The sequence below is a fragment of the Melospiza melodia genome, chromosome 6, assembly GCF_035770615.1.
Source record: "Melospiza melodia melodia isolate bMelMel2 chromosome 6, bMelMel2.pri, whole genome shotgun sequence".
NCBI classification, from domain to species: Eukaryota; Metazoa; Chordata; class Aves; order Passeriformes; family Passerellidae; genus Melospiza; species Melospiza melodia.
In genome coordinates, this window is record NC_086199.1 from 64,756,668 (window position 1) to 65,043,906 (window position 287,239).

Below are 287,239 nucleotides of genomic sequence, written 5' to 3' on the forward strand. Positions count from 1 at the left end.
ATTGTGGTACAAAACATTTACCCTTCAAATACATGAAAAGAGGAAAAGCTGACCAGCCCTTCCTCTACAATATGGGGTTTATTATTTGATGTTTAATTATTTAAAATATTTTAGCCATGCTCCGCATTGCATTAGGGGAAGCATACATATACTGAGATGCTGCATGGCTTAAAGAGCTCATGACCTGTACAGCCTAGACAGCTTTGGGGTACAACAGAGAGGGAATGTGGAGAAGTGGCAGCTGACTTAGGGAGGCACAGGGGGAGAGTGGTGAAGTCCAGAGAAGTGGCTGGGCCTCTCATGTCCAGTTTCCTGCTTCCCACCCCATCCCTGACAATACAGCTTCTCCTGTTTTAACGCAAGAAGGATCTGTGGTAAGGGAAAAAGGAAACAAGTTGTCCTGCTCTAGAGGTAGTGTTACTCTGGCATTGCAGCTTTCCACAGGGCACTGGCTCCCTGTCAGAGATGTCAACCCCAAACAAAGCTGTTCAGGATGTTTGCTCAGTGTGCTGTGCCACAGCACAGCAGTCCATGTTGGCTGTAAAGCTGAACAGACCACTCAGGGTGGCTTGGAAGAGAAGCAAATTGCCTGCCAGGAAACACACCTTTATTTATTTAAACCTTTATTTATTGCCAGGCCAGGAGAAAATGTGTACAGGTTTTGCTTTGTTAGAAACAATGGATACCTCACATTTCAGGAGAGAAAACGTGGTACCAAGGCTCAGTATGCCTTGAAAGGACAAGAGATGGTCTCTGAGTACCAGGACCTAAATCCATGGATTTTCATAAAAATCTGTTTCTAACCTTTTCAGGAGTGGGGGCAGCCATTGCAAACCCAGGGGACTCTGTTGTCTGATATGCCCTCTCCTTCTGCTAGCAGGGTAAGAGCCTTGTGTTGAACCTGTGGCTTCATGCTGCTGTTCTGTCAGCTGCAGGCCCTTTTTTGAGCTGTCACCTCATCAGGTGTTTGTTCCCAGGTGTTGCTGCCCCATCTGCAGTGCCCTGATTCAGCTGGTTTTGCTGCTCTAGTCTCTACTGAATTAAGAGCAGGATTTTTTGGAGGTAGGTGCTGATTGCTTTTCTTCTTTTTCAAACCAAAATCAGGAACAGGTTTTCTTCCAGCATCATCTTCCCCTCTTCAGGAGTTGGATGCAATATTTCCTTCAAATCACCTTTCTTTGACCTCAAGAACAAGCTTGGAAAAATAGAGAGTCTTTTCTAGCATTCAAGGGCCATGACCTCTATCACCATTGCTGCTATTGAGTGGTTATTGCCTAAGACACTCATCTCTGGATTTGTTCCTGGATTTTAAGTAGCAGATTCTGGGTAAGTTAGCTCAGTAGGCATTGACGCGATTCAGCTAATTTGAGATGTGTTTTTACTGGAAAACTAACGAGTGCATGTGTGAGCCAACTTTAAGGTTCCCTTTTCTTGGTGAAGTGAGTGATTGCTCAAGACAAGGTGACAGAATATTTATTTTAACTTTTAAATCATAGCAACAGTTGCATTTTCCCCCGCCTACTCACTGTCTTAAAACTAAAAAAACAGCTGAACCAAACTTTCCAAAAAGTTTTCTGGCAGAAACAGGAAGGGCAAAATTCCACCTGAAAAGGTTGAAGTTGCTTATAACTGAAAAGAGCCACTTGGGAATAGAAGTGAGAGCTGTCCATATGTGCTTCTCTTCTAATATTAACAGTAATGAGAGACCTAGGTGGTCAAGGAGCATTTTAGAGGTGCTTCAGCTACCTAAGAAGATGCCAAAAATCTGTCATGTTGACAGGCCTTGTCAGTATTGAGAGAGCATTGCACAACAGCTCTTCAGAAATGGCGAAAAATGTTTTCTGATGAAAATTGAATTAAGTAAAAGGAACTGTAATTATTGCAGATGGAATACGGCCTGGCCAGTAAGATTTTTAAAACTTTGCTTGCTGTGAGCTCTGTCAAAAGTGGTCTATTCTCTACTTTGCATCTCACACAGGAAAGAAACCTCTGAGAGCAAAGATTAGCTGGCACTCTGCAAAGGTACAGAGTTCAACCTGTGAAGGGAATCATCAAGTAAAATTCAAATGCCACCTTTGGCAGTGCAAGGTATTTTATTGGCAGCTGTTTATTCAAGTGTTGACTCAGCCTACCTTTTGAGATCTAACAAGACTGAGAGCCCTGAGGGCTTATGGCCATGGGCATTAATAAGGCAATCTAATTAAGAGATAATTAAGTCGTATTTATTAAATTCCTAATTAAGCAGTCAACTGTAAATTTGTTAAGTAAGGAATGCTCAGTTGGGAATATTCCCTTTCCACACCCTAGCAAAAGGTTAAAATGGGAGGAAAATTACTCCAAAAAAATCCTCCCCCTTCTGAAACATGATTTATAGTTTAGGTGTGGTGCTTGTGGAGGAAGCAAAGACTAAACATCTCTGCCCTGCTGAAGTAGAAGGAGAGCATTTCCAGAAAGATTCCCTCCTCCTAGCAGTGATAGCACAGTGGGAATGGATGTATCTGCATAGGTGCTGCTCCTTGGGAAGAAGAGAAATGCAAATCTGAAGATGGGATCTCTGTTTGCCTCCCTGGGTGTTGGGTTAAGTTCAGCTCTACTGTGAACTCATGGCCTCAAGTCTTAACTAAGACCACAACCAGTCCAGAACTTCTCTAGGATATGGTATCTGATGAGGAAAAAAAAAAAGATGTAGAGAAATAAGAGATTTTTCTATTCCTGTTTCACAGATGAGGAAAAATAGGATGTAAGAAGAACTGAAGACATACCTAAGATGACTTAAGGAGACCATAATTGAACATTTAACTGAAGGCCTCTGAGCAACCTCCCTTAAACAGCAGGTGCTGCCTCTGTATTGCAAGGCCTGGCTTATCCTCTATATGTGACAGTTCTCTGCTCCAACTTTCCGCTTGCTTCAGCTCTTCTCTCCAGGAACCCCAAGCAGGCCAGTTTTTCTCTGCTTAAACTCAACAACAACAAAAAAAGCCGGCTAAATGGGTATTTACAGACTTGGGAATCCAGAAGGAAAATGTGCCAGTATTATCTCAGGTCTTTTGTTTGCTGGTGCAGAGAAGAGGATGACGGGAGAGGAGCCAGCAGTGCCCATGAACCTTGCACAGAGCTGGCAGGGGCGCGGTGACTGCGCCGGCTTTGGCCACACCTTGGGGAGCGCATGGGAGGCTGCAGCGTTTGGCCCCGGGCTCTGGGGCAGACTTCTAGGTGGAGCCTCGTAATCTTCCTTTCCTGCTCCTCCTAGCTACTGACAGCAGTCCTGGGAGCTCTTCTGGGTTACTGATTTGCCTCCCAAACTGTGCTGCTTTCCTGAAGGCTCTTTTGGACCACAGCACTAAGATCAATGTCTTGCCACAAGGTTTAGCTTCCCCCTATCTGGGAATATATTTGAAGGGGTGGACACACTCATAGCTGTAGACAGCTGGTGTGCTTGGACTGAATGTAGGCATCCTTGAGATTTAGTTTCTCTTGTTTGTCTGTCTGGTTCAGTCTCCTCAGTTTTCCAGAAGAAGATGACAAAAATGCTGATGGACTTATGGATAATAGTGGAGGGCACTGGCACATGCCCAGGTTTACCAACTGCTAAACTGTGGCTCAGTTTAACTGCCAAACTGGCAGTAAATTCCAGTTTCAAGCTATTTAAACACCTGGCCTGTCTGGGAGTTGTTTCTTTCAGCAGTCAGAGTGAGGAATATGAGATTTCCAGATCAAATGAGGATTATTTTCCATTCTTGCACACACCATAGCTGGAGATCATATCCCAGGCTAGCATAGACTGAAGGATAAAAGTGTTAGGCATGTAAGCCCCAGCAATAACCAGCTTATGAATGATTTTGTCCCTACTGCTTTTCCTGGTGCCTCTGTCTTTGCCTCCTACTGTGCTATGATTCCTCAGTCTATAGCAGGACCTATGGCTGTAATGGTATTTTCAGGCAGAGCTGAGTCTGCTTCTTGCTGTCCTGAGTCCAATAAACTACAGTCATCAAGTTTCAGGCTTTCTTTGGCTTGCCTAATTTTGAGAGGCCCCTTGCTTCTCACAGCTGGGGTTTAGGAGCAGCAGTAACCTCCAGGTGCTCCAGGGCTCTCAAACTCCCAACAGCCCATAGCAGAGAGCCAGCGCTGGGGATGGGCTTGTGTAAAGCAGGCTGAGCTCACTAATGTAGGGGTTTAGATAAAATTTCCAGTTAGTTTTTTCACTTTTCAGTGTCTTTTGCCCTTCGCCATTACAGAGAATACAGGCCAAATAGAACTGGCCATGCTGCTTTTCTTCACCTTCCCCAGCTTGGGCAGTCTCAAAGATCTAGGTTACAAGGTGAGTGGTGAAGATGATGGTTGGACTCAATGATTTTAAAGGTCTTTTCCAAATGGAACAATTCTATCATTTAATGATTAAATCCTGAGGGTGGAGCAGAAGTACCATGGTGTGGACACAGTTTATGCTGCTTCATCAGCTGCATCTAGTTCAGCTCTGGATTCACCTTCAGACCTTCTCTAAGGAAAGCAGGTCTGGTCAGATAGCCTGGGTGAGGGACAGAACATGGAATTAGGGACTGAGAAACAAGGTGGATGAAGGCAGACAAGGAGGATGTTTTCTTCTGTCCTGTCCTTTTCCCCTTTCAAGTAGCAGGACCATCACTCAGAGCATATTTTCTTGGCAAAACTGACAGGTCATTTTGCTGTCCTCTGTTGAGCCAGGTCCATGGTTTTCTAGGAAGGGATGGTCTTGGGCAGCAGGCAGGGCTGTCTTTGAAACACCAGGAATGCTATCCAACACTGAACCCTTCTTTCATATGAACTTGAATTTGCTGATGTGAACTTGCAGAAGCTGAGGGATTCTTGTCACTTTTGTAGATTTATACTCACAAACACATACTAAGAACACATTCTGCCCCACCCTTCCTTTTTGTTTTCTTTCTGTTAGCTTTGCTTTCTCCATATGAATTCTGGTTTCTGATGATACTCTTTCTGGTTATTAAGACTCCTTTTCTGTACACCCTTTTTCCTGCCTCTTTCATAGCCTAAGCCAAAAATATTTGTCTACCACAAGTGATCAATGCCAGATTTGTTGTGTGGGCAGGATTAACAGTGAGGGATAATAAAATAGAGGCAAATTGATGCTTCACTAAAAATAGACCTGCTGCAGAAGGTAGAAACTGTTTCCTCATGTTGAAGCTGAAGGATAATTAATAGAGCAATTGGGACAAATTTGGGGAATGATTCTTGGTGAACCACATCCTTCCTGCACTCAGCAGAGGAGGCAGAGGATGACACAGATTTGAAGCAAGCCCAGCAGTGGTGAGAGGGTCGGTGTTGGCAGCCATTAATAACTAAAGCTGCCTGTTGTTTGGCTTTGCTGTAAGTGGCTAGAGCTCTACTGACCACGGCAATTTTTGGCACCTTCCTTTCTGGACGAGCCAGCATCTGTGTGGGTCTCAGCCTCAAGTGGAGATGGCAGAGTGTGCAGAGAGGGACTGTGACAAGGTTTCCTCCTTGCATGCTTGTCTGTTTTACATTCTGAATCAAGCCCTGAGACTTGATCCAGCTATTTAATTGCACATAATTTAATCTGTTGTCCTGTAAATCATGTTCTCTCCTGTAAACCAGCTGACCAAAATGATGTTTTCATCCTTTTAATACAACAGGTTATGGCAGCCAATTCCCAAGGCAGCACTTGTTATTTAATTATAGCTAATAGATTATTACCTGCAAGCACTACTGTTGCCATCATCTGGAAGAAACCTGTGCCAGAAATGAGGCATTTCTGATGTTGGGAAACTGAAGGTGACTGGAGGACAGGGAGAATGTCCACATAAGTCTGGTGCTTATTTCTTTGAAGGCAATTTGCAGTGAGAGCAAGAGAGAAATGATGATATAAAAAGTCCTGGGATGAAGTTAAAAATGTGCACTCCTTTGCTAATCAGGTTACTGCATCAGGATATGGCATGTGGGGCCCCCAAAATAGGACCAACCTGCTGGAGTGGGTCCAGAGGAGGGCCACAAAAATGACCAGGAAGCCCCCTTCCTGTGAGGGAAGGCTGAGAGACTTGGGGTTGTTCAGCCTGGAGAAGAGAAGGCTCCAGGGGGACCTTATTGTGGACTTTCAATATTAAAAGGGGGCTTATAACAGAGATGGGGACAGACTGTTTAGTAGGGCCTGTTGCAATAGGACAAGGGAGTAGTGGTTTTAAGCTAAATGAGAGGGTAGGTTTAAATTAGATATTAGGAAAAAATTCTTTAAAGGTGGTGAGACCCTGGAGGAGGTTGCTCAAAGAAGGCCTGTTCCAGGCAGTGCTCAAGCCAGGCTGGATGTGGCTTTGAGCAAGCTGGTGTAGTGGAAGGTGTCCCTGCACCTGACAGAGGTGCTCAATCTAGATGATTAAGGCTCACCTAAACCACTCTTAGTATGTGACAACTTGTGTTTATTATATCCTTGTCAGTGGTAATGGCAAGCCCTCTATTTTGAAAAGTAGGTTCATCTAAACTATTGTCATATCACCCCTAATATTCCATTTAACAGCTTAGAGGAAAGCTGGATCCCACTGAATCTGGTAGGTGAACCAATCACTACTTGAATAATTAATTTCCTATAATTCCAGTCGTGGCCACTGATGATGAATTAGGCAGAGGACTTGTAACAAGGGTAGTAGTTGAGTGTCTGTGAATGCAGTGACTCTCCTGGGTGGGCAGAAGCAAGGAGCACAGGCTGTGCCCTGAGCAGGGACTCAGCTGTGACACTGCCCCAGGATCTGTTTTGCCAAACAAACATGATGTGGGCTGGCCAGCCTAGCACATGTGCTAGACAGATGATCAGCCTACACACAACCCTCAACCAGAAGCAAAGCAATATTTCTTGCCTGGTGGGCATGAAACAGGGGAGGTGGAGGACTTTTAACTCAGAAAGTATCACAGTGAACACTGGACATATATTACTGGAAAAAGAGTTGTATCAGTTCTGCTCTTATCAGAGCAGCTTATCGTCATCAGTGCAGATTTCCCTCCTCTCCTACTGCTGACCGTTTATCAAATGGGGTGTAGCAGCTCTTTTGAACATTCCCACAAGGCTTTAGAAATGCCTTGTGATAAAATGTAACATTTTCTAAGGGCAGCTCTGACTCCCCTTGTGTATTGCCTCATCTATACTTCTCATTTTTAGTCTTTGCTAATTTCAGTCTTGGCATCTTGAATCTATGGGAGCCCTAGACACGTAGGCTGGAAAAGACATGATAAATCATGCAATTCTGCCTATGAGCAGAGGTGGGATCAGCATACCTGGACCACCCTGCAGACCTTATCAAGACATCTTGACAATGATTTGTTTACACCTGTTCCTGAAGATCCTACATGAAGAGAATTCTGCATCTGTTTCTACTATAATGCTTAACTAACTTTACAATTAATTAAATTCTTAATTAAAATTAAGAAATTTTATTGAAATTATTAAGTCCTGCTTTTTATAAATGTAGCCTTTTATATTCTTCTTCAGGCAAAGAGCAACAATGTAATTTAGTTTTAAAAGTTTGTAGTTAAAGTGTTTTACCATATAGTCCCAATTTTCTTCCTGTGAGACAAACCTAGTGTGTTCTTTTGAACTTTTTTCTTGGTCATAATTCCTCAGCTATCAATATTGTTCATTTTCCTTTAACTAGATCATATTTTGAGTGAGAGAGATTTGACAGAGGTTAAAACTCCGCTAAGGTAGAGATCCATAATTGTAGAAAGACCCTTTAATACCAACTCACACCAAACAGTGGTGGGTGCCTCATATGTCCAATAATAAATAGGGAAAATTTAAAAATTGGGATATGCTTCTGCCATAAGGCACACTCGGCTTTCAGCAATCAGTGGTTTAGAAACTTCCTGAACTGGAGGTTGCATTTCTATCACCACATTTAATAGACCCTGATGGGCTAATTCAATTGACTGGAAAAGAGATTAGACAAATTTTATGGTTAATCTTCAAAGCATCTGGTGACACTGAGTTCCTCAATTTACGTGCTATCCACACGAAAAACATATTTCCCACAGCTTGTCTCAGATGTGTTTGCCTGGCAGCTTAACCACTACTCCCACCCCTTTTATTACCCATCAGCTCTTGCATTCTGAGAAATAGCAAGTGTCCTCCATATCATGCATGTTTGCATAGACTTGTGGCAGCAGTGGCCTTTTTCTAGAAACAGCAATATATCACTGCTGAAATTCTAGAATGAGATGGACCTTCTCTAGAAAAACTATGACAATTGATCAGCACTCCTGGCTCTCATATCACAAGGTATGCAACCAAAAGTTTGCTTTGGTGTTGTCCACTTCTGCTTGGAGCTGTCCTGTATCTTTGTTTGTTGTAACAGAAGCAGCAGCCTGTCTTCACTAAGGGCCTAAACAGACTCATTTCATCTGTGGCAGGGAATGAGAGTGCACTCATGGACAGTGACTGCACATTCCTGTCACATGGGCCATGAACTTGGAGAAGTTATTACCGCCTCTACCTCTTTCATCCATTTTGTTCCATAGTTCTACAAGAGAAAGTAAATATTAAATGCTGGTCCCTGGCCAAATTAGTCTGCCAGTTCTTCACCTTAATATTCCATCCAGCTAAACAAAGAAGATGATCACTTAAGGATCAAAGCTTTCATCTGAAAATTTAAGGATGAGTAGATGTGCTGGAAAACATGACCCATAACATATCAAAACAATAATTGGAAATGTTTGATTTCTTCAGAGATTAAAGAGGAGGTAATGCAAAAATTCAATTTTTAGTCATGCATTGTAAATCACTTAAATCCTTCTTTGCAGGGTCTCACAGCAGCCAGTGACTCCTTGGCATATGGGCTGTTGGGCTCCAGCAGCTGGCTGGGAGTTGGATGATAATCTGTCTCAGCCACGGTGTCCCTCTGCTATGGTGCGTCAACAGAGGAAGATGGAGGAAAATTTTCTTGGTGGATCTCGTTTGGGCTCTCCTGCTTGTCTGCAAACTTTCCAAGCCACTGCTGGAAAAGGGACTGGTGCTCCAAGCATGGAGGGGTTCTGCTGCAGGTATTGTATGTGTGTGTGTGTGTGTTTATTTGGATATGTCAAGTTCTAAAACTAGATGACCTAAAACTCTTACTGCTCCACAAGGTCCTCAGCAAAGGTTATCATAATCTCTTGCCTCTCTTTCAAGCATGACCTGAAGTAATGGCTTTGGGTGTGACCATATAACCTCTAGCACTTTTTAAAAGAGAGTTTTGCATGTCAACAAAGTAGCATGGCTGCTGGTGAGAGAAATGTAACCTCTTCTCTTTTCCCCTTTCCCTCCTGATAGTAGTGGGCCTTTCCTGTTCTTTATGTGTGTTTTATCATTCCCTCTTGCATGTATTTAATACACAAACTTTTCCAAAACAGCAGAATGGCAAGACCTGGGCCAAGTGTTAGCACAGTTGGCTCTGCAGGATTGTGGCTGGACTGAAGTGACCTGCAGGTTTAACACTGCTCTGGAAGACCGAAGCATTACAGTGTTCTGTGCCAGGACAAGTCCTGCCTCATGGACTGTTTTTGGAAAAGCACAGTAAATATATGTTATGGAGTTTTATGAGGTTTTAAAAAAGAGGTTGCCCATTTTTTAATGCTTGAGGGTAATGAAAGATCAAGGAGCATATTATGATTACAGTTTGAAATCACCAAAGATGTTGTTTTTTCCCCCTCATCTTTACTTTCCTTGACCTAAAACTTCTTGACCTCGATCTAAAACTTCTTTCCTGCACAGAAGCGTCCCACACACTTTCCTCCCAAAGAGGTCCACCCTGAATGTTCTGCTTCAGTAATATTATAGGCCTGATTCAGTAAAAAAGGAATTGCTGTACAGATGTGTCTATAGATAACATGAAAATGTTTTCCTTCTCTTCCTTTTCCTACTTATTCTCCTTAGCTTACTCAGGAAAATTGTGAGAAATCTTCCAGAGAGTGCAGCTGGGTGCTGGAGCTGGTAAGTGTAGAAATCATACAGTGGCCCTTCATCTATACTAAAGGGTAATAAAGCTGTGTGTAAGACAGGAAATCATAGACCAAATATTGGCAACCACATCCTATGTAGATTTTGCCGAGATTGGCTTTGATTGCCAACTGGTGGCCAGAAGCTGTCTGTGATTCAGTTCTTCCCTAAGGCCACCCACCTGGTGGCTCAGAGGCACTGGAGCAGCCACACTGGTTGTGGCCACAGCAATGCTCTAGCCAGAGGTCAAGTGAGCATCTCCTGCCAACACAGAATGGGCTGATTCCTTCTTTTCAGTAATTTGTATTAGGTAAGAGATTAGGAACGCTGTGTGTGCTGTGGCACTAAAGAGTCAGGTATATTGATTTACCTCTTTCAGCTGGAAGAGCCCAGATATCAGGGTTTGCCAGTAGTTTGTGAAAATCTGTTGTGAGGGTGCGTAGGAGTAAGGGTTTCCAAACCACCCCTCTGGGGACTTCTGCTAACAGACTCATCAACTCACTGCAGGGACTTGGCCAAGGACCCCACTGGGAGGTGGCATTTGAGGTGGTGGTGGATGTGGCTGGGATATCCCTGCTAAACAAAAGTAAAGCTGCAGGTACAAGCTCTAGAGAGTACCATGAAGGCTGGTGTTTGCTACTAATGGTCTCCAGATACTCTGGTGAGATGGAGATTCCTGGGATATCTGAGTGATTTTTGGATCACCTGGAGCAAGGAGGAGGTGGCAGGGCAGTGATCTCTCTGTAGTACATGATCTATCATACTGCCTCTATAGCAAAGCAGCTGGACTGAGAAGGAGAACCAGGTAGGAGTTAAAAGGAAAGAACCTTGCTTTTTGGGAGTCAGGCTGACAGAAGACTTGCCTTTCTAAGCCTCCAGAATTCCAGTGTTATGGAAATTGTTGCCTGAAGATAGCTTGAAGGAGGACAAGCCTTGTGGTGGTAGTCTTAAATCATCCTGGCTATTCAAGAAATAATGTTCTTCAAGGTCTGATGGGAGAAGAGGCTGCTTTTTGACCTTCCTCTGCTTGGCTTTGATTTCAGACTTTCCCTTGCTTGTTTGTATAACATTGGAGCAAACTTTGATAACTTAAATTGCTGGCCTGGATCCCAAACAACTGGCAAAAAAGGTCAGGAAAGAAATGCTTTCCCTTGGCTGGTGACCACTCCTTCTCCTTATCACTGAGGCCAGTGGTAGCTCAGATTGCCCTTGTTCTTGTAACAAAGGTGCTGGGTTGGAGGAGAACTGAGCAGCAAAAGGCAGACAAGACCTCGGGAGCAATTTGCAGGAGCATGTATTAAAGCTCAGTCCAGACTAAGGGGTGAGCACAGCTTGCATAAGAACCCTTCTCTGCAAAAGGCTGCATAGAGTGTGCCAATATACATCCCTGTGCTCCCCTCACAATTTCCAGACTGCAGTCTGTGACTGGTGGAGTGGGACCCTGCTCATGGGAGGCTTCCACTAACCTCCATCACCAGCCTGTTCTTGGCAGTGACTGAGAAGAGCTGGAAGGGAGGAAGAGGATCAGAATGGTGGTGTGGGTACCAGCCATCATCTGTGGAAAGATACCCCATTGAGTATCCCAGGACCTGTCTGGAACCCCTGTGTGACAGCTGAGGGCTCTGTGGGTCTCCATCTAGTTCACTCAGAGACCAGTGTGGTACTTAAAGCCACTTCCTTACAACAGCACACACTGACAGGCACTGCTCGTGCCTGAACTCATCCTGTATGTCTTGGCTATGTCAGGGGCTGGCATAAGGTGGTTTTTTCCTCTTGTGAGTAGCAAGATTTACAGATGATCACTCAGTGGGGTTTGTAGAGTTGTTCAGGTCCTTGCAAGTTTGTCCTTAGACTTTTCAGAGTGCAATCTACAAAAATCAATTTAATTGCTTTTGTGTGTGCAAAGGCCAAATTCAAGACCCGGCTCTTCGCAATCAAACCAAAGGATAAAATGTTTATTAGTTCACAGTATGGCTCATATCCCTTTTCTTTGTATTGAAACCTAGGCTGAATTACCCAGACTGCTTCTCTTTGCAGAACTGGGCCTGAAATATCCTAAGTCCAGGCTTTCCCTCTGAATTTTGCCATACTTGTTTCTGGGAAAAGCTGTCAGAAAACAGAATGTAAGGTAAAAGGCAGGAGAGGAGAGGTGTTTACCGCCTGCCTGTTTTTAAACAGGGGTCCACCTGCTAAGAAGGTCCAGTACAGTTCAGAAGGATTCTTGTTGTGTCACAGTGATTTTCCTATCTCTACTTCAAACCACCCTCTGCAGTCCTTTTCAAAGAAGGGAAAATGTCCTTCTCTGCTCCACAGAAGCTACTTATAGCAATGTTCATGGTGCTGGAGAGCTGTCAGCTTTGCTAAGTGGTGAGGCAGGGGGGAAGCAGATACTTGAGATAAGAATAGTAAGTGAAATCTTAAATTTGACAGGCTTGTCAAGGAGGAAATTACAGCTTGGAGGAGGAAAAGTGGTTGTGTTTTGAATTTTCTGTAGTAAATATAAAGTCTGGGGGTTTTGGCGGTGAGGAGGCAGTTCCACCAGGAATGTGTAAAGCTTTGTTTTGGACATGCCTGCCACAGCTGTTTTTCATTATAAGGGAGCAAGAGGAGGACTTGGTGACAAGGAAACCTTGTTTACTATGGAAGAGATGGTGTAGAAGATGCAGGAAAGTAGGTGGAGATGAGTGTAGAGGGAGCCTGGAGGACACTGGAAATCTCTTAAGTCCAGGTGGCACCTGAATGAATTTGGCATAAGGTTACCCTTTCTTCCCCATCTCCACTGAAATAACATCTTGCTGACCTCACCTGGCAGTAACTGCAGTGCAGTTCCCAGCTGTGCCAGGGGCTGGGCACTTGTTTTTCATAGGCTGTGTTTAAGAATGTGATGGTTGTTTTTTAAATTTTATTCTAAATTCTGCTCTCAGGCCAGCTTGAACTTGTGCTGTGGAAGAAGTGCTAGTATTTATGGCTGCTTTGCTGGGTTTCCATCAAGATTTCTGTCCGAAGGAGTGGAGGGTAAAAGGGCAGGTGGGACGTGCAGGAGAGCTTGTGAGTCTGATCCAGAAATGTGCCAGCACACAGGCACACGCTATCACCTGCTGCTCACAGGAGGCAGAGGTGTGAAACAATGTCTGCAGGGCCAGGCAAGAGGCTGCAGTCAGAGGATGAGCAGGGCAGCCACGTCTCAGCCCTTCCTGCTGGGCTCTGCACTGCTCTGGGTAAGCTGTGCTACTCATTCCCTGCTCTTCCATGTGGAATATCAGCTTCTCTTTCTGCAGGATGTGTTCATGTGAACTGAATGTAATTTGCAATGAAAACAGAACAGAGATACACCTTCATCCTCTTCTTTCCCCCCTTGAGAGTACTGAGAGGGTTTGGTCCTGTACCAATAGTACCAGTGATGAGTTTGGCAAAGGGAGGGTCTGGGGGGGCCAGAAATAACAGTATTGCAGTCACAGGATGTTCTGGTCTCACTTTTGAGGAAAACTCTCAGTGCATTGTCCTATGTTGGAGCAGCTGCCCAGCAGGACTGACACTGACACATTCTCTGACTGTGCTGTGCATTTCCTCCTGGATGGGAGCTCTTGGATGAGATCCTGTGCAGCTGCTTCACTGGATTTCAGTAGTGACCCAGATGTGAGCCATCCTCACCTCAGCGGGCCTGGGCTGCTTTGGCTGTTGGAAGGACCTTCCCCAGGGGAAAAGGGGACACTTCCCTGTGCCCAAGTGGAGTGGGGTCAGCTTTCCTGTTGTTACAAATGCAAAGCAGCTGGCTCACATTTTTGAAGTGTGACCCTCAGGGCCAATCTGTCCATACTTAGTGTACTCAGATGTTTAAGATACATTTATCTTTATTTTGATGCTTCTCTGACTGCCAGTCTAATTTAAATACCTGTTCTCAAGAAGTGGATGCTGAAGCACTTTTGAATGTTGCTTGTTCAACTTGTAGCTGGTTTGTAAGAGTAGTGGTTTGTAAGAGATTTAGCTTGTAGCTGCCTGGGCAGGTCTCAGAATGAATCTGCTCTCCTGTGGATCAGCTGGAGCCTTCAGTGCCTAGTAAAAGAGAAGACCTCATTTGAAAAGCTACCTAGACATGGGAGTCTGGGAAAGGGTCTTGACCACTAGGGATTCTCTGGTGTCTAAGAAGAGTTTAGGTCCTGCTTGTCTCTTCCTCTTTATGGGAATACAAGGCACCTCTTTCTATGAACTCATGCAAATTTGCTATCTTTGAGCCCTCACTTCTTCTGTCAAGAATGACCAAGAGTTTTAAAGTATTTCGGGAGGGAAAAGAAAATTATGGGTAGCAGACAGGCCCAGGTTGAGCCCTGTCATGTAAATTGAACAGACAGTTCTGTTTCTGAGCACTTATGGCCATTTGAGAGGGCCATGATGTTCCTAGGATTGTTTGTGGTATCAGGATATTTCACTTTTCTTAATTGTCCTCCTATTTAGACAGAAGGGGAGAATGACTTTTGCCACTTCTTGAAGTGACACTCTTAGCAATGATAATATCCCAACATACAGGGATATCATGTTATTGAAAGTTCTTTGCTCCCACCTCTTCCAGAGCGGATTGTGCCCACCATTTCTAAACTCTACCAAAATCCTTTTGGATACTAATTGTTATAGGGCAAATAACAGAGAGTTCCTAGTGCAGACAGCACTAGGGAAATAAGGTCAGAGGCAAAAGCTGTTCTGCTCTCTGTGGGCACACTAGTGTGATAATGGGGAGCAGGGTAGCCAGGTCAGTGCCAGAAAACCAGCCTGATGACCACCTCTCCTACCAGGGTCTGGGGCTGGATCCTTGTGGTGCTATCATGGTGCCAAGGGCCTGGGTCAGAGAGCCATGGAGCCAAAGTAAATATTTTAGCAAAGGCTGATGAGCACAGACTGCCTCTGTAACATCACAGGATCCTCAGAAATTTGAGTGCTAAGACCTTCAGCTTTTTTCATTTCTGCCATAACAAAAAAGTTTGCTCAGGTGACCTCTTTCTTTCCTCTCTCTTTTCCCTGATCCCCTTTCTTTCAATCTTTCTTTTTTCCCCCCTTAGCTCCCAAATCACCATTATTAATTACTTACAAGGGTTAAAAATGAAGATGAGAAATGGAAACAAGTTTTCTTGTTTCTTTTGCTTTTCACATTCTGTTTCACTTTGGACTGGGGCACAAGGTAAACAATGGGCTTTGTGTCCTTGCTCTTGCAGTCAGTGCAGAGGATGTGCCAGCCATGGTGGCAGAGGAGGAGGTGGTGATAAAGCACAGTTTAATTGAGCCTGGATGTTGATTCTCTAGATCTCTCTTCCTTTTGGCTCCCCAGTCTTCTTGCACAGAAGAGTAGGTCTGGCTTCTGCTTCCCAGCCAGCTGAAATGCCACAGGATGTGGCTTCTCATTTTTGCCTCTCTAGACCTTTGGGAACAAAACCTTCATGTTCCAAGTACAGGCATTTCGGAGAGGAGGCACAGGCAGATTTCCCCATGCTTGCCTCTCTGTTTCTTCCCTTTGACCAAGCAGCACTGCACTGGGTTCTTTTCACAGCTTCTTGCTTAAGTTAACTGCCACAGGTTTACCCATCACTTGCCTTCTTTTCATTTCAAATTATTCACAGACTAAGACCTACCTTTTAGTTCAAACCCCAGGAGTCCTCCTATTTTATAGTAAGTAGACACATGGTCCTATTTCAGCCTGCACTTTTTAGAGGTCTGGAAACAAACATTTGGCTTTTCTCAATGCCGAGCTGCTTAATTACCTGTTATAGCCTACACCTACTAATGTCTCAGACATTATGCCCCTTCATAGATGCTTTTTTTCCCTGGCATGCCTTCTTGAGTTGATTTTTAATTTTTTTTTATTTTAGGCTTAGCAGATAAAAAGTGCAAGGTCTTTTTTTGCAAGTAGCCACTTGAAACTTTCCACTTCAGCTTGTTATTGCCCAATAGCTAGGAATCTTATTTCCTGTTGTGTTTTTCTCTTTATTGCCATTTGGTTTTGGGTACTTCCTGAGTTATGGTGTCTTCTCACAATAGCAGCAGACGTCAGCATGGCTTTTCTTGTGGCACAGACTGTATAGAGCAAAGCAGTATTGCCCACTGTGCCCATTCCTATGAGCTGGCAGTGCAACATGCAATTCCTTTAGTGCACAAAAGGTAAAGACACGCTGATTTTCATGAGAGGAACTGATGGGACCTGTGTGTAGCTGTTGTGCAGTGGGCTTTACTGGTAGAATCAAGTGCATTTCAGAGATTGCAGCAAGATTAATTCCCACCCTTTTATGGGTGGGCAAACCAAAGCATACATAAAAGTTATTCAGCAGATCAGGTGCTGAACTGAGAATAAAACCAGAATATAACTCTCCAGCCTCTCAGACCTGTGGCTTCTCCTTCCCATGAGAGGAGAGGGTTCATGCACAAGCATAATTAAAAATGCCAAAAAACTATGCCTTGACTAGGCTATTTAATGGCAACTAATGTTGGCATCTGTTGATTTCTTTCCAAGGCCCACACAGCAAATAGAGAGAAAATAGAAAGGATTGGAATGTAATATTATTCCTCATCTAAACCCCAGGCCCCCATCTTACTGTGTTTTGATGCCTGTGCTTGAGCTGTTCACCAAGGTTATTCTTTTCCTTTCTACAGCAGCTAATACTGTTCTCACCTCTCCTCTCAGCCCTCCTTCCTTTAGCCTGCCAGTACTGCTGAACACTGCAGCTACTGATGCAGTTTTCACAATGAATACCCCAGTTACTCTGTAATATTTTCATCCAGACCGTATTTTTCCTAGTTTATTTTTGCCAAGGTCACATGAAACACTGTTAAAGCCCTCAGCAGAGTCAGGGTTTTTGTGCTTGCCTGGTCTTTCTACAAGGTCTTTGTCATAGAAAGAAACACACTTCACTGGATCTGTTCATGTCAGATGAGGGTGGGATTTTAACTACCTCCCAAACACTGGGTAGAAGCTCCCACATGGTTTTTCAGTTTTGTTTTCTATGAGTTGAAGTTTAACAAAGCAACCCATAATTCTGACTCCTCCCTTTCCCCTTTTCTAAGATGGTCATTGTCTTTACAACTCTTCTGGAAGCATCCTGGTCCTGCACAAGCTGTCAGGTGCCACATCTGATGGCTCTGAGGGTTTTTCTAAATTCTTCTGGATTTAATCCAACTAAAAGTTATATAGCTTATCTATTTTTGATAAATATGATCTTTATTAACTCTAACCTGAGGTTAAATATTACTGATATTGCTGGTTTTAATTTTGTTGACTGCCTGATCTGGTTTTTTAACAGACACTGAAGCAAAAGAAGCAACATTAAACACTTCCTTGCTTAGTAGTGTTTAATAAGAGCTTGCAATGCTTCTGAATAGATCTGTTCATCACTTGTTTTCCTTTTACTAATATTTTATAAATGCAAGATTTAACACGTTTTTTTTCTCTGTTAGTTGTATGTTACTTTCTGCCATGGCCTCTCAGATTTTCATCTCTGTACATCTGTACCATCATTGCTTGTAATTTTTATCTCTTTTTCCAGAATTTACATGCGTCCTCTCTGTGGAGGAGGTTGCTGAAGAACCATAAGATTTAGTCTCTTTGTCCATGCCATTTATGCATTATGGAAGTTTGTGAGTTAGATGTGCTTTGTTTAAGGACTGGAGGCTCCTATGAAGTTTTTACCTCACAGGAGATGAATAATTTTCATTTGATTTTGTATTCAACAACTTATTTTGCTCTTCCCACTTTTTCTTGTTCTAAGACTCTGAGACTTTATAGTTTGCTCCTTCTCTACCAATTTTCTTTCTTGCTTTCTGTTTCACTGCATTTCACTACTGTCAGCATCAAATACTCCTCTCAGTGATTTCAGAGATTTTGCATCTACAGTATTTCTTCTTGCATATGGCTGAACAACCTGTGGAGCAGCCTGTGCTCTTGTGTCAGCTCATTCCTTGCTTCCCCTGATTACAACAGGTAACCACTGTCATGTTTCAGTTTGGCTAAAGTTTCATAATTTGGTTTCTAAATTGTTTTCTTATGGCCTGAATTCACCCCAACCTTCTCTGCCCTCTCTGTCAGATCTTATTCCAATTTGCCAGCCACACTGAGGAGTTAAAATGCTCGTTTTACAAAATCCCTCAGGGAAGAGAGCAGCAAAGAAAACTCACAAATGGTGGATGTGTGTGTGGTGGAGGGTTGTGAAAATCAGTATAGCAAAGTTAACTTCAAGGCCAGCCTGTTTCTGAAGTGAAGTCAGTAAAGTGAAGACAGAGCTGATAGAAGTTTCTTGTTAAGACCCCATTTTGCCCTTGAGTGAAAAGGATGAAGACATTGACTCAGTCACATCTTCCTTGCCAGCAAAGTGTTCTGCAGCATTGGCTGAAACAATTGTTTTCATCTCATAGAAGTCCAACAAGTAATGAAACTTTAATCCTTCTGTTTCCTAAGCAGAACATCATGTGTTCTTTATTTTAATTGGATTGAGGCCATGCTGATACTTCATTAGTACAACTATGAGCCTTACATAAATTCTTGTGCGTAAGTTCTGATCTCCTGAATGGTATTTCAGCTCTGTGTTCCTGTGCCTGTGTGTGCCTGCTGTATTATTCTGTCAAAAATCCTACCTAATGTGTTAGGCAAATATGTGTTTTTGACATGTACTTTTAATATCAGATGAAGATGGGTGGAGGAAAACCATAAGGTCCAGAATGTTCCCAGTATCTGATCATAGAATTATTTGGGTTGAAAGGGACTTTTTAAAGATCATAAAGTCCAATGCTCCTGCATTGAGAAGGGGCATCTTCATCAACATCAGGTTGTTTTGAGCCCTAAAAGGATCTGTTTGTTCCATGATCTTCCCAAGCACAGAGGTGAGGCTGACAGCTCACAGGATCTCCCTTTCTACTCTTTTTTAAGATGGGTGCAATGTTTCCCTTTTTCACCTGGGACTTCCCCTGACAGCCATGACTTTTCAAATATCGTGGGGAGTGGCTTGACAACCACATCCACCAAATCCCCTTGGGACTTTGAGACGCATCTTGTCAGGTCCCATAAACTTAGGCATGTTTCAGCTGGTTCTTCAGGTGGTCTCAAACCTGATCCTCTCTCACAGTACGAGGGACTTTGCTCCCTCAGTCCCTGCCTTGCTCCACTCAAGAGGTATGGGAAGAGTGATGAGGCAAAAAATGGAGCACCTTGTCTGTTGTTCTCAGTTTGCCAGTCATGTTCATCAGACATAGTACAATGTTTTTACTCTTTTCTGGTAGATATACCTGTGGAAGCCCTTCTTAGTATGTTTTGGGTCCCTTGCCAAGTTCAGCTCCAAGCACACCTTGGCTTTGCTGACCCCATCTCTACACAAGCAATATCCCTCTATTCTTCCCAGGATACCTCTCCCTGTTTGCACTGACTGTGCATTTCCTCCTTCCCCTTTTACTTTGACTACCAGGTCTTGAATCATCCATGAATCAAGACCTTTCTGATTTCTCGTTTGTGGGGATTGAGAATTCTTGTGCTCTGTGGAAAGGGTTCTTAAAGGCCTGCCAGTTCTGCTCTGCTCCTTTGTCCCCAAGGGCACTTTCCAGGGGGTCTAATTGAACTTAGAAAGCAAAACTTGGGAATTTTGCTTTCCTAAAATTCAGTGGCCTGACTTTACTCTGCCTGACCCATATTTCTGAGGACTGTGAACTCCACCAATGCAGGATCACTGCAGCCCAGGCTGACTCCAGTCTTGATGTCACCGATTAGATCACTGGTTCTGGTGAATAACAGGTGTGGTAGCACAGCTCCTTTGGCAGGGATGTCTATTACCTGGCTTGTCTGGCTTAAGAATTTACTCTGAGTGCATTCCAAGACCTTCCTGGATCACCCTCAGCTTGCTCTGCTACTTTTCCAGCAGATGCCATTTGTTGAAGTCCCCCAGCAGGATGATAGCTCTGATCATGTCTTTAAGTTTCTCTTCTGAATGCTAGAGGTTTGTAAGGTGCAAACTATGTGATTAACTTAATAGATGGAGAAAATCCAGCCCCCAAACCAGTTTGTAATAATTGATGCTTAGAGGGTAGAGAAACTCACAGAAATAGTGTTGTTGTGTTTGCTTAGCACTGTGCATACAGTTGAGCCTGTTCAGTTTACAACAGAAATTCAACAGCCACCTGCTGGCATACGAGAATTTGAAACTCAAATTAACTCTGAAGTGAGAACAGGTTTTGTAGTTCTGTACGAACAAAAGTTTGTTAATTTTATAATTAATCCCCCACTGTCTTTAAAAGAAAATGAACATTCTTTAACTATTATTGACAGACCAACAGGAGCTCAGGTTTTCATCACTAGAATTATGACTCTTCCAGGAGCAGCAGCAATCCTTATTACAGCTGGATGCTGCCCATTGCAGTGAGTTCCTTGTCACTGACTGCAGGTCCCTCGAGCTGGGATGAGAGAGGGGAAACTAGTTATTAAAAAAAAAAAAAAAAAAAAAAAAAAAAAAAACCCAAAAAAACAAACAAACAAAAACAACCACTAAAAAACCAAAAAACTGAGAAAAGCAAATTAATTATGATAAAGCCCTCTGTGTTCCCCCAGGCCAAGCAGCACAGGCCGGGCTGTGCAGGCTCCGCGCGGTGCCGAGGCCGCCATCTGCAGGCGCTGGGCTGGGGCCGGCCCGCCGGCCCCTCACACCGCGGCACGGCCGGGCCCGGCTCCCTCGGGCACCGCTGCGGAGCGCCACACGGCCATCGCAGGACAGGCACCGGGCACTCGCAGCCCGGACAGCCGAACGTGCCCTGGGCTGCATCCAAAGCAGCGAGGGACGGAGGGGATTGTGCCCCTTTGCTCTGCTCTGCTGTGGTGAGAGCCCAGCTGCAGCCGTGTCCAGCTCTGGGCTCCCCAGGACGGACGGGACAGCAGTCGGTGGGACCGGCTCCAGGGATGGAGCCCCTGTCCTGTGAGGAAAGGCTGAGAGAATTGGGGTTTTTCAACCTGGACAAGAGAAGGGTCTGAAGTGACCTAATTCTGGCGTTCCAGTACCTGAGGGGAGCCTACAGGAAAGATGGAGAAGGATTTTTATGATAGCACATAGTAACAGGAGAAAGGGGAATGGCTCCAAACTAAAAGAGAGTAAAAGAGAGAGTAAAATTTTTTTTTCCTAGTATCTAAACTATACCTACTCTCTAAAAGAGAGTAGGTTTAGTTTAGATACTAGGAAAAAAAATTACTGTGAGAGTGATGAGGCACAGGAACAGGTTGTCCAGAGGAGCTGTGGATGCCCTGTCCCTGTCAGTGTTCAAGGCCAGGCTGGACAGGGCTCTGAGCAATCTGATCTGCTGGAAGGTGTTCTTGCCCATAGCAGTGGGGGTGATAGTACCTCTTCTTTAAGGTCCCTTCCAACCCCCATCATCCCATGATTCTATATACTTTCATTTGTTACAAAGTGCAGACTAGGTACTGTTCAAGAGAATGTTAAATGCAATGAATTTTCATGTGTATTGACATCTAGGAACACATAAATCTTGTAGGAAACTTTATCAGGGATTTTTTCCCCTCTAGGTTACACTAGCCTGCAACTTTCCCCCACAGGCCACTTTTCTCTTTTTTTTTTTTTTTTTTTTTTTTTTTTTTTTTTCCTCCCTTAACTTCTACTTTTGCCTGGTTTGGCAGCCAGCAGGAGCATGCAGTGTAATCCCAGGAAGAAGTGCTCTCAGTGCTGTCAGGGAGCAGATGGCAGGTAGAACTGATGTAACTGCATTCAAGGCTGGTTTCAACACCCACCATTTTAATATCTAAATAGCCATGGCACTGAGCCATATCATAAGGGCCTTTCCCACTGCATACAGGGGAAAGATTTCTATCTTGCAGGGACAGAGCAAGTCTTGCCTGGCATCTTAACCACCCACAAAAATTAGTCAGATGATAACTAGCATGGCTTTACCCCTACTTTACAAGACTTTTTTGTGTTTCAAAAAGTAAAAAGCAGCTTTCAAAAGTAAAAGAAATTTTCCAATGCTGAAAATGTCAAAAACCCTACCTCAGTCTGTGACCTTGTCAATAATCTATTTCAGGGAGCACATCACCACCAGGTTCTTCTGATGCTCTTTCTACATCTTCCAGTCCTCCTTCGTTGATGATTTTAATGGTGGAGGTGAGCTTTGTCACTGAAGGTATGAATGGGCATGACAGTCATGTGTTCCTGTTATGCACTGCTATTTTACATGTGTGGATTAACTGCAGCTGGTTGGGGTGTAAAGTGAGGCAGAATCTGGCAGATATATGAATACAAATTGTGTTTATTCTTCCTTCAAAAAAAAACTCTTGTTGCCCTCCTCAGCACCCAGACACTTGTGAAGTGCAGACATGTTTGGAGCAGTGCAAGGGCATGCAAATATGCTACCCTAAATCACATCAATTTTCCATGACCCATTCAGCATCTGTTCTTCTCAAGGTGGTTTTGTCTGATGCCCACTGCATTTGGAGAAAGCTCCTCATGCTACCCTTTTTCCTGTGCTGTGGTAAGACTCCACCTGGGGTACTGCATCCAGCTCTAGGCTCCCAGGCACAGGAGAGGCTGTTGGACCTGCTGGAATCACTCCAGGGGAGGGCTGCAAAAATTATTAAAGGGCTGAAGCACCTCTGCTATGAGGAAAGGCTGAGAGAATTGGAGTTGTTCAACCTGGAGAAGAAAAGACTGGGAGACCTTGTTATAGTCTTTGTTTTTAAAGGGGTCTTCTAAGAGAGATGGGGCCAGACTGTTTAGCAGGGCCTGTTGCAATAGGACAAGGGATAAAGGTTTTAAACTAACAGAGGGTAGATTCTGGCTAGTTATAAGCATCCCAATTTCAGCTGGCATAGAGTTCATTTTCTTCCTAGTAGCTGGTACAGGGCTCTGTTTTGGATTTATTATGAGAACAGTGTGATACCACTGATATTTTAGTTAATGCTAAATAGTGTGACTCTAACTCAAGGACTTGCTGGTTTCCCATGCTCTGCCAGTGAGGAAGTGCACAAGAGAGGAGGGAGCATGGCCAGGAGAGCTGATCCAAACTGGCCAAAGGGATGATTCATATCTTAAAATGTCAGGTTCAGTATAGAAACTGGGAGAAGTTGGCCTGGAGCCACCAATCACTGCTGGAGGACAGGCTGGGCATTGGTCAGCAGGTGATGGACAGTAGAATTGTGCTTCACCTGTGTTTCTTGGGGCTTACTCCTCTCCTTTTCATTGCTATTATTAGTGTGTTATTGTTGTTATAATTGTTATTATTGTTATGTTTTGTTTTAATTCACTTATTAAACTGTTCTTATCTCATTCTATGAGTTTTGTTTGTGTTCTGATTCTCCTCCCCACAGGGTGGGGAGCAGCTGCATAATACTAGTTTCATGCTGGGGTTGAACCACCACAATATAAGAAAGAAATGTTTTATATTGAGAGTAATAAAATACTGGGACAGGTTCCCCAGAGAGGTGGTCAGATACCCAATGCCTGGAACATTCAGGGTTGGTTGGACAGGGCTCTGAGCAGCCTGGTTTAGTTGGAGGTATCCCTGATTATTGCAGGGGTATTGGACTAGATAATTTTTAAAAGATTCCTTCCAGTCCAAACAATTCTATGATTAATTTAGGGTTTTTCTTCTCTCTCCCCTGCAAGCAATTTCCATGTCCCTTCACAATATTTCCTATTTCTGATACAGAACTTTGATGACTAATAGTTAATTTTGCAAGCAGCCTTGCAAATGTTGCTGTCATAGAGGTTTTAAAGAAAAACTTTAGCTCATACAGTGCAGGGAAATGCAGTGACTGCTGTTCTGGTAGCTGTAGCAGGGAGTGTAGTTGTAACCAGAAAAGCATTCAGAGTCCAAGAATCACCACCAAAAAAACCCACTGAACTATTTTTATGTTTTCAGAACTTTTTATGGTGACATGTTTCCCAGGCAGTGTCAGCCCCTCTGTTCCTGACATTGCCAGCCAGCAGGAGGTTTTGGGAACAGGCTCTTTACACTCACTGTCTCACTTAAATGTTCTTTAAGTTAGATACCAGTGGAACCCCTGACAGACTTTTTTTAAATATTAGTTTTCCTCTTGCAAACCTATGTGAGCCATCTCTCTCCTTAAACTCACATCTGCCAGGAAGCCTCTGTCCTGAAGCACTCTGCTCCCTTGGCTTGCAGTGTCTCCTGATTTCCCTGTGTTTGAGTTACTGCCATGTGTGTCCCATTTATCCCTCTTGGAGCAGAAACTGCTGGCAGATGGGCCCTGGGTACTGCAGAAAATCTCAAGCAGTGGCAAACGCTAAGAGATTGCCATTCTCTGTCTTGTTCTTTCTGTGGTCCCACCTAAGTTTACCTGCAGCACTGTCTTCCCTTAAAAAAAATGCCATAACTATTTGAAAAAATCCCTTTTTTTTGTTGATCTCCCAGTCTTGTTTGTGACTCCATAACCAAACTCTCTGGGATCACCCCACTGGAAACGCTGGGGTTGCAATTCAGGTGTGGCACTGGAGCCCTCTCTGTGCAGGAAAGTTTTCCAGCTTACTATAAGGTAAGATAATCGTGTGCCTAATGCTCTCCAGTTATAGCTATAATGCACCTGTGCTGTGCACAGGTTTTCTTCAATATTTAACTTTAATCTTTCACTGTGAATCCTAAGAGTTTCAAGCTTTTTCAACCCTAAAGATTTCCCAACAAGCATAAAAAAGTTCTGTATAGACATTTTGAATGCTATAAAGTTTGACTTCCTTTTCGTAGTTTCTTTTAGGACTGCCTTAAAAGGGCCCTACAACCCACAGGCTGAAAGAGCATTGATTTTAATCTGTCTGCATGGCACACTGTGGTGGTTTAACTGTTAGTTCAGGTCAGAGTTGATCTGGGGAAGGGAAAGAAAACTCACACAAAGTTGGTTGCTGAAATATTTCAGGGAATAATTAATTTGAAAAAAATAGGTTATTGTCCTTACACAGTGTCAGGGAAACTGCATGATACAAAAAATGATACCATCATTTTCTTTATGGATAAGAAAGTGGTGATGGTGACACTTTCCATCCCTTTCAGTCAACCTAATGAGTGGCAGTGTAGTCATTTAGGTTTAAATGTAAAGTATTATTTGGCACCTAAAACCCCACCCTTTCCAACACCTAAATGCCCCATGCAGGTTCAGAACCAAACCCAGCCCTTACCAAGACTACTTCAGATTTCTGCTCAGGAGGGTTAATCTTAACTACAGCTGAATGCATAGATATGTTTTTCTCAGTGTGTCTATTTTTTGGAGAAGATGAGGGAACCTGTATCCAGATAATACTTTCTGCTATAATTTCTGACTTGTTCTAGATTACCTGTAAACCTTTTCTCTTCTGATACAGGGTGACATAGAATAGAGGTCCCTACACACAATTTCTAACTGGAAGCTGGGAGTGAAAGGGTGAAGGAGTGTATTTGAGACGTGGGTAGAGGAAAATTATTTTGTCATATGGCCTTGGAAGTAAAGAAGAAAAATATTTTGATGATGCCTTTGTTTTTTACTGATCACTTTACCTTTCACTTGCAAAGCATGAAAGAGCAGCCTCAGTCTGAGTTAAACTTGACTAAACTGCACTGCCCCAGAGGAATAAAGATGTGTGTCTTGGTACTGATATTCACCATGAAATAAACCTGGGTGTCAGCTGTAAAACAGTAGATTCACTTTAGTGCCTTCTGCAGTTGTCATTAAATGTTAGCTCCACAGGAGCCCAGACAGCTCTGGCAGCTGGGAGAGGAGGATACTGTAAACTGGGGTAGGAAGAAGAAATCCAGGAGGAGTAAACACGCAGAAACATCTGGAGCATTTCAGTCAAACCAAATTTCCCAGCTGTGGTGGGATGGCTACATTATCCTGGTGCTTAGACACAGCTCTTTGTTTTCCCTCCTTTATCTCTGTGTGTCCTTCCTTTCCCCACCAGGAATGGCAATGGAATAATGCAGGAACTGACCTGCTTTTACACCTTGGCAGGGGAGGGCTGGGCTCCCAGTCTGGATTTCCTCCCTTTCCTGCTTCCCACAATTGGGCTCCAAACTTGCTGCAGTTGCTGTCAAACTGTAAACAGAAATTATGAAAGTTAGGAAAACTATTCCCTCTGCTCCTTTTATTGTAGAAAGAGAAACCAAGGAAATGGTGGACTGTGACTTGCCCTGAATCACACAAGAAATATTAGATTAAATGGGGCATTGGCTTTTTTGTTTTTGCATTCTTCAACACTGTGAGATGCAGCAGTATGAAAAGAGATCCCTCTTTCTTCAATTAAAATAAAGGATAGAATTGTGCTTGTGCTATCCTGATATGTGTTTTTTGTTTGTTTATCTTCACGCTGGTTTTTAATTTCTTGCAAAAATATGTACATTAGACATTTTGGGAATGTCACAGCTTTGGCTCCCCTAGTTTTGCTAAAAGGATTTTTGCAGGGCTGGAAAATAGGTGGAAGGCAGCTTGCTCAGCTCATGACTTCAGATTTGCACAACTTTAGCTTCCTCCAAATTCCTCTTAGAATATATTATCTAAATTTAAGATGGCATCTTCTGGGTTGGAGAAAGACTGTGTTCCTGGCTGCTACTGCATTTGCCATCACTTTAGATGAATGTTTTAAATGTTTTTTTAGCAGAGGTGTTGTGGTCAAAGCCCTAAAGATGTGTTCTGGTAAGATTCTCTTCCCTAGTTGCCTGCCTCCATAGCCTGATCTCTCTTCTCATTTTGTTTTAGACAGTGAGTCAGTCTATTGTCCAATCTGTTCACATGCTGCTATCTTTCCCTTTTGGTATAAACTGCTGCCATTCCTAACTTGACCATGCAGTTTGACAGGGTGAGATAGAGGGGTAATCAACTCTTGGATGGAGCAGAGATAGCAGCAGGATATTGCATCCTAGTATGGGACCTCAGGACCCAAGTTACCAAGTGCTGGGAGCAACTGCAGGCTGAAAGAGAACTTGCTGCTGGCCATCAGGAGCCTGTGGACAGACTCACCCCCTCCACATGGCTTGGCAGTGGCATTGGAACAATGGATAGGTCATCTCAGCAGCTGATCCCTGATCTTGTTAGGGCCAGGGGCAGGAAGAGCAGGGAACCCCATTGCTCTGGTGCTGTTGAGGCCATCACAGGACAGCCTGGCTCTCTCTCCAGGCACACAAACCAGTTTTGTATATGGCCCCCAAGCTGATTAGGGTTTGGGATGGGAACCCCACTGTTCCCCACTGCCTGCTGCATGTGCCCTTTCTCTGCCTCTAACTTCAATTAACCCCACTTACTGTGATGCCAAGACTGCTGGGTAATTTCCACAATGCAGGAGGTTAGACCCATCAAAAGTAAAGTCCAATCACTGTCTTCAACAAAGAAATCTTTCTTCCCGTTACTTGTCTGGTCTTGGGCAATTTCTTTAAGCAGATGCAAAACAAAACCCTCATTCAGTTGGTGTTCACACAAAGTTTTTCCATTAATGATTTACAGCAGCCTAGATTTGGGTTCCAGTTTATTAGAGATCTACCACCAAAGACCAACTTCTGCTTTTCCTGCCTTCAAGGAAGTTGAGATTTTTCTAGGTTTTAAATGCCACCTAAAATGAGCCCTCTTTAAAATACATGTTCTCTATATGTTAAACCAGAAGCAAGAGAGAGAAGAAAACCTTTTCTTCCCCCTTTATAGGTGATCTTTAATGTCAGCACGATAAGTCTTTTGTAACTCCTTGAATTTTAAAAGTGCTTTCTGAGCTGAGTATTGTTGACTTTAGAAAAAAAAAAACAAATCAAAACACTCGGGCTTTTCCCTTGCAAGGGAGTAACCAAGAGGACTTAAATAATTATTGAATATTTGATCCTGGTATTTGATTTGGGCAGGGGTCCATGGGGCACCAAGAAGAAATCTCAGCTGCTGCTCTAGCACTTACAGCAAGGCAGAAAAATTAGTATGTGGCAATGGGTCGACCTGGAAGTCCCTAATCTCTGAAATGTAATGAAACTATTAAAATGTGACATCCATTTGCTAAGTGTTTGTTTGTGATTTATGGCTTCTGCTCTGAGACTTGCAGAAACCGTTTAAAGGGGATGCTGGGCAGACCCTTGTGATTTCCACCTCTATACAAGGCCATCCAGCAATCCTTTTTCTTATTGTCAAATCAGTGTCAGCACAAGGACACTGATGCCCAAAAATGGACACTTAACTGAAAATTCTGGACTTACGCCGTTTGGTTTTCTCCCTGTGAGAGAGACGGGGGCAGTATTTGGCCTGTGAAAGGTGCGGGATGTCTCAGTGTGAGCCGGGTCCTTCTCAGCCCTCTGCAGCTGGCGCCGGCACAAACCAAGCCCCATGTCACAGCGCAGTTTTTGCCTCTTTCCTGGTGGTAATGTGTTATAGGAGCAGGTGGTATGCTTAACAGGGAGAGGGGGGGAAAGGCGACAGAAGACTGTTGAATGCATTTTTCTTTGAAAACTAGTGTTTTGTGGAAGAGTGACTTAATAAAATGTTTGTTTTGGTGGGAGGAGAAAAGGAAAGAACGAACCTCCATTCGGAAAAAAAAACAACCACTCTTTTTCCGGGAGACAGAAAAGGGGGCGGACGTCCCCGCTGTTAACTTCCAAATCCACCAGCGAAAGGTTGCTTTTTGCACACGCAGCGAGCCATCTTCTGCAGCCTTCCTGGCTGGCTCTGGAGTGATAGCTGCAGCAGGAAGGAGTTAACAAGATAAAGCAGCGAGTCCCGGAGCCGCACCTCCTCCCCGCGCGGCCAGGTGTTCCCACGCGTGGGACGCGCCGCGGCGGGACGGTGCGCCCCCGCCCGCTCCCGGGATGCGGTGCGAGCCGGGATCCTCCGTCCCAGCCCCCTCCCTGGCGGCGGCCTGAGGAGGAGGAGGAGGGTCGGCTCCAGCGCCTCCCCCGTTCCCCGCCTCCCTCCTCGCCGAGCGCAGCGCCCCGAGCATGGAGCCTGCCTGAGACGCTCCGTGCGCTCCGGCAGCTGCTGCGGCGGCACAACATGGAGGCGGCGGCGGCCGCGCCGCTCCCGCTGCTGCTGCTGCTGCGGCTCCTCGCCGCCTCGGTGCTGCGCTGCGAGCCGGGCTCGGCCGGGGGTAAGCTCCTCGGGGCGTCGCGGGGCCCGGGCGGGCGGGGAGGCGAGCGCCGCTGTCCCTTTTGTTGTCGGACTTGGGCAAACTTTCCCCCGCGCTGCGCCGGGAGTGCGGCGGGGAGGGGCGGGAGCGGGGCCAGGCTCCCGCGGAGGCGCAGGACGCGCACATGGACGAGACGGGCCGGGAGGAGCACGGGAGGCTGCCTGCGCCAGTTCCCCCCCAGAACTATTGCTCCTCGCCCCGCTTTCCTGCAGAAAGGGTGCGCAGGAAAAGGAGGCCTCTCCTCTCTGTTCCCTCGGGACATATCCCGCTTGGGGGCGAGGCGGTTTTCCCTCAGGGGTGGCTCAGGTAAACGCACACAGTTGCAAAAAGAGAGACAGAAATCGCCCACCCCCTTCGCCCCCCCCAACTCCCGTCCTTCCGCGGTCCCGGGCAGGGATTTCTGTGGAGTTTGGAGGGGTCGGTGTCGGGTGTCGCTCAAACTCTTGGCCGGGCCGGGAAGGGGGTGGGGGGAAGGCGAGTTTGCAGTGCGTGCCCTGTGTTCCCCCCTCGCCCCGGCTCCGGTGTGGGGCTGCGGGCGGGGGTCCGGCCCGGCTCGGCGCGGCCCCGCGGGCGATGCCGGAGCTGCAGTCCGGGTGCCCCGTCCCGGGCACGGAGCCTGCCCCCCACTTTCCCTCGGCCGTCCCGTTTCTAAGCGAGTGTGCTAATCCTTCTAAATCACAAATAGACGGGGGCGGTGCAGTGTCTGCAGCATCCGTGGGGAGCGGGACAGTGTCCGTTCCTCCTGCGTGCGCCTTCGCTCCCGACTTTGTCTCGCCCGAGACGAGGAGTTCGGGCTGCATGTGCGAGACTTCTGGGTTTTTGCTGCTGCATGTGGTCTGCCTGGATACATCACCCCGGTGCTTGAGCAAGCCGAAGCCTGGCTGTTGCGATTTCCTGGTAGTTTAGAAAACTCGGCTGTGTGGCCAAGGCTGTCAGAACATCACCTCAGGGCCTCTTTTTATTAGGCCACCCACCTTTTCAAACCTCTTGTAATTATTAGAACTGTCATTTAGAGCAAGAGAACAGACCATATTCTGCTGGCATCATCATTCTATATTTTTAGTTGGAGCTCTGCGTGGGTGTGTATTATGTATTGCTTATTCTGTCTGTATTATATCAAAAAGATACCCTTCATATCGCAGGGTCCACCTTCTCCGTACACGCTGCCACAGTCTTTTGAAAATGTTTCTGAAAACCTGAAGTGTGATTTGTTCCTTTCTGTACACTTATGTTTGTGTACAGATGTTCACATTCCTGTTTGACTGAATGAAGCTAATGTAGTTTTTGGGGGATGGAGGGTGGAAATTGACTTCTAGGGTTCTTATATGAAGGCTTCTTAAAGGATTTCCTTACATTTACTTAACAGGTTCCAATAGAAAAATCCCTTTTTAAAAAAGAGATAACTTTGCATTTGGAATTCTTAGGAAAATAAGAGTTTGTGACAAAACTAAGGAATAAGTTCTTACTTGGAGTTTGGTTTTCTTTCACCTCGTTTGAGAGACTGATTTATTTAATATAGTGTATGTTTGATATGAGCAGTCACCTTCCTTAACATGCATGGAAGAACTGGGCTACAAATGTACAGTTTTTAATAATTAGTTAAGGAGTCTTAGTTACAGATCTTTAACGACATTGCCTTTGTTCTGCCTACTCATGAGGAAGGTTTTGTTGTGTTGATCCGGACAGTGCTTTTAAGGACAGTTCATCTGTGCTTTTAGAAGGAGCATGGTTGTACTATGAAAGGCTCTCCATGGATTTAATTCCCTTTCTGAGAATCCCTACTCTGTAAGGAGATGCCTGACTTTTAGCTATTAAAAGTAATTTGATGTGCTTATCTTAGAAATATGTAAATGCATCTCTGCATGATTGGGGATCTGCTGGGAGCTTCTGCAGCGCTACAGCTTCACTGAAGTTTGGCATGTTGTAATAGATCTTGAATACTTTGGCTGTGAAATAATTTTGCTGTACAGCTCTTAAGTTCTTGCTTTGTATGTGGTGGTGTCACGAGTGGTTTTATTTATGTGGCTTGAAATAATGGTAAACCTGTTTCAGATATGGCTTGTACTTGACTCATTTCACTGTGAAAAGACATAATGATTGTTGCATTTGGTCCTTCCTTGAAGGGAGGAATTTCTTGCTCATGCAAAGTATTTAATGCTTTTTCATTTTTGTGAAAATACCATAAGTTATGGATTCTTACTATTGCACAGTGGGTATTTCATGTGGGGGGTCTTAAAATGTTCAAGTAAGTTGAGGTAATTCTTGCTTAAGAGCTATCTCAAGCCAAAATTATTTTTACTTAAACTCAAAAGTGCTTGCTTAACTGTGTCTTGTCATGCACGTGAATTTCCCAAAATAGTGAGATTGTATCTTAGCTTTCTTTAATGTAACAACTCTTTGCCTGATATCAACAAACACAGGATACAGAAAGGTGAGGAGAGAAGTGTGACTGAAGGAAGTGTGATGGTTACAGGTACTTGAAACTAGGGGTGCAGCACAAAATAAAAAATGCATTTGAGCACAACCAACCGTGAAATGACTTTTAATCCATACTGTTTACATGAGATAACCTACAGCTTGGGAAACCTGTTGCTGTGGTTAAATGTAGAAGGTAGCAGGAAAAATCGCTTTCTAATTTTATGACAGGGAAATGTGCTGTGTAGGAGTCCTCAAATGCATTTCAGTGCCATTTCAGTCAGTCTGTCATTGATTTAGGGGGCTAGTTACTATTTTCCTAATAACTATTACTAGCGTGATGTGAGGGTCTGTCACAAATTATGGTCATAAATCCTCTTGAAGTAGTGAGGAAACAATGAAAGTTCAGGCTGACTGTGAAGTTTAGGTTCATGCTTAGACTCAAGCTCTGAGTCTTCTTTCTCCAGGGAAAGTTAAATAGGTTTAACTGTCTTTAGGTATGTGAACTAATTTGTTACCATTTCATTTTAAATTAAATTATTTAGATTTATTTTAAAGCACACAGAGATGCTTTAAAATCACTCATACTATAGATGCCTGAAATTTGTAGATCAGCACGACACACAAAGTCAGTACTTAGAAGAACATGAATGTATTTCATCAGTACTCCAGTGTAAGTTCCACCCTTGCCTCTTGCTGCTTTACCTTAAGAATTTTTATTTTAGTTGTTTATAATGTAGTTGTTGGTAAAACAGGCTATGGGTTTTGTCCCAGCTGTAAATTTTCTCAGTCCTGCACGTTTCTGGAATAAGGCAAGCCAAGGTAACTTTTTAGCAAACAGAGATTGTTTCTGGGAACTTGTTATCCTTTAGTGTTCGGGTAAGATTTGGCAGCGTAACAAGAAATAAAGGTTACAAAACCTCTCCTGGAATATAGACACACCTGACTTACTATATAAGACTGTCTACTGTAACTCTGCTTCTAGTTAAAAATTAACCAGCCCTGTACATTTCAAAGCATTTCTCTCTCTTTTTGTCAAAACAGAAATAAATTGCACTTGGTGAATTTCAGTTGGTGGTGCTTAGAAACAGCTATAATAACAAGGTTTAGTTTCATGTTAGATCAGTATTTCATGTGAGCTTACTGCATTGTATGAAAGCAGCCTGCCAACTTGAGACTAAGGACAATAATTTGGTTTAAATTCCTTCTTAGAATGAAGAGAAATAAAGCTACCTACAATACAATCTTTCTAAGAAATCCTCTTATTTTTTTCCTTATGTGTGTAACCCAAGGGTTATTAGACAGTCAAAATGGTTGGCTTTTGTAAGTTCAGAATTTCTCTTGAGAGTTGATGTCGCTGGAAAAAACCCCACAGCGCTGAGAACCCTTGAAAGAAATGGATGTTATTTTCTGCTCAAGACTTCTGTGGAGAACTCAAATGTACCAACCTGAACTTCAGGGTGGAGTGACAGTAGAACAGTTATTCCCCCAAGTTTGTGGCATAGGCCAGCAACAATGCAGCTCTTCTGTGCACAGTGGAAAACAGCATTTTCCTTAGATTTTGAGGCATGTGGATTCTTTTTTATTTTTGGTATTCTTCCTGACAGGACATGTCTTAACAACACTGCAAGCTCACCTAGGACAGGAGCAAAGAATTAAGATGATGGCTAGGGATGCTGGCTAGGCAAACCCATGTGCTGTTTGGACACTGAAGTCTTTCTGAAGGAGGCAAAGATGTGCCATCTCCTGATAGCTCACATCTGGGACTTCTAAACTGGAAAAAGTAGTTCTGGAGAGTCCTGCTGTTAAGTTAGGCTATGGAAAAGCTCATGATAGAGTCAAAGGATATTTTTAGCAATTCTCGAGATTTTGTGTGGTGAAACAGTTGTGGCGAGAACAGGAAAGAAAATGGGAACTATGTCCCACAAAGTATTGTTCAGTACAGTTGTTTGTTTGGAGCTTATGGGCCAACAATTCTTCTGGTTTCTTCTCTCTCAGAAAAATTGGGATGTGGAACTTAGCAGTGTCTCATCTTTGTGGTTTCTGTTTACTAAAGATTGAAACTATCTGTTAAGCCACCCAATTTGACTGAGACGCTCCAAAGAGTGTAAGGAATGGGTGATGGGCTATGTAATAAACAAGATTTTTAATTTAGCTCTTCTTTCCTTTATTCTTGCTTGACTCACACTTTGCCTGCCAGCACAGACAGATGTAAGGTGTCATTTTGTATTGATGTTAAATCCAGGGGTGACTTTTGCAAGGATGCCAATAAATTGACACATGCTTGATTTAAATTGATGTGTTTGCTCTGGATGATAAAAGTGTTAAAGCAATTGAAACTGCTTTCAAACCAATAAATAATTTGTGGTGTGTTAGATTAACTTAATGGAAATAGCGTACTGGGAAAAGAGCTTTCTTGATTGTAAATCAGCTGCAGAATTGTCTTCATTTCACAGTATGAAGGCTTTTTGCTATTGCAATAAACAGCACTGACAGCAGATGCAGTAGTAAGTTCTTGGTGAGATTGTCAGTGGTCTGAGGAGCTCAAATGTTGGCATGTGTGTTTAAAATGTGCCTGGTTAATAATATAATAATTGTTGAATTTTGTTTGGCACTTTTACTTTTTGAAATGCTGTATGTATTTTTAGCTAATTCTGAATGATCTGCAAGCATGGCATCTGTTATTTATCATTTTGCATAAGGAAATGGAGCTTCTCCACTTAAAGTTCACTTACGTTAAACAGTAAAAAAAGTTGTCTTTGTGGCAGGCAGAATTTTTGAACTCTGGTCTTCCTGTTGAGACTATAGATGTAAACCAGGTAATTGTTCAATAAATCAAGTGTGGTGTTCCTGAGCTGTCATGAAAGGTGATGCAACTGGAGAAATGAAGTTGCAGGTGTGTTAGGGTGTAACTCTCCCCTCTATTATGGAAAGTAGAAAGATGGGAAGTGTATTTCTGGTTTTTATTTGGTTACACAAAGGTCTTGATTTTCATGTTTTCCTCATGAATTCTTGTTGAGGGGCATATGATGTTCTGTGAAAGTGCAGTGTTTTTAATTTGGTAGTTCTGCCCTTACAAGACACCTGTTGGCTTGAGTTTTGTCTGAGAGGGAGAGAAATTACTGAGTTACTTGTCTTGACATCCCTTCATGTGGCTTAGAATTTGATAACATTTTGTAATGGTGATTCCAGAGGTCCTCTCTTGCCCCTTTTTTAAATGCCATGACTGTACATTTTGTTTATTTCACTATGTTGTTGCATTAAATGTGATGCATTATACATTTTTCAGTACAGGTTTTTGGAAGTGACTCGTTTCACATGATTGCTAAGATGATAAATTAACCCTGAGGGATTCTTGATCCTCAGCCTTCAAGAATTAGACTGGAGGTAGGAGAGGGCAGTCAGTAGAGACAGAAGCTTGACCCCCCTTTCTGTGGTGTTTCCAAGAGTAAAGCAAGGCCAGAGAGTGTGAGTGTTGTCTGCCTTATGCTTCTGCACCTCTGGGCAGGTGAGGAGTAGCAGTGGGTTGAATGAACCTGCCTACTGAACTCTGGGCTTTGGGAATCAAATACTGTTACTGTTATGTGATTTTGCAGATGTTCTTTTTCTTTTCTGCTGTTTAGTGCTGGTTTTAACTAAAAAAAAAAAAAAAAAGTAGAGAATCTGAGAAGGCTCAGATGATGAAAGTGTACAGTGCTGCTATAATCTTTCAGTTGTTGATACATCATTTGAGAACTTCTCTGGAATTCTGTATGTATTTATGGCTTAAGCCCTATAGTCCAGGGCTTGAATTAGGCACAGATTATACTTACCAGCATAATACACTTAAATTCTGGTCAATAACTTCAGCATGCCTTCTGTGGAAATTGTGATTTCAGTTTCATGGATGCTTTTTCCAGTCCTTGCACTATTTTTCATTAATTTTGCACAAAGACATTATTTTCTGTTCTTCCAGATTAAACTTGTACTAGCTGGGCTTAAGAAGGGGAAAAATATTTAGAACACAAGAAATCTAATTAAATGGTGTGATTTGGTTGATTTTTTTTCTTTGTTATTACACAACATCATGCTGTAGAGTATGGCAATCAAGAAAGTCAAGTTGCTTCCTTTTGGCCTTGTGGTAGGAGATGAAATTCTTTTTTAGTGGACTTTCCATGATCAGAAACTGATGAGAATTACCTTGTTTGTCCTTAGTATGTGCTCCTGAAGCAAACAGCTGGGTTGTGCATGAGGTGGGGGAAGATTTCATAGGGATCCCACCATGACACATCTCTGGGGGCTTTCTGGCTTATGCCACCTGTATCTTGATTTCTTCTAGTTGGGATTATTTTTTTCCTTGTTTCTCAGACTTCCTAAGTAGCACATCCTTTAAATTTGTTCCTTCAGGTAAGACTGAAGGGTATTTTTTGTGACATTGAGTGAGTGGTCTGCCAGCTGCATTATTGTTATGAGGTTTTGCTGTTCCTTGCACCCGGTGGGGTGCTTGGGGACTGTGTCATGTTGTTTTCCTTCAGCCCATCATTTCTAGGGTGTTGTGAAAGCTGTGGCATGTTCCTGTGTAACCAGACTTTGTCTGCACAGGCTATTGAGTGTTGAAATCTGTGTGTCAAGTTTAAGAAAGTCTTCCAAGCTGATTTCTGTAGTTTTAGTTCCATAAGTGGAGCAGAAATGATACTCAAGGCAATGTGAAAGGCCTTATGTCTTTACTGTAATTATTATTGTTCAAGGTTTATTTTCAAATAATTAGTAAGGGACAGTTTCTACAAGTTTTTGTGCAGATACAAAAATAAGATTTTTGGGGCAAAAAGTGACTGCTTTAGAAGGACAATTGCAAAGCCGTGGTATTTGGAAATGTTTCTGCTGCATATTTGTTTTCACAGTACTGTTTTTAGTTCTGTGGTGGTTTGACCTTGTCTGGATGCCAGGTGCTCACCAAAGCTGCTCTGTCTCTCCCCTTTTCGACTGGACAGGGGAGAGAAAGTTTAACAAAGGCTCACGGGTGGAGGTAAAGACAGGCAGAGATCACTCACCAATTACTGTTATGGGCAAAACAAACTCAGCTTGGGGAAATTAGTTCAACTTATTGCCCATCAAATCAGAGTAGGATAATGAGAAGTAAAACAAAATCTTAAAAATACCTATCCCCCACCCCTCCTTTCCTCCGTGGCTTATTTAATTTTATTCCTGATTTTCTCCCTCCTCCCTGCTAGCAGTGCAGGGGGACAGGGGAAGGGGCTGCAATCAGTTCACCACATGTTGTTATCTACACAATAACTTGTTTTTCCTTGTTAATTTCCCTGGGGACACTCCCACCATCACCCATGGGCCTTGGCCAGCAGTGGGTCCATGCTGGAGCTGCCTGGCATTGGCTCCATGGCACATGGGGGAAACTTCCAGCAGCTTCTCACAGAAAACACCCCTGTAGCCCCTTCTGTCACCAAAACATTGCCACACCAACCCAATACAGGCTCAGTCACTTAGACCAGTGTCTTGCTGATGCCAGGAAAATATATTCTGAAAGAGAGCTATCTTTTTATCTGTGTTACATTTCATTATAGAGGAAGAGAAAAAGAGAGAGTTTGCCTCTTGGATAACAAGCTATCTCTGGTGATGACAGCGAATGACTCAAGGAAGAAAAGGAACGGGAGGGTGTGAGATTTATTCTCTGTAGTATAACTAGGCAATGTCTATATAACATACTTGGTATTCTTTCTTAGCACTTGAAGCTAATATAAAAGTCACTATGCTGTTTCTTGAACTTCTCAAAGCAGCAGAACTTAAAAACCAAACCCCTAATCCTTTGTTTTATAGAAGGTGTCACCTTTGGACGCTGAATCATAAATTACCCAGTGTTAGATGTGTATTGGTCCCTACTTACATTGTGCATATTGTTCCAAGAGCTTTGTAGGCTTTGTGTAACTAGTTATTTCAAATAAAGGGTCACTTACATGTTGTGTCCCTTTTAAGGAATTTTACTCGTGGCCACCAAGTTTCCTATTTTCTCTGTCACCTTTTGCTTTTGTTTTCAGTTGTTGAAAACTTTCTGGTTTTAGAAAAAGCTCAGAGTAGAGTTGTCTGCCTTATAGGAATGAATTTTGACATTAAACATGATACAAATGATACGAATAGTTTTATTTTTGCTTTCGATTTTTTCCCTGATAGCTTCTCCTGCTTGAAATTCAGCAGCCTGAAGTATGAGGTGTTAAAGCAGCTATGTTTTTTTTTTTTTTTTCCCAAAGGGAAAATGTTTTAACCTCAGAAATCTGTATTGCTGACTTACCTGGATGTGTCTATCTCAAAAGATGTAAAAGCAAATTAAACTGCTGAGTTATTTGTGTTCCCAAGTGAGAGCTAAGAGGATGAAAATGCACATGGGTGGCATTTTCCATTTAGAAAGTCTACCCAGCTGTGGATGATTAAAAAAAAATCTATACATTATCTGCATCTTCAAAAGCTGAGTAAAAGAAATAGGCAGTTAGGGGGAATTTTGTTCTGTCTGGATTTTAACAGTGTGTTTTTTACTGTCTGAATGTGGTAGACTATTACTTATGTTCTAAATCTCCAGTTTGCAGGTGTTCAGTGATAGGAAGGGCATACTCAGAAGCAGTTACACATCTGGACTTACTTAGGCAAGCTACATAGTGAGAGTAGGGAGGGTGTGGCTAATGCAGACACAATTATTGTGGAGCCTCAATATATTGGAATTGAATCACTTGCAGTTCTTCCCTGCCCCTAAAAATGAATTTGGATTTTCATCTCATCTGACCTATCTTCAACAGCCCTCCCATCCTGAGCCACAAAACCCTCGACTGTGGCTTTGGAACCTGCACAGGAGGAGGAGGTTTTCTGTGATGCTGTTGAAAAGGTGCACTTTTCAATGGCAAAAGCACCTTTTTGCTCCTTCTGTCGGTCTCCTTATGGTTACTAACAGAAGGAACCATCCTCCAAAGAGTGAGGAAATATTCCTTGAGGCTTTTTGAATGGAGTAACTGAATTCTTAAGGGTTCTCCTAACTTCGTTTCTGTGAACATTGTAGCTAATGGTGAAATTTGGAGAAATGCACAGAGACCAGCAGAAATGCGAGTGTTGGATATACTTGCAGTGAATAAACCATGATCTGCAGGTGTTCAGTGAGAGCCACAGGCAGCTCAAGTGAGCTCTGTAGCTTGTGTAGCTACCAGACCATTCAGTTCTCCTGGAGCAGACAGAGTTACTCCTAGTTCAGAAAAATGCTGACCTAAGCAGAAGTAATCTTCTGCAAGGTCCTGGCTAGTTTATGGTGAAGTATTTACACAGGGAAGGGTGTGAGACTCTGGGGGGACAGGGTGGTGGTGGTGGGGAGGTTTTCCACATGTGTCTATGTGGGAGCATGTATGCCATAAGTATCTATGTTCTCACATGCTTACCCATCTGGTTAACTAGTTTCTCCTGCTCTGTTTTTTCCCCTTTCATTCTAATGGCTGTGTTATTGAATAACCTCCTGTTTCTGAAAAAAAAATCTCCATAAGCCAGAAAATCACAACCATACTTTTTGTGTAAACTTGAATACCTGATATTAGCTGTTGATACAGAATTTTAAGGAGGAGAGTTTCACAGTTGGCAAGTATGGGATGGGAATTCAGTATACCTGGATTTGGTTTTGGTGGTGTTACCAAAGCATGCCTTGAAGTCTGTGAACTCTCAGCATTTTGAGAACAGGTGACAGTGATACAGAAATATTCTGAGTGCATCTTGGAGTAGTTTACACAAGAAGCACCTCAGAGCCATCTTCTCCTGTGCATTTGGTTTTTAAATAACCATCTAGGAGTGAACCTGCTTTGTTTGACTCCATTGCATTGTTCTCTTGATGGCTGTTGTTCCATTAGAGCGGAATGAAGCCTCAAACTAGCAGGATGATAGGTAATGTATTCCTTAAAAGGCAGACAATGAATACTTATTAATCAAAAATTTCTGCCTGATCAGTGTTCTGCACCTAAATATTTGACCTTGCATAACCACTTTCCTTCCCTTTTTCAGTCTTTACAATTTCTGCATGCAGTATCACTTTCCTTTATTGGTAGTATTTCTTCTTAACTTGAAAGCCTTCTAGGCAGAGATCTTGTATATTGTTTTTAAAACTTTCACCTGCTTTCTTTGTGTTGTTCCCCCCTCTCCCTCAACTGTATGAAGAACCAAGGCTGCTTAAAGCTGAAATGTCTGTAGGTGGGTAATCTTTATTATCCAGTGGTCAAGAGAGCTCTTGGGAACTTGTTAGGTTACTTCCCTAAGTAGGATGATGAAGCAGCATCGTTAAATGAAAGGCAGAAAACCAAACCCTAAGCAAAACAAAAAAGCAGCCCCAAACCACCCTTCTATTTCTGGCAGTTTGGAAAAGCTGCCTGCTGTCCCTTTAGCATGTGGCTCCACTAACACTGTCTGCCCATGACAGAATTGGTAAAACTGGAGAAGCTGAGGCTGAGTGTGTGTTTGAGGATTGCTGCTTTTCATTCAGTCTAGGGCACAATGGAGAGAAGATGAGCATGTGGAAATACTTTGTGACCTCCGTTGATGTTATCTCTCAACTTGCATGGTCCAAATTAAGGTTTTCATTGTTACCTGCAAAAGATGTAAGTGATCTAGGATTCATTTACCTTGGGTGTTAATCACCGTGACACATCTGGTCCTTCACCATCCTGTGACAGTAATTAGTTCATGGAAAAGAACTCTGGTTGCTGATTCCCAGGTTGTGGAGCTCCTGGCATGTGGAGATAGAGCACATCTGGTGCTGGTCCTCAGAGGCAGAACACAGCCAGCCCAGAGCTTATTGCATGTGGGGAATGATGCAAGTGACTTGTTTTCTCTGAACAATGGCTATGGGATCTTTGTGAGTGTTGGCCTCTTGCCTGTTGGGTGTTTTGGTTTTGTTGCTTTTTTTTTTCCTCAGGAAGTCTGTGTGCAATGAGGGAGGATGTGGAGTGCTGTAAGGTCTTGGTACAGCTGACTTGGTCCTCCAAGCAGTCTTTGCTTCTTGACAATGGTGCTCTGATACATGCAAAATGCCTGCTTCTACCACTGTAGAAAACACTTGGTAGATACAGGTACAGGGGTCCTGTCTTTTGTGCTTTTCTGACTCCTGGGATTCTGTGCAGTCAGTGTTGCAGGGCCATAGCAGAAGGTTTTCTTTCTAAAGGAGATGTTCTCCAGTGTTCAACTTTGAGTAACTTACTTGGGGCCTGTTAGAATCTCCTTCCTTGTACAGATTATAAGGCTTTTGTAGGGTAACAAAACTCACTTTGAGGTAGAATATGAATTCAAAATCTAACAGCTCTTCCACAATTACTTCCCCTGGGGTGCATGTATTTTGGAATGGTTTCCTCTCAAAGATTAGTTCTGGAATATTTTATTATGGTCTTATATTCATCTTGGTCTTGGAACTCATTTCACACTGTGTGGATTGAGAGTGAGTTACAGGCTCGTGTTACTGAATCTGAGCATCTGCTGCTCACATCTTGATGGAAACTGTTTCATTGTCACGGTTGTTTATAACATGTCGCATTTCAATCCACTTGTTGATAGCCTCTTAGGACCCTTTTGTCCACAAATGGTGGTTTGTGATGGGGGAAGCCTTCCAAGAATCTGTGGGAACACTGGGTCACATGGCAAGAGTGTCCTTCAGACACATTTGGCCCTTGATTGGCAATGAGGCAGAGGATGTGTGGGAGGACTTGTTTGAATGGACAAGGGGAAAAATTGATTTGCTTGGGAAGCCACGGTGTACGACAGGTACACTCAACTTGCGTGTACTAGTGTGGGTAGGAATTTGTTTGGTTCTTTGTAAATTCTGCTGTTCTATTTTTTAATTACTGTTAAATTCTCCAGGTGTTTAGATCCCTGACCATTAGTTGTGAGGAAGCTGCTTTACATATTCTTTCCTGCTTATTTTGAATCTGTAGCAGCAGGTTTGTTTAGTTTTTTGTTGTGTGGGTTGGTGGTTTTTGGGGTTTATTTTTGGGCTGGGTAGGTTTTTTTGGTTGGTTTTTTTTTTTTTTTTTTACTCATTTAAATTTTATGAATAAAACCTTGGTCTCTGTTGGAAACTAAAATGACTTCAGGTGTCTCTCTGCTGATGCACAAGTGCCATCACTGTTGCAAACCACTGTGTTGGCAGGAAGTGATGAGTGGGTCAGTAAAGATTCACAGCATCCAGGGACGATGTTCCATTACTAATAAAAAGCTTTTGCTTGTTTTCTCAAGTCTTGGGCATCAACTGGAGATTGTGAGGAGGTTGCAGGGATAAAAATATAACTTGTCAGCTGCTGTGCTCTGAATTACAGCTGCATGCAGTGCTTTCTCCTGTGCAACTTGTCTTCTGCTATATTGTGAGGCAGAAGCAGTACACCAAATTCTACAAAAACCTCTGATTTTCTCCAGGAACTAATACTGATTTTTTTTTTCTTTTTAATTTGAAGTGTTTTATATGCAAGAATAGAGCAGTCAAGCACAGTGGGGAATGTTTAAATGTTATGGGTGCACACTTAAAATGCAAAAAGAAATTTTAACACCAGTTTGTTATTCTAAAGTCTGAATTAATGTTGGCTGTTTATAAAAGGGAATGGACTTCACAGGGTTATTTTCGTACTTAATCTTCAGCAGGACACTGGGAACAGATGATTGTGAGTATTTGAGTAACTTGTGTTTGTTCAGTGTGCTTGGCAACATTTCTTTTAATGAAAATTTAGCTTTTAAGCTATTCAAATTCAATTCCAAAACTTTGGCCTTCACCAGGAAGGTAAGATGACTGGGAAGAAAAATGGGTGTGGGGTTTTTTTGCTTGGTTGTTTTTTTTTTTTGTTTGGGTTTTTGGGGGGGGGATTTTTTTTTGCAGTTATTGATGTGTATGATGTCAGTTGTAAGATCTCTCTTGTGTATGTGGCCAGAAGTGACTGTGTTTTATTATCTTTATTCAGAAAGACTTTGAAACATGGAATGTTAATTTATTCAAAGCCTTGTCATAAATATTGCTTAATCCTGAGAGGAGAATTTTTGCTGGGATGATCCCAAAACACTGACAAACAGATGAGTGTACAGCAGATAGGCAGGCAGAGAATGCCTTCTCCCACGTTTGGCTGAGCATGTGCCGAGTGGATGGTCAGACTCTGCTGGATCTTACAAATCTCCCAACTTCATCTCCACCTGTTGCACTGGCCAAGCAGTAATGGTTTCAGAATTCTTCCCAGTGTCTGAAATGGCACAAAACTTCTTAGTTCTGACAGCTGCAAGTTCATGTAAAAAAACAAACAAACAAACAAAAAAAACCCCAAAAAACCAAAAAAACTTTTCTGAAACTTGTCTATTGGCTACCTCAAAGCACATCTCTCTATATCTTTGTAAGATTGGCACTACCAGAAAAGGCCTGAATTTGATTTATTTGCAGTTTATTCTTTAGGTTTTACTTAATTTTACTCAACAACTGATTCCCTTACTGCTTTTAAATCCTGGGGAATGGTTGTGTGGGGCTTTTTCCCCCTCTAATACAATATATAGGCGCAGATCATGCAAGTGAAGTTGCAACAATGGAATACTGTTCAGTGAAGTTACCAGTTTAATATATTTTAGAGCCTACTGGGAGCTTTTGGTAACTGATGGTGTTACACAAAGCCAGAATGAGCTTTTTGGCAACACCTGGTGTAGATTAAGACAAGGCTGTGTTGGAGTGTTTTGGCCAGTGGTTTCAGTTGAAGCAGCATTCTGCTTCAGTTCTGTGCTCCTTCTAGTGACAGTACAAAAATGTGTGGCCATGTAGTAAACTAGGCCTGAAAGTAACCTGCTTGGTTGTCTTCTGTTTTGTGGGATGCCTTATTCTTACTCATTGTTTTAATTATCATTTTATTGTTTTAACTTCCTTTTGTTCTTCTGACACCAGTCTCCCCCCCTCTGTCAAACACATTATTAATAAATCCCTGCATCAGAGAGGAGAAAGAGGGAGACTGATCAATGACATAGACTAAAATGGGACTTAAATCAAATTTTCTCTAGTCTAATAAAACTGTGATACTGAAAGATCAAGGATTTGATGAGTCTAACATATCCAGCTTTGAAGGAAGGATGATGCCACATGTTTCAATGCAATTCACATGTTGCACAGCCTGTGACGTTGGGGGTGTTGGGGGTTCTTTTCTAAATTAAAAAAAAAAATCTAAGCTCTGTGTGTTATTTTTTGCAAGTCTTTAATTGTTTGTGCTGCACCTCATTAGTGACAAGAATAGCATCTTGGAGAATCTTCTGAGCAATAAAGAAACGGAGCATGTGTTCGCATTTATAGTGTGATGTGATGTGAAGGAGGGTTAATTGTATGGATTAACTGTTCTCTGGAGTAGATAGATGTTTTCTCCTTTGATGTTGTGGTGTCCTTGGACAATTAATGCATGAGCTGAAGTTTTTTGGTTTGAAAATTTCGGCTTAAGTAGCCTTTAGAAATGTTTGGTGTCAAGTCTTACTATCGCATTAGCATATATATATGTGTGTGTGTGTGTGTATGTGTATAGCTATATAAAAATGTCCTCTGCATTATGAGGTTTTATAAAGGAAACAACTTAATGCTGTAATCAGTAGAAAACATTCTTGAGAGGTTTTAGATGCCCTAACTTCCTCCAAGTAAAACTTAAGAAAGCTGATGTTTCTCACATGTTGATAATAACATTGGGGAAATAAAGCATCTTCTCATTACAGAGCTTGTTAAAGCACAACAGTGAATTGGTGATAATGACTTGTAGTTACTGGCCCCTGGGTGGCTTTTATAAAGTAAGTTGGTGGTTTTGAATCTCCTTGCTGCAGAGGTGATAACATGTATTGCACAGTACTGCTCTACATTGCAAGTACTGGTCACAGCAAAGGAGACACAAACTTCTAAATTGTCCTCAAAAGTGAGTTACTTCCTTCACCCACGTGAAGTCTGTTGATATCAAGTGTGACCCATGGTAATTAATAGAAGACTGCCAGAAGTACGGAGTTCTGGATTTTAGGTCCCCTTTTTAAAGGAGAAAAAGTTTTAATTTTCATTTGCATCTTAGTTCATCTCTGTACCAGATAAGCTTGATAAAAGACTTTCCTATTTCCACTTGGTGCTACTATTGTTGCAATATTACAGTATTTTCTGCAAGGACAAGTGATGGCTGCCTTAACTCAGAGCAATTATTTAGTTACAGGAGCTGCCTAAGTTTAGTATAGAAGCTTTTGTCAACTGTGCTTCGAGTTAGTGTTTGTTTGGTGTGGCTTGGGGTAGTGTTCTTGTTGGTAGGTGTTTTTTTTTGAGGAGAAAGCAGTTTTTCATAAAAAGTGAATGCTTTTGTGGTCTAGTTTACATCTAGTTTTTAGAGAAGGTAAGTTTTTCCTCTAGTTTAACAATACTCTGGCTGTTCAGCCTTCTCTTTCAGACAGTTCATCAAAAGTTAGGTGAATGCAGACAACATGTTCAATTTTCTTGCATTTTACAGATGAAATTTAAGGTGTCTTCTATTTGCTTTTGAAACTATTCACATAATAGTTGGGGCATAATATATTTTTAAACAAATGTTCCATCTTCATCAGTATGTAGGAAAAAAAGCCCTTCCCTTTGCATGTAAATCTGTGGGTTAAATTTGGTTTATAAGCCCCTATTGTATTATAAGAGGACAGATGTTTGTTTTGTATTTAGTCATTGTCATTCATACCTGGAGGGAGTTACTTAACTGCAAATGCTCATTTCTTGCATGCATTTCATGTTTATTAACAAACAGTCTGCTGCACAGTCTTGGTTATAAAAATTTAAAATGCAGTTGGTACTTGACAGTGTGCTGGTGTTTGACATTTCTGGATTGGAAACATGATTTTAGGCTGTGGGTCACACATAGCTTTTTGTATTAACAGTTGTATTTTGTGGAGTTTTTAATAAGTAAAAGGATATGCACTTGTCTAATAGGGAGGATGGGATCCAAGACATTTTAACTCCAAACCAGTCTGCAACAGCTGGACATAGAAGAGATGCAGAGCTGGTTGTAATAAGCTTACTGTGCTAAAAGGCTTTCACCAGACAGAGGACAAATGGCACTGCTCCTTAGTCCAGCTGTGAGTGTGTTCGGTGCTGGGCAGAGCATTGCAGTGGTGAGTGCTGGAGTCTGAAGGACTGCAGTATTTGTTAGTTTTTCTCAACTGTTGTGTGTGGTTGAAATGGTTGTTTGGAATACCATTCTCTGAAATGCCCTGGATGTTTTCAAGAGAGAAGCATTCCTGCTGTGAAAGTCCTGGGCCATGTCTTCATTGCTGAAACAGGTGTTGTTACTACAGTGATACTGCAATCTTGATGGGAAATTCCTGATAGAGTCAGTGCAATTCTGTGCAGCTTATGAAATCTTGGGTGAGGAGTGAGATAATGCTGCTGACTTTCTACTTGATGTAAAATTTCCTGTTCTCCTCAGGCACCTTTACATTAAAATAGCTATCTCAATGGAAAATTTACATCTTCCTCTTTAGCAATGAAGGCACAGCCAAGCAGTGCAAATGAAGGGTGGAGAAAGGCAATATGGTGCATGAAACAGAGTGGTCAGATCACTCATGGCCATACATTGCTGGAGTTAGTTTTGTTATAGAATAAACAAATGCATTTTGGTCTGCCCTCCATGATACTGCTTTCTTGTGTAGTGCTAATAGGCTTGTGCCCTTCCTTCTGCAGAAATCCTGTTGCTGTTTATCAGAAATCCTGTTTCTTATTTGCAGTACACCTTGTCTAACTGCAAAGGAATTGAAGATTTGGGGTGGCTGAGATCATTCCTAAACCATTCATCATAGTAAAATCTATGCCTTTTTTACAAAAAGGATTGCAAGGTAGCTTGAGGTATGAGAAAATATAAGTTACTCTCCCTGGAAGAAAACCACAGGCTGTAGTTCTACTGTGGTCCTGATTAGCACACTGGGCTCTTGCCTTGGATGTGCTGTGGACTGCATGACCCTTAATCCTGGTCCTCTGTGGGTTTCTTTTCATTCTTTGCCTTGTGTTTGTAGACAGCAGGTTTGTCAGCTGTGTCAGTCCTTCCCAGTGTGTCCACATGGAGTCCTTCAGGGTGCAAATAACAATTCTGGTTGTAGGTGTCTCCCTAGTATGAATGACCACAGTTCATGTTGTGTAAAATTTGTTATTGCCTGTTTTTCTCAACCTTGTTTCTCTGCAGGGACAAATTTTACTTTCTTCTGATCCCCCCTTCCCCCCCCTTATAATGAATTTCAGGTTTTATTAGACATTCATTTCCTTTCTTGTTTGGGGAAGGCAGATATGTGTTGGGTTAAAACAATAATTGGGCTTGACTGTTTATACAGGTGGGGAAATCATGTAGAAGGAAAAGGAAGAATTAAGTCTTGAAATGACCTGGGAAGAAAACAGTGATTTTTTTTTTATTTTTTTTTTTTTTTTATTTCTTAGCTCTTTTGCAGTTAACCTGCTGTCAAAGCTGAGGTGCACCACCATGCTTTTTTAGTAGCTCTCCTACTTTGTGTTTCTGTAATATGAGACAATCAACAACATTGTGGCAGCTTCCCTTGCTATGCAGTGCAGACAGTTAATTTCTTATGCCACTAAGATGTTATTGAGACTCGCATGAAAATTTCAAGAGGCAAATAAGGCTAACTTGAAAAATAGGTTATAATTTGTTGTAGCTCTACATGGAAATATTTAAAAATCTTTAGCTTGGGAGGTTGTTCATGGCTAGGTTTATGCCTAAAGCATAGCAGACCTGTGCATACCAATGTATTCTTTTTTATAAACACAAAACCTCTTCTAAAGCTCCTTCCCCTGAGCACTGTGTGGACAAGACACAGCAGCACAAGAGAAGGTGCTCTGCAGGTCTGTCTGCTATATTCTGTCTGCAGCTGAGCTGGGCAAAGAAGTTGCCTTATTGCTTTTTATAAAAATCTATATGACTTTTGAAACCAAGATCCTTTTGACAGGATCAGCTCAAGGAAGGCAACTGTGTGTGCAGTCGGATGGGCAGATTTCAGGGCACCAGAACATCTGTGGTGTGGTGTGGTGGGAGCCTGGGGGATGGGGAGTAACATGCCACTGGAGAGGGGCAGGAATGGGTGGCCAGTTCAATCAGACAGCAGAACAAAACCCTTCTGACCCAGCGCAATGCAAAGGGCATACTTAAATCAAGATCCCTCCTAACACAGTGTAGCTGCAGTTTGATTTGAACAGTTTCTGCTTTTTTGCAGTTTTACAGCTTTCTCTTTGTGCACCATGCCAGCACTTCTTTAATATTGTTTTTAGTCTCTTTTTTGGGTTCTTCATCCTTGGTTATACACCACAGTATCAATAGGTGCATGTCGCACAATTCTCCAGACACCAAGGAGAGTGACCAGTTAATAACCTTAAGATGATACAGAGCAGTAATTAGCTGTAAAAACAACAAAACAAAAATGTTAAACAGCTCCTGTGTAACTTACCTTTTGAAGCCCCAAATTTCCATTGCCTCTCAGGTTTTCTTAATTTTTACATAATTATCTAGGCTCAAAACCTTTTCCAAAATCCAAATGAAGCATCCTGGAGCTGAATTCTAAAACGTGTTTCCTGTCTTGCACATACAAACGACGAGTCTATAAATTTAGGTACAGAACTAATGCAATCTGCTTTCTTTTGAATATTATCAACACTTCTCCAAATGTGGAGACTCTTATTCTGGAGGATTTGAACTGACAACTGTATTTTATGGAAATGTCCTTAAATTCTTCACTGTGGAGAGACAAATAACATGGATGATTATTTTATGTTTCTTCAGCTAAGCTACCGGAAGATAATTTTTTTTTTGTAGTTCCATCATACAAGTACTTCACAAAACTTGCATGGCAAATGCTGACCTTAAAAAGATAAAAGGAGCCATAAGGAATTGATTTGGTTGCATCAATGTTCTTGGCTAAAGCAGAGTCATCTTCTGCAAGGAGTGATCTGCAAAGCTTGGAACAGGTTGTTCTGTTTACTCGCTGCCTTCGAGGTGGTCAATTAGGTATTACCAGTGATATAAGTGCAAGCACAAGGTTACAGATTTCGTTATCTGAAATAACCTTTTCCACTTCATACTCTTTTTTTCCTCCTTCCTAACAAGCTCTCACAAAGCCTAAATCTTGAATATTTGACTGGAACGTAGTCTGCACAAAAAACAGAAGTTGTGTCTACAACTTGGCACGAAAAACTTCTCTTAACTTTACACCCTCTAAAGCTCAGTGTCATGTAGCAGGTTCCATTTAACCAAGGTGGTTTTATTTGGGAATATTCTTAACTGTTAGAAGAAAACCATGACAAATTGTGGAACCTACATTTGAGACTTGACTGCATTTTTGTTCCAATGAGTAACATTTGTCAGCAGCTGAATCCAGCACATGCTATTTCTGAGTCTCTTTTTCTGCAATTTGCAAATACCGTACATATTGTACCTTTGGTGGAAATAGAAATAAAATATCTTTTTTTTCAGCTTTCTAAAGATTTGTGTTTTTTGGAGTTAACACAACATCTGGAACTGGAACTAAAAATTGGAAACAATTCAGATCAGAAACAAGCATACCTTTGTCAAGCCTGTATTTGTTTAAGTCCTGGATAAAATTTGCAAGCCAAATTTTCCAAATTATGTAGAACCACTATTTTACCCATTAAAAGTTTGGAACCCTCATCACTGTGTAATCTACTATTATTGGCCAGACAGCTGTCTGCCAAACCAAGGAGGAATACTGAAAAAGAAAAAACAACAGAAAAGAACCTTGCTCCCATTGACATCCAGAATCTAAAAAGGGGACACTGCAGAGTTTTTTTCTACTCATGGATTGACCTGAACTGTTGTTCCCAGAAAAAGTCATGTTTAGATGTTCAAGGAAGTCACCCTCTTGTCTGCATTCTTCTAAACCAGTTTATGCAGAAGTAGGACAAATCTTCAGTTTCCTCTGCAGTTTTAAAATTGTGGAGCATATCACGGGGGTGGGGGGAAATCCACGCCTATTGCATTTAGAATAACAACAGAAAAATTGCTGCCATGTACTCTGCATCACAGAATGTGAAACATCCGAGTATATTTTTTTCCTGTCACATCCCCCAACCCTATTTTTAAGCACTGCCTTCGGCACTTACCCATTTTGGCAAAGCCCAACAGTAGTATCGTGTAAGAGACTACTTCAGTGCCACTTCTGCTTATTCTAAAATCAGAAAATACCAGAAATCTCAATGGACAGGCTGTATCCCACTTTTGTGGGTACAAACAGAGTGCCATATTAATATCTCACACAGAAAACTGTCGTGAGTCCTGTGTGGAATACGGTGAACATTGTTATGGAATTGGGAGCTATTGTTGGTGAAGGTAATGGTATTAGGCAAAATGCAGGTTTGTACTTTAAAGAGTCCTTAGTCAAAATGGGAAACCTCACTGACAGAACAATGACCCTGCTGTTGAAGTGAATGTGCCTGTGATAAGAATCTCTCTTTCTATGATGATATCTTGTCAGTGATCTGCTGAGTGATTTGGCTCGGAAAGTGGTTGTCAGAGACTTCTGAACTGAGCTTCTGGCAGAGGTAGGGGCACTGTGGGCTTTTTCATAAGAAACACTATAAAGCAATACTTCTCTTCCTTAAGTGCAAGTAATTTGTCGTTAAAGGTTACCCATACCATTAGTTTTCTTGGCCCAGGGTTATAAACTGTAAATGCTTACAGCATCTTCTACTCTTAGGGGCAGCAGCACACAGAGCATAGCTTTGTACAGCTGGAGGAGTGTACATCCAGGGCAGTAGTCTGTGATGGCTCTGCAGACGTTGCTTGGTACATCTTGAAATAGCAGGTGGTGTGTGGGAACTGTGACAGCCTTCCTTGTGTCACACTGTTCTTAATTTAACGCTGAGGAGGGCTGGAGGCTGGCTGTGGTGCCAGTGGATCACCGTGTGTGTGCGATGGGTTTCTGATTTCTCCTTCCTCTGTTTCGACACCGTGTTGGACTCAAACATCCCAATGCAGACCTGTGAAGTGCTGCTGCCTACCTGTTCTTAGAGAAGGGAAGTTTTCACCTTTCCTGTAGAGTTTACTGTCTTCATTTAGAGTGGGATTTTTGGTGTATCTTGGGCCCTTTGACCATCATCATTGAAGTTGGATGGAAATTGTCGGTTTAAGCTCCTTTGGAGTTCAGTGCAGGTTGCAATCTCCAACCAGCACCAAACTCAGAAGCTGACTTGTAAGACTGGAGAAGGCTCAGTTTAGCAGCCATTTTCAAAGTACCTGTTTCCAGGGCTCATTGGCGGTGTCTGTCTGGAGCCAATTCCCTAATCCCCCGTAGATGGTATATTTGTATTTAAGCTATCACGTGTGTTGTGGTTCTTGAATAGCAAATTGCAGCAGAAGCCTCAGAAGAACAAACAAGTGGTAGAGAAGAGCATGCTGCTTTGGGAAAATCTCATGTATATTTTAACCTCTGTGAAAAGCTCAGGTGAGAACTTTCCTGAGGTCAGGAAGATGTGGGGGTTCTGACTGCAGAGATTTTATCTGCTTAACATTAGCTAGTCGGGATTGCATGAGGCTGCAATCCTCCAAACTGTTTGGCTGAACACCAGTTGTGCATAGCACAGAGAGAGATTGCCAAGAACCAGTTTTGTAACAATGTTTAGAAATTTCCTCTAACAATACAGACCGAATAAAAATTGCTTAATGATCTAGTGAATCATGTTCTTCTCTAAATGTTTAAAGTGTTTGCAAGTCTTATCTGATGAGTATCTCATTGTAAGTTGATGTGTCCCCAAATCACTGCTGATATTTTAGGTTTTGTTTAGTTTTTCAGTGGATCTTTAAATATGTTCTGTATGCGGCTTGGTGGTCCTTGTAGTGTTGTCAGCTCACATGGGCTTGGCTATCCTTTCCAGCTGCTAAAGCTGTGCTAGAAGATGAAATATGCTGTCCTATGTAACCAATGTCAGTATTTGCTACAGCAGTACTAAGGGCAGTCTGAGAGAGCCATTGCCTGGTGCACCACGAGAGGCATTTGTGTGGTGTGCTTAATGGGTGGTCTTGGGAAAAGAGAGAGAGTTTGAGAAACACTCCTTTAAAATGATGTGTCCACATAAACGTGGCATTGAACACATGGAGGTTGCTTCCAGGAGCTGCAGAGATGGAAGTGCACTGAATTACACACACTAAATTCACTAACTTGGCTTTTTTGACATGTGAATTTTTTTTACTTGAAGTAGGTGATATATCAGGACAGAAGAATAATGAATAAATTCAAAGCATGTTGTTGGGTATTTTAAAAATATTTAATTGCCACCCAGCTAAGTAGAACAAATCCTAAATTTCATAATTTAGAACACCTTTGATGGACTTGTTCAGAGCATGCCCTTCAGGGACATACTTTGGCATCTCTTGACCAAGGGAAATGAACTAATTTTGGCCAGTGGAAATGAAATGGTATATAATCAGGGCTATATTTTGTTGTTACTGCTAACATTATTATTTAAAAATTAGGCTGCCAAACAAAACCAGTGGTCTGAAGTAACTCTCATCCTCCTAAAACCCTGTCATTATTGTGTGTATGGGAACCCTATGCAATGTGAAAAATATAACGAGATCCCTTAAGACTTGCTGCTTGTTTATTTAAAAAATAAAACAAAAGTAGCTCAAAGTTTATTTAACAATATTTTAACATTACTATTTGATAAAGCTACTAAATTCATCTCTTTTGGGAGGGCAACAGAAAGAGTGATGTGAGTTACTAGGAAGTTCAAAACTATTTTGTGTGAAACCTGGCATAAACACAATCAATCCCAGACCCCCTTAATAAAGATTTTCAGGGAAGCAGTATAGGGAGTGCAGCCCACTGAACTATTTTTAATTTTATTTTTTTAAATTTTTTTAAAATTAGTTTTTGATTTCAAGACACATAAAAGAAACTGCTTTCTTGAGGCAGGAATTGACTGTACAAAAACCATACCTAAGGAATGGTTATCCAACTGCTATTAAAATTCACCTTTTGCAAGCAATTTTGTGGCTTCTGTAGTGTGCTCCAGTATCTTCAGAGCATGTTCCTCTCTGCATTGTGTCTGCATTCTCTTCCCCATCAATGAAAGCCACAAAAGCCTAACCTGATCCAGTTCCTTCAGTGTGTCCTTTCTACACTGGCTGAGAAAAACTGAACTTCAGCCTATTGTAAAAGTGTTTGCTGTTGGTCTGTTTTACTATATTTTTATCTCACAGCTTTCCCAGCTCCTCTTCTTGATGAGAACAAGCTTCATATGTTTTCTAAACCCACTTAAACCTTTTTTATATACTTTCTGTGGACCCTTTCCAGCTTGCTGCTGCTGGTAAACCAGATGTCCTTTAAACTTGCGTAATTTATTTACATAACCCACTTCCAAGTATGTTTATGGCTAAAGCCATGTAACTTCTTGTAGGTACATTAGTGAATGAACAGCTCTGCTTCTGCCTTAGCCTGGTAGCAGACAGATCTGAGCACTGAGATCCTGTCTGTCTTGTGGTATTCAAGGTAATACTTAGCATATATAAACAAAACTTTTACCAAATATGTTTTATAATATGGGATATTAGCATGGACTGGATTACTGCACACTGTTGTATGCCTGGTGTGACCATGTGAATAATTTAAAATATAGGCTGGTAAAGAGGAAAGTTTACAAAAATTACTGACTGTACACAATGTGTGTAGATGTATGATATTCTTAGTGGTCTCATCCTGAATTTCAGACCTTGTTCCTGAGTAAAATCAGATAAAATGGAAATGAATCCTCATTATTTGGTAACCAGAACACCTCATGGCTTGGAAAGCAAAATTCCTGTCAAATGGATTAAACAGGAAGGGTTGGAGGAATGGGATGTAATTTGGAGAGGGAGTGTATTTTCATCTTCAAGTAGTGCTATAAACCAGCCATCACTGAGAGGATCAGCTCACAGAGAGAAGTCTTAGCCATTCAGGAATGAAAAGCTGAGTGCATCACTGAGCCTTTTGTTGGAATATCTTCAAGTGCCTTACTTGAGCATGAGTGGCTTCACTGCAGCCCTTTGAGATAATTAATAGCAGAAGGAAGGGTATGTTTGTAGCAGGAGGAATGAGTTTTACAAATTGTTGGGCTGAGATTCCTGTTCAAGTTCTTTGCTAAAGGGGAAGAAATGTGTGGCAGTGAAACCAAGGAGTTTATTTTTAGTCTTGTGCCCTAAAACTGCTATCACCTACCTCTGTGTTGGAACAAGAATATTCTGTAATTTAGTTATTACACTGGGAATTCACTTTATTTTCAATAATATGTTTTGAGGATGACAGCCATAGCCCTGTGTTCTTCAGAGGACTCCAGCTGGCAGGCTGAAACTTGTGTTGAGTACGTGGAAGTTAGGACAGGAAGATCAACATTCAGTCTTATCTTCTGGTGTTGATGATTTCCCAGCACAGGAAGGACATTGACCTGCTGCAGAGTCCAGAGGAGGGCACCAAGATGATTAGAGGGATGGAGGACCACTCCTACAAGGACAGGCAGTGGGAATTGGGGTTGTTCAACATGGAGAAAAGAAGGCATTGAGTTGACCTAGCTGTACCTGAAGGGGCCTACAAGCAGGATGGATAGAGACTTTTTAATGAGAACATGTAGCGATGGAATAAAGAGGAATGGCTTCAAACTGAAAGAGAGTGGGCTTAGATTGGATATTAAGCAGGAATTTCTTTACTGTGAGGGTGGTGAGACCTGCAGCAGGGTGCCCAGAGAAGCTGTGGGTGCCCCATCCCTGTCAGTGTTCAAGGCCAGGCTGGATGAGGCTTTGAAAGACCTATTCAAAGGTCACCCTGCCCATGGCAGGGAGAGTTGAAAATAGCTGATCTTTAGGTCCCTTCCAACCCAGACCGTTCTATGATTCTATGGCATCCAAGGTCTAAGCCTCCATATGCTCCAGAGAGTTAGAGCTGGACAAGAGGGATCACTTTCTGTTGTAGAAGTGGTTTCTCCAATTAATTTATGGCTTAGGACCATACTTACACAGTCTTGTTTCTGCACAGCAGCTATTTTTAAGTGTAGAGAGCTGATGCATGCTAATTCCATATCCTGCCTAAGAGTTTCCATAACATGGTGCAGCCTTGGGTGCAAAAGTTTTGACATGTTTGTTTTTTACCATCTTGCATGCCTGTGGTAGGGGTGTGTGGGGTTTTTTTGCTCTTTGGTAATAAATGTTTTTGTGGTTTGGGACATTGACTGCTGCAAGAATTATGTTATTCTCTCTGTCCAGCCATACAGATGGCTTAACCACAGAGATCTCCATTACAATTGTCTTGTTAAGGTTTGAAATAATATTTAAAATATAAGTTGGTGCACATGCTGTAATTTTGGATGGCTATTTTCGCTTGTATGCTTATTAAAATGAGACCCTTGTTGTATGTTGTCTGCCAGGTTCCCAAGATCCTCAGTTGCTTTTCTTAAAATCACAGTTAAACCTTTCCATGAACTTCAGCCTAGTTAACCAGTTTAAGAGCTGGTAAGTTAGGCTTTTCTCCTGTGCTATACGTAGTATTTGTGTTTGTTCTGTGCTTCTGGTGCTTTCAAGGGTAGAAATCATGCATGTGCCTCAGTATTCTCATGTCTTTCTATTTTGGCTATAAGGGGAAGGAGACAAAATGTAGGCATGTCAACAAGTATGAAGCAGTAGTATAAATATAACTTTTCAAAACTGTTGCTCACCTTCTCTTAGAAGTGTTGCAGCTTTGCAAAAAAACAACAACTGATGACAAATACACTGTTGATTATCATTCATGATCATCTTAGTCTTAATATGTATGTTGAGCCCTGTCAAACTGGTTTTTAGAAAGCTATTACTGAAACTAATAGTAAAGACCATATAGTGCATTTTTTAGTTGTTTGTGCCATATCAGTTTACTGATGCTAACAGGTACCCCTGAAGCACTTAGTAGAATTCAAGTGCTCCAAAAGGGCACAATTAAAACATTGGAAGTTGATGACTGAATTCAGAAACTGATACTGTTTGTAGTGGTGAATGAAATAAATTATACAAAAGTGTACAAATCCTCCAGTCTTAAGTTATGTCTGCACAAAACAACTTTCCTGACGCAGGTGAAACAGTTAAAACTTAGTAAATGGCCACAGACAAGGAATGAGCATTTGAAGGATCAAAGGCAAAGCTGGAAATTGAACCCTTGCTTGATTCCTACTTTGCCTGATGAGGAGTGTTTCCTTTTCTGCAGTTAATGGACTGATGAGAAGCTCTATTTTCACACAGTTGTACAATAGGCTTCTGTGTAGATACTGCATTGTCAAGTCAAGGGTGTTTTCTGCTTAGCAGGAAAACCACAGGAAAATTGGTGGGTTTTTTGCACAGAAATAATATGTCTTTCTAGAATGAAGTGGTTTTGATCAAGAACTGCATGATCCAAGTAAGATTGTAGAATTGGTGCAAGAAGAAATTCTGTAACTTTGTGTAGTTCAGGCTCTTATCTCTTTAGAGTTTATTTGAAAAATTGTTATATTTCAGAGTTTTTTTTGTTTTGTCCAAAGACTGTGAACTGCAGCTATGTACAGATGTTTTAAATATTTCCTATTATGGAAAAAATATGAACTGTTCTAATTTTACTGAAAAAGAATACTTTTTTTGTAACTACATTAAAATGTCGTTTCAATTGGGTGGTAATAGACTGGATATAAACAGTTTATCCTCCACATTCAGCATTCATCCTTTCACTGTTTATTCTTCTATTTTTGCAGAATAGAAATGGTGTTTCCCTTTGCAAGCAATTTGCAGTTGTCAAGAGTATTGCTGATCAAAATAGAGCATAACATTCCGTGTTCTTTTGAGTCTCTTAACCTTCTAAACATGGAGTGCCTTCTCAAGGAAGGGATATTTCCACCTGTGACACAAATAAGCTCATTAGAAGGTTAATGGTAGTCAGTTGCTGCTGCTTTTTTTGGGTCTCTCCCATCCCTCTCCTCAGAAACTCCTGTTAACTTGCTTTCCAGTTTGCTTTGCCTTGTCAAGAGCTGTGCAGTAAATAATTAAGTGCATTAAGTGTAAGAGTGTTCTGTGGACCATCAAGCCTAGTTCAGGACTGAGAAGACAGCATGATTTAGGAGGAGATTGATCTTCATATTCTTGAAATGAAGTTTTGATTATCCCTTCATGTGGGATTCAAAATAAGCTTGTACCATGTATGGGTGGGATGACCTTGAATCTCTGGCATGGTTTATTGATGGAACAGGAAATCAAGTGTTTTGTCAATGCCATTTTTTGGATGCTTTTTGAGCTTTGTTTCTCAATCTCATGCCTTCAAAACTCCTTTGGTTGTAATTTTGTAGAGTATGAATATATCTTTTGAATTGCTAAATTGTTGAGTTTAGTAGTTTTATGAAATGAAATGCTATCTGTCTTTCTAGAAATACATTTGATGTCTTAGCTGCCTCTTTCAGATTTACTGCTTATGAACTGGGAAAGTTGAGAATTTGAAAAGTTCTGTGAACTTGGGACGTCTTGGAAATTGTATTTCCAAGCTGCAGAGTTACAAGAACTAACTTTGCCTGCTCATGAGCCATCACATTCTGACCTGAAGTGATAAATACAAGACAGTGAAAGCAGAGCATTTAATTACTTTTCTGGCTTTTGCTTTTTTTTTTTTTTTTTATTTATAGAGAGACAATGGCGTTCTTCAGCAACGTCAGGCAAGAATTACTGTAGAGAAACAGATCACTGGGTTTTTTTGGAGTTTGGGTATTTTTTTTTGTTTGTTTGCTTGTTTGTTTGTTTTCCCAACCAGTATTGCTCTAAAAGGGCTCTGTAATCATTTAAAAAACAAAATTAAATAATATAAAATATAGTAAAAATTTAAATTATAATATATATTAAATAAAATTTATTAAAATAGGCTAGTGGGGAGGAGCAGAGAAGTTTTCAGAATCAGAGTTCTGCCTTTTCTTTTTGTCTTTCCCAAAGGAAGTGGGCTACTTGTTCTTTAAGGGGATCAAGCCTGGTCATTTTCAATGATCAATCAGTTTACGGGAGTGTACAGTGCAGTGAGGTTCTGACAGAGTTGCAAGCAGGGCAGTGTGATTTCCCTGCTGGGTGCTCATGGCCAGCACAATGTGGCTGCACTTCAATCAGGACGTCTCTGAAGGACAGAAGTGACAGAGAACACGGCAGTTAATGCCTTATCTGCCTGCTGCTGCCCCACTGAGTACAGCAGTGGGGAAGAAATCTGTTGAAAGGGATGGGGAGCTGGGATAATGTTGATACTGATTGGATTAGACATTTTTCATGTCTGATCTTTAGTTAAGAAGCTGTTGAGTTCCTCTGCTGTTGATTGGACTTGATATTTCAGGTTCGTTTTTCCTTTGTAGTAGCATTAATAATGCCTTCAGCATGGAAATTTCTAGATGAAAATCCATCTATTCAGATTCCTCTAAACATGTTTTTGAGACAATATTAAAAAAAAAAAATCTACATAGGATTTCTGCAGCTTTGATATTTGTCTGGATGTGGGGCTGGTTTTGTGAGGTGGTGGGCATAACTTGAGAAGGTCTCTAATCCAAAGAATTTGTGACTTAGAGCCCTCTAACATGAAACTTCCCAAGTGCTCAAATGGTTTGATGCAGTGCCGCTTAAAACAGACGTGGCAATGGGGAACCAGTGAGCTGCAGAGAAGAAAACAAGCACTTGGTATTTCAGACTTTTTTTGTCTGTTTGCAATAACTAACCTGTTGGATTTTCCTCATACTATTCCTAGTGTTTTTAAACATGACTGAGAGAAGGACTTGGCAAGTCAGCAACATTAAATAGGAGGAATACTGAGACATCATTTCTTAACAAGAATCTTAATTCTCCTCAAGCTGTATAAACTTTCTTGAGTTAAATATTGTAGAGAAAAAAGATATTACATCTTCAGTGAAACATTAATGATAACAATTGGTTCTCTTTGCTGTCCAGGATGCTCACTAGAACCACCAGGTGATGTAAATTGCATCAGCATACTCTTCCTTCAAAAAGCAAAATAAACCACTCTCTTTCCTGGCTTGTTGGGGGGGGGGGGGGGGGAAAGACCATGGAGAATAATAATAAAAACTCTGAATCTTTATGCATGTTTTTGAGTTAATCTGAAGTTGAGTTGTATATTCTGACTGCAGTCCTTGGCCTGCACATAAGCATGTTAGCTGTTGTCAGGATGTGCAGAGGCACACACTCATGTAGCCAGAGCCAGAATTCATGAGACTGGCAATAGCATCTGCAGGGCTGCCAGCATTGCAGACCTGCAATTCAGACACTGTATAAACTGTCTTCTTTTTTAAAAAGTGCAGGAGAAATTGAATCTGAAAGACAATATCAAGAGGTAACTCTTACATGTTACGTACAGTAACTTGAAATTAAAACTGAAGGTATTTATATGACAGGCCTGAACCATAGGAGATATAATATATGCTGGTATTCTATGTGTTGTTCCATGACTAGTAAGTGATTGGTTGTGTGCTGACTGTGCATTGGAGGCAGCATGTTGGATGCAGGGGCTGCCTGTGAAGCTGGGAGGCAGCAGGTGACTGGTGTAGAGCTCCAGCAGCCACTGATTGAGTTAGAAAAATTGGGGTGAGATTGGGGAAGCTGGGAAACCTTCGTGCTTTTGCTCTTGCTGCTTCTTTCTAACAGCATTCTTCACAAACACCCCCAGCCCATGCCATTGTCTGCTTTCAAACTCTGTCTTCAATTTCTCTTGCTATGGTGCAGGAGAGAAGACAGGAGTTCTGAAACTCTGTCACAGTTTTTGCAGTTTGGGAGGGCCCTTGGTAGGAGCATTTCAGGGTGTTGTGTTTAGTGCTGTTGGCTTTCAGCCTGCTGCTAAAAGGCCTCAGAGCTTGCTTTCTGCGTGTTGTTACTAATTCAGCTGGTTGAACCAAGCTTTTAAACTATGAACACTTAACTTATTCTAATTTGTCTGTTGTTAGAACAACAGACAGAAGGGGTTGTTGAAGGTATTGTTGAAAGGTCTTGATGTGAACTCCTAACTATGTGGAAGATGCTTCTCACATCTCCTAGATAAAGAATTGGGCCTGCCCTTCCATCTCTCTTTTACACCCCTGTCTGACGTATAAAAGGAAGAGGTTTTTAGATGCGATGACACTTGTGTGCTCCCTGCCCTGCCAGCCTGGGAGAAGAAATCCTCCAGCGCCACAGCCATAGTCAGCTCTTGAACACCTGTAGGTGCCTGCAATGCTAACGTGTTTCCCTGTTTTCCCTCTGCAGCATCTCCCTTTCTGCTGTTTGCCAACCGGCGGGACGTCCGGCTGGTGGACGCCGGGGGCACCAAGCTGGAGTCCACCGTGGTGGTCAGCGGCCTAGAGGATGCTGCTGCCGTCGACTTCCAGTATTCACAAGGCATCGTTTTCTGGACAGATGTGAGTGAAGAAGCCATCAAGCAAACTTACATTAACCAAACTGGGAATGTGGTGCAGAATGTCATCATTTCTGGTCTGGTTTCCCCGGACGGCCTGGCGTGTGATTGGATTGGGAAAAAACTTTATTGGACGGATTCAGAGACCAATAGGATAGAAGTAGCTAATCTCAATGGAACATCTAGAAAAGTCCTCTTCTGGCAAGACCTTGATCAGCCCAGGGCAATAGCTTTGGATCCGGCTCATGGGTAAATATTAATTTGGCTTAAATGGATACTATGGTGATTTATGCTGAGTTTTTACTTATGAAAAGGAACACATAGCCTTTTGTTTCACTTAACTTTTTCCTGAGGTATTTTTCTCAAGATGTGTAACTGAACATATGTTTGAGCTTAAATATTTTGTTGCAAGAGATGGCAGCCCAGACCTTGAGCCAAAAAGAAAAATACAGCTGGTTCTTAGGTGCCAAGCCAAATATTCGACCAGTGTAATTACCTGGCTTATCCTATTGCACTTTGGAAAAGTAATTAATTTTCCAAGCTTTTTATTTTTATTATTTTCTCAGTGATCTTGTTTAGTGAGTTAACTTTGATTTTATATGTGATGTCTATTTAGTGTAGACAGCAACATGTGCAATTCTGCATGTGTTGAAACAGGAATTCTCACTTGCTGTGCTCTGGTAAACAAAATCAGGGTATTTTTAAGTGATGGTGTTAAATAATAATGTTTGTGCCAGCAAGGGAAAGAATCCAGGTGAAACTGTGGATTCTCAATGCTGTGAAGCGACCATGTTAAGAAGCAGTGAGAGTGCAGGCTGCATGTCTCAGTTCTTAAAAATATTTGTGTATGTGCACGGTTCCTCCCTCTTCAGTCTTCCCCAGAGTTTCACATGTGCTGTTTGCTCTCCCTCTGCACAAGCAGTGCTGGTGTTGTGTCCTTTGGGCCTGGCATTTATTGCAGTGATGACTGAAGATTTGCTGTGCTAGATGGACCCTCATAAAATGAGGAAAGAGAACCCAAGTGCATTTCTCTAGAGTGCAGGGATCCATACAGGTGGGCTGGTTTGCCACTGATCTGCTGCCATTTTCACAATACTTTTTCAGAGACCACTTTATCTTCCTCTAGGGTCTACATAGGTAGGTTTCTCATCTGTAGGAAAATCTGGTATTAACTGATATTTTCACCGAGTCTGTCCTCAGACAATGATGCTGAGTTAATGCAAGGGCTTAGTATAAACCATAAAAATAAAGTATTTGGTGGTTTATCCTGCTCTGGAAGATGGACAGTTTCTTGAGAAACTACCTCCTTCACGTGTGTGAGCAGTGAAGGTGGAAACTAGGCAAGAGAGGGCAGCTAAAGATCACAGGTCATCACTTCCATGCCACAGACTGGAACTGTGGTTGTTTTTGCAGTGTTTCCTGCGTAAGATTTTCCAGATGAATGCGAGGTGTTACAGGTACATTTATGATTAATACATAAAGGGCATACAAAGGCTAAATGAAACTGTGTGTACCCAAAGAAACAAAATCCTCAGTTTTGTTGACACGTCAAATGCTGGAGCTGCCTGTATCCTTCAGATAATGGCTGGAAAGGTACAGCCATTACCAGTGGAAGGGGAAGTGGAGTGACTTTGTTGGGCCAAAGGACTTTTCCAGAGGGGCCCTTATCCTTCTAATCCTGCCTTCCTTGCAGATGCCTTTAAGTGAAAGGAATTCTCCCCACAGCAAATTGTTGTATAAAAGAGTTTTAAATAAATTAACATATCAGGGCACAATCCTGTTGTACCCTGACAGCAAGTAATCTATGCAGAATTAATTAATGTTGATAAATTAGATATTGAGTTCAGTAGCCTACTTAAAGAGAGGATATGATGTTAAATTGAGTATTTCATGGTGAGGTGGATTACAGAGAGTGGTATGGCACTTTGCATGAAATGCCAGTGCCAGGTTTGCTTCTCCTAAGTGGATGCAGTTCCTTGCCTTTTGACTGATTCTTTAAGTGTTGAATCAGACAGGTTTGCCTGAAAAACTAATATGTTAAACTTCAAATATAATTTTAAAAATCAGACATCACATATATTTGTGGAATAAAACATGCAGGTTTGCTTTTACAACCACTTCATTTCACCTGGTATCTCTGAAATATTTCCTAGGTGCATCTGTGAAATGGTGATCATGACATTTGATTTTGGCACAGCAGGCTCTGGGGTTGAGCTCACATGTGTTCCATTTTCCAGGTATTCTCTGGGGAAGACAAGTGGGTGACAGTAGGAGAAAAGAACCATTTAGTATTTTATCTATTAGAGATTTTATTTGTCTTTTCGTTAAAAGAGATTTTATTTGTCTTTTCAAAATCAAGTGGCTGATACTGTTCCTACAATTCTCAGAACAGTATTAGATCAGAGCACCTGAGTAAGTTTGTGGGGTTTTTTCCTGGATCATGAAATGTGATGCAGTTCAGACTAGGGTTGTTAAAACTGGTTGAGGCAATCTGTCAGTGGTTAGTCATTTGCTTTCATTTTGGAAGAATTTCCATTCTGTAGATGTGACTTTGTCCTTTTAGCAGTTTCTGCCAGAGAAGTGGGGTGGGAAGCTTAGAAAATGAGGAAGAAAACTTCATTAATCAACTTTGGTTTCCAGAGGCAAAATGGGACAAATAAGCAGTTTGCAAATGCTTAGCTGATACTATTAGTACCCAAACATGGGTTTGTCTAGAATGCTCCAAATCAAACAAATCTAATCTCTCTTGAGATAATGACATTTTGTTGGGCAGAATGGTGGCATCTTCTCTTGTCTTTTAGCCTTAGTAAGGCTGTTCTGCAGAGGTGGATGGAGGACTGTTTGCTGGGGTGTTTGCAGTGGGGTGTTATGCCCAGAGTGGTGTTTGCCTAATAAGTAGATTTTATTCCATTTTGAGTGTGATTCTTCAAGCCGTAGACTAGTTTGAGAAAATGGAGAAGAACATGTTGAAAATACAGTCATCATCTCTCAGGAACACCAGAAGTGTAATGACCAAGCCTTAGGAGAGGGATGGGAGAGGGGCAAAGTTAACTTCTGGAGTTTCCTTTTGAAACCTGTTTTTCTGTGATTTCCAATTGACATTCAGGAGTATGATTTTTCAGATGTTCTGATGGGATTCCTAAGTAGTAAGTCAGATGTTGTGGTGATTTTTAAAGAGAGTTGCATCTTTTGCACATTCAGCCTATCTTCCTTTTTTAAAGGCAGTGATTATCTCATGGTTATGACTGAGAGAGATTCCTCTCCCCTTTCTGACAATCATTCAGTGCATTCCTAAAATTTCATTTTTTAAGGCAAGCTATGGGACACTTAAAGCTTATCTGTGAGTCTCTCTTCTTCTCAGAGGCAGTGAAAATAATTCATTGTACAGGGTCTTCTGATACTCTGAGAGAGTATCATAATTCACAAGAGTTGGCTTAATATGTAATGTCATTCTTTCCCATACACATTAAAATTTTCTTGCTGAATTCACTGTATATTCTAGGAATTAAAGGAAGCAGACTATGTGGCAATCCAGTTACTCTTCCCTGACATGAAGGATAAACTAAGAAGACAGAGGACAGTACAAAACATTTTTCTGTAAATTTGCTGATGCTTTGTTTTAAACATTTAGATCCCGGTCCTGCTGTAGGGTGTGTTAACCTGAATTTATATAATGGAGGACATTAGTCTAAATTCTTGGTATTGTTTGTAGAACATTGGCATTTATGTAAATTCTTGATAGGTAGACCACTGGTGGGGGATTCAGTAGTGTTGGTGTTATTAACTTTGAGTTTGATGCTACTGCATAAGTATGTACATGTTTTCAGGATAACAGCTTCTAACAAATCTGAATTTATTGTATGTAAAGATTTTACTCAAGCTCAGCTAAAAGAGGTAGCTCAAATTCCCTGCAATGCCATGCAAAAAACTTAAGTGTCATGAACATTGTCTGAAGAAGGAGGAATGTATTTGAAAAACAAATTTTTATCACGTGTTGTGGCAAGCAAACTTCACTTTCCTGAAAAGAAGTCTTCAAAAGAATGCATGAATGAGTAGCCAAAACAAATTATTTAATTCTCAGTCCTGTAGTGAAGGTCTTAGATCAGAACACCCTAGAATGTGTGTTGACAAGGGTCATTAAATCTATGACACAAAAATCTCAGTGCTTGCTACCTTCTCCATTTTACACAGGGCTCTGATTCTGAGGGTCTGTAGCATATCTGTAATCCTCATATCTGATTTTTACTAAGTGCTTAATGAAGTAGTTAGTTCACATAATGAAAGTCTAAAATGTGTTAGAGATATTTACTTTGGTTAATATAAATCTTGAATTTGTTATTACTTGTGTGATGGATGCTGTATTGCCTTTGGAGTGAGCTTACTGTCCAGGTCCAGGCTGTATTTTCTGTAGCTTGCCTTGCTCAGCAGACAGTAATGCCTGAGAAATTTCTGCCCCCTCTGTTTGCTGAAAGCAAAAAGAATTAAATGAGACATCTGTGAAATGTTTGTGAAATCATTATTTTAGGGAAAGATAAAAATTGCTTGCCTCAAGAAAAGGTGTGCTGTCTTGTGGTTTTTTTTTGGTGCGGGTATAACCACAGTCATCACTTGGTGTGGTCACTGGGGGTGTTGAGTTTGCCATACGTGAGCTGGCCTGCTGACCCTGGTGGGGTCTGTAGGAATGGTGTATGTGAGAGAGGAGAATGAGGACCTTTGAACTGGTTTGACTGAAGAAAAGCTGCAAACTGCTGCCTACATTTCCTCCCTCATTTTAATTCTTAAAAAGTCTTCCATGGCGTGGTGTGAGGCTGTTGGGCAGAGTCAGTGCTGGTGCCAGTGGGCCACCCCAGAAGCTGACTTCATTTATGGAGCAATATTCTCCTTTTGGAAGAGCAAAGCTTCGGGGGAAGGAAATAAGATACAAATTAGAATGCAGCAAAAAAAGTACTAAAAATAAATCATCTGTTTTGGCATTCTGCAGAATGGCTATTAGTTCAGAGATTAAAACAAGCCTAATCATGTCTGAACAGCATTAAGGGATTGTATGCCATAGCCTGGCTTAGCCATTGCCTCAGGTTGCTTATGGCAAATTAGCCAAAATCTGCAAGTAGTGGCTGTCATTGACCTAAAGTATATTTGGCACCAAATAAAGGATTAGATGGTAAATGCATCAAATGGGCTACTAAAAAATGGATATAGAAGGGACAGCTATCACAATTAGAAAGCTTTCAGTTCAGAGTCTAAAACTGAAAGCCTCAGACATGCCTAGTTGCTAATCCAGTATTTGCTCAGTGTCTCAGCAAGTCCATGAACAAGACCTGGAGCTGTTGTAACTCACAACTGTGTTTATGTCAGCCCTTCAAGCTGCACTGGTGTTTGCTGATGGTTCAGCAGGACCTTGGTCCCACACAGCAGTATGGCAGGTACTAAAGGTTAAGCATGTTGGCCTGCTGGGTTGGAATTATTGGGGTCTGTATGAGCTGCAGCCGACTGAGGCTTCTGATACAAATAAGGGTGAACGATGACATCTTTTAAGCAGTGTATCTTCTGGTCTTAGTCTCCTTTGGAATAGTTGAGAGGAAAGGGGATACTGAAGAAAAACTTGTGACTGTTGCAAGTGGTGGCGAAGAAAAGCAAGAAACATCCTGTGAGTAAAGAAGGCTGTGCTTTTTAGAAACCCTAACTTGTGGCTGCTTGGGCAAAATGCAGAAGATGCCCAGGTTTTGAGTGAAACGTGCTTATTGCTGCCTGAAAGCTAGAGATTACTTTATATCCTGTGTGTTTCTAGTTAGTAATTAATTGCAAGTATAAAATTATTTTGAAGCTTTTGGTTAGTTATTTGAAACTCTGTAATATATGAGTAGCATGATTATTATCTTAAAATGAAAGAAAAGTACTCAACTGTAAAATTGGTTCACAGTCGTATCCAGTATCTTGGTATGGCAGTAATTTCTGGGACTTGGAAAGCTTTTGATATGTGTCTCCAAATAGCTGCAAATAGTCTCATGCATAAGAAACTTGAGGTTTTTGTGGGAATTTTTATTTACTCTAATTTTCAGATTACTGTCCTTGATGGTGACAGTCTTGCTTTAAATAGTTCATTAGTCTCTTCTGCTTATTTCTCCGTTTTCCTGCTCATGGATATGACTGTTGTTCAAAGACCTTTTGCTTCATTTGAGAGCAGACCTGCCTGTTCAGAGATGATGGGAAAAAAGTAATTTACTTCTCCCCTACTCCCCAAAACTGCATGGGAAAGAGGTGGAAATGTGTAGACTTCCTTAAAAACCCTGTTGACCTCCCTCCCCTATTTGCACTCTTCTTTTGCTGCAGTTTCTGTGACTCCTCCTATCCTGAGTCCCGGATGCTGATACTTCTTTGCCCTTTACACATTTAGTCTTATTACATTTGGGAATTGTATTCTTCTCTTCTAAATTTCTACACTGTTTCTTGGGGGAAGAAAAGGAGCAGCAGGATGTTGTCACAGTGCCCGTGTGTGTTGCAGTGGTTTCTTGGGTGAAGTCAGGAATGCACTGGCACCAGAGAGGTGGTGGAAGCTCTTTGATTAGATGATGTCATTGGCTGCATTTTATAGCTGCATCATGTGGAGATCATGGCATATACAACATGTTGGTCTGGATGGACTGGCACTATTCTGTCATGAATGAGTTGCTTTGGTTTAACTCAAAACATGTTTTTAATTTTTTTTTCATGTAAAATTAAGCATTAGTATGAGCTAAAGTAAGATTTTTTCCACTTAATCTACTGAGGGTGTTCTCAGGGTTTGTTTATTACTGTTTGAAATTACAAGGGTGCAAATGAACATGCTTAAGTTCTGTGCCTTGACAAATTCCTGTCTTTAGTTGGTGTGTATCTTTCCCTAAACATTGAGTTAAAGTGTATCAGCACAGAGAAACATAAAATGCCTTGGTTTGAGCTAAACATTTGAGCAGTTGTGAGATGGGTGGGTTAGAGAGCCACCAGCACCTGACTGACACAGTTGGGTTACTGTGGTTCAGTACATTTGCTGCAACCCGTCTTCCATTAAGTCAGTCTAATGTGTAGATACAATTTTTTTTGACTGTCCCAATAGGTTTTCATTCAGTGTTTCCTTATGAAAAGAGAAAGAAATCTAGGTTTAACTTCAGGTAGATGTAGTTGAGTAATGACTGGGTCTAGCTCACAAGCTGATGGAGAGTTCAGCAGTTCATTCTGCTCACTTTTTCATGTGAGGATACTGAATTTTGAGTGTCTGCAGTGTGTCTTAAAATGGGTTGAATGTATTGGGATTTGGTCTATTTTTCCATTCCTAAAGTAAACCACATTTTGTGAAAGAAGGGGACCTGGGGTCAGTGGACTGCCTGTGAGACAGCCCTTGCTGTCAAGAAAGCCAAGAGCACTCCTGGGCTTCATCAGGAGTGCTGCCATCAGATCAGGAACCTCCCTCTCCACTCAGAGCTGGTGAAAGGACCCTTGAAGTGCTGTGCCCAGTTCTGGCTCCTCAGCAGGAGAGAAACATGGACACGCTGCTGTGAGCTGATCACAGCGCCCCAGAGGTCATTAAGGACACCTTGCCAGTGTATGTTTCCCAAGAATAAATCAGAATAAAAGACATTGTAGGAAAACTGTAGTGGAGAAGGCTGGTTCTCAAGGGTTTTGTTTGCTTTGTACACATTTTTTGAATACAATGTGATTAGTTGTAATGATTACTTGCTATGACATATTTTTGGGTTTGTTGTAATGATTTTGTCAAGGACATCCAGGTCTCAAAATTCAGTGCTTGAAACAAAGAAAAGAAAATAAAAAGGTAATTTGAAAAAAAAGAAAGTAATTTGCAGCTTAATGCTATGTGAGATAGACATTCTTTCCTTCTGTAAACAGTTGGGGATATTTAATTTCACAGTGGAGTTTTTGTAGCTTTAAAGGTGGGATGGGGGAAGTAAGTTTTAAATGTGCAGGAATCTAAACTTCATAGCAATTTCCTGTAAACTCCTGTTTTATGCCATGGGCTTGTATAAGTTCAAGAGCATTGTTGAAATTGGAGAAGTTTGTACTGATTTATATCATCTGTACAACTGGCCCCTTTTGTGTAAGCAGGTTATGTAAGGTTTGGCAGCTGTACTGCATTTTGGGAGATGGAAAAAGTGTTTGGGCAACATTGACTGCTTTTTATTATGTCTGTGATACCTTCCAGCTCAGATGGCTGATTGGCTGCTCTTGGAGGGCACAGTCCTGATTTCTAATCTTTGTAAAAATAATGACAAGAGACATGAAGCACTGGGAAATAAGAAATAACCTGCAGCTTTAAGACTGAGGGGAAATATGGTCTTCATTCTGGTTTTGCTCCTGCACCTGGAATTTTAAAATGAGTTAAGCAGGGGAAAGAAAACAAACCAACCAACCAAACAAAAAAACTCACCCAAAAACAAAGCCAACAAAAACCCCCACTGGGGTGCAGTTTGCCAACTTCAAAATCTGTTTGTTTTTGCAAGGTGGTTTTCAGTCCCATTCTTCTGATAGGAAGGAAGCACCATTTAAGCCCTGATTCAATGTGGGAGTTTATATCCCAAAACCCAGGGCCTTGTTGGCTGCAGTTGAATTGCATTTAATTAAGTTCTGATAGAAAGCTTGGTTGTGAAGCTTGAAGCTTACATATAGAGCTTACCTATTTGTAATATATGTAACACATGACATGTATGTGCTTACATATAGAGCAGTAACTGAATTTTATGTACTCTTTTGGGTCTGGTGCTTCTGGCTGCTGGACTGGATGGACTCTTGGTGGCTGTGTGTTCATGAGAATCTGTACATTTACACCATGGCTTTGGTGGAGCTTTGGCTTCTGCTCTGCTTTGTTCCAGCTCCTTTCTTTGGTGTAGCAAAGTGGTGCAGCAGATCAGTTTAGGGACAGAATTGGTGCAAGTGCTGTGAAATTATCATTTGATGTTAGTCTCTTTTTCTGCCTGCCTCTCCTTCCTTTCTGCCTTGGAAGTCTGGAGTTAAGGTTTAAAATCAGTGAGGGAGGGAGACACTTAAGCATCTCTGAAGAAGTAAATAAAGTAACTCACAAGTTTGTCCAAGGTCTGCTTTTTGTTTAGAGCATATGTAGTGCTGCTTGGTTACTTTTTTTTAAGGGTATTGATTTGCAATAGCTGCTTGGCAGTGAATTTTGCTCACAAGGGCTTTTTTTTCCTATCATTAGCTCTTTAGGAATTAATGTTTTCATTTTCTTTGACAGCCTCAGTGCTGTTAGTTTTTTTTGACCTGTTGCCATGCAAGAAGGATATAAAACTCCTCAGATGCCACTCCTAAAATGTGATCGATCTAATGTGTACAGAGATACTGAGTTTGATATTTTTAGTTTCTTACAATTGTTATGGCATGCCCTGACCCAGGGGTATTTAAAACTCTGGAATTTACATTTGAAAACACTACCACCACCAAGAAAATCAACCAAACAAAAAAACCTACCCAAATGCTTGCCTTAGGCTCTTCATTGTTATTCAGTGTGCATCTTTTCAGCTGGCTTCAAAAACTGGGAGGCATAATAGCACAGGTAGTGCCAGACTGAGACTCTTTGCTTAGTCTACTTATTTTTCTGAAATGTTATCTGGCCCAAATGCGGGGTTTCTTTTTTAAATGGTGAAATGGAAATGATAGGGATTGTTAATATACTGGACACCTGGAAAATAGGTTCTATTTGAAAAACAAAAAATCCCAGTCCAGAACCATCATTTGTCCCAGATGTCTTGACTGTTTTCAAGTGCTTGTTTTATACTGAGGTCAATAATAGATGTGGACTCTTGAGCATTCTTTAAAAAATAAATTCCAGAAAGCCTTCCCCCCCCCGCAGAAATAATACGTCACTCCAGGCTCCTGAATGAAGGTTAATTTAAATCAGGATGAACCAAAATCTGTTCCTGTCCTGCATATAAACTATTAAAGTATGCAGATTGATTCCTTTCTCTGAGAAGCTACTTGGAGCTTTTTGCCATATTCCTCCCCTGCCCTTAAAGCTCCAACCAAAAGTGTCTGCTTTTGTGTAGGAATTGATCCTGTAGACTGCAGGCATTTGGAAGATGGAGGCTGTAAGGCCTAATTATTATTCAGGACATTACTAAAATCTTTAATTTCTCCACTGTTTTTCCTGTATTCCTCTTTCTCTGATAAACAAGCTAGTACAAGCAGATTTCAGTACTTTTGACAGGAGACTAATAATTTTAATCAGATCCATGGGTTATTTCAAGGATAGTTAGCCTTTTTTTTTTTTCTTCATGATAAGTCATAGCAAGAAGGCTTTCCCCCTGCCCCAAAAAATTCTCTTATTACTGTTCCAGTTAAGTTTACAGTGCTGGTTTAGTTAAGCTTGTGTAATTCTTTCCATAATAACCATGGATGTTTCTTTTCTTTAGGATTTATAACTTGTGCAAAAAAATGTCTGTCTTCAGGTTGCTCTGTGTTCCAGCCATAACACTGTATTTTTACCTTAATTTGAACTAGCTTTGTCACTCAAAATAGAGGAGGGCAAAAAAGGGAAAACTTGACATTTTGTGCATTCTTGAAAATCCCTTACAAGCATGCAGTTAAAACATGAAATTTTATGGCTTGTTAGAGTCTCATGTCCAGTGTTCATTTGTGCCTTGTGCTGCAAAAAAAAATGTCATTAGAGCCTAGATGCTAGGCTAAAGAAAGGTGGAAGAGGAGGGATGGAAAGGGCTGCCCTAGCTAATTGCAGACTCAAAGGTGAGTGACTGGCCTAGGGGGAGGTGATGAGAAATGCCCCTTTCTCTGGGCAAGCTTCACAGGTGGCTTCAGCTGGCTGGTTGCTGCTGTTCTTTGCTCCCTCTGTTTAAGCACCCCTTGCTGCAGAAACATTGGTAACACTGATTATTTGCTAAGGTAACTGAAAGGTTTTGAGTTTTCTCATTTTTTTTCCTTGTTAGAATGCTAATGTCAACACCAGGGTGGGCACTGGAGAAGAAGTGCTTCATTTGGTAGTGGTATGGTTTTAAATGGGCTCACTTAGACCACAGAACATCAGTCCTGCTGTAGGAGCAGCCTCTTACATTGATTTCCAAACTCCCAATTCAGGATCTTGATGTGTTGAGAGATCCCCAAGCCAGAGCACATTTCCTAAAATTCTTGGCAATTCGGCACCTGCTGCCTGATAAAGGACAGAAACCTCTTTGAAAAGGATGCAAAAATTGTATTTGCTTTTCTGTGGCTTGGTGTCTGCTCCTGTGATGGACCATGGGATTCTGTGGGGCACACAGAGGGAAGAAAACCTTTACCTCCTTAGGTGTTCATTATAGTCTGAAAAGGTCACTGAGAAGATCAGCTGTGTGATACTTGAGGGATTGCAGGGACAGCCTTTTGTCAGGACAAGGTGGTGACAGGCTGTGTTGCTTTAGAAAAATCCAACCAAGAGAGAAGTGCTTTGAAGGAAGGCTGCCTGCATTTAGATTGTTCTCCATGTTGTCTAAGTGCATCTTCATCCTGCTGACCCTTCCTTTGTGGTGCAGCTACTTTGCTAATACCACACAGTATTAAACCTTTGAGTAACATTGAGCTTGGTGCCTGCTAATGAGCTGAAATGTAGAGATGCAATTTTCCTGTGACAAGTTTGTGAATTTGAAAGTACTAGTTTTGTACAGCAGTCTCTGTGAGGCCAAGGGTAAACACACATCACCTATGAAATTAAATGACATTATTTTTTGGGAAGAGTTGGAGCTCTTGAGTTGGAGCTCCTTTAATATCATAGAAAAGCCATGAGGGCTCTTTGGTTTACAGATATTTTTTTTTCCTTCATCTGAATGCATTGAGAGTGCAGGCTGAAATTTTAATGGAAGGCCTGAGAATTTTGTTCCATGATAATTTAAGAGATGTTTTCTCATCCTTTTAACCTGCTTTGAGGGTTGAATAGGACTTAGCTAGTTTTGTCTCCTTTGTTTTTTTTTTTTTTAAGTAACTTTCATGGTCTAATTGTCTAATGGTCTAATCTCCTTTTTAGTCTGCACTCACATATTTCAATAGCCACATGATATGGCCCAAAGTCACTTCTAATAGCCACATTTTTCTACATTCAACAGTCTATCTTTTGTCTGTCCTTATTCCTGTAGAGCTGGATGCAGGTGGTGCAAGCTGAGCAGGATCAGATGAGCTGGATCAGACAACTGATTTGACCTGACCAAAATGAGTATTTGGCCATATCAGTTTCACAGTGTGATTCAGCATCTGGTTGTGCAGACAGGTTTTTTAAGGCTACTTTTCTCTGTCTTCAGTTGTTTGTCAATAGCTGCTTCCCCACACAGTCTGAGTTGCCACAAATTACAGCCTGACTTGTTAAGGAAAACCAAAATGAGTGGCAATTTACATTCATAGGTTGTCCTCTGAACTGGGGCAGCTCTCAGCTACTGCTGCTGCTTTTCCAGGAGCTGTCAGTCTGTCCTGGTAGCTGGAGCTGAGGAAGCTTTGGGAAGGCATCTGGGGACATGACTGTGCCTCAGCCACTCTCATGTGAGCTGTGCCAGAAGCCTGCGGAGTCACCTGCATATGGAGTCTTTTATTGCACCTAGAAAACTTTTTAGATCTCACACTCAGGTGTATGTGGATTGTGATACAAGTGAGCAATGTCTGTCTGTCTATATCTGCATGGTTATTATATTATTATATTCCCCTTTTTAGTGGGATAAACTGCTCATGATTGTATATGCTGCTGTGTGGGTGCTGTGACTGCCCTGGAACTGGAGATCTGCCTAAATTGGGGTGGAGGATGCACATGGAGATCTGAACATTTTAAGGTTAAGTGTGTTGTGAGGGACATTTGCTGGTGATAGCTGTAGAGCTGCCTGTTCCTCCTTGGCTGAAATGATGGCCCAGCTGCGGGTAAAGCAGCTCCAGAGCCTCTGCAGTTTGCAGGGGGGAGAGCAAGATCCCCCTGCAGAGGAACATGGCAGCAATTACAAATGTAGTCCCTACATCATCCCTGAAGTGTGGACAGGAGTCTCTCTCATAAAATAAAGCATAAAGTTTAAGTGTGTTTTCACAATCCACATTCATTTACTTCCTTAGTGGCTCCTACTGTGGTTGCACAGTGAGTGCTGTCTTCTCAGGGGAGCTAAGCGTCTGAGATAAGCCAGGTTATGAAACATCTGGCTCAACATTGTGCAGAACTGAATAGATGTCTCTTTACCATGCTTTTCTGGAGCTGCAGTGTTAAGAGGACTTAGCTCAGATGCAGCTCTGTGCTCTTGCCCAGCTGGTTCCCACCTGGAGCTCCTGTTGATCTAATACTGTGCAGGGAGCCTGGGGAGGTGATGGGTCCAGGGCACAGATCCCTGGTTATGTTTGAGAGCTCCCTCAGGGCAAAGGCTTCCTCACACAAACCCATGGCCCAAAAGGCTGTCATGGCATTGGGAAGACAGTGTATTTCTCTGAGAACCCTGAGGCAGCTGTGTTGTGTTTGCATGTGCAACTTGCAGGCCGCATATGTGGTGCTGGGTAATGTTTACCAGCTGTGAACTGGCTGTCCTCTTCTCACCAGACCATTTCTCTTGTAACTGTACAATCTCAGCTTTTCGTGCAGATGTTGTGTGATTTGCCACACTTTGATGTGGTCCTTTCCAATTGGTATGTGCTGTTAACCTATTGTGAGTCTGTTCAGGCTACTTACATTGCCCATAGGTGGAGTGATAGGGAAACTGGGACATGGTGATAGGGAAACTGGCACATGGATGGGAATGGGGAAAAAAAATTCCAAAAATGTAATGTCTTTCTAAGACTTCATGGATTTGTGATTTATTTTTTTGACAGATTTCAGAACACTTGAGTTCATTCTTTTTTTCTCTATGGATTTGCAAAAGGAGGTGAAGCTGTGGTCATTGCAATACAGGATATTAACTTGTAGCAACTGACCACAAAGGGATGATACTCAGTTATAAATGCTTATAACAATCAGGTACTGCTCAGCTTTGGGAGACAATGGTAAATACACAAAACTTGTGAGATGGTTTCATGAAGGACTTACTTTGTGCCTTGTGGGCCTGGAGTTTGATTTGCTTTAATAAGTGTGTAAAAGTTTTGGGAGTAAACACTGGTGTCTGTACCCTGCTGGATGTAATGTACCATTGTACCATTACAGGCTTTGCAAAGAGCTGCTGTCCCTGCGTGTCCTGTGGCCTCATTTGTGTGTGTGTCTCTTTCAGATACATGTACTGGACTGACTGGGGTGAGACGCCCCGGATAGAGCGGGCAGGGATGGACAGCAGCATGCGCAAGATCATTGTCGATTCCGACATTTACTGGCCAAACGGGCTCACGATAGACCTCGACGAGCAGAAACTTTACTGGGCTGATGCAAAACTGAGTTTCATTCATAGGGCAAATCTGGATGGCTCCTTTAGGTAAGCTCTCTGGTCTATAATAAGGTGTAAGTAATTTCTCACTTTCTGTGTTCATGTTGAAATAAGACTTTTTTCCCCTACTAATCTAGAATAATGCAAATACTTTCCCATTTTTTAAAAATGCAATTCTTAATTGCCTTGCAAAAAATAACCTCACATACTATAAAACTGGTTTTAAGAGTAAGACTGTTTGTATCAGTATTTCACTATAGACTGTTCACAGCCTTCTTGTACAGCAGGGTTCTTCTTTTTTAGGCTCTTACTTGTCTTGAAAATAGTTGGGGATGCTTATTCTTGACCCTAGACAATATAACTTTTAACTTGTGACTGGGATTTTACAGTATTGTTAATGTTTTTTTTTAACCAACGAGAAATACACATTGAGACACCCTTGTCCATGGCCCCATCCAGAGAAGTCCTTTATGTCATGCCTATTAATTAACCAATTCTGGGTTGTTTCAGACCACAAGCACTTAGGAAGCAGATTTCCTAAAGCTTGCTGGAAAGCACAGGGTGGAAATTTTTTGGTGGCTGCTGTCCAAGTGTGCTGTTAAGTTTTGGCTTCTGTAGACATGGAGAAATGACACTTCAGGCAGGGCAGACTTGGCATTTGAGATTGCATCTTCAGTTCTGTGCAGTGCTCAGTGGGCAGGATGTGTTGGACCTGAAGGGTGAGTGTCACGTGCAGTAAAATGTCCTGCCAAAGTAATCTCTGCACTGTTGTCTGGCTTTGGTCTTCAGGTAGTTTTAAATGACATTTTCATGATTTCATAACATTTAAAATGCCTGTGTCAATAAAATTGTTTTGCCTTGGTGAAAAGTTGGAGGAGCTCTATTTTTCATATTTCTGTGTAATAGAATAATATGCCTTCCCCCCCAAAAAATTTTCCATGGTGTTTCTCAATTTTTTTTTTACTGAGTTGCATTCTATGCCTGATTTTCACAGTCATAAAAGAGCAATAGCAATATTGACATCCTTTATAAAACACTCTCAAGTTCCTTTGAGAGCATTGTGTAAGAGCTGGATAATGGTGGCATTGTAGTTAGTGACAAGTATTGACTGACAGTCCAGGGTGGAGACAGGGAAAAGGCCTTTGTGGAAGGCAGAGGTAGCTCCCACTCTGGCTGCAGGTTCCTAGACAGAAGGAAAGATTTTCATATGATTCAGCATAGAGTATGTTTCTCTGATTTGGGGGAGAGTGGCAGAGTTTGAGGTTTCCAGGCTCTTTCTGGGGTTTTCATGCACATACAAATTGTACAGACTTTACTTGCATGTGTGTGTAAATGTTGAAGTTGTAATTGGCAAGTAAAATCTATTCTGCTCATTTTAAGGTAGAGAAAAGCCACCCGAAAGGGAGAAAGACTTTGAATGCACTAATTCCAGCAATCTATCCAAATTACTTTGTGATAGATCCATGCCCCACCTCCCAAAGAGATTTCTGTTGGACCATAAATCAAATAGTGTTTTAGTAAATAACAATGTATTTTGCATTAAGAAAAATTTGTCTCTCTTGCATATTTTATTGAGGTGCTAGAGCATGTAAATGCACACTTGAGATCAGAATATCCCTGTACAGGGTGCATTCTGGACATTCTTGATGTCTGACTGCATGCAAACTTGTAGGTATTGTCCAGCATAATAACTCTGAAAGTCTTATGGATGTTGATAAAAGGCCATGAAGATTGATCTGAATCATAACTCCTTTTAAATGAAATTTTTATTTATTCCCTTTTCACTCTTCAACGTTGAAACAGATGTCTGTGAAGTTGGGACTCCTGCATTCTGGTGTTAAAGGTGCATTTCAGTAAGGGCTCAGACTAGATGGTAACTTCTGAAGTTGTTTCTGTTCCTTAAACATGGAGCAAGTTTCACTCATCCATGACAATAAAGAAATCTGTGATGTTTCAAATGCTTCCACCCCTCCCATAGCAGAATCCATTCAGGATTACCTCAAAATCTAAATAAAAAGGAAATTTGCATTCCATGTGGTGGATTAATGTTACTGGAGCAACCTGCCTCTTAGCAAGCTTCAATTTGCACCCACATTTTCTGGAACTATTTCAAGGGATGTAATTACAGGAGAAAGGGAGACTTGATATCTAAGAATGATGGAAATAGGGGCAATACATAGTGGAAAGCAGCTGTTATGATATTAGGATACAGCCACTGCTGTTATTAGTGATGAGGAAAGAGCAATGGTAAGAGTGGAAAGTGAAATTAGTATTTGTATTTATTCTGTTGTGTTTTATGGTAAGAAGTAGTGGTAATTAGAGAGAATTTTGGAACAGTTTCAATTTTATCTCTAGAAGAGAAATATTATGAATAATTTTGTTTTCTCATGTATATTCTGGTACTTTTGTGCATGTCACAGTCTGTTTTAGACTCGTCCATGTCTGAATATATATCAAGAATTTTGGGGGTGTTTTTTATTCCCTTCTACCCTGGAAAATGCAGATAATCACCTGTGCTGCTCAAAATGAAGCAGAGTCCTTTACCTGCCAAATGTTAGCTGGTTTTTGTTTTTCCTTAAACATTTTCAGTGGAAAAAAATTGAATGCAGATTTAATAGAGTTGTAAGAAAATTAAGTTCCTTATTTTCCTTCAGGATGACACTGAGACTTCAGCTTTCTCAAAGTCATATTATGAAAAATTTTGAATAGTGCTTTCCTGTGTCACAACACTGGTTTGAAAGTTGTGTGCATACCTTTGTGTATACATAAAATGCATGGGTTTGTGAAAACTGAGTACCTGAGAGTTTTGACTGAGGAATTGTCCAGTGTCTTTTCTCTGGCTTAGTAAATGTCTTCAAAACTACTAAATCTAAATTTATTGCAACTGGTATAAATTTTGGGATCCTGTGAAAACATGTTAGAAATGTCATGTGTTTTGTGGCTTCCAGTTCATCTAATTCTCAGATATGTGCCAGTATGTAATTGGAAAACCACCTCAAATGTTTCAGATTTTTATTAATTATAAATATTTAGTTTTAGGAAAAATATAACTGACCTTTGCTCTACATTAAAAATTAATCTGAAAAATAGTTCCTTCTGCTGCAAAATTAAGAGAGGGGTCATTTAATGAGACTCATAGGTCATTTCTGCCTTTTTCTCCTGGAAGAAGAGACTGAGTGCAAACTGAAGTTCTGGGCAAAGATGTCATATGCTGCTATAATCAGAGGAGCACTCTTTGGACCTTATTTCCTTGGAAAGTCACTTGTGTTTGGGTATTTGCACGGCTCCTGAAGTTAAGGAACTTAAGGGGACAGTGTAGAGCCTGAATCGGATACTATGATGTTCTGAAACCCAATATATTTGTGTCCTTATTGCTATGAAGGGGTAAAACCTTATTTTACATTTTTCAGACTGCTTGTCCCTTTTATCACCAGGTGAATCTCTTGGTCCCATGAATTTGTTGAAAGATGACAGTTCCTACGTGAATTTCTACAGAGGCAAATTTTTTCATGTGTGTGTGGTAACAAGTGGAAGCAATCAGTTTTTTAATCCTTACTCTTTCTCCCCAAAAGGCAAAAAGTTGTTGAAGGTAGCCTCACCCACCCGTTTGCCCTGACGCTGTCTGGGGACACTCTGTACTGGACGGACTGGCAGACGCGCTCCATCCACGCCTGCAACAAACGCACGGGAGAGAAGAGGAGGGAGATCCTGTCTGCCCTCTACTCACCCATGGACATCCAGGTCCTGAGCCCCGACCGACAGCCCTACTGTACGTCCTGCTTGCCCCCAAACCCCTGCTTGGCTGCTGCTTCTCTGGCAGGGAAAATGTCAATCAGCAAAGTGGTCAGTGTGGAGTTTCAAAGTTCTGCACACTTGTCAAGGCGTTGGTTGCTAAAGGTAGAAGTGCTTGAATCCAGTGCCTTGCTTTGAGTATCCCGGCCCCAATTGGTGTGAACTCACTCACTGCCCCCGTTGGTAGCAAAATCCAGTGCAGTATTCAGTGACTTGTTTTGGTTTGGAATATTTGAACGAGGATGATACCAACTTACCTGGCATCTTTTTAATGCCATTGCTTTAAAGGCATCTGTAAGAAATGCTTATTATTACTTTTTTTTAATAATTAAAATTGCCACAAAATATATAATGTTCATGTCGTACTTATAAGTGCCATTTTTGCAGTCCAAACTTGATCGTGGTTATCTTCAGTACACATCAAATAGTTTGTGCACATCTTAGTATGGAAGGGTTTTAGTTTTGAGCTTTCATGTAGACACACACGTGCCTCTATTTTTCTATACATTCTCTGGTGCTACTTCAAAGGAAGTAGAGTATTGAAAATTGAGTAGAGCTGCATGTATTTTGTATGTTCACATGATTCCATGTGACAGCTGGTTTTGGAGGTTTTGGAGTTTTTTAGGATTGTGAGAATGGGACTTAAAATCAGTGTTGTGAAATATGTATAATTGAGTAGCTCTGGGAAGAATCAAGTCTTGTCCAGAGGAAATACTTTTGCCATTTGGACTGGCTTCTTTCTTTATGCCAGCTGTAAAATCTGCTTCCCTAAAGATAGTATTTGTTATTCCAATTAAGTTAATAGGATGTGAGTAAACAGGCCTGAAAGTAAGCAAAAGGAGTTAGAGCTCATCCTGGGGACGGAACATGTGCAAGTTTTCCTTGAGGTTACTGGGTATGCACAGCACCCTGGTCTATCTCACAGCTCCAGATAAGAGTTTGTCTGTGCTGAATTCTTGTCATTGCTTTTAGCTCCAGGAATGTCCCAGCCTTGGGTCATAGTATTTGAGTCAGTCACAAAGAAAATAGAGCACACAGAGAAACAGCATATGCTGAAAATAGCTCAGATGCCGTTGACTTCATTAAGATCAGGCTTGGATTCCTTCCTTACCAGTTTGTTATTTTTTCCTGTGAGTGTCAGTGGAAGTAACAAAAGTCAAATTAGCCAGACATTTTGTGCTTTTATATTAAAGTAGTTCAGATGATGATTGAAACTACAGTTTTGCAGAAATCTTGGAAAAGTTGCAAGTGTTTTTTTTAAGGGGAAATATTTATCCATAATTACCTATTCATATGGTTTCATGTCTTGCTGTCATTTTTTTCCCCATTAAAGGAAGAAGGAGTGGTCAGTTGTCATGTGTCCATCCTTGTCCTGTACATGCAACAGTAGGAATTTGTAATGTAGGAATTGTACAAATTCTTGTTTTCTTTCATAGAACTGGTTGTCCCATCAGTTGCATACATCTCAATTTAGGTGCCCTTAGAGTTAAGATGCTGGGGAGGGGGGGGAAATCAAGCATTTCCTCTGTTTTTTAGCACTAAAGCTTATGGCAGTCATTTGGGATCTGTAATTTCTCCCTCAGGGAGAAAACAGAGCTTATGGGCTTCTAGAAAACTTAGACTAAATCTGCTTTGTTTCTTGAAGTTCACACTCCATGTGAGGAAAACAACGGTGGTTGCTCCCATCTATGCCTGCTGTCTCCAAGGGACCCCTTCTACAGCTGTGCCTGTCCCACTGGTGTGCAGCTGGAAGATGATGGCAGGACGTGCAAAGCAGGTAGGAACTTGGCTTTTTTCTACAGTCACAGTGTTGGTGTGGTTTGGGTTCACTGCTTCAGAGCTGATCCTTGAAGAATTGAGTTGAGAGGAGCTGCCTGATAAACTGAAATATTATTTTGCATACAAACCTCCCACTAAGCTACCAAAGACAGAGGTTTTTATGAACTAAAGTAATCCCTTGTAGTAGAAATCAGAGATTTTTGCCTGTGTTTAGGGTTGACAGTTCTCTGGATTTTATCAAAAGTAAGTTAATGTAGGACATCTTTCCATTTGGACAGTGGAGAAACTTCTGCTCCCTCCCATTCATCCTCCAGAACAGGTCTGTGATAAAGCAGTGGTGGCTGAGTTGTTAACTGAGAAAATACTGCTCTAGATGGTGTCCCTGAGAAGTAGGAGAGGGTTGTGTGTCACCAATAAAAAGCTGTTTAGAGAAGAATAGCTAGGACATGCCTTTTAATTAAACAGTGTGACTAGATGCATATTTTGAATTTACAGGTTGAATGGTATACAAAGTGGTATACTTTGAAGTCTTATTTTTTTCACTGATTGATAGGTCTTTTTTAAAGATGCATCTTAGAAAAGCAGGCAACTAACACTGATATGGTGATAGAACATAGGGGGGAAGGTTTTGGAGACTGTTCTCCTGACTCTGCCGCCTGTCTCCAGTGTGCTTTTGAGTCTAGTCAAGTAATATAATCATTTTCTGATGTGGCTTGATTCCTCTGTGTACTAGAGCACGCATAAGAGATGCCTTTCAATTGTGAACCAGAAGCAGAATTTAAACACTGAATCTCCAGGGTTTAAGGGCCGGTTTTATTAGCTCATCCTACTCTAATTGAAAGGCTTATAAGGTAGTTTTGCAGCTGCTAAGAGACTTTTCCCTTTACTCCTTCCAGCTTTGGAAAGTTTCCCTTTCACAGCTTTTAAAAACCCCTCACTGAATGCTCAGGACAACCTTTTGGAGGTTCATATTGACCTCATGTTTCTGGCAGTGGGAATAAAGGTCAGCCTGCTTTTGGCATTTTGGCAGATAGCACAAGCAGGACCAACTGCTTATACTGTGCTTTCACCTTTCCATTGTCAGGCCAGACAGTTTGCCAAGGGTTTTCTGTCAAAGGAGGGCAAAAAAGTGGGATGAGAACAGGAAATCTGGTTTTGCATAAGAATGTAGCTTTTTCGTTCAGTTTTATGGATTATTTCTTTCCCAAGCTCCACATCTTTTGTTGCCCTGTCTGCCTTATGCCAACATCCATGTGCTTCTCTTTCCCATCTTGCTAATTAACTCCTTGGTTGCAAGGAGCTGACTTTTTGTTCTCCGCACGAGCCCTTTGTAGCGGCGATGTAGCAGGAGCTGCAGACCCACGGGTGCTGACCACCTCTTCACTTTGTTCCTCTTGGCTTGGGCAGAGGTGCAAAAGCGCAGAGTCACTTGGGCATGTGAGCTGCTTTGATTTCAGGCTGCTAAGTGAATCTCACAAAAGCTGCTGGGGGTTTACCTGCAGAAGGGAAAAGCATTCTGTTCTCAAAATCCCTGTCCACATGGGGAGTTTACTGGTGCAAATGTAACTATAGAGTGTTATTTCTGTATATGTCTATCAGAAAGAATTCTTGAGCAGAAAAGCCCTGGGGTGCTTAGGTGATTTTAGCTCTCTTGAATATTGAAGTAAACATACATTGGTAATGTTCAGATGAGAGCACTCTGTAGCTCTTTACAAATGGTAAAGGACCTAGGTAATTAACAAAAAAAATGAATTCAAGGACAAACTGTGCCAGTATTTGTCTTGCAGAGTTACATCTGTATATCATGAAACTCTGGATTTTTATGCTTTGACTAAACTAATCATTGATATGCTGGAACCTTAAGTATTGTGCCTGTGTTGAAATATAATTCATTTTCCTGTAGTTTTGTACTTTTGGTGTTCGTTCTTGCTTTCTCTCTGGTTCTAAAGAGTTGCTCTGAATAAATTTTTAAAAATTGCCTTTGCAGTAAATATCCATCACTACTAATGGATGATAGATAGATAGATAGATAGATAGATAGATAGATAGATAGATAGATAGATAGATAGATAGATAGATAGATAGATAGATAGCAACTGGCATCAAGTGTATGTTCTCCTCTGGGAATGTGTATATCTTTTGTGGAGGTAAATAGATAAATTTATTGTTTTGCAGACCCATGGTGCTAGGCCTGTTTTCCTCTGTTGGCTTGAAAATGTTCTGCACTACCTTGAAGTTCCCATAACAACAAGCAAGGGAGTTATAACTTTGGAAAGTAAATCAGATGCTCCTGACCACATACTTCTAGCAAAGTGAACATTCAAACTCTGGTCTTTGAAATGACTTGGGAGGTTGTGTTGGACCACTATGGTCTTGCTGGATATGTCAAGTACATGGTATTAGATGGGTATCTGAACCTAATCTTGCTGGCATAGCAGGTAATGAAGTCACAGTTTGTAAAGGCTGTCAGATGGTTCTGGTTGTGCTTGTGGAGAGTGGCCTACTCAGTAGGAGCTGGTAACACCTTGTAACTTTTAAGAATAACTGACTAGTGACATTTCATGTCTCCAAATGGAACTTCAGTTCTCATACTAGGTAGTTTTCTTGATCTATGTTTTGTTTGTTTGGTTGTTTGTTTTGTTAATTTGTTTGAATGCCTTTCCTAAGCTAACTTGAGCAATTGCATGAATATTTGAGAAAGGAACCAAAATTTGGTTGCAGTCATTTAGAAGGGTTGTGTAATTCTACCAGCAAATAGGCCAGTTAAAAGCAGAGCAAAAGAGGGGAAATTTCACAATCTTGGGGACCTTCTTTTAGTAATTTTGCTGATTTAGGCCCATCCTGAATTTTTTCTTGCTTTCATTGCTTAAGGATCACATTTATTTTCTTTATGAACAGAATTATTTTGATTCATGACTCTCCTGTTTGCGTGCAATGTCTCCTTTCAAGAAGCTGTTCTTTCTCCTCTCCTGGAGTTCCCTTCCTAGGATTTAGTGAGTTCTGTGGGTCAGTGGTAGTTTGTAGTGTTGTGAGAAAGACAAATGTATTGATGGCTGTCTTGTCTCCAGCAGCAAATTATTTGCTCCATTTTTACCTGGGAGATACTTCAGGTGATACCTGTCACCTCTTTTGAGCAGATAGACTTCCCTCATGCTTCTCATTGTGCACAGTGAATGACATGAATTTATCTGTTTCTCACTCCAGCTCTGGTGCACCTTTGGTGTAACTTGTACATTCACTTGCAGTGAATGTTTCCAGATAAAATGGAGCTGGGTGTTTGCACCCTGTTCTGCCTGTGTGGAGCAAGTTTGTTTTGCTTTGCTGGGCAAAGCTGCAGTCTCAGAATATTGGATGACTCCCTCTGCTTTTTCCTTCCTTCTGTGGCTTGACCACGTGGTTCAGGTCAGTCACATTTAGGGAAGTTTAGATGTTTTTTGTGTATCTTGCCAGCTAACTGTGATTAAACCCTGATCCCAGTCTCCTGTACAGCAGCTATGTGTCTGCATCCTTCCAAGACTGAGCTGGTTTTTGTAAACAGCATTCAGCAGCATGTTTCTCTTATGTTTCTGGAAAATATATCAATTCTTTCTGCTGTGTTCAGTATCACTGGCATACAGCTATCACTGCAGGCCTTCTAAAGGAATGCCAAAACCCTCATCTTTTTTCTAAGTGGATATATTTCCTGTAAGCAGTCACTTGACTTCCTGAATTCCCTCTCCCTGTCAGTTGCATTCCCAAAAGTTCTTATTCTCATTGCACATAATTTTCTGATAGTATCAAGTTAGTCAAAGTATATGAACTAGAATTAGTTGGATAGCATTTTAAAACCTATTATCCAGGGCTGATACCTGCAAAATATTTTCAATATTCCACACCTCACTCTCAAAAGTCTTTACTAGCTTGGCTCTCTGGCTATGAAGCTGTAATAGGTAGGATAAACTGGGACTTCAGCTAATGTTCTTTTTTTATTCTATTTTTTTAACTTCAGCAAGGACACTCAGAGCTACACAATGTCAGAATTAGTCCAGATTCATGCAGCTTCTGGAAGCTTCTGGACCCCTAGTTTTAAAAAAAATATTTTTCAGGATTTTCTTTTATTTCTCATTAAATATGTAATGCTTGCTGCAGTATATAGATAAAATATTTCAGTAAATGCTACAGAATTTTACTTTACTCATTATGCAAATTCATTGCAGCAATTTCACATGGCCTGAATATCATTAATTCTTGATCCATTTTACATATTTAAATTCCTCCCTAACTAAATTTAAATATCTATTAAGAGGAACCTTTTTTTACTTGCTTCCACATAAAAACACAAACCAAAACAAGCCAAGCCTTTCTGTGACACTGGAATCTCTTTCTTGCAGATTTAATTTTACTCTGATTTATTGTTTTTCCATTTGTGTTGGGAAAGGTCATGATTCTGTTGTCTGAATTGTGTTTGAAAGCAATGTGAGAGGCCTTTTGGTAAGAAGTTCTAAGGGAGGTAGGCTGAGGTATAGGTGTATTTGCATGCCATACAAGGAATAGATGACAAATGCAACATCCAAGTTTTCCATAGTTTTGGAGGAATGCTTTTGATATTTTGAACTTTGCACGAAAAAGTGATGCCTGGAAGTAAGGGCAGTGCCAAGTAAAGTATGTTCCTTCAATACACTGGGCATTGGCTCAGTACAGCTCTAAGCCAGGGCGTGTCTGGACAATGTTCTTGCTCACAGGGTTTAGTTTTCGGTGGTCCTGCAAAGAGCAGGGAGTTGGACTCAATAGTTAAGTAATACAACTTGAGATATTCTGTCATTCTAAGATGACGAAGCAAAACTGTCTCCAGGAAGGGCTATAAAAGCATAAATGATCCTCTGCCATAGCTGAAGACAAAGAATTTGGCTGCAGAAGCAACCATATCCAAATGGTGCTTCAGCTTCTGCTCACACTGATGTTATTACTGAACTCTGAAAAAGTGAATGTCCCTGTGCTGGGGCACAGATTTGTGAGCTGATGCTACCCATGCAATGCTTGGTAATGAATTGCTCCTATAAGGGGCCTTTCCTAAAGGCTGTACAAAAAATATATTAGGGATAAATACCCACAATTGCATCAATTCTTGCTAGTTGCTTGCCTTAATGCTGAGGTAGCTGGCAGGTTTCACAGTGAGTCAGGTACCTGAATTCACAATTATCTTAGTGGCTTCTTTACCACAGCAAATCTACCCTTGTAGAAAAAGGGGTTTGCACTGCTTGAGATGTGGAAATTAAACTCTTGCTGTGCATCAGCATGAGCATTCCTTAAAGCCAGCATGAGAACTGCTGCTGTATATTGAGCTTCAAGCATAATGTGAGTCAAATGAAAAAGTTACTCATTTTTAGAACCTTGTATATATTCAGTGGCAGGAGTTCGGTTGTTTTAAAGTGGTTACAAGGAGAATTTCTTCCCTCTTCTGCTCCCACTACTCAAATGTACCTCAGTTGATGGGTCCTTTGTAGAAATCTGGCTCCTTTTAGGTATCTCAGTCTAGATATTGTAACTAACCTGCTGCTTTTTAGCAATAATATTGTCCCTGCTATGTTAGAATGTCAGTGGCCATTTGAGACATGGTACATTGACCTCAACTCAGCAGAGGCATTTCTCCAGTGGAAGGCAACTGCTCTTTGCTTGAAAATGGGAGAGTTTGGCTGTGAGTTAGTCTTGTGTGGTGTTAGAAGTTGTAGGGTTTCTGTGAGCAAGGTGTGACAGCTGCAGTTTCTCAAATAAATGAGGAAATTCTGTTCTCCCAAATGAAAACCAGAAAAAAGCCCCCACATTTTCATAACTGGAAAAGAAAATACTTGCTTCAGGTGTTTGAAGAGTCAGCTACCCTTTTCTATCCTGGATCCTGTTGTTGAGGCCGTTGATCAGGGTTGGCTGCCATTCCCAGTGTCTTATTTCTCTTTGCCATTCTGCACATTGTGAAATAGAAAACTGTTTTTGGAACCTGCTGGCTAATACTGCATAATATGTACAGTGTTTTTTTAATATGCAGGAGACATTGAAGAATATTGAAGGAAGAAATGCTAAGGCACTTTCTTCTCATCTCCCGTGTATTTCTGGTGCACATCATATGTTTTAAAAGTTTTTTCCTTGGTGAGCTATCAGGAATTTATTACAGCAACAAAGCCTCCAAGCAAGACAAGCTGGCAGACAAATGCCTTCCTGGTGAAGTACTTATTTCATGCCATTTAACCACCAGAGAAGGTTTCTTTGCTGGTGCGTGTTCCTGATAAATAAGAGGAGCAGTATGGATTAATCCAGACTTTCTGATGAAGCAGATCAACCACTAATTTGAGAAAAACAGCCCTTTTGAGAAAGGGAAGGGTGAGGGAGATATATTTTATTTGGGATAACTGCTGTAGAATCAGTTCTTTCAAATACCTGATAAAACTTCTGCTGACATTGTGTGAGTAACTATCTGGAGTATTCTAGCACTTGGAAGATGCTGGAAGAGAAACTGGTGTATCAGTAGATAAATTTTGATTACATTCTATCATTGATTTGGAGCCGTATTGGGAAGTAGCACTCATGTCCTAACTTTTTTGTCATGAGATACAAAGGCAAAAAGAAAACTGTATTTTACCTTATTGCCTAGACTGGATATCTGTTTCTCCCTGTTGACAGCTCTGTGATTGAAATGCAGCTGTGGAAAACCATTGGCTTTTGGTTGCAAGGTGCTTTGATTTCTTAGGTGTCTTCTGCCCTGTGCCTGGTGTTTGACTACTGTAGGGAGACTTTATCTGAAGATGGATGACTTTTTCTTCACTCCCTCTCTCCCTATTGCACTCCCAGAGGTGTACTGTAATTCCTGTGCTTATCCAGGAATTGTTGAAATTGCAAGTTTGTAATTAAAAACTGTTCAGTAATGGTTCAAATGGCCTTATTTATAATTTCACTGGATAAAGGCCATTAGAAACATGCCATAAGGAACAAACCTGGAGGGAGTGAGGAGCATTCTTGAAGGTCTGCCACATCATCATCTAGTTCTGTTGTCGGTGGTTTTCCTGGGCTATGGTGAATGAAACTTTCTTTTCAAGCTTTGTTGGTGCATGTTTCAAATTGATGACTACTTTCCAGGACTCTGAAACTCTGTCTAGTTAGAGCTTATTTTTGTGGTTAGGGGTTTTTTGTTTTGGTTTTTTTTGGTTTTTTTTTTTTTTTGTTTTTTTTTTTTTTTTTCTTTTTGGTGTGTGCCTACAAAGGAAATAGCAAAGCTCTCCCTTTTCAGCTCTGTTGAGTCTCTGGATTGAATCTGATTTTATGCTGCAAAAGAACCACACCCTGGGCCTGCCCTGAAAAGGTTTATATGTAAACTTTGTTATCTTGCATTCTCTTTGTGCTAGGAACATACACAGGCAAAGTCTCCAAGACCCAGTGATAACTGCCTAAGCTGCTGTGGCTTGACTGCTTCTTCCAGCACTGGGTGGCTGTCCCTCTGTTTTACTGCATCAATGTGAGATTGAGACTCTCCCTAGATTTGCAAACCCTAATTTGCAGCTGTTTGTATCTTTTTTGTCTGTTTTGTTTTGCTGTTTTTCTTTTTCCTTGATTGTGTCAGTTCAGAATTGAATTTTCTGGGCCTCCATCAGACTTGGCACATAGTAAATAATGCTTAAATTTCAAAGCATTGCACAGTTTTCAGTCTCAGAGAGGGCTCGTGGGGTGTAAATATTTATTTCTGTTTGTGTAAAGGATGACAGCAGTGCAAAGAAACTTAATATGTTCAAGGTCTCTTGCTGAATGGGAAACATCTGCAATTAGAAGTCAATAGAAGTGGGATTGTAGAAAGCCTACTGTCTTTTTGTTCATTTTTAAAATATATTAATTATGTATATTGTTGAGTTGTAATGAATTTTTGATTATTGTCTCTGTGCATTTGAGGTGTTATTGCCAAAACTCTGTGTAACAGAATCTAGGTGGTGAAATGGATGTCAGTTCCAAAGTCAGTGATTCCTTGCTCTGAGCCAGTGGAGTTGTGTATCTCTAGCAGAGAGAGGTACACGTAAACTTTAAAACCTTTCTTTGTGATGAAACACCACAATCCAAAGCCTACCCTTTTTCTAGCAGTAGGGATTTTTGGCAGACTTTTTCTTGGCCCATCCTTCTTCCTATGGCTTGCAGTGAGCTGTTATTAAGAATTCTGTGCCAAGGGATTTGTTAATTTTTTTTTGTTAACAAAGAGTAGAAGCTGAGAGTATGATATCCATAAGGTAACAGATTTCCCACTTAACATTTCCAACTTTCTGTTCTCTGTTTTTAAAGCACACAGAGAATATACAGACCCCAGGGCAGGGTAAGACTTAGTTGCTCAAGTGCTTTGAGCTCTTTGGGTGAAAGCTGTGTGTGAGGGCAGCTTCTCTGCTTGGTACAGCAGTTGCCAGATGGCTGTGCTGACCTTTGATTCTGGCTAATACCAATGCATTTATGACTTATATTAATGCTGTTTTGAGTAAATCTTCCTAAGAGTTGTCTACTCCTCTTCAGTAACTTTTCAAACCTTTGTGCTCACAAGTATAGTACTGGGCATGTAAAACTGAATGTGTCTCACAGAAACTTCTTTCTAAACTAGAACAGGGTAACTGTGATTTCTGTCTTGCAACAGCCTTTTCTGGAAGGAACTTTACTTTTGTCCTAGTCAGCTGCTTTGTGCTAATGATCTTATCAGCTGTGCAGGTCAACTAATATTCCATTTGTGGGATTTCACTTTGGTGGCTGTGTGAATATGTCAAAACTCTGATTTGTAGGTATTTTTTCTGGTTCAGGCAAAGTTAGAAGTCTGCTGCTATGATAGTGGAAGAAACAGGAGACAATAGCTTTTCCCTGTACCATGCAGACAGAAATGATGTAATTTATGAGTTACGTGAGTGCTCTGGTATTTCCGCTCTTTGTCACAATTGTTAGTTTTCCTTATGCTTACTTACCTTTCAGTTAAATCAAGTCCTGTCTGAATGTGGCCACTCAAAACATTCTTTCAAAGAAACCTTTCCTGTTTCTATTTTGCTGGTCGCACACTCCCACTGCACGCAGCCCTTGGTTTTAAATTGCATGTGCAGTGTCCAGTTGGAGAGGACCTGGGCAGCCTTTCCCAGCCCAGCACTGTCACACAGTAAGAAGAAGCAGTCCTGTCTTCCTCTCAGACTGAAAGATAAATAAAAGCCTGGACTGGGATGCATAGTGCTGTTCATGTTGCAACTGGCTCTAGTAAGGTAACCACGGAGAAGGTATAAAAAGATTTTCCATTCATTTCTAGGTATTGCTAAAGTTTCTTTCAACTCCTTAAATATTACTGTTTTCTGAGGAGGTTGAGGAGCAAGAAGGGGATTTTACAGAGTATTGTTGATTTATATCCAGTCAGTTTCATTGCATCATTTTTTTTTTTGGTGTGAAGAGTGACTAATGTTAAACCCTTGTGCAAGGTGTTGTAGTTGTTTTGAATATTGAAAAGCTTATTAAACATCATGGTAGTGTTACCAATATTCATACAGTCCATGTTTTCTCCCAAAACCATACTCTGGCCGCCTTTTGCCATACACTGGAAGTTTGCTAGATAATTCACTGTATTGCAGCAACCAACAAAATCCCTTGCTGTTTTGATAAATCTATTTTGTTTATCAAGAGTGCTGAGGTAGCTGTGCTCAAACAGCTTGTAAGGGAGTTGCCTGCAGTCAAAGTACTTCTAACACACACTTTTCAGAAAGCACTTACCATTTTGTTCTTTGGAGCAGAGCTAAAACCTTTCCAGTTTTTAGAGTGCATCTGATTTTTCTCCCCACAAGTCTCGAGATTTCCAGAGTTGTTTGTAATGCGACTGAGTCTGTACATGCAGGTGCATGCTCATGCATATACATAAAACTGGGGGATGAGACCTACAATAGGTCATTGTTCCAGCCTAATTAGCAGACAGACAAATGGGAGAGGAATAGCGTGGCCTTTTCTGGCAAAGATTAACAGAGGCAGCCACTGCAGTCCACATGTTTAGGTTGGGTGAATAAATTGGAGCATTTGTTACTGTGTTATAGATGTCTTGTTACTTGTCAAACGTGAAGTGGGCCAAGGGAAGAATAAAAAAGGGTCTTGTCAAGCCGGTGAGATGTCTGTTTGCTGTTGTCAGCTCTGATTGCAGTTAGTTTTGCAAATAGAATACAGTTGCCATTTCCAGCAGTGAAGCATGAATTTTTAATAACAAGAGCACAAACCAACCAAATCAAAGCAAGAGTGATATCCTAGCATAGATATTCAAAATACTCATTTCTGGGTATGGCAGGAAAGCACCTTGTGTAAGTTCCAAAAAAAATGTCTCCTAACCTGTTTCTGTAGGATTTATTAATTGCAAATAGAGTTTAGAGTCTTCTTATTTGTTTTTTTGGGTTTTTTTTTTTGTAAACTCAGATGTTGTTCTGATGCCCCATCCCTGGAAGAGTCCAAGGCCAGCTTGGGTGGGATTCTGAGCCACCTGATCTAGTGGGTGGCATCCCTGACTCTCACAAAGGGGTTGGAATTAGATGATCTTAAAGGTCCCTTCAGACCCAAACCTTTCTGTGATTGTATGTCAACCAGAACAGCTCATCAGCACTTATGGTGATTAGATCTACTCTAAACATTTCTCTTGAAGGTCTGCAGAAAGCTTGAGCTGAATAGAGAAAAATAAGCAGTTCAAAATTTAAACTAGTTGAAAAAGTAAAACAATTGGAGTATGGGTATTTTAAAATGTTTTCTGAATGGAAGATTTAGATTGATCTAGTCCCTCCTGGTTTTCTATTTATGGTTTGCATAGAGAATTTCTCATAAACTTCTGCTGAAGTGTTTGGTTGCTGCAATTGTGATGTTGGAATAGCTTGTATTTCCCACTCCCCTCCAAAAAGGCTTTTGTTCATTGTGTGGTATTACAAATGATCATGTTGTAACAGTTAGCAGTTCTGTTGGGAATCTCTTGATCGTGTGGTTACAGAAGTGACTGCAGTGAGAGAGGTTTTGAAGATGAAGTTAATTAAATGTATGTTACAGCACTTTAGCACTAGGTAAATAGCTGGCTGTAATGTGTTAAGCAGATTCTAGGGTACCTAGGATAACACTGGGCAAGTCACAGCACAGCACTTCTGCAGCCTTGAAAACATTCCTACCAACATTAATAATCAAAATACCTCCATGATACAGATAAAACTAATGAGCCAGACAAGCGTGTTTGTCCAGGTTTTTAGAGAGAACCAGTGTCAAGTTCTCACCTCTTGGTGTTGTGCTCACAGCCTGCTGCCAACTCTTTCTCTCTAGCAGAAATTTGTTAATGGAGTCAAATACAGTTATAACCAACTGTAATTTTAAGCTGTGCTGTAATAAAAGACAGGATTTGCACCTATCAAAAATTACCTCTGATAACAATCTATTACAGGCTTTCAAGTGGGGGTGTAACTTCGTGATACATGCTGTGTTAACATTTTCTCTGTTCTTGTGTATTTTGTTGTTCAAGGATATAGGTGCATGTCTGTCAAGAGTTGTTAATTTTAAGCATCCCTACAGAATTAAGCAGGTAGCTCATTCCCCTTATTATTTCTTTTCCCCCACAAGCCTCAGCTAAAGATATGTTAGAAAATAGAAGAAATTACCAACAGAGATCTCATTCAACTACCAACAAAATGTCCCAATTGTCAACTGAAGATTTTCTTTTTGTTTGCTAGATCAGCAGGGAGAAGTTTTCTTCTTCCTGTTTATTTTTAGCTGTATATGTCCATGGGACAGAACTGAGGTTGGGACTGTAGCTGCAGTAGTGTTTGCTTGGAGAAAAAGTCACAGCAGCTGGACGTGTCAGAAATAAATTGTTTCTTTTGATTTGCAAGAAGATTCTAGTCATGTAGCTGATTCAAGGTGGCTGGGCTGTCCTGTTCCCGGTCAAAATAATACTTTGAGTGCAAATAAGTACATGGTCTTATGCAGAGGTGAACCTATCACAGAGCTGGAGATAAACCTGAGTCTAATTATTGCTGCTGTGAGGAAGTGAAGGCTGTTTTGGTACTACTTGTGAGTTTTAGGGGGTGTTAACAGTGTCTTTCAGCCTGTTGTCTAGTCAGCATTTCTAGGCACAATCTGGGCCTTAGACTGATGGTTGCTTCCTCTGAACTTGTTTACAGTGAACCAAGGTGACCCTGCAATCACTTGTGTGAAGAGGCAAAACATATGCATTTGATTCTTATCTGTTTTTTCCCATGCAATGAGGCTAGTAATGTTGGTTATCCTAGAAATACATGTAATATTGGTAATTGCTGTGTTATCACTTGCTAGGCTTGTATTTGATGGTCCTCTGCTTCACAGTACTTGTAACTTCAGTATTAAGGTTATGATTGCAGACACATTGATATTGTAGAAATTCAGAGGTTAAGGTGGATATAAACCTGAGTGTATGAACAGCTGCCATGCTGTTCCTTGAGTATTAGCCACCTCTCTTGGACCCCTCTTCCCTCTAGGGCATGTTCCCACGAGATTGTTCCAAGGAGATGCCTGAAGAGATCAGTTATCTTTTCAGGACCTTACTCAGGATCCCGTTTCTTTGAAGGATCCTGTGCTGCACCGTGTCCTGCTCACTGCAGCCAAGACTGCCCCCCACATTCACATCCCAGCCAGTTCTTTGTTGTTAGTTAGTGCAAGGTCCAGCAGCATATCTTTCCTCCATCACCTGTGTTAGAAAGTTGACATCAGTGCTCTGCAGGAGCCTCGTGCACTGTGTGTGCTCAGCTCACCCAGCAGAGATGGGGGTGGCTGGAGCCACCCATGAGAGCCAGGGTGTGTGACTGGAAGGCTCCTGCCAGCTGTCTGTAAAGACTTCATCCACTTGCTCCCCCTGATCTGGTGTCCTGGAACAAACACCCCCAGCAGTGTCACCCTGCCTGCTCTGCTCTTTAATCCTAATCCAGAAACTCTTGACTTGCTCATCCTCCTCCCCGAGACAAAGGGCCGGCCATGTGTTCCAGGTGTTCTCTTAAATAAAGAGCAACTCCAACATCTCAACTGTTTTTTAAATGTATAATTGAAAACCCTTCTGTGTCTGTACAACACTTAGATGACCAGATACATCACCCTTTCCATGCTGAGTTCTGAGGCATGAATTTTTACTTTACTTGCACTAGTCTAGAAGCTAGACATAAAACTTTGTTACATGAGGTATTTGGTTCTGCTGTGGTTGCTGTGTTTCTCTTGCTTTGCTGTCATGAATGCATGGGCTTTCATTCCTCCCTTTTCTCTGGGGGGTTTTTTAGCTTTGAGTTGTTGTTTCTCTCTTCTGCCTAAGCCTTCCCTCGCAGTGATGCTGTCCTTACCAGACCTTGTCAGCTGATGCTGACTGGGAGAAGCATTCTTGCTGGAGCCCCTCACTGTGCCAGCACAGGTGTTTGTGGAGTTCTGCAGGTCTGGTTGTTAACTTGGGCTGATGGCTTCATTTCTACTGAGTTAGTTTTGGTTTGGACCAGCTCTTTGCTGTGGTTTGCAGCACACAACCATGGTACAAGGCCATGCTGTGCTTGCAAGTGAGGCCGGGTGATACAGAAGTGAGAACAAGCAAGGAGGGAGAGCAGCACTGCTTCATCCAAGAGTTATGGTGGCTTGAGGTGGTTTGAGGTGCTTAAATGATATTAAAATACTGCTCTTTTAGATTGTTTCTGTCATTATACACTTGTGCCCTGAGCACTATTTCTTTTCAGAGCTTCTGAGATGATATGTGGAGGCTAAACTCTGATTTCCAAACTCAAATCCAGCACCCATAGTGAATGTAAATTTGGTTGTGTTGTACAGTAGATTCAACTTCTGTGTCTTCTGAATGACATAAGCATGTCTAGGTGTGAAGTATTTCAGAAGAATGTTCTCATGAACATTTGAATTTCTGTTATTCTTAGATATGTCCCCATGATGGCCATTTTGATTCAGCCTCAGCTGTTGGGGGAAACTGGAAATTGCCACCTCCTAGTGGTGTTTGCTGGTCTGGATGAAATGCAACAAATGATTTTTATTTAGGTTTCCAGTTTTGGAGTATTGCTAAACAATAAAGTTTCCTTGTCAGTTTTCAAAAAACCCAACATAAACTTGGTAACAGAAGCAGGAAAAACCTCACATACTTCTCTTTTTGTACTGAAGCATGCATGGGTATATGTGGGGAAACTTTATTAAGCAACTGCACATTTGCTGTCTGTCCCTTTTTTTTGCATTAATAAAAGAAGCTGCCACTTCAGTGTCAGTCAACTGAAGGTCCCATTTGTCCTTGAAATGTACTCCAAGTTGTTGTTTGGCACCCTTTCCACAAGCAGGAAAACTTCAGTGGGGAGAAAGAATAGGGGAGGGAAAAGAACAGCAATCCTATTGCCTTAGAATTGTTTTGCGTCATCTGTGGCCAAATGATAAATACTTGCTGTGGTTGTGACTAGTTTTCTTGTTGGACTGTCTGGAGTAAATAATTAATGGAATTTGTTTACAAAATACTCCAGTCTTCTGTTAGCCCCTGTCATTTACTGCGTAGGGCATGTGTGAAAACTTGTCTGGTGCACTGATAGAGCTGGTGAGACATTTGGCTGAGCAAGTCTCTATAATGTGATGAAATATTTGGACCCGCACCCACCAAATTCTATTTTTTTTAGATTCTAGAGACAGATTGTTATGGTCTGTATTAGTTTAGAAGGCTGGGAGAAATTGCCATCTAAAATACAAGCAAGCCTATATTTTCATGAAAGCTTGATGTCCTTATTTAAGGAAATCTCTTCTTGTTGCAGCGACAGTAGCAGTTCAGAGCCTGCTGTGCTCCACTGAAATCTTCACATCAGTAGCAGTGCAAATGATGCCATGAATGCTTTTCTCCTCAGGTGCTGAGGAGGTCTTGCTGCTCGCCAGAAGAACTGACTTGAGGAGGATTTCCTTGGACATGCCGGATTTCACTGACATTATTCTGCAGATAGACAACATCAGACATGCAATTGCCATTGACTATGACCCTGTGGAAGGCTACATCTACTGGACTGATGATGATGTCCGGGCAATTCGTCGGGCCTACCTCGATGGCACCGGGGCCCAGACTCTGGTGACCACGGAGATCAACCACCCAGATGGGATTGCTGTGGACTGGGTGGCCAGGAACCTGTACTGGACTGATACTGGCACGGACCGCATCGAGGTGACGCGGCTGAATGGGACATCCAGGAAGATCCTTATCTCAGAAAACCTGGATGAGCCTCGAGCCATAGTGCTCAATCCTGTCATGGGGTAAGTCTGGTGTTTACTGAGAGCCCTGTGGTTGGTCTTGGGATCCAGCTCACGGTCTCCTGAAAGTGAAAATGTGCAACTTGCAGGATGATGACTGTGCCGTTTGTCAGATATTCAGGAAATGACTGGTTTTCCCTTGATTCATCCCTTTAATAACTGTGTACTTAAAAGGTGGCTTCTAAATATAGTGTTCCTCAATGAACCTATACATTGGGTATTTGGTTGAATTTTCTGTTCTCTGCATCTTCAGTGTTATCCTAACTATGAAGGAATTGGGCCACTGCATATTCTCAGTAGTTTAATTTATTTACTGCTCAAACTTTATATTGTCATTACTGATTACTGTTTAAGCTGGCTTGTTTGCTGCTGCTGGGGAAGCAAAAAGCAAATTCTTTCAAAAGCGACACAGACCTTAAATCTTGTCCTGGTGTTGCATGCATTAATTGTTTCCTTTTTTTCTTTTTTCTTTTTTCTTTTGTTTTTTTTTTTTTGTTTGTTTGTTTGTTTGGTTTTTTGTTTTTGTTTTTGTTTGTTTGTTTTTTGTTATTTACAGCTACATGTATTGGACGGACTGGGGTGAAAGCCCAAAGATAGAATGTGCTTATTTGGATGGCTCGGAAAGGCGAGTTCTGGTGAATACTTCTCTTGGGTGGCCTAATGGCTTGGCACTGGATCTTGAGAAAAACAAGCTTTATTGGGGAGATGCAAAAACAGATAAAATTGAGGTGAGTAACAGAGCCATACTTGGGTGCATTTGTAGAAAACAAGTGCAGTTCTCATACACAGCTTTGTCTTGGGTACATTTACCCATTTTTGGAGGAGTCTGCTGTTTTATTAATATTAAAATTATACTTAGCATAACAACACATATTTGAGAAGAAAGGAAGTACATTCATGTGGTTGAGAAAATTTCTGCAAGAAATGGTATGTTTGTTATGCCTACATTGCTCCAAGTGTAATTTAATTGCTTGAAATCTCAGGTTTTACCTGAGGCTTTTGCAACAAATTGAGACACTCAGGTAAAATTTGTTTAAAAGATGTTTTGGCTTGTCTATGGTGCTTGGAACTGCTATCTAAAATTGCTGGATACAAAAGACAGTGCAGGGTTCGTGTACAGGAGCCAGTGGGTATGGAGGGCCTGGAAACCCATATTTCAGGATGTTAACAATTATGTGATGTCCAAATTTGTGGACAAGAGGTTAATTTTAATGTACCTACTGCTTTGAAAATAATATAGGCAGTCTGTGCCTGAATTTGAGGAGGGCAATTTCTACCTTGGTCATAGCCTGTGAAATCAATTGAGTTTTAATGTTGTTTGGGGTAGTAGCATATGCAACATTTTTTGATAAACAATTTAGATAAATAGACTTTGAGTAATAACTGCTTTCTAAAGATTTTTCCTTCAGGAAGAGAGGAAACTAAACTGTCTGCTAGCTCCAGAAGTTTAACTTCAGTGTTTGGCAGTAGCTAATACTGGGTTTGATGACTACCAGAGAGATCCTGTCTCCCCTTACCTTTCACCTTGCAGGATAGGGAATACTCCAGATGCCACCTTTCATAGCTGGGGCTGCCTTGTGTTTCATGGGGTTAAGCAATCTGTTCAGTCTGTCTTATTTCACTGTCAGGCAGCAAATGCAGCAATCCTGTTTGGTTTGACATCAAAGTCTAGGAAAACCAGAGAAACCAATGTAAGGGCTTTTTATTCACTCTGTTTTTCTTTCATGCTGCTCTACTGGCCCTAATACGCATGAAACCTCACTATGTCATTTGAGGTGGGGCATTTCCAGTTTCACTTGCTGCTGCAGTCATTCAGCAAAAACTCATTTTCCCTTGCTTATGTTTTGTTGCCAAGAACATGCCATTTTAGTAGCAGCCACTGCTACTATTTAATTTATTTACTGCTCAAACTTTATATTGGTTTCACTGATTACTGTTTCAGCTGGCTTGGTTGCTGCTGCAAACTGTGATTTGTTCTGTATGTATGTATGTTGCATCCACAGCATGTCAGAAACAAAAATCAGCTGACTTCAAGTCGAGGATACATATTTATATTTCATATTGTAGTTGACCCAGCTGGTTATTGGGATTTCTCTTTTTTCCTCAATAGACACCTAAAACTACATTGAAGCATGTTACTGGATAAATTTAGTTTCTGTTATCACCTGAAACCAGCACAAATGGGATGGTAGGTAGTAAGCTGTAACTATTTTGTAGCTCATTAGGTAGCAAAAAAAAAGAAAAGCTGATGTTTTGGGCGATTTACTCTCTTGCTACACTTAAGGAGGGAGTTCTTGCTTCATCTTAAATGATGTTCAGATTTATGCTGAGTGCTCCTGAAGAAGGAAGTCTTCAACCAAGTATTTTGCCCCTACACAGTTCAGAAAGTTGCACTTTGTATCTGCATTGTACTGCAGAAAGCAAAGAGGGTGCTGCCTTGTCCGTGCTGAAGATGGGATCCCAAACTGCTGTTAGATGGTAATTGAGAATTGCTTTCATCACATGGCATGCCTTCAGCTGCTTTCTACATAGAGCAAAACACGAGAATGAATATAGCTTGTGCATATTGGTGTGTGTCTGCTTGGTATTCTGCACTGGCTTCTGGTATTCTAGATCTGCAGGGAGTCATCTTACTCTCACTGGGAAGGCCTGTTTGAATGTAAAGTTCTTAAACAGTGAATGAACTTTGTACAGATTGGAAATTTGATAGGCTGGAGGCATCTGTCCTGTTTTTCCTGGACCTCAGGTCTGAAATGCCCTGTGAATGTCCCTGGGTGGGTGGGTTGGTTTCAGGGGTGGTTTTGTTCAGTTCTGCTAAACACACTGTGACATTACTTTTGGGTGCACTCTTCCTTCCGTTAGAAAATAATCTCTGCAGAGATGTGGAGGGTACACCAAGCATCACCGTGTAGCAGGAGACTGTGTTTTATTTGTGCATGGAGAACTTCACAGGGTGAAAACAGCAGTTTCCCTTTCCTGTCAAAGCCCTTTGCTAACCTTCCCATCTGCAGCATTCAACTGCCACACAAAGGGCCCAGTCACTTGGCAAGCAGTTTGCATCCTGGAGAAACCACTTGGCAAGGCTTGTCAAAATTTTGTGTGACAGGAGCCTACGGGGCTTTTGCTGCAAATTTGGCACCCTGTGGAACGCTGTTCCCAGGTTTTATTTTTGTAAATTACTTTGATAAAGAGTATGGCAAATAGAAAACAGATAGCAAATTTTGAGTCGTGTCTGTCAAAATCATGTGTTTGTCCACACAGCTTCAGCTACAAGTAAAGGGCATGGATTAATCCAACTGAACTTTGGATTTTACTGACAGAGAAAAGTTACTTTCCAGGAACAAACAGCAGATTAATAAGGATTACAGGATTCCAGCAGAGAGAGAAGCAAAGGCCCACGTGTATAGTTTCCTAATTCTTCTTTTAAAAAATTTAAGGCAAGCCAGGTTTTCCCATGTATTATTTCTTCAGTATTTGCTTAAAGTGCCTAAGGTAAAGTTGCATAATGAGCAATTATGAAATTTTCAGCTGCCTGTCATTATGTATGCTTTTTAGTTGAGCTTGTGCAATATTCTTGGAATAAGCATTCAGCAGACTATCCTTTCTGGCAGCTTCCCCTTGTTGCCCTCTTCCCTTTCCCCTCTGTTGACAAATGTCCTTTGTTTGTTTTTTTTTCTGGGAGATCCATAATCCCATAACTATCACATACCCAATAACATATCACATACAGTAAGGCTGTGCAAGTTTAGAGGATGCTTTAAGTGTAAGGCAGCACCAGATGATGATCATGGAGCTCACTGGAATTTCTTTCCCAGGTGCAGTTGTGTGGGCTGCCCTTGAGTTTTCAGGAAACAAGCTTTATAATTAGTGTGTTGTTGATCACATTCTGCATAAATAATGTAAAAGGCTATTTGGAACAATTTGCAACTTAAATATAGGAGTAGGATTTGTAGAAGTCAGTTGTACTGGGAAGAAAAAATAATAATTAAACTAACTTAAAGTTGCTTTTTCTAAACAAGTCCAAGTATACTTCACATATTACACTTTATTTTCCAGTCATATGACCTAAAAGATGCAGTATTTAGTTTATACATGAAACCTTTTCTCATAACTGATACATTTTTGTGTGTGTTTCATTTTTCAGCAAAGGATTTTAAAAAAACTATGCAGTGTAATAAACTACTTGGAAGATACTCTCTACTGGTTTACTGAAACAGGCAAATCTTATAGAGAGAACAACGAATTTAAACTTACTGCCACGTGCTAATTAGCTGTATAAATCTCAAAGCATTGTTTTTCTGTAAAGGCATTTCAGAAGACCTAGTTTATACTGATATTAATGTAAATAATTCCCACACTGCATGTTTCTATTAATATATGAGAACAGAAAAGTTAAATGGATGTAGAAATAAGGAATGCAGGATCCCCATAATTAAAAGAACAGAGCTACAATCTTAGATCAGTCTAAATAGGCAGGTGCATTAATACAATTATTTTGTCTTATAATAGTGAGGGAGCCTTAATTTCAGTGGGATTTTTTTGAAACTTGAAACTTTTTTGAAACTGACATTCAATTCAGTTTAAAACTGTGGCAAAGGGTTACTAATTGAAGCTTACACTGTGGTCCTTTGATGAATAAGATATTTATCTCCTATACTTTTTACTGCATCCTGTATTTTTTACTTCTGATAAATTGGTAGTTTACATCCTTTCCAACTGCAAGTGCTACATGTGTGAAGTGATCTGCAGCACATGATGTTGACATACAATGTGTTCATGTTGAATAGTACATGTCAGAATTGGGCTGGCAAACCTCATGCTCGTCCCTGCTGTTCACAGAGCTCTGTTCAGCTCTGTATTCCTGCAGCTCCTTTGGATGCTGCCACTTCTGGTTTTTCTGATTGCAGTGCACTGCTCTTCTGACTGGCACTGAGCTGTGCTGTTGGAGGAGTGACATGTGTGCATGTGTGTGGCTGTTGCGTATGTTTTTTTTTTGTTGGGGATTGTCTGTGTGGTTTGTGAGCATTATATACCTCTGTGTTTTTATTAGTCTGAAGTAGCTGTCAGGCCTCTCTATTGCTCTGCCTTTAGCTTGAGGAACCAGCCAGCATGAATGCTGCTGTAGGTGGATGGGGATTTTTGTTTTGCCTGAAGAGAGGTGCTCAGCAAACTTCTGTCACATGAGAGCTCTGTTTGTGGCAGTGTCCAAAGACCTGCTGTATAACCAACTATCTTTTAAGCTTCTGGAGGGGTATAAATCTGTACTGGAGAGCTTGAGACCGGTTTAGACCAGGAGCCACATAGCCATTGTAGAATGGATAGGAGGAGTCATTTGGAGGAAGGATTACCTTAAAATGTTGTTACAGGGTTCTTTTTTTACTGAAAGAGAGATATAGTACTGGAATTGTCTGCCTGGGGAGGTGGTGGAGTCACCATCCCCTGGATGTGTTTAAAAAAAGGCTGGATATGGCACTTGGTGCCATGGTTTACTTTAGGTGCTAGGGCATGGGTTGGACTCTGTGATCTTGAAGGTCTTTTCCAACCTAGTGATTCTGTGAATTCTGTGACAGTTTGATAACACTGATGATCAGTTAAGTTTGCTCTTCCCAGAGGGACTATGCTGGGGTGGAACACAGACTTTCATGGAGGGAAGAGAGCTGTATCTTTGACTAAAACAAATTCTATTTCTACAAAATTATGTACAGCCTCACAGGGGTGTGCACCTGTAGGAAGAAGGAAACCTGGCAGCCAGGGGAAGAGGATCTTTATTCTCTCTTGTTTAAGAATCCCCACTCTCTCATCTATCTGTTGGCTATGTTCTGCTTGCAACACCAGACTCAGATTTGGGGTCAGGAGTAAGCACCTCAGTTCAGACTCCCAGGGATGTCCCACCTTCCTCTGCAATGAAGGATTTTCTGCTCATGCATATTTGGAATGATCTTGACTAATTTGCTATCATAGAAATGATGTTGCAGTTTGTCCAGCCTTGTAGACACCAGTCTGTAGTGTGAAACAGAGTGCTGAGATGACACACAATGATCTCTAATGTTCAGCAGGTCAGACTGATGAGTGATTTCAGATCTTAATGGCTTTTAGAGAATTGAAACTCTTTTGAGTCTGTTATATGTTTCTAAACCTTGAACTGTGCTTCAGAATTTCCTGATGTGATACGACCTCTTTCTGGAACACAGAAATAAACCAGCCTCTACCTGCCAACAAACAATGCACATATCCTGTTCAGGAGCACAGAGCCTTCCAGCTTCACTCTTCTAATTACAAGATCAGTTTGTCTGTGTTTTGCTTACTGCTTACTTAGGCATTTCAATATGTTATTTTATACCTTGCACCACATGAGCTTTGTTTATTTCTAATAGGAGTTTTGCCAAGTGTGGGAGCTGTTGAAGAAAGTCAGATCCAGTTTCACAGAATTAGATGTTTTAGGTGAGAGCAGAAGGGTCACACCTTTCTGCTCTAAGCTAAGTAGAAAGGAAGTGTTCACAGAGCAGAGAGACTCACTGACCAAAGGGAAGAAGATAAATTTATGAAGGTGAATTTCCTCCTGTCCCTTTTCAGTGTTGGCTGCCAGGTGAACTTGCATCTGAGCCCTGAGCAGGTGAAAGGTGTGACACTGTTGAAGAAGAAAATGTTTATTATAAAGAACACACCCAAGCTGTGGCTGGTTCCATCCTGTGTTCAGCAGTGCTCTTGGAGATACATAAAACTTTCCATTCTTCAGCAAAATTTTCTTGAGAAAATGTTTTCCTGCTGTTCTGGATGGGATCGGATGGGGAAGGATGGTGCAGTGCCTCTGAGATGAATGATGGCCTGGACTCAATTAGTCTGGTCTTTATCACCTTTTGGCTGAAATGCAGCAGCCCAGTGGACAGGGTGGGGGGGCTTCAGTCCTCAAGGTGTGTACCATGTCTCCTTGGCAGCATGAGGTGCCATGAGCACATTCTTAATTCTTCAAGCTGACATTTCCCAGATAACTAACTACAAATCAAATTCAAGATGCCAGTTCTTTTCTTCACAGCCTAGGCCATACATATGGAAAAGGCAGCTACGTGTCTGAAGTGAAGACTGTTGTCTGGGCTACTATTGAGCATAAATGGGTTTTCCATAATAAAGGCAAATCTTTTCTGTAGTAAAGAGAATTTTTCCTTAGAGGTTGTGCTGAGATGCTGGATTAGCCTTCTCTCTTTCCCCCTTCCCCAATTTTCAGGAACGAAAAAACATCAAGGAGTTCTGTTTCTGTGTTCCAAGTGCAAGGTTCATATTAGTTGACCTTGGTTTCAGCATCATAAGTAACCAGAAATTCTCATCTGTAAAGAAGTAGAGCAAAACCAGCCTTATAGCAAAACCCCATTGTGTAGGAGCAGTTGCAGCAGGGACTTGTCCCATCTAGGTGATGCAGGAGATAATGTGGCCTGTGTTAGTCATGTCACTTAATGCACTAGTAGAAAACTCTCAAATAATATTTTGATTGAAAGAGATCCCTCCATGGGATGGTTTTGATCAGACATTCTCTTAAACTTTTTTATGCCCCTCTTGGTACTGTATCAAATAGCTTCAAAGTGCAAAAAATGTACAGTTTAAATACTCCTTTGAGTCTTTCCACACTCAAATTTCTACCAGCATGAACTTACATTAATCTATAAAAATTTGCAATTTATTAGAGCTACTGTTTTATTGCCATAAAACCCTCTAAATCCAGAAACTCTTTTGTTTTGTACTACTCTTTTAAAGGAACAACTTAAAAAAGAAGCAACTGACAGGCAGCTTCTAAATTTGGTCTTTGTGGAGTGCTCAGAAATTACTTCTGTATGTGCAGCTTTTGCCATATTTATCAAGAGGAAATCCTGAGGATGTATTAAACTACAAAGTTGAAGAATTATTTGAGTTGTACATGTTTGGGGCTCTCCTTTCTCCCTGAAGAATTATTTTAGGCTATCTGATTCCAAATCACCCTTTTCCTCTGGCTAGGGAGAGAATTCTGCTTTACTTCCACTGCTGGGATCAGCTTCCTGTATTTAAAAGAGGGATTGTGTGTGTAGTGGCACAAAGGCTTCTGTACCTATGAAGAGTGAAAACGAGCCCCCCTTTAAGAGAGCCAGATGTATATTCTAGCACAGAACAAGTATGTGTTTTTCCAATTGCTGAGAAAAAGTTGGCTTCTATGGAAGTTGGAGTAACTTTGAGTTTGTCAGACTAGCAGGTAGGATAGTTGGGAGAGGTTTTAACTTGGTAACCTTCTTGAAGTTTCTGGCTATATTGTTTGCCAATAGCTATGAGTGATTTCCTTTAAATACTGTTACCTTTTATGATTTCATTTTCCTACTTTCTTCTGTATTTTCCCAAGAAAAATGCTAATTTGCCACAGGGCTTACCTCTAACCTAGAGGGAAGGTGGTTTTTGCTGTCCAGGAGTTGAGATCTCATGAATAGTCTTATACCAGTGTTGGAAGAGACTTGTTTCTCTGATGTTTTGAAGATAGTTGTGCCAATATGCCATAGGTTGGGAATTAACTTTTCACTGAGAAAAAAGTCCCCCCCCTGCTCTTGTTTGAACCCTTTCCTGGTGTTTAGTGACCTTAGGTATGAACTTCTTTAATGAAGAATACAGAAATATTTTTACCACAAACACAAATTCCAGCCTCCTATTTCAGCTCTGTTGGGTCCCTTTTTTAAGGCCGTCTGCATTAGTGATGGTATTTCACAACACCACAGAAGATCATATTGGAATGTTCCAGATGGATTGTCTTGAGCAACTCTGGGAGGGCAGGTGATGGTACCACAGGTGCCTGTCAGCATAAATTTCTGCAGTTTTTGCTTGTGAAACACATGAAACGTGGATGCTGTAAGAAACGGGGAACTTGCTGTGCTGGGCTGGCCTGGTGAGGTTCCCATGCTAGTGAAGAGCTCCCACTACAAATAAAGGTGTAGAACTTGCTTTTCATGCCACATCTTATTAGTGAAATTTTGAAAGCTGTCAGTACCATTTTTAGACTCATATCATCCAGGCCTGAGGAGAGAGAAATCTAACAGACACACATGACAGCCACCAGCAGCCTCCCCTGGCTCTCCCAAGGTTGTCTGCAGTGGTGGGAAATTTTTCTGATAAATGTCGGTAATGTGGATGAGACCAAAGGTTTTTGTGTCTATTTATCCTTTCTAAAAATTCTTCAGTGCACTGATGGGATAGCAGTCACTCAAAGGAAGACTTCCTTTGCTTGGCTTGATTGACCTGAGTCATTCTGTGGGAAAGGATGCTAACTTATTCTAAACTGGAGGTGACCCTGGCCTTTTTGTGAGCAATAAAGACATAATAGAGGCCCAGTTAGGGTTCAGCGGAACCCCCACAGCCATCTGCACACTTCATTGGCAGAAGTGGCTTTCACTTGAACTTGCATTTGACAAGTGTTTTCTGTCTCTTTCTCATTCAGAAGGGTCCTTCAAAGCCAAGTAATTGAAATGCTTTCACCCCTCACTCCTTTTTCTCCTTCCCCCAGACTTGCTTAAATTGCAGGGCAACTGGCATTCAGTGTTAAATGAGTAAAAATGCATCCACTTCCAAAGCTCCACTTGCTTTCCTTTCCCATAGGGAAGTTTCTAAATAAAAACCCACCTTCTTTTCCACACTCTCCAGCACCAGCTTCATAAAGGAAAAGTTGGGGGAAAAAATGTTTCTGTTGCAAGACATGTACCGTTTTTCTCTCTCCCTCTTTTTTTTTCTTTTTTTTTTTTTTTCCTGTGAGGTTTTGTTTTTTTGTTTTTTTTTTTTTTTCTCCTCATCAGGCTGGACTTTTTGAAATGAAACACAAATCAGGTCTCTGGAATAAAAGGTTGTGAGTATGCCTTGTGGCATTTGGAATGAGGCTATTCACTGCCTGAATGACTATAAATAGAAAGCAAGGAGCTGCGTATTTCTCAGTTCAGGCTCCCTGCAAAGAAGCGCCCTTCCCAGTTAAAGGGTGACTTTTTGAAAGAAGCCTTGTTTCTTGAGCTGAATTGAATTGCTCCAGGAATTCTTCTCCTTGCAGCTTGCATAAAAGGCGTTAATCTCTAATTTATTTCTCCTTTTAAAAGGCAGTGTACTCCATCATAAATGTATATTCTTAGCCATGTTGCCAGATATGCCTGTCATGTCTGTACAGAGTTGCATGTAAAAAAATTCTGAGTGCAGAACATTGTTCTGGGCAATTTTTGTGCCTGAAAGCCTTCTTTTTGGCTCTGGGCCAGCTGTCGGCTCCCTTTTTATCTGGTATTCATTCTTTAGTGAGAAGGCTAAATTAGCAGCACTCAGGTTTTTGTGGCTTTTTTTTTTTTTTTTAAGGGATCGAGGAACAGAATGGGAATTGTGATTGATTTTTATAATAAAAGATTTGATTCTCCCCACACACTTGTGATGTTGCCGATGGTAAGAGCTCCAATGGGTTACTGTTGCAGTTCTGCAGACAATTTGTTTGGCTGATTTGGCTGTTCAAAAATGCTGATAAATCTCCTGTGTTGTGCAGTTATGTAAATGTAGTGCAATCATTTTTCTTCTGCCTCCCCTTTTCAGAAGGACTGTAGTATTGAAGAAAGACACATAGTAGATGGGAGGAAAATGTTTGACAGGTTTGTGGGTTGGCAGTGTTAAAGATCCTAGCATTAAGCTGTTAGATTGGCTTTTTTTTCTCTTTTTCATCCCTCTTTTTTTCCTCCCCCCCCTTTTTTTTCTTTTTCTCCTCTCCCTTTTTCTTCCACCCTTTCCCCTTTTTTTTTCTCCTAACACAGTGGTGTTTTGTGTGGTGTTATTTTGAAAGCTGCTTCTTATTTTCTCCTCAGACCTTTTGTTTCACATTTTTTTCTACTTTCAAAAACTAGCAAGGGCAGCCTTTTTCATAGTCTTCTTTTTCCTGTTCATAGTTTTTAAAGAATGGGTCTATAGATTCTTTGCATTGCTCTTTCCATTACTTATGGAAACCTAATTTTGTGAGTGGTTTTTCTCTTCCTTTGTTTAACACAGGAATTAAAAGGTTGACAAATACCTTGTTTTTTTTAAAGCCCAGCCTGTGCATGGTTTCCAGTGGTTTTTGCATTAGTGCTAATGTAAAAATGAGAGCAGCAGCAGACAGGAAATAAGGGGAGCAGTATGTCAGTGCTGTTCACATTTTTAGTAGAAGAGAAGAAAAACAGAAAAAGAAATGTGTTCTTCAGCAAGACCATGAAAGCAGTTTTTAAGCAGTTGCCAATCAGACTAAGGAGATAAGAAATTCTATCATATTTAATTTCTTTGAAGTTTTCTAAAGTGTTAATTTCTTAGCTTAAAACTGATGGTCAATGTCAATAGATTTTTTTCATAGCTGGACAAATTAATAACAAACTTTGCAGAGAAATATAGTCGAGTTGGTATATTCCTTCTCTTGATTCCAGCTATTGGGACATCTTGATTCTTGGCATTTCATCATTGTCATTTTACCTTTATAAATCCCCTTAAGCAGAGCTCTTAGTTTAAAAAGACAAGTGATTGGTCAAGTTTTATTTTGCCAGTTATTCATCTAAGTTGCCTTTGAGTTCTTCACTTGACTTAAAGTTACTTTCCAGATTAAAAAAACATGCGTTTTTTCCTAGATCAGATGCTGCATTGGTTTATTTCTAATTATGTTGCCAACTAATTAATGGTTATATGAAACTTTGGATCAAGTGTTTTTAAATTTATTGGTAAGATTATTTTATGTGTTTAAAAATAAAACATCATGATTTGTAAAATGGGTGGCAAGGACAGAATGCATTTTTTTCCTAGTTAAGGATCTGGTTTTATTCCTTGTTAAAATATCAAACTTTTTTGGCAAATTTAAGGCAAGATGGAACTTTCCAGGAAGGACATCATTAGAACCTAGGTAGTCACTTCTAATGTAAAACTGGCCTCCTTTTTATCACATATATTAATATTTGTGTCTTATTTTGAAAACCCCAGTGCTACCACCTAGCAAGTGAAGCACTGGAGAGGCCCTGGTCACAAAAGCTGTGTCCTTGGTGAGAAATCAGGTGAGATCTGTCTCTAGGAAAGTAGAACTGGCTTTTGTTCCTCCTCCCCGGGGTTGCTCCCTACCAGGCTGGTTCAAGCAGCGAGGCTGTGGGCCCAGCTACCCTGCTGTCACCTTCCCTTGCTGTAGCCTGTCCATGTGCTAAAGGCCCCAGCAGTTAACACAGTTCTGCATGGGCAAAGTCCCCACTCAAACCCCATGCCTCTTGAGAACATCTCAGAATGGATCTTTGTTTTATCAGATAATCAGAACTGACAAACTCCATGCCTCGGTTTCACCAATGTTTGTGATGAAAGATCTGGTGTGATTTCAGGTCTCGCTTCCCTTAGCAGTTAGAAGGGTTTTACAAATTGTGCTCAAACCATGTGGATGGTCAGCCCTCTAATTCACTTCTCTGCTCTCATATGTGAGTGTTTCTTAACCCAGAAACCACGGCTGTTGGTCTCAGCCAAATTCTCTGCTACCTGTGAACAATAAAAGTGATGTAATTGCCTTTTCCAGTGAGATAAGATATAAATAAAATATTTCTTTTATTTGAACACTGTTTTTACTGAATCCTTTTGTGTTCCTGTGGTTTTGTCTTTGCTTGACTTTTCTTCATTCTGACCCTGTGAGGTAGCAGTACTGTTAGCTCCCATGGCTCCAGCTGTGTTCTGTAGGAGTCAGAAGGTTTCTGTGTCTTGTGTGTAACCAACAAGACCTATTCACCCTGGCCACATCTGGAGGCATGACACTGTTGTCTGAGGTGATACAGAAAATCCTTTCTTAAGGGGTACTTGATGTGCCTTGTATGTGTATGCAGACTCAGAAGAACTCCTAACTCTGGGATTAGGAAGGAATATTCCGTCATTTGCTGTCCTGCCTGATGTCTGCTCCTGCTCCTGTTAGCGAGCTCTAGCAGTGGGAGCTGTGCCCCTGTGTGGCAGCGTAGGTGTCATCCACTTTGCCTGTCGCATGTGGGCGGGTGACATTCAGTGCCACTAGAGGGACCTCAGTGTGGAGCAGTGGGTGAATTTACCTGGACCCCATGCTCTTAAATGGTTTTGAGATGGACATCTGTGAACCATTGGATGCATTGGCAATTTGGCAGGTGTCAGGTTTTTTTGTTGGAAGGGAAAGCAGTTGTGTTTCTTTTTGGAAAAGCAGTTCTGTGCTTTGCCCTGATAAATGGTCTTGTCATAAGGCAGCATTGGATAATCTACATATACCTTGTTGTAACTGTATAACTCTTTCTGAACACTCGAGTTTCTGGTGCAGGTTCATCCTCACTGGCAATAATAGGAACTACCGAAGTCTGTGGTCAGACCAGAATATTAATATTAATGGCATATTATTAAATCAAATCATTAAAAATGGTTTAAAGAGAAGCTGCAACCAGCAGCTGAATGTAGAGCTGCATGTAGCAACATGAAGCAGGACCTTCACTGAAAGCACAAAAATGTGTCTTTGATAAAATGCAAGTGAAATGTTTGTCGTGAGCATTAAAAAGAGAATCGTTTGGGTTTGTTTGCACAGCTCCCACAAAAATAACGTCAATTAAAGCAAATTTTCAACACCCAGCTTGTCACTGCCTGGACAGCTTGTGTAGAAACCACTGCAGCTGGGAAATCTCGTGCCTATGAATTCATGCTTAAATTGGAAGTTACTCTCAAATGCTGTGCTGTGCTTTGGAAATTTCTGCTAGTCCAAACTAGAAAAAAAGTACAAGAAATGTACATTGCCCTGCTGAATTCCTACTTAAAAATGGAAAGATCAGCCTAAGGTGTGACATTACCTTAGTGATTCAGAAATGTTGGGCACAGAAGAATGAGCAATTAATGCCAGATTCCCTGGGGAATCTTGGAGATGGCAGAGGTCAGAACCAGAAATTTCTGAAGACTCTCCCAGAGGACTAATTGAAAGACTCCTGGGTTTGGGGTTTGGTTTTTATTTATTTTTTTTTTTCATTACAGGCTGGTTGTGTTTAGCAGAGGTTTAATAAGGGCCAGGCTTGGATTTGTTCCCCTAGGGAGAGACTGCATTTTGCAGCAACTTTCTAGAGCATCTTGTGAGGCAGTGAAAAATAAGTACTTCCGATTTAGAGAAGGATTAAAGTTTGCACCACCCAGTTCTACAAAGTAGAAGAGCTCTTGTGAGGAGCAGTGATGTTCCCTGCCTGACTTCACAGATTATTAAATTGAGGCATTAAGTGAACTGCTGGAGATGGTCGGATTTGGGTCCGGGGCAGGTTAGGATGTGGAAGAAGTCGTGTCCCTCAGCCTGTGCAAGGGCCAGGAAGGGCATTTGCTCAGAGCACTTGTGTTATCCTGAGAGCACCATCACTCCTCCTTCCTTCAGTGTGAGGTGTTCCTCTGCTAGTGGGTGTTTCTGGCAGAGCTGCACTGGGGAAGGTTTCCAGCATAAAGTAGAACCCCAAGGGACAAAAGTAGGTGGTACTTGTACTGACTTGCTGCAAGACCTTTGGCTGAGTGTTTCAGCATCTTGTGCCCCTGCAGTGGAAGAAGGTTAGTGTTTTCCAGCTTGTTTAAGCCTTTCTAATTTAAGGTTTATGGAATGCTACATAAATGCAAATCTCATCTGTTGCCAGCAGATGAGATTTAAAGCATCTTTGCAGAGTGCCACAGCCTCTCCTTTGGTCTCTGCTCTGTATGGTTTGACTTGCACTTTTAACGTTCTGATCTTGTGAATCCACCTTAGAGGATCCAGCAGCAGACAAAATGTCAAAATTGTTCTCAGTAGAAGCATTTGCCTTTTGCTTCTGGCTTGGCTACGCAGGCAAGAAAAGCAACATTGTGTTCTCCTTGTCTTTGACATCTTGCAGTCATGCCATTATTGAATGTGGGTCTGTGGGCTTTGTATGGTGCTTATGCATGAGCAGGGTTTCGTTTGGTGTGAATGTAACACCCTTGGGACAGTTCTGCCTTGTCTGTCACCTGTTTGTTCCCGCTATGGAGACAGTTCACAGGGGGGGAATCCCATGTGTTCCACAGAACCAGTGCACCTGTTGTCATCCCTGTGTGGTCAAGAGCTTCTCATCCATGGTTTTTGTTGTCTTCTACTTCTGAGATCTACAAGACAACTGTCCTTTTTTTCCCCCTTTTCTTCATTTTCATGGTTATCAGTTGCCTGTTGATTGTGCTACAATGTGTGAAAATCAGTGCTGGCTGTCACCATTTTTAAGAATACAGGTCATATCAGTCTGTGCCTTCATCATCTATTTTCTGGCTTTTGAAAGTTTGGATTTGTGACTGCAATAAAGCATCCAGTAGCACAGGACAGCTTTGTCAGTGCAAAGTTCAAGTTGGTTTTGTTGGTGGATGTTCCATCTTGACAAAGAAGTTGAAAGGATAAAAGGTTGCCACTGAGGTTTGGGAAAAGGAAGATGGCTGAGGTCAAAGATAATTTGCTGCTATGCATTGATAATAAAACACAAATCATTTAGTGATGGAGCAGCAAACAGACTTCTTAAACATGTCTTATCTCCAAAGTGGAGTAGGATACTCATGCTATGAGTTAATTTCATTTTCTCCAGATTAAACTTGGTACAAATGCACATTTTTCTGTGCCAAAACAAGACTATGAGGAGGCCCTTTTCATCTGTATGCTGTTAGCATCTGTCAGGTTTGTGTCAGCACATGAGACTCCAACAGTTTATTCCAATAACATCTGGGTCCTTTCTCATCTTTGAGTTCTTGAGCAACAAATCCATTGGTGAATCAGCTTGAGAACCACTGTCTTTTTCAACCTTGGTGAATTAAAGTAAATTCACTTGAGCTTTTCCATTATAGACCCCAGCAAAGAGTGAAATGAAATTCATTTCAATAAGTTCTCAGATATCTTCTGCTTTGGAGAGGTGAGTACTAGACAAGCCAGAAGCATCTCACTTGTCAACTGCTCACCCTGGTATCTTTCCAAATGAGTGGGTTAAAGTTTTCACCCTAGCTTTTTGCAATTACTTTTGTGTCCATGTTGCAGCTTCTTTTGACAGCTCCTTAGAGAAGCAATGGAGTAGGCAGTGCCAGCTGTCTGGGGGGGTAAAAAAGTCAGGGGGTAAAAAAGAGTCTCATGTGTTGAATATAGAGTTGGAACTCCAACACAGACATTAAGATACAGGCAGTAGAAGATCATGGGAAGTCTACTATCTATGATCAAACCAGCTTTCAGCTTCCTTTTTGAGAGGAATTTCCTCTAAGTGTCTAATAGTTTGTTGCACAACAGCTGCATAGTCCAAGCACTTCCAAAACTTGAAATATTTTTTGTGTGGAAATGGCCAATTCTTTTACAATAAGAATCAGGGTTGGATGTGCTGAACAAATTCACCACAGTCAGTCTTTGAGTAAATTAGTTGATTTTTTTTACCCACAATTGACATGAAATTGGCAAATATAAACACTGTGATCCAAGTCAGGAAACTGTGTTATCCTTAATGTAAACAAACAAACCAACCTTCCCTATATCCAGAGAAACTTCTCAGACGATAAGCCATCAAGTCTAAATACAGTCCCAGATTTAAACAGGAAACTGATATTTTTGTAGTCACAGTGGCTGCCTCCTCCCATGTCCTCGTGCTCAAAACCCGCAAACATTTCCAATAGATGTGTGGAATGCTTGTTAAAAATGCTGTTCTTTTAAGTCAACTTGGTATCTAGGGGTAAAAATTCCATTATTTTGGTCTGTTTTGATGCTCTGTCTTGCTTTCAGCCATATTTAATAAAACCAGGGGAAGAGGTTCTCCATGAGTCTGTACCTCTACTGACACACAGAGTTCTCTGTGCATCCCTGTGTCCTGCCTTGTCATCCTTGCTGCCAGTGAGCTGGGGACTCAGGCTCAGACATGGCCTTGAGCCATTTTCTGTAGCAGGTAAAATGTGATTTATGTGTTCAGCTGGGGCAGTGCCAGGCACCCAGGTCTGGGGGGTGTCTGTCTGTCCTTGCCCTGTGCTCCAGAGAGGCGCTGTGCCACTTCACCACGGTCACTTGGGTGGTGGGAGAATGATTCACATGAATCCTGCCACCCAACAGTGCTCTGAGGTTTGTTCAGGTGGTGTTTGCTGTCCCTAAAGAAAGGAGCAATTGCAGGAGCTTCCTCAGTCAGTGATTAGAATGTGCTGCTCGCTGGGCAGAGGAAAAGGCTTTCTCACACACCCATGAGTGCAGGGCACAGTTCTGGCATGCAGGGGCATCCGGGTTCTCCATGAATTGTCCATGAGCCTCTTCCTCCTGTAGTTCTGCAGTGTGGGTGCTGAGAGGTCTGTAAAAGTGCATTTTCTACCAGATCTGGAGTGTTGTCACACCACTGCTCTCTCTCCCCTCTACTTTCACCCTCATAACTTCATTCCACCAGAATATTTTAAGTAACTGAACTGGTAAAAACTTAGTATTGAATAAATATGAAGAGATAAAGCTATACCCCAAGCAGATCTGCTCTGAAAAGGAAGTTCTAGACAGTCCACAAAATACTCTGAAAAGGTCTTCTCCCCTTGTAAATGGTGTAATTTTAAAAGATTCTCATGTTAAAAGTAAATGGTTAAATGACACTAAGAGGAATTAGTGAAGCTGAAATGATAAAAGCCCCTGCAGCTGGGAAGCAAAACTCAATTTAGAAAGACAGATTTATTTTCCAGGCTTTTGTACAGTAAGACCTGGTAGACAGTTATGTTTAAATTTACATGGCAGTAAACTGTGTCAGAAACTTCATTTAGTGGTGAGTTTGTTTTTATTTTCCAGAACAGTTATCTCTGTTTTGGGTAGTAAGTACTTGACCCTGGTGACTTGCACCGAGCTATCGTTTTTCTATACTGTGGAGATGCAGTTTCATTTTTGCCTCTGGCATAAATGCCTAATTTCAAGATTAAATAATTACAATAATTTGTACGTTGATTTTGAGCTTCTGAAGGGAGAAAATAGTAGTGCTGCAGTTTTGTGGTCTCAGAATAAGGAGTCATACATAGTGCCTTGGTTAAATATTTTGTATTCCTTTTAAAAACATGTTCAGCTGACCTTTCCCTTCAACTTTATCCTTACTACCCTCTTATCCACCGTCTGTCAAGAATGTAAAACTTACATCCTTATTTTTGGTAGTTCCTGTGTGGTTTTTTAAAGATGTGTGTGTGGCAGTGTCAATCTGGAGGCAGCAGTGGCTCCTGTGACTTCACTAATTCTGCATTAGCCACAGCTCCATGTGAGCCAGAGCAGTGTAAGGTGCTGTCCTGAACATTTTCTTGCATGCAGCGTGGGGATAACTGATAGCTTTCTGTACAAAGTGTTTGGATCCATGGATGGAAAGAACTGAGAGAGAGGCTAAGCACTGTAGTTTGTAAGTGGAAAATTGACCTCTAGTTAGCCTCCCCCTTCTTCTAAGTATACACTGTGTTTTGTTTGATAGTGGAAATCTAATCCTTTGGGAAGCACAAATTCCTATAACAGCTCTGATATGTATAAATAAACCCATATTCCTCATTACAAACAACATCAAAGCAATCACAGTATGGATTAAAATACACAACCCACCCTCCTCCATACTAATGTGCAGCAATGCAGAGTTCAAATGAAGCCATTAGCAGTATCTCCAAGTATTTGGCAAAAGCAACCACACTTGTGTAGCTACGGGCGATGAAAGTCCCTACTACAGAAAGGGAGGGACAGGGGGAGTAGCCTGCATTGATCTAATTAGTCAATGGAGCACAAAGAATGTAAAATCTCATTATATATCACCAGGAAAATTTGGCTTGAGAAGTAAAGAATATGAAACTGATTTGTCCATGGGTGGGTTATTCGTGTCTTTGAATCTTCCAACAGGAAACAGGATTTCTGAGAACATCGTAGAAACGTGCACATGCACATACATGCACACACAGAGAAATATATACATATATATCTATCTGTATGTATGTCTGTGTGGATACATAGGCACATACATAGAGCCAGATCCTGAAATTTCTCAGCCCTTACCCAAGGTGTGTTTTCATGAGACAATTCCTGATAGGGAGAAATTGAAGATTTTGAATTATTTTTTTTTTAATTTGGATTGCTGATGCCAGTCGCAGCCTGAAAGCACAGTGTGTAGGTGTTCCAGTGTTACTAAACCCAGACCTGGGGTTCATCCCATTGCCCCAGGCAGTGCAGCTCTCACGCACGTAACAGATCTTCTTCCTAAAGATCTGCTTAAAAATGGGGACTTAAAATGACTTTTTGTATCTTGCTTTTTGCCTTATCTTTGAAGCCTTTCAGGGATTTGTGTTACGTTTTTGGAATTTCTCTGATACCCAGAGTAACTTAAAACATTTATATTTCAATTTAGGCCAAGTTTCTGTCCCAGTCAGTGTCTCCCAAGAGCTGAAGATACAAGTTAAGTGCCAATAAAAATTACAACACATCCCCCCCATCACCAAAAATTTTAAAAACGGCAAAAACAACCCCAAAACCCCACAAACCTAGCACAATACACAAGCAGCCACCCACAAAGCCCCAAAGCTAAATAGCTAACTAGACAAAACAAAAGAGGAGAGGAAGAGACACAAGCACTGAAATGAAGAGACTAGTTCAGTCTTGCAAGTGGCCAGTAGCAGGAACAAAGGAAGAAGCCATCCTACTTCTTCCTCACAGAGTAAAACAGAAGGTTTGTGAGTCTCCAGAAGTTTGTAGAATCAGGAGGGGGATGGCATTTGGAGAAAATGAGTGTTAACACTGCGGGTGCAGTTAGTGATTTGACTCTCGATTGCTTATTTTTTTATAAATATTTAATGTTGGCTGTGTTCCAGCTGCATTCTGCTCTGCCCCAACCAGACTAGTAGGGTCATTTTTGTTGGCCACTTTTGTATCTGTCCACCCTGGTTCTGCTTTGCTCCTTTCCCTTGAGCTCTGCTGTGACAAAAGCTCCCTACCTAACTCATCTTCTACTCTGGTTGAGGGTGTAATGTGGATTGAGGTCATGTCAGCAGTGACTTGATGAAAAGGAGAAAGATCCTGTGACCCTCAGCACTCAAGGTGAGCACAGTCAGATCCCACAGTCTGACTGGGCGCTGTGTGCAGTAAACCGGCAAAAAGATCTTCCTTTCTCCCCAAAACAAGCAGCACATACCTGCTGGTCCCTCTTAGACATTGCAAACCCATCCTGAGCTATTTCTGAGCAGTGAACTCATGTGCCATGTTCAAATAGAGTCTAAAACCAGCAAAACTTCATGTTTAATTCCAGATCTGCACAAAGAAAAAATGTGCACCTCTACTGCTGACAGGGGCATTGAACTACCCAGGGGCTGTTGATGCTTCACAGATACTTTGAGAATTCTCTGCTTGGTGGGGAAGGACACATTGGAATTAACTCTCAGAATTGAAAGAGTGCTGGTTTTTCAGTCAGTGTCAGTAGAAGTCTTTTAGGTGGTTTTTGGCTTGCAGGTCCCCATTGCCATTGTTCTGTCAGCAATTGTGAAGGCTCTGGGAGTGCCTCAGTGGGAGATACTGCACAAGGGAAACTGATTCATTTGTATGTAGAAATTAATGACTTTCACCACATTATAAATAAATAAAAATAAAACATGAGCAGACTGAAAAACACATGTGCAGGCGGACATCCAAGGACCAGGTTTTTGATGAGGCAGGTCTTGTCCCTGAAACACACCCTTTCATTCTCTGCTTTCCTTAAAGCCAGGAGTGCTGTGCAAGGTGTAAGATTAAAAGGATAGCTGGAGCTAAAGCAGGAATGCTGAGCCCTTTTTGGAACAGGACTAGAATGCTTCACAAGTGTGGGGTTCTGCCATTTGAACCAAAGTCTAAACCTAACTTCAGGAAAGAAGTTGAATATTTGTGTCCATTTGCAGGCCTGCAAACTTGGTGCCATTTATAATGAAAATAAAAACCATTGACAATTACTGAGGTTGCTAAATGAGAAATTACTGAAATACAATGCAGGGTTGGCAGAGGGCTGTGGTAAAGGCTAGAGGGGGTTTCTCCACAACCCAATCATGTTTTAGCTGGTACTGGCAGCTTAATACCTAGACCCCTGCAGGTGCCACATTTTCAAGACCTGGATCTCAGCCATTGTTCTCTGGAGCTTGACTTGACCCTTAAGTGAGAGGCTGGAGGGAATGGTTTATACTCATGAACTGTGAATGCAGCACAGTGTCTCATTCTGAGTATCTGCTGCGCTCTTGCAGCAGACTTCTTAAATGAAAAGGCAGAAGGTAGCTAAAATAGACTGTCTAGCCTTTTTATGAGCTGCTTTGTTTTAAAGTTGGCTGGAGGAGTGAGTGGAATATTAGCTGTGGTATGTTTAGGTAGACTGCATCTTGACCACACCACTGAAAAAGTGTGCTCGAGTACTTAGTACAGTTTGCAAAGACAGTGACTGCAACTCCAAAATCAGATGTTGCACTTCCTTTTTTTTGTTGTTTATTCCATTGCAAAAAGTGACCTCTTAGAGGAGCAGGACTTCTGCATTGCCCATGTGTGTACTCATAGAGGAGGTGCGTGAGCCTGCAGACACTGGGGGAAATAAGGAGCGCCATGGACAGGGCACTGGGAGCCACTGAAACCATGGCTTTGGTTGGGAAGGGCTCCCCTGCCCCCCAGTCATGTGCTTTTTCAGTAATTCAAATGACAAGGCAGCTAAGTCATTTGCTTTCATTAACCACAAGCTCTAGGAAGAACAAACTTATATTATGCAAGTGCTTTCCTAAAATTAATATAAAATAAGAGGAGGGTAATAATATATCTGAGGAGTATTTGTTAGCTAGTAGTCTCTTCTCCTGATATTTCAAAAGCTGGGTCTGATACCCATGTCTCAAACTATGATCACAAGAGTTGCCTGAACCCATGTAGTACTGAGTGAGAAAAATATATTTGTTTTTCTCTTTGGTAACAGTTTGTTGTTGTCAAGTAGATTTTTTTCATTACTATGTCAAAATGACTTTTGGATCCAGGACATTCGTGGTGTGAAGTCCCATGCTAGTCTGACCTGTGGCATGCAGGTTTGCCCAACTACAATTCCTCAGAATTTTCTAATGTGTTACAGTTTCTAATGTGTTACAGAGGTTTTTTAATTGAATGAAACTACATAGATATGACAAAATGTCTTCTGTAATCTGTCATGATACTGCAGATGCTTTTCCTCTTCCACTATTAAATATTTTGTCAAGTGTATGGAAAGGTGTGGGGCTATGAAGAGAAACAAGATTTCAGAGTGTGTTGTCACCTATTTTTACTTAAGAATATGCTCACAAAGACTGTCTAGAAAGATGCAGCTTTAGGCTACATGTGGGAGACTTTACTCCTGTGGAGTAGTAATTACCTCTAGATAGCAAAACCAGACAGAAATTTTACATTGTTAACTATTCATGAGCTTTAAACAACACTTGGAAAAATATCTGAAATCTAAGTTTACCCTGTAAGTCTAAGTTCTGAAGTTTAACCTGGAAAAGAAAGTAGAAGTTCTGTAATTTGCCACGGTGCAGCTTTTTTTCCTTAATCTAATTATATCAATCTTAACCAAAAAAAAAAGAAAAAGGAAAGAAAAAAAACGGCTTTTTTTTTCCCCTCTTATGGTTATGTTTGAGACTCACTAGCATAATTGTGCCAAAACCAGGGTTGAAGTTTCTTGCTATATAAGAGCGTTGCTGTTTTCAGAGCTGGCAGATTGTCTGTTCACAATGGATTCCATATGTGCTGGAGACCACAACGTGAAGGGATTTACAGAGTACAAGTTGGAGTGCAAATAGTGGAGGTGGGAAGCCCTCATCTCCTTGTTTTTTAGTTTAAAAGGGCTTCATTAAACAGCAGTTGCACAGAATCCCAGAATGGTTGGTGCAGGAAGGGACCTCTGGAGGTCATGTCCAGCCCCCACACTCAATCAGGGCCACCTAGAACTGGCTGCCCAGAGCACATAACTTGTGAATATCTCCAAGGATGGAGACTCCACAGCCTCCCTGGCCAGCCTGTGCTCTGGCTTGGTCAGTCTCACAGTGAAAAAGTATTTCCTGATGTTCAGAGGGTATCGCCTGGGTTTGAGTCTGAGTTTGTTGCCGCTGGTGCTGTCACTGGGTACTACTGACAAGTGGTGTGGCTCTGCATTTTTCACTCCTTTCCTGCAAGTGTTTACGTACATTCATGAGATTTCTCCCTGAGCTTTTCCCAGGCTAAACAGACACATCTCTTTCAGCTTTTTTTTTTGGTAGGAAAGATGTTAATCACCTTTGCAGCCTTTTGCGGTGCTCACACCAGCTCTTTGTGCTGAGGAGCATGGAACTGGACGCAGTACTGCAGGGGAACCCTCATGAGTGCTGAGCAGAGGAGGATTAGCTCCCTTGCCCTGCTGGCAGCACTCCTCCTGATGCAGCCCAGAGTGCCATCACCTTCTTGCAGCAGGAGCACGTGTTCAGCTTGGTCTCCACCAGGACCCCAGACCCTTCTGTGCCCAGGTGCTGTCCACCCAGCACGTGCAGGTGCCTTGGCAGGGTTCCTCCCCCACTGCAGGATATTTGGTACACTCTCTGTAGATTGCTATTGACCTTGCTACAGAAAAGGCTAAATAAAAAAGTAATGTTCTGTGGCCCTCAAGTTCTGCATGAATGCTGTGTCCAAGGGTAATCAAGCTACCTGCATTCATAAAATGTAGTGTGCATTACACCCACAAAAATAAATGAATGAATGACCAGTGGATGTAGTTCTTTACCATATTTCTGTCATTTTAAGCAGTTTACACCTTTCCATTGTTTTGGAAGTCTGAAACTGGAATGCAGGAGAAGAATGTGCTGTTGTTGTGTTTCAGAGTGGCTCACTCTTAGGTTGCTTGGCTTCACCTGGACTTTATTCACACAGCACTATAGCTGAGAGAGGACAGGACAAGTTTCAGGTTTTAATTCAAATTCTTAGTCTGTCTGGCTGTACAGCCACAAAAAGGCATGTGCTGGCAGAGGAGGAAATGAGAGCAAGCTGCAAAGTTGGATGTGTAGGAGAGGTTCTTGAACTGTCTCTTCCAGTGGCTGAAAATGATCCTGAAGTTGCTGGGCTATTGTGTAATAAATTTATAATCTCAGCTGTGTTAAGAGAGGTGAACAAACATTTTAAAACTTTACTGCTGGCTTCAGTTTTCTCAAGTGGAGCCAAGCATTCACCTGGGGAAAAGAAGATTTAACACTTTTTTTAGATACCTGTGGAACAACACTGACTTTTGTAGCTTTTAATCCAAAGCAAGAGGAGAATCAAATTTAAGAGCTTTTTCCTAGGCATATCAAATAGTGTTGTACTGGTAGCAATGAGATCCAGGAGAAACAGTTTCTTGTGTTCACATAACCCTCTAGAAGCAAATAAAGAGAGCTGGAAGTCTTCATATGCATTTCTAGGGGTACTAACTTGAGAAGAAATAATACTGTTTGAATTACCATGCTTCAGTTTTTCTTGGCTGAAAAAATCCCAAGATTCCTTTTTCTTTTTATGCAAAAGTATTTTCAGGAAATATTCTTTGATTATGTAACTGTTTTCACAGAAACAGCTTTAAACTAATTTTCCAGTAGAATATGATTTTAATATTGGGTATCTGACTCCTGAGGAGACTTCTGTGAATACCCTTGCAACATCTTTCATTTCTGCCATTGACTTCTTCTAAGCTGAGAATAGACTTGTCTCTAGTTCCTTAAGAAATGAGAAAAAAGTTTGCATTGCCTTCATCTGTGTTACTGAGATGAACTGCTTTTTTTTGTTTGTTTTGTTTAAGCCTTAGTTCAGAATTTCAGGAATTTCATGCAGAATTTTTTGTGTGTGTGTGTGTTCTTATAGGCAGCTTACCAGTGATTCCTTAAAGCTTTTTTGTTGTCAGAAGGTCCATCAGTTTTAAATAAAGCTTGAGTATGTGTTTCTGATTAATTGAAAAGTTTCTGTACAAGTATTGGCAAGCAAATTGATAGCACAACTGCAAGTAGTTTTGTTTAATTTTGAATATGTGATTTTATACAGCTTTAAAAAAAAAATCAGCAGTGTTATGCCATAGATAAAGATGAACAAGTGCATTGTAGGGTGATGTCTTTATGTTCCAACCCTTAACATTCTATAGTTTTGAGTTGCTTTAACAGATGGAAGTTGCATCCAGGCTGGATGCTGTTGTGCTCAGAGCTGCATATGGATTTCATATTTGGTGGAGTTCCTTCAAAGACTGGAGTATTGGACAGCATTGGCTTGGCCTTTCACCTCTTATTTCTCTATCTCTTGAAAGTGTTATGAACCAGAAATGTCATGTCCAGTCTAGAAGCAAACTCTGTCTGCTGTTAATGTGAGTTTTGGGTTGGCATGAATCATTTCAAGCTTTCTCTCCTCTTACACTTGAGAGCTCTATTGTTTGAGGAGATGTTTGTAAGACCCTGGCAAGGAGCAGTGGGTGTAGCTGGTGATCTCCTGTGATCCTTTTCTTTCCTTTAAGAGCCTGAGTACTGCTAAAATCATATTTGACCTCAGGGGCCTTGAGGATTCCAATCTGGAGATTCTTCTCCTCCTGATTAGTATCAGAAGATAGGAAATACTTTCCTCAGATGATCATTTCTAGCCTTTCTTTCTAAGTAAGCTTTGCCTCTTGCTCCTTTCAGGACTTACTATTAAATTACTGAGTTAGACCTTTAAAAGGTCTAAGAGCATGTGTGCTGAGGCCAAAGTCCATCTGGTCCTAATTTCTAACTCCAACAGTGAACCAAACCAGGTATCTACAGAAGAAGAGAAGCTGGGTGTGCATATGCTATTTACCTGAATAACTCTCTCATATTTCAATTATTTTTAAGCTCAGGGGCTTTCCCTTGACATGGCAGGGCACCAGTTGATCCATATAGTTTGGGTGCTTGGGAGATACGAGTTGAGTTGTCAGCATTTCTGCCTTTGCCCTTTATTAAAATACTCTGTTGGAGGAGTGTGTTTGTGGCTCACATGAAATGCTTTATTGGTTTCATCTACTACTCCATCATTCTTGCTCTAGCCTGAGCTGCCATGGGAGCAGCTGCTTGTCTGCTACAGAAAGAACTCCTTTAGAAATAAACATCCTTGAAAAAAACAATTCAAAACAGTGAAAATGTTACTGTTTTCAGTTACTGGTGTTTCATTGTCCTTCTCTTGTAAATTCAGTCTCCTGTAGTAGCAGGTTTTCAGTTGTGCTGCCCTTCAGGGAGGGAAATACGGCCATTAAATAACTACTTTTAAAATACATATTTCCCATCCCCACCTCTTTAAAACTGAATCCTGGTTTTTGCTGATAGGTTGTTAAATGAGGATAAAAACATCCATTCTTCCAGGTATAGTGCCATAAATGGACATACCAGCTAATCTAGGGTCTATTGTTTAACCTTGGCTTTCCAGTGGAATTTCTGTGCATGAGACTTGTGGTGACTTAGGGCACAAGGGATCATTGCTGTGCTCCTTGAAGCACTGTATGTGCCTAGCACGGTGTGAAGAGCTACAAGTGACTTCAGATAATTGCACTGTGGTGAGGCTGAGAAAAAGAATGTGTTATGATTCTCCGGGGCAATGCTAAGAAGTTGAGCTCTGAGCAAGAGGTCCCACTGTGCTGGACAAAACACCAGCAGCTGAATCTCAGTTTGCTGTGGACAGAGGCTGACTGCAGGAGACCCTGCATTGTAAGGACTCTGGAGGGGGCATGACTCGACCAGTGTTTCTCAATCAGTTGTGCAGGAACCTCTCATTGGCTGTGACATAAAAGGTTATTTTTGAAAAAAACCACTAAAATCCACCTATTTTGGGGCATGGAAACAAAAAGAATTAAAATACCAGTAGTACATACTACACTTATCTTTGTATTTCGTTGCAAGTTAATGTTAAGCATGGTAACATTGGATAGGAGACAGGTTTTTCTTTGGAAAGATTGACCAGTATTGGTGCCACTTTCTGTGTCAAGATCTATTGTTTCTGCTATTTTTGGCATCCTTTTGACTTTTTAAGAAATTCCAGTTGGCTGCTGAAATTGCTGATTGGTTTTTTGGACTCAAAAGTTTACCACAACTCTTTTTTCATATCAAGCTCATTGTGTTTCTTTTCATGCCTTTTTTCCATGCTGTACATGTACATTACAGGTGTCCTTGCAGTCCCAATATCACCATCAGAAAAACAACATGATAGATATTTACATGATGTGCTATTTCCACAGACTTCTAGTGGTCTATTGAGTTGAGAAAATGTTTGAAGATGGAAAGATAATGTTACTGGATTATTCTAGTCCCTTGGAAGAAATGGGAAATCATGAGAGAAAAATTAAGATACATGAATTTTAGAAATACTCCTGTGAAAAGTTTAAATTCTTCTTCACCTTTCCCAGACCAGATATCTAGAAGTTGGAAAGGCATATTGTTTTCATAATGGGTGTTAGCTAAATTTCAGAGTTGTTGCATGTCCCTTTAAGCTCACAGTGGTCAGAATTTGAGAATGAAAAACTATTTACTGAAGGTAAAATTTCCCTCAGGTGCATTGAATAAGCAGCTTCTACCTAAAAATAAAACTGGAATACTAATTCAGTAGTTTCTGCATGCTTTAGGGGCTAGCCACTAGTTGCCATAAATTATTTTCGTGTTTAACTTTTCCCCCTTTTAGTAGTTTTTAAGTATGTGATTGTGTTCCTGCCTATGAGAGGTAGGTTACAGAATTGACCAGCTGCACCCTTAATCCTCTGCTATCCTCTGAGCAGAAAAATTTCTGGAAATGTCAGGCTGATGTAATTCACGGAGAACATTATTTACTCTTAGAAGAGGCTTATAAAACATAAGCAGGTTCAAAATCGCAGTCTTGTTAACATGGCCTTTCCAACAAGAAGATCATCCATCTATCAGTGTCTGCTAGAGCCTATTTCATGTGCTTGTATTTTGGAAAGTCTGTCTGAAAATGCAGTACTCTCTGTGGAACTAAAAAATGTTGTGAAGTCCTAAGAGAACAGTAGGTGTGATGGTGATTTCTTGTGGAAATGCAGTACTCTCTGTGGAGCTAAAAAATGTTGTGAAGTCCTAAGAGAACACTAGGTGTGATGGTGATTTCTTGTGGAAAAATATGAACAGATCACCACTGCGAATAAATAACTGCTTCACATAGTAGTAATATAAGCACAAGGATAACAATGTGTTTTGTTTATATTATTTCCAGAGAAAAGGGGAGATCACTATGAAGTACCGCTTTTTATTCTGTAGATTTATATTCTGTTGCATTTGTCATCTTTGTAGGTGGTTGGGTTGGTTTGTGGGTTATTAACAAGTCACTCTTTTATCCCAAAGCATTGATGAAAGGTGGCTGTGTTTCAGCTGTTGGAAATATTAATGAATGGCTTACACTCAGCTGAATATAGACTGTGGTATAGACTGCTCACAGCTGCTTCACTCTTCTCTTTTTGGGGCAGGCTTCTTACCCATAGGAGTTTTCTATGTAGTTCCATTTTTCTTTGTCTTTTTCTTTCCCCGCTGACTTTCCTGTTTTCTTTTCCATGCTACCTACCCGATCTGTCTCACAAGTTCTTTCTTGAGCTAGAGAAGGCTGGCTATGTTCACTGGAGGTGCCATTCCAGAGCCTGCTGGTGAGAATCCTTAGAAGCCATTCAGAGCAGGGTTGAGGTGGGAAGGGCCCTGGAGCTCAGCTGGCCCAAGCCCTGCTCAGGCAGGGTCACCTGGAGGGGATGCTGGGGGCCATGACCAGATCACTTGGGAATTGCTCCAACGGTGGAGATCCCACAATCTCCTTGAGCAGCCTGTTCCAGTTCTCAGGCACCCTCACAGCAAAAGTGCAGCTTTCCACAAGACCTGCAAGACTCACAGAGCTACAAGCCCACCACGAGTCCCCTGAAATTGCCAGTCATGTCGCTTTACTGTTGCCAAGCTGCTGTGTCTGCTCACGTAGTGATTCAGCTCAGCCCAAGAATTGATTTCCATTTGACTGCATCTTTGTCTTTAGCAATCAAATAAATTTTGTTTCATCTTAGTGACTGAAATAGAGGGGTATGGTCTTAGAGGTCTCTTTGTTTTTCTGTCAAAAGATGTCCTGTGTCTATGCTGAATAGCTGGTTTTTCATAGATGCACCTGAAATACAGTTTGACTACATGAATCATGCTGATGTGTAGAATTTAATTGCATTGTTTTACTTTAATCTTCTTCAAAGAACCAAGAGCTTTTGAGTGTTATATTTAGAAATATTTGTAAAATCATTTTGCATACATTGCAGCAGCATCTAAAAAAAAATCACACCTTACCACCTTCTTGTGTTTTTTGTGTAATTCAGTTCATTAAGGCGTTTGATGTTGATTTCACTTTGCCCACAACAGATTTTAGCTGAGCTTGGCAAGGCCTCATTAGGACATTTGTCATTGAAGTCTTGAGACTAATCAGGGGCTTTCAGTGTGTGACGCTGTTCAAGGGGAGCTTTTAGTGTTTCATGTGTAAAGCACAACACATTTAGTGTTTCATTTATCCTTTGAGATCCATTTATCACTTACAGAGAGGGAAAGAAAACCCTGAGTAGAATAAAGCCTATTCTAGTCAATTTGTGCTAAATTATAAGGATTGCACCTTAAAGTCTTCCCTTTTGTCTGAAGTCAGCAGATCTTGGTTGTCAGATATTAAAAGATGAGTTAATATGGTATTTTATTATCTTTTCTTGTCTTTCCTCCATGTTGTACATGTATGTTGTAAAGGTTCTTGCAGTCCCAATATCACCAGCAGAAGAACAACATGGTAAATATTTACATGATGTGCTATTTCCACAGGCTTCTAGTGGTCTGTTGAGTTGAGAAGATATTTGAATTTGGAAAGGAGAGGGTAAAGATCTTAGTGGATTATTCCAGTCCCTTTGAAGAAATGGGAAGTGCTGATTTAACAGCAGGAGTGGTGCTTTTGGCCATATGGTGGGGCCTGTTTGTAGATTTTTACTTTGAGTCCTCGTGGTTTCACTTGATATGCCAGAGTGGAGCTGGATCCCTGGGAAGGTGGATGGCAGCAAAATTTGAAGTAAAGGTTGTGTAAATGTACCTTTATTGACCTGCATGTGACACCTCCCTGTTCAAGCTTTGCCCTGGCTCCTGCTATGATACCATCTCAGGGGGAGAGTTAGCATTTCCTGCTTGTTGCCATGAGAGCCATTTAGATGGCTCAATTGCTCTCAGCACAGAAAAATCCTCCAAATCAGAGCTGCCCTTTCTGCATCCCAGGGAAGCCTGCTTGCATTTGTAGGTGTTCTGTCTGTAGTATTAGGGAGGAATGTTTGGGAGAGAGAGAGAGCAAACATTTACTCCATCATTTTCTTAACCAAACTACAAGCTATTAAACATGTTATTGCTGTCTGATTCCACATTTTGGTCCTCCTTTCCCATTGTGTTGAACAGCGTATAATTTGAGAGTGCTGCAGTAAGGTCTCACCAGTAAGGTCTCTCTTCTCTTCCCCAGGCTGAGGAACACCAACTCCCTCAGCTTTTCTTCACAGCAGAAGTCTTGCAGCCTCCTGATGATTTTTGTGGCCCTCCTCTGAACTGGCTCTCAGTCTCTCTCGTGCTGGGACCCCAGAGCTGGCTGCAGGTGTGGCCTCCAGGTGTGGCCTCCCCAGAGCAGAGCAGAGAGGGAGAATCACCTCTCTCTACTGCTGGCCACCCTGCTTTGGATCCAGCCCAGGATATGAGTGACTTTCCTGGCCGGGAGCACACGTGGCTGGCCCATGGAGATGTTTTTCACCCACCAGCACACCCACATCTTCAACAGGGCTGCTTTCAATCCCATCATACCCAGCCTGTGTCAGTGCCAGGGTTCGCCCTGACCCAGGTGCAGCATCTTGTACTTGTTGAACCTCATGAGATTCCTGAAGTTCTGCAGCTTGGTGTTGTCTGCAGCATCCACAGATGTGCATGGGTTTCAATAAATGTGTCTGTATCCTTGGATTCAGTCTTCCCATGTACATTTCAGTCAGCAGCTCTAGTGTTTGGATTATACTTCTACTGTCCATTTCTGTAAAGGTAGATGGAAATGTGGAAGCTTCATCCTCATCCTGCTGCTACAGTGTTGTGAGGGAGATGCTGTTTCTAAGTGTGGCACCAGATTGGCTCCAGCACCTGAGTATGTGTGACGAACTTTTGAACCTGCAGTATTGCCTGTGGGACTGAGAGATCTCACTTCTAAATAAGCGAGCTTTTAGGGTCTGCCTGGACATGATGTAATGACATAATTGCAGAACCATTTGGCTTTTAACCACCGATACAGCTTTTTTTTTCTTTTTAATGTACTCTATTTAGCTTAGCAGAATAAAAATATATTAATCTTCATTCTCTGCTACTCCATCAAGTAAGTTGATGGGCAGATACAAAGCTCCCTTAACTTGGTTTGCAGGAATGCCAGTGTTATTTTTAACTGTCTCCAGCAGGAGGCTTTTTGTCTGGAAGGAGTCCAGGGGTGCACATTGTAGCCTCTGCTCAAACTCACTGCTGTTAAAGGGCTGATTTTTGTGCAGGGCACAGGTGGGTGCAGTTGTAGCAGTGGCTGACTGCTCACCTCTGCTGTTGGGCTGGTGGCAGCTGGAAAATCCAGTGCATGTCCCTCGTGTGGGTTGGCCTTGGCTGGGTGCCAGGTGCCCACCAAAGCAGCTCTGGCACTCCACTCCCCAGCAGGACAGGGCAGAGAAAATGCAGTGAAAGGCTTGTGGATCGAGATAAGGACAGGGAGAGATCACTCAGCAGTTATAGGCAGTTATTTGTCATAGGCAAAACAGGCTCAGCTTGGGGAAATTACTTTCAGTTATGGCTAATCAAATCAAAATGCACACTGTTTTCAAAAATCTGTAGAGTATTGTAAGGTTTTAAAGTGGAGATTTCGTTCTTAAATTTATTTGGATTTAAAATAAACTTACTGAAACTTATGCATGAATGTACTGAAATCCACGTGCTAGTTTAGAAAGATGTGATAATTGTCATTGGTCATATAAAAAAAAAAGTAATTTTAGATGCTTCTGCTGTTTATTGTATATGAAGAGAGCCTTACAACTCTAGTAAAATTGTGGTAAAAGTGATGGTTGATTTTGACTGCCAGAATTAAGGCTTTTATGGTTTCATATTACACTACAATAGTTACACATATTTGTAATAAAAGAGTTATTGCTCTAACACTTAGAAATGTAAAAGTTAGATCCTTAAATCACAAGAAAATAGAAGCACTGCATGGAGAAGGGAGCATAATCACCTACAAGGTACAGGTTTAATATGAATCTGAATAAACAATTTACAAATAACAGCAAAGAGGAGATTATTTAAAATCTCAATCACAGATCATGGAAAGGATATGCTGGGAATATCAAGAGCTACTTGCATAGCAGTAGCTATTCAAAATACAATTGATATTGCTGTTTTAATTGTACCCACATTAGAGAAGATTATTTTTTCCTTTTTTTTTGGGCATCCCACAGGTCATAAACGTTGACGGAACAATGAGGAAAACCCTCTTAGAAGACAAGCTTCCACACATATTTGGGTTCACGCTGCTGGGGGACTACATCTACTGGACTGACTGGCAGAGAAGAAGCATTGAAAGAGTTCACAAGATAAAGGCCAGCAGAGACATCATTATTGATCAGCTGCCAGATTTAATGGGCCTTAAGGCAACGAGTGTCACCAAGGCATTTGGTAAGCATGGGCAACATAGCATGGGTCTCCAGGAGTCTTTATATGGCCTTGCTTTCATTAAACAGCTGTTGATCACTTGTAATGAGAATAGCTGTGATCTGATGGGTTTGAAAGGAAAATGACACCTATAGTTTCTAAAGTTGGGGAAATACAGTGTTGCAAAAGAAGTTGCTTCCAGTTTTTAGTGACATAAATCTTCCAGAGCTTTCACTACACTCTTTCAGTTTTTATGAGGATTTTATTGCTCTGTGCTACAGGAATCATTCTCAGAGAAATGCTCTATTTCCTGCTGCTCTTTCCTTCCAGAGCAAAGTCCCATGATGTTAGCAGAATTCTTTTCACTGTTGGATTATATAGGCACAGTCAGTCACCATTGCAACACTGCCCCAAAGCATGTGGCACTTAAATGTTAACTCTTAACATCTCAGTTATACCTAAATCTTAACAACTAAAATTTGCCCTTAGCAAGGTATCAGCAGCTGGATCTCCATGTCCTTCCATTGCATCTCTGAAAGGTGCAGCCTGTGTTTGAGGTCCTCCCCTGGCACTGTGCAGCAAGTGTCACAGGACCTCCTGGCTTCACTGCACCGCAGATTTTACAGCTACCAGGAACACTGAATTTGGGCATAGCAATAAACAGATTCATTAGTCAGCTGTTAAAATTACTGAGAAGAGTCACAATGGAGAAATGGCATCAGTCTGAAATACGTATGCCCTAAAATAGAGAAAATGAGAGGAGCCGTGGTTGAGACTGATCTTTGAGAATTTCTTTTGTGTGTGTGGTGACATACTTAAAATACCTAAATCCTTGGCTCCAGCAGATGGAGAGAGGCACTCATGTATGTGTTGGTCCTTACTTTCCCCTACATATTCCATCCCCATCACATGAAAAAATAAGTGTGAGATTGTGTTGATCTTGTTGGAACTGCTTCTGCTAATGACTCTTCTCAGCTTTAAATTAAACAGGTGGAAAAGAACTGCGATTATCCAGCTCTTTTCTCACCCTTTTGTATCACTGAACATTTGTAAAAGCTGGTGGTTTCAAAGAGATACAAAGATGGAGTACTTGGTGAAAAGTAGCTAATTAATGATCTGTCTTCAGTGAACAAATTTAATCTTTGTGGAGACAAGAAAGATCTGTTTGTAGATGGTATTTGTACAATAGGAAGGATAGGCCCAGCTTTGTAATCCTGGGTAGACAGGAAGAATCCATTTGGAGTGCCTTTTTTTTTTTTTTTTTTTTTTTTTTTTTTTAAGAATTCCCTGCTGACAATTCATAGTGTTAACTTATTTTGGAAAGTTATACTATGTTTTTGCTCAACCTCCTGTGCTCCCCTTTCCCTTTTACCTTTGCAGTGCACTAATATGTGTTTTGGTTTAGTTGTTGGGTTGTTTTTTTTTTTGGTTTTTTAAGGAACTAATTCAATGCACTAACACCTGTTCTGGTTTGTTGTTTTGTTTATTTATTTTTTCAAAGGAACTAATTCATGCGCAGAGAACAATGGAGGCTGCAGCCACCTGTGTTTCTTTACACCCCAGGAGGCCAGGTGTGCCTGTCCCATTGGCCTTGAGCTGTTGAGTGACATGAAGACTTGCATCATTCCTGAAGCCTTCTTAGTTTTCACAAGCAGAGCAGCAATTCATAGGATTTCCCTTGAAACCAATAATAATGATGTTGCTATTCCTCTTACTGGAGTCAAGGAAGCATCTGCTCTGGATTTCGATGTCTCTGATAACAGAATCTATTGGACTGATGTTAGCTTGAAGGTATTACTGACGTGTGAATTCCTTGAATATAAAGCCACAGAGCAGTTACTTTGATCTAACAAAGGTCTCTGTTACATGATCTGTCCTGCAGTTGCCAGTGTTGTCATTGAATTGCATCCAAGGAGACCCTTGGAGATGAAGACAGTTGCATTGCTGAATGCACAGTAGGGTGACAGGCATCTTCCTGCTTCAAATAAAAACCCAGAGTGGTGTCTGCTCGTACCAAATGCCTGAATCTTGGATGCTGGATGTGTTGCATCCATATATGTATCTGCTGTAGAAAAGCTGACTTTATGTCAGAGTAGAGTAATTTAAACATTGAGCTCAGCAGCCCCCTGAGTTTTCTATCCTCTTCCAGTTTTGACTTGGAAGACAATTGTACTCAGCATTAACATTTGACAAGTGAACTTTGGATTGTTTGCTGTTAGTCTGTGGCTTCAGCTTGGCACAGAAAAAGCCAGGGAACTTGTCCAGTCTCCTGCACACTATGTTAAGGGCCCACCTGCCCCCAGTTTTACCTCAATGTGTTCCCCAGAACACATTTCCTGTGATGTTTGGTACACATCCAGGTGCATGCTAAACTCAGGGTTCTGCTCTTCATCAGGGTTGCTTTTGAAGTGAAATAAGTATTTGGTAGAAAATAACAGATTCACTTCACTGGAACTTAATTATTCTATTTAGACTCTTAACAGGTTTTCCAAGAGCAATCAGAGTTTCCTTGCCAGTGTGCCCAAAGCTCATTTTTGGAGCCTGCAGGGCTTGGGCAGTTTCCTTAGCCTCTCTGTTGGGACTAATGAGGGCTGTGCTTCAGAGTTAGCAGTGCTGCCTGTGCTGTGGACAGCGTTCCTTCAGGAGGAGTGCCAGTGTAATAAATTAGTGCAGTGTAGACACAGTTACTAAATAAATCTCGCACAAGCACGTGGAGAGCAGGAGTTATGGACATCTTAACCATTTGTACTGGAAAGCACATCATCTGCATCAGAGAGTAGATCTCAGTCTGTGCAGAACTGGAAAACATTTTACTTGTTTGTTGCCTCCCAAATTTTCCAGCATACTGTATTTTCATATACATGTATATCTTCCAGCACCTCTGGGTTGTCATTCCCCTTGTCCCCCACATCTAGCTGCTCAAGAGCAGGTATTATAACTTCAGAGCTCACAGTGATCTCCCTTTCCTTCAGTGCCCACCACTTCCCTGGTCTCTGCATGCCTCTGGTTATCAGAGGACCCATTTTCAAATACTACACTATGTGATTTCGTGTAGGGTTTGACATTTACCTTTAAAAGTGTAAAATGTCTCTGACCCTTACACATCCATGTACTAAATTATTAAGAAATCAGTAGCTGAAATATTGGCAGGCATGTAGACTGCTTGCTCAGTGCTGATAAGCAAGGGTGGGTATTTGGTCCTGCAAGTTACTGTTTACCTGGAGGTTGTTTCTGTGCTGTTAGCAGTGACTTATTTATATGTGTGAAGTCCTTGCCCTATGACTTATTTGATCAGTGTCCATAACTAAAATGTAGATGGGCTCAGTAGATGTGCTCTGATGTAGACATGCTCCAGGTGACTGATTATGAGAAACAATTTAATTTAGATGCCACTGAGATGTGCTTCTGAGACATAAAACATTACAGGGAATTAAATAATTTTTTTAAACCAGCTTCTTGTGTGCAAATAGAAGAGAGGGAGAGATGTCAAGGAAGAATCTGCAGCTACATACTGCTTTCTGAAAATCATGTCCTTTTCAGATGTCTTGGTCTGGCCATCAGAAACCACTAGCTTTCTGAAAAAATCAGGTGTTTTTCTCCTAAGAATTTCTGTGTCTTTTTTTGACAACAGAAATTAGTTGTTTAAAAAGTAACAATGTCTTGGGTTTTTTGTAATAATTTCTTTCTGTACACCAAACTTCATGATCATTATTCCTTTTTATTTCACTGGGGTATCCATAAGCACTGTAACATTTTTCACCATTGTTTTCCAGACCATAAGCCGAGCTTTCATGAATGGGAGCTCTGTTGAACATGTGATTGAGTTTGGGCTAGATTATCCTGAGGGAATGGCTGTGGACTGGATGGGCAAGAACCTCTACTGGGCAGATACTGGTACCAATCGCATCGAAGTCGCCCGCCTGGATGGGCAGTACAGGCAGGTCCTTGTGTGGAAGGACCTGGACAACCCAAGGTCCCTGGCTCTTGATCCCACCAAAGGGTAAGGGACTCTGTTGTTTTTCAAAGCTTTGTGTGGGTGTTCTTGTATGTAACAAGTTGTTTGGCACAGCTCTGTTTCTTCAGAATCTTTGAAAAGGCAGTGAACCTTCCACTATCCTATGAGTTACAATGAAAAAGTAGTAATTGTCAAAAATACTATTCTGCCTTTGTGTTAAAAAAAGGAGTATTGTGATTCTGCACATAACCATGTGGGTTTTTTTTTCAAGTGCTGCAAAGAAATTTAGAAAGGCAGAGCATGCAGCTATACCTGGCTGATGTCCTGTTTTTGTTGCACTTGTCATTGCAGATACATGTACTGGACTGAGTGGGGAGGCAAGCCCAGGATCGTCCGAGCCTACATGGATGGCACAAACAGCATCACTCTGGTGGACAAAGTGGGGCGTGCCAATGACCTCACCATTGATTATGTGGACCAAAGGCTCTACTGGACTGACTTGGACACAAGCATGATTGAGTCATCAAATATGCTGGGTAATCTAATCTTGTATTACACCAGGCAGTACAGAAATATGCACTCGCCATAGTAAAGTAATTGAATAACAGAAAATTTGAGCAATATAACTAATAGTAAATCTCTGTGTATATTTTCTTATAAAAGGAAATGGAGAGTTAAGTGAGAGTTAAGTAATTTTGAGAAAATTTTAAAAACTTTCATAAATTAATAACCATATGATGATTTATAATGGTAGTGAGATGTCATTTCTCTCTGTTGGTGTGAAACTGTCTGTGTTGTACCAAAGCAGAGATGGCCTCTGAGTTCTCTAAGTGTTGCCTCTTGAGCAGGTACTACTTAATAAAGAATCCCATGTTGCTGATTTGGAAAATGAGATTTTATTTTAAAAAGAAGAAAAATATTTTTCTGCATGCCAGTCACACTCTTCATTTTATGCCATGGGAATTGTCCTTTAGTGGGTTATCCTTGTTTTTGCAGGACAAGAACGAGAAATCATAGCAGATGATCTACCTCATCCATTTGGATTAACCCAGTACAGTGACTACATCTACTGGACAGACTGGAATCTTCACAGCATAGAAAGAGCAGACAAGACCAATGGGAAGAACAGGACCCTTATTCAGGGCCATCTGGACTTTGTGATGGATATATTGGTCTTCCACTCTTCTCGTCAGGACGGCTTGAATGATTGTGTGCAGAATAATGGCCATTGTGGTCACTTGTGCCTTGCCATCCCAAATGGATTTAGGTGTGGCTGTGCTGCTCATTACACCTTGGATCCCAACAGCAGGAACTGCAGTTGTAAGCCTTTTTGTTTGCTATTGTGTTCTTCAGTCCTTGTGGCTCTCAGGTGCTAAAGGAAAGGGGTCCCAAGTGTGTGTTCAAAGGTTCTGGTTTTAAAAGTGACCTTTGAATAGGAGGACAGAGTATGGAATTTTATATCCATTTTTGTGACATGTTCTAGGCATGGAGATTTGTATTTCAAGTCTTAGAAATGACAGCTGTCAAGTCTGGTCTTTCTTGTTTTACCAGAAGTGCTTTCTAGGTGATTCAGCTGTGTGAGTGAAGCTTTCCCACTCCTTACCTAAGTGTGTAGGTGGTGGAAAAGAAGTTACCAACAAAAAATGCCTTTTTCTCTTACATGCTTGATAAAGTCGGCTAAAATAACACTCAGTAAAGCAATCTAACTCCTAAGTAGTCTGCCCAACCTGTAGATGCACTTGAAATACATAAAAGTTTGTGTTCTCCTTGCATGTGATATGAGCCTGCTAGTTGACTGGTTGTCCAATAGGAACTTAAGTTTCCAGTAAAAATGGCACATGAATAGAAAATGGGTGCATAGTAGCATATAAGGCATTTTTAACTGAATGAAAGGGTGAATTTTTGAAAGGCAGGTCTTGCAGATTTAACCTGGTCTCCTTCTTTAACTATAGAAAGAAACATTTCAACTTTACAGCAAAAATCTCCAGTTATGAGTTATTTAATTTTCATTGCAAATATTAGTGTCGTGTCTCTTTGTGACTTTATTCTAAATATTCTGTTTCTTCTGTAGAGATGTATTTTTGGGAATTGTGCTTTCTTATGCATTCTGTTTTGGCTTGTTTCAGCCCCTGCCAGTTTCCTGCTATTTAGCCAGAAGTCTGCCATCAGCAGGATGATACCTGATGATCAGCAAAGCCCAGATATCATCCTACCTATGCATGGTCTGAGGAATGTCAAGGCTATTGATTACGATCCCTTAGATAAATTGATCTACTGGGTGGATGGACGCCAGAACATTATAAAAAGAGCCAAAGATGATGGCACCCAGGCAAGTGTACATCTTGTATATTGTTTTGTTGCAGTCTTTTTGTGTGCTTTTACTTTATGCATGACCTTACTCATGGATATTCTATTTATATATGAGAATTACTGAATGTTTTTAGGATTGTGGTTTTAGGGGTTTCTAAACCATCAGGCAGGCAAACCATGCTTTCTGTGCAGTCAGTGTTCTGCAGTCAATCATCAGAGTGATTGCTGGAAATCATTGCCCGTGTGTTGTCGTGCAGCCTTTCACTGTGATGAGTACCCCAAACCAAAGCCAGAACCCGGAGAAGCAGCCCCACGACCTCAGCATTGATATCTACAGCCACACCTTGTACTGGACCTGCGAGGCCACCAATTCCGTGAACGTGCACCGGCTGAGCGGCGAATCCATCGGGATGGTGCTGCGGGGCGAGCACGACCGGCCCAGGGCCATCGTGGTGAACGCGGAGCGAGGGTGAGCTCCCTCCTGCCCCCCTGTGCCTGGGAATCTTGTGCTGCAGCTGTCTGTTTCTGCAAAGAGAGGTTTTGAGTTTCGCTCAGGGTGTAGGTGACTGCTTATCCAGTTCTGGGTTCTAAAGGTATCCAGCGTTCCGTTCCTGTTCTCTCCTTTGCCATGTGTGAGGCATTAACCCAGGGGGTGACAGCAAAGTAAAACCATCTTGTACTGTTCTCTCTGTGGATGCACAGCCCTGCCACCTGATAGCAAAAACAAGAGAGTCTGTATCTCCTCAGAATGTGGGTTATAAATGTTTAGTCATCATAAAACAATGATAAAGAAAGGAGCCTCGAATTTGATACAACTATTCCTGCTAATCTAGTAGTATAAAGCTTAAACACTTGAACCCCTTACGTTCTATACATTCTTAACTTAGTTCTGATGTAATGTGTATCTTAAAAACCTCTGAAATTAATTGAAGCAGGTGGGATGCACTAGAGTGATTTCCCACAGGAGGAAAATATGTTGTTTTGCTGCAAAGCAGCTTTGGTTAGATTCAACAGACACTCTCTCTGCTTCTGGTAGTAAGTAGCTTCTTTCTTAGATGTCAAAGATGGATGGTTCTTTACTGTTCCCTTGAATAAGTGAGATGCATAAATCCCAGTTTACAGCTAAATGGCTTACCATGTGCTTGACAGATGTTGAATGACAATATTTCACAAATGTGTGGATACACTAGTACCCAGAGACTCTGTCTGGAGTGTTTATAGGACTGGTGTTTTATACCAGTGCACTCTGCACTGTTCAGAAGCTGTTGTGGGGAGAGGGGGATTAGAGGAAAGATTCTAATCTTATTGGGACTAAGTCACTGGGATATAGTTTGTATTTATAAAAGCTTATCTGCTTTCTCCATTAAAATGGGAGTTTGGGTTTGTTGATCTCTAAAACTCTCAACTTTTCTGGTCAGGTTTTCAAGTGATTTAATGCTAAATCCATTTCTGAATTAAAGGAGGGAAAATGAGGAAGACAGTGTGTTAAACACTGTGACTGTCTGGGAGAGCTGAATGAGTAATCTGCAACAGCTTCTGCCATGATTACAGAAATTCCTTCCTCCACCTCTCCCTTGGATGCATGTTCTGACTGCTGCCTCCCCTCCTTGTGCCATAAGGAAAGGCTGTGCAGCAATGCAGCACATGCTATTGGAATGCAGCACATGCTATCACCACTGGAAAAATAGTGGACTTCTCCTTTAAAGAGGTCTCAGTTCATCGTGGGGGTGTACAAACCCTTTTTTCTCTGTCCATGAGGACGACAGAGACTGCTTTTGTTTGTAACTGAACTGGCTTAGACAGATATAAAGAATTCGTGGAACTAAGATGTCAGGAACATCTGTAGTCTTTTCTCAAGTTTGGTAGGAAATTTTACTTGCTGAGAAGGAAAGGTAACCTAGAAGGAGAGGAAGTGGTGGTTAATGGGTTTTTTTTTTGTCAGAAAGAACTACTGGACTTTGATTTGTAAGTAAGATTTGTAAGCTTTACCCAGGGAGAGTTGCTGGTCTGTGCTGGTCTCTTACAACCCCCAACTCCGTGCAGGAACAGTGCTGGTGGTGCCGCAGTGCTGAGGCACTTTATGGCATGGAGATAAATCCTACTAATTTCAGGCTGAGTGTGCCAGTTAGCAGATGTTTGGTTCTGGATCTTTGCACCTGGGAGCAGCCACCACAGCCATGCCTGCAAAACCATTCCCACTTACAAGCTGGGCTACAAGACCCTGTGTGCAGAGGGGAGTTGCCTGTCCCTGGAGCTCACACTCAGTGGTGCTGTCTCTGTTCTCAGGTACATGTACTTCACCAACATGCAGGAGAGAGCCCCCAAGATTGAGCGTGCAGCCCTGGATGGCACAGAGAGAGAAGTGCTTTTCACAACTGGCTTGATCCGACCCGTAGCCCTGGTGGTTGACAACAAGCTTGGGAAGCTTTTCTGGGTGGATGCAGATCTGAAGCGCATTGAGAGCTGTGACCTTTCAGGTATGTGCTCGGAAGTGAAACATTTGCAGCACAGTGGTAGCATGTACAGGACATCATTCCCTCTTTGATGCTGAGCCTGGTGACTTTCATCTCCACTGCTGCCAGTTCTGTGTAGGCAGTCACAGACAGCAATTGCTGGTGGGCTCCCATCTTTGATGTAATTAGAATAGACATGACTGTAATGATTGACACCCTCCAAGGCGGCCATTTGACTTTTGATGTGTTCTGAAAATGTTGTTAGTCATGGAACCCCTAAATAGCCTCCTCTGTGCCCCTTTGTTTTTCTTAGTGGTTTGAGAAGTTGGCATACTTTTCAATCTTTCTTTCTCTGGATCTTACAGCTTAATAAATCAAGGTAGCTTGAAAAAAACAAACAGAAGAAAGGGTAATGTTTTGTTTTTTTTCTAATCTGGGTGATAAGACAGCTCATCTGAAACAACAATGTTGCAACACAGTGGAGAGATGCCAATTCTTCACAGTTTCGCCACATTAGTAATATAAAGCATTACTCCATATACAAAGCAATAGCACCTCGTGGATCTTAGAGAGCACAGTTCATCATTGACTTTTAAAAGCACTTGATAGTGCTGAAGAAGTGGAGAAATTTGCTCTGGTGAGCAGTATAGAACAGAGGATGCAGTGGCCCTACTTTCTGTCTCATGACTTGTTCTCTCATCATCATCCCTGTATCAAGGAATGAAGCCCATAAAGGAAGTGCGGAGAGAAGGGAACAAGTGTGAAGGAATAGCAGCTGGGCTGTTGTGGTGATTGGTACATGCCATGGAGAATTGAATCTCCAAATTTGGTGACTCTTGCCATGTGGTCACACCCTTCCCTTGTGTTGCAGTGAAGCAATGAGCTGTAACAGCAGAAGGTTGCTCACCTTTTTACAAGGGTAGTTTGCTTTTGAGCACCTAAAACTGACTCAAGGTCAGACTCTTCCAAAGAAGAGATGAAAACAATGAAGCTGCAGATGGGGAGGTAGAGCAGCCCAGGTCTTTCATCAGTTACCAGGCTGAATAGGGGAGTATTGTCAAACTGCCTGAGCAGCCACAAAATGCTCAGTCCAGATAGGCATCAGAGAACCTACAAAAACTTGTAGGAGAAAAGATAAGAGGAAAACAAGACTTTGACCTATGAAACAAACCACATTTGAGAAGAAAATGAGCAAAAAAAAATTTTTTGAGAAAATAGTTTTCTGAGCAAAATGGGCATGTTAGGAAAAGGTTTTTAGCATAAACTAAGGCTGCTGAATAAATAGGACCAAAATTGTGTATAGCATCATTCATGCCAGTTAAACTGGTCTAGATACCCTTATTCCATTATAGACTTGTAGAGGTGACATGGTCATGGAGATTCCTGAGGTTTGCACTGTACCCTGATTAAAACAGCATCCTGCTGAATCAGGGAATAGCCTCAGATGTCCAGTGTTTAACTTTCAGAGAGGCATGAAAGAACTATAAACCCATCTAACAGTTTTCTTTACAAGGTTCTTGAATTTTTCAGTTGGAGTTAGACCAAAAGTTAGACCATTCCCCCTTGTCCTCTCACTATCTGCCCATACAAAAAGTCGGTCTCCCTCTTTTTTAGAAGCTCCCTTACAGTGTCATGAAAGGCTCCTTTGAGATCTCCCCAGAACTTTCTCTTCTCCAGGCTGAACAACCCCTGCTCTCTCAGCCTGTTCTCATAGGAGAGGTGCTTCAGCCCTCTGGTCATCTTCATGACCCTCCTCTGGAGCCGTTCTAGCAGCAAAACTAATATAACCTGCTCATGCTTGGCTGAGCTCTGCATAATTTATGCAGCAAATTAGTTGAGTTCAGTTCTCATTGCACTTTTATTATGTGGATTCTATAATCTCATTTTGTGTAGATACTAAAAACTTACATTTTTTATATACAAGCAGACATAAGGTCATAGTTCCAAAATTAATTATGAGAGCAGAAGCAGCACCAAGTTATGATTTTGTTTTAAATTTTAATTTTTTTAATCTAGTATATCCAGTTACACAGGCATACACAGGGTCAGAACGGTTTCAGTGAATTAATAGAATAATTTGGAATATCTTCACCCTAGAAAAGAATAATAAAAGTAAGTAAATGACTCCAAGTGTAGGGCAGTATGCAATAGAAGACTGCGTAAGAAGATGCAAGTAATTAAAGTGAAAACTGATAAATGCATTTCTACTTCACCTCTTTTTTACTCACTGGTTTAAAGCAGATTTTCACACATTTTTATAAAGCAGAGAGCCTGAGCATTTGACAGTGTTCCTGTTTAGGAGCATATTGAGTCATTTAAAGTTTAGGTTTTCTGGTGGGTTACTAAATAAAAAAAGTTGGGTTTTTTTAAAGAGCCTTTTTTTTTTTGATCATACATCCGTGGTTGTCACATAGGCTGGGACAAGGTTTGGTACTTGCCTCTTGCTTTGCATGATGAATATGTTCTATTTGAGTAATGGCAGTGAAACTAAAGTGGTTGTATTTCGCTCTCAGTTATATATTCCAGAAAAAATGTACAGCTCCATGTGCGAGTGCACTGTGAAACCTTTGGCCCAAGAGCTGAGTCTGTATCAGCTCTTTTGGGAGTGCTCACGGCTGCACACGACAGAGATGTCAGTGTGGGGCTGAGCGTGGCTGGCTGACCAGCCAGGCTGTGCAGGGATGAGCTGGGTTTCACGTTGCCCTCCAGACGTGGCACGGGTAGCTTCTATCTGAGATGACACTGAACAAGCAGAGACAGATGAAGTCAGCGGCCTTGTAGCTCACTGTCTCCAAGGTTTGGTTTGGTTTTAGCTGGGACATTGCTTTGTGATGTTTTTATAAAGAATAACTTAGAAGTTGACTGGTGTAAAACTAGTGTTTGTTTTTGATGCTCTCAGGTGCCAACCGCGTGACCCTGGAGGACTCCAACATTCTTCAGCCCATGGGACTCACCGTGCTGGGGAATCACCTGTATTGGATTGATCGTCAGCAGCAGATGATTGAGAGAGTGGAGAAAGTGAATGGGTACAAAAGGACAAGAATTCAAGGCAGGATTGCTCACCTAACGGGCATTCATGCTGTGGAGGAGCTGGATATGGAAGAGTTCTGTGAGTTTCAGTATCTGATGTCTTGGTCTTTGTATCTCAAAGTCCGCATCCTGCTCGATATTGTAATAATGTTGCCCATGGGCTTCAAATAAGCCATGGAATGCTTTCAACTTCACCAATCAGGGTTGCAGGAGAGGAGGAGAAACAAATTTCTCCTTCTTGTGGAGGGGGGCTATTGTTGCCCAGCTAGAACATGCGTTATCATGGCGTGGAGTTACCTGCTTTGTGCAAGCTCACATGATACTGAATTCAGTCTAAAAGCATTTAAAATTCTGACTGTTAATTTTCTAAGTACAATCAACTAGTAGTATTGGATAAAATCTAATAAGAACCAAAATGGTTGTACTTGCCTTGTCTTCAGGCGCTTCAGACTCCCGTGTAAAGGTGTGTCTGCTTCGGCTCGGCACAGTGGATGATATGAAAGCCTGCAGTGAGGGAGGCAAAATGGGGAGGAAGCTCCTACAATGAGTTGGGGATTGGGAATTTTTCTCCCAGCAGAGGTGGAGCATTTTAGCTGCCCACATCTGAAAGGGGTCATGCATGCAGGATTTTCTTTTTCTGGAGTAGTGGTCCAAATTAGTGTGGTTTGGTGGAGAGTGCAGAAACCTCTTCAAGCAGTCACTCCTCAAAGTGACAACCTACAGCTCCTCCTGCCTAACAGGATTGTAAAAGAGAATACAAAATCACAAACAAAATGTGGGAGACAGAGGTCTCTGTTGCCTGTGATGAGTGGTCTTTAATATAGAGAGGGTACATTGCTGTATAATGCTTTAATTCTCAGAAGAAATTATTCAGCGCACAACAAACACTCTATGTGTCACATGCATTAGTGTCTGGGATGGCTGGAAGTATTTTTGAACTTGTGTATGTGGGTAAGCTGTTACAAATCAGGTAACATAAGCATTTAAACTGTAGTATATTCTGTGGGGTAATCATGACCTAGAGATTCTTTCTTTCACAATACCCAGCTCTTCTTCTTCTGTGCCACTTCGCACATTTCACATATATTGGTATATTTCAAAGGTATTACTGACTGAAGCAAAAAGATTTTGTTTCATTCTCAACAGCGTTGAAAAAGATGTTTGCTTTTCCCCCATGTGTTTATTTAAGATAAGAGAAAGGAATCCTCTTTTGCAGCTGAAAAATTTCTACATAGGTGATTTCTGTTACAGCAGGGGAGTAAATATACATAGGCACATGCAGGTATATATGCATACACTTCTGTGCATGAGCAGCTCATGCCTGAAACACTGTATAAACTAATTCATTTCTTAAAGGTAGAAAGCAGGTTGCTGAGAAGCCTGGACAGTTGGAAAACAACTTTGGCGGAGAAATTATGATATCTATACAATTTCTTCCCCATGTAAATTCTTGGTGCTGAGCAGTAGGAAAGAATGCACTGTTCAGCAGCATCACAAATGACACAGGCTGTAGCACCACAGATTGCTGCAGCAGATGCTCAGCTATCAGCCTGAATAAGCAGGCAAGAGACTGAGTCTCTTCTGACTCCTTTGGGCTGGGGTCATCAGGTAGTGACCTCCCATCTCTGTGCCTGTTTCTTATCCACCTAATGTTCATTAGAAAATTGTTCTTTTAGGACCTCTCAGGGTAACTGATGAGGAACACAAATGCATACCTTCCTGTTTTTAAACAAAGACATACATTGTTTCTTGCTGCCTAGCCTAGAAATGAAGGGAGGGATCTAGGTAAGACGTAAATGCAGCCTTCCCAAATCTGCCTTTTCAGTTCTCTTCACCTCAGCTCCCAAATTCTTTTTAGAAGTTCTTGAAAGGTCTCCATATGATAGAATCTTAGAATGGTTTGAATTGGAAAACAGCTTTTGAAGGTCATTCAGTTCCAACCCCCTGCAAGGGGCTGGGACATCTTCAACTTTATCAAGTTGCTCTGTTACTATGACTGGGGGAAATTTTGTCCTTATGAAGTAATAAATCAGCTTTCAAGCATTGAACTGAAAAATCCTGCATGTATCTTCCTAATAATTTGTAGTGAAATCTTGGTTACTCAGACAGAAGTGGTTTGTGAGTAGTTTTTGATTTTGCCCTATTGAGGAATAGTTATAATTTGTTTTATGCTACATAATATTATTTTGTGTGTTTCACCAGCTGTGCATCCATGCTCCCGTGACAATGGTGGGTGTTCACACATCTGCATTGCCAAAGGGGATGGAACTCCAAGATGTTCATGCCCTGAGCACCTTGTGCTTCTGCAGAATCTCTTAACATGTGGAGGTGAGTTATATTTAACAGCACTGCCACTCAATTTGTATCAAAAATGTGGCAGCTTATGTTGCATTCCAACCCAAAATGTGGATTTACAGTTTTTCTGTATATGTTGTGCTGCATCATGTGTTAAATGAATCTTCGGTAGTTCTACCAGATGTTTTCTGCTTGAGGTTTTGGGCACATGTGACTTCTCATTGAGCTGAATATTTTTCTTTGACCTTAAAATACTTACATCTTCTACTGAGATTTTTATAATTGTATGATGTGACAGGTTTATGCTTTTAACAAGTGTTTATAAGATGATGTTACAGTGCATCAACCTGTGATAACCTAGCAGCAGAAATCGTGCCTGTGATTCCCAGAGTATGAAACCCCAGTCTTTGAAATTAATTTGGCCTCGTAATGTGAAACACTGTACTGGCTACTATCAAATGCAGGCTCTATTGAGATTCTTTTTAATTAGGGTAGCTCTCTTCTTTCCACGAGGTAGACTTTTTGAAAACTTTAGCCTTCCCTTTTACCGTCCTAGTATTTTTAAAAACTGTTAACATTACACTTGCAGGGGGAATTTAAAACAAAACATTGTTTCTTTTTGGGAGGCATTATACCTTAACTTGTTTGGCTCTGTTAGTCCTTTTGACTTCTTATGTATTTATTTTGCTGTGGATTTCATTTTCTGGCTGAACTCTGAACTCCCATGGGACAGTCATTTCCATGATAAACTGTTTTCTTTCCCATGACCACAACAAGTTATGTGGCTTTAGAGTAGTGGTGGTTACATGGGGAGGGCAGGGTGGATCAATCTAATTATACTTCTTGCTGTAGTGTTATTGCACAACGTGGACAGTGAGTGAGTCTCACATTCCACTCCTTTGGGGCTTCAGCTATAAATCTAAAAATTCAGGGACCTCCATTTCAGTGTCCTTTTTTTTTTTTCTTCTAATCTTCCACTAAGCCTGCAACAGTTTTTAACCCATCTTGTCTGGCCTAGTAACAGCCACTACCCAGTGTTTCAAAATAGCTTAGTTGGCTGGAGAGCATTTGTCCATGTTCTGGACATCCTTACAAATGCTTTTGTCAAGTTTTTTAATGCAAGCTTGTTCTTGCCAAGTGCAACCACAGTGCAACATTAAGTGTGCCTTTAAATGCAGAAATAGTGATCTGTCTGTTGAATTATACAAACAGCACACTTGCATCAAAATATAATTCACCTTAATGTGTGTGTCTGGCATCTTTATCTTATCTACAGCTGTCAGGTCACTGGCTACATTTGTAATTCTCATATTCCTCCTCCAAATAATCATAAATGAGAAACTTTAAAAAAATCATAATCTTTTCAAAACCCAAGCACATTTTGATTTTTATTTGCATTTTGTTTTTCAAGCTCTTGATTGCACTTTTGTCTCATTCTTGAATTTTTTCTCCCTAATGAAGAAAGGATAGCAGCACTTTATAAACTGTTTTCATGTAATTCTAGAATTTTTAGCACCACCCTCAGGAGAAAAAATACTCATACAGCTAAGAAACTTTCCTTATGCTGGGCTCTTTGTGAAGTTCCTGAGCCTGAATCTTAAGAAAAGCCCACGGGGCTTCCAGAGGAGTGTTACCATTCAGTGCCAGAGCACACCTCTAGCTTGGTCATATTCTTATAGGTAGGGCCTGTTGTGGTTCTCTCTTAATCCAAGTGGTGAATATCTGCTCAGAGCATTACTGGGCAACAGCAGCTGTGGGGAGGAGTGGCTGCCTCTGCTAAATGATGTCATTATGTCACAGGGGTTTGACACAGCAACTTTTCAAATTAGTGGAAATGTATGTGATTGCTGCAGGGCTGTTTTGAGATGGCCCCACTTTTTGACTGTAACTAATTGCTACTGACAACAACTGAGTGGATTTGCCCATTGTGTTTCTTTCATTGATAACAATAGTGGAAAATTGTGTGGTGACTTGTTGTATGTAAGAATTTGGAGCATTTTTTTGCAATAGATCCTTGACCTGGATTGTTTTTGTCTCCTGACATTCTGAAGAAAGCAGCTATGGATGCCCTATCAGAGCATAATTGTTGCATCTCTATATGGGGTTGTAGCTGCTGTCTAATGCTATCAGTGCCTCACTGCAACTTGAACAACTGTATGGACATGAAAAGGAGTCATACCAGAGTCTTGGGGTCCATGAAAAGTCAAACCTGAAGGAAGTCCCAGCACAAGTTAAAGTGGTCTGTGTCTGTAGTGAGAGAATATAAGATTAGGGCAGGTCTGCCGTGCTCCTTACACTGCTCTCTGAACCTTCACTGACCTGCAGCCTGGAGACTTTCGAGCAACAGAGCGTAGCTTAATGTTTACTAGTTCTATAAAGATTATTTTTTCTCCATTCATATTTTTCAATTCATAACAGACTCAGAAAATTTTTGAAAAAACCCTGGAAAAATAATGAAACGGATACTGTAGAAGCTACATGTTGTATGTTTTAGATGTATTGCCAATTAACTCGATGTGTCAGGTTTTTTAATGAAGAATTGGTCCGGGCTAATACAATTGCAGGGATTAGAATTGTTTAGAATTTGGTTTGCAATCAGAAATTGAGTATTCTTTTGAATTTATGTATATGACAGTGTCTTCCAAAAGGCGACTGTTAGAGACAAAGCAAGTATTTGTAGAGTAAGTACTTGTAGCTCCTGTCTTTAGTTCAGTGCTTGACTGCTAAAGCAAACTTCTTCTATCAGCTTGCATCCAATTTTTGTTATGAGGTTGGTAAAATTTCATTCCTTATGCAGAATCATGTTTTCCTCTAAGCTGGAATCTTAGTGTAGTACAGAAGAACTCTAGGGAAAGAATAAGTTCTTTTCTTGACAAACTCTGTCATGCTTTTACTCTGTTGAAGGGGATAAGGCTGAGTATACAAATCTGATCTGTTTTCTCTTTCTCCAGAACCTCCAACTTGTTCCCCAGACCAGTTTACGTGTGCAACTGGAGAGATTGACTGCATCCCAATGGCATGGAGGTGTGATGGGTTTCCTGAGTGTGATGACCAGAGTGATGAAGACAGCTGCCCCATATGCTCTGCATCCCAGTTCCAGTGTGAGAAGGGACAGTGCATTGATGCACACTTGCGGTGTAATGGAGAAATCGACTGTCAAGATAAATCTGATGAAGCAGATTGTGATAGTAAGATCAGTTTTCCTGAACTCGTGGTTCTAACATAAGCATCCCTTTGGGATTCTAGCTGTTCTTGAAATGTATTAGATACAAGTCCTTTTTATTAAGTCAGAAGTTCCTGAATACAGATAAGAAATATAGCAGTTACTTAGCAAGGATATATTATATGTAATATATCTATTTATGTATACATAATGTAGGTATGGAGTACATAAGGTTTTATAATATGCCACATTACAACATTTTGTTAACATGTCAGGTGATCAACCACACTTTATTAGATAATGTAAGAGATTCTTGCTGATTTGATCTTAGTTTTGCCCCAGCAGGACTGATTTGAGAAAGGATTGGGAGTTACTGGGGCCAGAATTTTATTTTAGCTCCACTGAGTAAGAGGTGTAACAGCAAGGGGGGAGAACCAGAGATGCGCAGGCTTGCAGTTTGCCCACAGCAGTGTTCTGGCACCTACATGATCATAATATGAAACTCACTTGTTTCAGTTTTCTCAAGAGGCTGAAATGCTCCTGTGCTGTCAGTACCTGATTTTCCCTTTCTTTCCATGCAGCAATTTGTCTGCCCAACCAGTTCCGCTGTGCGAGCGGGCAGTGCATCCTCCTGAAGCAGCAGTGCGACTCCTTTCCCGACTGCATCGACGGCTCTGACGAGCTCATGTGTGGTGAGATGGCTTTTCTTGACATGCAGCTGCTGTGTTTGGGCATGTTCTGCACCCCTGGGCAGAGCCCTGGGCTTTGCAGAGCAATATTCTTTCAGGGAAGAATAGTGCAGAAGGGCCTTCAGAGCTATCCTTAGGGAAACCTGACTGTGCTCAGCACCTTGGAACTTGCAGAGCTGCTGCTAAACTCAGAGTGGCTTTTAAAAATGTGCAACCCTATTCACTGCAATAACAGGGCCAAGCTGGAGGCTAATTATGTGGAGGAGCTAGCATGCAACGAGCAAGTGTCCTCAAGAGACCACAAACTGGTCTCTTACAGTGCAGGTGTGAAAAGAATATATGGAGAGATGTTGATTTTTCTGGGAAAAATGTAACTTTGAATTCTCATGGCAGTAGGTATGTGCAAGTTACAGACATGCTGATGGCAGCTGTTGTGTTAGTCCTTAGAGAGTCTTTTACTTTGCAGTCCAAAGTGGACAGTAAAATTCACTTACTTTTGCTCTTCTTGCAATTTCTGTTGTTTTGTACTTGGGGTGACTAGAGCATGAAATATTCAGGCAATGGGGCAGATGGAAGGAGCGTTTAGAATCACACATGTGGTTTAGCAAAATAGTTGAAACAAAGCATTTTAGAATAAAAGCAGATAGTTGTGCTGCTCTGTTTGTAGCTCATTCTGAACAAATAGCTTGCACTGGGTTTGTGTAGAGAAATGCTGCACTTACATTGCCTATAGGACCAGCCTTAGTGGCTTGTGAAGTTTTTAATATCTTAGATTTGTCATGTTTTGAAGCACCAGTTGTCAGAAGCTGTGCCACTGCTGGGATGAGAGGAGGGTTCACCAGGTTTGGTCCAAGGTAGCCTTGTTTCTTCCTTCCATCTTCATGGTGGATACTGCAAGGAAAAGTTTATTCATGAGTAAGAATGGTGAAAGGAGCCCTAGTTCTGAATAGAAAAAAAGGCAAAAAGAATGGAGACAGAAATTGTTGAAAATGTCAAACTGAACATGCTTCTCCCACATCTTATCTCTTTAGCTTTCCTCCAGTTTCCTGGATAATATAAGAACACTTCTTCCTCTTTTTTTTTGTTTCTTTTTTCTCCTTCAGTTTCTTCGTGCACTTGGCAAACTTTCTTGCTGCCAAGTTAATGCAGCTGTTTCCTGTTTGCACTTTGGGTCCAGTCCTGCAATTAGGTCTTAACTGGTTTAAATGTGTCTTTATGTAGACATAGGATTGTCTCCTCTGGACCTCTTGGTGGAACAGAGCATTCTGTGGTTTCCCACTTGACTGAGGGAAAGAACTCAAGTAGGGAATAAAAATGATTGCTGCCTTTTAGATAAGGATCTTGCATTCAAAAGAAGCTAGGTTTAACCAAAATGAGAATTGTGTGTTTTAAAATAGCGAATTTGGGAACATGTTTTAATTTTGGCTTTGCTTTTTTTTCTGGTAACGTGGCTGAACTAATCTGACTATTTGAAAATTAGGATCTTGGCTGACATAAAAGTTGTCATGCACTAGTAAGTGTGAAAAAAAGAAAAGACTTTAAGACAGAAATAAGTTCTGGATGCTGAGCTGTTAAGAGTGTATTCCTAGATCTTTGTATTTCCTTATCTTCCTTCTCCAATTTTCAGTTGTTTTTCATTCCCTTCCACTGAGATTGAAACCAGAACCACCGGAGAAAAATTTTATGAAGGCCTGAATCTTATATGAACCCTTTCACTTAAAACTTCAACAAGGGGGAAGCGGTTTATAGTTAGAACAGAGCATGTAAAGTTTGGACAAGTTTATTTTGATTTCTTGACTTTTTGAATATATCTATTAGTGTATGTTAAAGAATAAAATTATAAATGTGTGAGTCACATGGAAAAAATTGCTTTCCCTGAAGACCATTGCATATGTGAAAAACAGGGAGGTGTCAGGTTTATCTGGCAAGAATTTTGAATGTGTTACCCATAATCAGGGAGAGATGTGAGGTGTAGATCATCTCACATACTGCAGCACCTTTTATTGTTTAACATTCAGCTACATAAGGGGAAAAAATAATGAGTAGAAAGTATTTGAGATACTTTGGATTGCGTTTTCCTTCCAATTTATAAGGTAGGGTTTCTTTGAAAGCAAGTAATATTTTAGGAAGGAAAAGTATTCTGTTTTAAGACCTGTATTGGCTAGGAAAACATCCACTGCTTAGTATATACGGTACCTTCCCTACTGGTAAGTTTTCTTGATTTTTCATGTTACTGCTAGCCCAAATGGCTTTTGAGAGGGCAATCCTTTCTGATTAAGGACTTAATATTTATGAGTATCCTCCATCTTTGACCCATTGACTGTGGAGGGCAGGAAAGAAAAGGAAACTTTCTATACCTTTGTTCTATCATGAGAAGTAATCCTGTTACAAGATAAATTGCTCAATAAAAAGAAGAGTACCTTGCTCATACTGCTTTATGGAGGGGAAGAGGAAGCATGAAGTCCTGTGTACTGAATCAGAGTATCTGGAGTCACAGATGCCTGAGTGTGATGCAGATGCTTTTAAGGGCACTGTGTGAATGGCTGTGTGCTGCCTGATTTGCTGAATGAGCTCCAGGACAGCAGCACATACACTGCTTCATGTTTAATGGCCATGTTTCCTTTCCTTCTCCTCTCTTTGCAGAAAAATCGAAGCCAGCCTCAGACGAGTCGCAGCCACACAGCAGTGCCATTGGCCCTGTCATTGGGATAATCCTGTCCCTGTTTGTCATGGGGGGGATGTACTTTGTGTGCCAGCGCGTGGTGTGCCAGCGCTACGCCGGGCCCAACAGCCCCTTCCCGCACGAGTACGTCAGCGGCACCCCGCACGTCCCTCTCAATTTCATCGCTCCGGGGAGCTCTCAGCACGGCACTTTCACTGGTAAGGGTGCTTGCATCCCGCCAGCACCATTCCATTGTCTGGGTTTGGAGTTTTACACGTGGTAAAGGCTGCTGGGTGTGGAGTTTTCAAAGAGCAGAAATTAGATGTTGGTCTGCCCGGTGGTTTTGGGATGAATCTGCCATTTGAATCAAATATGTAAAATCTATTAGCTTCTCTTGCACTTTAATGGCTATGGTCAGCTATTCCTGCTTAAATTATGTTACTGTGATTATAAAGAGGTTTTTGTGGTAGGAGATAAAATTAGAGGATGAAATAATTGCAGGTGAAATCTTTGCAGGGATGTTTTAAATTGGACTTCACACTAAAGCTTTTCTAATTAAAGCGAATATCAGTGGTTTTCATCTGTACTTCTGTAGGTGCTAAACCAAGCTGTCATTCTGATTCTCATCCATATTTGTTAGCTTTTTCTAATCCATATTGTTGTGGCAAGTTACAACAGCTGAAAAGCTTATTATTTATGCTAATTCTAAAGAAAAGACAGGTTTCTAATACCATGGCATTTCCCAGAAGGATATATAATCATGAATGATGATTACAAATACTTACTCTGCTTGTAATAAATATTTCCTGCATTTGAAAAAAAAATTCTGAAAACTTCCCAGACTTAACTCTTACGTTAGCACTGAATAGTCTGACAGGAAAAAGCTGAAAATTAATTGTCTGAGTTAAGAGTATGTTAAAGTAAAACAGAATTATGTCTTCCATTTTCCTCTAACTCAAGTTTTCTTCCTTTTGTCTCTGCTGATTTGCAATTTTCACTGTGATTATTTTTAACATTTGATATTAACATTTGATTTTAACATTAAAAATATTTGAGTTTTGCAGTTTTTCATTTACGTGCAATTGAATTTTTTGCAATGGAAATGGAAACTTTGGAGGTCTCAAGCTTGGTTTTTGGGGGGGCCTTGTATAATGGGGTTTGTTTTGCAACTGCCTAAGTTTGTTTACTGGAAAATTTCTTCTTAAATTTGGGTGAGCACTTTGGATCAGCTGTTCTGAAGATTCCTTTCCCAGCAGTGTGATAGTAGGTTGTGAGTTCAGTGCTGCAGTAGGTGTGAGGGTGAAATGTTTTCTTTACAAAAAGTGTCTGCTCCTTGTAATCCTGAAATTTTTACATAAAGCACTCTTCCCAAGGTGTGACAACCATTATCATTGCATGGGTTTGCAAAACTAGGGATTTGGTTTCTGTTTGGCATTGACAGATAACACTGTGGTTTATCTAACCTTGTCTTCCTCTCTGTTTCAATGCAGGCATCTCCTGTGGAAAGTCCATGATTAGCTCCATGAGTCTCATGGGAGGAAGCAGTGGTGCCCCTTTGTATGACAGAAACCATGTTACTGGAGCATCTTCAAGCAGCTCATCCAGCACTAAAGCCACTTTCTATCCACAGGTATGTCTGGGAAATACACCAGTGAGTTGGGTATCTCCTGCTTCTGAAGAAAGGAAAGGTGAAATTTTGTGCTTACTAAGTAGATGTTAACAACTGTTAACAACTCTTGGGTGTTACTGTTTGTGATATGCAGGCCCATTTTGACACTCACAAATTTCACAAAAGGGCTTTGTTGTAGTCCATCAGGATTATACAGTGCTCTGTGATGTCCAAAATGTTTTGTTATCAGAGTGATACTCAGCTAGTTTATCCCTGGATACTTCTGTTTTTCCCTTGGAGATGCCACCTCCTTTGTTAACTCTGGTGGCCATGACCCAATGACATTTTGCACTGCCTAATGCTGCAGGGACACATGGAATAATAAGGCAAGCAAAAATGAAAGGGGACTGGAATACAAACATGTATGAAATAAGCTTGACTTGCTGTTTAGATCAAGTGTCGAATGTAGGTTTGGAAAACCAAGTGCATGCACTGGGGGAAAATACTGGTACAGCAGGGTGAGGCAGAGGTTACTTTACATTTTTTCAGCTATAATTTAGCTCCATTTCTGACTTTTGAGTGTTAGAAGTGACAGAATCCTTGTCCCCATATCACAGTTTCACAAATTCCGACGTGTATATTCAGAATGGAAGGAGTCCTCTCTGAATATGTAGGAGAGACATACAAAGGTTCCTGTTTGCCAGCATATTTTGTCATGAGTTTTTTTTTTTCCATTGTGCTTCTGAGCAATACATCCATTGGATTTTAGGTACACACAAGAAGCTGCCAGAGTTGATGTGCCAGCTGTGGAGGGGATTTTTGTGTAGTATTGAATCAGGAGCCCACACACTGTGTGGGTATACCTGCATTTATGTTTACATGTAAGCTATTATGGGCTGTGTGGGCATTTTGATTGATGGCATTTTGGCCAGTTACAAAGGTACTTTCTGTCCCTTTAAGAAGGGCAAAAATGAAAAAGAGAGGCTTGTGAGCTTATCTGTTGGTAAGGTAAAACTGGGTACATACCTCTTGCATTGTGAGGCCATCAAGAAGCAGAGGAAGTCAGGAACTCAGCAGCCCTCTTAATTTAGCTTGTCTCATGCATCACCAGTGTCTCTGTAATGTGCTGAACAATTTCATGCTAGACCTGAATGATGTGTCAGTACCATGCTAAAAAGGATGAACTGAAAAAACACTTACTTAAGTAAAGCTTGAAAGAGAAAAGAAGCCCAAGAGCTGATCTGCCTGTGTGATTCTATGGGATCTGTGTCGGCCAAAAGATCAACTCTCCCGTTTGACTTCTGGCCAAAGTTAATCTGACTGTTGCTGGGATTTCTTTTTCCACACTTTGCTGTGTCTGCCAGGGCCTGCAGGGATGATACACCTATTTCCTTCATGAAAGGCATGCTGGGTTCTTAGAAGGAAGCTATTGCAAGGGCTTTGTTGCATTGAGGTACTGCTTAATCCAAATGTTTTGGTGAGTTCTGCGTGGTAGCTAATTACCCAGCTTTATGATAATAACCAAAACGATAGATCTGAGCATCTTCATTTTCTTGGCTTTTTTGGTTTGTTTAACACATCGTAGTGGTACTGAGAGGTGCTCCAGTGAATAGAGACTGGGAAAGAATCGGTGTCAATGAAGTTATGCCATTTACATACCTGAGAATCTGGCTACAGGCATCCTGGCTGACACTGTTCGCTGTATTTAGTCTCAGCATGAAGTGCTACTGATGCAGCTCAGGGTGTCAATAGGAGTGAACCCACAAGTAGCATGCAGTGCTCCTCCAAGGAGGAAGATTTCTGAAAGATGGCCTTGGGGTAGTTACTCATCATGCCCCAGCTGGCAAAGGTTTTTTTTCCCTTTGCATAATCTGGGGGCAGGGCTTGTCAGTATAAGTAACAGTGAGCTCAGCTCAAAGGCCAGAAATCACTTTGCTGGATGCTGCACAGTGAAGACCCAGACAATGATCTCCACTCAGTGACTTTAGAGTGTTTTTGTGGGAGAGGAGCAGAGGCAGAGGAGGGATGGTCAATGGGGCAGGCCATGAGTTGGCCGAATGCCCAGGGCAGGCAGTGTACAAGATGTGCACATCAGTAGCAAGGCTCAATCAGCAGCAATGATGTAATTTTCCACACTGGAAAAGATAAAGTGCTCTTCTTAGGTTTAGGCCAATGCCCTAATGGCTGTGTCAGAGGTTCAACTTCCTGATGGTGGAAGAATCCTAAATAATTGTGAAGCCTGCTAAACTTTTTCCTGTGTGAAGGCTACCAGTAACCTGTGTGTAAGCACTCATAGCTGAGCCGTGTGTGTGTATGCAATCTATATGCACACATAGATAGGCTAGAAATATTTTTTACCTCATAGGCTTTTTGCATTGTGAACTCTGCCAAAATGATATGTTTACAGAACAAGAGTGTAAATGAAGTGTTCAGGGAGGGATGGAGTTTTATTAGTTATAGTAGAGGAACTTGGCTTCCTGACCCGACTATTGACTGGGGACATTTTAGGGTCTGGGAGTGGAACATATTTTATTTCCATTAGCATCTGCTGAGAATGCTATCAGTCCTTATGTCCAAGGAAGTGCACTCAGATTCAACCAAACTGGGTCTCATTTCCAGCTTTATTCCAGCCTTCCAGCATAATAACAGATGTGGCAAGGAAGAAAATTCCCTGTACTGAGAACTTTGAAGGCCTGCACAGTACCTAAGTCCAAAGTCTTGTAATGAACATCTGTGATCTTTAAAAATGCATTAACACATCCAAGCAGCTAGGAGAGCAAACTAGAATAAGGATGAATGACAGGGTGAAGGCATCAATACTATTTTCAGTCTAAATAAAACTGTATAATTAACCCAAAATGTCACACTTCTTTTTCCTGTTGTTTCTAGATTTTGAACCCTCCACCTTCCCCAGCTACCGATCGGTCCTTATACAATGCAGAGATGTTTTATTCCTCAAACATTCCTTCAAACACAAGATCTTACAGGTACAGTTCAGATAAAAAGGTTTGCTAAATCTTCTGTTTATCTGCCTTTAGTTCTGGATCTTGTTCAGACTTAATTTAAAAATCTTTTCCTCTGTTAATAAATGACCATTCAAATTATCTACATTATATTGCTTTATAACAGTCCCTGAGCATCCCTGTTGGTGTTTTCTGCTCATTCTCTTATCTTAAAACTCTTTCATGAGTAATCTATTTGTTAGTGACTGGGTTAAGTGGTCATAGTGGTCTCCTCTGGTAGGTTAGGGGCTGGAAGAATGTGCCACTGGCTGAGGGTAGTTGTGCCATTCAAAATTGACACAGTTCAGGTACTTGTTGGATCTCTCTGAGAGTCTGAATTAAGGCTCACATGGTATTAATGAGCAGGCATCTTGGCTGAACACACAGAGCTGTTCAATCTCTTTATTTTTTCCTTCTTTACCCCCCAGATTGCAACTAATGCATGTGCTTTTGTCTTTTTTTGGTTTCCTGCAGGCCGTACCTGATACGAGGGATAGCTCCACCCACAACCCCGTGCAGCACAGATGTCTGTGACAGTGACTACACCACGAGTCGATGGAAGGCCAACAAATACTACATAGATTTAAATTCAGACTCAGACCCTTACCCCCCTCCTCCCACACCTCGCAGTCAGTACATGTCGGCAGAAGAGAGTTGCCCTCCGTCTCCTGCCACGGAACGAAGCTATTTTCACCTCTACCCCCCTCCACCCTCTCCTTGTACAGACTCTTCATGACCTCAACAGAAGGAACTTTTCCTGTAAATATTTTAAAATATGAACAGATTTAAAATATATATTTTATGATTTAAAAATAAATCTGGGTGGGAATTAAACAAAACTAAATGTGAATAAAAATGGGTGGGAGGGGTGGGGCTGTGAAAAATTGTACAGAGGAAGAATATTTATAAAATTGATTTTTTTAACTTAATTTCCATTCTTTTGTGCCATATTTGCCTTTTTGAAGTCATGTAAATGACTCAGTCTCCAAAGGATTTGGGGAGGGAATGTTGAAACTTTCTGCATTTTATAAGCCGCGTTTTTACAAGCAAAAAGTGTATGTAGTTCCTTTGTTAATGTGAGACAAGAAAACTAAGTGGCTTGTGGGATGAAGGTCATTTAAAGAAAGATGCAGGCTTATTCCTAGAGAAAAAAAAACCCATTTAAATACAATTGTTGGTATCATCCCTGCCCCACCAGTGGAAGAAAACGTGCAGGATCACAACCCTTAGATGCTCCTGTTTGCAAGTGAGCTGAAGCTTCCCAGCAGAGCTTGAGTGCCAAGACCTGAATTTCAAACCTCCCTCTCCATCTGCTCAGCATTGACCTGAAAGAACACTTCTCTTGGCCAAACCTTCCAGGTTAACTAAACCCACAGGCATCACATCCTACCTCATGGCAGTGGCACTCTGCACATGGCAAATTCTGTAACTGATTCAGGCTAAATAAGATCAGTCCTAAAAAACTTGGTTTAGGCCCAACCAGTTCCCCACCAGACTGGGTGGATGGTAGCAGAAGCAGTTGTACTGACCTGTGGGTGACAGCAAGGGTCAAGTTTGAAGTGGTATTTAAGCTAAGAGAAAGGCCCAACAAACTGCAGATGTGCTCAGACTCACCATTTTAATAGTGATGCAACCAAGCTCCTTCATTCCCTATGAAGCTTTGGTGACTGTCTGGGAAGAAGTTGTAATGGTCAGCTGCTTCTTAAAACACAGTGCAAGTTTTCTTTTGCTCAAAAGTCCTGTAATCACTGTGCCAGGTTTCTGAGGTACTCACCCGTGCTGACTTCATCAGAGAATTGCTTCATCTCTTAATGTTCATTTTCCAAAGTGGAACAAAACGGTCACTTGTATTCAAATGAGGAAAGTTGTTTGAGTTTCAACTGGTGTTTGTAGAAAAATGGTATCTGCATAGCTCAAATCAAAAATCAGTTTAGCCATCTCATAAAAATTTGCCACACTATTCAGATTTAGAAATAGGTAGAAAAAAGAACAGAAGAAGGAGAAAAGACAAATATTACTTTTCTATTCATGTTGATATAAAAATGATTAACTTGTACAAACTGCTCAGGACATCAAGATCAACAAAGTGCTTGTTTCCATTCCTACAAAAAAAAATTAGAGAATGGGGGAGCTAGAATTATTCTCTTTCAAATTCAGAAGACAAATTTTTGTTTTAATTGCTCTTTCTCTGTATCAAAAGGGATTGGGTATTGTTTGGCACTTTATAAATTCAGCACTGGTGATGATAATGTGAGTGCCTGCTTGGGACATCTGAGGGAAATCCTGAATATGCAAACTTGCACCTGTTTCTGCAGCTGCTCAGTAACAGATGTGTTGGGCCTTCAACAACTTTAATATTGATGGCAACAATGAATATTTTTTTCTTGTTTTAACTAAAATTGTACTTGGCTTTGGGTCTTTTTAGCAAGTTATTTGAGAGCACATCAGAGGAACGCTATAACTCCAGGAGAGAGGTCTTTGTTGTGGTGGTGGAAGGGCTGGGACCACAGTGTTCTGATCCACTTTGTGTTTTCAGATTTGTTAGTCCAGATCTGTTCTTCCTGTCTGCATAGTTCAAGAATAGGATTTGTGCTGTCACTGGGGTGCTACTAAAACTCCTAAAGTAGCTTTTACTACCTTCGTGTCTAAATCTTTACTTGAGAGATTAAGCACAAAGAGGATGTGCTTTTTTCCATAGAGAAGATTACAGAAATGGAGTTGAATGAGTTCTTTCCTCATCCCCTATCACATTAGCAATTTTGTACTATGCTGTGATGGGCAAGGTCATAGTTTGTTACTCTTGGTGTGACTTAGCCAATCTCTGAACTGATGGTTTGGTGAAAGAAAGCAATTCTCATGTGATCATGTTTCAACTATCTAAATTAGGAATATACATCCCCAGGATATTTTATGTGCCACATGAGTTGTATAAAAGAGTATTTGTTCTGCATTACAGCAGTTGGTAGTCCAATTTCATATCATACATAATTTTCTGCTTGATAACTATTCACTATTTATAATGAATTCATTAGTTGTTTCATGTCATAGTTCTAGCTTAGAGATATACCACATTAATTTTCCTCAATTCCTGTGATTACAGAGGAATGGATGCAGAATTACTCATTTTTTTTTCATTAAATCACTGATCTTTTTTAAGAGCTATAAGAATCCTAACCACTTCATCTGAAGATTTGTATCCTATTAGAAACATTGGAATCGAGTCCAAGAAAATTTGCATTTTTACTGAGAGCTGAACTACCTAAAGAGTCACATTCTTTTGGAGCTTACGTCTCAAGAAGGAAGGAAGCATTTGCTGGATTGGGTGAATTAAGTGTACATTTTTATTTTAGTTGAACATTCATAGCTTCTTGCTGTTGATATTTGCTGAGGAATTGCCTTCTCTGAGGCACTTGAATTTTGGTGATGAAAATCAATACACTGCTCCATATTACTGACACTAAAAACCTTTTCCAAAAAAAAAAAATTGTATACAAATTTAGCATCCTAACATTTAAATACTAAATATTATTTTTGATTGCTGTGGACTATATACTTTAAAAGGAATACTGCACTCCAGGTGTTAGAAAAGACCAGGAAGAAAATCTGAGCAATAGGAACTACTTTTTTCCAGAATATCCCCACTGTGTTCTTAGTGGTTTCCATCCTGTGAACTTTCAGGGTAAAACATAGAGAATAGGTGCTGTTTTCTTCTAGATAAGGATGGGAGTAGGATGCAGGGAATTAGAGAGTGCATATGAGAAATTCTGGCAGTTGAGGGATGAATAGGAAATGTGGAGGGGAAAGTTGCCTTTTGGTGAGGCTTAAGCATGGTTTTAATAACTCAGAAGTTTTCTGTGAGGAAGCTGACTGAAGTATTTTAAGAGTTCTACCCTAGGAACCTGCAGAGGGGTACATGTGATTCAGCTACCTGTGTGAGCTTGTGAGTACTTGAATCAGTGTTTCCAACCACTACTTTCCAAGCCCATTGTGACTGCATATTAGCACTTGAAACAGCTCAGGATGTACTAAGGAATGGTGTCTGGAGAGCAGCCAGTAATGGGCAGATGACATGGCTGGTTCTGTGTTAGGTGTAAAGGACAGATGGCCCAGCAGAGAGCCCCTTACGTGTCCTGCAGTGCTGCCATGACAGCAGCCACTTGGGTCCTGCCTCCTGTAGAATTTGTCCCATCTGCAGGGCAGGTGTAGCAGCAGTGTGAGGCTGTAAGGTAAACTGACAAGTAATCATCTTTGACAGTCAAGGATTCCTTCATTTCAAGGTACAGTTTTTGAAATTATAGCTTGACTCGAGCTATACTGGTCTATAGCCACTGCACCTTTAAATTTTAATAACTAGAGATAGTGAATTTGTTCTGGATGAGTCAAAGGAAACTTCATGAGTACTATCCCAGCTGCCTTACTTAGATTTCTTACTCATATTTCTTCTGTCTGGACAGATCACTAGAGTGCACTTAGGCTAAGATTAAGCTAAATCCATATGTATGACAAATAATAATTTCTTCAGGATAGTGTTATAGTACAAAATGCTCTGTGTCTAAAAATGATATTATGCCATTGTCAGCATATTCTAAAGAGGAAGGCAGAAATGAGTGGGAAACAAAATTCTTTTGGAAAAATTGAATTGATTTTCAGTAATAAGCCTTCATTTCTGTGGTTTGCAAAGGTACAGGCAGTTCCCTAAAAGTTCTGATTCCTTTCAAAGTAACAACAAAATTCCCTGTTCCCTCAATACCTGTTTTACAGACCTAGGATGGGCTTTCTGGAAATCTCCAGGCTTGTTTACCCTAGATCTGTTTTCCACCTGGTATCTAGAACGTCATGTGCAAGGTCCAGGGCTCATGATGTTCTCTCCATTTTTATGCCAGCTGGTGCCTTTGGATTCTGGGGCTTTTGACATTCTGACTGTGTGTGGAAAAGGATTTGGAAGCAGGAGCACTCAAGTAAGAGCTGGTAACTGTGGGCTGATGTCACTCCTTGGTGGCCTGCAGGGTCAGATCCCTTTGCTGGGAGGGCTCTTGTGCTGCCCTTCCTCAGAGCCTCTCCAGCATGTTGTGCTACTTTACAAGTGTGCTCAGTTAAACATCACTAAAGTTGTGTGTCCTGTTGGCCTCAAGCATTTTTGGAAGCAGATCTCTTCTGTAATTTTGTTGGGGTTTATGTTGAGTCAGTCCAAATAAGTAACTGTGCTTACAATTGTACTACAAATTACATCCATTAATGTTGGGAAATGAAAACAGAAGGCAAGCATGTTCCCAATAATTAGTACCATGCCTGGCACAGAGCCCTGAACTGGAAGCTGCATATTTGCTGTTCAAGTGCTGAGGGAGATTTTGTAAAGGTCCATGCTTGGAGAAAGCCTTAGACAAGCCACAGTCAAAGATAACTGTTTCCAGCTCAGTCATTTGGTGGTTGTTGTGTGTTGGGACTCAATTGTGAATTATAAGTAGAATTCTCCTTGTAAGTTTGCCTTGTCTGTAAGAGATTCATGGAAGGCTGAATCCTACACTCAGAGAGGGGTCTGCTGTTTCTGCTGCTGTTCCCTTAGGTACTGCAACACTTTCTGTTCATCACTGTAAATAAAAATCCATTTCTACAGAAGTTGTAAGTTTAGCTAAACAGCTTAAGGTATTTACTTCACATGAAAATAAATATTTAATAGGCATAGATGTTTTCAATTCTGTTAGGTCTTCTGCCTCTCCTTCCTGAGAGCTTACTCTAGATTTTCTAAAACGTGATTTTCTTTCATTTGTTTATTTTGAAATTGGCCAGCTATGCTGTGGGCTTTTTCACATAAAATCATACTCCCTGTAAGGAAATAAAACCAATGAAAAATTTATTTTAAGTCAATGTTAAGCCTGCTGATAGGAATGATGGAAACCAGTCTGATATGTCTTCTGCATTCCACAACGAAATCCTTCAAAATGCCGTGTCCTGACATGCTGGCAGCGCTCCCAACCACCTGTGACAAGCTGCAACATCCTGGCTGTTCCCAGCATGAACCACAGCCCCTGTGCAGCCCACCTCCGGAGTCAGGGCCGGCTCCTCACCAGCCAACACAGAATCCTGGTGGAGAGAAGATCACAATGACAGTTCCTACACGGGTCGCTTTATATCGACAAAAACGCGCAGAGAATGTGCTTAGGACTTGTCAGAGGAGAAAAGCAAGTTTGACAGCTCCGGTGGCAGACTAATTCAGCGCCATTGACACCTCTGGAAAGCGAGTGCTCCCACTGATGCACCTTTCTGTAGATAAGAATGGGGCCGCTCTGGTGACAGCATTCCTGGCTGGCTGCTTGACAAAGGGAGCCACGTTCCCGTTTGGTTTGTACAGAGATCCTGCAGCCTGGAAGTAGTTGTACATGGAATTCATCAGCCTGTGGAGGTAAAACCAAGTGTTGAATGCAGGACAGCTGTGGAAATTTGGGGGTATCATAAACACAACTCTAACCCAGACTGCTTTTCTACTCACCTACTTGTATGGCAATTGCTGCTATTGTAAATGTACAGGAATATACAAAGAGTACCAAGAAATTTTATATAACCCACACATAATCTTTTTATATTTATATTAAATTGTGTATTCTGCAAACAGCCTAATAATTACAGCTTTATATGTGTATCATTTTGTAGCATTTCTTACCTCAAAAGACAACCAAACCCAATACTTCAGTGCCTTGTGTATTTTAAACAGATTAACATATAAACTGGGGGGGAAAATGTAGATTGTACTCGGCTGGTTTTAACAAAGCTTTGTATTACTGTTAGGGTTCTCTTCAGTTAAAATACATACAGCCACAACTTGTGGGACTAACTGAAAGTTTTCCATTTTGGAGGTTTTTTTAGAGCATGCATGTTTTGAATTTCTAATATATTGGAGTTTCTCTCAAATGCATTCTTTCAAGTTAAAGTTAACTTTGATTTATATATTCATATCTATTTCAACAGACATCCCAATACCTGTCAAAAATACATAGCATTTAAAAAAATAATGCCAGTAACTGATATTTACATGTTTGGGGATTAAATTAATGCTGTTTTCAGCATGTCACAATTTTCGTTGGCGCCATAAAATCTTTATTGTGTTACGGAAAGTCTTTATCAATTATTTTTCCAAGCATGGCCTTCTAACACACAAATGACTTGGTAATACTGTTGTGAAAAAATCTTTGGGGCTGTCATCACTTCAGACCATTGTATGTTAACAATATTCTGGTCATGAAACTGCAATGTTTCTTTATGTTAACAAAACCAAAGGCTTGTTTGAAGTAACTGGTATTTTGTATAAATATTTGTACAGATAACAGACTCTGCTTTTGTACTATAGATTATGTGGATTTTGTTTTATAATAAATGCTTTAAAAAGAAATGCTTAGCAGCTGTTTTATGAGCAAAGCTGTTTCATCACCTAGAGTAGAGACAACCAGCCAGTATCACAACTGTTTTAGAGACTATTTAAGATAAGAACAGTGCTGTCTCCTTGGCTTTAATTTTAAAATGTGCAACAACAGTGAGAGCTGGAAAGCAAATCACCTTTAGAATTAGAGTTGTTAGCTACAGAACTTACCACAAGTTTGTCAGCAACACGATGTTACAAAAATTGTTACACTATATAGGAACAATCTCAATTGTTCTGACTAGGCCAGATTTGATCTGTGTTTCTTTTTTAATTTTATTATATCTGTTAAATAGATGCTATAGGATGTCAAAGTAAAATTTTAAATAGTGACTTCTTTTTTTTTAATGGGGAACATACTTGAAAACTAGTTCTATTGAGTCTAGTTTTGTCTTGATTTGTGCAGCCAATATTGGTGGTCTCAGATTTGTGAGATTTAACCTAGAAGTCAAAATGATTTTTAGTGGAGATACCCCTTCCCCTGCATGCCAGTTAGATGGGACTCAGATTGAAGTGTTCCTGAGCAGTCATCAGCAGTCATGGTGAAGTCCAGTTCTGTTCCTTCTGATTTTTCCAGGCTAGAAAAAAAAAATAGAGCATACACATTCAGAGACCTGCTTGTTTCCTACAAATTTCTTCCAGGTTTTGCATTATACTGAACCAGAAAATGTTGAAAGATTTTTTCTTCTTAGTCACATTATCATTGCTAATAATGCTTTAATAGAAATGGAGCCTGGAGCAGCCATATGATGACAGCCTACACCTAGTGATTTATACCATCACTGATTTGGATGGATTTGTAGCTTGAAGGAAAATGACAATTCTGAACTTCTGCTGCTCTGCTCAGCCTGGAACAGGCCTTCCATCATCCTATTGTGTCAGAAAAGTTGGACCAAATTACCCAGAAGTACAGAAAGATTTTTAGGGTTCCATATGACATGAAGCAGAACAGCCCCACTCTTCTTTCTGGACCTCCTGGCCGGATCTAGGCTTTCTCTCCTGTAAGATGCACAAGGTCCTCTTGGAGTGGACTCTGTCTGGCACTGGCTGGTGGCAGGGAGGTGTCTGATACACACAATAATACAGATTTCTGCACAGCATACAGACTCCTCCAGTGCCTTAATCCCAGATGTTTCTTGAAACCAGAGGACACAGTATTTTCTTTTTGCTTGAGAAAAGCTTGCTCACCTGTCTGGATGGTGAGCTTATATTCCCACCTTACACTCCCACAGCTTACAGATTTCTTAATGTTGTAATTGAGAAATAAAGCTCTGATACATCATTTGTCTGAACAGAATCTGAATACATTCCCAGGGCTGTACCTGTGGTCACAGGGAAGAGTGCCCAATTCCAAATCCACCTGATCTTTTATGAAATTGCCCCAGCTGTTACTGTCTGTGGTGGGGCAGAGCAAAGTGTTTGGCTGATTTAGTGCAGCATCATTGAGGATTGAACTGAATAACTGTGTCTGGATGTGCCAGGAAGTGGCTAAACTGGTTGAAATACATTCTGCCACAGCATGGGTGTGCAGCCTGGTCCTGACCTATTCAGCTCCATGGGTCTCCTTCCATGCTTTATGCCAGTCTCAAAAGCTTTCATACACATGGTGGTTGCTCCTCAAGACAAAGTAACTAATGCCCTTCCTTTCTCCTCCCTTCTCCAAGCTTTTATTGCTGAGCTGACATTGTGTCACATGGAATATATCCCTTTGGTCAGTGTGGGGGGCATCCCCTCCCAAGATCCTGGCCACCCCCCAACCTAGTGGTGAGGAGTTACTGCTGGAGACAGCACTGGTGCTGTGGGAGCACTGCTCAGGAGCAGCCAAAACGCCAGGGTGTTGCAACAATGCAAAGCACAGCACCATGACAGCTGGTCTGGCAACATGAGCTCCAACACACTGAGCCAGCTGTGCCCACACGCTGCCAAAAACCCATGCAGAGTTTTATGGGGAGGAGTTTGTGTGAAACTAACGCTTTTTAGGACAGATATATTGCTTTTCAACCACCTGTGCTCTGAGGGGTTTAATGCAGGTTGCCCTTTGAGTGAAAGGCTAGGGAATGGTGGGGCAGCCTTTGAGGCTGTGGGTGGCGCTGCAGAGAGCAGGGTGGAGGGAAGGCAGTGCATGCTGTGTGGGTTCTGCAGGAGCAGCATTGCAGCAGGAAGGCAGTGCATGCTGTGTGGGCTCTGCAGGAGCAGCGCTGCAGCAGGAAGGCAGTGCATGCTGTGTGAGTTCTGCAGGAGCAGCGCTGCAGAAGGAAGGCAGTGCATGCTGTGTGGGTTCTGCAGGAGCAGCGCTGCAGAAGGAAGGCAGTGCATGCTGTGTGGGCTCTGCAGGAGCAGCGCTGCAGCAGGAAGGCAGTGCATGCTGTGTGAGTTCTGCAGGAGCAGCGCTGCAGCAGGAAGGCAGTGCATGCTGTGTGAGTTCTGCAGGAGCAGCGCTGCAGAAGGAAGGCAGTGCATGCTGTGTGGGCTCTGCAGGAGCAGCGCTGCAGCAGGAAGGCAGTGCATGCTGTGTGGGCTCTGCAGGAGCAGCGCTGCAGCAGGAAGGCAGTGCATGCTGTGTGGGTTCTGCAGGAGCAGTGCTGCAGCGGGAAGGCAGTGCATGCTGTGTGGGTTCTGCAGGAGCAGTGCTGCAGCAGGAAGGCAGTGCATGCTGTGTGAGTTCTGCAGGAGCAGCGCTGCAGAAGGAAGGCAGTGCATGCTGTGTGGGTTCTGCAGGAGCAGCGCTGCAGAAGGAAGGCAGTGCATGCTGTGTGGGTTCTGCAGGAGCAGCACTGCAGCGGGAAGGCAGTGCATGCTGTGTGGGTTCTGCAGGAGCAGCGCTGCAGCGGGAAGGCAGTGCATGCTGTGTGGGTTCTGCAGGAGCAGCGCTGCAGCAGGAAGGCAGTGCATGCTCTGTGGGTTCTGCAGGAGCAGCGCTGCAGCGGGAAGGCAGTGCATGCTGTGTGGGTTCTGCAGGAGCAGCGCTGCAGCAGGCTGCCCACATCCCTGCTGACAGCACACAGCCTTCCTCTGAGGAGGGCAGGCGGTTGCTGGAATCGGCTCAGAAAGCACAGATAAAAAGAGGGTTGGTGTGCACAGGAGACAATGCTGTTGTGGTTTTAGGCATCACAAAAAGACACTTGTCTATAATTAGGACTGGAGACAAAGGTAGCATCTGAGAAGTGGAGGCTTGATGAGCCAGGCTAATTGCTGGACTCTGAGCATATTGAAGAAATGAAGGGAGGATTGTAACTGCAAGAGGCATTGCCAGATCAGCTGGCTAAGATCACAGCTACAGTGAAGATTAGGACAAGGAATTTACTTGGGTCTGCCCAGTTTATGTTTTGATGGATCCTTCACAGAACACAACAGCTGGAAGAGGCATGGCAAGGGCAGGATAAAGCCTTGAATTTCCTCGGGCAATTAGAGACTAGTCCCTTGTCTGTAATTAACATGAATAGTAAATAGGCTTGAAGCTGGAATGGCTTTTGGAATAGAAAAATATCAACAGTTTACATATATTCTGCACAGCCTGCAAAGACAGGATCTGGGCTTGCCCTAATTGGGGTTAATGCCTTCTGTTACAGCTTCCCAAAGGCAAAGCTACTTTGGCAATAAATCTGATTTAAGGGCTAGCATCAATTTTGACTATCTATTACTTGGGGACCAATGTTTGTTACTGAACTTTGCATGGCCTAGAGGGGTATAAGAAAGATTCATGAGAACAGGGACAATGCTTTCCATTGTATTTTAATTTGGCTTACCAGGCTATTGTTACAGGTTTAATTAGGACTTAATTCTTAGGCAATTTCTCTCATAGCTATCTGAATTCCTTCTAGGTTGTAAGGATATAGATTTAGTGCTTATGCTCATTTTACTGTAGTCATTGTACACAGGCAGCCACTAAAAATGAGAACAGAATTTGGGCACCAGGCTTCAAAGGTTTGTCAATTCCAATGCTATACATAGCCTGCAGCATTTGGAAGGGTTGATATCCTCAGCTTCTCTTTCCTGTTGTAGGTGGTTGTACCAAAAGCCAGGTGCTGGGAACAACAGAGTGGCAAGTGGTCAGTAGCTGGATTCCCTGCATCCAGTCCAGACAGAAATGCTCAGGTAGGGGGGAGCTCATGAGCTGAGGTGCTGTCCTGATTTAGGAATGGGACTCTCCAAGTCAGTGCCCCCACCAAGACAGCAACAATAGTGCAACAAAAGTGTAAAAAAGTGAACAAAGAGGGGTTGATTTACATGCACAGCTTGCCTATGATGGTGGAAAGCTTCCCTCTGCCTGCCACATGTTTCCCTAACTGGAAAAGAAATCCTTTCTTCTCAGAAGTAAGGGAAAAACAGAAAAAGGGGAAAAAAATTCCCTTCCCATTCAGTTCCCATTCCTTCTTGTTAGTGCCTGATAAGCTACAGGAGCCAGCAATAAACTGAATCCCAGGTGTTTTACATTTCTCAACGTGAATATTAAGCTTAGCTCTTACAGAAAGGTTAATAAGTAATCCTGGCAGGTATGTGAGTATTTAATGGATTTTAGTCCTCGTTCTTACCCCTTTCCTCTGCAGTTTTGGTTGCTCTAGCCATGAAACACTGAAGTCTAAAGTTAGAGGCAAGGTAAGCAAGTGGTGAGAGGACCTGTTTGTTACACGGAGTTCCTGGGAACAATGTTACCTGGGGGATGGATGTTGTGTGTGAACAAACTCAGGAAGAATTAAACAGGGTTCAGGGAAGTGCCAAGTTTAAGAATCTAAAATGTAGAAAGCTGACTGCTTTATCTGTACAGGATGAAGCAGCACACTTCAATTGAAAGCAGAATGAGAACACACTTGTCTTTACTTGTAAACTTGCTTGGAGGACCAGAGCTGAAAAATCAGGAATTGGTGATGAATGAGATTGAGGAATATGTGCATCCTGTCCTAAATTTGGCCTTGTGAGAGATCCTGTGTTTTGTCTCGTTTTACAAGTTGGTATCTTGTTTCCATCTAGAACTGAGGGTAGGTTTTGTGAACTGAGTACTTGAAGAGTCTAGTTTATTTCCAGATCCTGCTGGATTTCTACAGATGCAGCCAACAAGGAAACATTTAGAATCCCATCTTCAGTCTTGCTCCACAAGAACTTCTCAAACGTTCGGCCTTGTAAAGACAGTAGCAGGTGTAGGGACAAAATCTTCTCAGTCTTACAACAGAGGATTGGATTTCATTGTCATGAATGTATTTAAGGTGGGGGAAGAAATACCTGAAGAAGCACAGGGTGGCTTTTCAGCTTGCTCACAAAAAAAAAAATAAAAAAAAAATGGGAGAGGGCAGAGGCTAAGAGTTGGGGTTTTTTTCTGGCTAGAGAAAAGTAAATAACAGTCATTTTAAAAGGAATTTTCACTTCCTTCATATGTTCTGTGTCATTTGAGGTTGTTTAAAACACTTTAAATTACAGTATATTTTGAAGGTGGATTAGTGTTTTCAAATTTATTTATTTATTTTAATTGGAGTGGGATGTTCTACCCTAACATTTTTATGTCAACCACTTCTGGTTTTTGGAACCTGTCAAATTATATGCAGCCTCCCCAGTGCCCAATACAGGGGGACAATTACTGCCCTAATCCTCCTGGCCACATCTGACATTCATGGGGACACATCCATGTTAAAATATACATTAATACTTCAGAGCTTAGTACTGAGCAAAGCCACAAGGTGGCGCAGTCATCTGCTCTGAACAGTTGCTCACCAAACTTCATTTCCCAAAGTTAACACGGCTCCAGAGCTTCCCTTTTGGGGGAGAAAAAAAAATACAGGTGTTTCTGCAAATAATGTCCTTATAGCACTTGTTTGCAGAAACACCTGTATTTGTCAAGGGCATAGCGAAGATTTAGCAAAACCAGGAAAAAGCAGAGCAGGAAAGGGAATCATCAGCATATCTGTCATTTTCTCTTTTCTTCTTGCCTGCCATGGGGTAAGTGCAGACACTTGGAGCTACTTTTGTTTGCTGACTGTTGTTTGACAGTAGGTGGAAATTATTTCTCTCATGTAGACTGTTTTGTTTGTCTTTGTCCTGGTTTAGGGCAAGTTTGGGAGAGAACAAGAAATAACTTGTCTCCAATAAAAAATATGCCAGTGCCCAACCTGTGCACACACATCCTGGTCCTTTGGGCTGGAAGAGCCAGTGTTTTGCTGTTTACTTCTGAAAGGAAAGACACCCAGCAATGATGCATCTCTGCTTGGTGTTAAAAAGTTCTGACAACTGATCCTTTTGGTGTTGTTGAAAATAGTTATTTGTCTATACACATATACACACACACATTTTCTTCCCTGTCCCTCACTTCTGTACTGTCCCTCTTTGGAGGTTGTGTATATAAAATTGCTATGTGTATTATATCTCTCTAGATAGATATTTATAATTTCTACGTATGCTTAGATATGAGTGCTTGGGAACCCTGAGGAATTAACTATCCTTGATTCTGTTGAATTGAAATCAAGCCCTGTATATATGCCAAGCCAGATTCTCGTGTAGAAAATGTACATTTATTCCCCTGTTCATCACTTCTGTACTGTCCCTTCTTTGAGCTTTGCTCCATGCCACAGGCTTAAATGGCTGTGCTGAGCCTCCTGTCCTTTGTGAAGCCTTTGTTCTGGGGGCAGATCAAACCTCAGGGACACAAGAATGGTTCTCTAGGGTCCCAAGGCTGCTGCAGGGGCTGGCAGAGCTGGAAAGAGCCAGGCTCAGGGCTGGGTGCTTGCAAATAAGGTGTCCAAGCAAAGCCTGCTCCAAACTGTGCTACTTATCAGTGGCAGAGGTTCAGAGTTTAATTCAACAAGAATGAGATCAAACTTCTAGAACTGCTTTGCTTTTCCTGTCCAGAGGGCAGAGATTTACTTTGGGTGGCCTTTCTCTCTGTAGTTGATGAAATACCTGGAGCCTTCCTCCTCCTTGCATGGGAGATCAGAAGTTTGAAATGTCTGTCAACTCACACCCTGTACATGAGGCATATGGGATTTCAGCAGCTGATGACCTAAATGAGAAGATGTGAGTAGTTAGTGTCTCAGTGTCTACTCCTGGCCCCTGCTGTGAATTCCTTCTGTACATTGTGTGGGCTTGCACCACTGAACTTCACCAAATGTCTAAAATGCTGCAGTAGTGTGTCAGCATGGGCATATTATATTCTCAGTCCCTGCCGCAGGCTGAGGTGCCTGAGCACCCTCATCTGGGCTGCTGCAAGGGGAAGCACTCACTTCCCCTCCTGTAGGACCACCGCTAGCAAGAAGAGGTAGGACTGCCCCAGGAGAATGGATCTGTTTTGTGACAGCTCGAAGTTAAGATGAAAAAATTAGTGAAAGGGCATCTCCACTGCATTATTTTTCTCCAATCACTGTGCATCTTCCCCTGCCCTGCCAGAGTCTGACAGAGCAATTATATTCTTGATCAAAACATGCCACCTGCTGTTTGTCAGAAGGGAGACATGTATAGTCAATAAAGCCAGTGCATCAACTAGCCAAACTGGAAGTGTATTTGCATTGCAAAACCAGTCAAAAGTCCTGGGTGCCACAGGTTAGAGTCTCATCCTGGCCACCACACAGAAATCACCTGGCAACCCTGCACTCTTAGAATCATAGAATCATTAAGGTTGGAAATGGTCTACAAGTAATAGACTTTAACCATTAGCATAGAACTACTGCGTTCACCACTAAACCTTATCCCAAACTGCTGCATCCACATGCCTTCTGACCTCTTCCAGGGATGGTGATTCCAGCCCTTGCCTGGGCAGCTTATTCCAATGCCTGACAACTCCTTCAATGTCTTCACTCTGTCAGTGAAGACATTTTCCCCAACATTCAGTCTAAACCTTCCCGGCTGCAGCTTGAAGCAGTTTCCTCTTGTTCTGTCACTTGTTACTTAGGAGCAGACATCAACTCCCACCTCGTGACAACCTCTCTAGACTGATAAGATCCTCCTGAGCCTCCTTTCTCCAGGCTGATCATCCCCATCCCCCTCAGCTGCTCCTCAGAAGACTTGTGTTCCAGCTTGTTACCCTTCTCTGGACTGACTCCAGTGCCTCAATGTCTTTCTTGCAGTGCAGGGCCCAAAACTGAACTCAGGATTCAAAGTGTGACCTCACCAGTGCCGAGTACAGATCCTTTCCCTAGTCCTGCTAACCACACTGTTTCTGGGGGCCAAGGATGCCATTGGCCTTCTTGGCCACCTGGGCACTGCTGGCTCATGTAGTTTCCCAGAGCCTCCTTCCAACTTTCTCTATCTGGGCATTCCAGTTGCTGACTGCAGCCAGCTGGGAGCCCCCAGTTCACCAGGACAGCTGACAAATGGTTGGAAGTGGCTTGGCAAACTCTTCCAGCAGCTCCCTCAGTGCCCTTGGGTGGATCCTATCAGGGCCCATAGCCTTGTGTATGTCTAGGTGTGTAGCAGGTCACTGATCTGTTCTCCTGAATTATGAGGGCTTCATTCTGCTCCCCATCTCTGCCTTCCAGCTCAGAGGGCTGGGCACCTGGAGAACAACTGATCTTGTTATTAAAGACTGAGGCAAAGGAGGCATTAAGTAGCACAGCCTTTTCCACATCCTTTGTCACTGCTGATCTGCAAATGCTGTGGGCCAGCAAGGCCAGAGCCTGGACAACCCTGCAGATTACTGCCTTCCATCCAGAGCCAAAGCACACAATTGGCACTGCCTAAAACAGCCACAGTGCAAGCAAACACCCCTGCTGCCTCCAGCTGCAAGTTCCTAACACGGGGCAAGGAAGGGTCTAGCCAGGACAGCAAAACTGCTGGTGAAGCAGATTACAGGGCAACACCCAATATGTGCTTCATAAGAGCAGTGATAACCGAGGAGGCCCCTGGGAGGAACCACTGCCTCTGTGAAAGGGAAAATTACCAATGGAGACACCATAACATGCTTTAACTTTTGGTCAGCCCTGAAGTGGTTGGGTGGCTGTGAGAAGGAGATGTGGTGTCCTGGGACTTTTCAGCCCCCAACAACCTGGGCCTGGATGCTTTTGGGATGCTGTTGAGTTGACTTTCTGTAGCACACAGAGGCAGAAGTGCAGCCCTCTTTGATGTTGTCTATGCAGTCCTGCCCCAGCAATGCCTCCTCCATTGTCTGCCTGTAGCTGCAAAGCTGTCCCCACGGTCCTAAAGGAGCCTGCAGGACAGCCACAGGTCCTGGAAGGGACCGTATGCTCTGCAGAGAGGGAGGGAGGGAAGAAGGGGTTAAAGGACAGAGGGAGGGACGGCTACATTAGCAGATGTCCAGGGCTGAAAAGTAGGTCACCTATTTCTGCCTCGGGGGGGTGATTGAAAATCGACACTACATCAATGCACAAACAAAGCCGAGTAATACAGCAAGGAATGAGCCTTAGAAGCCTGACAGAAATCCTCCAAGTACACACACAGCTTTCCTAACACACCATACAGAGCTATTAATTGAGACTAATTTTAAAAATATATTTTTACACACATAAACGTATATACAATCACACAAGAGGAGGGGCTAATGAAAAAAAATTGAATGAAAAACACCAAATAAAAGCAGAATTTATCTTATTATCCATGTGCAAGGCTTGGACAGATGTTCCAGGTTTTTCTTAGCAGCCTTATGCACATTATTTAGCCCTAGACTCTCAAGGCTAAGTACTAGCTCCGATTGATGCCTTTGTGAGTCCTTGTAAAAAAGACACTTGCAAACACTTCTGAGCTTGTGGTCCTCAGTGTGCCCGTGTCTCTCTTAGCATGAAAAGTTTCCAGAGCATGACTGAAGCAGGTCAGGTGGTCTCTGCAAGGCACTCCCTTCCTCAGATGTTGAAATTACAGGAACAGCTAATTGCAATCACCTACACTTTTCAGGAACCTAATCCCATGCTGTGAGGGCAAGAAGGTCAGGACAGATGGGATGAGAAGGAGATCAGATACAGGAAATTAGGTGGGTTTCTCCCGTCAGGTCAGGGTAGAGTCATTAAGTATTTATATTCTCTAGTTTATTAAAAAAAATAAATTTCATGGATGTAAAATCAGTCCTAGCACAAAATGATCACTCCTGACACCAAGAATAAAAGCTATTGGACTCACTGAAACACAAAAGATCTTTCAGGTAGTAAAAAAACAATGGACTCTTATTATTTTGTATAATTTGTTCAGAAAATGGAATATTTCTGAACTTTTATAGATTTTTAAATGCCTTAATGAGAAACTTCTGAAATACTTTAAATGCTGCAGAAAACATATGGGTGGGGGCTTATCTGTTTGGGGAATCACAGTTACCAGGCATTCTTCAGAGCTCTCTGGTGTGGGATGGTCTAAGCACAGTTTAAGAACTCTTCATTGATGTCCTATTTCTTTCACACCAACAGTAAAATAACTTTTTGGGAAGAAGCTGTCAGATAGAATCCTCAAACACGATGAATTAAATCAGCTATCTAAAATCCAGACTTGGAGGGGGACTCAGGGAGTGTTACACATTTGCTAGTCAAGTCCTTGGTGAGATCAATTGAGTTTGAAGATATTTGTTCTCAGGCAGGGGCTGAAGAACTACCCTTGCATTCTGACATCTGTCTTGACCCATCCTAAGGTGAGTTCAAGCTCTGTTCAGCCTGGATATGGCATCCTTAGTGTGCCTGTGCCACGTTCCTAATTTAAAAAGGCTTAAAAAGGATTGTCAAGTGGGTCTTGAGATCTCTGCAAGGTGTTTCCTATCTTAGAGATGGGAACTACCTGCAGAGGTAATTGCACTTACTCAGACCTTTTAGGAGCCTAATCCCTTTGACAGGCACTCCTCATCTTTGCATACATATTCCACACCAAGAGGGCAGCAGGTTAGGACAGATCAAAGAGAATGGGGCTGAGATAAAGAAAGCATCTTAATTTTCCTTGAAGTACTGTGAAGGTTATTTTTCCACCTTGGTTTTTTTTTTTTTTTTTTTTTGCTCATTTAGTCATTGTAGTTCTCAAAAGATGGGTCAGCTGATCATAGTGGTCCTTCCCGGCACTGAGACAGGGAAACATCTTCCTTTGTTGTTTCCTACCCAGTGGAACAATAGGTTAAAACCAGTTTGGCTCTGTATTTCAAGGTTGCAGTACTTAAGCTATGTACAAGTTTTCATCTTGACCAGTTTGGGGGAATGATACACGCTTTTTCATGGTGGAGTTGAAGGTGAAGAAAGAAAAGAGAAAGGAAAAGCTTAAAGCAAAAATAGCCTGCAACTGCTGCTTATGACATGCACCTGATTAGATGACTGTGTTCACAAGTTTGCCTGGGTAATCCAGCCTGTTTCTATCATCTCCTTTGGTCCCTTGCTACCATTTCACAGAAACTCAGCAGTTACCAGGCAGCTGTATCATGGCTGGTTGGGAAATGACACAATATAAGCACTTTGCACGCTTGAAAAGCACCTTAATTTCCCTAGGAGAAGTACCATGAAGGTAATTTCTCAAACTTGTTTTTCCTCTGTGCTAGTTTAATCAGCTTAGCTATTAAAAGATAACATGGGCTTAGGACTATCATTAGACCAGAGTGGTCATGTGGTTATGCTGGTAATTAGTGCTGTTGCTGAACAGTGTGACATTTTTTTAATAGGTAACTACATAATAAAACCAGTACCTAGTGCACAACTAATGAAGCAAGAGAAAAAGGAACACTCTCTCTCCTGGGATCTGTATTCAAGTACTTGTCTAGCAGCTTTCTTCTCTCTTTTCTCCTCTGTCATATTAGTATCTCTATCAAAAGCATTTAAGTGCTTGAAATGGGATTAAGACACTGCAGTCTAAAATTGCAGCCCTGCAATCCTCCTGCTCAGCTGCACTGTAAGCTTTAAGGTATCAAAAAATCCCTGGGAACGGCCTGAGAGGGTCAGACAGGTGACATCTGAATCATGGTGCAGAAGCTCTGTATCATTTGGCCTGAGTCCCCAGGAGTTCAGTTTGGACAGGATGGTCAGCATCCCAAATCCTAGCCCTACTTCCAGGATACTGGACTCTTTACAGCTCAAGAGTCCTTAGGTATGTTTTCTTTTGAAGCACAGCCAGAGAGAAAAGAAATGGAGATGGGTGCTCCTTTTATACAACAGTCTTAATGAGACTGTGATATAGCTCCATTTGGCATGGCAATTTCAACCTGCACCTCCCAAATGTACCCATAATCACCAGATTACAAACTCTCCTGGGGTGGGAAGGTGCTGCCAGGCCCCTGCCAGGTCAGTTAGGAGCAGAGAAGGATAAGCAGTGCTGTACACCAGTCATCCAAGACAATTCTCTGCACCTGCACTGGGTGCTGCACGTGTATGTTGTTTAATGGATATTAAATTCTGCTCACCTTTACGCCTAGACTTGGCTTTCAGCCTCAGATGCTTGTTGGAAAATACACATTATTTCTTCTGCTTACAGTACACACTCTGTTTCATATCTAGGGCATGGTTTGGCTCTGATGTTAATAACTGATGTACCCAGGTCTTCCCCTGTTCCCCATGATTCCTAAGTGTTATGTTTGGATGGGAGATAAACTCCAACCCTTTTATCTGGACAAAATAACCAAAAGGCTCAAGGGAAAGCACCCTGCATATATGTGGGGACAGTGGTAGCACCAGGACCTAATGTTTAGGATCATTAGGCTTCCATTTCTTCACCCATTTTCCCATGTAATGAGGTTTATGAAGTGTCCAACAAATTATGTCAAATTGCCTTTTGACCATGCCCTCACCAATCACTGTTTCCTCTGCTCTTTAAGAAAATGGATGGGAAGAAATGGGTGCTTTGCCCATACTGCTGGCACATCTTGCCAACCTTCAGCAGCCTCCTAGAAAAAGAGAGGATCCATCCCAAGAGGGATGGGGTTGGTCAGTCAGGACAGCTTTCCTGTGCAGCCACCCAGCAGGCTCCCATTCCTGCATGCTGGGCCCACACTGTGCACTTTGCTGGCAGGTCAGCAAAGTTAACAGGTTGTGTCTGCTTCTTGCTGCCAGGTGATATGCCATTGATTAATAGTGCTGGGCAGGTGGGAGAAAAGGATGACAACACTGATATATGGTCTCTCATGGAGATGGAAGGGGGCTGGCCAAAGCTCTCAAGTGAAAACAAAATGGGTTGGTGCCAAAACCTCCCTCCATGCCTGTGTTCTTTCCAGCAGGGCCACAGGCATGGTGTGGAGATACAACGCTACTCCCCAAGAGCTTTGCCTTAGAAATGCTAATAGGATCAATGCTTGAAATGAGATTAGAAAACTGAACTTGAACATTTTGTTTCAACTAAATGGATCAGCTTGTGAGTCTGGTGCAGCCAAACATCCATGTTGACCCTCAGGAGCATAACCATGAAGTTATTGTTCAGAAATTCCCCTTCTCTCTTAAAGCTGCTTAGTTTTTGCAATTTTAATAAGATGTTGAGCTAAACACAAAATCATTAAAATTCTTTAATAGGCTTTATTCTCTCCTGAACTATAAGATGAACAATGGATTTTAAAAGGGCTATGTTTAAACCAGAGGAGTTTCTGGCTTGGCTGACCTTATTCTACAAATATTCTTTCAGTGTTAACAGAGATGGCACTCTTGTGCAAGGCATGCAATTGTCCCTCTTTTTCTGTGTCTGTTTTCCTACACGTAACTTGCCAGTGCTCAGAAGAGTGAACCTCAACCAGATTAAAAGAGGTTAAGCTATGACTTCATTTTATGCCTGAGCTGACTGAACAGCCAGATATCACCACTGGGGAGGTTCAGCTCCAGACCTGTGTGCAGGTGTTCCCATTGCCTTGCAGGCACTGGTGCTTCCCTGTGCGTGTGGGAAACCCAAGTCTGCAAGCTGGGTAAACTGGAAACAAACAACTCCTCATAGGGTCCCTCAGCTGCCCTGGGGGGACAAAGGAAAGACAACGTGTTGGTAGGGACAGGACTATGGTTGTGTTGGCAAAGCTGAAGCAGAAACACACCTCATATGCTCATGGTCTGACATTATGGTAAGAGCAGCAGCAGCTAATGGTGAAATGCTGCTGAAAGGCTTCAGTCCTGCCTGCCCTCCTCTGCTGTCACATCCAGCAATTGCAGAGCCACAGGACAAGCTGGCTTGGCAGGCTGTGCCACTCTTGGGAAGACAAGTTTGTTCTCCAAGGTGTGGCAGAGCTGCTGAGTCACAGCAAGCCCTAAGAAAGGCTTTCCCTGGCACCTGCAGGGAGCCCACCAGAGCCCACCAGCTCCTTGAGGGAGCACAGCTATGGCTGAGGGTTAGAGCTGCACACTGAGGAAACATGCTCAGCATCCTTTGATGGAGTGACAGTGACTGAGAAGGCTGATTATTTGTAATTTTTTTATTTGCCTATCACTTTATGCTGAGGAAGTGGCTTCCTCAAGGGAGTAGAGGAATTAATCAGAAGAGCTGTCTCTCAAATGCCACGGGCAGCAGCCATCACAAAGTTAAGATACTGACACTTGAAACCCTAGCCTAGTGATTTAGTAAAACACCATCAAGCTTCAGGACCATTGCCTAAAAGTTAGAGTTCCCCTGCCAGCAATAAAATACTACAGTCACCTGAAGCAGGCTAGGTTTTTGTTTGTGATTTGCGTGTAATCACAGGCACAGGAATGGTGTGGAGATCCTCAGATTTGTACATAACTCCCAGGGGTAAAGGACTGGGCTTTCACTCTTTTGCCTCTGGTTCAGCTTACTGTGTGATGTTGGGCAAGCCTCATAACCTCCCCACGTTCCCCAGCGGTTCAGTAGTGTTTTGAGATTCTCTTTGTAGACATTAAGTGTTTCTACCTTGAGGTACTAGTGCCCTGGCATTAGCAACTTAATGGGTAAGGGCAGTTCCACCTGGACAGTTGCAGTTTTAAAAAATAATTACACAAAATCAAGATTCAGAAATATATTGATAGGGAATCTCTTAAGATAAAGACAGGGCCTATGAAGTCCCAAACTTTTCTGGAATTGTGGTGGTGGTGATAGGACCCTTGAAAATCAGATATGTGCCAGTGCAAATATTATGCTGCTTTTTCTGAGTTGAGATGCATCCCTATTTGCCAGGGCATGTTTGCTCACAATATAGGATGTGTCCACAGCAGCACAGTTTAACACTTAGTTATCTGTGAGAACATGCTTAATATTTACAGGAACTATACTAGGTATACCTAACTATTTTACTGTTGTAGCTGTTCTACTCCAAGCTATTAATCCCCTCTCCAGATACCAATTTGGTGCTTGTTATAATATATATATGTGTGGATATATATATTTTATAATCTTATTATCCCTTTAACAACCCACCTGCTCTTCCTGGGGATGCTATTTAACATGATACACTCATCCATCCATTGTTTAGACCCATTCTTTCCTGTTAAGTCTCTACTCACAATTTCCAGTGTCTTTCCTACACACTGTCATTGACAGCACAAGTAGAACTGCCTCTACACACTTTATATTGTGAAATCTCCATTTATTGTATGTAGTGGTGGTACTCTGTGCTGGAACATCCAAGTGGCATGACATAAACAAAACCACCCCACAAAAAAACCAGACACAGTGAAAGGAAAGAAAACAAAAAGAAGACAGCCAAAATAAATGTGGAACAAATACAGTCTAGAGAGCTTTCTGGACTGACCACCAGCTCAAATGACGAATAAAGAAACAATGTCCTGTTTCATGTTGATTGTTTTGAGGATAATCCTTTTTTTCTTTTTTTCTTTTGTACACTTTACTAAATAAATGTGCTTGCATGAAAAAGAAAGCAAAACCCAGGCTGTACACTCAGAGACCTAACTGTGTAACTCTGTGCAGTGGATATCAGCAAATACATTTCCTGCTGCTGTTTTTACCATGTGTCTGTGACACATTGAGATCACATGTATTCATAACTGCTGCAGCTCCACTGACTTATTCAGGCAGAATGAGACGATCATGTGTCTGTGCTGGCAGCCAACAATATCCTATTAACAGAAACAACCCACCAGGCTCACAGCTTGAGGAGGGTTTCTGTTCACAGGGGTTGTGTAAAAGAGGGATGTTTTACTGAGCAGTAATATACTGATATACTGAAGGCGGGCGAGCACAAGCACAGCCCTTAGTAGAATAAATGCACGCTGCAACTCAGTCTTTGGGAGAAGTTGTAATGCCTGCAGAGAGGACAGGAGCCAAAGCTTGGTCAACTGGTAGGAAAGACACAGAAACACAAAGAAAGCTGACACTGGGGCCAGCTTTTATGCAATAAGCATTATGAAACCAAGCACCTGAGCAGCTGGCAAGAGTTTCCTGGACAAAGCACAAAGGCCCAGCCACATTAGCCTGTTGGCAGCTATTGTAAATCCGGTAGCTACCTTTTCCTTAGAAGCAAGTGTCTTAACCTATCTTTCTGTATTTAGAGAAACCCCAAGCAGCCTATATCCTGTTCTGAAATCTTGAACAGAATTGTGAAGGAGAAGATGTGGAGTCCCTCTCATCTGACAAGGACACACATAGAAAGGTAAGCAAAGGCTGTAAATGGTTTACACTGCTATTACACTGTCCCTTTGTCCAAACCCCAAGATGTTTTATGTAGAGAGATGTTCCCATTAGCACCTTATTCTTGTAGACCAAGGTTTGAGCCCATTTCTAGCTTGGCTCACTGAAAAAGGTGCTGCATATTTTTGTAATATCACTAGCTTTGTCTTAATGGGAGCAGACCTGCTGATTGTTTTCCAGTAGGATGGAAGTACAGCAGTACTGAGCTTAACTTTGTCAGATGAGCATGTGAGAGATGTGAAGATGCATTATTCACAGTGGAGTTGCTTTATCCTAGACTGCTGATTTAAAGAAATAACTTGTTTTCCTCTCCCTTTGGTACATGAAATCAACACAGTGCTACCCTTCAGTTTTCATGTCCTCTACATGAGAGGCCTTTAAGAACTACCCTAATGCTAAACTATCATTTTGGTTCTGTTGTTTCTTTCTCCAGTGTAACTAAATAAGATAGTGAGTCCTTGCCTTAAGTAGCCCATGCCCTCTTAACAAGAAACCAGTCAAAACCACATTGAAACCTGACAAAACCCCATCGAAGCCAAGTAATAGCCCACCAAAACCAGACAAAACCTGTGGAGAGCAGGCAAGGCTGGTACCTGATGGTAACCTGCTGGCCACAGCTGGGTGGTGTCCAACAGGGACACGGATGTCATCCTGGCAGTGACATTCTGAAACCAGGGAGGCTGCCCTGAGGGGCCAAGGGGCTCAAGCCAGAGGGGTCACCACCTTTTTGGGCAGAGGTGATTCGGGAGGCTTTGTGAGGGAAGGCCAAAAGCATCTTGGACAGCCAAAATTGTTCATGCCTTTAAGACACAGGGTGCTCAACAAGGTGCCTGTTTGGGGGTGTGCCACCTGAGCTTTCCAGCAGAGACAAGGTGGGTGTCCTGTGCCACTTGTGGGGTACAAGGTGCCTGTTTGGGTGTGTGCCACCTGAGCTTTCCAGCAGGGGCCCTTGCCCGCCGTGCCCAGCCGAGCAGGGCAGCAGAGCAGCAGCCACAGGTGGCAGACAGGGAGCTTTGCCAAGGCTGAGGCACAGCACCCGCCCTGGATCTCACACACGTTCATTCTGGAGCGCTTTGGGCTGTACCGGGAATTGTGTGGCCATAGGACCAGGGCAGTGATTGTCCCAATGTACTGGGCACTGGTGAGGCCACACCGTGAGTGCTGTGTCCATTTCTGGGCCCCTCACTGCAGGAAAGACACTGAGGTGCTGGAGTGAATGCAGAGAAGGGCAGTAGAGAAGGGTCTGGAGCACAAGTCCTGTGAGCAGCTGAGGGAGCTGGGGGTGTTCAGCCTGGGGAAAAGGAGGCTCAGGGGTGACCTTATCACTCTCTACAACTGCCTGGGAGGAGGCTGGAGCAGGTGGGGCTTGGCCTCTTCTCCCAGCCAGCAAGCAGGATAGGAGGGAATGGCCTGAAGTTGCAGCAGAGGAGGTTCACATTGGATATTCGGAAAAATGTCTTCACTTTAGAAATTGTCATGAATTAAGAACAGGCTTCCCAAGAAGCGATGCAATCAACATCCCTGAAAGTATTCAAAAGGCAGGTGGAATTTGGGGACATGGTTTAGTGATAAGCAAGGCGGTGTTGCTGGTTGACGCCTGGACTTGATCACCTTAAAGTAGGTCACTTCTAACCTTAACGATCCTACGGTTTTATAAAACATACTCTGCCGCATCTTAGGCGGTTGGAGGCCCGACGGGCACGGGGACCTGCAGGAACAGGCGAGTCCCGCCGCGGCACCAGGCGGGCACCGCCAGCCCGCGCACCCAGGCGGGCGCTCCGACACCGAGGGAGGCCCCGGCCCCCCCGCGGCCCCTCGCGCGCCGCCGCCCTGTTGTCAGGCAGTTTGGCGCCCGCGCGCGCCCCGGGGGCGTGGCCCCGAGCGCTGGCCAATGGCGAGGCGCGGCGGGTGAAGCTGCGGGACGGACGCCACCGCTGGCTCCCGCCCCACCCCGCCGCGGCCTCCGAGCACATCAGCTCCGGATTGGACAGAAGGGGTTTATTTTTAAAAGGAATCTGCTTTCTCTATTGGCCGAGGGAGACGCCTGTCAGCGTGACGTTACCTTGTTGCTAGGCTGGGAAGGTGGGAATCGAGGTGCACCCGCCCCATGCGCTGATTGGCCAACCGGAAGCCGATAGCCCGCCGCCGTCCGCGTCCCACCCTGTCGCAGTCGCGCAGCCGGGTGACTGACATTGGCCAGACGACCAATGAGAGACCGAGCTCTGCACAGCGCCTAATAGGAAGGGGCGATCCGGGGAGAAGGGCGGTACCGGGACGAGGTGATTGGCAGGTGGGCGGAGGCAGAGGAGGGCTCGCCGGAGCCGCCATGTCCGCCATCTTGAAGCGTCGGTGATGGTGGCGAGCGGAGGTTTTCCCGCCTGAGCGGAGGCACTCGGGGCCTGTGGCGGGGGACGCGCTGCCGAGGTACGGCCCGGACGGCGCCGTGATCTCCGCCCCGCCGCTTCCACGAGAGCAGCGCTCCGGCGGCGGCTCCTCCGCGGCGGCGCGGGCCTGGCGGCCGCTCCCGGCCGTGCGGGGGCTTCGGGCGCTGCTCGGGCGGCTCCGGGCCGGGGCCGGCGGTGCGCGGCCTCCCGCAGCCGCAGCGCGGGGCCCGGGGCGGGCGGGGAGGCCGGGCCGTGCGGCGGAGCCCTCCCCGCCTGCCCCGCTTGTGGCCCGGGCTGCCGCGCGGGGCTCTCGCTGGGGCTGCTCGGCAAGGCGGCTTCTTGGAACTGTAATGGTTTGGGAGCGTAGCAGTGGTTGGGTGAGCTTTAACTGCTGGTAAACGCGTTTGGCAAAATCTCGCTCAGAACCTGCCAGTTTTTCTGGTTTTGGTTTTTGTTGGTTGCTAAGAACTTTCCAAAGTGTAAGTGGGAATTAAGTGTTTTAGTCTACTTAGCGTCATACGAGGCTATCTTGTGTGACATAAGTGCAATTGAGGGTAAAGATCATTTCTGTCAGCATAAATGTTGTTTAAGTCAGAACAGTGGGGTACTTTGAATGGGTGTGTTGCTATTTTAAAAAAGTGTTCTGAGTGGAGAGAACTTAGGAGTAGGTGGATAGCTTTTGAAAGGAATCCTTTGAGATGTTGACAACTTAAAAATGAAAGATTATGTTACTTACTGGTGGTGCTATTACTTAGGTTTTAAATGTCCTTCAGTGGAACGAGTCTAAGTGTACTCTTAACAGTGCAGTGTGTTTTTGGATTGCTCAAATACTGTGTGGCTTTTTTCTGGGATGCTGAAAGATGGGAAGTGTCTCTGTTTCAGTGTTCCAGAAAGATTGCTGAAGTTATTTGAACTAAAGGTCTATTTCCAGTGCAAGACATTCAGATAAGACTCTGATTACTTAGCTCTGTGTTGTTTATGTTTTCCGTAGCAAGACATGGATTGACTGAAGCTTGCAAGAGTTTATAATAAAAATAGAAAATAACACTGCAGAATTACCTTTCAATATGTAAGTTGTTAATGAGACACCATGCAAAAGTGATAACCAGTTTACGTGTTTTTCTTGACAGTTTGTATTTTGAAGTCCGTTTTTAGGTTCACTTAAATTACTTCTTTTGTCCATCTATGATATTATTTGGACATTGGGGATTCTTCTTATTTGCTTTCTGTTTGAAAGGCAGAATGTATAGGCATTGAATCCTGCACTGTCTGGAGTTACTAAAGGGATTTATTTTCTAAAACTACTTGGAAATACTGTTTTGGCCAGAAGGACTGTTGATGAGGTCTGTTTACAGTGACCAAGGAAAACATTGAGTGGAGTGAAAGGTGTAGTTTAGAAATTCCAGAAAAGCAACCTGTTTAACAGGAATAACTTTAAGTAAGTAGTGCATTACAGCTTCTTTACAAGCCAGTTAGATTTGTATGTAAACTGCTGTAAGCATCACAGCTTTGGATTTTTCAAAAATACAATTCAAGTAGCTGCTATTCCCTCATGGAATTAAAGATACTGAGTAGTTCATGTGTCTCTTCACAATACTGCCTGCAAACTGCTCACTTCTGCTGAGTTGCTGAAGTGAGTAAAAGTGACTTGTCCCTTTGGATTGCTTCTGTCTTGCACTTGAGGGAGGTGATGCTATGGCCTGTGTACCACTCAGAGAATGGTACTCAGATGGTATTCCAAGAGTAGAATTCAAGTGAATTAGTTGATGGGACCTGAATTTAGCAGTATTGGAGCAGAAATTTGTCTGTGTAGCTTTAGTATTGACAGATGTTTAGAGAGTGAACTCTGTTGTTATGGGTCAACATCTTTGCTTATTTACTCAGCTTAAGCTTGACATGCATGTACTGTGAAATGCTAAAGAGCTGGCTCAAAACCAGCCAGTTGGGAGGTTGGGACAGTCAGAAGGAGAAATGTGTTGAAGAAGTGTCTGGTTCCCTCTCCTCTCTGTCCATCAATGTCCTGTTTTGTCCGAGTGCTTAAAAAGCCTTGAAGTGTGTACTTAACTCCACGGTTTAAGAGGGAAGCTAAAAAATTATTTACTGCAGTATGGTCGCAAAGAGAGTGTTTTAGCATGGTACACAACATCTTTGTAGGTGGGAGACTTTTGTGTTCAGTTTTCTTGGGTAACTGAGTTAATTTATGGCCTGTGGAATACCATGGCTTTTGTGCTTGGCCAGAAAGGTGCTGGTGTGAGCGCAGGGATCTCTTTCTGTGGTAAGGTAGGATGGCTTCAGCACATTGGGTGCCCTCTAGATTCTGTGGTAACACCTTCACCTGTGCTCCCTAAGCTTGCTGTGCACTGCACTGTGTCACATGCCAGGTGTAGGAATGCTGTGTTGGCTCAGCATCTCACACCCAGGTTCTAGAAGACCAACATGTCTGGTTGGGTTGTCCCTAAGAGCAAGATGTAGAGCCGTTGTTTTTGGCAAATCTTTTCACAATAATAAAACAAGTATGAGTAAATGAGAGATAATATGTTGTGTCTTGTTATTTTGCTAAGTTGGAGGAAGAGAGCAAAGAACTTGAGAAACTAGTGATCCTGGTATTTTTTGGGGTGGGAAGCAAGTCTGAAAGATCAAGGAGAATATGCACAGAGAACATGAACATCATGCTGAAAGCTCTGCATAGCATGTTTAATTGTTTCTGTAGCGTGTCAGGGTGCCAGCATCTGTTTTAGAAACCATATGCTACTAAGCAACTGAAGTAAAATATTTTTCTACTCTTGGATATTATATGTAGCTTTATAGCTAGTTTGGGACACTTCTCAGGAAGTGGAATAGACTGACTTGAAAAGATTGTGAGGACATGTGGTTTAAGCTTGCCTGTTCATGGAATAGCTCTTCACATAATATTGGCAAAAATTTTGTTGGTGTGAAGTACAAGACTTTTTGTGACCCTTGATTATTCAATAGCTTACATAACATGCCAAGAAGCATCTTTGAAATGGTATATGTGATTTGGAATAGGTGAAAAAGTTCCTGCCTCACCCTTTGACTTTTTTTTTTCTTCTTCTTGTTCATACAGTCATCCCTTAATTCTATTAAATGGATGTATCTTTTCCTCCTAAACTTGAAATGCTCAGTGTCAAATCTGTGGGATCTGTTGCACGCCAGCTGTGGAAAAGAGTTGCAAAAGCACCTTGGCATACAACCTTATGGACCAGTGAATCTGTAACACTCCCCTGGAGGGGAGATTGATGTTGGTAGGCCTGGAGGCAGAATGGCAGAGAAGAGTGCCTGGGAAATGCAAAGTGGGGATTTGATTAATGAAGGGCAGGAGAGTAAAAAAGGAGAATAAAAAAAATGTATGTGTGCACAAACAGAAATTGCCAAGTGGTGAGATTTGAGGATGGATTAGTTTCCTTGAAAGGTTCTTAAAATTTTATCTGATTTCATTTTGCTAGAGATGGCTCCAAACATTTATGCAGTTTAAGTTGTATCTGTGAGGAGGTGGAGTATGTGGCCTGGTGGTCTCTTCCCTGTGTCCACTGGCCCTTCTTGAAAATGAGCACAGGAGCACCATAGGCCAACTCTTGTCACCTGTGCCAAAAGATGCTTTTAAACGTGGAGAAATCTCTAAAGCCCTTTTGGGATGCCCAGGCCTGTCCTAGGTGAGGCTTAAGAGACGGCCATGTGTTTTCCAGTTTGGTAATAAAGCACAGTTGGGATGGAGGATGAAGGATGAAAACTTCAATTTTTTTAGTAAAAAGTAGTTTCTGATTAAAGTATGTTCTAGAATAGCTATTTCAGTACTCAAAGCATTCTGATTAATTACAGAAGTGAATCACAGGCTTCCCACCCCTGTTGCACAGTGGGAGAGTTTCCTTCTTGAGTGACCATTGACAGGATTTCTAACTGGATACCAGTATATAAAATAAGATTTTGTTGTAAAAATTTAACTTCTGCTGTGGGTTTTTGAAGGGAATCCCATTATTTCTAAACTATTCAGTAAATGTACAAGATGCTCCTTTAGAGGGGCAAAGCCCAAGACTAATCCTCAGTTGTGTTGCATATTTCTCTCTTGTGGGAGTAACCTAATTGATAGATTAAAAGCTTCAAGTAGTGCTTTATGCAGTGGCTGTAGGCAGTGCTAGTGCAGGTGTGATTGCATTTTCCATTGTATTGTTTGAGCCTTTGTTGGAGCAGAAAACAATGGAGTAGCAGATCCTCTCAAGGCTTGCCTTGCTACAAGTTGATATTATTTGAGTTCTGTTTGCTTTGTGAAAGGAGTATAAGGCACTGCCTCCACAGGGTGGATTTCTGCATCTTTGTAGCAGAGTGCTTATACAGCCAGTGATTCTTATAGAAATGGTGAAAATAAAATGCTATTTGCTTTTTTTATAAGTGTAGTGGAAACCAAGTCTTGTGTTTCCAATATACTTAGTATAGTATAGTGGGGGAAAAAGGGGTTTTGTGTGTGTGTTGTGTTTTTTTTTTTTTTTTTTTTTTTTTTTTTTTTTTTTTGTATGTGTTTTATTGTTTTTTTTTTGTTTTTTCCCAGTTACTCTTAAGTTTCATTAAGGCAAAAATCATAGGTTAGGTATTGGTGAAAAAACTCATTCTTTCTGTGATTTGCAGAGGTAGAGCTCTCCATATTGTGTTCTTGCTTAACTACTGCTCAGACTAGTTACCAATTTTAAGAGTTCAGCTGTAAACTCTAAAGATTACAGTTTACAGTAAAGTCTGCTTTGAACTGCAGAATTTGAGTTGAGGTTATTTCTTCTGCTGCTGTTTTGACAGACTTGCTGGATGTCCATGTAACTGAAAGCTAAGTCTTGTAGAAAATAATAAGTAGTAGGTTACATTTGATAACTTCAGCTGTTGTCACCAAAAGGATGGAAAGGCTGTGGTGGTGGCAGGAACAGACCTGCTGTTTTAGTAGGGGGGTTCCTACAAGGAATTTAAGGTCCATGTCAGTGTTGGTCTAGATGGAAGTGCCCCTAGAAGTTGCAGCAGCTCAGGGTGTTTGTCCCCCTCGGCCCTGTTTGTCTTTCTCTGTTCTTTGTGGCTCCTACAAAGGAGGAGTTTGTCACTGCTCATGCAGCTCCGGGGGGTGATGACATGTAGGAGTCTTTTCCTGTCTGTGAGGGACAGCTGTAGAAGGTACAGTGAGCTGGCTGTGCAGTATCAGTTCTTCCTTTTGGCTGTGACAAGCAAACATCCATCAAAGGATACTTCTCTGTGTCTACTTGATGGAGGGCTCTTTGTTACAGCTTTAATCCAAATCCAAATAGCAGAAAATTGTTCACTGAACTCTGTTTAGTGAAATGTGTTAGATAAAAGAGATGGTAAAGGTAACATTAATGAGAGATCTGCATTTCTTAATGACCAACATAAAAAACTAAATGTGTCTTTTCAGACTGCTTGCATGTGCTCTAAGGGCTAATGCTCTCTTCTAGAGGCACAATATGAAAGTTTATACATTCTTCTGATACAAATAATATGTGACTGAAGACTGAACTTCTCAACCCATTAATGCTTGATTACTTTAGTTACTCAGTAGTTGTGCCAGGTGCAGTTGTCTTAATATGACTTCAGTCATAGATTGGCACATACTTTTTTCCCCTGTGTCTGCCTCATCCAGTATGCCCTCCTGCTGTACTTAAATATAACTTATTTTGAGAACAAAACCCAAAGAACTTTAGCATAGCTGAACTGAGTACCAGCTACACTTGGCTTTGATGCTCTGCTTCAAAAATGCAAATTTATAATTTGCAAAAATGCAAGTTATAACTATAAATTAATCCCTAATGCCTTGGTTACTGACTAGGGAATTCAGTTTCCCAGGTTGGAATTGGAGAGATAGGATATTGAAGGCAGACAAGAATAATTCAGAATCTTTTATGTATGAGAGTGTCTGTGGAAAAAAGATTCAAAGTCTGAAAAACCCATGGGATTTATGTATTTACTTATTTATATCTTTTTATTTTTTTTAATAGGAAACACCTGCAGATGTTTTTCACTATGGGAAACTGGATGCCTTTTAGGGCATAATGGAAAGCAATGATGTTAATACTTGTACAAGGTTTTTGTTCTTTGAAATGCACTGGTCCAGTCTTCCCCTCTTCTGGATTTGGGAATTGTGAAGTTTAACTTGTACTCCTAGCTGTAAGGCTGGAGGTTAGAATGCAGTGGGGTTGGGGTTTTTTCCCTCCCTTATTGAAGTTGTAGCCCCATGCATCCAGGAATGAATTATTTACAGAGATAATAAAAATTTGTAATGTGGTGCTGATCTCATCCTCATTAGAAGAAGGCTTTATAGGTTATCCAAATGTGTAATTAAAAAAAAATACTGTAGGTAGTGAACATTGAGTGAAACCACCTGAGAGGTCTTGTTATAGATTTCAAGGCATTTCAAACTAAGTTAATTTCTGTGCCATTTGGCATAGCAGTAATTTTACTTTTTGGAATGGTAATAAGACTGTCTTGACAAAAGTAGGTGTGGAACCCTAAACGTTACTGAAATAAATAGAAGACTTAAATTCAGGTCTTAAGTAAATTGATTTCTAAGTCTGTGTCTCAGCAGGATATTTTTCTTAAGGGCTTTATCATGTAATGCTGTAATAAATACCATTTTAAATTCTGAGCTTGCATTTTAAATAGCTTGGTTTCTTTGAAACTTTATGCTTTAAATCCCTTGAGTAGGCGTAGGGCAGAGAAGTATCACTGTAGTTTTGTGTAACTATAACCTATCAGTGCTGTTTGCAGTCTTGCTTTGGGATTAGTTTTAACAGTGTGTGTTCAGTAATTCTTAGTACAGTAACACTTGGTCAGAGTTGAGGCACTTGTTGCAGCAGGAGAAAACTGTTGGCAGATAGATTGGTAGTTGAGAAAGAACTTGTAGGAAGGAATGGATGCTGCAAATACTGTGGTGAGTTACTGTGTGTTGGCCCTCTCTTGAAAGGGACAAAGAAAATGAAAGAGAAAACAGCAGTTGAAGGAAGGGTCAATTTCAGAAGGACACTGTGTCCCTTAACTGTGACATATTGCTTGAATGGGTTTTTTAAACTCTGTTTGCAAGTACATACTAGTGCTCTTATGGCACTGCTCAGCTGATGATCACTTCAGTGTAAAAATGTAGACTAGTCACCCTTTGGAAACAGTATTATTAACAACTGCTGCTAAATCTTTGAGACAGACTTGCCCCATAGTTGCCACCTGCAACTGCAGTAGAATTCTGAAAGGCACTCAAATCTGCTCCTCTCATGTGTTTGAGTCTTCATTCAAGAAGCATTGAAATAGAATTTAAAAAATATTATTTTGAAAATCACAGAGAAAATAGTAGGTTTGGATCTTTTTTTAATGGAAATTGAGCTTTTTTTCCATTAAACTAGGGTGAGTGTTGCACTTGGAAGAAGGTGTCTTATTCTGTTAGGCAGTCTTGATTTCTGTACTGTTGTCCAACAAAGTAGAAGAGTTCCAGAAGGCATTAATTCTGTTCAGTTGAGACACCAGAGGCACCTGTGCCTAAAAAATGTGTGATTGCTCTGTGTGTGTGATTTGTAAAAGGACAGTGTGGCAAAACTCAGCTTCTGGAGTCTCCAAAATATAAATTGTCTGTGGGAGTGGGAAATGGGAAAGAAAGATGGCATTAGCTTAGTAGCCACTTCAGGCTTCACTGGGAAGGCTTTTTGCACTGAAGTTTCATGGCTTTGGTGAGTTTCTAATTTCTTTTCTGAAACATATTTTTGCATGTACCTAAATAAAAATGACGGTAATTTATTAAACTTATATAGGTGAGAACTGATGAAATCTTCGCATTCAAATGATTATTTTCTTAGTTTTCTAAGATGAGTCTCAGAAAAGTCAAGCTGGTCATGCTTTGTTAAAGCTTGTTGTTTAAGTGACAGCCATTACTGGACAGTTGTCTTTGGTTGGTAGACATCTGCACTCTGTATTGCAGAAGGAGGATATTGAGTCACTGTTCAGCTGTCTTAGTCTTTGGGTGATAAATTAATCTGACTGTTCAGTGTCCAGTAGTTAATTGACATTTCATTTCTGTTAGAATATTTTTCTTTTCTAAGTACTTACCTTCATCCTCAGGATATCTCCAGAGGTCTTGTTTAGGCTGCTTTCCCTGAATATATAGAGTGTGTTCTGTGAAGGAAATAGGGTGTTCTTGTTTGGTTAAAGGATCAAATAAAGCTGTAAGATCAGCACCAGGCTGGGGGAAGATTGCAGGTGGCACTAAAGCATTTTGGTGAATGCAGATACCAAAATCTAGAGAAGTGAATATGCTAAAGTAGCATCACTGCCCTTGTATCTAGATGCTGCTTCTGTGTTTTATTTCTCTTGCTTGGCATTGGAAGAACTTTTCTACTAGAAAAGTTTCTTCATTGGAAGAACTTTCTACTAGAAAAATTCTACTTGGAAGAATTTTTCTACAATCCTAGGGATTGTATTGCTAAACTTGAAAATGCTGCTATTGTAGAAAAAAGTATAGATGGGGCTTAAGCTCTTTGGGAAACCAAGTCAATTTAGTAGTCTTTGCCCATGAGCAAATCAGAATAAAAGATGTTTTAACTTGCTTAAATTAAAAGAAGAAATATCTTCAGCTTTTCTGTTCATGATGTTGGATTTGAACTTGAAGAGTGTTAGGGATTCTAACTTTCACTCTGAAAAGCAAAACATGCTTATGATACTCTCATTAAGGGAATGTTTAGCTTCTGGGTGCATTTAGGGTGGGTTGAATAGTTCTGTCAGTTTTTTCAGGATATGGTAGCATTTCTTGATATCCTAATTAAAAGAACTTGTGAACTGGCAGCTGTCAAAACTTACTTTAATGGCTTTGGCAAGTTTAGTATGAGGAAAACCAGGGAGGTACTCTTGCCCACAGCCTTTAACTAGTGCAGTTCATGTAACTTACTGTGAAAATTCAGGTTACCTGAACTGCAGGTCCCAGAAATCTTGAATGAAAGTGAAGAATTAAACAAGAAGTTACAAATTGCTTTGGGTTTAATTTTGAAGTTGCTGTGTTCATGTGAGAGTTCACTCCAGTTGTGGCAGCAGCTGTAGCTGGCTGGAGCTTCAGGGGATAAAACATTGATGTGCTCCTAGAAGCTGCTGACTTCCATTTCTGGACTGCAAACGGTCTTTAAGTATTCTTTTTAACAGGACTGGGATTTTGCATGAAAAAAATAAAGCAAATAATAGATGTGAATGCACTGTTTATACAGAAAGAACACTGGTGTCCTGGTTAGAAGTTGCTGAAGTAGCTTTCTTTTACCTCCATGTATTTTTCATGTGCCTCAAAATCAGATTTGTGTCCAACTTTCAAGGTGTAATCCACAAGGGGAATAGGAGGATGAACTTGAAAAAAAAATCCAAGCTCATGCTGTCTTTGAACTAATGCAGTGAATAAAACAAAACACATGCTTGTAAAAGAAACCTCTGGTAAAATTCATGCTTTTCAACTCAAGGCTGTGTCTTTAAGTTACAATAGTTGTTTCTAACATGTTTAAACAAAAAAGTTAAGTTTACTGCTAAAGCAGTGAGTTAGTGTTACTGGGTTTTTGCATTTCCAGAGTAGCAGTACAGGAATTCAGGACTCATTTACACTTGCACATTATCAGCTGGTTGAGACAACAGTAGAACTGATGCTGAATTGTCCGAATTCAGCATCACCCATCGTATTTATTGGATTCAGGAGAGCTTTTACTCTGTCATCCTGAGCAGACTTGAGGTGATATAATATAGGGCAAAGATGGAAGAGTCAAATCCTGTTTGCACTGTCCCTAGTGGTGTGTTCCCTCTTCCTTGGCTGCACTGGCCCTGGTGGTTGGTAGACATTTTGAGTTGTTCCATCCCATGGACGTGGCAGAAAAACTCTTCTCCCTTCTTCTTCCTGCATTGGCCAATTTTGGAGTAGGGTTTTTCATTTGGAAATATCTTGGGAGTGGTTTCATCACTGTTGGGGAGCCAACAGAGGGTGACTGCACAGCAAGGGGTAGAACAAAGCTGCTTTGCATAAGCTCTTTTAGCATCCTGAAGCACTCCTTTGAGACACCATGAGGAATTTCAGTCCTTATCCTCATTCTGAGTGTGGATGGTGACATTTCAGCATACAAATGTATCCTCTAAGCAAGGTGTTAGGAACTGATAGCCAAAGAATTCAAAGTTTAAGCCCTTACCTAAGTGAGATGCTTAGTAGTGTTTAAAAATTGCCCTAGTTGTCATGAAGATTTTTCTATAAACTTAATTAGTTCATAGATGAGACTAGTTCAGATGCACCTATGTCTTGGCCCTTCATCTCTCACCACTACCAAATTGATGGTTGTGGACAACACTTTCATGTCAAGTTTCTTTGAGAGTGTCCAAGGGGTTACTTAAAAGTTTTTGGGAAGAGATGTTCCTGATGTGTGGTAACACATGAGTGTTCTAAGGAGGAGTGCACATTACTTTGATTTTTCTCACCTGTCATCTGGAGAGGTGTGGTAGGGAGCAATGCTGAGTCTTCAGTTACAATTTCACAGCGCTCTGCTGGAATGTTACATTAAACAGTTTTGTGTGGCTGGCCTGTAATTTCACTGGGGGATCTTTCTGGGTCAGTAAGCCAGTGGAAGAAGGGAAAAGATTCTGCTGTTTTGTGCTTCATCTGCTTTTCACATGTGTTGGATAAAAGTTCTTGGACATTTTTTGGCCTAGAGAGGTGATAGAACTAAACCATCCCGTGTCCTGTGCTTCCCTTTATTAATTGTAGTCCAGGCCCTTACATTTGGGAAGGGGTGCTGGTGTTCTGCTAGTGGTTTTGTCAAGCTTATGTAACAACTTTATTTCAGATATATGAAGTTATAGAAGTTAATGCATGCAGAGCAGCACTATTCAGGAGCTTGCAGTTCTTGCACTTTTTTACCAGGATGCACAAATGTTACATTGGTTCCTATTAGTAGGGACACTTGTTTCATTTCAGTCTTTGGGCCAATAGAGGTGTATGGGAACAGTTTTAGAAACAGACATGGCCCAGTTCATGCAGCATTAATAAGATTAGTTTAGTCATCTTCATGGCAACTGGTCACATAGTGGTTAACTTATCTAAAAATGTGTGAATAAAGTTAGGCAGTACTTAAAACAGAATTTTCCATGCTATTGCATTTCCTGTGAAGATGGATCCTACCCTGGGTAGTTGTGCCTTATTTTATTTTCTGGATATATCGTGTAAAACATGAACATGGGTGTGGTCCTGGTTGTGATGAGTCCTCATAGTTCTGTATTTGAATGTAATCCATCTGTACACATGCCAATAACTCCATCCTGCCTTTGCATGTTACCTTAGGTCTAAGGTTTTAACCTTCCATCATTGGATACTTCTTCATGACAGAGCTATATTAACTTGGATGAACTATTGCTGAATGTAAGCCATCTGGATGTAGGAAAGTCAAATTTAAATAAACTTGATCTTCATCCAGTCAAGGGATTCTTTTTTAAAATTGTTTTTGAAAGAACTCCTGTGGGTTTTTGGGGGTGGGGGTTTGTCCCTTTTTTCATAATGCAGTGTCTAATCTGTCTTGCAGAGAGGAACAGTCTGAGGTAATAAACTGTATGTACCAGGAAGTGTAAGTCAGTCTTTAGACCAACCTCTATACTCTTGTAGATTCTGAGGTGGATTGAAAAAGTCCTGATAGACCAGAGCAGGGTTCTGGTGGCACATCCCTTACAGGGTGTGCTATAATACACATACTCCAAGTGTCTTGCTAATTTTGATCACACTGGTGTCTCTAATTTACTATGTAATCCTACTGCATTGAATTCAGAAGCCAAGGGTATTGAGACACTGAAGTCTTCAAACAGAAAGCAGAGTAGGGAAATAACAAAGGTATCCTTGTAAGGGGAGTAATAATAGTGGTTTTCATTTGGATAGTTCCACTAGCAATGGAAATCTGTGGATCTTAAGAATGTGTAAACTCTTCTGAAAGTGCACTAAGCTAAGCAGGCTTCTTACTTTGTTTCCACATAACTGAAGTGATGTTCTCTCCCTTTTTGGAGCTCTGCTTTGGAACATAGGTACACTTTTAAAATGCAGAAGCAATAACCTAGAAAAGTTCAGTGAAGTGAACTGAGTCCAGAAAATTTGTTTACTTTTTCTGCTCTAGTTCATCACTTGACTCACAGGGTATTGGCAGGTCTGTCAGGCATGGAGACCTGAAGGTCTGCAGGTGAAAAAATGCATTTAAAAGACCTATAAGAGAATTATGGTCAGTGTATTACACTGAGCTTCAGTTCATGTGTATGTTGGTTGCTAAAATAACCTGAGAAGTAATTTTAAGGTACTTTCCAACCCAAGGTATTCTTTGAATCTATGACCTTTAGGTTGACACAGGCCATCTGTTAAATCACCTGCAAAGATCAAAAGCCAACTTTGGAGACACAGCTCCTTATCTTTAACATGGAAGGTGTAAAATTAAATCATTCTTCTCTTTGGCAGAATACTTGAAATGCTATTGAGGTGAATAGTTTGGGTTTTTTAGCTGAAGATGCCAAATACTGGGTAGTCACTGACATGAGTTAATAAACATGCCACTAATTTTGCTACCCATCTTAGTTGCTAGTACTTTATTTTCCATAAACACTATTACCCATGTTCCCAGAAGAAACCAAAGTATTTCAGTGTTGCTTGAAACCTGTGTTAAAAAGCAAAATCAAAAAGCACCTCAAAGTGCTGGGAGGTGAATTTTTGTTTTAGAAATTCTTTCTGTAACTACTACAGACAGCTAATTGGGAAGAAAAATCGGTTTGCAGGGTGCTTTTTCTTGCCTGTGTGGTGTTGACCAGAGCACAGCCAGGTAAGTGTCAGTCTGCAGCCTGTTAAGGATACCTAATAGGGCTCATTAATTCTTCCAGTGTAAAGCAAAGTAATATTAAACTATCAAAAGTGAGATTTTCATAATGGTGACTGAATGCTGTCTTAATTCAGCTTGTTACTTTGGAAGCCTGGACGTGGTCTGTGTTGGTTTTTTTTTGAAGATGGCCTGTTTTCAGATTGAAACTAGCTGAATTCTTTATAGACTTGTGCCAACATAACAGGCATTCTTAATGCTTCTTAGTTTATTTCTGTGCAGGTTTGTGCATAAATGACATCAATATAAGGGAATAGTTATGAAGATAGGAAAAAACCTGCTGCAGAAAGCTCTAGTAATGGGAATTTCAGATCTTCCAGATCTGATGTTACTTTATGGGAAATTGCTAATAGTTTTTTTTTTTTTTTTAAGTCTGGATTTGTGTTAGATTTCAGTGAATTGCAGATGATAAAGGCAGTTTCATTTCAGTGAGAGAAAGTTTCTTCCTTTGATTCCCAAAAGTGGAGGGAAATGTTAAAATTGGTTTAAAAGTAAATAGGTATTTCAGATGACATGCTGCTTTTCATTTTATTTTCAGTGTATGTTCTGCTGAACTGACACTTTTCTTCCTAGCAAGTTGTTTCTTTCCTCTGTTCATGTGTTATATTTGTTGCAAAACAGTCCTTAGTATTTATGCAGTTGTCAAGCTATTGAATAGAACCTATTAACAATATTAAATTATACAATTTTTTTTTTGTCGTTGTAGGAAGAAATCTGCTTCATCTAATTCAATGCTAATTCAGTCCTGCTAATCTGCTAGTACTGTAGATTGAAAGATTTTTTTGCTGTTGCCAGGATACCCTGTAATGGGCAAGAAGCCTGAGAGAATACAAAACGTTCTGATTTTTTAACTTTTAAAAACTTTTGTGTTTTAACAGGTAAGAAACTATTAAACTTCACATACAGCAGTAGATTTAGCTTCTGCATCTATAAAGCCTTATCCTAAAGCATTCTGAAACCACTTAAATTTGAAGGTTTTCATATCCTTGATGTCCACTAAAATCACCTGATTTTATAGGTTCACATTCATCGCTTTCTAAGCTGCAGTTCCTTCTTCAGTTCAGGCTTTGTGGCCATGCCTTCCCTTTTCTTGCAGCTTTTTTCTGACTACTTTCTAGCTGGCTGATCCTAACTTTGTCTTTTAACCTACCCTGCTCTTGCACTATCATTTTTCACCCTGCTTTGGGGCAGAAATCAATCAGGGGTGTTCCAGACACACAGTTGTGGATATTCTGTTTGTTTTACCGTGTTTTGCTTTTGTGCCAGGAAGTGTGTCTGCTGCCCAACCTTTTTGAAAGAGTTTCAAAGCAAATGTGTTCATGAACTGACATACAGTAGATATCAGTGATGCTTATAGATTATTATACTGAAGTAATACTGTCTTCTGCAACTGAGTTTTTTGGTACTAAACTTCATGTTTCCGTGCAAAAGTGTCTTCTGGGTAGCTATGCATTGTTGAGTTTGCACTTTATATTTTATGGAATCATGTGCATTTCTTAGTGCAATAATATCTTTATTTTCATTTTGAAGCTAATTGGAAGAATTTGGAATAGGAAAAATCTAACTTGAATTCTGTGACCAGTGGATACTTTAAATTTTTAATTGGCAGTTGATGTGAAATGACCAGAAAAAAATTAATCTTCTCTACTTGGGCAGGGGAGATTAGTGTCTTAATTTGTAATTATTGCAGGTAATTAAGATGTTTATTAACACTTGTGGTTTGAGATAGTGTAGGAATTGATGAGAATATAGTTGTTGCTTGGTATGAAATTGCTTTTGTAAATTCACTGCAGACTGTAGATTTCTCCTGATTTTTGTACCTCTGTTGCACAGTTATGACCTCTTCAGTTTTGGGGGATTGGTGTCTTGGAGTAAACTTGAACTAGTTTGGATTTATTTACACACTTCAGGTCAAAGTTTTAGATTGTTGGGGCCTTCAGTCATAAGGGGAGTGTATGTGCACATGGTGTTTGTGTGTATAGATACATATATATAATGAATTAGATAAAAAATGATAGGATGACAGAGCAGTTAGGGTTGGAAGGAACCTCTGGAGATCATCTAGTTCAAGGCAGGGTCACCTAGAGCAGGTGACACAGGAGCATAATCAGATGGGGTTTGATTGTCTCCAGACCTCCCTGGGCAGCCTGTTCCAGTGCTCTGACACCCTCAGTGTAAAGAAGTTCTTCCTTGAGTGGAGGTGCAATTTCTTGTCATTTAGTTTATGGCCATTGCTCCTTATCCTGTTGCTGGGTACCATGGAAAACAGTCCAGCACCATCATCTGGGCACCCAGCTTAGATATTTGTATGCAACAATGAGATGCCCTCTCAGTCTTTTCTTCTCTGGACTAAAGAGGCCCAGCTCCCACAGTCTCTGCTCATAAGTGATGCTCCAGACCTCAAGTCCATCGTTGTGGCCTCTGCTGGACCCCTCTCCAGTAGCTCCTTTTCTTGCTTGAACCGTGGAGACTAAATTGGCCATAGCCCTCCTCTCCAGCTGTGGCCTCCCTAGGGCTGACTAGAGGGGCAGGGTCAGCTCCCTCCACCTGCTGGCCACACTTCCTGATGCACCCCAGGATACCATTGTCCCTCCTGGCCACAAGGGTACGCTGCTGACTCATCCACACCTGTTTTTATAGTTCTCATCTAGATAGGTGTGCAGCTGGCATTGACAAAGAAGGGAAAAAGTGATTTCAAGGCTCCTCCTTGTCATGTCTGATGGGGGAGTGGAAGTCCCTTGCCTCAGTAGGAGGTGGCACATTGTTCAAGAGCATGTTAGGAGATCACTGTCTTCATCCAGTTTTCTGGCATGTTTTTCTCACAGTCAGGGAGAAACTGCCACATGGCATCTTCCTGCATTTCTCTCAAGAGGATGTAGTTCCCCTGTGAAGGTACAGTAGTAGTTAGCAGAGCAGCATACCTGCTGTGAATGAGTGTAGTGTCTGGCAGGAATCCTGTCACGACATCAGGAGGCCGCTGTGGCAGCAGTGTATGTGGCCAGCTGTGGCTGTCCTGGGAGCTGGGGAGGCTGTGGCCTGAGAGATGTGCTCATGTGGGAGGAGGAGGCTTAGGTAGACTGAGGTTGTCTTTTTGGGGATCACTCCCCTGTTCCTGCTGCTCCTTGGGCACAGGGACTGCCCTAGGCCTCCCCTCTTGTGCCCAAGCTCCAGCCTGCTCTTCATCCTGTGTCTGGGCTCCCCTGCATGAGACAGGGGCAGCAGCAAGGCCAGAGATCCCTGGTACCTCCCACTCTGCATCCCCTGTGCCCAGCAGTGGCTGAGAAGAGGGTGAAGCATCCAGAAATCTTGCTGTGAGGAATGAAGTGCAGCCAGCCTGCACAAATCTCCCAGCCTTCCATGAAGGAATTGTTGGTTGATTTTGTTTCATTTTTAGTATCTCTTCTACTTTGTTACATCCATGGACTAGGAAGGAGTGTGCATGGTATTAGAAGTATGTATTAAATGTTTGAGGTAGAGGTGTTTCTATTTTCTCTTCTGTTTAATTCCTATTAATTTCAAACCATTTATTCATTCCTTTCTCCACAGAGTTTCTTTGAAACTTCACTAGCTTATAATAAAGTAATGAAGTATTTCTTTTTCATTAGGTCTCAGGTTTGTGATGGGAATAGGCTGTTCTGACATTGAAGAAACAGCTGTGTGTTATTTTGTATTCACTTGAAACTTGTATTCTATGTCAAATTGATCTTGCATTTTGTTTAACAAATGTAGCAACTCTACTAAAAAAGTTTATTACTGCTTTTATTTTTTTTTTTTTGTGATTGCTGGGTGTAATTGTAAAGTACTGTAATTCAATCCAGGGATTTTGAACACCAGTTTACATCTTTCTAGCTAATAGTACTCAGTGAACCTCACTGCTCTGACTGAAAAGAAATTTATTCCAAATAGGTTACGACAGGCAGTTGTAGACAGCAAGTTTACAATGGGTGATGCTCTGCTGAGTACAACAGGCAGTTTAAAAAATAGAACTAGAGTGTCTTCTGTCATTTTTGTTCACTGGTTTTTCTCTTCAGCTCTAAATTTTTTTCAGAGGTGCATTCATGCTTAGTTTTGTTTTGAACAGATGGTTCACTTTCAGTGTCAAAATAAGCACTTTGTAAAGGCTGGGACAATCTCTTATTACTGTCCATTGACTGGAGAAATGGACCCCCTGCCCTAAACTGGAATCTCACTGAACATGCCTAGATAGTAACTAGGTGAGGTTAATGTGAAGCTGGCAGAGGGGCATGCTTAGCATTTGAAATAAGTTTCTTAATATGTTTAAAGGTCTTAGAAGATAATCTACCAAAATTTTTCATGATAGAAGCTTAATAAATTATCTTCATTATTGCTTTATTCTTCCTTAAACTTACCTACCTATTTGGTTTTTAGGATTAAGGGATTCTTTGCATTGGAAATGCTTTTATCACTAAGAAGTGCAAGACCATCCTAAAATCAAGGGCTCCTTTGATGGTTGCTCTCCTTGCATCCAACAGTTAGGTTGGCTTTTGCTAGTTGCTGCACAGAAATTATAAATTCTGTTTTGCTGAAGTAGGCTGCATCCCTTAAGATGTGTTTCAATTGTGGAAATGTTTGTTGGTGCAAAAGTAACTAATTTTCTTTTCCATTTGTATACTTGAACTCTATAGTAAGAAAATACAGTAGTGCACAAAGAGAAGTGACAAATTCTGAGGCTTTTTTATAATTCAGTAATTGTTACAACTCTACATGTAGCATTTATCAGAATTTCACATACTACAGACTCTTCAGCTTGACACTGAAAGTTTCTCTGGCTTGAAAAATGGAACTGGGCATTGCAGTAAGATCTGTGAAATTCCTGCCTAACACTCTGTGTATATGCCTTTGACATCTATGTAGTTATCAGGTAAAGAGCTTTCAGCTGGCTACTGAAATCCTTCTGGTTTTACTTCTGCACTGGTCTGGATGCCCATGTCTGTTTGGAGCTGCCAGTACTCACTTTTATATGGAAATCTGAGGTACTCAGTTGGAAGGAACTCAATGTAAAACACCCTTCTCATGTTTGTTTAACCTCAGTTTGATGCTTAAAAGTTCAACTCAAAGGAACAGCTTACTTTAGTTTTCTTATTTACTGAAAAGACTTCTGGATGCCATCAAGACTTGTTAGTCTGTTTTGTAAAAGGTTCAGTTTAGGAGACATTGTCCAAAATTAAACTGTATGCTTCTCTGACTGGAGTTCACATCTTAGTCTGGTAGCTTGAAAACACCAATGTGTCTGCTCAGGAAAGGTGTGTGACAGCTGCCATCGCGTGAAGCTACAGAGAAACTTTGTGATACAACTGTTACCAACTTTTTTTGATGGAAATGCCACTTAAGCACTTAACCTCCAAAAAGAACCACTCATTAGTTACTGTTAAAAATACTTGTGTGGTTTTCTTTCTCTGTAACAGACAGAAGATTTAATTTTCCTTCTTGATCTGAAAGGATTATTTCCAAGCATTATTTCTTCCATTTAGCACATAATTAAAGTGAGAATTTAAGTAACCTGTATGCCAACAGTTGAAAGCAGGCTTTCTTTGCTTTGTTGGACTTTTTTCCTTTTCATATTTAAGTCAAGACTTTATTACATGGAATGCTATTCAACATTCATTCAGAGAAGAATCTGTTAACAATATTAATTAAGAAAACAAAGCAGTATTTTTATGGATATTAGATGTTACTCAGAATCTTGAATTGTCGTAAGTTGAACTTGCTGATCAAGTTCATGTAAACTTTAGTAAGTACTGTTTAATGAACTGAATGTCAGTCTTGCTTACTGGAAGCTTTCAGAGATTATAGAAAACTAACATGTTACAAAAGACAATCAAATACATACAGCATCTTTACCAACTTTAACACATTTTGTCTTTCTACATGTGAGTTTTTAACATCATCTTGGATTATTTTGCTTCTTGCAGTTTCTAATCTTGAGCATGTCTCGTATTTGGAAGTCTTTTCTATCTCGCATTAAGTCCGAATGTCTTTTTCTCCTCTGGCTCAAAGTGATGTGACATTGGGAGTAATACAACCCATTTGATCCATTGAGGTTTTTATAAATTTGCAGGTAGTGAAGTTTTGAAAGGAGCACACTTGTGAGTTTTGGACAGAAGGCCTAATGCCAGCTCTGTTAAAGGCACTGAAATTTGAAAAAGCATGGTGATGATTCAGAATTAGTAGATTTTGGGAGGGAGGGTAGAACAGTAGGCTTTGAGAAAAATAGCAATCACATGTTTTGATTTTAAAACTTCCAATCAAAACTATGCTGATTCTAGATTCCTGTCAGTAATAACGCCTGAGAAAATTCTCTTCTCTTCAGGGTTCCTTGAGTTTCCTTTGGCACAGTTTATGTTGTTTATTTTTCCTTATTTCAAAGGACCTGGGCTCCTGTTGAGAAGTGATGGAATAATCTGTGGCCGGCACCTGAGATATTGAGGGAGCAGCCCCTAAAGGAGCTTGCCTGGGAGACAGTTTGTGAAATAACGCAGTAACATGTTTGCAGTAGTACGCCTCTTTTTTTTGTTATTGCTCTTTTCCATTGTTGAATTTCTCTTGAAATAACTGACTGAGAAATACACTGAAGCTATGAAATGAGCATTAATCACCTCAGAGGTATTCACATCTCAAATTAGCACTGATAGTGGTTACTTATGAGCATGGTACTTTAATTGGGGCAAGGGGAGGGATTTGATTTACTTTCTAGAGGTTTAAAAATCCCAATCAAAAAATATCCTCTGGCTTTAATAATGCACTGTTTTCACTTCCTTACAGTAAGTTTGTGTGTAGCTTGCATTACCCACAAGCTAGTGTTTTCCACAACTGTGTAAGTTGATTTAAGCTAATTTGTAAGATCAGGTGTGTTAAACCCTGCTTGAAAGTTTACTAATACTTCTAGTACAAAATAGGGCTTTTTCTGCTTCCTAATAATTTAATACTTGCATGAGATGTTAGATTAGTACCAGTACTGTAGACAGATAAATCTGTACATTGTCTGATTGGTTTTGTTTGAATCCCATATCTTTATGAACAGAAAGCTATGTCATCTAGGTCCAGTTACAAATGTTACAACTTCTGGAAAAAGGTCAAGCAGAGTGAGGTGATCAGTATTTAGTGGTTAAAGCAACAATTAAAACCCTCAGAGCAATTAAAACATCTCCATAATGAGTATAACAAGCTTTATAGTATTTAGACTGAATACTGAAAATCTTGCCAGTGGAAAGATTGCGCACACAAAAGTTTTGCTAGATCCTTGAGGTTGTTTTTGTTTCCAAACTGCTCAATTACTAAATTTGATACAATGCTGTTCTAAGTAGCTGTAGTGTGCATGCTGAATCAATTTCAACTTGGAAGTAAGTGCTTAAATGCTGTCTCTTAGTTGTAAAAGAATTGGGTATTTCTATTCTATATTTATGGGGTGTTTTGAGTGTATGACAACAGCATAGTTGGATTATTGCCTTTAAGCTTGCTCCTGTATACAGCCTACAGTTTACAGAAGTGTCCTTGCCAAAATAGTACTGTTCACTGAAATTCCCTGCCTTAACTACATGTCCTCACAGCTGATATTGCTAATGCACAGCAGTAACTCAGTGACTAATATATTGATTTGATCTTTCACATTTGGAAAACACTTACTAAAAGAGCAAAAGGAGTCTCTTACTTAAAGTGTGCTGCTCAAAACTACTGCTTTCAGTTGTAAGGAAAGGAAAGTTTTTCTTACTGTGTTCCAGTATCTCTTTTCAGTCCAATTAAAATCTGCAGTCTTTCTTATAAACCCAGTTAATACTGTGTCAGAGGTCAAATGTCCTGTAAAAGCCCTGTTTTCAGGGCTGGAGGGAAATGAAGTGTTTGTATGGAGCATAATGAGAAGTGAAAGCAAGAATTTAGTGGGTCTGTTGTAGACTGAAATACTCTTTTCTGATAGCACAGTTGTCTCAGTAGCAGCTGTTCAAAAGGTGGCTTAGAGAAACAGAATTAATATAGAGGTGCTAAAGCATTTTATAGGAAAAGGTGAAGTTGTTCATTCTTATAGCGCTGTTACAGCCTCTTGGAGTGTTTCAGTGGCTGGGGCCACTGCCCTTGACATGTTTGTGTAACACACCTTGGCCTTTGATATTCTCCTCTGTCAAGTGTGTGGAGGCAGGGACAATTAGTGTAGTGTTGAAATTAGCTCCTGCACTCTGAATTGTGCTTCCTGCAAGCTAAAATTCTTTTAATTCCTCTACCTTTATAGATGTTTTCTTCAGTGGTGGGGGTGGTATTTCAGTGCAGTTATTCTCTGTCCATTTCATCTTCACCCAGCTCAATTAATTGCTGAGCTAATAGTTCTGAATCTCTGCCTCAATGCATAGATTAAAAACAAGGAATGGGAAAAGCAAATTTCATACCTTGTTCTTTAATGCAAATTGGCATGTTCCTTTCATGTAAGTAAAACCCTGCCTGACTCTTACCTTTGGATGTTAGAATAATGGCTGCTGCTGATATACTGCTGTTCTTCTTACCCAGACCAGCATGTTTTGGAAATTTGATCTCCATTCGTCATCGCACATAGATACACTTCTGGAGAGAGAAGATGTAACACTGAAGGAATTGATGGATGAAGAGGATGTTCTACAGGAGTGCAAGGCTCAGAATCGCAAACTTATAGAGTTTCTGCTGAAGTCAGAATGTTTGGAAGACTTAGTTTCATTTATTATTGAAGAGCCACCTCAAGACATGGATGAAAAAATTCGATATAAGTAGGAAAACTTTTGGGGTTGGGGGAGATTTGGAAAGTGGAAAGAGGACTAAGTAAATCTAGTTAATTTGCTAGTGTGAATCCCTGTGTGCTGGTGCATAGTACAGTATTGGTGTGTTTTAGATTAAGTATGTTTTCAAGAGGCTTCATGGAACTTCTAAGTAAATCATTCTGATATATGTACATAGTTTTCAAATGGAAGCCTCCTGCTCACAAATGCTTCCAAAACCGGTTCATGTCCAAAGGAGTTGCTAAAAAACCCCTTTTTGGGTAGTATAACTGTGTGGTTAGCTTTGTTTTGTTTATTTGTTAGATGTTTTGAAGATGCCTCTTAGAAGATTTGTGATAATCCTTGGAACAATGTCCTTAGGGTCCCAGTGCTGATGTTTTCCTTTCCAGAGTATGGCCATGACTTCTTGCTTGCTGAGAAGGTTCATGCTCAAAATCCATCTAGCAATTTGTAGAAAAGCACTTCTACAGCTTTTTTTTTTTTTTTCTACAGCACTTCTACAGACACTGTTTTAGTGTCTGTACAGAAAGGTGCTTTGTTTCTTAAAATAGTGTGCTAAAATAATGTGAAATAAGTTACACTGTTAGTTGCAGAACTTCACCATTTCTGAAAAACCAAGTCTCCTGTAAATGTTTCTAGTAGAGTTGGAAATTAAAGCAATAAGAAGTCAGTACTTGAAGAGATGGATTTAACAATAGATCTTGAAATGAAAGCTTGCTCTTTGCTTTTTCAGCTTCCCTACTGGTGTTCTATTGCAACTGAAGATTAAAGTAGTGCCCTTCTTAAATGAAAACAGATCTTATAGGCTGAATGTGCAGTTCTATTAGTTTGCTACTTTAGTATAGACCAACCCTGCTTGAAAATTTAGTCAGATGCATTACCAGGTTTTGAATTCAGAGCTGCAGGTATGAGAGTTCCAAAGTATGAGTGATGGATAATTTTTTCTTTTCCCCAGATACCCAAACATATCATGTGAGCTGCTTACATCAGATGTCTCACAGATTAATGATAGGTTGGGAGAAGAAGAATCCTTACTCCTGAAACTGTACAGCTTCCTCTTAAATGAATCTCCTCTAAACCCTCTACTGGCCAGTTTCTTCAGCAAGGTGTTAAGTATTCTTATCAGCAGAAAACCAGAACAGGTAACTATTTGCAAACTCACCAGTTTTACAAGTGCTCTGATAAAGCTGTGGTACTCAGCAATTCTGCTTTAAGATACACAATTGAGGGATAGCAAAAGAGTCAAAAGAGGGCATTCAGGTTCCACCCTAGCTGAATAAACCTTTTCATTATGCACGATTAAAAAATACACTTGGATGAGTAGGATGTATTTGATTCACATTTGCCTGAGCTATTTATGCAGTCAGTGTGTGAGTGCCTACCTTTTGGCTTAGCTCAGTGTTTTACATGATCATATTTGCATTTATTGCTGTTAAAAGCAAAAGTAAATGACTTGAATCAGTGATAGTGATTCTGACTTGGTGTGAAGAATTATTTAGAGCAAGGAGAGAAACATTTCAAGTCCTTGTTCAGAAGTGCTCTTGTACTCAGCGTATGTGGCTCAATACTGCAAACATCTGCAATGATGACTCTCAAACCTGAGGTACTGTTTGTATTAAGAGTTTTGCTCTGTTGAGCTTTGCCCATTAAGCAGAGGTGAGACTGATTGATATCAAAAAGAAAACCTGACTCTGCTTTGGATTATAAGTAGGTTATGGTCAGCAAGTTGGGTTTGAGGGGAGACCCAGGACATGCTGCATGTAGTGTGGATCTGCCCTGTGCCTGGGTTTTGTTTTGTCTTGTCTTGTACTGCAGGCTTTAAGTGGCAGAAGTGTTTAAGAAGTTGTCATCTCTTTTGTCAGTTTGATAGGAGAGTGAAATGAAAAGTGATTGGTGTAATTTATCATGTAAAATATATGAAGCAAATATAAGTTTGCTTTTTCATTTCCAGATTGTAGATTTTTTAAAGAGGAAGCATGATTTTGTAGACCTCATTATTAAGCACATAGGGACCTCTGCTATCATGGACTTGTTGCTCAGGCTACTGACTTGCATAGAACCTCCACAGCCCCGGCAAGAAGTGCTAAATGTGAGTAAAATATCGCAGAACTTTTGTCTGACATGTGTGAACTCGAAGCTGGCTTAATTTCTCCTGGCTTTGCTAAGTTTATTTCTTGAATATGCTGAAATTAGATATGTGGGGTTTTGTTTGTTTGTGTTTTTTGTTTGTTTGTTCTTGGTTTTGGGTTTTTTTTTTGAGCTGCCAATATTTTTCCAGTAAAACCCCAGTGCTGCTTGGGACAACTTAGAACCTGGGTGGCTGATCTGTTCCCCAGTCTTTGGTATCTAACTTACATCTGACAAATGCATTTTTTAAATTGTTTTGTACCTTACCAAACACACTTTGGCATCAAAGTTTGTTGACATTAACCTAAGATTTTTTTTTTTTCCTGTGACTAAGAAATGCTGATTTTACTTTTTCTTTTTTCTGAATTACTGTTAGTCCTTATTTAGAAGTATTGACATTATGACTTGTGGCAGATGTCAAAGGCTACTTTCAATTTCATGAGTTCATTTAATTAATTCACTTGGGAAAAATTCGTATTAATATCCACAAACATTTTTGCAGTGGCTGAATGAGGAGAGAATTATCCAACGGCTTGTGGAAATCGTACACCCATCTCAAGATGAAGATGTAAGTACTGCTCTTGCCTTAGACAGAGGCAGGACAGAGTTAGAGAATAAAGTGGGTGTTTATTAAAGGCCTTTCACAGATACACCTTGGGCAGTGCAGGAGCCTCGCAGAGGCTGCACCCAAGGTGGACAGGAGTTTTCTCAGACAGATGTAAGTTTGGTCTATTTGCATATCAGAGGTTAATTGTCCAATTATAGCTTCAGGTAATGAATTCACATTGTCCTGATTTGCTTCTCTCCCCAGTTCATTTTTGTTTATACTTTTCAGGCCTGAGGCTGTGATGGTAACTCTGGTTCCCAGGCCTGGAAGGATTTTGTCTGACCAAACTGTGAAGAGAGCTTACTAACACTCTATGTGAAGTTCAGTTACACACTAACGCAGTACAGGATCTGAAAAATATAAAAGCTAAAACTTAAGGCATCACTGGCACCCCCCTGGGTCTCTCTGTTCAGCTGTACAACATACTGTTAGAACTTTTAGTTTTACTGTTTTCTGCTTGCTTTTTTCAGTAAGCTGATTTCTGTATTAAGTGTGGTTATTTGAGGAAGGTTATGTGGTTTTGTCCACCTCCCTGCCCCCTTTTTGAGATCCATATCAAAGCCTTAGGCATACTTGAAGTTGTTGGAAGATTCAGCTCTCATGTTTTGCCACCTTAATGTTGGAAATAGATTCTTGCCTCATGCCTTCATTTTTTTTTTGTTTTGTTAAGAATCAATTAGGACATAAAGCTAACTGCCTGAATGTTTTATGGGTAGGAGAGCTCTTGTTAGTGTTGAAATTTTCACCTTTTTAAACTGAAGAATTAGAGTCCAGCATGTTATTATTCTTGTAGTTCAAAGTGCTGTTTTCTGTTTCAGAGGCATTCAAATGCATCACAGTCACTCTGTGAAATTATTCGTCTAAGCAGAGACCAGATGCTACAAGTACAGAACAGTTCAGAACCAGATCCACTGCTTGCAAGTTTAGAGAAGTAAGTTGGTTTGAATTTTTGATTTTATTCTCACTTTGTAAGAAACTACTTTTTAACTTTTGACCTTGAAAGCCTTAAGAAATGGCAAGCTCTTTTCAGATTAATTTTCTTGACTACCTGTCTTTTGTTTGTCTAATGAAAAATAACTTGGCAAGTGAGCAGAGGACACCTGGAGGATTTTCTAGTGGGGAGTGTAGAAGAGAAGTTGTCTCATTAAATTATTTTCTATGCTGCCCAATTGAATGGTATCTTATGTGTGGAGGTCAGCTTGATACTGTGCAGACTAAATATGGGGAACTTCAGCTTTGTTCTGTTGCTTGTTTTAAGTTAATCTATGTTTCTGCCAGAAAAGATTCTCCTCTATTTAGTTTTCCCTTTTTTAATGTGGGCAATGGGAGTTATTTCTGCTAACAACTGTATCCTGAAGTGGTTTCATTTGTTACCAATGCTTTTCTTTTCAGACAAGAAATCATAGAGCAGCTTCTGTCTAATATTTTTCATAAAGAAAAAAATGAATCTGCAATTGTCAGTGCAATCCAAATCCTATTGACCTTACTTGAGACAAGACGACAGACGTAAGTGTTATTATTTCACTTGGTTTATGCCTGCAGTAGCAAATGCCTTCCTTATGCTTGTGACCAAACCACTTCTGTGACCTGTTGTAGCTGAAGGAGTAAAAATGCAAATCAGGTGATTGGTTGGCATTGCTACACTTTCACCAAATGACTGCTCTTTCTGCAACTTTTTCTACTGTGAGTACCAGTAGACAGATCAGATTAAATACATTTCATCACTTGATTTCTGGATACAGGGAATAGAATAAATAGATGTAGTGCAGTGACTGAATATTGACTTTTCAGAAGTTACTTGTAGTATTATTGGAACTTAATTTGGAGAAAACTGCTGAACAGATCTCTCTGGTACATTCAACTTACGTTGTTTCACATAGACAAATGAAGCTCTTTATCTGCTTCAATAAAACGAATTAAAATGCAATTTTTAATCTCAAAACTATTTTGGGGATTTCAAGCACAATAAACCTAGAAATACCAGGGCTAGTGTTTGGGAAAATCTCTTGTTCAACCATTATGTCACACTTAATTTTTATGTGTGTGTAACCCTAGGTTTTTACATTTTTTGCATCTTTGTTATTCTCACATCCTTTCAGAACTGTTACATACCTCAGGGATGTTTTACAACTAGTTTTGGTGCTAATTATAAAATTTTGCTTATGTGCGTTTTAGATTTGAAGGTCATATAGAGATCTGTCCTCCAGGCATGAGCAATTCCACATATTCTGTCAACAAAAGTGTTTTAGAAGCCATAAAAGCACGACTTTCATCCTTCCATGAGCTCCTACTTGAGCCTCCAAAAGTAAGTGAAATCTTGGGTTAACAAATTAATTGAAGCAAAACTTAAACATGTGTCTGTTTTAGGCAGATTATAATAAACAAAACCCAGTCTGACAACTTTCAGGCAAGCACCCAGCCTACTTGCTAGCCTGTTGTGAGCTTTGGCTCAGGCCAGCAGTAATAATGAACAGCAATGCTTTGTGCTTTTCCAGCACAAACTTGGTTTAATTAGCAAAGTAACCTTGGAGCAGGGTTTCTTCCTAAAAGCAACAAAAAGAGATTTGCTGTATATTTTGTACTTGAAAATCCAGTCTGGGTAGGAAATATGGACTATAGATGCTGCACTTGTTTGGAGCTTTGGAATGGCCCACATTAGGCTCATGCAATTCTCTTGACTTTCCCAGGACCCAAGTAGATGAGATCCATGTCATCTCTGCACCCTAGACATGTTAAATTCCTTGGGCTTTTTAACTGATTTAAGCAATTTAACTCTGTCATGCTCTTGCCAAAGATAAAAAGAATGTATAAATACGGGGTTTACCTGTGATCCATTGGTATTTTCTACTCAGATTTTCACTAGCAGAATTTCAGTTGGAGCTCTGCACCCTGAACTGGGTGCTGCAGATTTTAACAGAGAATTGAACGTGAAATTGTTTTTAAATATATGAAGCTGGGGTTGCTGAGGCATTATAATGTATTTATACTGTCCACCTAGCTGTTCTGTGTACCTTGTAGTAATGCAGAATTTAGCTAGTCTGAGTGAGGATTATTTCTGGGGAACTATCTTGTAATTCCTGTCAAGGTTGAGTAGACTTCATCTACTTTGAGATCCTGTCTGTAGTTAGCAATCACTTTTTTACCGAGTTATAGCTTTCATGTGACTGGTTTTAATGTTTCCTGTCCGTGGAATTAAAATAAGCTACAGTATTTGGAATTAAAAGTAGGGGATTTTTGCAGGGTGAAGGTAAGACAGTTGCTTAAGGACTAAATGTATCTATTTTTAAGCACTATCCAGCTATTGTATGTAGAAATGATAAGCTGAACTTTTAGAAGGTATTTTAAGGGATTTATGTATTAAACTTTTTTTTTCAGAAAAGTGTCATGAAGACAACCTGGGGTGTACTGGATCCACCTGTAGGAAACACACGTTTAAATGTGATTAGATTAATATCTAGCCTTTTACAGACAAATACAAGCAGTGTGAATCAGGAGCTTATAGAACTTAACAGCATAGGAGTCATACTGGTAAGAACTTCATGCTGTCTTCATTTTTATGGATTGCTGTTAAGATCTTGTCTGCTTTTTCTGACTCTGCAGATAATTTTCCAGTCTAACTTATTTTCCAGCCTAACTTTTCAGCACCTTTGTATTGTGGTGTCTATTGCTTGGTTTAAGAACTTTTAATACTGGATTTTGCTGTTAATCTGTCTGAATCAGGTGTGTCCTTCTGACCACTTTAATGATTCTTACTTGCTGCACCTTCATAAATACATGAAGTGTTTTTCTTAATAAGCTTATTTTCAACTGGATGTTCTTGAGTTTTCAGCCATGTTCAAGGCTTCATTTCTATTTTCATTTTTCCCTAAGTTGTTCCCTAAAGGCCCCTTTTTCTCACTTAATATATTATGAAATGGTATCTCAGCAGTGTCCTGTAAAGGAACAGTTATGCTTGGTAGCTTGTACTCCTTCAGACTTCAAAGCAAGGTGATGTACAGCAAACTCGGTTACCTAACTCATTGCTCTTTGCTGATGTAAACATGTACTTTGAGTACTTCCTACCTCATACTTCCACTGTAGCAGATGTATTCTTTGTGTTTCAGTTCACCCAAGAAATCCAAATGTTGGTTGATTAAAAAATAACTTGAAATAATGTAGAATTTAAGCTAGTTACTGAATAACAGTATGTAAACTTCTCAGTTGGCAGTTGCAAGCCTAAAGTGTAAATACCTTCTCTTCCCTGCTTTTAGTCCAAAACCCTTTTTTGCTGTGACTGATTATTATAGTGTGATTCAAATGTTTCCATCTCAAATATTCTTCACAGTTGGATTTGCAGACAGGTACTAACTTTTATACAAATAGTTGACTTCACTGTAGCTGCAGTTTTTCCTAGATCCATTGTCTAAGAGAGCATACACACTATGAATGCTTGCATGTTCTTGTAAATAGATTATTTTGTGAACTGTATTCAGTGAGGTTTGAACACTTTCCTGTTGCAGGTTTTACAGAAGGAAAAAGGTAATTGTAGCCATGGAAACCTCAGTGCTTCATGCTGTTGGCTGAAACAGCACATGTTTCACTGGACAGGCTTGACTTAAGAAAAGTTATGGGTGAATGTCATTAGGACTGAAGAGAGATTGAAGACCTTTAGCTGTACTTTGAATGAGACTAAAATTGTTCAATACTGTTCCAATCACTGCACATATTTCCAGAACTCACTACATTTTACCAGTGACACCAATCATTTGAATTTTGCAGTGAGTAGCCAAAATAGCTAGGCTTGACAAAAATCTTATTTGTGTTTAAGAGAAAAAAATGTGGAGAAGCAGGAACTTGACTAAATGGGTGCTGTTTATTACATTTCAGCCTTAGTATTTGTCTTGTACTTTGCTAATAATCTTAAACTGTTTCTAGATTATCTGAGATGGTGGATGATGGGTTTGAAACAGGTAGATACAATTTCATAAGGAATCTCACTGAAGTGAGGAGCACATTTATAAAAGGGTATTATACATACTAGGAAGTTAAGTGAACTCAAAAAAGTCAAGGACTTCTAAGGTCATAAAGAACATTTCTGGGCTGCAGCTGGGCAAAGGAATGTAAGTAGGGAGCATTATTTCTCCCTGTCTTCATAGTCTGAAAGTGCATTACTTGTGACCCCTGCAATAAATTCAGTTAGTTGCATTCTTGTTCTGATCCAGTGTAGTACTCCTTGCATTCAGAAAATGGCAAGCACAGAAGTTACTGGTTTTGTGGGTCACAAACTTTTTCTTGTACAATAATACGTAGTGTAGACGTTATTTCTTCCAGTGTAGACATTAAAGTGATTAGATAGGTGAGACTGTTGGTTATGTTTAATGAAAAGGTCTTGGTTTGTGTAAACCTTGGTGAATTTGTTTTTCAGGACATGTTTTTTAAGTATACGTGGAATAACTTTTTGCATACTCAAGTAGAAATCTGTATTGCACTGATTCTTGCGAGTCCTCTTGAAAACACGGAAAATGGCACAATTACAGATCAGGATTCCAGTGGGGACAATCTCTTACTGAAGCATGTAAGTTGTGTTTTATAAGTCTCCTGAATTTTCCTGTTTTCATGCAGTTAATTTTACATAAAATGCACCCCTTTCTACTTAATGTATAGAATGAAAAAAAGTCTTTCTGGTTTTACTTAAAATGTTAGTTCAGGGTGTTAAACCTGAAACTGCCCATAGAGAAGTTGTTTTTTTTTTTTTTGCTGCAAAGTGAGCATGGTGAAGAGCTGGAAGTATTCATTTTCCCTGAAGTTCTTCCTATTTTAAGGCTTAAAATCGCTATTTCAGTAGCTTTATGCTATTACCACAACTCAACACGTAGAAAGAGGAGTAGAATTAATACAGGTTTAGCTTTTAGGTTTCATGCTGAGATCTGACTGCTGGAGTTTCAACCCTTTAATGAAAGTATGTATCCTGAACGTGAAAGTAATAGTCTTGCAGACTTTAGTATCAACTGTAAAATGCAGGAATAGTGTTACATTTTGCTGCTGCTAAGCATATTTTGCTTTTTTGACAGCTCTTCCTTAAGTGCCAATTAATAGAAAGAATACTTGAAGCATGGGAGATGAATGAGAAGAAACAGTGAGTAATTAGTTCCCTCATTTCCTGCATTTGTCTAAATAAGACTTGAGTTGTGAAATGAACTTATAACCAATTCAGAAGTGATCTAGCCAGTTCTAAAATCACTTGTATGTTAATATTTGAGTTAAAGCTTTCTCTTGTACTTTTTGGTAGCATTCTAATTCTTTTTCCTGTTGCCATTTGGGAGCACAAGAGTTGTCATTCTTGCCATGTATAAGATATTGCTATGATCTTTAAAGTTTACCCATGTTCAAGTAAAAAAATAAGCATACTGTAAGTTTTGAGGGGACAGGAGATACTTACCCAGTAAGCAGTTGGGAATTACTTGTGAACACATCAAAGCATATCACATACTGGGAAGCATCAGACTCCTAAATAGTAAAAGTGAATTCCTCAGCAATAGAATACCTTCTAAAATTATGTATTTGAAAGGATGTAAGCTTCAAGTAACTAATATAGTATATTAGAAACTGTTTTTGTAGCAGGAAAAAAAATTCCTCAGTTGTCACCTTAGGTGGTAAAATGTTCTCATGAAGGCCAAATAATTTTAGCTCTAGAGGTACTGAACAGTAAATGTTAGTTCTGACCTGTCAAAATATTGAATTGACTGGCTGGGTTAGTGCTGCTAGTTTGATGGAATTCCATTCATGAAAACATTCATATCTGAAGTGAATCAGATAGTGAATATATGGCTAATGTAACTGACCTGGAAATAAGGATGATGAAGAGGGGGATAATAGAAAAAGGAATGTGCTAAATTTAACTGTAGAAAACATGCTCTCCTGAATGTCTTCCATTTCATATCAATTCTCTTGAGGTTATAGAGAATTGCCAACTTCCCTGGCAGTTAGATTCTTGTAGGAGAGAAATATGAAAAGTTTTCTCTGTAATTCCCACCTAAAACTTAAGTTTTACTTGGATAAGACTGTTCTTGATCCAGTGCTTACCATGTGAATAATTTAATTAAATATTTCGTCTCATGTTTGGGAATATTAATGAAGAAAATAGTGTTTCAAAGCTTAGGTAGTGCTTTTATCTGGAAACAAACTTAGAATGAATTCACTCCTTTATCCAGTTTTATAGAGATATGCCTCCAGCTGTAAAAGATAAAGCTTTAAGGGTACTTTTAGCTTAGCTGTTTCAGGAAATGGGTATTTTTTTAGTCCATTTGTATTCTGTCACTTAATGTTATTTCAAGCAGCTCTAGAAGCTTAAGGGTGACTGCTTTCTGCTGGTAAAAATCTGACATAGTAAAAGTGGTTTGGTTTGCTGGGAATAATAAGTATTTGCTAACAAAAGATACAGTTGTATTCCAGACTTTCTGGCTAGGCAATGTCAAGTCAGTCTGGTTTGTCAAATAGAAGTGCTCTGTGTAATATCCTGTGTTAGAAACTATAACCTTTGCTGTTATCATGTGCTGCTTATTTTGAATGTGCTTGTTACCTAAGCAAGCTGTAAACACTGTGGTAGTTTATTCGTGATATCTTGCATAGACATAACATAATTTCAGTTACCTCATATGTTAGATGATGATAGTGGAAAATAAAATCATATGATCTGTGTTTGCATAACATAAGGTATTTCATGAGCTGCTGTCACTTTACAAAGATTTCAGTCATGGGACGTTTGTCTAGCTGGGTGAGGGGGTCTTTCTTGGTTCTTGTTTAAAACACAGAACCATAAATTGATGCAGCAAAAGTTTGGTTGGCTTGCAGCCAAATGCTAGAGAATCTGTTCAAGCTGGATCTCTCATGATTGCTATTTGGTCAGATTTAGAATGGTTCCAACTGGCAGTAGGTGTTCAGAGCACTACTCTAACATCTGGTAATTCCTGTTTGTGCAGAGCAGTTCTGTGCAAAATATTTAAATGGCTTTGTAATTTTAGCTTTGGTAGGCATGCAGATGTTGTTCCTAAATTTCAGGAAAGCAATGACCCTAACTTAAATGGGTATGCTAAGAAGCCCTGAAATAGTAAAGCATACTTAAGAATGCTTTTTCCCTTTTGATCATGGACTGAAAGCTCTGAGGGAATATTTGGTGGTTTAAAGTTTTGCAAAATACTCTCAGCAAAAAGAATTTCCTAAAAACTCTGAATCAGTTGCTAATTCTGTCATTATTTTGCTAATGCATTTTGATTATTTTGTGTGCATTTTGCTTTACACACACACACACAAAAGCAGTACAAACACTTGTACGTGCTTCTTGGTACTTAATGTGCTTGTTAACTCTTCTGAACTGGCTCCGTGAAGTCAAACTAGTTGATCCCTTAAATTCTTAAATATTTTTGTGAACCTGTGGTTTTAGGATGCAAATCTAACTTAAGAACCCCAGTTTGTTGTCTTGTGTACCACCTTGACTCTGGCGCTGGTCTACAACAGCCTGCGGTATCGGAGTTGCTCTGAGTGCAGCAGATGAACTCTTGGTCTCTTGCAGGGCTGAAGGAGGAAGAAGACATGGCTACATGGGGCACCTGACAAGGATAGCAAACTGCATTGTGCACAGCACAGATAAGGGGCCAAACAGCACACTAGTCCAGCAGCTCATCAAAGGTATTCATTCATCCTGACTTTATCTTCAGGGCTTTCATTATTAAATGCTGAGGATATTAAGCAAACTTAAATTAGAAGGCAGCTGTTGGATTAAGTAAGAAAAGAACTGGATTACTTCTGAAGTATTGCATTTAAAGCAGTCATCCTTAAACAAATGCTTAAGTATTTTCATTTCAAACAGTGTTAAAGCTCCCTGAAATAGATGCAAAGAGGTACTGACCTGTTTAATTTGGACTTGTTTGCTAGATGGAGTTACATTTATGGATTTAGGAGGATGTATATTTTATTACCAGTATTTTTGGTAGAGTAGAAAAAAATATTTGAAAATTAAGTGATTGCTTCATTGTTGATAGTTTCTAATTGGTTTGGTGTTTTGTTTCCTGTGCTAGAACTTCCAGAGGAGGTGAGAGAGCGATGGGAAACATTCTGCACAAACTCTTTAGGAGAAACCAACAAGAGGAATACAGTGGATCTGGTAAGTAGATGGGTAAGGTATGAAAATGACTGCTGCTTTACTTGGACAGTTTCTTTGTGTCATCAGCACTGCCAGTCTTCCAAAATCTAGTGTACTTTTAAGGAGTCCCTCTAGTTGCTGAATTATGGAACTGATAATTCTTTAGTTTACTTTTCAACTAAAGCCATATCATTAATATTTGTGCAGGCATAATGCACATGATCAGCTTGTAATAGCTAACTGGCTCATTACCTGGTGTAGCTAATGCCAGGCAATCTGCAAAGATGAGAATTTCTTTACCTCTTCAAGGTCATCTCCTTGAAAACTCCAGTGTGCTTGAGAGTATGAACTGAAAGTGCAGGAGCTGGTGTTGATGGCTTTCTCTATAGGATGTAAATGACCTAGTACAAGTTTAAGACAAGACTGCTACTTGCACTCCACTGCCTGTGTGTGACTGACCTTGCTTAAGTAACTTTGCTCACTGTTGTGCACCTGCCACATTTCTTCTGCATGCAGTTGTAGCGATTACACTTTTGGAAAAACACTTAACTCAAGTAGAAGAGGTTTGTGTAATCGTGTTAAAAATAGTCTAAGAGCAGTCACTTGGAGACTTCAGTAAGCAGAGGCAGTTTCCAATGTCAACAGATGAATTTGTGGATTTTATTTTACCTCACTTCTCCAGGAATGAGTGCTTTGCGTGTGGCTTCATTAACTTCTGCTAGTCTTCTGCTATTTGGACTATAATTAATTTTTGAATTCACTATTTCAACATAAATATTAACTGGAGCAGGGTGTTAACAGGTGTCAATAGAAGCAATAGGAAGTTCATCTGAAACTGTGCAACTTGTGAACAGGACTAAAAGATATACATAAGGCTTTTTTTTCTTGAGCCTGTGAATGCAAAGAAGTTTGTAGGGCTTGCAGATGAATGTTATTTTTCCTCTTGGTAGAAACTATGTCTTGGTCAAGACCAAAAGAAGGATCATGTAAAGAGGAAGAATTTTAGGCTTATGAAAAATGGCACTAATTGGCTCTTTAGATACATAGTCATGTGCTTGGAGGTACTTGATGTACTTGGAAGTACAGTAAAACTGAGTTGAAAACTTACCTCCAAACTCTGCAGTTTTCAATAGGATAGAAAGACAAAGCATTAAAACAATTTCTTTTATCTGAAACAAACAGGTGCATTATCTACTATGCCAATAACCCAATTTATTTGTCTAGGTTACTACCTGCCACATTCATTCTTCCAGTGATGATGAAATAGACTTTAAAGAAACTGGGTTCTCACAGGATTCTTCTTTGCAGCAGGTGAGTTGAATTCTTTTAACAGCTTAAGTTGGTCTTTCTGTAAAAGTAAATTAAGTAATTTTTTGAAAAGCAGTGGAACTTTTATTTTCTCTCACAAGCAAATATAAATCTAGAAAGTTTAAATTAAAACCTAGACATGTGTGTATGCACACAACTGTGTCTTACCAGACTCAAAAGCATCTCTTTGAATTCTTTTGCTGGTAGTGAAAGAGTGGGAGCCTTGTGGCACAAGATTGCCAATAGATCACTTAGATGGCAACAGATGGTTTAGATGCATTATTTGTCGGGGTTACTAACCAAAATCTTTCAGATCACACTAACAGCTGTGTAGTAACTACCTAATCTAATATTGGCTTTGGTGTTTTATGCATTTTCTATCGTTTTTATAATAAGTAATTGCTTGTCTAAGTTTGAATTGTGGGTGGTGGCTCAGTCTTAAAGAATCTGATGCATTTTTATCTGATTAAGTGCTTTTGTACCTATAAGGTGCACCTGTACAAAAACTTGATAAGTTGGGTGCTATCTTTAGCAGCTTTAGTGAGAAAGTAAGATCTTCTAATGTCTCTGTGCTTTTCATGCATCCCCTTAGTGACCTGCTGTGCCTAGGCAATCCCAGCAGTTCCAGGTAGTTAATCTGGAGAAATGCAGATGGTCCAGTGCTGCTTCTTTCAAGTTTGTCTTGCTGTATACCTCCTCCTTTTATATATATTTTCTTTTTCCTTCAATTTTCATAATGCCTTAATCTAAACTTGGGGTTTTTTGATCGTACTTTTGTTTTCTTTCCATATTCACTTTGTTCAACTTTACCACCATACTGTGTCCCCTCAGCTACCTGGGCAAGAAACCAAGAGTTGACATGACAGCTTTATTTCCTAGAGTATCTTGGCATTGGCTGACTTTACACATGGAAATAACATTATTAAAAGTCCCTAGAGGATGTGTAGTAATTTGTAATTTAATGATAGTCCTGGGAAATAAGAGACAAAAGCTATTGTTAGTGACAGATGATGCCCACATGTACCTTAGTGTATATGCTGATCTGCTGGCAGTTGACACTTCTCTGTATTTAAAAAACCAGCACAGTTGTGTCAGTGACACTGCACTGAGATGTAAAATGCTCAATTGTTTCATTCTTCTAATATTTAATAGATGCTGCTGGTGTGTGTGCCTGAGACTGATTTTGCAAGTGATACCTGCATAATAAATATGCAACTGTGCTTTAGTATCTATATATAGTTTACTTTTCTGGTTCTTACTATTTATAACTTCATGTTATTTTGAGCAAAGACAGCTTTTTCTTTTATATAGTGTTGTTTCTCTGTTTCTTTGGGGTGAATTTGGAAAGGTGCTGGTTAATGCTAACAGATTTAACTTTACTGAAAGCTGTTAGATTGGCTTTCCAATCAGTAAACGTGAGTAGGGTTGTAATTGATGCTACCTTTCAAAATTCAGAGGTTAAGACAAATCCTTTTCCTGTCCTTTTATGTTTAGTTTAGATAGACTTTTATTTCTTTGAAGCAAAATGGGCAAATAGGTTTTAGAGTATTAGTAGAATCATTATATCACTGTCGTTGGTCCTGGGGTTGCCAGGCCTTTTCTGATTATCAGATGCAACAAATGACGTCCAATTTTATTGACCAGTTTGGCTTCAACGATGAGAAGTTTGCTGATCAAGATGACATTGGCAAGTGAGTATAACACTACACTGAATTTGGCTATAGTCTTGTGTGTTTTCTGTCTGTGTTTTTGCCTGTGGTTTTGCTGGTGATAAGTACAGGCATTTACTGATGTGAAGCAGTTGCCAATCAGTCCTGTCTATTTGTGCTATCTGTATGCATTGAAAGAAGCTCCCCTGAACAGAGGGAAGCAGCAGCTTCTCTTCTTTTTCTAATCTTCTGGTTATACCAATGTTGAGAAGACTCTGCTTGTGAACTGAGTTGTAATAAAATACTGAGTTATAACTCTACTTTTTACAGCCAGCTATGGCTCTCTGTTGACCTAACATTGTTTGGGTCACTTTCACTTCCTGTCTGACTCAAAGTGGGTATTTTCCCCTACTGATGACCAGATGAATAGCTCTACTTGTGAGTTTTCCTGGAAAGGATGACAGGAGCAGCATGTGTCTGAGTGTATTTTTCTGTAGGGGAGGGTAAGGAAGGGCATTGTAAATCTACCTTTGTTTATTAGTTCGAGGCAATTAAGACTCATTTCTGCAAATAGTGTTAGTGGAAGATGAGCAAATGAGAACAGTCTTGGTGAGGTTAAAAAACCCCAAACTAAACAAAAACCAGCACACAACAGAAAACACCCCTCAGAAAAGCTGATATCTTTCTTTGTAAGTAAATGGATGCATTAAAGGGAAAAGGGGAGAATAGGGATTCTTGCAGATGGTAAAGTTTATCGTTGTTTTTATAAGATTTCATCATTTGGGATGCCAGAACATGCAGGTAGGAATAAAAAGCATTACTTCAAGATGGTTTTTAGAAGGGTGTTTTTATAATAATCTCAGTGCTCTTCTAAAAGACATGTTTAGTAAGTGATGTCTGACTGAAGTTTGTGTCTTCCATACAAGAAGCATTGCTGCTTTTTTGCACCACAGAACCTGCTGACATTAGAGATTAAGATATGATAGATAAAGTAACACAGGATGCTCCTTAACTTTGTTAGAAGCAGGTGGATTTTGGGAAGGATGGGAATTGGAATTCCTTTAAGTTCATGCCTTTGGAAGTCTGTTCTCTTGGTAGAAAGAAGATGACTACTTAAAGAGGTCTCAAGACTTGTGACAGGGTACACTGATGATGTGCTCAGGAGTTGAATTAAGTTGAGGAGAAGTTACTTTAAAGTTATGCCTTCTGTGCAAGAATCAATCACACTCTTAAGTTACCTGCATAGCATCATGCAGTAATACAGTCACACTCACAACTTAGGTTCCTTTAGACCACTTATCTTTTTTCTTACTTGGGAATGCAATGAATATTAGAAGGAGGAGTCATGTGTGCTCTGCTAAATGCACTCATGGCAAGACAAAGAACATATGAACTCTTCTGATATGTAAAGATGTGTCAAGCCTAATATATAGTGTTATGTTTGGGAAAATATTTCAGTGATTGGTTAAAAAAATATTTGTGAGGTTCTTTTGTTAAGAAACAGAACTTGATAGTATTTTTCATTTTGTTCCTTCCTGTTGAAAAGGTCCTTTGATAGAAGGATGAAATCAGTTAAAACATATAAGAACTGCAGATGCAGATGTTTGCAGGATTGTGAGGTATATCATGGTAGCGCATAGTCAGGTTAAGCATTCTCTAGGTCTAGATTTTATCCAGTGCATAGCTATACAGTATTTGAGATTTGGGTATACAATTTCAGTTATACTTGTTGCATACACCTAACTCTAGATGGCAATGTTCTTTGTTTTTGTTAAAAATATTTAACGGTTAAAAAAAAAAATCACAGGAGTGCCAGGTCTCCTTGGTGTGTAATTTTGAGTGCTTTGTGTTGGAGACTTTCATCTTCTGTTTTTAGATTATTGGAATATAAGAAACCAAACAGAAATTAAATGTCTTCATGTCACAATAGAAAGTCCTGTTTTATTGAGTACGTTTCTTTTTTTCTTGTAGTGTTTCTTTTGATCGGGTTTCAGACATCAACTTTACCCTCAATACAAATGAAAGTGTAAGTATGTGTTCCAGTATTATCAGAAAAATTACTGTCTTTTAAGCTTTGGCATGATCTCAGAGTTTTGGCAATGGTTATATTTATTCCTTTTATGTGGAAATCACTGGAAAATAATTACCCTGCTTTATTCTCATATCATGAGATTTGTTAATTGGAAGACACTATTGTTCTTTCTGATCAGTATTAAGCAGATTTGCTTCTAATTTGTATAACTGGGCTTAGATCTGATTTGTGCATATTGTGCACTTGTGTTTTATGATTAGAAGCTATTTAAATCTTCAGTGAGATAGGAAAGTAAAGACAGAGTCTCTGAACCTCAATATTATTTGTTGGTTGAGCTAAAATGACCCCCCACTACAGAAAATAAAGCTAGAGTACTTGATGCTCTGGTTGTCTGGAAAGTTCTTTGTGGTCACTCCCACATCCCATTTTTAAACATGATGGAAACTCCTAAGTGCTCTTTGGTCCACTCAGCTTGTTACGAGCCAAGTAAAACAAGCAGCACTGTATGTTTTCTTGACAAACTTTAAATTAAGACATTCTGGTTTTCTGCTGCTTTTAGAGAAATGCTTTGGATTCTCTTCAAAATAGGAATTTTCAAGATGTTTACTAATGTAATATGGATTTTTTACTTCTGCTGTATTTAGGGCAATATAGCCTTGTTTGAGGCATGCTGTAAGGAGCGGATACAGCAGTTTGATGATGGTGGCTCTGATGAAGAAGACATTTGGGAAGAAAAACATATTGCGTTTGCACCGGAGTCCCAGAGGCGTTCCAGGTGAGAAGGGTGTTTCTCATCCAGATAGCAGTGTAGTGAGCATGCAGTAATGCACCTGTCCTCTGGTTCAGTCTGTCTGTTAGTGCAGACTGTCCAGCATAACTAGGTATTTCCATTCTGTGGAGAAATGAGTGGGCATGTGGCCCTAGTGATTTGTTTTCCAGCCATAATTTGCAAAAGGTGCACTTTGGCTTTCACAGCTTGTTGATAGTGGTTTTTCCCCCTGCTGTATCTTCTTTCCTTCTGCTTTTAAACTGGCCTGGCTGTCCTTGCTTTGGACAGGGCAGCCCAGCTCCACACCTCTATTAGACCTTGCTGTCCTCACTACAGTACCAATATGGCTGTGAACAAAGGAAAATGCATTGAGTGGAAGGAGCACCTAAGCCCCAAAACTCAGGGCTGTGCAGCCTCCCTCAATATCCACTGAAAGCCTCTTCATGTGATCAAGTGAGAAATCTTAAACCTTGTTTCTTTGAGAGAAGAATGAGGGGAATACTAAGAGCTAAAAATTATACCTCAAGTAATCTATCAGAAATAATTGTGATTTACTCTAGCCTGCAACTCTGCAGTATTTTATTGTGCCCAGGGTGTTACACTAAAACCAGGATGTAAACTCTCTCTCTATATTTGTAGCTCAGGCAGTACAGACAGTGAAGAAAGTACAGATTCTGAAGAGGAGGATGGAACTAAACAGGACTTGTTCGAATCCCACACCAATACAGAGGACAAAATGGAAGTAGACTTAAGTGAACGTACGTAGCTTTTTTCTGGTGCTTTGGGTTATAGGAAATTGTTAGATCTAGCAGCCTGATTTTGTAGGAGTTTCCTTGTTGACTGCTTTTATTCCAACTGTCCTAAGTCTGTCTCACTTGCCACAGAGCATGCACATATTGAGAAGTTTGAATTCCTTACATGTCTTAAATTATTTACTCTTTAAAATTCCTATTTCTACCCTTCAAGAGTTAAAAAAGGAGGAGTAGTCAGAAAGGGGAGGATTAAATGCTTGTTTATTAATATTGAGTGACTACAAAACTCTGATATGTTACTATCCAAACCCAAAAGATGGTCCTTTTACTGGAAGCCTTTCAGACCAGCTTTTTGTCTAACAATGTTCCTTTAGAAGACTTCCCCTCTGAAGATCAGTGAACTTGCATTGTTCTGGTTTCAAATGTGAGTGAAAGATACACATCAGGAGATTCTTATGTGGAATCTTAAATGATGTAATAGGTTGAAAAGTTTTCACATTCAAGTCAGACTAAACTGGCTTTTGTTAAACTGGCAATGTCTGTAGGTAAAAGCCCTGTGTTTATCTAGACTGTAAGGAGTTAAATTAGAAGGAAAAGTTAAGGGTTTTCTTTTCTTTTGTCAGATTGGTGTCGTTGGCATCTGTGTGTCAAACAAGTTTTGATCCATGTGGGTCTCCTCCCATATCTGCCTGGGTTGGAATTTCTAATTGCTAGTCAGAGCTTCCTTTTCAGCCTGTTTTTTTGTATGTAAGTGTTAATGAAAAACATGTTTCCCTTGGGTAGGTGAAGTTTTTTGAATGGACCTATCCTAAATTAGATGCTGTTCACAGTTGCTCCCAAATTTACAATATCAATAAATATTTTAAGTTGTAAAAAGCCTTAAACTTTTCTGAAATTTAGCAGTGGTCTTAGTGCATGAGAAATTATTTGAAGAAATTGAAGAAGGGGTAAAAACTTTTGTGGTTTTCATTTTTATAGAAATTAGTCTGAAAAATGGTAACAAATATTGAGGTTAATTTAAAGGATAAATCAGGATTGTACTTGTGATTGAAAATGTTTTATTAGTTTTGTTATCAGATAAACTTTTTTTTTTTTAGCAGAGTGCTGTGAATTACTGATCTTAAAATTCTGCCTTACTAGCAGAATTTTCCTTTTAGGGAATACATTAATTTTTTAACAGGATGTACGGGATTTTTCTGCATGTGCTTTCAAGTCTAGTTATGAATCTTGCTTCTCTTTATGAAATGTACATAGAGGGAATCAGTGTTAGGCATATGTGCACTCATGTTCTTTATAGAAATTTGTTCCTAATGACCCTGGTGATGGTTTTTCAGCGCCTAACTGGTCAGCAAACTTTGATGTACCCATGGAGACTGCACATGGTGCCAGTCTGGATTCTGTTGGCTCTGCTGTATGGAGTACTGAAGCACCTGTGCCAGCTAAAGAAACTGGCTGGGCTTCCTTTTCTGACTTCACATCCTCTTTGAGGTAAGAATGTCACTTATTCAGGGTGAGTTTGGTTTTCTTGGCGTGTTGCTCTCTGCACAAGCCTGTGTTGCTGGTGTATGTAAAGTGTCTGAAGAATGTTGTGTGTTCCAGCAGCGTGTGTCTATGTGATCTCCCTTTCCAGGTTGAGTGGGTACTAGTGTTTTGGGCTTTTAAAATTTCATATTGTTATGCATCTGTGATAAATAGGTAGTTCTGCATGATTTTGAGAACACACAAGATAATGCTGTTCTTTTTTTGGATTGAACTCTACATTCTACTGAAGTCTTTTGTATGTACCTAATTACTTAGATGTAAATTTTGAGTTGCCAAATATTGGCAGTCAGGAACTAATTCCTTCTCATATTGGAAGACTTTGCTTTTATACACTTTTTTTTTTTGACTTTTTGTCTGGGCATCAAAACAGCTCGGATATAAAAGTATGATTTTTTCTTCCAACATAAAATTGTGTTGTTTCATGATTGAGGCAGGTAAATTGATAATCAAATTAAGGGCCTAGAAAATGAAGACCTGAGTTGCCACATTACTGGATAGAAGATACAGTCTGTAAATGATGACGTGTTTATCCAGTGGCCAAATCTTGTCATCTGAGTTCCTTTAAAATGAAAAACTTGTAGCTGTACTGTATATAAAATTAAGTAGTGAAATCACTTCTGTAGTGCTTCATGACTGCACTGGCAGTTTCAACAGAGAACTATCAAATTGGAAAAATGCATTTAGCAAAACAGTGAAAAATATTTGGAAACAGTGCAAGGAGCTGGTGATTACCTGTATGCCTTAGTTACCAGGGACATGTCCACTAGTACTTGTAATGTAACAAAATGAAGTGAAAATGAGATTACCATCTAACATGCTCAGCTCAGTTCTGGTGCATTTTGCGTTACTAAACTTCTATTTAGCATGTCTTTCCAGCACTCTTAGAACAAACATGCTTAATTCAGTTTCAGTATAGTTCTAGGCCTTACAGCTTTCATAGAGAACTAATACTGCCTTAAGAACTTCACTTCATTTTGCTACTCAGAGATGTTTCTGAAGTTTTTTTTTTAATTCTATTTGAAGCTCAAAAGACTCCTTAAGAAGCAATTCTCCTGTGGAAATGGAAACAAACACAGATCCAGGTGATCCGTTGAGTGCAAATGCAACTACTCATACAACACAGCTAGAGAGTAAGTAAACTGCACTGCATTTCCAAATGCTAATGGCTTGATCATAGGAGTTGCACCTAAGAAAAATCTCCACGGACTTCAAAATTTTAGATTTAGACTCATCTCTGGCTCTGCTGCTGTTCTGATGGTTATTAAATGTGACTTTTCAAAGAATTTATAAGCTATTTAAACTAGTTTCCAATTTAAAACAAGAGCCAGTGTTACCGATCCAGCTAAAAAGTTTGCACATCATGAAGAGAAAAGCATTACAAAGATACAAAGTTTGTAAGTTTGTTGTGTTGGGCAATCTTCTCACTTGTGTCAGCGTTTAGCTGAGCTGATGCCCAAAAGGAATGGTAACCTCCAGTCTTGATCTGTGGGGCAATAGGCCAGTAGCCTCAGTGTGTTCAGACTTCTCCTTCCTGCTCATTCCTTTCTAAAGCCACCTTCACTGTGCATGCCCTAATGGTTTGTTCTATGTGTATGAACTGGTAAAAGGACAAAAATATTTTTATGAGCTTTTTCTGTATCTGTTATTACCAGAGAGAGCAAGAAGTGTGGGTGAGAAGTCCATGCACATTGAGCATCCCAAAGATTTGTCACTACTCAGAAGCTTAAAGTCAAATTTGTGCTGTGCAGACTTGTCATGAATTTGACTGTACAGAAAAATAATTGGTCACTATAATCCTACTAAGACCTTGTTTAGGCAAAACTGTTGCACAAACCACTGTCAGTCAAAACAAAAAAAGCTACAACTGTGGCTTTTCCTTAAACCATCTGTAAGTAATACTCATGCTTTCTGTGCAGCACTTGCAGAAAGGTGACATTCTCTGTAAGGAAAAATTCAGTATGCAAAGCTGCAGAAATACAGTTCTTGATATATTGGCTTATGTGCTTGTACATGAGATAAAAACATAACCAGCCATATGCTAAATTGCTTCTATTTCTGCTTGCAGCCCCAGCAAGTGTTGCTATGGAGGCCAGCTCAGATGGAGAGGATGATGTGGAAAATGCAGACAAGGTAACCGAGACAGTCATGAATGGCAGCATGAAGGAGACACTGAGCCTAACTGTAGATGCTAAAACTGAAACTGCTGTTTTCAAAAGGTAAGGATGCCTGTTTATTGTGTTCCCACCATGTAAATAGAACTGTGTTGATGGAACACTGTATCATCAAAGAGAGGTTAAGTGATAATTCCTGAGGCATACTAGAAACCTTTCAAAGTAATTGTTTTAAAATTTGACTTCTAGTTAGTTACTATAACATGTGACTTTACTTATCAGGCCTTAGTTTCAGTGCAAGGTTATAGCACAGGACTGACTCAGCTTTTGTCCCTGATGCAAAATTGTGTGCATTTTCATGTACAGTTCTTTTAACATTGCACATCAAAACGAAGCTTTTAAAACTTTGCACAGAATTCTTAGATTTAGATTGGAATTTCATTCCTCTCATCCAGGAGGATGGAAGAAGAAGTTGAAGGCCAGCCAGGCACTGCTTTTGAGTGTAGCTCATCAGACACTTGGGGTGATCACTGCTGGTGGTATGCACAAAGGTGTTAAATCTCTTCTGGACTACAGGTGGCACATGGAATTCTAGAATAACTGGAAGAACAACTTCTTAATTTTGCTGTCTTCTGATACAAAGATTCAGGAATAAGTGTCTTGCTACATGGTCAAATTGAATATTGTATCAACACTGTGATCCTTTTATGAGAATAAAGCCCGTTTCAGCATTGTCTACTCCATGCCATCTACTAAGATATTGTGAGATCAGATTTAATGATCAAGTGCTTTTTGTTTAGTATTATGTGCTTTTGTTTAATATTTATGTAGGGAAACAGAGGCTACAAACAATATGACATGCCAAAATTTTGCTTTTATTGAAGCTGACGTGTTCTGGCTCCACCCTGATGTTGACAAATTGGAACACACTGCTAGAGCATTTTGACATGCAACCCTCTTCTTGTTCTTCTAGAACAACTTTCTAGTATCTGTCCCTATTCTAGCTTTAAATACTAAAAAGAAGTTGTCTGTATGTCTTGGAAATTGCTCAAAAAAACCAACCCCGAGTTGGTTTCTAATTCCAGTATTAGAAACTTTTCCAGTGTTGCTCCTTACACTGCCTGTAGTTTAAATTAATTTACTTCATTAGAAGTAGTTGGAGATAATTCCTGAACTATCCAAAATATACAGACCTTGAAACCCAAGCAGCTTTCCACCACTCTTTATTCCATCCTTATGGTTATCTGAGTGACTTAACTTCTGATGGTTTTTCAGCACAAAGGAGAGGGAATTTGTGGCTGCCCAGTGCTTCTAAATCAAATGGCATTGATACAGGAGTGAACCACAGCACTTTAGAGAGGTGTTGGGGCTCCGTGCACATTGATGTCACATGAAGCCATCCATAGTGCATTGCTGATGTAGTAAATGATGTGTCTGCTCTTCAGTTTGTTGTCTTTTGCACAATGCTTTTACATGGTCTTCACTCTTAGATGTTCACAAATTTTCTTTAGTTATCCATTGTGTCTTTAAACTTCTTAAACTAGTTTAACTCACATGCACTTTCAGGTTTTGTGACTTGTGATACTGGTGCAAAAACTAACATGAGGAGGCAGCATCTGGTGACAGTTCCTGCCTCACTTCATGGAATTACCTGCTAGAACTGTAGTTAAAAGGACCTAGAGGTGCAAAGGGATGCAATGTCATAGAATTGCCCCAGTCAGAAGAGACCTTGAAAGTTTATCTGGTCCAATCTTTTATGGGAAACGGAACCCAGATGAGATTACCAGGCACTCTGTCCTATTGTATATTGAAAACTTCTTGGATCTTGATTTGGAAAGGAAATGTCAAAGGAAGATACAAGGGGTCTCAAAGATGAGGCCTTAAATGTCAAGACTGTTCTACTCTGATAGACATGTGCAGCTTCATAGTGAGTCAATGCTCAAGTGGCATTTTTTAAAACCAGCTTGCTGGGAGAAGGTCTAAAGTAAGGGATAGTTAGAGTAGTGAGGGGAAGTCCTACTCTGGCCTGTTTGCCTTTCAAAGTGGATGCTTCCAGACTTCAGCTTTATCTAGGTTTCTGTCAATAGAAAATTGATGGTGTTGAAGTCAACATTGAGGGGATTTATAAGTGCCGTAGTGAATTTGTGGAAAGCTGCAAAGGACAAAAATGTGATTTCTGAACTTCGTTCAGAGTGGAGAACAAGTAGGAAGAATGCCAGCAGAGACTGCCTCTTTAAAAAATAAAAAAACCTAGGACATCACTTTCGATGGTGATGGTGACAAGTATTTTTTATGGAAGGAATGCAAAGAGTATCAAGGCAAATGAGATGGGGAGATTAGATGGGGAAAACTTGATGAGAGATTGCAATGCAAAAGACAGTATTTTTGCAGGCTCTGCAGGATAGAAGGAGAAAAGAGAAGGATTCATTGAAATTTAAAGGATCCATGGAAAGGAGAACTGTGAGAATAGGAAGAAAACCAGCAGAGGAGATTGGCACTTCTTGAATAAATAGATTTGTTGCTACAGAGGTATAAGATTGATTGTCTACTTCAGAGCTACTTTATAACTGTCTCTTGCAGGTATATATGCTCAAATTTGTATTTTAGTTTGCTCATAATGGTGTGATTGAGGTGGAAGAGGGGGTGGAATAGAGAGGCAGAAAAGTTTGGGTTTAGAGGCAAACCAGAAGATTTGTTCACTAATGACTTTTGAGGCTGCCTGGTTACATGATACTGTCTTACATAGTGTGAGTGTACAACTTTTTCACTAAACTTTGTTTTTGTCTACAAGAGGCAGTTTGTGAAGTAGATTGGGCTGCAGGCTTTGTACCCTATAAACCATACATAGTATTCACTGTGGAGTTACTAGGGAGTTTATTATGTAAGATAGTGATGAGTTAATGATTTTGCTGGTATGTTTCATGGACAGACTTTATTAATGCCAGTTTCTGAGGGAATCTTGAATTTCTTTTATACTTTCTTCCATTTTTGCATTCTTCTGGCTTCAGAGTGTTGAAATCCTATCGGTATGTATAGTAAAGGCTCGTGATCATTACCACTTCAGGCATCACATACATTCCTTTTTTCCTTTCTGATCTTATTTGCAATCACTGTGTTTCCTGCCCTTTTATCCAGTCAAGTTTTAATGGATGTAAGCACCAGTGCATCATTAAGTGTTTGTGAAGTCTAGAGCCATGTGCTTGATCTTCATATTGCAGTCATAACTTAAAATCCATTTGCATGTGAAATATGGACCTGTCTCAGTTTTCTCCTGTTGCCTGAAATTCCCTGTAAATAAACTTCAAATATGTCAAATAATGACTTTTTGTTTTATTTTGTTTTTTAAGTGAGGAAGGAAAATTGACTACCTCGCAGGATCCTTCTTGTAAATATGTAGTAGAAGAGAATACAGAAGTTGCAGAAGAGGTCCCTTCAAGTCTTCAGCCTACTAACAACAGTCCAGAACAGAGGTAACTGTATTCAAGGATGCTTTCAGTTCTCTAAATAGCAGTTTGTGTGCTTTTCTAACAGGATTGATCTAAAGAGATTGAGTTTAGCTCAGTCTAAAAATGTGCTTGCTTTTATTTTAATAAATTCTCCCAAGCTGGATTTTCAGTTGTTTCTAAGATTCTTGAGTCATCAAAGGTGTATTTTTCTTGCAGGGAGTTGTAAATATCCCATTCTATTCTGTGACAGTGTTACCAAGTTAGAATAGTGAATTGATGCACAGAACTCCACTGTGTGTTCTCATTGTACTCTAGATAGATTAAAATATGTGTGTTTGACAAATTTAGATTCTGTTTTTTAAGATTTTATTTATGAGCCAGTAGTTAACTAGCTCCTTTCTTCTAACTTTCTGCTCTGCATAAATCTCAAACTTGATCAAGAAGGGGATTCCAATCAGAAAAAACAACCCCGTATACCTCAAGTGGGAGACCCAAAAACTCTTTCACAGTGTCTCCTGGAGATGCTGTCTTTATCAAGACAACAATATTTTTTTAAAATGTTAATAAGTATTATATTGTAGGGACAAAGTCCTTGGGTGCTTGGTTATCTTTTGAGTAAAAATTGTTTGTCTGAACCAACGGAGGGTTCTCAGAGCTAGCGGTTTGCTAGTTTGCCTTTAAGTTGTGGGAAATCTCAAGGAACTCCTTTCACTGAATCCTGCTGGCTTCAGCAAAGCTCAGAACTTTCTCTAAAGGTGGCTGTTGCAGTAGATCCTCATAAGCACAGGATTAATACCAAGATAAACCTAATGGTGCTTTTGGGGCTCCATGTATGTATGACTAGTGGAAGGAGTCCCCTAGGTAGGTCTCTGGCTGGTGCCTAGCAGGAGTCATCTCTGCTAGGAGCCCTGTTCTGTCATGGACTTTTTTCTTGGACAGTTAATAAGTGAGTGATGGTTGTGCAGACTGCCACACTTCCTGTCCATGCAGCATTTGTTTCCTACCTTCCAGGTTTCTCTAAAAAGTGTTTGCTTTTATCTAGTGCTGTCTGTCTTTTCTCTAATGTTTACATATGTTTTTTAAAAAGTGTTTTTAGAGCTTAGCAGCCAAAGACTTAGCTAGGGGGCTTCTGCTGGTCATGTGCATGTAGAGCACGGACCCCAGAGTGGCTTCTCTGTGATGTCCACCATCAGAGAACAGGAGTTACAGGTAACTTTCCTCATCTGTAGTTTCAAGCAGTATTTGCATTCTGTTAGAGAATCTTCAAATGTATTCCACAGACTTGGAACTGAATGGAAGTTGGAATTTTTTTTTGCCTCTGTTGCTTGCATATTTTTGGTGTCCTCATGCATTGGTTTGATCTCTTTATGCCAGTCCAGAGCAACTGAGCCCATGTTTACACTCAACTTTTATCTAGAAATGTATATACTGTTACTGTTTTCACTCTTGTAGGTTTGCTCTCCATTTTCCTCCGTACTTCATGAACATTTCATCCTAATGGACTGACATTCAAAGTACTTGTAAAAGGCTCTTTGTAGATTAGATTAATAACTAAAGCAATTTTTTAAGATGCTGTTGTTTTTTCCTGTTGTGTCCTAGCTGCTGGCTTTCCAGTGCAACCTTAAATACTCCTGGTATCACATTTTGCCTCAGAATAAGATTTGGATAAGTATCAGAAATGTGCTCCTTATTAGTAATTCTGAGTACCACGTCTCTGGAGATCACTTATTAGATCAGTTAATGAAGGCCACACATTCTTCAGTGGTGTGCTCAGTTAATTGAGTGCTATGCCTAATTAGGAAATAAGGACTCCAGAAATGCTGGACTGCAGAGGATAATTGGTATGAGCATGTTATTAGCACATGTTTCCTTCTTTCACTTCATGGGTTTTGCTACACAGGATCCAGGGTTCTTAGTTTTTGGTTTGGTTTTTATTGCACCTGCTTGAATTTGCTTTGATCTTTTTTGTATGCTTACATCTCTTTTTTTGGCCTCTTAGGACTGATCAACACACCCATTTAGGAGAGGCATCTGTTAATGGCCCTGTATGATATGTGATGTCTAATGCCTTGGCTGAAGAGAAAGAACTGATGTCCAGGTGTTTGAGTATTTCTGAGGATATCATCTAGACCCTGTTGAAGCCAGTCACTGCTGCACTAATTTCGCAAGGAATCAGGACCAGCAACATTTATATTCTAGATTTTAAGACATTGTACAGAAATTCATAAGTGTAAAAATATTGCACATTGAGAAATACCAATAATTTTTGCGTATGTTTATATTGTATTGTTCTACATAACGGGGGCCTGTGAAATAAGATCCTGCTACCCATGTAATGATGACAGTAGTGTTACTATAGTTAAAATGGCTGTAAGAATAGTTTTATAAAAAAGTGAATACAAAAATCTAATGTATTTGAGACATAACTATTTGACAATTAGTGTGACCAAAGTATTTAGCAGTTTTCTTACATTTTTCACCTTGTAAAAAAGAAGAAGAAAATTCATGTTTTTTCTGAAACTGAAATGCCCTATAAATGTTATTTTGGTTGGTTTAGCTTACAAAAGTGATTTAAATAAGAATTTTTTGGTGTTCAACATTTTACAACAGGTTTTTTAATTGGTAATTGTTTTCTGTATTGTTCTAAACAGATCAAAAAATGTAAGTCTATTGGTAGAGATTTTAAGTATTTATTGCAACAGCTTAGTTGACAAATTGATGTTACTGTAAAGCCATATGTTCTGTTAAGTCTAGTTTGCTTGAAACAATACCTTCCAGGTGAAACACTAGAATATTTGGAGTGCACATGGCTTGTTGTGTTTAAGTGGTTCACCTGCCTTTAAACAGTTCACCAAGATTTAGTTTAATACCAAGCATTATACAATGGAACATTTCAGAACAATCTGCGTATTTAAAACGCTATAATCCTTTTAGACAAGTCAAGTAAAAGAAATGCTCATGCTGCTAATGTAATTACAGTACCTGCATTTTAAAAGTAAATAGTGTTTTTAATACAAATTTTGGCAGCAGAGCATGTTAATTGGTAATTTCACTGTACTGATCTGTGTGAGGCTTTCATTTGTATGTTCTGAACCAGTTTTTTCACAGCTGGTTTGTGTATATATATAGTGATTATGGAAACTAATTCTGTGTAATTTATAATTTTCTATGTCAGTGTAAAATTCCAACAGCCTTCTCAAACAAACAGAAGCAATATACTGTATATTGCCACATTGTCTGGTGAAAGGGTTAAAATACTCCTGCACTTTTAGACGCAAAACCATTTTTGTTTCTGTAATAGTCATATTCATTTATTTTTTACATCATTTGTTTTCCTGACCAGTATTTAAAGCCAAAATGATATTCTAAACAATGGCCAATTATTTCTTTTAGAAGGCGTCCCAAACAACGTGCCTAAACATTACATTGCATACAGAAATAAAAAACCCACATGTATGTCACTGCCCTTATTGCTTTCTCTTTTGCATTTTTGGCAAGGTTCAGTGCACTTGTCCTGAGAAGTTTTTGCCAAGTGATCAGTTGTGTGAAAATGAAGGGGTAAAACCACAATATCATAAGTGGAATTGGTAACTATAACAAACTTTTATTTGTACTTTATAAATTATGGAATCCAGTCAGTTTCTAAGTTTTCTTTATCAGTTCAGAATTACTTTCAGATCAGCTTGACCAAAACCATTTTGTGTGTTAGCTTTAAGGTTGGCACCTGTCCTTTTGTCACTTTGATCTGTCACTGAACAAGCAGGTCTGGAAACAAAACTGCTCCTTTTGACACATGAATTGGAGTCAAGTGCAAGTTCCAAATTCAGGCAAACAGCAAGTTGGTTTGCATAAGTTTGATGCTTGTAAGGAGAAAAACTTGTGTCCTTTCCAGTGGAACTGTTTGTCCCTTGCTAAAATGTTGATTTATTTAGCTCTGTAGCCATCAAAACTGGAGAACACGGTAGATGAAATTGCATCTGGGCCCTGTTGCCTTCATTTCAGCAGTCTTGTACTTGTCCTTCTGTTCACAAGCTGTCATATCAGTCCACTGTTCTGAGGATGTGTAGGGTCTCTTTTACCCACTCACTCTATTACTTGCACAAGGAATCCAGAACTTGAAAGCACTGGAGGTGTGTTTGGGGTGGGGAGGGAGGGTCTGTGGGTGGGTGTAAACACACCTTTTCTGCCATCCTTCATCAACACTGCTGTTGATCTGCTGCTCACATAGCCTTACAAAGGTTTGAACATACTGCAAGAATCCTGAATGGCTGTTACCCAGCCTGTTTAATCAGATTGGACTTGCATGCAATGGAATTTGAGTCTTGAGGAAAAGATATTTTAATACATTTGCAGCATGGACTGAAGTCTAATACCTTTGTACAGGTTTGAAATCCTCCAGTGTTTTTAGCAGCAACTAGGATGAAATGAGCTTGCTTTGAAGGGCTTGTCCACTGCCACATTCCACAGTGGTTTTTGAAATGGCTAAAGGCTCAGTCACTTGAAACTGAGGAATATTGATGTTGGTTGATGTCAATGGGCAGTGGATTTTCCCCTTAGGATTTCTCTGGAAAAGGATTTTTACTCAAACAAGAGTATGTTTCAAAAGTGGCTAGACCAGTAATATCTGTAGTAGCTCATTGCCTCTTCCCATCTGGCAGAGTGGATGAATCATGCCTTCTTGACCAGTGAAACCATTAGTTTTAAGTGTAAGCCCTGAATTAGTTTTATAGCAAGACTGTTCCATTTAAGTAAAAGCATAAGTCATCATCCTGACTAACATTACTATTAATTCACCAAAAAGATAACAGGACAGTGGAAACAATCTCATTATGATGTTGTACATGGAATCCTGTGTGACCATGCTCTTGAGTGAAGTCTACATTTTTGCACCTATTAAACCTTGTATCTACCTCTTGAAAACAGTGACTTCTGTGTTGTCATCTGCATACTTCTGTGGAAATTTACAGTGACATTCATTCTTTGTGTGAAATCCATTGAGGAGACTTGTGAGGAAGATGAATCAGATTCTTACTGTCATTCATTATAAGCTTACTTTTCTGTTTAAATTTTAAAGCATTAATTTCCTTGGAGATTTTGTTTTCTGGCATATGTCTCATACAGTTATATCAGGAAGTACTTACTGTATATAACTGGCTCTATTAATAGACTTAATCACCTCTGACTGTCTCAGAATAAATAGTGCTTTCTCTAGTGTAGTGTAAGTGCTTTGAGTTTCATTATGAAAGTGTCTGTATTGTTTTCCAAACCAGGATGGAAAATGGCTGTTATTGTGGCAGCAAAATGTCCTTTATTGGTAAAGGTTTTAACATCTGTATTTTAGCTTCTGCATCTTACTTGCTAGCAAGGTAAGGATTTGGCATCTTCCTGTTCCATTATTGTTTGAGTATGTAAGGTTACAGCATGAAAGGAGATTAAGTTAATAAAATGAAAATAAAAAATATTCTTACTGTAAAGATAGATGCATTTTTCTGTCTCCTTTAGGTAGAAGAGTTCATGACATTTTTTGGATTTGCTCAGACCAGGTTCTGTTACTTGTTTCAAATTGTCATTTGCCCTGTGTTTAGTCTTGGTTAATGACTTGGATGTAGTCACACTTCTAATGATATCCAAGGGAAATCTGTGTACTTCTTACTCTGCTGCCACAAGCTAAAGCACTGAGACCCAAATTTACCTTGTGTTTTGCTCATGGCATCTTTTAGAATTTCTCTTTTAGATGAGCCTGAGCATTTGCCTACTTTTTGTTGGAGAGGGGAACTTTTTCTGTATTTGTCTTCTCTAAGTCACTAAGTACCTTGCAAAATGAGGGGGGATTCCCTTAGCTTTCTGGCCATAGCTTAAATACTGTAATTCTGATTCTTGGGCCTCTTTCTGGATTTGAGTTGTGTATGGTGTGGGTGCTTTCCCGTGGTTGGTGTTTTCTGAGTCTTAAATCATGATTCTGAAGACTGATCTTGCCATACAGCCATCCAGAGTAAGAAGGCTATGCCTTGCCTAGCTGTGGTTGTGTAGATTTTGTTGCTCATGTCCCATGAGATAGAATGCTTGCCCTTTTGCCCAGGGGAAGTTTATCTGCTTGTCTCACTACTTTGATCTGTAGATGACATTTAGGTAGATGGGTGTTTGGTTCTCAAGGATGTAACAGACATAATTTTTTCAAATGGAACCCGGACCTGTTAGGAATTGGTTAGGTCTGCTTTTAAACTCCACTGTGTGCCACACTTATGTCTTCCTTACCTGGGAATGGTTCTTCTGTTCTCCTTATCTACACCAGTTATGTGTAAAGGTTGTCACAATTTCACCTTGGGTAATGCACTAGCCTGGCTTTTTTGCAAGAGCACTGAAGCCTGACTGCAGATGATGCAAATAAAACCTGCTTTTCCTTACACCAAACAGTTGAATGTTTGGGAAATCCCTCAGCTATTTTTTCAAATGAAAGAAAAAATAATGTTGACTGTCTTTCACTGCTTCTCATATCAGACAAGATTGCTAAAATAAGTTAAGACTGCTAAAACTCAAGTGACGTTGTTTCTCTTGTTGGGAGTTCTCCAAAGCACCTTTCCTCCTGTATCTTCAATGAAGTACTTGTTAATGCTCTACTTGTTAAGCTGGGCTGTTTTTCTTTAGTTACTGCTAAACTTACAATTCTGAGATGTGCTTTCAGATGAGAAGGGCTCTGCTTTGGAGTAAGCCATGGAGGACTGTGCATATTAACAAACAAGGTAGCAACAAGGAACTGTGAGATATTTGTGAGAATGTGGGGCCCTATTGTTTCTCTTCAGACCCTTCAGAATAAAATAGCTTGAAAAGATAAAAGGGCTGACAAAATGTGCCACTTTTCTTTTTAATGCTAGTACTTTGCTTGTCTAGTTTGATCTACTTCAGAGACAAATCTCTGAACTTGGAAAGTGATGGGTAATTTCCTGGTGAGTAAATTGGTTTAAGCTTTAATTACACGATTCACATGGAATTCATACTTATTTTTATGTACAAGCACTGAAGATAATTTTTAACTGAACTATTTAAATAAATCTCTCTAGATTCACACCTGTGTGCATGCACATCAGTATGTAGGACACATTCTCTTAACATGGCCGGTGCAGTGCCCATGGTGCATTTCCAGAGTGTGCAGAACTGCAGAATACCAGGAAGAACGAAGAGGTACTTGTGCACAGGTTCCAGCCCATCCTAAAGCATTTCAGGCTTGTGTCTGCATGGGCAGACATTGTCACTGGTCTCTGGCCAGCCTGAAGGGGTCTTGATGGGAGGAGGAACTGGTGCCTCTGGTGTCAGGCAAGCTTCAGCTTTTGTCAGATGATTTCTTTGATGCTCTCTTAGTCCAGGTACCTGATATATTTGAGCCTGTGGTAAGGCAGATCCAACTGGGAGTCTCTTAAAATCTCAATGACAATCTAGAATGGAGTAACTCAGGAAGAACTTGGATTGTAAAACTAAGTGCAGGGCAAGGGTTATGCTAACAAGAGTTTGTACATGTGCATGCTTGGTACTCTTCCATCTGAGCTGTTCTCCAATATCCTTTTTTGCTCATATGAGAAGGTATGAACTATGTGTTAAATGACTAACCAGTTCCTTCAGGGAGAGGAGTAGATGCTACTTCTGGGTACATTTTTGTGCCAAGTGTCTGAAAAGGAATCAAGAAAGAGATGGTGGTGTAGTGTGATACTTGTACAGAAACAAGATCATCTAGTCACCCTAAAACATGTATTTGGAGCCAGAAGTCTTTGTGTTCATAAGTGTGCAAAAAGGCTATAGGCAGGCAACACTCAAATGGAAAGGTAATTGCTTTTAAGTATCAAGATACTGGCTTGAAAGATAAAGCAGGGAACTAGCAAAGCTTTGATTGCAGGGGAAGGCTGTTTGAGTCCTTAATCTCAGCCAAGGCCTCGTTTCACTTTTTGGTCATTGCAGCGCCTCAGTGAGCTAGAAGAAGATGAAATCTTTCTGGCTGGCTGTCTGCCTGTGGAATAATGGATTGCTCTAAACAAGAATCCTCAAATGGCCTTGGGTTCCTGGGAGAATTCTTTTTCATGACAGTGATGCCACTGGCAACATTATTCATGAAGGGAAAAGACTGAAGTTGTGAGTTGCAGTGGGAGAAGAAATTACACACTAATGAAATCCTCTGAATAAGTTGTGTAATGAAGTCAGAATTGATACACTTGGTGTGGCTGTGTGTTATGTAGTGACATCTGGCCCTCTGGAATGTGAAGATTCGGAAACTTGAATGATTGCTGCTGCTAGACAAAATTCAAATGTTTTGTGTTAACTTCAGTTGTCTTATGAAACCTTTCTCTGTCTAAACCTGCTGACAGAACTGTGAATTTATTCTTCATTTACTCATAAAAGATATGACTGATAATATGACAGGTTTGAAAGAGTAGCTAGTTAATTTTTAAGATTATTTTTGTGACTATCGTAATGTCCAGCCATATGTGTCATCAAGGTATTCCAAAGGCACTTAGGTGACTGTAGGACTTTGTATGGCCTCTGGACTTTAAATTTGCTCCTGCTTTGACACAAAGCAGTATTTCACTGCTGGAATACTGCTGTCTCTGACAATCTTCATTGTATGTTTTTATGAGAAAAAAGCTTTTTTGAACCTCAGAGCAAGAATGACTTGTTTATAAACAGTCTATTGCCTTGATGTGTGCTACAAACCTCTAAGAATGTTTTAGAAACTCAGAAATAAGTATAAGCATTTCTGTTAGCTACAGCTCTTCTGTTGAGGAGAAATAAAGGTAATGAGGCTGACTGCTGAGCTGACAGGCATTTATTTATTCGGTGTTCAGTTTACTGAATGTGTCTGAGAATCACTCTGCTGCTGCCATAGCAGCTTCTGTGGTGGCTGAGGGTGGAACGGATGAAATCCTACAGTAATAATATTTGAACCTTGAAACAAAATGCTCTTAGTCTAAGAAGCAAAGGAGAGAGCAGAAGCCATGTCAGTATTTCCCAATGCTTTTCACTAGAAGAGGTTTGTATCCTTTTTCTCCAAATGCTTTATCAGGATAATTTGTTATAGGAATAAAAGAAAAGGAACCAGTGCTAGAAATGGTTTTTTGTTTTATTTTTGTTGTGGTTTTTTGTTTGTTTGTTTGTTTTTTGAGGATTTTTTTAACAGTCAAAGGGTGAAAATAACAAACAGGGTGATAGATAAATGTTTGCAGGTTTTGAATTATTTACAGGAAGTTCTTCCTTACTTTCCATTAAAAATGCTGGCAGTATTACATTTGTCATTCTCTTTTGCCTGATGTCTCATGGAAGATTTCACAGAACTATTTGGGGTTGTGGGAAGATAAAATGAACAGTTGTGAGGACTGCAAAAATCACATGCTAGAGACATAGGTGTTCATGAAGTAAAAGTTCTTCTTTCATAGGTGTTACAAGTTAAATAGATGGCAGCTAACTAAAAGCTGAAAGAGGTAATTAAAATATCTCATCCAAATCTTTGTAACAAAGACTAGAATTTCACTTTGTTCTAGATCAGCTTGAGCTCTGGCTCTGTCATGTGCTCTGTGGAAAGCTCAGTTGACTTCATACAGCATAAATTAAGATCGTTGATGCTTAAATTCTTACTGTGTTTCTCCTTCCTGCCCTCACTTATTTTTTGAGAAATAACAAAATGCTAGAAATCCAAATAGGATGTATTTTTCCTCCATGGGAGACTGAAAATAAGTAAAACTTGCCAAAATTGTACTTACTGAGATGCTGAAATCAGGGAAGAATATGAAACAAAGAATCAGGAGAAGAAATTGAAGAAATCAAATGCTAAAAAAAGAAGAAAAAACTTTGAAGCAAAGTGAAATCAGTAAAATGGAGTGGGATGACATGAACTTCAGTGAGGTTTTGTACTGTTCAATTTGCTTAGATAGTAACAGCCAATTCTTCAAAACCTTCTGAACTGCGCAAGTTCAGGCAAGTTGCCATACAATGAGAAGGCAAAACCTGACTACTCATCCTACCCTTGGCATTTTTTCCCCATGATGTATTTCTACACGCATTATAAGGATTAAAGACATTCTAGATCAGTTTCTGTAATATATTTTACTACTGTCAGTATCTTTAAAGGAAGGCATTTGTTTAGTTAAAAGATCCAAACTTATTTGTAATAAGTTAGTACTGTTAAATAAAAACATGAATGCTTAAATGTTTTTGAGATCAAAGCTTTTGTTACTTTCATCAAGTTTTAGAGCTATTTACAACTTGAGATAATCAGTAGTAGTGGTATGTTCTCCAACAGCTGTTAATGTGACATTGAAAGATGCAGCCATCCTTCCAAAACCAGGACAGGGAAAAAAATGGCCCCTTTTCAAAATTTGAGCACACACGGTAAACAGCGTAGTGAAACTCCTCAATTGCACATCACACTGCAGTCACTAATATAAATCTGACTGTTGTGCCTGTGAAAGTATAAGGAAGAAAAAGATGAACAATTTTGTCTTAGAAGAATTTTTAAAAAATTCTTAACGAAGTATACCAGAATAATCTTATTAACTCCATAATTAAAAGAAAACAAAAACTCAGCAGTCTTGGCGATAGTACTGAAGTACTGCCAGGGAATTTATAATGCTCCCCATGTGTTGAAATTTAAAAGGTCTGACAAGTCATTAAACTGAGATGTGGTCAGAACTGGGAATTTCTGTATTGGTGAAAAATTTTCTGCACAAAACATTTGAACAGTGACCAGGATAACTTTTGGTGAATGATTGGTGTGTGGCTGGCATCAGCAAACATTATTAGTTGGTGTGAGGATAACATCTAATACCTGGGTTGCCTATATTCATCTGTTAATACTTTGTCATATTTATTTAGCCTGAGAGAAGCGACTTCACTGATTTTTATGGTTGAGAAGGCAGCATTCCTGAGCTGCAAGAAGTACATCCTGAGTGATCCTCCAGAGGAACCTGTTTCTGCAATGGTTATCAGGAAAGCCTAGGGGAATATGTGTCATGTGTAATGATGTAATTACATTAACTAAGACTGGGTGATACAGGCAGTCCTTTCTGTAACTCAAACACTTTGAGTTTTCTCTCCCTAGATTGTTCTTTACTCCCATTCCTCCAAACAGATTGATTTCATGTTGGGGAAGGCAAGAGAAAGACCTTCATAATTATATTTTCAATTTTCCTGCTTCCTAGTCACCAGAACATTAGGTACAAATAAAATGTAAGTGATATTCTTTAGCACTGAGCAGCGCTTACATAAGAAGCAGTGTGCTGCATTTCTCTCTCAGGTAGGTTAACTTGCCCCTTACTGCTCTACTTATCTGTCAGGCTGGTGGCTAACTTTGTAGAATGTGAAATCCAAAGTAAGGGCTAGAACCTTGAAGCTTTCAAACTGAGAAGGGTAACAAGATGAAACAGTGACTAGAAAAATTTAAAGGAATTAATTAACTATCCCATGACACCTCAAAGTAGCACAGACAAATCAAGTGCCTCAGATGCATATGAATTCTGATCAGTAATTAAAAAAAATAATTTAAATCTATGTTTTGTTTCTATTGTTAGGATTAGCTTTGAAGGTCACAACCCCATTTATAATACTGAATCTCACAGTTGTGAAGCACAACTTCCCTTTAACTTTCTATGTTTGCCAAAAAGATTGCATTTATCTGCTTATTTTCTAATTTTATTCCTTATTACCACTTATGCTTACTAGTTATTAGCTTAGTCTCCTTAATGCCCCATAAAAAGAGGACCTATTTTATGGTTTTCCACTCCTCTAGTACAAAATGGTGTTAGTCAGCCAAAACCAGTTACTCTTTATTCTGCCCTTGACAGGCAGCACTGATGCCAGAGGAGTTTTGACCCTCTTGAAGGCAAATACAGCAAAAACATCACTGGATTAACCATGCAGAATATCCACCCAACCCCCCTGAAAGCAAACATGAGAAACTTAAACCTTTTCCTGTCATTGCAGTGTCTCCTTTGCTTACAGACTAAGTAGTTTCTCTTCTTAATCAGTCTCAACATAATTTTTGTGGTAGCATCATATTTGATCATGTGCACTCTCTTTGTCTTTTCAATCCTAGTAAACTCCTGTAACAGAGAGCATCTGAACTTGGCTCCTGAAGTCTTCAGTCATAAAACATTCTCACTAACCACCTGTGCCCAGTCCCTCACAAGACCAGGAGTCCTGGCTGTGCTCCCTGGACATGTTTGTAAGTAACTGAGTTCACCATATTGGATAGGAAGAGTGAACTGCTGTTTAGTGGTGCTGCTGAGCTGGAAAAACAAATGCTGAGTACTCTTGGGTATACATGGGTAAAACCTTGGGGTTTTTTATAGATATTTCACAGAGGTAGATTACTGATTCTGTGTGCCCAAGCAAACAGGATTACTGTTTCCTAAAATACAGTATGCTGTCGTTACAAAAGCTCTGGGAGCTTGCAAAGTTATCCAAGATGTCAAAAATAAAAAAAACCCTGCAGTCATTGGACTTGTCATGGCTTAACCCCAGCCAGCAACTAAATACCATGCAGCTGCTCACTCACATAGGTAAAAGTGAGCCATATGATAACTGTCCTCTGAGCTCACAAACAAGTTGCTTGAATAATTTAAAAAAGATATAATGAAGTTGATGCTGTCATCTGATAAAATGAAAGTTAATACCTGCAGTTCTAGATGTGATTTCAAATGTGTATTCTATCTTCTTGTGGGATCTCTCAAAAACCCAACAAAATGAAACCATTTGTGGTTTACATAAGCAAAAACAATACAAAAAATTGAAGCTGATTCAAAACTGGATGTTTAAAAGTTATTTAAAAGTACAATTTAAGTTATATTGTGAAACTTAAGCGCAATTGAGTTATATTGTGAAACTTATATGAAAGAGTGCTGATCCCATCATCATATTAACCACAGAGCTGGGTCACAGTGATGCATATGAGTGTAATCATGTCAGATTCAAAATTTATGAGGATTTTTGTGAGTACATCTGGAATGTAGTCTTAGAAAATGAAAAATTATGAAAAAAGGTCATGAGCTGATCAGACTCTGAAATGGGATAAAAAAAGAAATTGCAATCAGCTGGGTATCATTCTGAATAATGGACATAGAATTGAAATCTGAAGTGGAAAAACGTCAGGTAAATTTCTGTAAAAAACAAGAAAAAGAGGGATCACTAGGGCTGTTCATAGAGCACATGTTCTCTTTACTCTCTTTGAGGTGCCTCTCTGGGTAAGTTGGGGTGGGTTGCTTTGCCTTTGCTGATCCTGGGGTGAGAGGATAGCTCTGCATCCTTACATGTGAGCCATAAGGTTGAACATCAATTAAACATAGATCAGTACATCCAAGCAGCTGGACAAAAGCAAATTAAGAACTCTAGCAAACAGATTAATGCAAGGAATATTTATTCAGCACAGGAAAAAAACCTCAGCTAGAGAATTGGAGAACACTTCTGTGTTTCTAGAAAAATGTACCCATTTGGACAGAGAACTTAGAAAGCTATGCAAGTTGGAGATGTCTAGTAAATGTAACTTGTGAAAAACACTTGTATGAATTCTTGGATAATTTTGGTCTCTAAAACTCCATTTTCAGCCGCCTGATTCTTGATAATTTAATATTTACCTTTCTGGATAGACACAGAAAATAATTATTGTTCTATTTACAGCTAAGAGTTACTGTGTGGTGCAAAAAATTGTCTTCTTGATAATGATTGCTTGCTAATTTCCAAAGCAAATACAGAATGGATCTTTTGACTCATCCATTTAATGAGAAATACAGTGTGCAGTCTAAATTGAGAAAATGAATGTTCTGTTGCAAATAATCTATGTTCTGTTGTAGGGAGTATCAGACTATATGCAAAAGAAGGAAAATTCAGATTAGCTAATGTAACTGAAATCAAGCACTTATTTCAGAATAAATTACTTTAGGCTGAAGGCTTCATATCTTATTCTCTACTACGCAGTTCTTTCTTTGAAAAAAGAAAATCAGCTTTTTTGTCATCTATTGTAGTAAAAGAATCTCTGATTTAATATTGGGAAGAACACCAATGCAGGCAACAGACAAGTGATTTAAAACAGATGTGAAATTCCCTCTGTGTAGAAAATTATAGGCACTGGTGATGACATTAGATGCATATGACTAATCACAGTTAATGCTTGCTGTTGCCAATTAGCTTTATTAGCACAAGCAATTTGAGCACAGCATGACATTACTTTAATTACTGTAAGCAGCTTGTTCATTTATTGAGCAGTATGCATTTAGAAAAGGGGTATTCTATCTGCAAATTAATCATAACCTTCTTTGTCATTAGAATTTCAGGAACACTGAGGAAAAAGACTTTACCATGCAAACAGAAAAAATAGGTGATGAAAGTCTGGCAGTAATTTTAGTATTTTACTACTATTCTACTTTTTCATAAAAAGACAAAAGCTATTGTGTGATTTCTGTCTGAAAGCTAGTCATGAGTGAGACAAAATTACTACCATTAGAGTTAAGACAAGACATTATGACCATTAGGTGGTAGCAATGCAGAAAAAATCTTTTAGAAGTGTACAGGAAAAATAAGGCTAAAGATATCTTGGACAGAAAAGCCCCAGTCCAGACTCCAAGCAGCATGAGAAGCTTATTTTCTCCTTTTCATATCATATGAAGATACATTTGTTATCTGTGACATAGGTAAAAATTTGCATATCAGAATACAGTCTTCAGAGGGTGGAGGATGCATAATTTCATTAGGAAGATGCAAAGAGTCATTGTGCAATTATGTTCTCAAAATTGCTGTAGCAAATAAAACAGAGCTGCATTATGAGCTGACTGCATTGGCACCACTCCACTGGCTCACAAAACTATTGCAGAAATGAAAATCATGATATTGTGGAAGCAAGAATTCAAAATAAGATTTATTTTTCTTTGTAGTTTCTCCTAAGACTTTAGAATATCTCGCAAATTTATACTTCTTAATTAAAAAAATAACAGATTCAAGAGATAGAACACACCTCTCCTATATTTTTTGCCTGTAAACATTTGAACTTGGATCTGGTATCATATTCCCCATGATTTACAATAACTACTTGCAATCTTTCTTTTAATCCTCCTGTCTCAAATCTTCTTTTGGACAAGATATTCACTGTTCAAAAATTAATGTAGAGAGGTCTTAGAGTCCTTATCAGTTGTTGGCTTTTGTTCTGCTGTCATTCTGTTCATCCACAGGTCCTGCAGAAGCAGGACTGCTAGAGGAACTAAAAATATCGTTGGCTTGTGCTGTGTGGAAGAGGTTGCACTGAGATGTGCAAGTGTCAGGCTGGATGGAGTTTGAGCTCCATCTTATCTATTGGAAGGTGTCCATGCTCACACTAGGGGAGTTGGAGCAAGGTGCTCATTAAAAGTCCTTTCCAAACCATTCTGAGTTACAGGCTCATTCTACAGTGGTGTGAAGGATCTCCTTGGGACCCACTGCCTCCTTTTGCATGAATGTCAGCTCATTTTGGGTTACAAAGTGCAGGAATTCAGGTAGAAATGCGAGGGCTCAGTACTGGTGCCAAGGTTTGTTGATTTTTACATCCCAAGATATTATTTAAAAAGGTATTTCTCAATGTGTTACCAACAACATTTTAATTTCCTAAGATTTAGGGCACCTGAAGGGGATCTGAATCTAAATCCTTACTTATTCAGTACAGAGTAAAGATGAACCTCTATGACAGGAATATGCCTGTGACAGAATAGGCAAAGTTTGAAGACATGTATAGGTAATGGAAAAGCCCCCAGGCAAAGGAATAAATGAAAAATTACAGAAAGGGAAATATATCCAGCAAAAAATGAAAGGTGTATGGTAAGGGCAGTTTTAAGGGAAAGGCTGCCATACAGCATGGAGGGAAGTCAAGACCATATAAGCTGCACAAGATCTGCAGCAGGCAGTCAAGTACATGGAGAGCTTCATAGCTGGCACCCACTGCAAGGCAAAAAGCTGCAGCTTGACTGCCTGCTGGGGCTGTGCTCAGCACTGGGCACACACTGGGAGAGGAGGAGCTCCTGTGGCTGGGTTCCCAAATGAGCTGTTCCCTGTGCCTGCACTCATCAACATCTCACAATACTCATTGCATGAATGCACCACAGATTTCTGTGCTGTTTTCAAAGGCCAGTCTGGGTAATTATAGCTTATCCCCATTTTCCTGTTTTCACTCAGATGTGGTTGTTGGTAGCCTAACAAAGATGTACATGAAATTATGTGCTTTTATTCATGCACTGCGTCACAGTGAATGTCATGGTTGGAAAAGCAACACCAGTGAATGCAATTTATTAACAGTATTGTTAAGGCTGGAAAAGACCCCTAAGATGATCAGGTCCAGCTGTTCACTCAGCACTACTAAAGCAGGTCCCCAAGTGCCACCTTCATATATTTTTTGAATGTTTCCAGGAGACATGTTTCTACTACTTCCCTAGGTAGCTGTGGGTAAAAAACAAAGTTCAGTAAGAGGGCATTTTTGTGTTGGCTGTGGTTCACCAGGGACAAACTGTCTGCACACCTTGGGAGCAGAAACACAGAGGGAGCTTTGTGTACCATGACAAGGGAGATGTGGAACGGGGGATAGAGTGGCACTGAGGTGTTGTGGTCATGCTCTGTTGAAAACAATGCAGCAAATGGGAACTAAGCCACAGCAATGATCCCAACAGTAACTGAAACTGGAAAATGCATATTCATTTTCATGACCCTATATATGCTAATAACTAAAGACTTATTTGTCTTAAAAATCTCCTAAGGAGGTGAAAGTGAGGATGAATGGGAGATTGTTATGATGGATGTCATTCCAAAGTAAAATTTAGGGGAGGGAGGAACAGTAATCTTAATGTTTTTTTCTTAAATCTGACTGTAGCAGTTTTAAATTGCATGAATTATAAATGCTTCATGTGTGTTATAAGGTAAAGCTACTTAGAGATACTTCCTAAATAAGATTGGATAGCTACTTAGAGATACTTCCTAAATAAGGTTGGATATAGTTTGGACTTTTTTAGTCCCATCTCAACTAAATGTGGAGCTGCAAAGAATATGCATCACACATTTACAAAAACATCATTTTTGATTCAAGTGGATGCAAAGAAGCTAATTAGAATTCACAGGTAATCAAATAATATATTAAGGTATCCTAATACAGAGTTAGAACCTTACATTTAGGAATTTATTTTTTAAAATCTATTTAAACATGGCTTAATAAGGAAGTTTAGAGGTTAACGTCTCCCCATACTGCATTTCCTGTAAAGGTAAGGCTTATTTAAAGAGAACTGATTGATGTATGGCTGGGAGAGGAGTTCTGCACCCCAAGGAGTGTTAATGCAGTCTTCAGCCAAAGCCTGGAGCTTTGTGAGCAGTTTCATTGCCAGCGTGAGGTTGCAGAGTGGTGAAGGAGAACTTCAGAACAAACAGAAGGGAAACAAAAAGGCAGAGGAGGAAAACTCAATATGGAGAGTATCCAGTGAATCAGACTGAGCACTAAGGCAGTGTCCAGAAAACAGTGATCAGGATGCATGGAAGTGCAGAACAACAAATGTAATTCACATTGCTTACAGTGGGATTATTTTGCAAATGAGAGGGCTATTTTGCTATTTCGTATTTTCTGAATATTCTATGAATTAGTACTTTGTTTTAAAAATGCTGTCTTGAGAAAAGATTAATCTGCTTCTTAAAAGCCCAGAATGACTCACAAGGCTTCATGGTTGACACCAATTGCATTTTAAAGGTCTTAGTTTACAAAAGTCTAATAAAAAATTTTATAGACCAGTCTAAATATTGAAATGTCTTTCAAAGCATTAAAATTTCCCTAAATATCACATATATTTTTCAAATAGGAGTTAATGCAGGAATAAAATGCTAATAAAATAAGCAAGCTAACCATAAATATATACAGAATGAGTAAATTTCATTTATATAAACCATGAATGTCGTTTTTTAACTGTAGGCCACACAGTGAAAACTGACAGGAAAATGTGATGCTCTTTAAAGAAACCAAGAGGAAGATCTCTGTGGTGACAGAAATCATAGAAGAAAAAATTATCTAGCTATTTCTAATATTTGTAGTTCATATGAGAAAAAACCAGAACTGCCATTTCAAAGGGTAAGCTTTTTCTTAGTCTTCAAAAATAATGGTAAATACATTTGAAAAGTGTTATGCACACAGTATCTATAGGACCTTTGCAATAGAAGAAACTTGCTCTTATATGTGTTGTGCTCTTTTATGCACAATCTTTCAGCATTTTTTTTCATTAACTGACTTTTTCTTACCTGGGTTACAAGTGGAAAAGGAAAAGAACATTTTAACTAGCACAGCTTGAAATTTGGAACCACATTTATGAATGGAAACAATAAAATGAATTTTTCAACTTAACGGTTAGGGGGTTTATTTTATTAGCAAACCAGTTTTCTTCATGTTGAAGTCTGAAACAGAAAAAGGATTAATCAGAAGTGATATCCTTCAGAATCACTTGGCAAAGGTATAGCTCATTTTTGCATTTTCAGTTCTCTTGCATGGTAAAGAATTAAGATAGGGAAATCATGTCCTTTTAATTGGTGTCTAATCAAAGACACTGTGCCATTTAACAGATGGGACAGTGATCCTTCTTCCATTCTGTTCTTCCTCTTGAAGCATTTATTTTTCCCCGTGGAAATCTGGAATGACCTAATTCAAAGCGGAGGCATCTTGGTTTACGTGAGAGGAGCAAAGGAAGAGGGGGCATCTCATTTTCCCCTGTGGGAAGGGGAAGGGAAGTTCTCCAGTCACTCAGAAGATGTCTGCTGCTAAATAAGGCAGAGAAGGGACTTGTTTTGTTTCCCCACAGCACACAGAGAAGTCTTGCAGCCACTGATGCATCAAGTTTAGCTCTTAAAATACGAACAGCAACTCTTTACCAGCTGTTTGCCTGTGGAACTCCAGATACCATTTTAATGTTAACACAAACACTTGAAAGATTATAAGATAAATTGTGACAACATTCTTTTCAAATTTATTATTTCATCTTATTTCTCCACATTCAGCTGAAGCCCAGTTTCAGCTCAGTGTTGAATTCATGTGTGAGGATAAATGCCTGCTCACAGAACATGCAGAATGTACCTCCTGTCACAGTTGACTGCTGTACTGGTCCTGCTGACAAGGGCCCAGAATACCAGTTGCCAACACAAAGTTTTGAAAGGAGCTACATCTACATGACATAAACAAATTTGCTGACAAAGTCAGTGAGGAACCCAGAGTAGAGAGGCTGCCACCCCAATCAGATACTAAAAATATTGATATATATTGAAAATATATTGGAGGGACTGGTCCCAGCTGGGCCCTCTCCTGGCTTCTTGTGCACTCCCATGGGAAGCAGAGAAAGCCTTGGTGCTGTCCAGGCTGTTCAGCAACAGCTGAAACACTGGTGTGCTTTAAAACATATGCACTGCTGTGAAGAAAATTAAATCTATCCCAGCCCAAACCAGTGCACCTGCAAAGGTAAAGTCAGTGGAGCACGCAAGTCTTCCCCTTACAAACAAGCATGGTATTCTCATTTTCCATAAAGTATCTAGAGTTGGCATGTTGTTTTCACCACTGGCTAAGTAAATAATTTCCATGTCCACCCTGCAGGGTATTTGCATAAGAAATTGCTATTCAAGGTGGCATATTTGAAAGACAACAAGCCAGTGGAGTTCAGAAAAGGATACATCTCATCCTGAAGCACACAGTTATCTTGAGATGGATTTGCACTCTAAGTTCCAGTGTTGAAGCAGTCTCTTTAGTGGAGCTGAGGTAACTGACCAGCTCAGCACAGCTGCCTAAAGGTAGGTGGGCAAAATGAATTTTACTCCTGTTTAAATGTTGTTTTCTGTAGCCTAAAGAGACATTTGCAAGTAAAAAGACAACTTTATCCCTTCTTACCCAGCCCAAATCCACCTTTCTTCATCTACCTATTGTTCCTAATTCAAAATACCAGATACAACCTTTAAAATTCTCAGTATTTTAAAACCTTCTATTGGCAAAACACTCTTCTTGCCACAGAATATCATCTTGCACCTGAGTTGTCTGTCAAAATGTGTAGTTGTTCAGTATTAGGGCTTTGATTATTAAACATTTCCTTATAACCTTCACCAGTGTATTTACTAACTTCCAAAGACTAGAAAAGGTCATTTTGGTTAGCCAAAGACAGAGGGAAAAGCAAAAGCCTGTTTTATGCATGTGTGCATATCTTGCCCAACAGTGGGGACAAAGCTTTAGACCACCCATCTTCATTTATTTGGGAGCACGTGGGTCATGCCAGACTCTGCAGCTACTGATATGAATTCTTTTTGCAATGATATGTTAATGATACCCAGGACACAAAGAAAAACCAACTGCAAAAAGAATAATCATAATTATTGCTGGTTTTATCATGCTGGGAAAGTCTACATAGACACAAATGTTCACTACAGAAACCTTTATGAAATTTCTGTAGATTTCTAATGAAGAACAGGTAAACTATTTTCACAGTTTATCATACTTCTTGTTTTTTGAGTGTCTACAAAGCTTATTAGGTAAATATTATTAAGTTATTCAAGAAAACTAGTAAGGTACCTGCCTGACAGGCATATTTCTGTATTTTTTTTTTTCTGTTTTATTTAATTTGCTTTATTCAGTTATTTAGGGAAAATTGAGCCTGTAAATTTTCAGTAATAATTGAACTGCTGTGCTGAAAGAAGGAAAGAGATAAAGAAAAAATAAACACACAGAAGTAATTTAAAGAAAAACTACCCTTTATTTTTTACCTCAGCATTTGTACATTTAGAGAATTAAATTTTGAGGTGAATAATTAACTACTTCTACTATTTGTAAAAAGGGAAGTATAATCTTTCAGTGAAGATTGACTTATAAAGTCAGGCATTAGTGGCTGAAGTTCTGAAGAACAAACCTTTAATCTGTACTTAAAGGCTTCTAGGTAATATAGGTAAGGATGTTTTTTGTTTTGTTTTGTTTTTTTTTAATAAAGAGGCATTTACATCATCAATCTTTAGAATCTAACCAAGACTCTCAATACAAGTTCTTAGCTGCTTGTGTTTTTGTGTTTTCAGCAGAGAAAGAAATTGCTAACAAATACTCAGAATCCCTTTCTTGAGACCTCACTGATCCCTAATTTAGGTACTTCTACACCTGAACTGCAATAATGTCTTCATGAACCTATAAGTAGTTTGAAATGGTAGTCCCAAAAGAGGTATGAAGCATTCTTATTTTAGGGTTTTTTTTTGCAAATTAATAAAATATCATTGACTAAGATGGTAATAATTTTACTCTGAGTTGCAACATACTAAAGTATTCCAGTGGGGGTGACTTGGTAAGTAGTAGATTCAATATTTTTGCCTTATACATGTTTACATGTGTAAGCAAAACAAATTAAAAATTATCTGCTGGGTCAAACTCTCTAAAAACAATCCCAAAACCTTCTGATGACCTTCTTACACTGATAATAAAGAAGTGAAAGTTCATTTAAAATACACCCATAGAACAGTACTTCTAAACTTCACAATCCTGCTGAAGTAATGATTCAACCAAGTAATGATTTTCTGTACTTGAAAAATAAAATAAATATTTCTTTCCCTCATGTAAAAACAAAATATCCCCTGGTAACTTAGGAAACACAGAATGAAGACAACAACCAGAAATAAGGTAACATGTTCCTCTGGTAAGTGCTTCACATTTATTCCTTTTTATCCATAAAAAAGACATTAAAGAATTAAATGGGTGTGGATGGGGAAAATAGAAAGAATAAAATGCAGGCTTTATCTGGATTTACTTGGTAATAGATAATAAACTTGTGTGGTACTTCCAAAGATTGCAATTCAAAGGACTCAATGAGATATTGCTTTTGGTTTTTTTTTTCTTTGAAGAGCTTGCAACTATTTTCTAGTAGTTAATAGAAATCTCCAACTTTCACTGAAAACAAATGAGTCATCTTCTTCTGGAAGTTCAAGGCCTTTGAAGTTATATCGGAAAAGATTGTATATAGTAAACATATCTTTTCCTTGGATAGAAGTGGGAGGAAACACTCAAGTTGAAGCCTGCAAATTCATGTTTGGCTACTAGCAGCAACAGATAGTTTTGAAAATGACCTAGAATCAAGATGCTCATATATTACAGCAGTGCTGATTCACTAGGATAAAGCTCTAACATTGCTCCAATACCTCAGAAATTTTCCACTTTATAAATATGCAAAACTCAGAGCATACAGGCCAAGTAGCTCTGCAAGCAGCCAGATTAAGCCTCTCCTTGATCAAATATTGTGTTAGGTCCATCCACATCTAGGATATCCTGTGCTTTGTCTTTTGACGGGATAGGTAGAACAAAATCAATTCCTGAGTTTGTCTTGCAAACCAGGCCTTTGGGTGGGGGCTTGTTACTTTTTTTTTTAGCTTATTTTCTTTTTTTGTGTGTACTGAGAAGTCTCCAAAGTGGTTTTTATTGGAGTGTTTTGGCAGCAGTATCGACTACCTCTCTGAAATGCCAGTACACCAACACACAGCACAGGGAAAAACCAGGCAGAATTAGAGATCTGTGTGCACATCCTCTGCAGTTACAGAGATGTGGCGGGATGGCTCACATGACTGGAATGCTGTCATGGATGGCTACATCCTTTCTAGGAAAGACAGGCCAGCAATGTGAGGTGCTGGAACTGCTCTTTATGTGAGAAAGCAGCTGGGATGTATGGAGCTCTGCCTCGGGATGGGTGAAGAACCAGACAAGAGCTCACAGGTAGGAAGTCAACACGTAAGGGACAACATGGGTGACACAGATTCTGTGGGTGTTTGTTATAGGCCACCCTGTCAGGAAGGGGAAGTCAATGAGGAATTCTCCAGTCAGTTGGAAGGAGCCTCACAGTCACAGGCTCTGGTGCTCATGGGGAACTTCAGCCACCCTGATCTCTGCTGGAGAAAACTTGTGGGCAGACAGGAGCCCAGGAGGCCCCTGCAGAGCACTGATGGTAACACAGGTTTTGACACAGGTGGTGGAGGAGCCATTGAGGAGAGGTGTGCTGCTGGACCTTGTAGTGACAAACAAGGAAGGACTGGCTGGGGAATCACAGAATCATAAAATCATAGAATCACTAAGGTTGGAAATGACCTCAAGGTTCAAGTCCAGCCATTAACTGTGTCAATGTTGAGGTCAGCCTTGGCCACAGTGCCATGGACTACAGGATCCAGCGTGGAGGAAGCCAGGCAATAAATAGGATCACAACCCTTGACTTCAGGAGAGATACCTTTGGCCTCCTCAAGGATTTACCTGGAGGAATCCCATGGGGTAGGGATCTGGAAGGTAAGGATGTCCAAGAGAGCTGGTTAATGCTCAAGCATCACTTCCTCCAACCTCAAGACTGGTGCATCCCTATGAATAAGAAATCACACAAAGCAGTGCAAGAGACCCGCGTGGATGAGCAAAGAGCTTCTGGTAAAACCCAAAATGAAGAAGAAAGTTTACAAAATGCTGAAAAGGGGACAGGCTGTGTGCAAGGAATATAGGAACGTTGTCAGAGTATGCAGAGATGTGATGGGGAACTCTCAGATGCACTTGGAACTGGGAAAAGGGATGTCAAGGACAACAAGAAAGGTATTACACCCCATTTTCTCTAACCTGTTTTCAAATTACACAGTGAGCCTATAAGATAGAATGGGTTATTTTTTATTACAGCAGAAAAAGACTAACTGGGTGCACTTACAGAATGATAATGAAGGCTGTGTACTATCATCCTGCAAAGTCTATTTTGTGCTTTAACCAAATAAAAACCAGTAACAAACAAGATACAAAAGTGTATTTTGTAGCTGAATATCAATCTTATAACGTACTGCCAGTTATTTTTTTTACACTTCAATTAACTTAATATAAAAATACTTTTGGAAAATATTTTATGTAAATATAATTCTGGAGCTCCTTTTTTAATTACTGTGAACACATTTCGAGTCTGAAATGCCTACTTGTGAGTCTTTTTGTATTATAAGGTTGCAACATACTTGCTAATGAAGCAGCTGGCGTGGTATTCTGTTAAAAAATAAGAGCCATGAAAGCACTGACCTGCTTTCCTGTGGCTTCTCATTTTAGTATACATAATTTGGTAAAGCACTTATTGTCATTTAGCTTAGGTTGGAATGGACCTCAAAAAATCATCCCTTGTTTAGCACCCTGACCACTTGACTTTAAAACCTCATGATGGGGACTCCACTAAGGCCCTGGGACATTGATTGTTTTCTCTGTAAAAAATTCCTCTCATATCAAAATGAAACCTCTCTTTGTACAGCTTGTGCCCTTTGCTTGTTGTCCTCTGTGTGTGTGTCCTTGTGAAGAGAGCATTCACGCTTTTTGTGGCTGCCTTTTGGGAGCTGGAAAACTATGATGAGATTCTCTTGAGCCTCCTCTTCTCCAGGGTGAGAAGAGCTAACTCCTCAGGTCTTTCCCCACAGAACAGTTCTCCAGCTCTTTGATCACCTTTGTGGTCCTCCTTTGAGCCCTCCAATGTCTGTGTGTCTTTTTTTGAATGGTGCATACCAGGACTGGGCACAGTACTGCAGGTGTGGCCTGACAAGTGCTGACTAGACTGGGATGATCACAGCTCTGTCTCTGCCAGTTGTGCTCCATGGATGCAGCCCAGGATCCAATCTGCCTTCTTTGCAGCAGCAGCCCGCTCTGGGCTCGTGTTATCTTGTCCACCAGGGTTTCCAGGTCCCTTTCAGCAAGGCTTCTCCTCAGACAGATGGATTCTAGCCTGTCCTGGGAACTTTGGTTATGCCATCCCAGAGGCACAGCCTTGCACTTATCTTTGTTAAACTTCATACTGTTCTTTCTATCCCACTCTTCCAGCCTGGCCAGCTCTCCCTGCAGGATAATGTACAGGGTCATTATCTTGTAACCCTTCTGACATGTTCAATGCACCACCCAGTTTGGTGCCACCCCCAGATTTGGTGAAGGTTTTGGGATTTTCAATCCCATCATCCGGACCACTGAGGGGTATGTTAAACGGTGTGCAGCCCTATAGGGATTGGGTGGCAGGAATTCCTCCTGAGGTCTTGCAGGGGCAGAAACTCCCTCGTGTTTGGGAGGTGTGAGCTCCCCCTGAAGCTGATCAAAGGAGGAGGAAGTCATCTGTGAGAGAAGAATTACAAGGAAAACTAAGCCAAGAACCAGCCTCCTTCAGGTAAGCATCAGAATTCAGAGTTTGGTAAAGGAGCCTCTGCAGCTATAAATCCTGAGTCAGCCCTTTGAGCCAGGGGTTCCCACTTGGACTCAGGAGAGTCAGAGAAGCTGAGCTCTAATTCTAGCAGGAGCTGAGTGCCAAGCTCAGCCTTTACAGAGCTGAGATATTTAAAGCTGTGCTTGCTTCTGAGAGAGGCAGTGCCTCTGACCCATCCTTAGACAGGGAGGGGGCAAGAGCTCACCATGAGTATTTACTTTAATATGATTTGGCTTTATTTTTAAAATATTTTTTCTTGATCTTGAGCCTTCAGAAGACTCTTCTAAGTTATAATAAATTTCTCTATTTAGGGTGGAAACACCAATCTCAAAAATTTGAAATTGTTTCCAATGCAGAAAAGACAGCAATGTAAGCTACTGGTGTCACTGCATTTTAGTGATCACCTGGTAAATATTGAATAGGATTCAAATTAGGCATTTTGAAACTTCTGCAACCAATCATTCCCAGTTAGCTGGATGATGTCACTCCTCCAATAAAGCATTTATTTTCTCTAATGTCATTGTTTCACTGAATTACTCATATATGGGAGACATTTTTTTCTGGTAATTTATCTCCCAAACTTAAATTCATTACAATTGCTCATATAATATTAGAGGTTTTGTGGACATGCCTGAGAAAGGTCTTAAACAATATGTTTACACTTGATGTTGCCTGAGAAGTAGGAAAAAAACTCATTCATTTTTTGTGCAGATGGACATCACTGTGACTGCAGTGGTTTCTAATATTTGATTTTAATATTCATTTGTGAGTTGGTGAAAACAACCCTATTAGACAACTTCAACCCAGAAATAGCAGACATGCTTTTTCCTGCTTCATTCATTATCTCTCAGTAATCTCAACTGTGAAGGGAGTCAGACTCCAGACCCTTTGAAAATATAATGCAAAATCCACTTTTATTCAATGTTTTTCCTACTATACAAGATAGCCAATTCTGTGTGGCTTATGTTTTTGCTAATTAAAATTTAAATGGTCCATCCTACCTCATCAATTGTATAAAAGAGACATTTTTATCATTAAAGACATGGTAGAATCCTTAGGATTTACTGTTTATTCTCAAAATCAAATCTCCAGTGACAAAAATGCAATAATTTTATTTCCCAAATCCAATGTTTTAATACTGTCATTTATTTAATCCATATTATAATTTCTTTTAAAATTCTAAGCATTTTGCTCTGGCTGCAAACAATATTCTTCCCTGTTTTCCTTTGGATTATTTTTGAAATGCAGTCACAATCACATCTATGAAATTACATATACATCTCACTGTGTGAGACAGTCAATCCTGTCTGTCATGTATCACTTCAGAGACGCCAGAGACAGTTTTGTTATCAATACTTATTGTTCCATTGACTTGAGTGAATTTAGATGAGCTTCATTGTGAGTTTATCTGATGATGGACCTCTGGTGAGGATTAGGCATAACCTAACAGCTACTGCAAATTGCATTTAGCCTTTGCAATTAGGCAGACAATAAATAAATCACTGGAGGAATTGGTTCACTGAAGGGTCTCCTCAATGGAAACAAGCTGTGCAGTCACTGAGATGGCCATCAGTCAAGCCAAGCTAGGAAAGGCAGGCTTCAGACTAATGCTCGTCTTTTTTTTCTCTGAGCAGTGAGATTTAAAATTTCTATGGAATAAAAAAAGACTAATAGCATTCTTGAGAAAGAAAATTGTGGGAATGAGAACATCAATTGTAGGAATGACTGATAAAATTATTTAATTGACACTAACATAAAGATGGATTTAGACAAAAAAGTCAGATGGGCAAGTGATGGATTAGGCTTTTCAGTATACAAAAAGGCTTTTTTTGCATCTGACTCTAGTGGAGATGGAGATCATTTCACCCTAATTTGACAGGAAGGTGCAGTACTGTGGATGAAAAATCAGAATAAAAACTACAGGTTCAAAAACATTTCAAGTACCTTTTACAGGAACATCAAAAATAAAATTAGTCAAAGCTTACAGAATTAACACATTTTTGTATCATTTATTGAATACAAAATTGGACATCTCTTGATATAACTTCTGTGGGGTTTTTTTCAAATAACATAACAAAAAGAAAACATTTTGTGCACAAAGAAGCTCCATGTTCCAAAAATTACTTAGAGGAAGTTAACATCTGAAAGCTAAGGGATTTCAGTCAAAAATGCACTTTTGATAAGGTAAAGGACAACATCACTTTGCAGAAATTATATTGCTTTTTTCCCCATATCTATCTAATTTGAATTGTGAGGATCATGCAATAGCTGAGAGAACACCTTCAGCAAATGATAAAAAATAAAATCTGCAAAGCTGAGCTTCCCATCTATGTACATCAGCATTTAAGAATTGCATAAACTAAACTTCATCCCAGCAGTTTTTGCTCAGAGACCCAAAGACAAGGCTAGGCTATTACAACCCTAATGCATCCAACAAAAGAGGGCAGGAAATGGCAAGACACAGCTGCTGCTTCTAGCTTGGGTTGTGAACATTGTGCTATATTAAAGTAAACAAAAAGTTTGCTTTTAAAGTAGTGAATGATAAATGTGTTGTTCAAAAGTTTGCAGAGACTCTAGCAGTTTCTGGAAAAGGAGCTGTAAGTATAACTTATTCTGTGCAACGTCTGTCTGTGATGTTTTCTCATTGAAAGAGAAATGAACTTGAGGGACTCGCAGAGAATAAACTGATTTGTTGTAGAGAAAGTACAATTTGGCAGGGGGGGAAATGGAACCAATACGGGAATCTCTGCTTTCTAATTCAGTTTTGCACATCCCGATGCCAGCAGCAACCACAACTAAGGTGAGCGAACCGGTGAAACTCCATTGCTTGTAAAAGCACAGACCGGAGCAGGTCTAGTCGCTGGAGAGAGCTGGATCCCTGGCTTTTATACTTAACCCCGAAAGAAATGCTGTCAGCCACAGAGCGGCAGGAGGGCCAGACTGGTGCACCGGGCACCGCTCACAGGGATGGCAGGGGGCTGTGGGTGAGCCCCGGGAGCTGCAGCGCTCGGCAGCAGGGCAGGGCACAGGGGCTCTTTCTCTCAGCTACCTTCTCCCAGGCACCCTCCCGTGCCCGGGTCTCTGAGCAGCGATGTGCACTCCCTGGTCCCACTTGGGTCTCTGAGCAGCGATGTGCACTCCCTGGCCCCCATTTGGGTCTCTGATAAGCGATGTGCACTCCCTGGTCCCCATTTGGGTCTCTGAGCAGCGATGTGCACTCCCTGGTCCCACTTGGGTCTCTGATAAGCGATGTGCACTCCCTGGCCCCCATTTGGGTCTCTGATAAGCGATGTGCACTCCCTGGTCCCCATTTGGGTCTCTGAGCAGCGATGTGCACTCCCTGGTCCCCCCTTGGGTCTCTGATAAGCGATGAGCACTCCCTGGTCCCACTTGGGTCTCTGATAAGCGATGTGCACTCCCTGGTCCCCATTTGGGTCTCTGAGCAGTGCTGTGCCCTCCCTGGTCCCCCCTTGTGTCTCCGAGCAGTGCTGTGCCCTCCCCTGTCCCTCTCTGTCCCCCGCTGTCCCCCTCGGCCCCGGGCACAGGGCAGGCTGAACGGCCCCGCCGCAGCTCCCGCTCCCCGCTTCGTGCTCCCAAGTGCCCCTAATTGGATTGCGGTAATTTCTGCCCTTCCTAGAGCGGCGGGGAAGGGCCCGGGGGAGGCGGGGGGAGCTGTGGGCGGCTCTCGGCTCCCGGCTCCCGGCGCGGCCGCTCCGCTGCCCATAAAGCGCGGCGGGAGCGCGGCGGGGCCGCGGCCATGCAGTGAGAGCCCGCCGTGGGACCAGCTCTGCGAGGGACAGACCCCCAGCTCAAGGTACGCGACCCTTCTCCCGGAGGGAACCGGGCTCCCGGCCCTGGAGCCGCTCCCCCCGCGCCCCGGGACGGGCCGAGCTGCGGTTTAACCCGTGCGGCTTCTTGCAGATGCAGAGGTGCACCGGAGTCCTGTTCCTGTCTCTAATCCTTTGTGCCGCCCTCTCGGAAACACTCGGGCTGGTTTTCTCAGTAAGTATCCGTGTCTCAGCGAGGGACCGCCGCGAACCTCCCACGGATGCGCACTGTTCTTAGATGTAGGGGTTGTAAAGGAGACAGCACTCAAAACCATTTCGGGCTATAAACAGTTTGCCTCTTTTTTCCCCCCCAGCTAAGAATTTCGAGATTTTGAATACTAGCACTTTTATAAAAAAAAATAAAATACTATAACTAAGAATGTCTAGTTGCTAGACCAAAATGGAATGGGTGTCCCACCTGCCTCTGAAAAGGTGATGTACATATGGACTTCTTTTATGAAGAGGTTGTCATGTAAACCCAAGCATTAAAAAGAAGCATTGCAGTTTGCTAAGGAGGCTATCCGGTGGCAGTATAAACTTCCAGTATAAAGTTGAAATTTCTGCCTCCCAAGTGTGACTTGCAGTCATCACTTATGTGGGGTGAAATGGTCAAACCGCATGGATGTCAATAGCAACACTATAGACTTAGGGAAGGGGCAAGAATTCGCCATGAATATTTACTTCAATATGATTTGCTTTACTTTTTAAATATTTTTTTCTTGATTTTGAGCTTTCAGAAGACTCTGCTAAGAGAATGTCCTTTTTTGTGTAGGTCATGCAATAACATACTTGTGGTTTTTCCTTTAAGGCAAAAGACAAAAGGGGTTGGACTTTGAATAGTGCTGGTTATCTACTTGGGCCACGTAAGTGAGGCACTTCTTTTTTCATTATTTCAAAATGCAAAAATTGTGTTATTCACTTCTCTGAATACAGCAATTTTGTCTAAACCTGCAAGACTGAACAAACTCATTTGGGAAAACACTTGTTTAGATGTTTCTTACATGCCTGTCATAGAACTGAGTTGTCTTAGACCACAGCTGTTCTTTTCTAAAGAAGTGTGATGGGAGGCCTTATGTCCAGAAACACATCTGCTCACATTTGGTGAGCAGCTTCTGAACTGTAATTTTCATATGACAAATACATCACCACCAGAAGTGTTAAAAATTCCTACAGCATCATAGATGTCAAGAGCAGAATGACAAAATGTGTACCTCTCCATGCATTTCAGATTTCACCTCTAAATCTTTTTACAAACTTTCACTACTTGACTTTATAAGACTATTTTTTTAAATTAAAGCAAAATTAATTAAAACAGTAACTTGCAAACTCAAGACTATTAGCAGCTCACTATGTGTAAAATCAATATACAAGGTGTTCAAAACACAGGGCACTGGTTTACAGATGTAGGTAACAAATTCAGGTTTTAAGAAAAGAAATGCAGAACGAAGCTGTTCCAAATATTTGTCCCTTTACCATTTATGCTGGTGAATGTGGCAAAATTCATCACCAGTGTTTCTGTATTTTCAGTCTCAGTAACACATAGACAAATACTACACATACTTACTCTGACATTTTTCATTCTTTTTAGCTAACAATAAGGATACATAAAAAAGAAGTTTAATGCATCTTAATTGTATTAACTGGTTCTGTAAATGCCTGGAAGTATATTTGCCCAAAGCACATCTAAGCAAATTGGAAAAAATACTGTGGGGAAATGATCTTGTCAAAGAGTTCTATTTCACATCTAAGATTGGACAGTAGGAATCATCCTTTGTTGCAGGTCATATTCATCAGCTTTTACTGAGGTCATAGTGATAAGCAGCAGGTCATAATGATAAGCTTTTACTGAGTCAAATAACTCCTCTGATTTTTAATTTATTTATCAGATGCAGTAGATAACCACAGATCTTTTAATGACAAGCATGGTTTCACTGGTAAACGTGAAACACCGCCTGAAGAGGATATTAAAGCAGGTAATGAAATCTGGAAATAAGCATTTTTGATTTGTTTTTATGTTAAGTAATTTATTTACTATTGAATTTACTACTGAAATTACTGTTGAATTTATTGAATAATTTACTATGGAACTGACTATTTGGATACAAAACTATTTCTGCATTTCAACAGAAATCCTAATAAACATATGAAAGGAAGAAAAATGACATTTGGCCACTCAATGTGATCTTTATATGGTCACAGATTACAATATCTAAGTGACTAGGAAAATGTATCATAATTTTGTGGCTCTAAATGTGTAATAGGTCATGTTGCTTTGAAAAAACTTTGGTTTTTTTCTCTTTTCATATGTTCAAGTAAGTATTTCAAATGTCACTGTGGCCACTCCAGAATTAATTGCTTTTTGGTAGAGACTCTATAAAAATGTCTTTCAGTAATGAAAGCTATAGAAAATACAAACTCCCAAGATTTCCTATGATTAAGCAAGGTGGCTTATCTTGATTAAAAGACTGAGAACCTGGTCACAACTGAAGTCAAAATACTCAGATGTTTCATGTGCCAGAATTTAGTAAATGGCAGTGAAAAGGGTGCAGCCGTGTTCTGGATTTGTCATCCAAAGCTGGGCCTCTAAAATACAAATATATGTCTAGACTCCCTTATGAAGAGAAGCTGACAATTCTTAGGCTTTATTTTGAACACCTATTTCAGGATAAGGCGCAGAAACTTCTAGAAAAACCAATTTTATCTCCTGAGGAGAAACTAAACCTGCTGCAGACATCTCAAGTGAGCTGGGATGAATCTCATCCTTAGGCTGATAAAAGTGACCACAGTCCTCACTGAGTGCATTTATCACTGCACTAATAGGGGCATAACAGAGGGTTTGGAGCAGGTAAATAACACCCAGAACAGTGCAAATGTAGTTAACACTAAATAAATTCATAAATAAAGGACATGTGCTTAATTACAATCTCATACATACATACTCCATAAAGAGAAGAGAAACATTAATGCATTTCTTAAGTGTTAAAACTCTCGGAAGGACTGTCTGTTTAGTTCTGGCACAGCTACACTGTGAGGCTTTGGGGTTTGTGTGTGTAGTATTTTTTTTTTTTTTGGTGCTGTGCTTTAGTGGGTTTTTTTTTTTGTTTGTTTTTTTAAGGAAAAGAATCCAACCCTGCTGTTTCAAATACCAGAGTTAAAACAATATATGGCTGGTAAAAGCCAATGTAAAAGTAAAGGATTTGCAATCTAGTAGTAGAGATCACATTGCAACATGGTGCCAGTTGTGCATATCCCAGGTCCCTTATAGGAATATGAACTTATGGGTTTATGGAACTCTCTTCCTGGGTACTGGTAAACCTCAACAATTGCAGATAAACCCAACCAAACTTGACAGGATGAGACTTCAAAATTACACAGCTGCCTCTGCTATGAACTTTATTCTCTTCCCTCACCAAATATTTCTTTGAAGCTGAAGTTTATTACAGATTTCTACAATTACGGATTTCCTACACAAAGGAGATTTAAATATATATATATATCTAATGCATAAGAAATTCATAAGGTAATCAGTATATTATTTTAATTGAAAATGAAGGCTTTCTCCTGATTATTTGCAAAAGCCCCTTATAATGGCAGTATATGCACATATTATTTTGTTAATGTGAAAGAGTTCCTGCAAAGGACTGTGCTCTCCTTGAAGCAATACTGCAAAATTCAAAAGTTCTCCAGATAACCTAGAAAAATTTGTAAGCTGTATTAGGGACTGAACATTAGGTCCAGGAAAAAAGCCCACAACAAAAATACAACCATCTATGAGCATAATTAGTCAAATCTTCAAGTTACAAGTTACATCATAATGGTTTGTTTACTAAAATCTGCAAGTTATTCACTATGCAGAATTAAGGTAAATAGCAGAGCAATACGTAAGTACAAAATTTCCAAGTTATGGAGGAAAAATATTTATCCAATAAATTTCACATGGATAAAAAGTCTTGAAAAAATGTGACCAATATAATAATAACAAAATTCATAACAGGTTAGGTGGGAATAAAAGCTAAGGAAAAATTCAAATAAAAGAGTATTATTAATGCAAATAATGTCTTTGTGTGAGTTCAAAGGCTGGAAGACAAGATTTTTAGGTGCAAACATATTAAATGCATTCTTAAATGCTTATTCTCCTTTCACCAGAAACCTTTGTGTCCCTTGCAACACTCATCAATGTTTTAAATTTGTGCTACAGAGCTCAGTCTGCCTTCTGACCCATCTGATAATGTTTTCAGTGATGTAATAATGGACTGTTGGTTCTGGTACCCACATCTGTGTGCAGAGAGTTAAACATCTTGGGGAAATTACTTAACATTCGTTCTTAATAGACAGCTGTTCTCCATCCTCCTAAAAGTAGCAAGGTGTCTTCCTCCAACTCCTGGCTGATGTTTTTTTCTCTCATTTACAGATGCAGAAAGCATCCTTCTCTAAAGTGCAATTACAAGCCCCCACTAGGCCATTAAAACAGCATCCAAAAGCTATTTTCACAAGCTCAAAGACAAGTGTTTTGGATTAGATACCTGTGTGAAAACAGCTTTCTGGACTTGTAGAAAAACACCCAGGCCTAGGTTTTGGGCCACAAATCACTTCTATGTAATTTGAAAGGCTTATTTGGAACAAAGTCAGGCTACATGAATGAACTTTTAACTGTTCTGTAAGGCTGATGAATTTGTTTGCTACATTTGAAATTTAACCCAATCCTGCAGGCTCAGGTGGAGACAAGAGAGAGAGCTGGGGACAGAGGATAATTCTCTTCTGCAACAGATCTCTTAAGGCCTAGAGACCACAACCATTAAGGTGTCAAAGCAGCTGCCATGCAGCAATGGCATACAAAGCTGGGTAAATTTGATTCTCAGAATTGGAGTCCTTAGAGGAGCTCTGCCCTTCCATGAAAGGAGGTTTTCCATCAAGGATTTTAAGGAGAAAGGAATTTCAGATAGTTTTGGTGGTTCTTTCCCCTCCCCAGAGTACTCATTAACTTAACCACAGCATCTCAAATGATGTGTTTGAACCATGTTAACAGTGAGTAACAGGCAGCTTGTTTCACAGGGAGCCTTGGGAGACCCCTGGCTGATGAAAACATTGTGCGCACAGTAATTGAATTTTTGACCTACTTGCATCTGAAAGGTTAGTGAATAACTTTTATTCTTTCACAGTTTCTGGTAAGAAATTTTTTGAGGAGGCAAGACTATGCCTAAGGTACACATCTGCTGCAGATTTGAGTGTGCAAGACTTGCAACAGCATCTCTGGCATCACTGTCATGCACAGAGTGCAGGTGATCCTGAAAAATTGCAGCTCAGTGCAGATCAGATGCAACAGAGTTCTGATACCATCCCATCACTTGTTAGTGCCAAAAGGAACACATCTCTCTTTTTGCATGTATTCTACAATAAAGTTGCAAGACAAAATTGCAACAACACTGAGCTGAATGTTGGCAAACAGCTCAGACGGCTCTGGAGTAAAAGCTCTGTACAGACTCACGGTTGTGATGAGAGTTGTAATGCTGAGCTCACAGCTGGCTCTGTAAGAATGGTAACTTTACTATGGAATTTATCTCCTTCTGAGTTTTCATTCACTTTGCTTTAAAAAAACCTAAACAAACACAATATTCAGCTTTTAAAAACCTCTTCAGCTCTTAGAACTGTCTACAAAATGTATAAAACCATTGTAGATTGTTGCAAAGAAACCAACAGGTAGAAAAAGCTTATTCTACTCCAAACGTTTGAGGATTTTTTCTGTCTCAAAAGGAGACAATTCAATAAATCAGTAACTTCCATGTTCTTACTCTTGTATACAACAAATTGTAAGCAACTTTGTGGCAAGTGTATGCTGCGGAAATGTGCGTACATTTGTATTTTTATTTAATTATTAAAAGAGACTTTCAACATATCAGTTCATTTTCTGCATACCTGGGATGCTTTTTACTCATTGTTCTCTGAATTATTTGTATCTACCCAAGGAAAATCATTCTCATTACTGAAAAAGTGAACCCAGTGTTTATTGAATTGAGTTTGCATTTGAAAACAAAACCTCTGTATAGCTAGTCCTAAGGGCCTGAAATAATTCAAGCACATATTTAAAGCAGATTATTAGCATATGTATTTAATGTGGACAAAGTAGTTGTTTGCTGTACCACTGTGAAGAAAGAGCCCAAAACTCTCCTTTACTCTGCTGTGTGAGCCTAGGAAGTAAAATCAATATTTGGACACAGCAAAAAAGGGGTAAAATAACCTCAATCACACACCTTCTGCATAGGCTAAAACCTGCTAAACCAGACAAGAAAATAAAAAGCATCTCACAGAAATACAAATTACTTCTTCCCTGCAACAAATGAGCTTAAAAGGCTCCCTTCTTATGACTGTGATGACAAACAGTTGTTTTTATTCAGAAAAGGTGGTGGTATTACCATGTCCTCATGAAAAACAAAAAATGAATCTGCAGATTTGCTTTTTGCAGACATAGTTCTTGTAGTCTCAGGTTGCAACAGACACAGAATGTTGTCACGTGTTATCTCTTAACAATATTTATTGGAAAGGCTTAGTACAAACTCTTACACAAACACAGATCTGTAAATTAAGCAGCTGAATATCATATTTTTTATTGATAGAAATCCTTCAACACATTTGCTTCAATGAAACCTTACTGCATTAAATACATTGGTTTAGAGATGTTCCTTGGTGGGGGAAGGGGGAAAAGCCTCACTCATGGGATTCAGATTCAGGCAATAGTGATTCAGATTAGATATACATTTTAATCTGCATGAAAAAAGCAGTATTTTTACTGCTAAGAAGTACCTTGGTAATAACTAAAAGTGGCCTTCATCTTTTTCTCTTGGAAATTATTCCCTCCAGCTTTGAGTGCTTCTCATAAAAAGCAAAATGTAGAATGGCAGCTGTAATTAGATAGTACTAAGTCTTATGAGATGCTGGGATCCAGCAATATCAATTGACATAATAAAATTAATATAATTGTTGTTCTGTCACTGCTGTTTCTAAAATGTTGGAATTGTATCAGGAAGATATTATTGACATTCAAAAGGAAAAAAACCCCAGTATTTTATAAATTAAAATATGACAAATTCAAAGATTTGTCTTTTCGAATTGAGAAAAATATTCCTAAAATTATATATTACTGAAACTGGATTTCATTACTTAATTGCTAAGATAAATATGCATATTTACATATGTGTTAATTATCTTTTTCTCCTGTTTTTCAGAGGTGGGAGCACTTGACAAGATACCTACACCAGAGGAAATGAACCAGTCTTGAAAAATTCATTTTTATTTTGTTGCAGCGTAGATTTAGACTGAATTCTAAACAAAAGACCAACATGACCTGAAGTTAAGAAGTATGGTTTGCATTTATTTGATAAATGGTAAACAGCATTCTGCCCTCTGGTTGGTTTGTTGGATTATTTTTTGCTTTTTTTATCCTTCCATCCCTCTCCTGCAATGTCATTGTGTATAATTTTGCTCTGGTAATTTTTTTCTGTCGGTAAATGATAAAATAAAAATAAAGAGCAATGAAGTTGTTTCATTTTAAAATTATGTACATACCAGCACACAATGCACAGAAATCGTGGGGTAAATTGTAAGATTACACTACACTACTCTGCAATATTAGAGCAGAATAAAACATATACATTGTATATTGGGTACTTCAAATAACAGGAAAACAACTTCAGAATGCTGCCACGCAGAATCATTTTAAGCCACAGATCTGTCTATACCTCTGTGCTTCAAGGAAACATTACTCCCTGTTCCTATTTTCACAGACATGACATAAACTCCAGTTCATAATAAATTTCACATTATTCACCTGTACTCCACTGGCCCATTGGCTGGAGCATACCTGGATGCAATGCAGATTCAAGTGTTCTGTGCAGGTTTACACAAATCCTTTGTGTAGGATTCCATGTCATTGAGACATGGGGCTGCAATATCTTAATGAAGAAAGGCTCCTGGCTGCTACCAGATTAAAAATATACTTGAAGAGATGCTTCATTCTGAGTCCAGCAAAGCATTTGGGTCCATGTTTAATCCATGCAAAACAGCTTTGATGTGCTGGACCAGGATGCTAGGCCTGCACACAATAAATGTCAGATCAAGACTGAGGAAAGGTTTGAGATGTTACAGAACCTTAGAAAGGTTTTTCATACTCAGATGACTTTCAGCCTCTGCACAGTGCAATGAAATATCATCCTTTCACAATGCTGACGTGCACTGCAGTGCACAGACTGACAGAAATTTTGCAGACCTTTATTATCTGATCTGTTTTTCACTTTTAGCATAGCAGAATTCTAAAAGCCAAGGCACCATTGTGTGCTTTGTACCCAGCCAGGCATGCCACCCTGTCACTCAGGCTGTGCTCTTCCTGTGATAATCACTCAGCCTCTGATCTTGTGTCTCATGTTTTCACTTTCCAAAGTGTCAAAATACACTTCATACCAGATCCAGTGTGCTTCTGAGCAAACCCTTCACACTATGTTTTACTGGATTTCTCTTTTTTTCTGCAGAGTAATGAAAGAAGTATACACTGCTAATATGCATGCTGCTAGTTCAACATTATTTGGCAAATTTATGGGCTTCCCAAAATGTGAAAAAAGAATAAAGTGAAATTTAACCTCTGTACATTAATGTCCACACTTCTCACATAACCTTGAAATAACCTCACTAAAATTAAGAGGTTTTCTTTTCTTTGACTTCCATGGACTTTGGCTCGTTGCTAAAATCCAGGATCTATTTGAAGAACTCAGAAGCAATCCATCTCTGGCAAAGCAGCTGAATCTACAATCAAATAAAAGGAACTTTATTTTAGCAATGAATTTCTTTCCTTTTCAAAAGGAATAAGAAATTAGAAATAATGGGATAGAATGAGAAAGAGTTATTACTTTGATCCAATTAGTATATCTTCAGCTCCTTAGAGTTGGAGTCATCCTGTTAGAATGGTCATTCAAAATTCTGAAATTTGAGACTATTTGAAACAGTGGAAAACTCATAGGATCAGGAAGATTTACAGCACTGTCTAAGCAGGGAGGCTCACAAGGTTTGACATTGTGCTGCACAGTTATATGTATATATTATAGAAACCAGATTATTATAAACTAATTACCAAAAGCAGTCCACATACTTTCATTTAATAATTTCTGCATTCAAACACATATTGATAATATTCTGAAATAGAGACAGGTAAAGTTTTCACCTTGTTTTTTCACCCTTGTAATGCCTCTTATCTTTGCAAATATGAAGGGGGGAAACCACAGTAAGGAGTTCTTCTGGATCAATTTCACAATTTCAGTAACATTATTATTTTATTAACACTCATTTTATTTAAAGTATGTCTTAAATCACTTCCTCTCAAACATAACTTCTGAAAATATTTGGAATAATATCTCCATGATGAACCTCTTGGACAAACACCTGATAAAAATGTCCAATGTCCTTTAATCCACAATTTGAAAACAATAAGTTTCAGTGGGGCAAATGGACAATAAAAGAATCCTACATTTCAGTAGAAAATAGGAATAAAAATCCCCTTTTCCATCTCATAGTATCATTTATTGCTTATTTGCATATATTCTATTCCATTGTTGTGTAGGATTAGCTGAAATTTATATTTACACTACAGAAAAAAGCCAAATAAACACCCCAAAAGAGTAAACATTTCTTGTAATGTTTGCCAGTGATATGAAATTGCCCTTCATGCAAATTTAACTCTGACAATGAACAGAAGGCTTGCATGATGCTGAATGACTGGACAATAAAATGGAAGATGAGATTAAATGCTGATGCAAGCAAATTATGTACGCAGAGAAAAACAATTCTAATTTTACATACACATGCTGATGCTCCAAATTATGTCTGGAAATACAACTCAGACTCATTGGACACAGTCCTCCAAAAATGTTCTTTTAAACCTCAACAGTGGATAGAAAGCCAAAGGGAATAGTGGGAATCACAATGAAAATTTACCATTCCCAATTTTGATACCAACAGCAGTTCTGGGGAACTTTTTCACTGCGGAGAAAAAAATCACTGTCAGGGCAGAAAAAACACAGGGAAAAGTGTCAAATATTTTTACAGTGATTTTCATACACAGAGAAACTAAATAGGTGGGACATGAGAATCTTAAATATTGTGCTAAAAGTGCTTTTTCTTAGAACCCAAGATATAATGATTAAATGCCAAATGATGAGAAAATTATCAAGTAACACTTTTAAACTCCACACCCAGAAAAACCCAGAAGGCTTTTCCATACATCTCCTGATGAAATTGTGGCACAGGACTTTGTGGAAGCCATAGGTTCTGAAACAGTTATATTCATGGAAGAAAAGTCCTTCAAGTTCCAAATGTTTAATTAATTTTTTCAGACCAAATTAGGGACATGAGAGCACAGAGCTATAAAACAACCCTTAGAACCTGATCTAGGGATTAATTAAACAGGACTCCTTCAGCTGCACAGTATTTCATGCCAGTTTACAACAGAAACACGGAATTCAGATATATTTGGCTAAAAATTCTGGAGAAATACTGAATTCTGAGCACTACCTATAACAAAGAACCCTATAATTTTGTACAATGTTTCACCTACCTGCCTGGTAGTCTCATTAAACCTTGTTTGAATGCAAATCAGTTTGGCATAAAAGGGGGAATTTCTGGTGGCACAGCTGGCACAGAAGAGTCTATTCAGATTAGGAAGCCACCAGAGAGCTACAGGATGCTTGTATTTTCCCACCTGTCTGCTCATGGAAAGGTCAGACTGCAACATTAGCATAGAAAAATTAGGTAGGACTCAGAGCACTGAGGATGTTTGATGGGGCCTGATGTTGGGGTTGCCAGAATTCTGCTTCCAGGTTTAATGTTTCCAGGGTTCAAACCACAGCTCCTTTTGCCTGAGGCCAGAGAGAAGCTGGGTGTGAGTCCATTCACAAAGCACTCTGACATATCCTTAAGAGCTCTTTTGTGTTTCCAAAGAGATGAGGAGACATGGTGTGAGATAGCATGTGAAGAAAAATATTAATAACTCCCCAAAAAAGTGGCAAAAGTATTCTAAAATTATTTCAGGATATGTGACACGAAATGGAAGCAAGTTAGAGAAGTACTTTGCAGTTTGTCCAGAATGCAGATTACCCCAGGAATTTTCTAAGTTTAAAAGGGTTAAAAAAAAGTTTAGACTCAAGTGTTATTAGCAGAACAATTTTTCACCAATTCACAGAGTACATTAATGGTGCAGTACTTCTGTCACTATTTTGTGTTCTATCACTTATTTTTAAATAAATGCAAATGCTAATTCTGATACCTAATTGTATGAAGACTGAGTGTGACCCAGCCATAGAAAACTACACCTCACTGATCCCTTTACTACCCAGATTCAGTAGCTGGGGTACAAATAGCAAGTTGTTAGGGTTTTTATTATCTAGAGCACTGGACATTTGTCAATGCATGTGCCACACTCAGAACCTCCCGGAGCTGAGCTGTGAAAAGCCAGAGCTGAACTGAAAATGAGAATTATTTTATCGCCTTGCTTGTAAAGGAGCAAAAATAGTATAAAAAAACTTATTCCCTAAAACTTTATCAAATTCCCTTGAGATTTTCCTTATGCATTTCTAATTTAATTGATCTCCACAGATTATTTTCTAATTAAGTATATATAAATCATACAGCCTTTCTGAGTCCTAGGAGACATGAGTCTCCTACAGAATGTCTGCCAGGGGAGAAATTCTAAAATACCTGTTACCATTCAGATTGGATTTTTTTCTTAGTTTCTGAAATAAATGTTGCCTATGCATCACTCACCCACACAAATACAATTAATTCAGAATGTAATGCTTCTATAATTTCCCCTTCAAAATGTTCATGAGGTATTGCATTTCATTGAAATTATTCCATTCCATTAAAAATCATTCTACTGGAAAATAGTTGATCAGATTTATGCACATTATGGTTATTATTTACATTTATCAATATCAAAGCTAGCATTTATTGACAAAATCTAAAACTGATGCTTTAATTATTTACATGAATATAAGCTCCTATGTCTTACTTTAGGAGTATTCTTTGCTCACTATTTATTCAGATGACAGTGTAGGTGAATCACACCCTGCTTCCCTAAGATCTTTCTGCAATTTGATTCTGTTACCTGTTTCTTCTTCTACTTCTGATCTAAAAGATAGTAGATTTAGGAATCATTAGCTTTCTCATGGTTTTCATATCTATTGTTCTCTGCAGCAATTAAAAGTAAAGTAATAAAGTATTCTACTTAAAGTATTGTCCAAAGGTTTCTGTGAGAATTTGATGCATCTTTTCTGCAAATCAGAGTTTGAGGACACTTAGACTAACTGCTGCCAGGGCACTCTGGGCTCTGCAAATGAAGAGGGCAGTTCTGAAAAGTGAAATTTGCATCTGCTCCAGCTAGCAGAGCGTGAGTGCTGGCTCTGAATCCAGACCAACCTTTTAAATGAGGCATTTGGATTTCCTCCTTCAATTCAAGCAGAATGAACCCAGGCCCTAAGGCTTAGAGATCCAGTAGAAGCAGACAGGAAAAACAACCATGTTTTTACAGCTAAATGTTACATTTTTGTACCATTTTTCAAAATACTGTTTTGCAAATTATCCCTGCTTGGCTTTCCTGCTGATTACCCACTTAGCCACTGTTTAAAAATAAAGCTCATCAAATACAACATATAAGGGCTAAATCCTGACCTATGAAACTAAATGCAGTGGTACTGTTGACCTTAAAAGTACATTTATTTATATTAACTAAGGTTTGACTTCATCCAGTGCAGCAACATTATTAAAAGAAATTCATCTCAACAAATCTCAGATCTTCCATAAAAAATGAAATTTCAGAAATAAAACTATAGTGAACCTTATTACATCAACAATACTCCTCCTTTCCACCTGCTGCAAGGCATTGCTGTTCATTAATTCCTAATGTCATTCTGTGCTATCAGAACCATCCACTGATTCTAGCCATTAAAAAATTATACTATATTTGTGCATTATTTATTTCATATCTGTGAAATTTTACTTAATTTCATGTAGCTCAAACTATATAACACTTTTCCCCCCCAAAATATTTATATTTTTCTTTGCTGTCTGGTCCATTTTTATTTGAATTCCTTTTGGAGTGCACATTATATATGGTATTTTATTGTTCACCAGAGCCCTCAACCATCTGTTTAATTAGGCATAATAATTTTGTCATGTTAATCATTATTTTTATATTCTCCTCCCCAATCTAGCTATGTTTTAGCAGAAAATATAGTCATTATCAAAAACTAATATTTGTGACAATGTTTATAAGCCAGATATTACTGACTGGATAAAGGGAAGAAGATGTAACTTGTTTTTTTCTTTCTGTCTTTAGTAGTAGCTATTAAGCATAAGCATTGTTCTTCACCTCAGCCAGACAGAAAGGAGGCTTTCCTTTGTGGGGAAAAAAACCTAATCTTTTTTACCACACTACCTTTTGTGAATTCATAGTGGAGTCACATCTGTTGACAGACTTGGGATACATTCTTCAGAAGAATTAAAGCAATAAAGGATTTTAATGCTTTATTTTCAAGAATGAGTTGAGAACTGTTTTTGGAGGTGTTATTTTAAGATCTAGAAACACATTTGATTGGATCTATTAAACTGTTCAAGGAAGTCAAGTGTTGAATTGCCAATGAGATTTGAAATTTTAATTAGTTATATGCAATATGAACCATTATTAATGCAGGAACTTCTCTGCTGTTAAAAATCTGACTTTATACACCTCTTAATCTTAGGATGCCAAAATAAATGCCCTCTATAGGTGAAAGCACAGAACACTAACAATTTATGCTATCAAAGTTTTGTCTGTGTTACTATTGGTTTACCTATTTCCCAGCAAAAAATGTGACGTTATCCAGCAAATAAAATGAGCTCACCAAAAACCTGGCAGGAAAGTGCCAAGGCAGGCCCAGAGCGAGGTGTTTGCAGGTTCTGGGGCACCCAGCACAGCAGAGCCAGGGCTGGCAGCCACAGCCAGGCAGGGGGGGCTGTGCTGAGCCTCTGCCTGGGCCCCCGCGCTGGCAGCAGGCTGGGGGAGGCAGGCAACACCTCCATTTCCTCTGAAATATTACAGCTCTTTGGCACCACAGTGCTTAAAACTGTCCTAGGGACTTGCACCACCTTCTGAAAACCTTACCCTTGTGCTATCCAGACTGGGAAAATTTTTGCAGAGCTTTGAATTCATGTTAGGATTAATAATCCTTAAATTACATAAAAAGCTGAAATTAAAGCCTGCAGCAGGAAGGACCTTCCTTCAGAAGAAGGAAAGTATGAATATAAAGATGAACACTGAATGTACATTTAAGTTCTGAGAAGAGCCAGGAAACTCTGGGTTTGGTTATGGCCCTTCCCTCCTGAGCTCCCTGTGCTATGTGCCAGCAAAATCACAACCAGGAGGGACAGGTACACAGTATTCCTGGGCTCATCTTCTGCTCAGCTGTGCCCTTTCTACCAAGCACTTATTTTGTTGACCATGAACATGAGAATAATTTTTCGCTTTGCTGTTACTAAAGCAGTAAGTTTCAGAAGAGTTACTATGCCCTGTCTCACAACCCTGTTGGACTTTTTTCCTAAAGGTAAAAACCCACAACTTGCTAAACTTTGGTAAGGGTTTCCAGAAGAGAAGTTTCAGATATTTGGAGGATCAAGGTTTACAGCTTTGTTTGGTTTTTTTTTTTCTTTCAATTTAAAATATTATGCAGAGCATGTTAGCACTGCTTGCTCTTAATGCTCTAGTTCTCCAGTTTTTGTGCATGCAGGGGAAAGAAAAGATAAAGCAGAAAATGTTGACAATTTAGAAGGCTGCAATGCACCCCAGCACTATTCTTCTGAGTGCAATAGATGGTTTAAATAGCCACAAGGTGGTAATAGTGCTCTTCATGGAAAAGCCCAGGCAACAGGGTTAACTCTAGAGATGTCTGATTTGCTGAGAATGATGATTACAAAGAGCCTTTGGAAATGAGGAAGTGAAAACTTCCAGCAGAACACCGTGTGCTGGCTGAGAGGAAAACGCCCTGGCTCAGTGATACCCACTGCCAGTAAACTGGGATTTAAAAATGCTCCTGCAGGAGCATGACAAACATTGAGAACATCATGGGAGTAAAGTCAGGTGATAAAATCCACACGAGTCGTGCAGTGGCTGTCTGGGTAAATTGCCAAAGTTTAATGAGAAATAACAGGGAAAAAGTACTCATAAGTTTTGCATTAGAAATAAGTAAGCTTTTAGCTTCTTCTGATTTGAGCTGAGGTAGAGTTAGTTTTCTTCCCAGAGGCTGAGGCTGTGCTTTGAATTTCTGCTGAACACACGGGTTGATAATATAGAGCTGTTTTTGTTATTGTTGAGCTTAAAAACGATTAAAAGCACAAGAAAAAAATCATATATATATATATAAACATATTTATTTATATACATCTGTTTTACATAAGTCAAACCTATTGATTTAGAGAGTAATCAATTTGGATATTTGGGCTAATAGACAGTATATCAGTCCAAGGCATAATGCAATTGTCTGATCATTCACATAAATCAATAGAAACATTGCTGATTTAGAACCCTGCTCTAAAACATACCTTATGTCTATGGACTCCAAGGAACACCCTGGCATTAAAGTTGCATGGAAAAAAATTTCCAGATGATGGATGTGTGCTATTTTCATGCAGCATAAAGACTGTGACACATGCAAAGTGACACTTCAGTTTCTAATCACACAGCTCAGCAATTATTATGTGGCCAACCAATTTCATTACAAGGTTTTACTTACTCTAAGATGATACTTGAAGAACATTATTGCAATGCAATCAAAAATTTATTTCACATCATTTCACAAGGGATCTGTAATTCTTCTTGTGTTCCACTTAAACCCTGCTAGCCATGGCAGACTTTACAGCACAGTGTTCTACACAGGCTGAAACAAAAGGAAAATTAGGCATTTAAATTTTACCATCACTTCTGATCATCCCATAAAGTCAAGTCAAGGCACTATTCCCACAACTAGATACTACCTTCACTAAAATTTTAAAATCAGGCCTTTTATCCTTGACCAAATGAAGAAGGCATCAATTGCCTGTGATGTTAGATTATTGAATCATGTGAGTAATAGTTCACTCATCTTCTGGCTGTCTAATCCATGGCCAGTGAATGCTCTTCATGCACCCTTCACCAAAAGGACTCAGCTCACAAATTGCTGCCCATTTGTGAGGGAGCTCATTTATTCCAAAGAAACAGACTTTGCAATGATGTGACTTTTATGCTTGTCATCTCTGTTAAATGTAACTAGTCACTGGAAAAAGAAGTAAATCACTCTACCTTGACCCACAGCAATTTTCTTTTGTCTTGGTACAAAGAGATCCTCACTTAAGCATATAACAGGACAGTATTTAGTCTGCTTTATCAAATGGGGTTTTCTTTTTTTCCTCCTCGTTAAAAAGACCTTGCATAAGCTGTTTCTCTTCAATCATATTTTTTTAAAAAGTTTAAATTACAATTATTTTAAACCCTTTTTTCCCTCTTGTGACTTCCCTGACCCATTCAAAGATCTTAGCTTTAACCACTCTAAGGTTTACAATACCTCTTTCTGTGGAAGAGGTAACAATGGCCTTCAAGCCTGTAAACAGGGAGAAACCTGACTGCCTGTGGGGTGTCCAACACTTGGATTTGAGCTCCATGACTAGTTCTCAGAACAAGGACCTCTCATTCTCAGAATGATATTGTTTATTCTTGCTGCAGTGCCAGCTGCAGCAAGAATAAACAATGTTTAGGCAGGGCAAGGCAGAGGCAGACATCAGCACTGGGCAGTGGGCACACAGAATTGCACAGCATGGATTCACTCAGGGATGGTACACACCGAAAACTCTTCAGCCCACCAAATCCAGTCCTTTGCTTTTTGTAACAGTGAGCTCACACAATCCCTGTGCTTGTCAATAAGACAGAGCTGCCCACATGCTGAGAAATAAGAAATGTTGAGCATAAGTAAGTTTTTAGTAGAATGAGCTACACAGATTTATAATAGCTACTTTGCTTAACTTTACTTGCTCAGCAGGAGCAATGTGATTTGCTCAAACCTTAGGCTGCAAACTGTGAGGATATCTCTAGGTGTGAGGATATCACACCTAGATGTGTTTTCAGCTGGAATAGAGCAAATTTCCTTACTAACTTTCCCACTATCTGGTACAGTGCTGTGTTTTGGTTTTAGTGTGAGAAGGAAATTGGCAACACCCTTACGTTTTGGTTGTTGCTAAGTAATGTTTATCTTGAGTCCAGGGCTTTTTTAGTTTCCCAAGCTCCACCAGCAAGCAGGTGCACCAGAAGCACAAACAAGAAGATAAGGGAGCTGTAACCATCAGCAGGAGCTGCAACTTGACAAGAACAGAACAGGGTAGGACTTGCCTGCATGAGCACAGAGAAAAAAATCCAACAAGGTGTTAAAAGACCCCAGACCAAAAATTGCCATTTCACCAAGAGATGCGTGCAAAATTCTTGAAAAGCAGAGGAGGGGTGGGTACACAAATTATAAGGGTATAATTACCTTAATTATTTCTTTGTTCTGCCTCTGCAGAAGCACCCAACTTGAGCTGATCTGCTGCTGTACCATGCTGTTAAATGATTTATTTTTATAAATCCAGTGCTTGGGATTCTGCTCCTGGGGATCCAGGGTCAAATCCATAAAAAGAGGAAGTGCAAAAGAACTCAGGTCACAGCAGGTAAAGCTCTGTGGTGGTCTGTGCACAACTGCTCAGGTAGAGGCTTCTCCTTTAACACAAATGTTATTCCTCACTGTGTCTACATGTATTCAAATTAGGCTACCTGGGAAAGTTTAAATCAAACAACAGCTCTGTGGAGTTCATTGAGGATGCAGCATTTCTGACAGAGATTAAAGAGTGCTCTTGGCTCTTTCCTTATAAAAGCATATTCTGTATAGGTAAATGCCACATCTTTCTTCTGTGCAGTGAATACATTGGTATTGTGCCACATTATGTTATGAGAGTTCTCATTGTCCTGAAATGGTCATCCCAACAGAAATGCTGTGAAATAGCTTGTTCACAGAAACCAATTAAAAAAGTTGTGTCTTCCTTTGTCATAACTCATCTGATGTTCCTTCTGTATCCATCACAGTAACATAATCAACCCCTTTCAATACAGCATTAAGAGTATCAAAAGGGAATTAACCCAAAGAAGAATTTATGAGTGGTTATTGAGGAAAGTCCTGCCAATTCTGTGTAATAATTAGGTTATCATTAGTGTGTGGGATGGATTTAAATGAGATTAAATTTTTAATAAATTATCAAACTGTGACTGAAATGACCTATGGGAGCTTGTTTGGACAAGTTGTTACAGATCACTACAGTTTGCTTAAAAAAAACAGGAAAGAAAAAAAAAGTTCTTTTCTTCATTTTCAGAACTTCAGCTGGATAACACTTCTGTGGGAAATAATTTGGGAAGAAGATATTCCTGTATTTCCCTCACCTTTGGTATTTTCTCTGTTGCTAGGCCTGCTAACTGAGAAATAAAAATGTAAGCTGCGCTGAGTTTCACTTGCTGCAGTTAAGACATAGAAAGTGATCCCATTTTCACTATTTACAAGTGTCCTGTCACTGCACAGTGTCACCTTGCACATCAGCACACAACATCCTTCAAACACATGGGGAATGCCTGACATTTAGTCAACTTCTGTGTTGTGATTCTTTTCTTTCAGGTACAGATTATGTCCAGATCTCCTGGGGTCAAGTACCATTAACTATGATACAATGGAGCCTGGCACACAATCACAAAAGTAGCTTAGTGTCTTACACCTAATTTTCACAAACTCATCTGCACACAAACACTGTGAGACAAAAATCTGGGAGGGACCAAGACTGTCTGAACTGAGATTTTATGATCTTCTGATATTTTAAAATTATATTTTATGATCTTCAGCTGTTTTACAGGTTAAATGCTTGGGCAGTATTTGAATGACAGAAGGGAGTGCCAGCAGATGCCACAGAATGGTAAGATTAGCACACAGCTAAACCCTATCTTTTTTCTTATGCTTCTGCCTGTAGCCAAGCTTTCAAAACTAGACAAACATAATTAATTACCTGTTCTTTTATCAGGAAACAGAACTATGCACCTTATTGCAGGGTTTAAAACACCAGTTCTGAGGCCTTTTAAGGCTACCAAGTAAGTAGGTAGTTTATTTTTTACAGATATTTAAAAGAACCTCCATGGTACTCAGCATTCTTCTTATATCAGAGCATCTAAGAAGATTCTTATATTATTATATTAACTGAAAAAAGACAAGTGCTTGTGAGTAATGATTGAGTGGAATGTGAAGTTTGCTGCTGCTTGACAACAGAATGTCACTGAGTAGGCAGCCCTTCCACAAATATCTTTGAAACCAAGACATTTGAATTAGTAAGTCACTTAAAGAACAGAGAATGCTACACCTACTTCGGATATTATTCAGGTGGCATTTGCTCCAGAGACTGTGGATTATATCTGACCTACTGCTGACTTTTAAGATTTATGTATAATATCTCAGGAATGCATTCAAGGAGTGAGTGATGATCCAGGAGTCACCCCTGTAATACTCTATATCCTCTGGTTTTTCAAAAGTCTTGCCTAAGAAGTTTTATTCTAGATTGAGACATTACTACAATGATCTTGAAGCAGTTCAACTTGAAACCTGACTACTTTGAAGATGTATATACATCAGTCCTGAGGTGAATTTAACCAGCCATGGGATTATTTTCAAAGCAGGATCATCTTTGGCTAAATTGAGATGTCAATAATGCCATATTCCAGTTGCTTCTTTCTCACTGGGACACTGAATGCCAGCATAAGGAGTAAATGATTCTTCCACAGTTGTCCCAGGTGTCAGAAAAACTTTATTGAATTGCAGCAAGTGATAATCTTCTCCACACTTTTGAATCATCTGTGCTGGCAGAAAACCAACAGCAGGTAGTCTAATACCTGTTACCTTCAACTGGGTGCTGTGTTGATGGAATAGTTTTCCTGAATTGTTTGTTTCTTGCTCTCATTATTACTAGATGGCAGGAGATATGCCTCTGATAATGCTGGATGATATTTAAAGCTTATTCTGAAGGATTTCTGCTTTTCAAAAGCAATTTTAAAAGAAAATCTCTACATAATTTACCAGTATACAAGCTACATATCCATTGCTTTTTATCACATGAAAAGTAAAATACTTTTCTGATGGTGTAAATAGTTCTAACTACATGGGATTATTCACACAAAGAGAATCCATTCCTTGGTTTGGTATGCTGACTGAAATCTACAGGATAACAGAGAGAGGTCAGGATTTTTCAAGGGTGTCTGAATTATTCTGTCTCTGCTGCCAGTGCCAATCTGAATTCTCTAAGAGCATAATTCACTAACCACCTTGTGCTGCTCTCTCTTCAAAACCAGTGGTATTCTAAGAATTCAATTATTTGTTGGAAACAAAACCACCACCAAGTTAGAAGTTTTGTGATTTTCCTGTGCATCTGAAGTAGAGAAAAGGCTGACGACAGTTTAATGCATTCCTCACATCCAAAAGCACAGCAGCTGGATGGCAGCAGAAAACAGAAAGAGCCCTGACAAGATAAGGATGCCGTGAAGCAGTGCAAATATCACAGAATCAAAGAATGATTTGGGATTCATCTCCTGGTATGGAGCTAGATAAATAGATGCTTTCAAGGCTTAGCAAGAACAACACCCCAGGCCTGTAAGATAAACAGCTGTGTGTCTGCAGCAGCTGCTGTGCAGATGTAGGACCCAAACCAAACCCCTGCTTATGTCAGAGGAAACTTCTTGTTCTCAGTGCAGCAATAATAGGTTAGGAAAATTATTCATAGATACCAAGCACTGCTCTCTGCAGAATGCCCAGGAAATACTTGCATTGTTTGGTTTCTTCTGATTTGGGCTTTGTATAAAAAACCTGAGTTCAACACCAAGGAAAGTTCTGAACATCAAAAGAAGATTTACAGTACAATATACACAGATAAGCTGCTTTTAATAAAACAAAGCTTTCCTGATGTTTGCTGCAAACCTCTCCTCATGCTGAAAATCAATAATTTAAAAAGTCAACTGAATGAAACTATTGTGAAGTCGCAGTGTAAGTATCTTTAAAGAATAGAAAGGGTTAGATCAATTTGTTACAGGATGAAACTTCATTTTATCTCATTAAAATCTCATCTGAGAGTGATGAAAGCTAAAGGCTTACTAATACGGCTCATCTTTTCTTCTCCCTACATTATGCATGAGACAGTATAGATAAATGAAAATCTTACAGCTCTCCATATAATTTCCAAAATTGTGTGGGGGAAGCACCAGTATTCAAAATACCATATAAATATGTCTTTGCCATCCTCAGAGAGCTTCCTTCCAAAACCTGTCATGAATGCAACACCATTCATCCAACGGCATGGTTACATTTAGCTTCTCTCTGTTCCTGGGCCTGTCACTCTCACATGCTTGGCTGCTAAAGGGCGTGAGGTGTCTCCATGTAAACTCTGTCTTTGTGCTCACCTGGCACAGCAGGTGAAAAGTACCTTCTACAACACAAAATGTTCCCACATGGGATCACATGTCTTTAGAAATGTACCTCTGGAGAGCTTCCTGCTGTGGCTACTGCCCACTGTCCCCAGTGCTGTTGGTATGCAACAGAAAAACACAGTCTTAGCTTCCATAATCTGTCATCCTGCAAAAATTGTTTTTGAAGTTGTTGCTCTGATCCCCTAAGATTTCTAATTCGTAAACATTTTAAAAGAATAACTTCTTTCACCATGAATATTCCTAACAGATGTAAACTATGTACAGCAGTTGCTAAGATACTTGCATAAAAAGAATTTAGCTGAACCTGACACAGTCTCATATTCTGCTGTGTCAATTGAAAAATCAATATTTAGTTGCTAGGATTTACCTTAGTAGTCAAAACAATTTTGAGCACCACGCTGATCCCATGAGTTTTGCATATGACACATTGCGAGATGTATTCCACAGCTGAACATTTCTTTACTCAAGGGCTATCAGCATTTCAACCATGGCACATTAATCCTACAGAAAGTAAAATCTGCAAGGAGCACTTTGTCTCATGCAACAGGCTCTCATCAGCCCCCAGCCAAACACAAACTGCTGCTGTCCCATGACCTGGTGGATCTCTCTCTCAGTGAATTCTGACACTGCACAATGTCTCTGAAGAGATTCATTTTTCAATACCCCTCCTAGAATATTTAAGTTTTTATACTTAGCTACATTTACACGGAATGGCCTGTCTGCTCTCCCTCAGCTGTTATATTAAACCTCTAATATTGTATTAAAGAAAATGTCAAATGTCAAGTTTCCCTCAAAGACATAAAGAAAGATGAAAATAAAAATCAAATTCTATTGCACACAGTCTAATTACAATCTGACCCTAGCATTCAGGTGGTTTGCCATTAAATTAAAAGATTAATATCCATTTATTTTGTATAAAAATGTAACCGTATGACTGTCTCTGGAACATCTGGAACCAAGAGAATTGCATTTTTGCATAATAAAATCTAGTTCAAAGACAGACATCTTTCAAACACTTTCAAAGTACAGAACACAAACTCATTCATGTATTTCAAATACATTTCCTCCATACTTGTTAAGGCATCTACATGCAAAAGATCTTTTTTTTTTCCCCCTTTCCAGACTAAGATTTTATAGCTTCAAACTCTTATTTTGTTTCCATGCTCCCTTCAAATATGAAAACTTCTCCTACGCCGCATCAATAATGTAATTATACCTTAATGTTTCTCTTGTTACAAAGAATTGAAGCATTACACTGCCTTTTCCCAGCTCCCTTGCTAGGACAGAATACAGAGGGATGTGTTTTTAGCTACAGTAATTACCTTAATTTTGTAGGAACATAAGATTGCTGTGTAATCGGCTATTACTAATGCAATTACTCTGAAGAAATGGCTCACAAAGAGATGTGTCAGGGGTGCTTCTACATCAGCACAGATTGAAGTAATTTAATAATGAGTCACATTTGGTCTCTGAAGTGGGTAATACTGAATGGCAAATATCCACTCTGTAATGAAGATTTATGAAAGCATTATTTTGGCATGCAGTTACAGGACAGCTACTGGCTTTTACAAATTAACTGTACACCTCTTCTCTTTCCAAACATATAATTTATGTTCTAGTTGAGACCCCAGCTGGGCTCCAGGTGCCTTGCTGTGAGGTACCTGGTCAGGACCTGGTATTCCTTATTCCTTTGAAACCCCAAGTTAGAGCTTGCTGAGGTAAATGGAGAGGCTTTGGCTGAGTTATGGACTCAGAGATGGCAGACTACAGGAAAACAAGGTGGAGGAAGGTGTCTGTCATCCCACTTCCAAGAGTCCTGACTTAAGAAGGCTCTTGACAACATGACTGCCTTTATTATTCAGCATTCACTCCAATATTTTCCTGAGACAAAGCCATGGAAATTCAGTGAGTATCTCAAGCTCAGCTCAGAAGCATGTGACACAGTGCAAAAGTGAACTCAGATCTTTAAAGTCCCTCTTTAGCTCCTCAGCCACACACCACATCATTTCTGTCTCAAATAACTAGTGCATTTTAAAACTTAGTAGCACATCTCCAAAGGCCAGACATAGCTCAATTAGTTATTGACTATGATTGCAAAAAACCACCATAGTGAGTAAACACCATAAAAATGCCACAGCAGGTTGCCACACTGCAACAGCTGGAATGAAAACCACTAAACCATTTGGGTAAAAATCAATAACTCACAAGTAGCTCCACAGAATGAGCTGACTTACCATGGCTTCACTGCAGAAACAGGAACACAAACACACCCAGGGTAACAAACATACAAAGAGCTGTCACTACGACAGGTACGCTAAGTCTTTTTTCCCCACTTTTTTTTTTTTTTTGCTATTCCTGCAACTGAAAAACAGAAACTAAAATCACCTAAACATGGGGATTAAATCTTGACAGTAGAGTTTTGTCATTCAATAAGAAATGACTGCTCCCTCTAATAGTGCAGCAGAATAGAATGAGAAGAATATAATAATTTTATATCAGTACAAAATTCATCACTTTCAGCAATATTAACTACAAAGGTGTGTATACAGAAGGCCTGGCCAGGGTTAACACAACAGGCTGTGAGAAAGAATCAGATTCTGCAGATAACAGAAGCTGGCCAATGTTGGGCTATATTAATATGACAGCAAAAGGAGAAAATGTCTAGATTAAAAATACTGAAAGGGAGTATCCTGAACTCCCTTTGAGTGAAGAATGAAAAGATTTACTCGGCTCACTAACAAAAGGCTAAAACGACCAAGCCAGGATGCCACACCCAGCCCCCCAACTCTTCAAACAGCAACAAAAGGAAAACAAACCCCAAACTAAATACAAAACCTAACAAAACAGGGAGTATTCAAAGTGCAAAACGGGGATGAGCTCTTTATTAGATAGGGAGAAAAAGGGGCACCTCAGCAGAACCTGGAGAGCACAACAGACCCCTGGTCCTGGCCACTCCAGGGCACCAGCAGACCCCAGAACCTCCTTCCCCTGCTGGGCCACGGCTGCCTGTGCCAGAGGCCATCAACATCAAGTAAGTCTTCAAGTGGGCAGAACATTGTTCTCAATTCTCCCATGGACAATCATTGGAAAAAAAAAATTAAGGAAAAAAAAAAATAAGGAAAAAAATAGTTTTGTAATTGAAAACTCTTTCATAATCATAAGGAGTGTTTGACCAATTCAAGCTAAAGCATTTAAACAGGACTATTCAATATCAAGGTGAATACACACTGCCTGCATTTTCCTGAACATCGTTAGTGTTCAGTACTTAGTGGTTCTAAGAATGACATATCAATGAGGTGAAGTATTTTTTTGGATGCCATGGTGACTAGTAAAAGTCCTGAAGTATGAGATTTAGGCAAGGAAAAATGGCATCATCTACTGTCCTTCCTTTCAGAATCCCCTGAGTATGCCAAAACTTTGTACCACGGATTTATTGTCTCTAGGAAATCTGTTTCACAATTTTTGAATAGTGAATTTTAAATAGTTTTGGTTCTGGTTTCACAATTTTTGGAAATCTGTTTCACAATTTTTAAAGTTCCATTTTTAAATAGTTTAGGTCCCTGGCTCATGCTATCCTCTCTGGAAGAACATTTCAGAACCTTACTCTTTGAACAGTTAAGAAAACTTCCTTTTCCTTCCAAATTTAAGTGCTATGTATCCTTTAACAACTTCTAGTCTTCTTCAATATCGATTTCCTGAATTCAGTTATGAAGAGGAAGCATGTATCTTCTCAGACTTAATTTGCCTAGACTAAATCAAACTCCTCTGTTCTCTCCATTAAAGACACATATTCCATTCTCTCATTTGTCCCAGAAGACTTTGAGGACTGCATCTGTTCCAAATCAAGTTTATTTTTCATGAGCACAGATGACCAGAACTCTACACAGTAAACCAAATGGAGATTTCCAAGCATTTTATAAAATACTACAAACATCTTCCTTCCTCTACTAAAAATATACTTCTCAGTATTCCCTAGAACAGTATAAAGCTTTTTTTTAGCTGTATGATATGACCAAGTAGTGGTAGCCAACGGTGACCTTTTGATTCACCATTTAATTCACACATTTTTTTTTGCCTCCCCTTGCCTCAAACCAGTACAATACTAATACAGAACTAGAAGTTATTTCTTACATCTTGCTACTTTATTCCAGCTAACACTCTTCCTAAGGTGTGTCTCTCATATTTCCATTTCCTTTCATGTTCTTCTGCATTCTGCTTTTTATTAAAACCTGGGCCCTTTTCATATTTACCCTTTTCTTTCTCTGTCCATATATGTTAGCTTTTCAAATGGACCATGTAGTGTTAAAAGGAGTTTCCTGTCAGAATGTGTTACATTTTTTTATAATCTCTACATTGAAAAGGAAATATTTAATCCCTAAGAATATTAAGTATAGTTGACTAAATTTGATGTCACCTGGTCTAACCAAGCAGGGACTAACTTCAAACATAAATAATAGGAAGGGCAGCTAATAGCAGCTTTCAATTTTTACATAAATATCTCATGGAGTGGATTGTGTTTTAATTCTCTGTATTATTTCTTTTAAATTTTCCCAGTGATTTTTCCCTCTTTATTATTTTCCTAACTCTTGACTAGTCAAAATTCCTAGTTTTTTTTTTTTTTTTTTCCCATCATCATTTGAGTTCTTTTGAACTTAGTAACTCGACACTTTATATTCTGGCATTGTTCCCTGCTGTGTGTTCTCAAATAAAGATGGATCTGATGATGAGAACATGCTACATGAAATTCAGCTTTTCAAGAATTCTACGTTCATTTTGTAATGTCTTTATCTTTTTCTACTCCTCCCAGTAATTTCAAATCTTATTTTTAATTTATGCTCCTCATTTCTACATTTAACTCATGCTTATGTCACTAGTCCTAACCCTAATTTCTTGTTTAGTGGTAATGATCCTACTGAAACTCAATCATACTGGGAATTTTAGGAAGTGGATTTCTGTTCTGTACTGAGCAGCTTCTACTTCTAACATATTGCTTCTGAGTTTTTCCTGATTTATCATATGAAAGACTATGTTCTTACTACATAATTAAGCTATATCAATTCTCCTGAATGGGTACAGTCAGGGAAAGGTTAAAGAAAAAGTCTCTTACTCCATCTGCATGCAACAGTCAGACCCTGCCTCATGTCCTTGAATTATTGTCTGACTTTGGGATGCAATATATTTTCATTCAAGTAAAAAACTTTCTGAAATTAATTTTGGGGTAGAATGCTTCCTTGAAAGAATAAGATTTATCATTCAGCTAACATATGACTAGTTTTATTCCAACATTCTGTAAAGGGAATGAATGACATCTCTACATTTCGTTATGTAAATATAATACAGAAGTAACTCTCAGCTTTGTTTAGGCTAAAAATGTCTTATAAGTATTGCAACTAATGGAAAAAAAAAACCCCATATTTTTTATAATGAAGCTGATACAAGTGTGTACTCCACATTTTTCTTTTTCCTTTTTTTTTTTTTATCTTTTAATCACTCACTTTCATTAACTCAGTTGCTGTAACAATTACTGCAGTTGCTGTTTTTGCAAAAATCACCACTGGGAAAGCAATCACAGTATTTATGATTAACCATGCAAAATAACATAAAAATATTTTAACTGGTTTAAGTTTTGAAATTTAAGCTCTACTTTTAAGCAGAATGTTCAGTTTCTACTAAAGAAAAAGGTTTGTTTCTGTGTAATTTAATCACATCCAAATCTAGACACTGAGCTTCTCTCTATCAAATTTACCTTTTGTAAAATGTACCCAGTCCATCAAAGAATCAAATCTAATTGTTGTGTATACATCTCTGTGCATATTATTCATGTATGCATGCATCAGCAAGGCAGAGAAATTTCATTTTTGTACACAGCACTTGCATTCTACATAGGATTTTCCAAACCTGCTTCCAGATTCACTTGTTATTTTGCAAGCTCTGGATTGTATGAAGTCATCTTCAGCCCTGCACAAACTTCTGAACTTCTGTGGCACAAATCTACATCAATTGTGGATCTTTCTGTCTCAGTATCAGATGAATAATTTTTAACACAAACATAATGTTTGTTTTAAAGCACATGTCCTCTGTTAGTCCTTTCATCTACACACTGCAATTAGTAACCCTTAAATGTTGAAACATTTTTACTTACACTTAAAGGCACTGAGATTTTGTGCAGTGGTTTCTTGGACTTTGTAGCCCCTAAAACAAAAGGTAAGCTACACAAGTTGAAAAAAAAAAAGAGGAAAAACATATACAACTACAAGGAAATTATTCTATAGTTTTGAAACGGTAAGTACTGTTTTTATCTCTTTTTAAATTCCTGCTACCTAACAAGTCTGCCTCTTACTTAAAAATGATCTGCAATTAAATATTCAAGGAAATAATTAGTGTTAAAAATACAGATTAGATACATGCTAATTAGATTTAGAAACATCTCAATTAAGTAAGATAATGAAATGCTTTTTAGGGAAATGAACTGCACAATTGTATTGATATTAAGAAACCGGAATAAAAAGGAAAATGTGTAAAAAATCCTAATAGAAGAAAATATTCTCCTTTTTCTGTTAAAAGTCAATGTGCTTTTGTTCACCCCAAAAGAATCTTAAAAGGGGTCTCAGAAACAACACAATCTATATAATACCAAATTTAAAAGTTCACAAGTGAAATAAATGTATTTTACTCACTGAAAACTGTACTTTTAATTCTGGTGTTGCTTCTAGCACATTTTGAAACCGGACACCATTATATGCAGAAAGTATAGAGGGTCAGCTAAACTACTGTGTGGACTAGAAAATACACACAATTGTTAAAAACCAAGCCTCAACAACCCATTTTAAAAGGAGGAAAAGGAGTGTATTCTGTACTTTACATTGTAAGAATACAAGTTGAATCTTTAATTTGTATTTAATTCCTTCCCATCTAAGGAAAGAGGAAAATGAAAAAAAGGAAACCAAAGGACAACCCAAAAGCTGAAGAGAATAATCCCAAGAAATTTTCAATTCCTTGTCTTAATTCTTGTACTTACTGTGAAGATGAGGAGAACAGAAAATTCTCAAGCAAATAAAAACTAAAGAGCATATTCCAGCATGCTCCCCCTCAGGTTCTTCTTCCCTACCATTACAGCAAATAAATGACAACTTGAATTTTATAGGGGAACATGACCTTTAACTTGTCTTTTTTACCCTTCTGATGGCTTCTGACAAATACAAGCAAACAGGCTCCACACCTGGAGCATCTGCTGAGAGACGTCCACACTCAGCACCTGCTGCTGTTGGAGCAATATCTGTGCCTGTATGGTGCTTAATGGGAAAAGGCATTGTGTTCCAACTTCTACCAAAATAAGCGACTACACAAAATTATAATAATAAAGAATGAAGTAAAGCACGCAAAAGTATTTTGAGGAAGTAAAATTTAGGTAAAGAAATACTTTTGTACATGAAAACTTAAATATTTGTTGCTGCTTAAATGAAAACATGCTACTCCATCTAAATAGCACTAACTTTAGGACCTCAAAACCCAGGGGTTTTTTAACAACTTGATGGCATTTCAAGTTCACGTAATTATCTAAATACTACTGAGACATTCCAAATCCCAAGACTAAAGAAAATCCCACAGCTCTCAAGGCTTCTCATTTATAGAGAAACAGTGTCCCTCGGTGGCAAACGGGGGTAAACGCAGAAGTATTCAGGGGCTTGTGCTAAATGTGATTTCTATGGAAACTAACCTATATTAAAACTTCCAATAATTTTAACATATCCATCACTCTTATATCCCTGGAGTGCCTAGCAATTTTCCAGTTAAAAAAACAAATTAAAATAATAAGTGGTGGTGTCCCCATTACTTTTGGCTCATCTGCCCTGCTGTTGCTTAAGAACACAAACACAAGCAGTTACAAATTAACCATCTATGATATACTACCTGACAGTATATTATCTGAACAAATACAGAAATCTGTATCTATAGAACATCAAATTATCTTGAGACAATTTTTGTTTTTATTGTACCTGACTGAAGATAATTATTTTGGTCATGATAGTCAGGAATTAGATGAACTAATTTTAGCTTCTGTGTGCCACAACTCTTTATATGAACTGCATTTGAGTACCTACTTCCAACTGGTGGATAACCTGGAATGAAAAACTGATGATTAGTTTAAATCTAATGAGATGTAATTCCAAGCACATAAAGATTTTTCTAAGAGTACCACCCATCCAAGAAAGTTTCATGATCACAGACTGGAATCTGTCAAACAAACAGATCATTGTGCATTAAGATGTTTGCTTTTCCCCCTTAATTTCTGGAAGCACCTTTTAAGATCTGAAACTGTAGCTCCTCAACATGTCATTGTAACACTTCATTTCATTTATTTAGTTGTGGTTGATAAATCAAGTTTTCCTTTGGATGAATCAATCTTCACATAGGTTTTTCTGTTTGTTAAACAGCTGTTGAATAGAAAATAACATGTTTTATATATATAAATAGCACTATATATGTGCTATGTATGTAGCAGCATAGCTAGATAAAACTTAGATTGCAAGTCCGAGGAACTACCTTATTATTCTTGATGTGGCACTTACTAAGTGTGACTCTCCATGCTAGCACAGTACAAATTAGTAAATTTTCTCTAGCATATAATTTTGCTATCAGTTACAGCATATAATTACCACAGGGCTGGAACGATTTCTGTTGAACATCTGGATTCCTCTGCTACACTATGCAATGCTAATAACTTGCAGCCAGACTTGTAAACATTTGTAATCTGAAGAATTGCTACCTCAGTAACAATACTGGCTGCTTCTCTTACTTCAGCCTGGAATATAAGGTTTTAATTCTTAACAGGTGTGCTTTAAAATCTGCTTTAAATCCCAAACACAATAAATGTTATAATTTTTCTGCATAAATCATGTTTTTTAAAGCATGGATTATATTCAAGTGTAACACTGTGAATGGTCAATTTAATTGTCAATGGCAGAATGATTTTTGCTTGTATTGCAAGTAAAAATATTCCTAAAGAATGACAATGAACAGTAACATACTTCACAGTAACAATGGCATTCAGTGTTTTCAACACTAAGAAGCATTCTTTTATTTCTAAATGGCCCTGAATAAGTTAGGCAATAGTCACAAGCAAATATGTAAAAAAAGACATAATCTTGAGCTATATAAATGGACTGAGGATAATTGGGATTTAGTCTAAGTAAGGAAGAGTCATCTGAAACTGGACTACAAATTCAGCTGTACCATAAATAATTGTTCCAAAATGAACAACTGTGTGCTGTGGCGTTTCATCACAGACGTGGTGCCATTTGCACTTACTGGAAACCAATCTTTCACCTACCTTGCCAATCCAGCAACTCATTAATGGAAATTAAATCTGAGTCAGCAGCCAGGAGGGCCAACCCTGTCCTGGGGGCATCAGGGGCAGCATCACCAGCCAGAAAAGGGAGGGGATTGTCCTGCTCTGCACTGGGGCAGCCTCACCTCCAGTGCTGGGGGCAGTTTTGGGTGCCACAATGTGATAAAAATGACATGAAGCTGTTAGAGAGGGTCCAAAGGAGGGCCATGAGGATGGTGAAGGGCCTTGAGGGGAAGCTGTGTGAGGAGCAGCTGAGGTCACTTGGTCTGTCCAGCATGGAGGAGACTGAGGGGAGACCTCACTGCAGCCTGCACTTCTCTCCTGAAGGGAAGGGGCGAGGCAGGTGCAGGTCTCTTCTCTCTGGTGACCAGTGCCAAGAGCCAAGGGAATGGCCTGAAGTTGTGTTAGAGCAGGCTTAGGTTGGATATTAGAAAAAGATTTCACCCAGAGGTGGCTGGGCACTGGAACAGGCTCCCCAGGGAAGTGGCCACGGCACCAAACCTGACAGAGCTCAAGAAGTGTTTGGATAATGCTCTCAGGGTGGAATTCTTGGGGTGTCCTGTGCTGGGCCAGGAGTTAAACTTGATGATCCTGATGGGTCTCCTCCAACTCAGCATGTTCTATGACTCTACAATTACAGTGTCACCTTCACAAAAGTCACACTTCTAGACTAAGCCTTGCCGCTCTCAGTACACACTTAAACCCCTGAACAGACAACTTAAAAATCCTGTTTACAAAATTCTAGTACCTTTCAGAAACATCTTTCGTTAAAAGCCCAAATTTCTACAACTCGTCTTGCACATACCTCGGAATTGATATTTGAATAAGAATTTCATATTTGATCAAGAATTTTAAGAGAATAATTAAGTTGTAAAGGACATCTCAGCATAGGTAGGGGCTGCTGATGTTAGAGGCAGACTTGAGTCCTCAGCCCTGTTCCTTTACATAGACTGCAAATGGGAAAAAATCCCAAACACTAATGAATCAGCTGCCCAGGGTAATTTGGTGCAGTCCCACTTGGCAGTTTGGGTTCAAGTGGCCTTAGGAGAAAAGCCCTTCCTAACTGTCCTGAACTGGAATCTGAATGTGCAAGGGAAAGGCAGGAGCCAATTA

General features: G+C 40.3%; 3 protein-coding genes across 8 annotated transcripts; all 3 read left to right on the forward strand.

Annotated features, from left to right (window-relative positions):
• The first annotated feature begins 28,925 nt into the window (after positions 1 to 28,925).
• LRP5 (LDL receptor related protein 5) lies at positions 28,926 to 153,687 on the forward strand. Its single transcript, XM_063158758.1, has 23 exons — positions 28,926 to 29,019; positions 59,721 to 60,117; positions 74,070 to 74,267; positions 77,792 to 77,988; positions 79,657 to 79,788; positions 94,652 to 95,048; positions 95,602 to 95,773; positions 127,469 to 127,685; positions 129,163 to 129,452; positions 131,435 to 131,661; positions 131,968 to 132,152; positions 132,613 to 132,936; positions 133,743 to 133,945; positions 134,184 to 134,395; positions 136,213 to 136,403; positions 139,279 to 139,488; positions 141,612 to 141,737; positions 144,656 to 144,892; positions 145,449 to 145,559; positions 148,200 to 148,436; positions 149,709 to 149,848; positions 152,717 to 152,814; positions 153,304 to 153,687. The coding sequence occupies exons 1-23, from the start codon at positions 28,926 to 28,928 to the stop codon at positions 153,563 to 153,565; spliced, it is 4,857 nt and encodes a 1,618-aa protein (XP_063014828.1). The 3' UTR covers positions 153,566 to 153,687.
• A 25,274-nt stretch (positions 153,688 to 178,961) lies between these two features.
• On the forward strand, positions 178,962 to 231,106 carry PPP6R3 (protein phosphatase 6 regulatory subunit 3). 6 transcript variants are annotated; one of them, XM_063158759.1, is made up of 26 exons: positions 178,963 to 179,116; positions 192,676 to 192,847; positions 198,358 to 198,485; positions 200,484 to 200,716; positions 201,681 to 201,867; positions 202,677 to 202,814; positions 203,355 to 203,420; positions 204,278 to 204,390; positions 204,852 to 204,965; positions 205,635 to 205,764; positions 206,835 to 206,987; positions 208,864 to 209,013; positions 209,510 to 209,574; positions 212,008 to 212,123; positions 212,513 to 212,598; positions 213,802 to 213,888; positions 215,479 to 215,576; positions 217,506 to 217,560; positions 218,211 to 218,341; positions 218,975 to 219,093; positions 220,422 to 220,575; positions 221,653 to 221,759; positions 222,695 to 222,845; positions 225,749 to 225,766; positions 226,088 to 226,210; positions 228,186 to 231,106. In XM_063158759.1, the coding sequence occupies exons 3-26, from the start codon at positions 198,474 to 198,476 to the stop codon at positions 228,235 to 228,237; spliced, it is 2,658 nt and encodes an 885-aa protein (XP_063014829.1). In that variant the 5' UTR covers positions 178,963 to 179,116; positions 192,676 to 192,847; positions 198,358 to 198,473; the 3' UTR covers positions 228,238 to 231,106. The 6 variants fall into 6 exon arrangements, with proteins under 6 accessions (XP_063014835.1, XP_063014829.1, XP_063014831.1 ...); XM_063158761.1 differs by lacking the exon at positions 225,749 to 225,766; XM_063158764.1 differs by lacking the exon at positions 225,749 to 225,766 and having other exon boundaries at positions 215,530 to 215,576.
• A 24,001-nt stretch (positions 231,107 to 255,107) lies between these two features.
• GAL (galanin and GMAP prepropeptide) lies at positions 255,108 to 262,746 on the forward strand. Its single transcript, XM_063159476.1, has 6 exons — positions 255,108 to 255,193; positions 255,301 to 255,381; positions 256,015 to 256,069; positions 257,093 to 257,179; positions 260,259 to 260,336; positions 262,427 to 262,746. The coding sequence occupies exons 2-6, from the start codon at positions 255,301 to 255,303 to the stop codon at positions 262,477 to 262,479; spliced, it is 354 nt and encodes a 117-aa protein (XP_063015546.1). The 5' UTR covers positions 255,108 to 255,193; the 3' UTR covers positions 262,480 to 262,746.
• The last annotated feature ends 24,493 nt before the right edge of the window (positions 262,747 to 287,239 follow it).

Bases quoted from the DNA above. Each gene is read 5' to 3' on its own strand.
- GAL (XM_063159476.1), top strand. From the start codon at position 255,301: ATGCAGAGGTGCACCGGAGTCCTGTTCCTGTCTCTAATCCTTTGTGCC. The intron at 255,382-256,014 runs GTAAGTATCCGT...TTTTCCTTTAAG, and splicing joins CACTCGGGCTGGTTTTCTCA to GCAAAAGACAAAAGGGGTTG. The intron at 260,337-262,426 runs GTTAGTGAATAA...CCTGTTTTTCAG, and splicing joins GACCTACTTGCATCTGAAAG to AGGTGGGAGCACTTGACAAG.
- LRP5 (XM_063158758.1), top strand. From the start codon at position 28,926: ATGGAGGCGGCGGCGGCCGCGCCGCTCCCGCTGCTGCTGCTGCTGCGG. The intron at 95,774-127,468 runs GTGAGTAACAGA...GGCATCCCACAG, and splicing joins CAAAAACAGATAAAATTGAG to GTCATAAACGTTGACGGAAC. The intron at 132,937-133,742 runs GTAAGCCTTTTT...GGCTTGTTTCAG, and splicing joins CAACAGCAGGAACTGCAGTT to CCCCTGCCAGTTTCCTGCTA.
- PPP6R3 (XM_063158759.1), top strand. The intron at 200,717-201,680 runs GTAGGAAAACTT...TCTTTTCCCCAG, and splicing joins GATGAAAAAATTCGATATAA to ATACCCAAACATATCATGTG. The intron at 201,868-202,676 runs GTAACTATTTGC...TTTCATTTCCAG, and splicing joins TCAGCAGAAAACCAGAACAG to ATTGTAGATTTTTTAAAGAG.